Below are 288,358 nucleotides of genomic sequence, written 5' to 3' on the forward strand. Positions count from 1 at the left end.
GGGCAATGTGTCATAAAGATTTGTGTGGTGTAGAAATTCTAGTAAATTCAAATCTACTTGGTTTCCTGAATTCCAAATGAGAATTTAGATCATGAAGAATATGTAACACCCTTGTAGACTGTTTCTTCTGATTCTGGCTTATGGTGTCTCATTTCCCGGTGAGCTTAGCATTATGCTAACTGCTCATCAAAAAAAACCTGCTATCTTCAAAGGAGAAATGGAATACATTAGTTACAGTTTTTTGCTAAAATTTATTTATACAAGCACTAGGTACAGTCAGAACGGGGGAGGGTGAGAGAATTCACCAGAGACATAGCGGGGAAGAGAACAGGCAGACTTACAAAATACACTGCTGAGGGGAGCAGCGGGTGCAGCAGGAGAGGTCTGTGTGCCATGTGGGAATCTCACCCGGTGGCCAGGGATCAAACTGGTGCTGCAGAGGCTCCGGGCAGCTTCGCAGCCCAGCACTCAACTGCTGCGCCACCGGGGAAGCCCCATTAGTTACAACTTTATATAAACACAGATCTGAAGCAAAATGGGACTAAAGGTGCCTAGTACCTTTCTGCAATTGCAAATTATTTATCAGTGTCATATCTCTTTAATCTTTAATTTTATGTAGGGTTATTTTCCCAATTAATTTAAGTTTGTCTCTCCCCACCCAAAGAATCAGCTTTGAATTTATTCATCTGTTTCCTCATTCTTTCATTTATTTCTCTTTATCACCTAAAGAAGGAAAAATCAACAATGGGAAAAGATTCATGGAGTGAACTCTAGAGTAGACTAGGCACAAGCTTCTAGGTTTCTGACATGTCATACAGATGTGCTCAATTTCTACAGCAACACATTGCGATACCTGGGAAGACTTTACCATTGTTCATTAGGACTCAGTGCATAAGGTTTTATTCGGACTTGATCACTGGGCAGCCTCTGCCTGGCAGATACCAAAATTCAGACTGTTCGAAGGAACAGAGTTGTCCAGCATCAACCACATTGTTTGCAAGAACAGTCTAGGCACAGTGAAACACCCTTATCAGTTGACAAACAGTGGGAACCCTCCTGAAATCCAGGTTCCCAGATGCCCAGCGCAGGCCAATCTTGCAAGCAGGCGTTTCTAAGGATAATAGTCCCAAGCCTGCTCTGTTAACTTTTTGCACTTATAAAACTTTATAGAAAAAAAAAAGCATCATTCTTTACTGATATTATGTATCTACAACAGAAAATAGGATTTTATTAAACCTATTAAACTATTAAAATGAATGGATTAATAAGTATGACTTACAGTAAATATAAAAATCAATAACATTTTTATATACTAGCTACAACCTATATGAAAACAAACCGAAAATATAGGTCCTATTTATAATAGCAACTAAAACATATATAAAACCTGGAATTAGTCTTGTTATATATAGCGATAGCCTAAAGAAAAAAGAATATAAATTATATTAAAAATGTAAATAAGACTTAAAAAAGTAACCTATTGATTATTTCTGGTCAGGAAAACCTAATAAGAAAATATGTCTAAATTAATATATAGGTTTAATGTAATCCCAAATCTGAAACTCTTCTACTTGAGTTTCTTCTTTAAAAGAAATATAGGGCCAGCCTGGTGGCCTGTGCATTAAGTCTCAGAGCTATCACTCCTAGGAACTGAGTTTGATTGCTGGCCAGGGATGTACCCCACGTGTGGTGTAGCAGACCTCTCCTGTCTCACCAGCTGCTCTCCTCAGCAGTGCGTTTCAGTAAATCTGCCTGTTAGGCTCCCCACTCTACCTCTGGTGAATCCTCCCACAAACCCCCTCCCTGTACCTCTGGCCTACACCCCAGTTCTTCTATGCAATAAAAAAAATAATAATAAAAAGAAAAGAAAAATAATGTTTTACCTACATTAACAAAATGATCCTAAACTTGGAGAAGAAACAGAAAAGAAAATTGGCCTCCCTTGGTGGCACAGGCAGTTGAGCGCAGCGCTGTGAAGCTGTCCGCAGCCTCTGCAGCACAGGTTCGATCTGGCTGGCAGGGGAGAAACCCACATGGCACGGCAGACCTCTCCTGACTCGCCCCTGCTCTCCAAAACAGGGTATTTCAGTGAATCCACCAGTTCTGCTCCTCACTCTGTCTCTGGTAAATCCTCTCACCCTCCCACACATCTGGCCTGTATCCCAGTTCTAGTATGCATGAATAAATAAATCTTTAAAAAAATAAATAAAAAGAGAAGAAAAGTATTTTAAAAAATTATTTGTGGGAGGATTAATTGTACTCCATTTAAAGCATCTTGCAAAGATATAATTAGAACAATGTTGTATTTGTACAAAGAATAAGCTGTTACCAATGAAACAAACATATAAGCTCAAATATAGATCTTACTATATGACTGACAATAATGTATAACAAATCAATGAGGAAGAAAAGATTAGTAAATATATGATACAGGGATAGCTGTTTAACAATTAGGAACACATTAATCTAGTGCCCAATTTGTTTTTTAAGAAAGCCAAGCATTTCTTATCTTATTAGTATTTCAAATGACCATAATGTGACATCTAATTGAAGCCAAGAGATGTTTTGTTTTGACAAGGGATTTACATTTACAATATTAGAAGCTACTTCTACTTCTACATGTTTATATTAGAAGCTACATGTTCTCCTCCCAACCCCAAAATAGCTAAAATTAAAGGGCCAATAGTCCTGGGGAAAGTATTGCAAAGGGCAAATATCTTTGGGTAAGTTATTTAGCTTCTCTGAGACTCGACTTTCTTCCTCCTTTCAGGATTATGGCAACGATTAAAAAGATAGGTAAAGCTCTCTGCACCATATTTTGACTGAGTATGGCCACTCAACAAATGATAGTAGTGGTGGTTGGTAGTAGTTGTGATAATAAGAGCTCACAAAGTAAGAAAACTTTAAATCCTCCAACAATAAATGCATAAAATGCATGAAAAACGTGAATAGAGAATCCTCAGGGGAAGAAATAAAATTCATAAACTTTAGAAAATGTTCAACTTCACCAAAAGTCAAAGAATGCAAATCAAAATGAGATCACATCTTATGGTCTAATCGATTTTTGAAACATTTTTAAAACAGTAGCATCCAGTTTAGGGAGAATGTGGTGAAACTGTTGTTTTCATATATTACTGACAAATAAGTTGGCATGACCTCCAGTAAGGTGGAAATATATACTGTTACTTCAGAAAAGATTATATTCTTTGATTCAGTAATTTTACCACTGAGATTCAATCCTAAAACAGAATCCCAGACATGGGAACACTATACACATAAAAATGTGGAGTGTAGTTGTATTGAATGACAGAAACAACCTAGTTGCCCAGCAATAGGAGGAATAATTAGGATCTCTTCAGTGATACCACATGGAAAATGTTAACAATGAAAGAAAAAAGAGCAAGAAGCAAAATTCTCCTTGTAATACTGGAAGGACATATTTCAAATTAGAAATATAAATCATTTTAAAAAGGTATGATTAAGGAGAAGTATTACTTTTATTATTAAAAAATTATAGTTAATTAAGGCTAAATTTTCCTGATTGTTTCCAAATGGGTTCTTTCTATTTTAATGGTACAAAACTTTAACCTCAAGATGCTAAACAATTGCAGACAGTCCTGATTATTTTCAATTAACTCCTCTAGAGGGAGCACAATGCTTAAAATACATCAGAACCATATCTTGATCTGTTACACTCCACAACATGAAGAATTTCAGAGCTGCCAGGAACTTCAAAGATAATTTAGTATGTTTTCTTGAGTCTTGGGAATGTACAAAGCACAGTCTCTAGCTATAAATCATTTAGTTTCATTATTAGTGCTGCTTTTAAGTGACACAGACTTTCTTCCATTAAGTACACAATCTTTTGAGTGGAAATTCTCAGTGGAGAGGAAGATGATAAAAGGGGAGCTGGGGGGATCAAGAATCCAAACTATTCTTAAAGTCTTAATACCACTGTCATGGAATTATAATCTAATAACAATCACCTAAAATTCCAAGGAAAAGTGCTGTCAACCCATTTGGTTTTGTTTTCTGATATCCTGTTAGGTTGGATTCTGCAGAACACCAAGACAAGGAGAGAATTACAGCTTTGGTGAATGATTAATTTGGCCAGTGGTTTATCCACCATGGCAAATCTGATCAAAAGTCCACTAAGGGACCTGAAAGGTGTCTCTTCTGCTATGCTAATTGAAGAAGGAGACAGGGTTTGGCTTTAGACAGTCCTCAGGTTACAGGTGGGCTCAGGCACTCTCTTGTCTGTGTTCACGCTAAAGTTTTCATCTGTTTCTTGCATTTAACTTTCAAAAACCCTTATTAAAGTGCATACTTCCTTGGAACCCATTTTTGTCTCAAAGTTTTTTGAAACCAAGAACAAAATAAAGAATCACAACTTCAGAAGTATTTATTCCTCACTCCATTCTTCATACCTACACAACAAAGGCAACAAAAGCTGGGGAAGATAGGACTACCAGAACATTTTCTCTGCACTTGACCTAAACAATGAAATGAAAATCTTCTCAGATAATATAACAACTCTCTGTAGCTCTCTGGGCTCCTAGAGAGAGGAGATAGGGCTATTTTTTTCATGGAATCCAGAGGTATTAAAGACCCATAAAAATCATAAAAATGAAGACACTCTACTGAGTGGGAGAAAATATTTGCACATCATACATCCAACAAGAGGTTGATATTCAAGATCTACAAAGAACTCACACTTCTCAAAATAAGAAAACAAACAGCCCAATTTATTAAAAGTGGGCACAAGAACTAAATAGACGCTTCTCCAAAGAAAACACACAAATGGCCAACAGGCACATGAAAAGATGTTCATCATCACTTGTTATCAGGGATATGCAAGTCAAAGCCACAGTGGGAAGCTACCTCTTTCCTATGAGAATGGTGCATGTCAAAAAGACAAGAAACAAGTGTTGGCAAAAGCTGGAGAAAAGGGAATACTTGTGCACTGTTGGTGGGAATGTTGACTGAATTAGCCCCTGTGGAAAACCAAATGGGGGTTTCTCAATATATTAAAAATAGATCTCTTATGCCCCAGCAATCCCACTCCTAGGTATCTACCCTAAGGATACAAAATCACTAAATTAAAGAATATATGCACTCCTATATTCATTGGAGCACTATTTGCAAAAGTCAAGTAATGGAAACAATCTAAGTGAAAAATGACAGATGAGTAAATTAAGAAGATGTAGTATAGAGCCTCCCCCATAGCGCAGTGGTTGAACGCCGCGCTGCTAAGCAGTCCGCAGCCTCTGCCGAGCCAGTTCAATTCCCAGCTGCCCAGGATGATTCCCACATGGCGTGGCAGACCTCTCCTGTCTCGCCCGTTGCTCCCTCAGCAGTGTCTTCGGTCCATCTGCCTGTTCTGCTCCCTGCTCTGTCTCTGGTGAATTCTCTCACCCTCCAGCACTTCTGACCTGTACCCCAGTTCTTGTATAAACAAATAAATCTTAAAAAAAGAAGATGTGGTATATATATACAATGGAATACTACTCAGCTATAAAAAAGGCAAAATTTTCCTATTTGTGACATGGATGGAACTAGAGGAGCTTATGCTAAGGAAAATAAGTCCAAAAGAGAATGGCAAATACCAGATGATTTCACTCATATGTGGAATATAGAAAAACAAAACAAAGGAACTGAAAAACTAAGCTAAACAAAAACCAAAGCAAACCTTGGAAATACAAGTACAGAACTGAAACTAGCAGACGTAAAGAGTGGGGGAGCAAAAGGGGAGGGGGCACAATGGACTATGATGGAGGTGGGTATTTTAGGTAGTGGGGGTAGTGTTGTAACATGTATATGAAGAGGTATATGTATATGTGTATATGGAGAGGTATGAAGAGTGTATATGAGGAGGTATGGGTGTAGTGTATATGAAGAGGTATGAATCTACCCCCAAATCATACACAATATTGTAAACCATTGTTACCTCAATACAAATAATACAACAGTAAAAATCTTCTTTGGGTTATTTCCAAATTCATCAATTCCAATAGTTTCATCTACCTCTTGTTCTACTTCCTTTGGCTGAATCCCTTTTATGCTGGCAAATAGCCTGAGGTTTTCTCTCACAGTAAGAAAGTCAAATTGAATGTTGAACTGAAGACAAAATCCAATGTTCTTTCTGATTTCTCCCATATTAGTTATTTCAGAGAGTTGGGAATTATAAATAGTGGCTGATTCTACAAATAGAAATTTCAAAGTATTTAACACCAACATGGTAACTCAATGCAGAATGATAACATAGGATCACAGTATTGCAGACTTTGGGGGGAAGAAAGTATCTTGATTAGTTGAAAAAACTTTACCTTTTATAATTGTATAATTAACACATTGAAAATTTTAGTTATTATTAACAAATATCAGTGTCAATAGCCAATGCAAAGTATGCATAGTATATGTCCTTCCAGATAATTATGTATATGTGTCTGTGTTTTACCAAAATGAGACATACTGTGATTACTATTTTTGTTATCTGCTTATTTTACTTAAGGTAAACTTTAACTTTCCCTGCTCTTACAACTACCCTGTGCTGCCACAGTAAATAGATGCCTTAATAAACTGTAATGTGTGAATCAATAAATGGATTACGAATTTCTAGACATGAAATTTATGGGTCTCAGAGCAGGAACATTTCTAAGGTCTTTAATATATGTATATTGCCATGCAAGCTATTTGTTGATTTTTTTTAACTTTTTAAAAAGCAGTGGAAAGTTTTTATCTATAACATTATCAAAGCTACAGAAACCATTTTAAAAAGTGCATAGAAGGAAAATGGAAGGAAACACATAAAAATGGTAAGTGGCCATTTTTGATGGACACATTCATGTGTGATATTTTTTCTTCTAGTTTCCAAAATTTCTGTAGTGAGTTATTACTGTATGCACACAAGTTGAATAGCCTTATTTTTGTGTTTTATGTGTTTTTCTGCCTTCTAGTTCTTTACTTGAAAGCAAACCTTTGTAAGAAAAGAGAATTTCAAGGAAATTGAAAAAGGAACTTAACATCAAAGGTAATTTTTTTCCCTAACATTATTGGAGTGATTCACTTTATTTAATTGCTGATATTAGTAAGAAGTGTTGTGGATTTGCTTTTCTGATATTTTCTGTCTGAGAATAAGAGAACTGTTGTACTCATATCCATTTGTAAATTCCTTTTTATTGACTCAGGGTTTTGCAAAGGCTTTATCAAGTTTTCTCAAACAGTCCTGTGAGAGTGTAATAAGTTTCACCAACTCTTGGATATACACACACATCTATATGAATGCAAAGGAGGCTTGATAACAATTCAACATACTAGCCTATTGACCTATATAGTTTTCCACTCAATACTTCCGGTATACTGCAAACCTTACTTGAGTTTTCAGCTAGGATGTTCTGTGCTGACTACCTCAGAGAAAAATCAATGTAACAAAATTCACCCATCAATTCTTGGTTTGGTTTTGTGACTTGGCTTATGACATTAGAAAGCCTAGGCCTAGAGGAAACCCAGACAGAGGTGATGAGGAAGAAGAAAGTTTCACCAGCCCTCCGCTAACCAGTCCCCCATATTCTAAAGTGGGGAAGGTGCTGTTCAAAAGAACAAAGGCAATGCAGCTTTCCTAGACAATGAAGCTCTGGACCCCAACATCTCAGAGAGGTTTACCTGAGCATAGAAAAACATGCCTTACTTTTTGGGTAAAAGGAGGGAAAGCAGTGAAAAGATATGATTAGTCTTCAAGTGTACTCTTCTGCCACCTCCAAGCTGTGGCAAATTTTAGTTCTAAGACTTTTATTTGCTTCTTTTTATACATTTTTTTTTCTGTATTAAGATTCCCTATCTGCCCACTCACAATTTCCCCTAATTCTTTAAACATAGTTCTTAACTATGTCAAACTATCTGAAAGTTAGTTTCTGTGAACTGCTTCCCCCCCCCCACTTTTTCACCCTTTGGTTGAATTTTCATTACTACTTTTAAGAAAGTGGGACTCCCTGGTGAGAATGGTGTCAGAATTGGGTAAGCCATGACACTAAAGGATAATAGGATTCTAATTCCAAAGCTATCACTTGAAGTGGGGCAGGGCATTTTCTCATGAGAAATGGTGCATAATGTGTGATAGTTTCTAACCTGCAAACTAGAATTACCATTGCAAAACCCCTATGGAAAATGTAAAGATAGCATCTCTATACTTCTTGGTCAGTATCAAGCAAGCGATAAGATTTTCCCACTCAATAAAGAATGAAACTGGAGGAGAATTTATCTGAGTATTTAACTTCCTGGCTTCCATCAAATAGAACAGACAATCTTCTCCAATGATTGCTTTTTCTAAACAAAGAACAGCTTCTTTGCATTTCCTAATTTGGAGGTAATATGTACTTAAAGAAAAATCAACCAAAACAGGCATAAAAAAAGAAAGTACTACCCAGAGAAATTGCCATTAATATTTTGTTCAATATCCTTCTAGATGCTGCTCTATGCAAATGTTTACACATATAGCTTCATTTGAATGGGATAATATACATGTTTTTATCTCATTATCTGGTAAAGGTCATTACGAACATATATAGGTACATATCATCTTTTTTATTGACTGTATTTCTGTAGCACAGGTGTACCAAAATTTATTAAATCAGTGATTTATGAAAGAGAGATTTATTTCTAGATCCTATAAACATTCTTTCTGTTGTCTGCATGTGTACCTATGTGTGCAGGTATATGTACGTGTCAAATAATGTCTCCTTGCAGCAATACATTTCTATAACATTATTTTGGGGGGCTAAAGCATATTCAAATTTTTAATAATTAATAAGCTATTTTTCCACCAGGAAAGTGATATTCCTTATATTAACAAGTCCATTTCTCTCTGTCTTTAGTCATACTGGGTATGTACAATCTTTTTAAACTTAACAATGTGTCAGGCAAAAAATGACATCTAAATTTTGTTGAGTTATTTGGTAGTGAGTTCTAACACTGTGTTGGGTTGGATGGGTATCTTTTCATGTGCTCCTTTCCAGCTGTAAATGGGCAGTGTGTGTATTATATGGGGGCCCAGGGTGTAAATAAATGGTCTTGCTTCCACACTTACTACATTAACTCAGTGTGCCCTTGGTTAAGCCCTTAAACTTTCTGTGTCTCAGTTTCTTCAAAAGCAAATGAAGAATTTGGAATGAAATGTTCCCGAACTTTCTTCTAGTTATGAGGAGAAGGCAACAGGGAATTGCTGTGTGCATATGTGTAGCAGACACTGTGAGTAGAGTAACGCAGTGCTATTTCTAGCTCTTTCTCCTTTGCCTACTTATACTCTAGAAAAGGCTGGAAACCTTCACTATCCCCTTTCTCAGCCTTCTTTGGAGCTAAGAGGTCATCATTTTACCATATCCTAACTAATGAGACATGAAAAGAAGTCTATTAGGGTGTTTCTAGAAAATCTTTTGCTTCCCTGATAAAGAAACAGACACAAGAGAGAACAAGCTTACTGGTGAGCTGTGCCTCCCTTACCCTCTGCCTTCAATGCAGACTTGCTGCCTGGACCTATACGGCTGTGTAGTGGCTTTCTACTTAAGCAGGATCTGTTTTCCAGAATCTTGCATGGTTTCAGGTTAGCACTGACCATGAAAAAAATGTTGCATGAGGTCTGGAAGCAATGGCTGTGGCTTTTACGCTTCGAAAGACAAGGCTGCGCTCCAAGGACAAGGCATGGCGGTAACTCTAGCACAGTGTAGCTGATCCCTAGCGCCTCTTGCTGGTGTGAGGCCACATGCAGATTCACAGCTTCTCTAGCTCCCACCAGATACCCTCCTTCCATTACTCTGATTCCTATGCCAGCTGCATGTGCAGCTCCATGAAAGGTGCCAATTTCCCCCCAAGTATGTCTGCATTATGGAGGTTGGAGTTCGGATAGATGCAGGCAGACTCAGGTTGTCTTTGAGGATTCTAGTCATTTATGAGCTCCATCTTGTCCCCTCAGGTCCAAGTCTGTTCTTGCTCTTAACCATGTTCAGTTTTCTACCCAGCCCGCCATTCTGGCTGACCTGTGGTCGCTTCAGGCTCAATACTAGAAATTATGACAGCAATACACTTTACAAATATTCTCCATCAGCATCCACAATGGTGAAAAATCTAATGCAGCACTGTCCAATGGCACTTTTATGATGATGGAAGTGTTTGACAAAAGAGCTGTCCAACAAGATAGCCACTGATCACATGCGGCTCCTGAGCACTTGAAATGTACTCAGTGCAACTGAGAATATTAAATTTTCACTCATTTCATTTTAATTCATTTACATTTAAATAGCCCCATGTGGCTAGGGGCTACCACATGGAACAGCACAAGTTTCACAGGTTTAAATCTCTTCTTTATGACTCACAGTGGTTTTGTTTCTCTGGTTGAGTCCTGACAGCAACTAGTGATCATGTGGGGAAGAACATGTAGACAGAAAGCCAGCCTGGGAGGAATGCTGAGACAAGAGGACAGAAAGAGCCTGGTTCCTGGAAGGCCCACCAGCCTGTGACCCCTGAACTTCTCATGTTAGAAAAATAGACCTCCTGTGAGGTTGCCATGTTGGGAACTCCACCCCCATTCCTATCGCCAGAATTACCAAGGTGAGCCAAATATTCGTGGAGAGCAAGAAGCAGGCTGCAAGAGGGTGGGCTTTTCAGCAGGCAATCTTTCCTTTACTCCAACATGATGAATTTTTCCCCCTTGCCTGTTCCCTGTGCAGAGCCTTCCTCCTCTCGTCCACAAATGAATGGCATTCCTTATTAATATAATAATCACGGTGTTGCCTATTGAACTAGATTTTTTTAAAACATCAGCCCATTTCTATGACTACAATTGTGGCAATAGGTGGTAAGCAACTATTTTTATAGGCTTTGAAACCAGCTGTTTACCAATAAACTGTACCAGTAATGGCTCTTTCTGGATGGGCTCATGGTTGACTTTACATGAAAATTTTAATGGCTAAACAATATTCTCCCCCTCTAAGGCTGAACCTGAGTAAAGAACAGTGTGCAGGGCTGTATCAACCTGTGCCCACAAACACAAATCTCCTTTTTCCCGTTTTTCAACAAAAAAGGGGTTGCTCAAACAGGTGGTTTTCCCTTGTGGTGATGACATAGGTAAAGGTGAAATGCTGGAAACGGAATCCAAGTAACAGTCCAACAGAGAGCTCAGCAGTGTGCATGGTTTGGTTCCTTGGATGGAGAGGCTTGCTTTTCACTTCCTCCAGTTTGGATCCCGCCCTGTTTCTGTATCTTCTTGAGAATGTTCAAAAAAAAAAAAAAAAAGAGCACATTGATCTTACTGCAAGCCGTCTTTGGTGTCTATTGTTTCCTTCTTTGTAGCAGGTCACGGGACTGGGTCCTCCCAACTTCTCTATTGTTTGCTGAGTCACTTGGCTTCTAAGTTGTTGCCCAGCCTGCTGTGGAAACCGCGCAGACCTCCTCGAGTGGCCCTGCACTCCCCGCCGGCCATCAGCTAGGTCTAAACCCCGCCTAGCCCAGGAGTATCCCGCCCCGTCGGATCCGAGGAGCTTCTAGCAGTCGACTTGAAGGAGCAGAGCAAGGGACACCTCCGACGAGTCTGCAGTCTCTCCGACGCTGGCAGCCTGCACTTACTTGCCCAGCACTGCGCACCCCCGGCGGCGTCCGCGCCTGAGCGACATGGAGAGCCCCCTCGGGGTGTGACTCGTCCCACCTCCCGGGCAGCTCTCAGGGCACACAGCGCGTGACACCTCGCTTGCGCCTGCCTCCGGAGGTGGGTGCCACCTCGCACGGGCTCCTGGCTGTAGTGAACGCAGGTCCACCGACAGCCTCCAGGACCTCCCGGATGCTGCAACCGGCCCGCCTCTCCGAGAGCGAAGAACAGGAGACCCGGGGCCGAGTCAGCCCTCACGGAGCGCGCCGGGAGCCGGAAGGGGACTCTGCATTGGGATCCCTCTCCTTTTGTGTGTGGGTCTCACTGCGCTCCTGCTCTTAGACCCTAGTCCTCCCAGGTACAGGTCGGGAAAGGGGGGTGCATCTCTCCTCCCGACGACTCGCCATGAGCAGTAACTCCACTGACAAGTGCGCCGATCAACTTGTGCTCGGGTCAAACGCAAGCCCAGCCATCAGCTCGGTGATGTTCTCAGCTGGGGTGCTGGGGAACCTCATCGCGCTCGCGCTGCTGGCGCGCCGCTGGCGGGGAGACTCCCGGCACGGCGCAGGACGCTGGAACCCCATCTCCTTGTTCCTCGTGCTGGTGACAGAGCTGGTGTTCACCGATCTGCTTGGGACCTGCTTCATCAGCCCAGTGGTGCTGGTTTCATACGCGCGGAATCAGACCCTAAAGGCACTGGGTGCGTGCCACTATTTCGCCTTCACCATGACCTTCTTCAGCCTGGCCACGATGCTCATGCTTTTTGCCATGGCCTTGGAACGCTACTTATCCATCGGGCACCCCTACTTTTACCAGCGCCACATCACACGCCGCGCGGGCCTGACGGTGCTGCCCGCCATCTATGCGGTTTCCCTGCTCTTCTGCTCCCTGCCTCTGCTGGGCTATGGAGAGTACGTCCAGTACTGCCCCGGGACGTGGTGCTTCATCAAGTCAGAGCACACGGGGTACCTGAAGCTTTACGCCTCCCTGCTGCTGATCCTCATCGCGGCGGTACTTGTCTGCAACCTCAGTGTCATTTTCAACCTCATCCGCATGCACCGACGCAGCAGGAGGACCCGCTGCGGACCCTCAGTGGGCAGCGGTCACAGTGGCTTTGGGAGCCGCAGAAGAGGGGAGAGGGTGTCCATGACAGAGGAGACAGACCACCTCATTCTCCTGGCTGTTATGTCCATCACCTTCGCAGTCTGCTCCTTGCCTTTCACAGTAAGTCACTCACTTATTTTCCATAGGCCCCCTCTGTACTAGCTCCCCCTACTCTCTCCTCTGACCGCCCCCTGTCCAGGGGCACAAACTTTGGCAAATTGTAAAAATATATCTAAATTTGTAAAGGCATCTCTCTGCTAGTGTTTCTTATACAGTAATACAGTCCCTCAGAAAGGGAGTCTAGCCCACCACCTAGCTAGCCCAACCTATGGGTCCTAGACTCCCTGTAGACCCACTAACTGGGGTTGGTACCTGAGGATGAGGCAGCCCCTTCCACCTTTGGATGGTTGTCATTATTACTACCTGACTTCCCAGAGCTACATTTTGCCTTTGGTAGACACAGACACAGACACAGACAGACAGATAGACACACACACACACACACACACACACAACTGGGGCTAGGTCTCCATGCTTTGCCTTTTATTTCTCCTAGGGCAAAATGTTGTACCCAGCCCATGGCATTCCAACTGCCACTGAGAACGGTCCCAGGTGAGAGAGGTCCTCTTGCAGAAATTCAGAGCATTCATTATTTGTCCTACAAGTTCAGTGAGCATCTAGTTTATAAATTTCCCAATGCATATTAGGGAGTGTAATTCCTTTTGGTCATGATAATTCATGATAATAATTGGGGGGAGGTGATTACTTGGAAGAACTCCTTGGTAATAAGCCTTTGAGATCCATCTACAGAAGGCATTTGTACCCTCTTATACAGAGTCCTCCTGGTGTTACTGTCCAAAATGTGTACAGGTGCACTTCAGCTTACAGTTGTGTACTCTATGGGCACAGAACCTCATGCAGGAATGGCTGGTCCATTTCAGGGATGTTGAGGATTTGCTGTGACCCAGCAGGACAGAGGCTGCCTGGGGGACTGAAGGACAGGCCCCAGGTTCTGTGATGGGTGCCATCCTGGCTTGGGGCAACCTCAGCAATTAGGTCCATAGTGCTTTGAGTTCAAGCCTCCTAGTGTGCAACATGAATAGTAGAGCCTGGGATGTATCTGAGCTGGCCTATTAGAGAGAGCTGGGAACTAGGAGGTTTGGCCACTTCCTTGTCTTCACAGGAACAGAGTAAACAGATAGCCACACCCACCTGCCACAGTCTTAAAGAAGAGGAGATAGTGCCTGCCATTAGCAGGTCAATCTGTAGAGTGGGAGGGTCACTTTATACTACTTCCCACCTCTATCACTGCTGATTATCTTCATACATTCATCCCCAGGGTCTGAAAAAGACACAGGATTCTAAAAGCCCAAATTGGAAAGGGCTACCACCACCTCTCACCTAATTAACTACCTTACTACCCTCTTAGTTATGTTCTCTTCACCGCTCTGTCCTCACACTTCTACCCCATTCAAATCACCAGTACAGAAAGTGATTTGAATCAGTAAGTTACATTTTTCTAGAAAGGAGGTAAAATGTGTAAAAGGTGCCCTCTTGTAAGATGAAGTAGAGCTGTGGGCAGCTTCATCTCCTACTCCACCCTGGGCAGGGAGTTTGTTCAATATTAATGTTATAAGGTAGAAACCCAAATGACTCCTACATGTTGTTTTGTTTAACTGGTAGGCTCTTTCAATTACATTAGGCACAAAATCATCTTTTGGGGGGTGACTACTGGAATGCCGAACATGTATCTATGAGAGAAAGTATTTCAAATCCCAAAAAACAACTTAGAATTCAACCATTTCTGAATTGGGGAATGCTTTTCTTGGACTGTTGGGAAATAGCCTGTCAGGTCTTGAAGTTTTATCTATCATTTGTGAAAGTTTTACCTATTATTTGTTAACTGTTGATGTCCCCCACTTATCTACTTAAATCGCCTATAAATGGGCTCAGAAGTGAGCACACACTTGTAAAAAATGATTGTTACACTTTTTCTTAAGGCTCTTAGAGGAGGAGAGCTGGAGAAAAAGGTCTCCCTTTTGGTCTTGATTGACCCACTGCATAAATTGTTTTTAAAATGAAAGGCAATAATTTTCAACAGTTTTTAAGTAAATCTGTCTTTTAACAAGAGAATGCCAATGTTGTCTTATGTTAAGTTTCATTCATATACATTCATATATGCATTCATATATGTCTATATATAGGTATATAGATATAGATATCTCCTTCATTTAACATTAACCCTAAAGATGCTCCAGAGTCACCAATTGGAAGAGCTAACAGCTAGAAGTCTATAAGTCTGGTTAGAAAGCGTGGTGGGGCAGGACATTTGCTTTGAAGCAATTTTATTTAGCTTGCCTGTTAATGCCTTAGGGAGGGTCAGGTGAAGATTATAGCTTCCCAAACTACTCCTTGGCATTGATTCTATTAGTAGATATTAATCTCAGTTTACTTCTGCATGTATGTGTGGCAAAGGCTCCCAAAGAGCAGGAGAAAAACATAGTGTGAACAAAATCCAAAAGCAGCCGAACTTACTTCTTGCCTCAGACTTAATGTCACATTGTTCACATGAACTATGGAGAATGTGTACCTTAAAGATATTTGAATCAGACCTTAAAAGGGAAGTATCAAGCCATCTCTTAATAAGGAAATTTACATTAAATTTACATTACCCTTAGCTAATTTTATTTTGTCTTAGTATCTTTTATTTACATTGCACTTTAAACCTTATGAAATGTTATACTTCCCAATTAAGTTATTTGTTGGAGGGCTTATCTGACAATGCTAAACTCACGGTTCATACATTCTATTTTAAATGCTTGGCATGTTATTAGGGCAGGGGATTCTCTTTCTCCCCACATTTCTTTATTCTACTTTGTCCATGCTAAAATTGTGCTCTGAAATGGCCTACGCCAATCTTCCACCCAAGGCAAGAATCATTTCCACACATGCTAAGTGGGGACACTCTTAGACAAGGTAAAGGTTTATGGTTACCTTCAGAAATGCTCCTGTTTTTCTAACAGAACATATGTAATCCAATAGAAATACAGCGTGAGACACATATGCAAGGCACACATGCAATTTTAAATTCTCTAGTAGCCACATGGCTAAAAATAGTTGAAAATAATTTTAATCAACATATTTTATTTAACCCAACACATCCAAAATATTATCAATTATCCTAAGCTGTGAGCAGGTTGGAATTACTGCTTTTTTTAAGAATGCCAATCTAGGTTGTTCAAAGTTTGAAAAGTAAAGTGAAACTACTAAAATGTAAAATGTCCAGCACCTTGTAATGAAGTCAAATTCAACCTCAAACACCTTTATTATCAACGTCAAAATGGCTAACATTTTTGAGTGCTAACTGTCACATATATTAACTCATTATCTTCATAACAACCTGTAAAATAAATATTATTATTCCCATTTTACAGATAAGGCAAATAACTTAACCTGGGTCCCACAACTAGTGAGGGTTAGAGCCAGGATTGAAAGCAGACAGTTTATAATTAAGCACAGAGAACCATATTTTGACCACATACACCTGGGAGAAAGTATTCATTTCAGGGTGACAGATTGACCCAAGATTTCATCAGAGAATTGTGAAAATGTTATAAATATCTGGACCACCTTGCCTCTTAATTCCAATTTGTTAACATTAAATAGCAAAGACCTCCTTCTTCATGTCAGATCAAGGGGCCTGAGCCAGGGCTAAGTGTGCATTTCCTTTTTTCTTCTTTACAGACCTATGATTTAAAAGACCGAGACAGAGATTTAAGGAGATTCACTAATATAAATGCTAGTCTACATTAAGAAATAATCAGATTACCTCTCATGTCAAATCTTCCATTGGGACACAAAAAAACATTTCTTAAGAATGAAAATAAGCATCTTGTGTTTTAGAAATGACATTATTTTGGTTATCCAATATGAAATCATGCACGGGACCAACAACATATCCCAAACTGTTTATGCACTAACAGGATATTGTATAAATTAATAAATTCCTCCTTATGATAATCAGCTGTTGTCATCATTTCACAGAGATAAATAGAAACTTACTTTCTTCCTGAAATGGAACAGAACACAGGAAATATATTAGATCTCCATTCTTGTCTCAGATACTGTTTGTGTTTAATGTCCAACCCACATCAAGCCACTTTCTCACTACTTTACTAATAATAGTGGATTATTTCTGGTCATTTTAAACTGTTTTCCACATGCTATCAGGATAAAGTACTTATGCATTTTATTTAGTTCTAAAATTTCAAGAGTGAACCATTGACTCATTCCGAAAATGTCCTAATCTTTAGAAATTCCTTAGGGCTATAATTTCTAGGTAAATCTGATTAGTGGAAATAGGATCTTTGCAATACAGAAAAAATTCAAGTAAACAATATTGGGGTTTCCTGTTCATTCCTGATACTCTATGTAAAACATAATATAAATGGGAATTATAAAACTATATGAAATGGGGCTACCCTAGTGGCACAGGCGGTTGAGCACAATGCTGTGAAGCTGTCCACAGCCTCTGCAGTGCAGGTTCAATCCTGGCTGACTGGGGAGATACCCACATGGTGCAGCAGACCTCTCCTATCTCACCCACTGCTCCCCTCAGCAGTGTATTTCAGTCAGTCTACCTGTTCTGTTTCCCACTCTGTCTCTGGTGAATCCTCTTACCCCCACACACATATGGCCTGTACCCTGGTTCTTGTATAAATAAATCTTTAAAAAAAATATATGAAACTGGCTAAATAGATATATATGGTTTATCACAATTCTACTGGGGATGAAATAGAAGTCCAGAAAATCTGTGCATGACCACAGTGAACTTTGCCTGGTGGTATTTTAAGTTAATATCCTTGAACTACTAGAAGGCCCTTTATCATCCATGTATCATCAAAGATGTGTTTAGATTGCTGAAATAACTTGAATACACATTACCTTTTAAGAGAAAGTTCCTCTGAATGAGTGTTTTCGCTTGACACCTTTTGCCATTTGATATTTTGAAATGGTTATTGGATAAAGATTGTGGATGCATAATTACACTGAGTTTTAAAAATTTAGACAGAAAAACCACAGTCTTTTTTCCCCAAAGAAAAGATGTGTATATATGACTACACCCTTGGTCAAGTTGATCATCACTGCCCTTTCAGATGAATAAGTCCAGGGCCTCCTACCTTAAGGAAAAACGGCTTAGGGTTATATTTCTTTTCTATTTCTTCTTCTTTCTTTTTTTTTTTTTTGGCAAGTCAGAAACTCATCATAATAATAAGTTAGGGAAGAAATAACCATGGAGACTATTGATCTCCGCATTTCAGGAAGGCATTCAATAAATCTGTTTCCAGCTAAAGGCTTAAGATCCTGTTGATGGGCAACTTGGTCTTTTTGGTTTCCATCATGTCTCTAGTTTTCTACTTTCAAGTTCTGAGCACCACTCCCCATTCTTATCTTGGGCTCTGACCCATTGTGCCTCAGTGTGTATCACCAAGTCATATCAAGCTTCTTTTTTCTGGGAATAATTTACTACCCAAAATTGCCTCCTCTAATGGAAAACTAGACTGAGGACTTCTGCAGTTGGGACATATGTGTGATCAGAAAAGCCAAGGAGAGGAAAAGTACACTTGGAAAAAGTTGAAACTTCCTCTAGAACTAGGCTTTTTTTTTTTTTTTTAAGATTTATTTATTTATTTATACAAGCACTGGGTACAGTCAGAAGCATGGGAGGGTAAGAGGATTCACCAGAGCCAGAGCGGGGAATAGAACAAGCAGAACAACGAAATACACTGCTGAGGGAAGCAGCGGGTGCAGCAGTAGAGTGTGCACCATGTGGGACCCTTGGGGATCTAACCAGCGCTGCAGAGGCTGCGGGCAGCTTTGCAGTCCAGCGCTCAACCGCTGAACCACCAGGGGAGGCCCTAGAACAAGGCTTTTAGCCTGCACTCCAAGGGTGGAACCTGGATCACTTCAAAATCATTTCTAAAATCTGTGTTAATTTACAAAATTTTGGGAAGGTAGTTCCTATTGTGCATCATTTTCTCAAAAGGTTAAGAACCTCTGAGCTAGAGCCACTCCATGCTCTAGTCTTTCCTTGTGAAGGAAAACAGTCTCTTATTCCCTCCACTACCAAGTCCCTGAGATTTCATTAACACATCATATATGCAGTGGGCCTCCCCTGGTGGCGCAGCGGTTGAGCGCTGGGCTGCGAGGCTGCCCGCAGCCTCTGCAGTGCCGGCCGCTGAGGGTCCCACAAAAAAATAAATAAATAAATAAATAAATAAATAAATAAATAAATAAAACATCATATATGTAGAAATTAACCATCCCTACTAAAAGTCTTTTTTTTTTTTAAAAGAATGGATATACAAAGCCTATAGCTTTGTCTTTCACAAGGCAGATAAACATATGACAAGTCTGTGATTTAGCTGTGGAAAATGTGTGCAGTCAGAGTAATGAATTTCATGTGAGACTTTATGTTATAGGCTTTTTATATAAATGACAGTAGAGTATAGACAGGCTGAAAGGCACATTTGGGCTCCACTGCTTGAATGTGATTCCATGACCTCCCCACACACCTTAGGAGTGACTTGGGGCATGGTAAACTATTATCTTGTAAGCTTTTGGTTTCTCCTTACTAATAATAATACTTTGCAGTTTTATTTGAAAATTAAACAGAATAATACTTGTAAATTGCTTAACAACATACCTAGCACACATAAGTATTCTGTAATTATTAGATACTATTGTCATAGGATACAATTTCCAAAGGAAAAATCAAATTGTATATTAATGGCCAGAAACTAACTGAATTCGGGAAGCTCAGTCATTTGTTTAATTGGCCAGTCTAAGTGGGTGTTTCATTTTTAATAATGATAAATAATTTTAAACTATTTCAGGTGTTGGGTAAGTTTCTAAAGCAGTGGTTCTCACCTTGGCCACACATTAGAATCCCCTGAGAGGCTTTTTAAAACCTGATACCTAAGTGGGCCTCCCCGGTGGTGCAGCAGTTGAGCGCTGGGTTGTGAAGCTGCCCGCGGCCTCTGCGCCGCCGGTTCAATCCCCGGCTGCTCCCCGGCCACCGGAGGAGGGTCCCACATGGCGCGCAGACCTTTCCTGCCGCCCACTGCTCCCCTCAGCAGTGTACTTCAGTCCTTCTGCCTGCTCTGCTCCCTGCTCTGGCTCTGGTGAATTCTCTCACCCTCCCATGCTTCTGACTGTACCCAGTGCATGTATAAACAAAACAAACAAACAAACAAACAAATATATAAAAACATGCCTCTATAAAAAATAAAAATAAAAAAAAATAAAAAAATAAAACCTGATACCTAAGTTATAGTCCAGATTCAGTTAATCAGTCTCCGAGGGAGCAAGTCATCAGAGGTTTTTTAATGTTCCTTGAGTAATTTCATCAAGAAACCAGATAGAACTCTCATTCTGAACTTATTACATTAGTTGCATTAAAGTTTACCATGACAGTGCCAAGATGAAGTTTTCCATGGGAGGCTGCTAGGATTCTGTAGAAAACAGATATAAAAGAACACTATTATTTCTCCTAAATTATGATTTCTCCTATGGGAGAAAATCATCATGTTACCTCAATAAAGAAGAAAAAAATACAGAACACTAATTTTCATCTTGCCACCTTTGAAGTATCATAACACAGCTTTATGTTTTCTTAAAATAACACTGTAAAGAGAACTTGCCCTAAAGAATGAAAACTTACTTGACTCAGTTAGATTAGCACTTGCTCAAACCCAGTATCCACAAGATTTAAAATGGTTAACTTAAAGCAAAAATATAAGCACCAAAAGCAAATAAATGGGAAGGTAGGAGAAGATGAAACACAGCCGAAGAACTTCAAGGATTGCTGAAATATGTTTCTTTTCCAAGTATAAAGAAGAAATTGCCTTCTACAGAATGTTGGTCACCTCCTAAAATGTGTTTCTAAAAAAAAAAAAAAAAAAAAAAAAACCAGTGTAGTGGATGAAGAGGAAACAAGTAGCGCAGAATTGCATCATGCCCTAAAGTCATTTTTCACTTCTCATTGTTCACATGGGAAAGAGATCAGGAACTATGGCTTGGGTCATTCTCCACTGAAAATCTGATTCATCTTTATGTGTGAAGCTGCTGCCTCTCTACGTGCCTATCCTGGCTAGCCAATTTGGTATTATCATGTTCCTTGGTGAACTAGATCACGAACTCATCTACAGACTTTTTACAACAGAAAGCTTAGTTGTGTTGGGGTGAGGGGTGACTAGTATATTTTAATCTATCCTTAGGTACACTATTACCCTGATATTCTAAACGCTGAAACCTCTACTTGAACATACCATAAAGGTATGTATGTCTCACCCAAAATAGTTACACTAAACAGTAAATTCCTGCTCCATTTCATTTCCCCACCCAACTTTCTCTTTCTCTCTATAATTGGGGGAATCCACCATCTATTCTTCTTTTTGCTTATTCATCTGCCAAGTCCTTTTCTTCATTCCCTATGCCAAGATTCTCATTCATGAACAGCCATGACTGCCAACCCTTCCTGCTGTTTTCTTAATATAAGCAACTCAAGGTGACTGCTATTCTCCCTCCCTGCAATTTGCTTTTGTATAATCCAGTTGTATGCCAGTGGGGAGAGTACCAGAGGAAAATGTGATCAACTATTCCTTCATCAGGGGAAGGAGAGAGGAGGGAAGAGGGACTAGTTCCCTAACTCATGGGCTACCATGGTAAGAAAGTCTCTGGAGCAACCTAAAGAACTGATTTTAAATGACTATGTATGCATTTGTTTTCCTCTTTTCTGTAAGCTATGTAGTGTTTGATCTTTATCAAGCATGGACTGTTCCATTTCTTTCAATCTGACCCAAAAGTTGTGTTGTTCACTAAATCTCTAAACAGCAAGATTAGAGTTGGTAGACTAGCTTGAAAACACTTTCCAACTTGTAAAAATGTGTCAGCTTTCCATTGTTTAGGACAATGTTCTGAAGACCTTTGCTCTAATATAGATGACCTGGACATAGCACACAGCCAGCACAGCACTGGTGTCAAGAGAGCAGGAATTGTCCTCAGTTGGCCACCACTCAGCCCTGGGGACTTGGGCAAGTCAGTCAACTGCATCTCATGTCTGCACTGATAAAATGGAGGTAACAACTAACATTGTGAAGTGCTTATTAAGTTTGAAGTAGCTTACATGCTATTTCCTATCATCTTACTACTTCCTATCATCTTCCCAACAACCCAGTGACAAAGATATTATTATTATTGCCCATTTTGAAAATCTAGAAACTGTGGCACAAAGAGGCTACTGTGTTTCTGTGGTCCCAAAGCATTGTACAGAGCCAGGAATCGAACCAGGCACTCCATGGCAAGAATTCACCTTCTCATTAGTGACATTCTGCTGCATGTTCTCCATCCTGAACCGTGACGACTAAACCAGATTAAGAATTTGGAAGTAAATGTAACATGTTATGAACTTTCCCCAAGTTCCTCTTCTCATGGAGACAAAGCTTAATGTTTCAGAGTTTTTATAAGGACTAGGAATAGAAGTGGGTTTAATCCAGTGCAAGTCATGATACATGTATATTAGGTTATTGATAAATGGGAACTACAAATAGTATCATTTTTGTTATTAATATTTTTTAAGTAATTCTGTTCTAGGTGCCAAGAAAGCTTATTCATTTCTGTCCAACCCCAATGGCAGGACCAGCCTCTTGCTCCTGGCATCAATTGTAATCCCAAGAAAACACGAAACATATTTCACTTTCAAATCTCAAGAAATAGCCTATAATAAAACTTGTCACAATGTAAAACTAACATCATTTTCCTATTTTGTTTCTTACAGATATTTGCATATATGGATCAACAGCAGAAAGAGTTGGCAGTTGATGCCACCTCGTGGGACCTTCCAGCTCTTAGATTTTTATCAATTAACTCAATAATTGACCCTTGGGTCTTTGCCATCCTCAGGCCTTCTGTGCTAAGACTGATCCGTTCTGTCCTCTGTTGTCGGATTTCATTAAGAACACAAGACGCAACCCGAGCTTCCTCTTCTACACAGTCAAATGCCAAAACACAACTGACCTCTGTGGACAGTAGTTAAGAAGCGCTTAGTAAGTAAGCATCTGGAAAAGCTTTCTGAAATGGTTCCTTGAAGAAATGGAAAAAGTTAATTTATAAACAAAATGAAGCTATTCTAATAAAACAGAGTCAACAAATGTTCGCACACTGGATTAGGCTGCAGACTGATATTGCATTCTTGGAAGGTATCAGAAAGATCTATAAAACCTACCCATAAAACCTATCTATAAAACCTCAATGAGTGAGGTACATGGCCTTTAGAGGAACAACCAACTAACTGCACTTAAGATGGGGTTGTCTTTTGATTTAAGCTTTCCTGTTGAATGAGAAAGCATGCTTTATTATTTGTTTAAAGCTCTAAATAGTTACTATGTTTCTATTTTGATCTTCCATGATACTACCACTATAAACACACATTGTACAGTCAGATCAGATAAAACTTCGTATGTTTTCTCTAAGAAGTCCACATGTGGCTCTGACAAGCCTGGTGTCTTGTGATTGCTTAATAAACCTTATTTGGACAATGAGGTTGAAAATCTTAGGCAGTTGTACTGTGATGTTTATGTATGTGGGAGTACTCTCTCGTCACCATACTGTTACTCTTAGAAGAGTGAGCTCAGTCTGTTGACGTCAGTCAGCTAGTCCCCAGAAGCTATGCATCAAAGCGGGAGGTCACTTATTTTATAATCTCCATTGGGCTAGTAGTAATCAAGAAGACTTTAGAAATTTTCCTCTCAACAAGATATAAAGAAAGGTTATTAAGAGAGTTAATTCTGACTAAGTACTCTTTACTCTGTTTCCAAGGGAAGATAAGTGATTATATCCAAAGCCAAAAATTAGGATTAAAATCTGAAAAACCTGGGCAATTCCTCAGATACACTGGAACTCTTATATGCTGATGTTGTGATCATGACTAACATACTTTGTAAGATAACTGTGTTGTAACAAAATTCCTCTGTCTATATTTTATCTAGGAAATATGGTTTGACTCATATAAGAAGTCATGTAATGTGAGTCATATCTTAATATATTTCTAGACTTAAATATTTGGCATGTTCTAAACAAAGTATCAAAATATTTCAGTAAATTTACATTGTTTAATCATAACTTAGTCAATTGTGATTCAACTGAATTGCTATAAACTATAAAACAAAATTTTGAAAATGGAATAGAATTTGATGAATTCCCCCAACAATATTTTATAATGTGCGTAGATGTATCTTTTAAGTGAGATAAAAGTAGACATGTTCTTTTTTATTTGGCAGGTTTTTAAAACATGAATACCTTGTAAATCGGAGTTTAAAATATTCAATACAGTATTTGGTGTTAAAGAATTTTTTTTCTTTAGCTTTTATCCTCATAGCATGATCTTTACAACAGTAGAACTACTTTTTTTTGCAGTATTATTACAGAACAACTCTGTTTTTAAGAAAGGGAGGGAGGCTGTTTTTAAGCTTCATTGAGTTGCTTATGCAAAACCACTTCCTACAAGTAGTTATCAAACTAGATGATCATTTTGAGTAATTCCAAACCAATGGAAGCATCAAGGTATTTCAATACAATCTATGTAAAATCAGCCCTTATCTTAAAAGGAATAAATAAATGGTTTTCTTTTATATTAATTTTTTTAAAAAAAGAATAGGTAAAGTTTACCCTACTAAACTCTGGGCTTATAAATAAATATTCCTTATCACCAAGTATTCCAAAGTTAATACAGTGTTCTAATTGGGACTACATAGGCCGCTGGATAATTCCCAAACATAAAATTCTGAAGTTATTTTGAATCTGGAAGACTGATTTCTTTTATTAAATGACCTTTTTTCCCCTTCAAATGAAAATGTTAACTTCAATCCTTTATCTTACCTCACTCAGCCCCAAAATTCTGGAATGATGTCTCAGAACTTAAAAATAATTAGGCAAAATATCACTAGTAGGTAAAACATGATTCACTCTGAGGGTCTAAATTTAAATGAAGGGGACTCCCTGGTGGCACAAGGGGTTAAGACACAACCTATGAAGCTGTCCCACCCTCTGTAGCATGGGTTTGATTTCCGGCCAGCCAGGGAGCAACCCACCTGGCTTGCCCACTGCTCTCCTCAGCAGTGTACTTCAGTCAAATCTGCCTGTTCTGTTCCCCACTCTGTCTCTGTTGAATCCTCTTTCCACCCCTCCCCTCATGCCTCTAGCCTGTACCCTAGCTCTTGTATGCATAAATAAATAAATCTTTTTAAAAAAGCAAATTTAATACCGGATGGTCTCACTCATAGCAGGAATCTAGAAAACTTAAATAAGGGACCAGGAAAAAGAATAACTATAAGAAAGAAAATATCAAAATCAACAAACAACTATGAATAAGAGACACTCTTTGGGGGGTGGGGGGTGGGGAGGGGAGGGATTGGGGTCAAAATAAGGGGATTGCAATTGTATGGGGAATATAAAAATAAAATTTATTAAAAAAAAATAAAGTCAAGGATAATAACAAAAAAAAAGCAAATTTAAATGAGGGAATTTAATCCATTTCTTTAAGAACTGGTAGTAGCTTTTTTAGAGCTTTGGTTCTTGTACTGTATTGAGTGAATAAATCCTATTTTATTTATATAGAGAGAAAATATTACATAGATTTATATGTATTCTCTTTCTAAAAATCCCATCACATTCAGTGTACCTTTTAAGTTTACTGACTCATTTTCAAATTAAGTAAAAACACCAAATTTAGCCTGGTATATTGGAGAACTGAATTGTAATGAAAGAAAACCCTAATTTTATTTTTTGCCTCTGATAGTTGATGGAATGTAAAGAGAGAAACTATAGTAGATACTCAGCCCAGAATGCCAGCCCTAACTTTAGGTGTCAAGAAATGGCTGGGCCAAAGCAGTCTGCTCTGAGCTGAACTGTTTCCTGGATGGTTCTCTGTGGCCCTCAGTCATCATTCCAAAGAGAGATCTTGGGATTTCTGATATACTAAGGGGCCTTGAATCTCCAAAGATCTGCTGGGACCCTGAATTTGCTCCCAAAGATCTGAATCTCAAAATGGCGCTAGACACAATGTCAACACCAAGTTTCCATGCTGAGGCTGCAGCCCTGAGCAGCAGGGGGGACTGATTCAATCTGCATCACTCCTTTCTCAATGTAATTTAGTTAAATTTTTGGTGCCCCTGCTAGTTTATGTCATTGCACCCTGGACTAATTAAATAATGCTAATGAAACATCAGCTCTGACTTGAGCCAATCAAAAAACAGCACATTTAGGTTACCCGCTTGATAACTTTGAAAAGCAGGGGAAAACAATTAGCTTACCCTTAAGCAAAAGTTTATTTCACATAGCCAAAGATAATAGTTTTCTGAATTTGGGAAGAGCCCCTACTTGAGCCATTCACTGATAGAGAATCAATTCTCTCTACAAATGAATGATTTATTTATGTGGACTTACAATGCCTACTCTTGCAGTTGGAGTTGCAAGCTTGAATATTTTTTATGGCTATCTTCTGCCTTCATCAAACACTTTTAACTTCAATGAATTTCCTCTGTGCACTTATAACATACCTCCCATCACTTAAAAGCATTATTTTTGCTTTTTTTTAATTTACAAAGCATTTTGATTATCTGACATGTATACTATTGAAATAAATATTATTTTAGCATTCACAGAAGCTATTGTTTAATTTATACATGGGACCAAGGTTACATTTTAGACATATTTTATTTCAGAAAGTTACTCTTTTTTCTGGTAGCTTTTGTGATTTTTTTTTATTGTAAGTAAATTTTCTTGAAATATATTTTTTTATTTCCTATAAAACATATGTACTATTAAAGATCAGTTTGAGCATTTTAATGCTGTGATCCCTGTGTTTCATTCTTAAAAATCTGTCAAGAGCAAATATGTCTATAAGGATTCCAGGGGAAAGAGATGGCACTCAAAAGTCTTGACCATTGAAGGAATACTTAAAGAGGGGTGGCCAGGGTGAAGTAAATCCACAAGGGATGGTAAAGAATCCCTTGCTAACTGTTGCCACTTCTAGACCTGAAGGGATAAAGGAGGAGCAGTTATCCGAAACCAGCAAGAGCTGTAGGAGATGCCACCCTACAGTTTTAGCGGGGAGCTATAGTGGGGAGCACAGCTATAGCCACACCAGAGGGGCATGATGGGGATACCACATTCCTGGAGTATCTTGCCTATTCTTTACTTTTCTGCTTGTTCTTCCAGTGGCCATACCAACTGTAATCCATTATCTAGATGATGCAGTCCAGGAAGCACAAAGCACAGGTGGAGAGTAGATTTAAAGGGGCAAATGGAGGCTATCCAGCACAATTAGATTAAATGTGTGTGTATTCTGTTTTTTAACCATACAATGACAAAAACTGAAACTATAAAGTGGGTAGTCTTTCTTTCCATTTCCTACTCAAATAGATATCCTCTAGTAAACTTGGGGAATAGGAATCAGCTCCATCTGCACAGAAAGAGGCAAATTACTGTAGGTTCCCTTAGCATAATATTTGTCCTACCCTCTGTTCCCCTGAGGCTCAGCATTTACATTTCTCCATTTCTTTTTTTTTTTTTTTTTGCATGTGACAGACATTTATTTTTCAGCTCCCATATCTGAAGGCTTCATCAACTTTTTTTTTTTTAAATACCATCTTACACCAGTGAGAATGGCACATATTAAAAAAACTAGCAACAACAAATGTTGGCGAGGGTGTGGAGAAAAAGGAACTCTTCTGCACTGTTGGTGGGAGTGCAAACTGGTCCAACCACTATGGAGAGCTGTGTGGAGATTTCTGGGCCTACTAAACATAGAGCTTCCATATGATCCAGCAATTCCACTTCTAGGTATTTACATTTTTCCATTTCTAAAGGTAATTTATATGATTGGGAGAGAAAAAGGAGATTAAATCAAAGCATCTTTCTTTATCTGCCTATAGCAAGATAGCATAGTAGCTATTCCTAAGCCAAACAAAGAGAGAGTCATGTGTGTGGGTCTTGGAATCAACAAAAGCATTTTTTTTAAAGATTTATTTATTTATTTATACAAGCACTGGGTACAGTCAGAAGTGCGGGAGGGCAAGAGAATTCACCAGAGCCAGAGCGGGGAACAGAACAGACTGAAGAAATACATTACTGAGAGGAGCAGTGGGCAAGACAGGAGAGGTCTGTGCACCATGTGGGACCCTTGCTGGTGGCCGGGGATTGAACCGGAGCTGCAGAGGCTGGTGGCAGCTTCGCAGCCCAGCGCTCAACTGCTGCACCACCAGGGGAGGCCCTGAACAAAGCATTTTTAAGACAGACCGCTGGAGTGAAAAAAATCAAAAATGTTGAGTGTAGGCCATATCCCTAATCTTAACATAATTAGAATGAGTCTACACAGATATTGAAAGAGTATATGTAGCAATTTAGCAATTCTGCATAGGTTAACATGCCAATAAATAACCAGGGAAAAGAAAATTTAACAAAATTGAAAAAGACTAGACAAAATATGGCTTTCAAGGCCATCTGTCAATGCTCCCCTTTCTGCTACAAAAGGATTTCTGTTTCCTCATCTATAAAGATAATGAAATGATCCACCTCCTCAATTATTGTTAAGATTAAATAAGTAAATTAAGTATGCCCTGAATGCACACAGGGCAGTCACACTGTGCCTGGACATGGTAAATGCTAGTAAGACTGGAGTTAGAATCATTTCAAATGCCCAGTCCAGGGGACTTTCTGATCTCTTTACACATGCCTGGTTCAGATTACACATTCAGGGTGGTACTCACAGTGTCCAGGGTCATGTTATCTAATTGTTAACTCTGGGTGACCATCAAGAATGATGATGGTGGGGCCTTTCTCTTGGCATAAGGGGTTAAGCATCAGCACTGTGAAGCTATGCACAGCCACTGCAGCTATGAGTTCAATCCCCTGCCAGGGAGGTGACCCACATGGCAGAGCAGACCTCTCCTGTCTCCCAGCTGCTCCCCTCTGCAGTGTACTTCAGTCATTCTGCCTGTTCTGTTTCCTACTCTGTTTCTGGTGAATCCTCTAACCCCCTGCACCTCTGGCCTAAACCTCAGCTCTTGTACGCATAAATAAATAAATCTTAAAAAAAAAAGGGAATGATGATGGTGATAAGCACGTGGGACAAGTTCATATATCAGAGAATCCCATACAAATTGGCACACATGGAACAATGTAGAGGGAATTTGTAAGCAGGAAAGAGAGGAGACCAATAGAGACAGAAAGACAACAGGAAAGACAGTAACACTTTCTCTCAATGGAGCCAAGGAGGAGAGCAAGAGAGAACAGACCCTGCAACACATATTCAAGCAGAGTATGTTGGGTGTTTGGAAACATCACTCTATCACCAAGCTGAAATCTGTCCATTTGCACAGCCAGCTTCTGAAGATTCTCAGGACAGGTCCAAACCATGTGCAACAGATGACCTTTCAAGTTCCTGAAACCAGTGCCCAAGACATTTGGGTACCCTCCTCCAGGTCTTGTTCAAGTTATCAGTGTTTATCTTAACATGTTAAGCCAGAACCAAACACCAATAAATAATTCTAAACCAGCCTTATCAGTACTGAGAGTTGATATGTCAGATGCTGCTTGATCTGGACATACTTCCGTTAATGTAACGAGAGACTACAAAGCTTTATCAGCAAGCAGGTCATAACTTAAAAACCTTCAACAAATCAAGCAAACAATAGCATTCCATGTTACAAAGAGGAAATTAGGAATGCAGGAGGAAGTCAACTGCTCACTAAGGATATCCTTATAAGATACCATATGGTTTTGATCTCACCTGAGCTCATATTACTGCCTGAGGCCACATAGTCACGTCACTTGGTATCTCTCTTGACTATAAGTTCTTGAGTTGACTCAGTAGACTAGTGTTTGGGGTGCTTTGAACTTATCAATTGAACCTGTTCTGCTTTCTTTTCTGTTATCCACTTTGCCCCTGAGGTCCTGCAGAACTAGATACCAGAGCTCAAGACCAGAGGAAAATTTTCCTTCAAAACGGCACTCATTACTTTCAGTTGTCAAATGAAGTTTTTGCTAGAATGAACTGACCAGTATTCATCTCAGTCCTAAGAATGTGCCTGGTGTGTCATGATAAATTAAATATTTTAAAATGGCAACAGCTGCACAATTAAAGCTTTTGAAGATAGTTGAGACTATCTTTCAGTACAAAGAACTCAGAAGAACAAGTCAAAAAGTCCCAGACTTTTGAAAACACATTCACTTTTTTACATTTTTAAAAATAAATCTGCTCATGATACTTAGAAAATGAAAGACACTATCACCAAAATACTGCAGACTGCACAGTGTGGCAGAATATTCTTTGACCTGTGAAAATAAATCTTTCTGGTGTGAGTAAGCTTTCTGATAAAAGAGTTAGCTTAACAATAAATTGGAATCTTTTTTCTCCTTCTTACCTATTACGGTGATCAGCAAGACGGATGCCCACTTCCGAAAGGAAATCTTTTCACGAGATGTCAGTTTTGAGAAACTAAGGAAGCTGGATAATCCTATTTCTGACTTTCTTCTGCACATTGCATCTGTTCTCAATGAAGTTAGGGTGAGTCACAACGCCTGTAAGAAAATCATAATGTGGAAGGGGAGACTCAGTTGTCCTGTATTATCAATATTAAAAGCTATGCAATTCTGCATAGTTTATCTACTTGAGAATGTTAAAAATACTATTTGGAATCCTGTGTTATTTAGGAATTTTAGATTGATACAAATAATGGAGGGAAAGGGTAATAATTTTATTTTTATACTAACACACTGAATGGAGATGTAAGAGAGGTGAAACTGGGATTAGAGGCAGATATCTAATGGGTGAGATCTTCCCTCCACATTATGTGTCCCCATCCCCTAGGCCTCTTCTCCCCCACTCCTTCACTCCAGCCACCTTGGCCCATGCACTGTGCCTGGTGCTCACCAGCAATCTCCCACCTCAGGTTCATTGCCCTGGCTGTTGTTTCTACCGGGAATGAATGTTCTTCCCCCAGAAAATCATGGTTCACAGCTTCACTTCCTCCCATCCTTCCAAATTTTACTCAAGTGATACCTTCTTAGTACCATCTTCACAGATCTCTTTCCTAAAACTACACATGCATGTGCGCGCACCCACATACACACACACATACACACACATAATCCCCAATCCTATTAACCTACTCGATTATTTTTTTTAAATATGAGTGACTTTAAAGCACTCCAAGATTGCCATATTTATAATTTTCATGATCTATTTCCCTGCACTAGAATGTGAATTCCAGGAGATAAGATTGTTGTCTGTTTTATTTTGATGCCTAGTGCTATAGTGGCAGGTGTCACATATACTTGGAATTATGTCTTATAGATTTCAGAGACTTTTATTTTTTAGCTTATTCAGTATATTATTTTTAGGACATTTTGAAAATGATCTATGTTTTAAGTATTTTGTATATATTTATATATATATATCATTTTAACTTTTCAAATAACACTCTATTGTCCCCATTTTACAAATGACAAGCTAGATGATCAAAGTTAAGTAACTAGCTCAAGATGACAAAGCTCTGAAGGAAAGAAATCAGATTATTTTCTGATTTAAAGCTCAGGGATCTTTCTATTGATCCCACAGAACTAGAAATCTGCAAAGACCTTCAATTTCTGATCATTATCCACTGCAGTGAAAACCCTTCCCCATCTTTATCACCACCATTGTTGCAATACCTAAGCTAGTGTCTAGCATATAGTAGGTGCCATAAGTGCCAATAGCTACAAGTAGGTGCTATAATTACTTGTTGAATGAATGACAGAATTTAGAAGTCAGAGCCAGAATGAGGACAAGCAGTTCTGGGGGTGGCCTGGCATGAGCTGTGAGAGTCCAAGCAGAATGAGGATGGTATCCACATGGGGCAGTCAGAGTCTCGGACTGGGGAGTGGGAAGGGGTCATGGTGGGAAGATACATTATATATTTGTTTGATTAAATAAGTAAATATATTAAGAATAATAAAACCAGGTTTGTCATTGCAGGAGAAAGGGAAGAAGAGTAAAAAGTAGAATGAACACTATAATGTTAGATTTGAATTGGGATATTGATATTAGCTCAAATTTTTCAATAAATTATAGAAATATATATGCAAATATGTTTGTGTATGAGTGTGTCATTGTGTTCTCTAGTTTCGTCCCCTGAGACTGGAATTAGCAAGCCCCGTCCTCATCCAGTTGCAATGAGTATACCTAAAACACAGATCTTTATTTCTAAGTGCCATCTTCTTCTAAAAAGCATTTCTCCTTGGAGAAATGTCTGATTGCAGGCCTGGAGCAGAGAAAATATAAGAGAAACCAAAAACATCTTTTTCGTGCAAGAAAATAAGGAAGTGCTCAAGAAACGAGGGTACCATAAACAAGATATTTATATTCAAAGTGCCTGCCCCCAAATAATTATTAATTGCAATAAGAGTAATTTTATAGTGAGCACGTCTGACAAATCCTAATTTAATCAGGGAATCAAAATAAACCTCAGTAATGGAACTGAACTGTGAGCCAGGAGCTAAGATGTAATTAGGACACACTCACTTTTGTGATAGTTCTTCCTGTAAAGCATCATAAATCTGAAGCTCTTCATGAGCAAACACCAGACAAATCCAAATTGAAGCACATTCTATGAAATGACTATCCCATGAGCTTTTAAAAGTCAAAGTCATGAAAATCAAGAAAAGAATGAGGAACAACTCGTGACTGTAAAAAACCAGATCCTCTTGCCATGGAGCAGTTTATTGGGACAACTTACAAAACATAAATGAGTTTTGAGGAATGGATGTTAGTCATGCATCAATATTATCTTCTTAAATTTGGTAATTATGTTGTGGCTATTTGGAGAATGTCTTTGGTAACAGTATTTGGGGGGGTGATCAGGCATGATTGTCTGTGTCCTAATCTCAAATCATTTAAAGAAAAGAGGTTATATGCCCTGTGCTTTCACTGTTTTGTTATTTATGATTGTCTCAACTTTAAAAAGTAAAATAGAAGTCATACCGTCTCAAGAGGAAGAAAACAAACAAAAATCATACTTTTAATAACATGGTAACAATGTAAATTAAATCAGAACTTCAATCACTCACTCATTCTTCCTCAGATACTTTGTTTTTGAGCTGTGGATGAGTGAATATGTGTGAAATGAAAACCAAAACTAAATAGTGATGGTAGATATCGAACCTGCTGTTTGGAGAATGAAGTGGACCATAAAGTCGCTCTTTCCAAGAGCTGTTGTCTTAACTTTACCAAAGTTGACTAGGTAATAGTCAAACTAAGTAATAATATGATATAATGGTTTGACTGAAAAGAATTTGCACACCTGTCATCACATTTCCATTAGGAAAAAAGAAGGCAACACATTTATGATTTTGAGCTGTCATTTAAATTACTGGGGTGTGATTATTTTAGCATCAACTTAATGATGTTAGATATCAGAGGAGATGACTGCCTGAAAGTAAGCATGATATATTCACCACAGGTCTAGCCTCATACCACAATTCTCTAATTTCTATTTGTGAACTTTTGTAGCTTCCTGAAATCATGAGTTAATTCTTTGAGTATAGAATATCTCCAACTTTTCAGCTTCAATGACACAAATACAGGTTTGAATCTCACAAATGGAATTTATTCTTTTTTTTTAAAGATTTATGTATTTATGCATACAAGAGCTGGGGCAGAGGCTAGAGATGATTCACCAGAGACAGAGTGGGGAACAGAACAGGCAGACTGACCAAAGCACATTGCTGAGAGGAGCAGCGGGCAAGTCAGGAAAGGTCATGTGGGCTGCTCCCTGGCCGGCCGGGGATCGAACTCATGCTGCAGAAGCAATGGATCACTTCATAGTGCGGTGCTTAACCTCCTCCGCCACCAGGGAGGCCCATGGAATTTATTCTTAAAGATGCATTTCCGTAAGAACTTTTCCTCATTGGAATCCTGTCTGCACACACTTCCTGTCAATCTTAAATCTGTGCTCAAAAGCGTAAAGGGCTTGTGTTTCTTGGGACACTAAGTAATAGAATGACCAGGTGAAGGAGCTGGTCATAGGAATGTCAGAAGTACTGCCTCATTCTGTTTGGCAATTATATACTCCCCGCTCCCCCAGTCTCCAGACTTCCTAAACCTCTTCTCATCTCTCTCATCGCTGTCATTAGGGTAGTAGTTGCCATCTCACAGAATTTCAGAAAAAAATCAAGTGATACTTCACTTACAATACTTAAAACAATGTCTGACACATGGCAAGTGCTTAGAAAATACTGGTTACTCTTATCATTACTGATTCTTTTAATAAAAATAGGATTGTTGGGCCTCCCCAGTGGTGCAGCAGTTGAGCACTGGGTTGCAAAGCTGCCTGCAGCCTCTGCAGCACCGGTTCCATCCCCAGCCACCAGCGAGGGTCACACGTCTTGCAGACCTCTCCTGCCACCCGCTGCTCCCCTCAGCAGTGTACTTCATCAGTCTGCCTGCTCTGCTCTCCCCTCTGGCTCTGGTGAATTCTCTCACCCTCCCATGCTTCTGACTGTACCCAGTGCTTATATAAATAAACAAATCTTTTAAAAAAATAAAGACAGGATTGTTTTAGGATCCTGTACTTTGAAGGTACTGACTTCCAACACTTTACTTTGAAATCTATATTATCATAAAAGGCAAACACACACACACACACACTCACATGCACTTGCGCACACTAGCAACACCAGCACCACAATCACCAACAACATGATATTGTGTGTCCCCCTGCTGACTTTGAAAGACGTTATCAATAAAGCTGAAGTTAACCAGATATCCTGAGGAACCCAGTAAAGGCAGAGGTGATATAGCTGATTCTGTCTACATCTGTGTTCACAGCAAGGAATCACCAAAGTAGTAGTGATGTGAGCTCTGCTCCACCCACCTCCACCTATCAGAGGAGAGGGTTGTCCTCTCTCAGCCTCCCAATTCATTCAGTTCTCTGTTCAAATGTCACCTCTACAGAGCAGTCCCTTGATTTATTTAAATATAAACTCAATAAAATATTCTCATTGCTCTTTCCCCATCTCCTCAGTTTTATAACCCTTCACACCCTTTAGCATGATAATGTGCATGTCTTTGTATGTATAATTGTCTTTCTTCACAAGTTAAAAAAATTCTCCATGATTGAAAGGCCTTTATCTTTTTGTTTACCATTAGAACAATCTAATAGGTGTTCAATAAATATTAAGTGAATGGATAAATGAATTAATCTAATTGCAGGCCAGTAATTCAGAGATAAATGATCCTAATTTTTAATTGTGGTCAAAGGTCTTTGGGAAAATAAAATATTTCCATGTTTGCTATAGGAAGATTTACAAGGAAAAGAAGACAACTTCAGGGCAGTTAATGAAAATTGAAAAAACAAACCAAAAAACCCAGGTATCCTTCCTTGCTTAGCTTTTAATAGACATTTGTAAAAGCATATATTTTTGTACTGTCTTTTCTGTTTTTCTTCATGATTAAGGTTTTTTCCAATCAAATATAACCCCACTCTATAACACTCCTTTATAGAACCTAGAAATCCAACCTGTGACTATTATCCAGAAACCAGTTTGTTCCTATGTCATGTTTCCTACATCATTGGCTCCCTTTCATCCTCAGGGTAAGAGCTAAGTATTAGACAAGCAAAGCTCTCTCAGGTCTGGTTATTCCCTTTTCTCATCCCACACAACCCTGACATCTCATTTCAATGCTAATGTTCTCCCAGCTCCACCTCTCCATACATTAACTCAGGTTGCCCCTCAACTTGTAGTTCCTCTGTTTCCCTCTCCTGGTACATACCTGTCCATTTGTAGTCTTTGGGGGAGGTATTCATGACCTACCCTTCCTACCATGATGTTAATGAAAATCAAAATAAGTCAGCATTATGGTCAATAATATATTTGTAACCCTGTGCTCAATTGTCAGAGCTTTTTCTCAAAGACTACCTGTACCTTTGAAGGTATAGCTTTCAAAAGTTTTAATTTACTAAGAGGAATTTCTCCCATTCCATATCAACTGTAGCTTTTGAGACCCCAGTTATAATAATAGTGTATGTATCTCACCAATACCCATGGAATTGAATACAGCAAGGAAAATAAACCTCAGACTAATTTTTCCCTATGCAAAAACTCTTACCAACAGTACCCAACTTTTAAGAAAACAACAGTCACTGAACATTGATTCAGTCAGCCGTATCTCTGTGAACCTATTATATCACCTTTTAACTATACAAGAGCTATACATAGAAAATCCCAGTTTGGTTAGTGGCAAAACTGAATTTCCAAAAAAAGATTTTCAAGGCATAAATTATAACCCAGAAATAATTGAGTTACATGAAATTTTATTGATGTGAAACATAAAACTGATATGTGATAATCATTTACAAGTCTTATGCCATAAAAACAGCTATACCACAGGAACTAAAACTAGAAGCTGTAGTTTGGATTTCCTAAGAATTAAGGGCAAGTTCTCAAAACAGTGATATAAATAAGAAACTAGGTCAAATACCACATATAAATATTTTAGGGTAGGCGTCTATTTTCAATCTTTTATCCAAAAGCTTTTTTGGGGGGGGGTATTTAGATCATTTGAGTGAAGAATTCTTAACAAGAATCAGAACCAATATGGGCATCTAGTTTTGGCTGAAAAAGAAACACAAAAGAGAAATTAGTGAGTACACACATAGGAGGAAAAGCTTCTTTTTTTGTTATGAAAGATCATTATGATTGCATGTTTTGTGCAAACACCAGTAAATAAGAAGTGTTTACTGAGAGGAATGTTCTCGAGAAATTAAGAGGAGCCTTCTTTGGACTTTTCCTTGGAAAGTCTTGTGAAAAGGAAACGTATACATGGAAACATTCTGTTTTCATTTTTATGATCCCATGGACTTCCAAAAAAGGATTTGAAGAAAGTTACAGTGGCCAATTACATACGCAGTGTAACAATTATGTTTTTAATTAATTTATTTTTGTGTGTCTTTTGTGTTGCTGAGGTAGTAAACATTTGTGAATAAGGAAAAATATCTCAACTGCCAACTATGAAGGATTCTAAAAAATGGAATAGCCAATGTCCACTGTTGAAACAAAAGAAATATTTTCCAAATGAAACCTTAGTAGACTGTATTAAAATGTTTAAAATTTTATCCCAGTAAGTTATTCTGTGTATAGTCAAGATGATATGATACACATAAAATACTTTGACTATCTAACAAGACAATGATTGTGATGGCCTCTTTTTGTCAATATAGCTAAGCTAGAACTATTTCCTAAAGTTCCCTTCTCTCATAGTTCTGGGCTCAGGTTGGTCACAAAAGAATGTTTAGCCAAGTTTGGAAGGAAGAAGTGAAATGGCAGCTACATTAAAGCTTAGAATATTTGTATTGAGTCAGGCATGATTGCAGCTCATGCACATTGTTGTGGATTTTCTGGGTCAATTTGTTGGCATGAGAAGGCAATGGCTGGGCTCCCAGCTTCCTACCTTTTCCCAGATCTCCATGGAAAAGAAGCTGGATCTGTGGTGTCTCCATTAGAGGCTGAATTTGTCCCTTCAGCTTATGAATCCTGGGCTAGGTTTGTGTGCTACTCCAAATGCACACAGATCTATCTGTAGGTCTTGCATGTCATTGAAGAGGTAATGGGAGCCCAATAAAAGATTTCCTGGATATCTATACTACATCTCCTAGACTGATAAAAGAGATCCTAGAAAAAGGATAACTCTGTTATTGAGATTTATTTGGTTCATTGCTCCCTTTGGAGTTATTTTTAACTTTGCACCATAAAAAGGGCTTATATGGGTAAGCCTACCAACTTTCCCAAGAAGGCTGCCTTTTGAGCTAAGGAAAACAAATGGTATAAAGATGGAGGCTCACTCTAGAAAGATCTTGGTAGAAATGACTACATAAAAGAGATGATTACTTCCTTTGATTTGGACTGGCTATCCCCAGAGTAGTGCAGATTGTTTCATTATTCAAGATAGAGAAGAAACATATAACTACAAATCCAACAGACCAGAAGAAGGAAATACTATCATTGCCCTATTCAATGTTCTGGAAGCCTAACTTAAGCAGTTATACAAGAACAGAAAACGGAAGCATGAGAACTAGAAAGGAAGGGACATTGTAAATAATGATTAGATTGTCTATATGAAAAATTCAATAGACACTTCAGGCAAATTATTAGACTAATTTCTTAAACTTCAGTAATTTTGCTAGTGAAGAATGAAAATATACAATTTTTAAAATTCTGTTCCATGAACAGCAAAAGCTACAAAGTACCTCAGAACAAATCTATCAAGATACATAAAAGACTTTTATGGGGAAAATTATAATATTTAATTTAAATATTAAAAAGTCTAAATGTAGATATATTATGCTTATGACTGGGAAGACATAGTAATATACAGATATCAATTCCCTTCAAATGTATATATAAATTCCAAATAAATCCAAATTGATAATTCTTGTGAAATGTGTTGCTGTATGTGGAAATTAACAAAATTATGCTAAAATTCATGCAGAAGAGTAAAGAACAAGAAGAGCCAGGTGTGCTCATTTCCTATTTGATACTGTAACAAATTACCACAAACTTAGTAACTTCAAACAAAGCAAATTTATCTTACTGATCTAAAGATCAGAAGTTCAAATTGGGTCTTACAGAACCAAGATGAAGGTGTCATTGGGACCAGGTATTCCTTCTGGAAGCTCTGGGGAGATTCTAGCTCTTGCCTTCCCCAGCTTCTGGCGGTTGCCTGTATTTCTCACCTCATGACTGTATCACTGATCTGTGCGTCTATCATCCTATCTCCTCTGATTCTGATCCTTCTGCCCTCCTCTTGTAAGGACCCAGACATCGATGGTAAATGTACAAAAATCTTAGAAGGAAAGAATAGCAACTTCCCAATGTTGGTTGTCTCTGGAGATGGGAGGACAGGGATGGAACCGCACACAAAGGATATTAGCTCCAATTTTTATCTCAAAAATTCTGAAGTAGAGAAAGCACATCTATTAATATAGACAAATAAGAAGCAACTATATAAAAAGTACATAAATTTGCTATGGTGAAAAAATTGACTAGGTAAGGTGTGTGTGTGTGTGTGTGCGTGTGTGTGTGTGTGCACATGTGTGAGAGAGAGAAAGGGGGGAGGAGGAAGAGAAAAAAACAATGTTCCACATAATGGAAGCAGCCAACTTATACTCCTTTGAAGGTGAGACTTCAAATGACAATTTTGGTGAGCTCCCTAGCCAAAGGTCCCGGGACAGTAGTGCCCAAACGCTGTGTATCTTCCCAGGACAATGTGTGCTCCGATCAATTATGGGCACTTTCTGCTGCTCTTCCAGAAAAGACAGTCAAAAGACAAATCCAGAACAAATCCTTTCCAATATTTTTCATAGATGCCCCAGGTTCATTTTTTTTATTGTTAACTTAATAAGCAACATAAAGTTATTGGTTGGATCAAACATAGTTTTTTAATTACCGTCACTATTATCATTACAACTGGAAAAAAGCAACCTCCAATCCATTTACATTTGAGGCTGTTTCCTGATACCAGTTCGTGTTTTCTGAAGGATAACAAATAGAAAATGTTATCACCACACACTTAACACATGATCTGTTGTCAATTTTCTGGGCTGTGTAATCTTAGTTAACATCCAAACAGCCATGCAGAAATGACAAAGCATTGACAAAGGGACCTAGAGGTTCTGTGGCTCCATAGTTCACATCTCTTTCTTGGTGAGATGCCTCCAGTTTGCCTGCCTGCTCAGCACACAGGAATGCTTAATTTACATGCTACTTTTTTGGACTAATAAACACTCCTTCCTAATGCAGGCCTATCTGGCAGAAGCCCTGACTTAGTGTTCTGGGTTCTGTGAACCTTACCACAGGAGATAAAGCAGGGAATTCTGTTCCTAAGAATCATCAAAAATGTATAAATATTGCAAGTCAGTAAATGCTACAGTAAGGTGGAATTTTTGTTTGGTCAGATTAGTGAATTTGTACCACATGCTTTCTTAAAAAAGGAGAGAGTGATTTTACTCCTAAAGCAGAAAATACAATAAAATTCATAATCCTTTTCCTACATCTCATCATTCAAAATTTTCTAGAACACAGTCTTCCCTGTTAGAATATAAACTTCTTGGGCCTCCCCGGTGGCGCAGCAGTTGAGTGCTGGGTTGCGAAGCTGCCCGCGGCCTCTGCGGCGCCAGGCGCCGGTTCGATCCCCGGCTGCTCCCCAGCCACCGGAGGAGGGTCCCACATGGCGCGCAGACCTCTCCTGCCGCCCGCTGCTCCCCTCAGCAGTGTACTTTGGTCCTTCTGCCTGCTCTGCTCCCCGCTCTGGCTCTGGTGAATTCTCTCACCCTCCCGCGCTTCTGACTGTACCCAGTGCATGTATAAACAAAACAAACAAATAAATAAAATAAATAAACATGCCTCTATTAAAAAAAAAAAAGAATATAAACTTCTTGGGGGCAGGGACTTGATCCTACTTCTTTATTACAAGCCTTGGGCCCTACTTGATACCTGATGAGAAAAAATTCAAATAGCAGATAATCATGTGAATCATGTTATTACATTATCTAACCAAGACACAAAAGGCAAAACAGAACTCTGCTTTTTCACCCCAGTCTCATTGCTTCCCTAGGCTCCTCATATTATGAAATGGCATCACAGTCATATCAAGCTGTTCAAGCTAAAAAAAGCTAGGTATCTGCTTAATTCCTTTCCCCCCCTGCACTCCCTTCCTGTAATCTGTCAGCAAGTCCTGCCAACTCTACTTCGCAAACATACCTCATCCACTCTGCCACTCATGTTCACATTTCCCTTTCTGCCAGGAATGACTGCAATAGCCTCCTAAGCTCTCCTTACTTCTACTTTCACTAACCACACCCCCTCTGCACTGACTCATGGTCTTGCCCTCAAGTAACATCCAAAGTGACTCTCAATAACTGGAATCAGAGGTGGCAATACCTGATGGAGGTATCCTAAATTTACCCCCATTTAAAAATAAAATAATAAATAATAAAATAATAAATATACCTCTAAGTCATATACAATGTTGTAAACTGTTACCTCAACAAAAACAATTGTAAATAAAAGATGCAGATTTTTAAAAATCCTCCTTCGTGGAATAAAAAAATAAAATAAAAATCAGATCATGCTTAAAACTCTCCAGTATCTGTCCAGCCTAGTGAGAACACATCCTGTTTCACTGGGGCCCACACAGCACTCCATGATCAGCTGGCCCTGTCCCTTGGGCCACATCTCGCACTTCCCCCACTCCCATTATCGTTTTATCTCTGCAACACTAGTATTACTTCTGTTTTTCAAACTCCTTTGTCACAAAAGCATTCCCTTTTCCTGGCCTATCCCTTCAGATCCTTGCCTAATGTCACTTCCTCAAACAGTGGTTCCCCATTCTAATACAGGCCTCTTCCCATTAGAAATGTTCCATCATATCACTCTGTTTTATCTTCATTGCACTGTCACTGTCAGAACTTTGTTTTCATCTTTTTCTGCCTCTCCTCACCAGAATGCATGATTTAAAAAGGCAGACCCTACCTATCCCAGGACCTTAAACAATGCCCAGCACATAGTAGAGATTCTGCAGAAAATTGCTGAGAGGCTATTCAGCACAGGGGTTAAATATCTGAACTGTGGCATCAGACAGCCTGCATCTGAATTCTTGCATTAAGGCAGTACTACCACTTACTGGCTATGCAGCCTTGAGTTACTTATTTAAACTGCTTCCTCATCTGTAAAATGAGATGAGGATACTAGCATTTGTCTCATATGGGTTTTTTGTATATTAAATGAGTTAATATACTTTACGTGTTTAGAGAAACCAGAACATAATGATCACCATACTGATTAGCTACCTAACTACCTTTACTATTATTAACATTTATTCTGAGCTGTTCTTAATTTCTTATGCATAAGCAGACAAAAACATCCTGTATCATCAGACTGTTAAATTCACTAATAGCCAGCAACACACACCGAAGAATTTCCACTCCTCTTTAAAGCAACCTAGAAAAGAGTCAGCAGAGAGGCCTGGCTGCTCCCCCTATGTGTCTGGGAGGAAACTCCAAGAGTATATGATTAGAAACACTTGATGTCACAGACATCAAAGAGTTTGAGATTTGGGAGCATGAGATTAGGCCTCAGGATTAGCCATGGGAGTGTTATTGACTTTTGCAGGTGTGACAATAAGTTATTTTCAAATATGTTATTATTAAAATGGAATGAGACCTGCTACACTTACTATTGAGCCTTTCCCCACCAAAAAAGTAAGCTTCCTGTTAAGTTGCCAGATATAAACACAAGACATTAATTAATTAGAATTTCAGATAGACAATGAATAATTTATCTGAACTTCAAATTTAATTGAGTATCCTGTTTTAATTTGCTACATCTACACGCGAGTCCCTGAAAGGTGGTCTGATCTCAGGAAGAAGCTTGCAACAGGCAGATGTGAGCTCAAATGTGAAATCTTGTATGAAGTACAGAAGCAACTTTGAGAAATTTACTTAACTTTCTCTGAGGTTCAGTATCCCTGTCTATAAACAAACCTACCTCACAGAGTATTTATGAGGCTCTAATGAGGAAGTGTCATATATTTATGAGGATGGATAAATAGGAAATTTGCAAGAGAACATTAATTTGTCTTCTTCACATCTGATACTTCAGGTCTGATATCTCACTGAGATGCTAAAAGCTAATTTGTGTCTAGGATAATTAGAATCAGAACCTTGAGGGCATTGAATTAAAGAAGTAAAATTATATTTAAGCATTACATTTCCCTGTATCAATTATCTGTTGCCACAATAATGCTGTGTAACAAACAACCATGAAACCTCAGTGGCAGTTGGCAATAAACATCTTAGCCCTGCTCATAAATCTAGTGGTTCATTCAGCAGTTGTTTTGATCTGAGGTGGGCTAACGGAGCTCATTTATGCTCCTGTTCTCAGGTTGGTTGAGGACCGGCTGGCCTTTAGCAAGGATGTCTTGGTTTGGTGCTACATGACCTTTCATCTTCTAGTAACTGGGTCTGGGACTGCTCTTAGGACAGGGATAAAATGTGCAAGAGTTACAGAGGTATTCAAGTGCTTTTATAAGATAATTTGCATCAAGTTTAGTACTATACCATTAGCCAAAGCAAGGCTTGCAGCCAAGGTCATATCAGGTTAGAATGGCACTACTGAAAGTATATGGAGAGGCATGAAACAATAGATCATTAGTGAAATCAATCTACTACATCTCCAATACACTAAATTAGTAGAGTGAATTTCGAAGCTGACAAACACAGAACAAAGAATAAGACATCTGTGGGGAGGTCTGCCCAGCCCAGCTCACCCTCCACCCCAGAAGCGGGTTCTGACTTCTTTGTTTATGCTATGCTACCCAAAGGGCAGATACCTGACCCATGCTGACCTTTGCATCTCTTTATGGGATTTGGTAATAGAACAAGAGAGTTGAGTTAGGATCTATCTATGCCACAGTACCTGAAACATGGAAATGATAGTCAGAACAAAATAGCCAGTTTTTCACCCAGCAGTGAAAGATAAATGAGGAAAATACTGTATTGGTTTCCTACTAAGTCTATGACAAACCACCACAAACTTAGAGCATTAAACAAGCAAATACTACTATACAATTCAGATCAGAAGTCTCAAATAGATTGTCAGGGTTAGAGTCCTTGTCTTTTTCATCTTCTAGACGCTACCTATATTCCTTGGCTTATGGTTCAGTCACTACAACTTCTGACTTTCTTGCCTCCCTCTCTTAAAAACCCTTGTAATTACACTGGACCACCTAGACAAATAACCACGCCCACCCCTCCCCACCCCCGCCACCACCATCTCAAGATATTTAACTTAATCATATCACCAAAGTCACTTTGCCATGTAAAGTAGCATTTTCACGGATTCCAAGGATAAGGAAATTTTTAGGGGCCATTATTCTACCTATCACAATGCTCAAGGAGGAACACAGAAGAGAGTTGAAGGCCCCTATAGCCTTCTGCTTCTTGTCCTACTTGATGCACTCTTGCATACCCACCTTTGGGTGCCATGCCACACTCTTAAATCATTATAAGAGGCCTTTTGGCTGATATCTGTCTGGAGTGCTCTGTGGAGAATTCTGAAGTGTTACTGGAGTGCATGATCCCTTAACAATATCTAACTTGAGTACTAAAACATGTATCATAAATTCACCATCCTTGCTATAGATTAGAATCTACAGAATTAGCATGGTTGGGTATAAAGTGTCATTTTTTCCTTATCAAAGTGGGACTTAACCTATGAAAATATAAATTGTTAATGATAGCAGAACCTGAATTAAGCACTATCCCTAGGAGGCTATAACACATAACATGTACATGGGGGATTGTGGAGAGGTTGCATTTTAGCTTGTACAAGATCCCTAGCACTTAGAAGACCCAAAAAAAAAAAATCAACTTGGTGATTTTTCTACCCAATACCTTTCCATTTGAACAAGCCCCTGATCAGAGCATGTTCAGAGGCCCTGAGCACAAACCCACATCAAACAGCCTTCATTCTACTGACTCATCCTAGATGGTGTGCCTGAAGTCAGGGCACAACTTCATTGCTTGCAAAAATTTTTTCTTGTCAGAACACTTTCTCACGGGAGAAGGTCATTGGTTTCAGGAGCAACAAGGGTTATTTCTGTCAGCTTTGTTTAGTGTTGTGTGCCAGGAGCTCACTTTTGGCCTGGCTTTTATAGGGAATTCTGCCCTGAGTGATGCTTTACAACTCCTCTAATCGCCTATTCTAGGGACCTCAGCGACTTTATAGAGCTGAAATTACCCTGTCACATTCACACCAGACAGGAAGCAAGATAAGATGAGCTGCTATGTCCCAGTGTTTATGAGGTGAGGAGCCAAAAGTCAGACTGGAAGTCATCACTGTATTTGTTAAGGGGCATGGAGCATTTAGATTGTCTCTCAGAATCTGTGAGAACACTTAAAAGGAGATGAGGCTGACCAAGTACCTTTAAGAAGAGACACCTGTTAACTATCATCAAATTCTCTTTTCATGAAGAATTCTTTCCTCTTTGAAGATTTAAGGAGATACATGTGATTTAATCCTCCTGAAGCTTTTAAACCTTGTAGAAGGAATGTTCACAAAGTAGGATATTTTACTAGATATTGTAAAAGAGATGTTCATGTGTATGTTTTGCCAAGAAATTAAAATCCAGTCTTTGCCAAGAAATATAAATATACTTGGCAGAATCCAGAAACTCAGTAGCAAAGATGAAAATAATCATTCCTTTCAGCCAATTGCTCACACTTATTACAAAACATTTGTCTTTCACCGGGGGTGAATTTTCTCCCTTGCATGCAGTCTGGTTCTGGGAGACAGCATCCCCTGATTCTGGAAGGCCTGTAAGAGACATTGACAAGAGACCTCAGGGCCAGGTAATTACACTCTGTGCAGCCCCAGATGCCTACAAACCCACAGAGGCTCAAATACTGACCAGAAACATCACCTCTTAGCAATCTGATATTCTCCCCTCAAGTCATGTCCAATTTTTAAGAAAGACATTTTTATTTTAACTGTGTCATTCTTTTTACTGCTTTAAAATTGGATTTGATTTTCTTCCATTTTCTGCATTTGATATAAATGTCAGAAGTTGAATCAGTTGTCATCGCTTGGACTGATGATCTGTTAATAGATTCCTACTTTCACATTCAATAAAGCAACTTAAGAATTGCTAATGTGAGCACTGTAGTGCTTTTAGGATTTTTCCCTTAACCTTCTCTGTGTTTCCAAAGACTATGACACAATGGTCTGATTCTGAGCAAAACCTCTTTGGTCTTTCTTATCCTGTGACATGTGCACTAAACCAACCCATTATCAGAAAACTAAAATTTTTCATTACCCAAATTTAAGAGTGGTTCTTTTGAAACCAGTTAAAATATGTTACCATAATTTAAATGTCAAGAAAGGTCAACCATTTCTTCAAAAATTGAGTCATCCTCAGAATCTTAAATTTGATAAGTTAATTCAATTTACTCCATGTACTTGATAAAACTGCACCCGTATTTCTTTTAAAAATATGCTATGAAACTTTTAAAATTACTCAATTGCTTGCTTGTTTAGAACTACAGTTGTTTGTGTATTTATCTCACCTCTCTTCTGAACTGTGTGCTCCTGGAAGGGAGGTACCTCAAAGCATTGCACGGGGAAACTGAACATAATCCCTGTCCTTCAGGAGCTTAGTCAAATGCAGGAGATGGGATTCCTACAAAAAGAGCTCTACTCATATTCCTAAGGTCCACTTCTTTTTTACCTCCCACCTACTGGTACGCTGGCAAAAAAATAAACTTTTTTTTTATTATCCATTATTTAGCTTATTATCCATTGAACACTTCTAGAAAGGAGTCACCCTAGGTTGTTTCTGAAAAGGAGCAATTTACATTATGCCATTCCTATAAATCATAATAATATACAGTAAGATTATGTCGTAGGAATTCTTAGGGCTGGGAGGTAGGATACGAAGAGGAAAGAGGGAGGTCGCTCCTGAGAGAATAACTAAAGTAGGTCATTTGGCGCTATTGTGACATTGTAGTTTACATATTAAATAAAAATTGCTCATTGCAGATATTAGATTATAAATTACTTTCAAAAATCAAACATTCTGGGGAAACATTTCTAGTATGTTAATAATATTATTACTGAGATCTTTTCCCGCAAAACTACAAATAAAGGGTATGAAATGTTATGGTTATGCCCGTTTCATTGTCTGACAAGTAGTTAAACAAACCAGAATTTCTTTTCATAAACCAAGCAAGTAAGTTTATTCCAGGAAAAAAGAAAATGTGAAATAGAAACAAGTTGAAATCACCATTAAGATTTTCAGATAAACCACTTAAGAATAACAACCTCCACCTTTCTTTAGCAAACTTAACACACCAAAACTTGGAGGTATACAAACAATATATTCTAGGAAATACTTTTTTGACAATATGAAGCAAAATTTCTTTAAGCATCCAACTTTTCTAATTATACTAGGCCGTTTACAAACATACTTTCTTAATTTTGTATATCAAGTACAACAAAGTATAACAGGAAACGGCCTCCCTTATGAGTAAAACACAAAACTTTCAAGACTTTAGCGGAAAATAATAGTCCTCAGGAAGTCATTCTAGAATGGAGTCCCCCTAAGTTTTCTTTGTGTCAATTTCCACTGAAGCTCTGACTCAAGAATAGATTCCCACCCCAATTTTTTAGTTACCCTGGGCCCAGTTGAACTGATTTAATATTTGCTCTTATACTTATAAACACATATATTCATGTTGCTTTAGATTTTGTTGTTGGGGTTTATCATAAACATGAAAAAACTTGACTAAATAAGAGCAAATATAAAAAGCAATTCTGGAAAATCCAAACTCAAAAATAGGCATATTTCAAAAGCACATATTTCTGATCCAAAAATAACCTCCTTCAAGCCCTAAAGGATTGGTAAATCTTTGCAGACACCTTGCCCAGCTTCCATATAATCCAGTTCCTTGTCTTTCTTAAGTTCACCAAGAAATCTTGATACCTCTACCCATAAAATATGACCTGTCTTAGATACCTTTTCCTTTAGTTTCTTTTCTTTAAATATACTTTATCCCCAGATTCTCCACTTATGCCTACATTCTCATCTGAGGGTCACAGATAAGATTGTCAGGGACCTGATAATTAGAATAATGACTTGTTACACACACACACACACACACACACATACACACCCTCCTTCTAGCCCAGGCTGATTTTGGAGGAGGCTATGATTGGGCAATAACTCCCCAAGCACAGACTCAACTGTGTATTGTCCTTGAAACTGAATCCATCATCATTGCATACACTCAGAAATATGGTTTGCTCTACACCACTAGCCTTAGAAGGCATGGAATTTAAGGGCACTCAAGATGCACAGGTCTTTTCATATCTGCTTAGGATGCGGTGAACAAAGCCCCCAAGACTGCAGGAATGAAGTACATACATGAAATACCCGAAAGGAAAGGAGCCAGCAGGCTGACCATTTGAGCCACACGGGGTTGGGGCAGGAGAACTAGCTTTGACTCGATATTGTTGAGTATCCAATGTGGAATGCTACCAAATTCCTTCCAGGGACTTTTATTCAAATCTGAAACAAACTAGGGAAAAGAATCCAACTGTAACAACAACAAAAATATCAACAAACTTTCAGTAATTAGAATGGTTTCTATATTTCTGCTTTCTGTAGAGAAACTAGTCCCAGAGTAGAAGGGTCATGTAAACCAAACTCTTGATATCCTAGAGAACATAGTAGAAACCAAAGATTGGTGGATTTCTACTTCTTCAAATGGTTTCTTCACTCCCCTTTCTTGTCTTTGCTGCCATCCTTCCCTCTTTCTAAGGAGACATGTATGGAAAGTAAAGGTCTTCAGGAGGGTGATCTCTATATATCAGTGTCCTCATCTTCACAGACTTGCCACAAACACAACCCCCTTCACAAAAATCACTCCCCTGTGCTGAGCATCTCTTTGCTCCAGCATTCTAGTCCCTGCCTTTAAATTCTGATGTGCCACTCCGACCCAGAAAAATACATCATCACTAGAATTATCTTCCATAAAATACATATGGATAAAAACTAAGATTTTCAGTGTTTAAACATGGCCTTTCTGAATGAGTCCCTTTTTTTTTTTTTAGTGACTTATTTTAAGTTATCTTCCTTGAGACAATTTTCTATCCTGTCAGTTATTCAAATATCTCTTACCAGGCATTGAATAGAAAAGAGCCTGAAATTGATAGACTTTTATAAAAAGTTGATCCCTTCAGATATTTTAACTATTTATAATACTTCCATATCTTTTCTCAACCCAAAGAATCACTTTACTCAGTGGTAACATGAGAGACAGAAGCATGCTCTGAACACATGTTGGCATGAGAAGAATGGGATATAAGTGCTGGAACTTTAATCAAATTTATTTATTGTGAAAGTACAGACATGAAATAGTTGGACTCTGTATTTGCTTTTGTCTCCAAAGAGCCTGCATTCTCATTTGGCCTATTTCTTGGATTGTATGAACAGATATCATTCCTTCTGACCTTTGTAATAAGCCAGACACTAATTAATAGCAAAGAAATACATTCTTGCAATAATCATATGGGAAATTTGGGGGAGTTAGTTCATTTGCTTATTTTTGTTTTCTTTTCTTTTTGAAAGGTGTTAAACATGCCAGGAGTACTAGGCTTCAATAGTACTAAAAGTATTAAACTTCAAGGTCATGATACTGTCGTTTTTAATACTCACCACAAAATCCATCAATAGGTGACTGAGAAGCCCTTGTTGTTTTTATGGGAGTCAAGTAACTCTTCAGCCAAGTTTTCACAAAGCATTTCAATTTTGGGTGCCCTTTCCTCTGGACAAACATCTGCTCCTTATTAAGCCTGTCAAGATTCACAGCCCTGTAGTCTCTATCCCCAAACGCATGACTTTGAGTTTGTCCACAGGTCAGGAAGAGCAATGTGAAATACTGATGCCCTGACCCTGTGCTCAGAACATATTTTCATGGTGCACACACCTCAGAAATAAAGCTTGGTGGAGCAGCCTCTAGACAGCAGCCTCTCTCTACAGAAAGAGAACTGTCTTCATAGTTGTGTTTATTTGGAGCACCTGAATTTTAATTTCTGCAATCAAAGCTTCTCTGAACTGTTATTCTAACAACAACCCCCAAAAAGCCCAACATTTATAACATGCCAAGAATTTCTATAGAGTTAGTTCATTTCATCTTCACCACATCCCAATGGAGTTAAGAGCTTTATCTTACAGATGAACTTACCAAAATTCAAAAAATTTTCATGATCATGCCACTAGCAGGAAAGATGGGGTTAAATGCAAGTAGTTTGACTCTGGACCTCATAACCACCTTTGGAGTAGCCAATTAGCTTTGGGGAGAAAAGAATATAAAAACCAACAAATAAACAAGTAAATAAATGCCTACAAGTGTTCTTTAACTTAAGACTTCTTGAAAAATAATCTTAAAAAATGTTATGACTGAGGGCCTCCCTGATGGCGCACGCAGTTGAGTGCAGTGCTGTGAAACTGTCCACAGCCTCTGCAGTGCAGGTTCGATCCCGACCAGCCAGGGAGATTCCCACATGGCAGGGCAGATAATCTCCTGTCTCCCCTGCTGCTCCTGTCAGCAGTGTATTTCAGTCGGTCTGCCTGTTCTGCTCCCCACTCTGTCTCTGGTGAATCCTCTCACCCTCCGGCACATCGGGCCTATACCCCGGTTCTTGTATACATGAATAAATAAATCTTAAAAAAAAGTCATTGACTGAGGTGAATTTGAAATATCCCACAAGCTATAAAAACATGCATTGAATTGCTTACATAAGCTTCCAATTTCTTTTCCCTAAGGAATTGCTGAAAATCTTGTACCAGGTGGAGCTAAGAGAATCATCAATCTTCTTATCCAGCATAAATGGCACCCCCATGCTAACTGCCAGATTCTATTCATTGCACGGTGTCCTTGAGTTGGCATCACTCAAAGTTGACTTTAAGTAGCAAATTATGATCCACTAAGGAGGCTTGTAAAATGCCTGCTGTAGTTTTTTAAAAACAGGAATTTGTTTCTCTCTCTGGGGGCCTCTCATCACCTTCCCCCACCTCATTTCACAGTCCTGTAACACTTCATTTATATCTGTTTCCACAGCTCTCCAGTCTGTTTTTGTGCTATTTTTTTTCTTTTTAGCAATGTGAAAATTATTACATTTTGCTTCTTTGGGCATATGTGTGGTTTCCTGACCAAGACCTATACCCAACACAATTACTGCACCATCTATATCCTCAGTGTTCACCTACTAAAGAATGAGACTTGACTCTCCATCTTTAGGCCTTCTTCCTAGATGGGGTCAAGCTTATATGTTGAGCCAAAAGTGTCAAGTCAATAACCCTGTGAGCAGCCCTCCATCCAACAGTGGACAGGTTGGTTTCATTCTGAGGCCTGTTCTATAACCTCGCCCAAGGCAACTGTGCTCTCCTAGCACAAGGCAGCAATTGGCTTGACTATATACCCTTTAGAAGCTGCCTTGCTTTCTCCCTTCTCCAGTCCCCTATTTAATATTTCTTGGGATAATTCCAACCATCCCCTCTCCAAAAAAGAAACTATTTGTCCCCAAATTTTCAGGGTGTTTTAGGGTAAACCCAAATCAAGACAGATTCTAAAAACACTTCCTTCCTGTCCCACTGAGCCAAAACATGGATGCCACTGTGAATCCATGTTATGCCATCAAATATACCCTTAGGCAGAGCAGTCCCCAAGGGCTTCTGTTCCATTACTTCACATGAAAGTTCAGTGGGAACTAGAAATATGGGCCAAGGTGGTCTGGTGCCATGTAATTAAGTTATCAGATTAGAAAGACTGTAAACATTGATTCATAATACAATGACAATTCCAAGAAAAAGCAGGCATTCTAGTTCAACTAGAACTATGGGAAATGACATACTTCTCAGAAGGCAATTTGGCAATATCAATCAAAAACTTTGAATGTGTTTATATACTTCAGTCCAGAAATGTCTCTCTTAGGAGTTTATTCTGGAGAAATTCTTACATATGTATGTTTAGGAATTTTCATCATAGCATATTTTTAATAGCAAAACAACGTCCATCAAAAGGATACAAATTTGGGTGCATTCATAAAACAAAAAAGTTCATAACCTTTTTTTAAAAAAAGATGGATTTATACATATCAAGGTAGAATATCCCCAAGATAGATTTCTAAGAAAGAAAAAGGGCAAATTACAAAACATAGCTCAATTTTTGTTTTTCAAAACTATATGAAGATTAAAGGGGATGGGAGGGAGGGGTAAGAACAAAGAGGGAAGGAAGTACAGTGGACCATGGTGGTGGCGTATGAGTGATTTGGTGGTGGGTGCTCAATGGTGGTGATACTTGATGGAGAGAATCCTGATGTTATTGCAATTAAAACAATAAAATAAATAACACAAAAAATTATATACAGATTACATCAGAATATATGGACTGATATATTATGATCTGAATAGAAAGACAACTTCAGAAAGATTTCAGTTTTAAGTTATTTAATAAATGCAGTCCTGATTTAAAAAACAACATCCATTATGTGATTGGTGTGCTCTTCACAATGGGAACACAGTCCTGGCCCCCACAGAACCTTCATCAAGGAAGAAAAGAAAAATGTTATACTGATTATGAAGTTATTTAACTGCAGCTGACAGCAAAGAAGTCTCATCAGACAGCAAAGAAGTCCAAGCAGGAGGAGAGTATCTAACATTGGGAGCTCCGGCATCATCTGGGGAAGTGGTGGGCAAGTCAAACGCAAAACAAATGCGTTACTTCCCAAATGCAGTAGAGTCTTAGGAGCTCGAGAAGAGAAGTGGATGAATTATGGGCATGAGAGCACTTAAAGGTTAGGGGCTGGATCCAGCTTCCAGCTAGGCCCAGGAGTCAGTCAGGTATGGACAGCGTCCAAGCATACAGAATTTGTGGGGATCCATACGGAGGCCGTGTTATGTATTAATCTAGCAGGAAAACTGGCTCCATCCCAAGTCTGACCAGACAGAGGCTGGGAGACAGACAGAGAAGCTGGTTAGGGACTTCCTGCTTGGAATTGGTGAGCTCCATTTGCAGAGAGAAATTGCTAAAAGGCCAGCTGGGAAAAGCTGGGACAGGGAAATCAGGCAGGGCTTACCCAAACACACATAAACTTGGATGAAAGGTCAGATTCGAATTTATTTACAAACAACAGTGCATTACTTGAATTCCCCAGAGTAATACACTGAAAGAAGTATTAACTATTAACTAGAAATCCCTCCAGATTGGACATTTCTCACAGAACAATAATAAAGCACCCTGTCCCTTCCATCCAAGAGATTGGATTATCTCTTGGATTTGGCTGGGTAAATGTATCCTCTGAAACAGCCAACGTGGACTGTCTGTCTTTCAGAGATGGAACAAATATGGTGAACAAAAGATTTAGACTGTCCCTATTGTTTAATTCTTTTTTTAAAAAAATGAAATATTTAAGTTCATGAGAAATTCAGAGAGCAATATACAACACCTTACCTACCACCCAGAATTTTAAAAACTTGACATATGATTAAAATGTTTGCTATTTCAGAATAAAGCATTACTCAGAGAGTTGAAGTCCTTTTATATCTTTCCCCAAACCCATTCTCCTTCCCTCCTTAGGTAACTACTTCCCTGATTTCCCTTCTCATAGCTATAAAAGACATGTGTGTAAAAAGTAAATGAATATGTATATATATTATAGATATAAACATCCACAAACAATATGTAGTGTGATTTTGTGCATCTCTAAACAATTTTACACATCTTATCAAACTATAAAGTATCAAAGTACAGCTTGTTTTGCCATTTAATATATTTTTTTCAAGATTCATAATATAACTGTTGATAATTCAGACAGTTTAACTATTGGTTGTAATCCATTATGAAAATATATAATTTGTTCATTATTTCTCCTACTGGTAGTGCTTTTAAAATGATAAATTTTCAAATATCACAAGGCATGTGACTTCAGTATCTTTTTGCTTTGCTTCAGATATACATGTGCAAGAGTTTCTCTAAGATTTATACCAAGAAGTGGAATTTCTGTGTTACTACCTTTTTTACCTAAATATGATTCTAAGGATCATTCCCTGCAGAATTTATCTTCAAACACCTTTGGGATTCATAGACTCTTTAGGACCAACCATTGATGATGGTAATATCCTATTGGAGAATGTGGGACATTTAACATTGATTGATTTTTTTAAATTATCATTTTGCTAATCATTTAATGATTATGTATATAGGTTTGTGTATTATAATTTCGTTCAACACAAATAACTTTCATTATGTTTTTATTTGGTTCACATATGCTCTGTTATACTAGGGATTTAACAAAGTAAATATTAGCTTTCCTACTAAACTTATATTAATGAAAACTGCTGAATCCATGTTTTGGATCATTAGAAGTTAATTAATGATACTGCATATATCGATTTTCAGCTATAAACCAAGAATCTTAATTTTTAGACATCTTGTAATTTTCTAAAGGAAACTGCTTAAATTACACTACTGGTCCAGAACCCAGTTGAACTTACCTGTAAAACCTTGACCTTTGAATTAACAAACGTGATTTTTTTTATATTTACATACTAAAACCTTTCACTTTAACTATTTGTGTAAATTATACATAACTAAGAAAGATGTAAAAGAAAATAAAAGAATGAAATATTAGGAGCAAAGTAAATAAGTAAATTAACAAACTGCTGAAGAGTTCACTAATGACCATTCATTGCTAAATATTTTTTCTTTTTTCATTGTCTTATTTTCCATCCACAAAGGAGATAATGCAATGATTCTTTCATTCGCATTTGCTTGGGTAAGATGTGGGAGCTAATATGTCACTTCAATCAAACTCATTATAGTGTCAGATTTATTGAATTCACTTAATTCAGTTAGTTAAAATAAATCAGGTTATCTCAGCTTTAACCACCATTAGATGGTATTATTTGGCAAGGGAAAAAAAGTTAAACTTCAGCCAAACACAACAGGAATAAGGAGAGTCTGTTTTCATGCCTGACTTTATAGATAGCCTCTAAACTTTAGATGACCTGGTAACACGTCAGAATGGACAGAAACCCTGGATTCTTCCCCATTCTGAGTTGTACTGCTGAAGCCAGAAAACCATTAAGAAAAACTATTAAGAAAATTCTGAGTGGTACAGTGAGATGAGAAAAGGAAAACTTATTAAACCTCACAGATGCTGTTAGTTCTACGTAGACTACATGTGCATCTTAAACATTTCTAAAAGACAAAGGTACAGCTTCATAAACAATTTATAAACCAGGCTTTCCTTTTGGGGTATTTTTGGTAGGGGAGGAGAAGGAGCCTGATGTTTAAAAATGTTCACTTGGCCCAGCTCTGGTCTATGGGCCATGCAGCAAGGCTTCTGTTTTCTTAGCTGCCTTTCCTGCTAGACTAGAAGTACTATGAAGACAGGGCCAAGAACCTGTCTAGTTAATGTGCTGTACAGTATTTGCAATGCCTAGCACATGTTCTAATACATACTAGATATTCAAAAAATACTCATTGAATGAACAAATGGCTAAGTTTGAAGTGTCACAATGGCCTCTTTTTTTTCAGTTGTGGTAACATTGGTTTACAACACTGTTTATGGTTTAAGATGTGTGTTACCATACCACCACCAAGGCACCCAAAGTCCTCCATCAAAGTGTATACTGGGCAGCCTCCCAACTGTGCTCTCCACCTTCCTCTAGTAGCCTCAATGTTTCAGTCTGATTTCTAGGATTTGTTTTATGCTCGGTTTTGTTTCTCTGATTCCACACAGAAATAGAAAGATATTCCCTGGTTGTGGATTGGAAGAATTAACATTGTTAAAATGGACATTTTACCCAATGCTATATACAGATTCAATGTAATTAATCCCTATCAAAGTTTCAATGGCATTCAAAGAACTAGAACAAACTGCTGAAATTTATATGGGAACAACAAAAGACCCCAAATAGCCAAAGCAATAGTGCCAAAAAAGAGAAAGAATGGAGGTATACTCTCAGATTTCAAAATATACTATAAAGCTGCAGCAATTAACACAGATTTTTCTCCAGGCTAGATTTTCACAAGCCACTTTAATAATTCTACAGAGACTAACAGTTGAATGACTAAAAGGTGAGGGAATTCTGATAAAACAGATTTGGAAAAAGCAAGGATCTACTGATAATTCACTTATTTCACAATGAATCATAATGAATATGAGTATATTGAAAGTTCACAGAAATCCTGTGGTTAAAGAAACATGTTTGGTTTTGTTTTACACAAACATTTCGCAAACTTGTACCCTTAACATCTCCATGAGGCATCCTTTGTAACTGATGCACCAGAATGAGCTCGAATTGTGACGCCTTAAAACTGGTGTTAAGAGATTTGGGTGCACACAGTTCTGTTATGTCTTGAAAACATTGCACGGGGCTTTTACAGCCCTCGCATCACTCCAGCTCCCAGACTGACTTTAGGAAGGTTTGTCCGAGAATGCTGGCAGGACATGGGTTCTGAGGCTGGTATCCCAGCCATTGGGCACTTCTATCTACAGCTTGATGTGTGGCCCTGAGCAACTTGAAAATGAGCCACTCAGCTTTGATCCCAAAACCAGGGAGCAAGACATTTTGTTTGTATTTTCAGAAGATCTTTGGCAACTTTCCAAATAAGTGGTTCTTCAATAAGCAGTGCATCACAAACATTCATTACGGACAGAAGCAACCGGGTAATAATAGAACAGATACTTGCTGTCCTTCTGGCCTTTTCTCCAAAGAAGAGACTAAATTGAATTAAGTTCATTCCCACAGTATATTACTCAGTGTTTCTTAAGAGTATGAGAAACCTGGAAAGTACATGGCAAGCCACAAATGAATTGCTGATCAGTCAAGTCACACAACTAATAGAAAGTTAAATTCCTCTGTAGGCAAACACAGTATCTAGTTGCCAGTCTATTAAAAACCACCAAGCCAGGAAGCAACCACATTACAGGTATTGATTGTTCCATTCAACCAAGGATCCCAGAACATTTTTAAAATAGTCAACTGATTAGGATATTTGTCTTACTAGAATAGAAAGGCACAAGTTAGTAAAGCTATTTGTGAGATTCCCTTTATCCTCTTTTTTCAGTTGCTAGGGAAGGGGGGAATGAGAACTTATTAAAAATCTCTTAATTGAGGTAGGAATGACATACAAACAGATGTACATATTGAATGCATATAACTTTTAATGAGTTTGAAAATAGTATATATTCATAAAAACATCATCCTATGCCATAAACATTTCTGTCACCTCCACAATGTTTCCCCTATTCTCTTTTTTAAGTATTTCTACTATATTACATTATATGTGTTTGTCTGTGTGCCTGTGTGATAAGAACACTTAACATAAGATCTACCTGCTTAGCAAATTTTTAAGTATACAACACCATATTATTAACTTTAGGCACTAATGCTGTACAATAGATCTCTAGGATAGTTCACTTTGTACAACTGAAATTTAGTACCTACACTAACACCTCCCCATTTTCCCTCCCTGCCCCCCACCCTGATTCCCTGGCAAATACCATTCCACTCTTTGGCTCCATGAGAGATTTCCTATAAGTAGAATCATGTACTATTAATCCTCTGTTTCTGGCTTATTTTACATAGCATGATATCCTCGAGGTTTATCCATATTGTTACAAATGGGAGGATTTCATTCTTTTAAAAGATGGATAATATTCCACTGTGGGTATTTACCACATTTTCTTCCTCCAAGCATCTGCCAGTCAACATTTAGGCTCATTCGAGGCCTTAGCTATTGTGAATAATGCTGGGGTGAATGTGGAAGAGCAGTATCTCTTAAGATGCTGATTTCTATTCCTTTGGAGATATATATATATATATATATATATACACACACACACACATATATATATATATATATAGAGAGAGAGAGAGAGAGATACACCATAGTATAGTATGATCTAGATCACTAGTAATATATACATAATATATATTATATATTATAATATATATCATTATAATATATAATAATATAATAATATATATTATATAATATTATATAGTATAATTATAATATATTATTATATATTATATTATAGTATGTATGTAATATATATTATTGTATATATGTATATAATTGTATATATGTATATAATATATATTATATATTATATATCTATATTACTAGTGATCTAGATCATACTATACTATGGTGTTGTCCATGAAAATCATGAATATGATTGAGGTCATTTTATGAAGTTGTAATTCTTTTTTTTTTAAAGATTTATTTATTTATACATACAAGAACTGGGGTACAGGCCAGAGGTGCAGGGGGTGAGAGGATTCACCAGAGACAGAGTGCGGAACAGACCAGGAAGAGTGACTGAAATACACTGCTGAGGGGAGCAGAGGGCGAGTCAGGAGAGGTCTGCTGAGCCATGTGGGTTGTTCCCTGGAGGACCAGGGAATCGAACTTGTGCCGCAGAGGCTGCGGATTGCTTCATAGTGTAGTGCTTAACCCCTTGCACCACCAGGGAGGCCCCTGAAGTTGTAATTCTTATAAGAAATATATGAAAACTTTTCATATTAGACTTTAAAATAATGACCCAAAGAGGTTATTATAACAAATAAAGTCTGCACAGTGGAAAGGGGGTAACTATGTGACCTTGGTCAGATTCCTGTTTCTATGACTTTAGTTTCCTCATATCAAGAGAATTCAAGAAAAGCATTGGGTTACTTTTGAACTCTGAAATTCTGTGAATATTCCATAGCCTGTTAAATGATTGAAAATGAACCATTTTGAAAATATCTATTGTACTGAACTTTTCATACAGGTTTGCCATATTCCTCAAAGAAATAGCAGACTCCTCAAGGGCAGGGACTGTAACTGCCATTTTGTGTGTATCTTTTTAGAGTGTCTTGTACCTGGTCTGTTTTGTTCTCTGTCTCCAGGCTTAGCACCTGGACTGGGGCTGAATAAATATTTGCTGACCAACTGACAAGAAAGAGGTAAAATTCTGATTACTATGCCACTAAAATTGTTCACTGAAAAGTCTTCTATCCTCCTAATGTCCAAATCAAATGCTTCCTCTTCATCCCTATTTTTCTTGACCTCTCTATAGTTTAAGACACCATGGAGTCAATCTTCTACTTTTATTTTAACCTCTATACATGTCACAAGGGGTTTGACCATCAATCATTCCTTTAAAGCAAAACAACCCTTTCTGAAGAGTGGGCTTGACACCCACATTTTATTGCACCTGAACCTGCAGCTACATCTTTGACTCTCAGCTAGTCTCCTTATCCTGCGTACAGTCTCCTGAATTTTTGGTGCCAGAGGTGCCTATATTATGGGGCAAGTAGAATTCTAGATTCACTAGAAAATGAATAATAGAGAGGAATTGGTCCAGAAATTCCCAAACAACACGGACTGGTCAAACATGATAGCAGAATCGACAGAGGGACAACAACTGCAGCAAAAGCCTGAAAGTCAGGAAATTAAATGATAGCAAATGTCTTCCTAATGCTTTGCCCCACAAAGCAAAAGTAGCAGGTGTGCTAAGGAGCAGGGGTAGCAAGGAAGACTTCCAGGGTCTGCAATGTTTGCTTTGTCTTCATCAGCACATGAATGAGAACACATAGATCAGGGGGACAGAAGGCAGCTTGTCATGCTTAGTGATTCTTTAGATTTTATACTTACACATGACCAAGGAAAGGGACAAAGTGATCATTTTAAAGTAACGCTAGGCACCAGGTGCTCTACATGCACTATCACAATTAATTCTCACAACTCTTTACGTAACCATCATTCCTCCATTTTTTTCAGAACACTGAGGTTTCAAGAGGTTTATTACTTGCTCAAGATATATGGAATTTGAATTCAAATCCCGTATACCCCTAAACACTCTCTTACAGTTCATCTCAAAATTCAGTGGACATGTGCTAAGTACCTTAATGGACCTATGTGAATTCAACATAGTTCCTGTGCTCAGGAAATTTATGATTTAATGGGATACGCAAGATCTGTTAAAATAAGTGTAATGCAATGCAGAATTAAGTACCATAGAAATTAGAACATTTATAGCAATTGGAGACAGAGTAAATAGTATGAGTACAGATATCAGAGAAGGAAAACACAAGATGAACACCAGGACTGGACTGCTAGATCTACTACCAGACAGAGAAAGTTTGAGAGGATGAGGGAAGAGTTATAGTCAAAATGGTAATTTAGGGCAGATATAAAGATTTCTAAATTTCCAGCCTATATTTGATTGTATTCATTCCAGAGAATTGGCATTTCAAGCAGGAAGATGCCTTAGAAAAAGAAGTCTAGAAGTAGACTGCAATGAAGATTGAAAGTGGTCAGCTCAGATGAGAAACGCCATCAAGGAAGGAGAACTACAGAGGTTAAAACTCCAGCCAAGAGGTAGAGAACTGAATTGGAATGAGGCAGTAGGACTAGAGAAAAGGGGGTGAATGGGAAGTGAAATGAACAAGTTTGGCAGCAAATAAATGTGGGAATAAGTGAGAAAAGAAGTAAAAATGACTAGAAAAAAATGATGGTATCATTATTGTAAGTGATGAAATTCGTAAAGGAACTGACGAGGAAGGTTTAAAGGGAAGGTGATACATTCAATTTTGAATTTACCAACTTAGAAGAGTCTGCAAGAGGTGCAGGGAAAAGCATCTGGCAGGAACTAAAAGTGGAAAACATATGACTAGAAAATCAATCATGGCTGGTAAAGGAACAGATATGTCACATGCGTCAAGAATTGAAGCCATGACTGTAAAAGTGAGAATAGCAGAGGGAGTGGGGTGGGCGGGAAACAAAGGGGAGAGGAGGTCCAGTGGACTATGCTTGAGGACTATGGGTCCCTTGGGGGTGGGTGTGGTGTGATAATATACATCTGAAGAGGTGTGGCCTATATTCTGAATCACAGAGTGTTGTAAACCAATGTTACTTTAAAAAAAAAAAAAGCATTGAAGCCATGAAAATCTTACAAGGAAGAAATCATTCATTCACTCAATTAATTTTCACTGACACTAGTTCTATAATAAACACTGCTCCAGGCACTGGGGATATACTGGTCACAGAGACCTTGTCTTCACGGAATTTGCTTTCCAGAATTTAGACAAAAGAGAAAAAACCAAAAGCAGAATCTCAGAGAATAATTACTCCTGGAGAATGGAATGGGAAGAAGAGCAAGAAAAAAAAATAGAAAATTATATCTCAGATGTCAAAGAAGGAGAAATTTCAAGAAAGAAAGGGTAGAAATATTGCAGAAGGAATTAATTTGTTATAAACATTCCATAAATATTTAAGTCCTTGAGCCAGTTAAAAATAGAACTGAAAACTACAAAAAGAGTCGGGGGTGCTTACATTCCACTAGAAGGAAACAAATTAAACAAGATAAGTATGCATTGTCATAAGTACCACAAGGAAATAAACAGGATGAAGCAATGATGAGAAGTGAGGAAAAGGGAGAAGGCTTATTTAGTGCTGGTAGGTAATATTTCTTAAAGAATGACATTTGTGACATAGACGTGACAAAAATCAGCTATTCCAGAGCAATAGGATGTTCTCTGCAGAAAGAACTAGTGCAAAAGTGCCGAGCTATTAGAAAGGATCATTAGAGGAACAGAGAAGAGGCCAGTGTGGTTGGAGACCATTACAGGCAGAAATATGGTTTGAAATGAGCCTGAACAAACAACTTCCAGTGGTTCAGCAGAGAGAAGATACATCGTTGAGACATAAGGAAAGAGCCAGATCTAGAATCAGAATTAACAGGATGTGTTAATAGTTTAGTTATGGGAGATGAAAAAAAAGGAGAATCAAAGATAACTTTTAGGTTTTCCACTTGAGTAATCAGGTGGTGCCATTTATTTATTTCAATATAAAATATTGGGAGAGAAACACATTGGAGGATCAAAGAGCTCCATTTTAGATGTATAAAATTTAAGGTGAATATTATTTTAATTACCAATTAATGGGTTTGGGCAATAAAGAAGACACTGGCTTCCACTTGGCCATGGGTCCACGGTAGTTTTGGAGTCACACCCTTACAGCTACCTCTCTTCTAGCTCCAACAGGAAGTGCCTACAAAAGATCTGATTGGCATGGTTTGGGCCTAGTGTCCATGTCCAAATAAACTGCTAAGACCAAATTTTACCTGTCACGTGCTCATTCCTGTGACTTGCAGGCAGTAGAGGTTAGGAAAAGCAAGCTGATTCCATTACCAGAGTAGAAGAGTATGCTACCCAGACAACAAAACAACCAACAAAGGCAGCAGCATTGGTCCTGCTTCCTCCCATATGACTACCACTTCTGGTGTTTTCTCTACTAAAACATTACAACAATCTTTAATTTTTTTTTTTTTTGTATGAGTGAGAGAAGTCACACTGCAAAACAGTAGCTGTATGTAGGAAACTTTACCAAAATAGACTAACTTTGATGATATAGCCAATTGTCCATCCCTAAGTGATTCTTCTTACTCAGAAATAAGAAGGCTGCCAAATTGGCTACTTGATCTAAACATCCACTCATCTCTTCATTACACAAGTATATCTTAGGCTCATAATGTGTTCCAGGAGATGTGGAATATGCACAGATATATTAGACAAAACCTTTAATCCTATGAGAGAAAGTAGATAGGAACACAAACAATGCATAAGAGACTGGGCTAAATGCTATTTGAAAGAGAGGCCTCTCTAGGAACTTAGGGGTGATAGCTTGAGTGAAGAAAAGAAAGATATGAGAAAAGAGGTTTTTCCAAAGTATAGAAAAAGGAAGGACTAGGTGGAGTTGTAATATGGTCAAAACGTCATTTGAGTTAGGTTCTAAATTTACATTATAAAGTAGGAAGTAGGGTTTGAAAGGTAGCTTGGAGCCAGATAATAGGCCTTGAATGCCAGGTTGAAAGGTCTAGATTTGCTACGACCCCTCTTGGTGTTTGAGTGGTAGCTTGACCGAATGGCATTAGCTGTACCTTGGGAAGATTGACTTGGTGGTAAGCTGCGGAAACCCTAGGGGTGGGATGATGTGGAAAAGTCAAGAGGTCCCTAAGACCTCTATAACATGACTGATAGAACTAGCTAAGAGATGGCAACTCTAGAGTAAAAGGTGGATGGAAGGGAGGATGTAAAGAAATGTTCGATTGAACTGGAGGATGGGCTCTAGGGAGGCGTCTCAGAGAGGAAGAAAAAGAGAAAAAAGTCAAAAGTGATTGAGATCTTGAGCTTAGTAAAAAGAAGAAAGACAATTTTGCTACAGAAAAGACAGGGCTGGAGGTTTGGGGAAGACAGAGTTAATTGATTTTAGATGTAGTTTGTTGAAGTTGAGGCACCAGGGGAATAGCCTGGAGTAGATTTTTGGCCTTGTGTTGGGTATATGGAATTGGACTGGAGACAAAATTTCAGGTGGCATTAGCTGGTGGATGAGCTTTGACAAGGTGGTGTCTTTAGAAATATCTGGGCAGAAAGTGTTGAGAGAGGGGTTAAGGTCAGAGTCTAGGAAAGCACATTGAGAAATCCAGTAGTGACAGGCTCAGAGAACATGTAAGAAGAAGGTCAAGGAATAAAAGAGTTCATGTTTTTGTAACCAAAGCCAAAGAATGATCTAGCAAATCTTTTTATTAAACTTATTTTGGGGAAACAGTTACCTGTGGCAAATTGAAAACAAATTTTTCATCCTTAATCCACTCACAGAAATAGGTCCTTAGGCAGAGTGGGGATTTGCATGCAAATTAAGCAAGATTTGTCACTCTTCTTTGGAAGGGCATTTGCCATTTGAGTTACAGTAAAAACCTCTCTGCCTCACAAGAAGCAGGCCTTGACCCCATGAGAGTATGGACCACTTTGGGGCTTCCTTCCGTACTCTATTCAATAGTGGAGTGGGAGCTGGAGGGAAGGAAGCCAAGAAAACTTTAGATTCAAAGAAAGGAAGTTCACATAGAAGCAGACTGGAGGGGTGGATTGTTTAAGAAAAAGGAGAATTTTGTGGTAGGGGAATTACAAAATCACCTCTAGAAGACATGTGCTTTCTTTCTGTACCAAGGGAAAGAACTGGAAATGAAAATTAAAAGGGAGACCTCCCTGGTGGTACAGGGGTTAAGAACAGAGCTATCAAGCTGTCACCTGTCACTGCAGCACGAGTTCAATTCCCAGGCCAGCCAGGGAACTGACCCACATGGCACAGCAGACATCTCCTGTCTCACCCACTGCTCCCCTTAGCAGTGAATTTCAGTAGATCTGCCTGTTCTGTTCCCCACTCTGTCTCTGGTGAATCCTCTCACCCCTACCCCTGCACCTCTAGCCTATACCCCAGTTCTTATATGCATAAATAAATCTTTAAAATAAAATTATAAAGGGAACTAAGCAATGAAACAATGATATTTGATATTCAAATAGCAAATAACCATTCCTTCATGCAGAAACTTGCATATCACATGATATATGAATTGACTACTTTTTAAAATAATGGAATCACTTGTTTTTAAATAAATAATGCAAAACCTAGAACATGTGAAAGCACACACAAAAAAAAGATGCAAGGAAAAGATCAGATTACTTCTTACCCCTAATCCAGAGCTACTATAAGATTTTGGTGCATAAATTCCACCTGGCATTGAACAACTAAGCTAATCCAGTAATTTACTATTATTAACAATATTACAATGAACACCCTTATATATTCATCTTTAAATACTGATTTGACTATTTCCTCACCATAAATCCCTTTAAATGTACTTGTTGGGTAAAAGGAGCAACATACTTTCTAAAATCTTTTGATAAATACTGCCAAATTATTAAAATAATAATACAAATTTGGGGTGTATTTTAATTTATTGATATTGAAGTATCATTGTTCCACATTTTTACCAATATTTTGACAGTACAGAATTTCCCCCTTTGGTGTAATCACCGTAGTATCCCACCACCAAGGCACACCTAGTCATCAACTAAAGTTCATTTTGGTCTCTCCAACTTTGCTTTTCTCACCATTACCCATCTCCTTCCCCCTCTGAAAGCCACAGATCTATGGTCAGCTTTCAATGGTTGGTTTTAAAGTTTTTGCCTGAAACTTTGGTTTTTCTATATTCTACCTGTAAGTGACACCATCCAGTAGTAATCTCTCTCTTTCTGGCTTATTTCACTTAGCATAATCCCTTCCAGCTCCATCCATGTTGCAAATGGTATGGATTTATCTTTTTGACTACTGAGTAGTAGTCCATTCAATAATAAACCACATCTTCTTGATCCACTCATCTGTTATGGGGCACTTAGGTTGTTTCCATATCTTGGCTGTTGTAAATAGTGCTAAAATAAATATAGGAGTGCAGATTTCCTTTCAAATTAGTATTTTTGCATTCTTCAGGTAGATTCCCAGTAGTAGAACACATCTCCAAAGAGCTTTGACACATTTTGACACATCTCCAAAGAGCTTTCCACAGTGGCTGAACCTAATCTACATTCCCCCCAACAGTTTACGAGGTTTTTTTTTCCTCCAAACCCTCATCAGCACTTGTTATTTCTGGTTTTTTTGATATGGGCCATTCTCACAGGGGTAAGGTGGTATTTCATTGTGGTTTTGATTTGCATTTCCCTAACGATAAGTGATGAACACTTTAACATGTGCCATCTCTATTACTTCTCTGGAGATGCCCATTTAGCTCCTCTGATCAGTTTTTATTGGGTTGATTTCTTTGAGTTCTGATGTATGTTGTATGTATGATATATGATGTGTGTTTTCAGATGTATGGTGTGTAAATGTTTTCTCCCATTCAGTAGGGTAACTCTTTGTTTTAGCTACAGTCTTTCACTGTGCAGAATCTTTTTAATTTGATGTAGTCCCAATTGTTTATATTCTATTTTGTTTTCCTTGCTGTCTTAAGAATTATACAAATTTGATCCTCCACCAACAATGCAACAGGGTGTCCATTTCCCCCCATTTTCTTATTAAATTTGTTACGTTAATGTGTATTTCATTAAATACATAGCTAAGTTGATTTTTTTGCCAAGAGTTATGGAACATTGATATTGTTTTGTGAATTGCTTGTATCTGTCTTTTGCACTTTTTTTGTTGGGGGATGCTCATTTTTTCCTTGGGGGATGCTATTTCCAAGAGTTTTTTTTATATGGTAAGGATACTAATTTTTTAACATACATTGCAAATGTCTAGTCATAATATTCTATCTTCTGGTGTTTGGTTTTATGAATTTTCAATGTACAGAAACATTTAAAAAATCTTAATGTATATAGCCAAATATGTCAGTATGATTTTTGCCATGCATGTTATGCTTGCATATTTATGTGTTGTAATACATACATATGTAAAAACATATACACATATTACAACATATGTGTATATATATATATATATGTGGATATTTGAGTTTTGGATTTTGTATTTTTGCATGTGAATAATCAGTTATCCTAACATAACATTTCACAAACTTTGCACTGAAGGTCTTTAAATTGGTGCTGTAAAAAGTGGATCCTAAGATCAACTAAGTCTGGACTGACCTGCATGTTATGCCCCTTTTAGGAATTAATGATAACCGTTAGCAATCTCACAAGGAAGCTCAATTAACTTTAACTCAAGGTTTTATCAATGTATTTGAGTACTGAACACTCTTTGTAACTCAACTGCTAAATTCAAGTGAATATTTATTGCTCCACTTTCAAACATACAGAATTACAGAGATTTAAAGATGCGCAAGATATAACCCTTTAAATTTAAAACCAAAGGAGAATTATAGTGTAATTGGGGCTATATTAGAGGACAGAATAGGATACTTCCTGTCTAGAAGAGGGCAAAATCTATGGGACTGATCAAGTGAGTATGTACAAATGCAAGGAAACAGAAAGGTCAGACAACAGTCCCGGTAACTGGCAGATGATGCTATGTTGAACGTGGACTTGCTCAGCTTAGACCAACAATGGCACACGCAAGAGGGGACAACAACAGATGTAGGCCTGGAGTTTAGATGAGAAAAACATGAATCTAGGGGGCCTCCCGGTGATACAAGGCGTTACGATGCAGCACTATGAAGCTATCCACAGCCACTGCAGCACGGGTTTGATCCCCAGCCAGGGAGGTGACCCATGTGGTGCAGCAGACCTCTTCTGTCTCTCCCGCTGCTCCCCTCAGAGTGCTCTTCAGCCAATCCACCTGCTCTGTTCCCCATTGTCTCTGGTGAATCCTCTCACCCTCCCCCCATAACTCTGACCCAGTTCTTGTATGCATAATTTTTTTTAAAAATAAGGAAAAAGAAGAACATGAATCTAGATAGGGAAGGCATCAGCGAAAAGGAGTTATATATAAAGACCTTGCAATAGATTTATGGGAGAGCAGAAAGCCAGAGCATGAGTCCTGACATGTGGCTACATTTAGAGAATTGCAAGAAGAGCTAGGAAAGGCAAAAGAATGACAGCATCCGAGAAGAGGAGTCTCAAATAGATTCAGAAGTCCTTGGAATAGGTTTGTTTCACAGGATCATTCTGAGATATTTTATTAAAAATTAATTGGCAATTTCCTGGATGAGAAAGTTGGGACAGAGGGTCAAATGACTAGCTCAGGGGACCATCATGAATCAATCCACCACACATGAAATGCAACCGGAAATGCTGACGCTAAGGAAAGAAAATTAAGTTCTACAAATCACATGCAAGGGTGGTATCATTTAAGATGGAAAGGGTTTTAAAATACATAGCTATGATTTTGAAATTGTCAGTGACTATATATGAAATTAACCTTTTTTGCTTTGGAGATGGCAAAGGAGTTAAAAAAAAAAAAAACAGACTGGTGGCAGAAAGATGGGGTAGAGTCCTCCATGAGCTGTACTATGTAAAGTTAGTGGTCAACTATTTAGGTTTGAAGGGTGGGTAGTGGCAGGAGAGTTTGCCCATAAAGAGTAAAACCACAAGAACCACTTGGAAGAATTGGCAGTGTCACAGAATGTTAAAAGTTTATGAAAAACGCTTGGTAGATCATAGACCACAGAGTCACAGGTTCAGATGGAAGAACTGAATATTCAGTTGGGTCACAAATGAAAATCCCTTCCACTTGAAACTTTTCTTCTCATGGCTTCCATAAGGGCATCCTCTCTGATTCATCTCCTTTTCTCATTCCTTAAACGCTGTGTTCGTGGACATAGCTCCCTAATGGCAAATCTCACCTCTTCTATTTCTAGAATCGTCTAAACAGTTTTCAAGAATATCATCTTTTATTTCATCTCCATTCAGTGCCTCTTTTTTGCCCACAAAACCAACCTTCTCAGCCCTCTACTCCTGTCACCTAACTGTAGATGCATTTCCTGAGGGTGTGTGAACTCAGAACAGGGCCACTGGCTTAGAGTGACACTGGTACTTGCAGAGGTTATGTGGAGGACAGCAACTCAGTTAAACTACCACGTCCAGGGTTCCACCCTCAGCCTCTCTGTCCCAGATATTATTAGTGCCTCCTAGATGATCCCCATATGTCACCAGTTTAATTTTTGAAATGGGTCTTCATCATTGGTCAAGGAATATTTCACATTATAGTTAATTTCATTGATATCTTACATGTGGTGGTCACTGCCATAAAAACTACATGCATTAATGGATTTAATCATAATTAACTTTTTTTAAATTGGGAAACTAAAGCATAAAGAGGTTAAATAATTTGCCCAGCTGGTAAGTGGAGGGGCCAGGATTCAATCCAAGCAGTTTAACTCCTGACATATTAGTTTCAAAAAGCCTAAGTGAAGAGTGGCTTGTTTTCAGAGATGGGATTGGGTGTAAAATTAAAGGAATGGACTCAGCAGGCAGGTATGAGGTAGGAAAGCAAAGACTCCCACCTGCTAGAAAGCGACCTTATCACTAGTGTTCATTCTGCCAGGGAGTCACACCCCCCTCCCCCCACGGACTACACACAAGCCATACCTCTTTTTCCCTGCTAGCACCCTCCTGGAAAAGCCATTTCTGTCCAGTTTCCCTCTCCATGCCCTGACTAGCTCAGGAAAATCCTCTCATCTTCATTATAGTCACTTTATGTTATCACCCAACACTCTTGCGTGTATTCACCACTCACTCAAATGCATAACCTCACACTGCTTTACATGGCTTCTTTACAGCTCCATGTGTTTCCTGTTTCTTCCTCTGCTCCTGTGAAGGCTCCTCAAAGTTAGGGACCATGTCTTAGTTATGGTTCTTTGTTAGTCTCCCTTCCTATCCACCACCATCCCTTCATAACTGACCACATAAAAGGCATTCAGTAACACTTGTTGCTCAGATCCCATTATTGTGGGAAAACGTCTAAGTTTCCATCGCATCTATAAGTTCTCACTTTTTACCTTTCTATTCGTATACGGCATGCTATGGAGACCCATTGTTTTAAATTGCATCCAGAACTTCTCTATACTAAAAATGTTATTTCATACAGACTTCCCCCCTCAAAAAAAAAATACTGTTGGCTTCCAGAAAACATTTTTTATGACATTATTGTTGGCAATGCATTCTGACATGGAACTATTTCTTCATTTTGGTTGAACTTTGAACACAGATTCAGATTCTCAAAGTTTCTTTCAGAGTCAGCCTTAATCTTAGTTCTCAAAATTGTGAGCTAAATCTCCTAAAAACAACAACAATGGCCATGTGTGTGGAAAAATGATCTAGCTAAAAGCCCAAATTCTGTGTTCATTTTACTGCTTTAAGTTAAAATAACCTGTAAGTGGTAAGTCTAGAATTTCCAAATGCTCACCGTATGGACAAGTCCAAGCAAATCAAACCATTTCCATGGTAATTAGGTAAAGAATATGGCCTACCTCCTGTCCTACTATTTGGGTATGTGAGCAGTAGTAGACAAATAGTTTTTCATTTCTCAAGCCAACATGGTTCCAGAACTGAGAGAGCACAATACCTAGAATTCTGCATGTGCCAGAAATTGCAACATTTTCTTAATGTCTTTGAAACACCTGTCCTGCCCCTACAGCCCTGCTAAAACCCAGAACCATAAGTATTAGATGAAAAAAGAGAAAGAGGAGACAAGAAACCCAAGATGACCTGAGGTTAGGATTTTTGTTTACCAGCACAGGTGAATGAAGACAGAGTCAGAAATGATTAGTTTTTGTAATCCTTATAGTAAAGCAGAGGTGTTATGCCCAGCCCCGTCACCACAGAGCTAGTTTTACCTTGAGAACAACAACCACAGTGAGAAATTCTCTGGACAGACAGGGGCCTTTAAAAAACAAGAAGCCCAAAATGGAGCTAACGATGTCAAGCCCCACCAAGGTATAATACCTAACAAACTGCAGCATCAGCTTCTACTAAAAGAGGAAATTTCAACTAACCAATCTGGGGTTTTGTGATCAGTTTAGTGAGGTTAATCTTTATGATACTACACCTTCCTGTAAAGGTAAGTGGTTTGCCTGAAGCAATCTTTTTTTTTTTTACTAAAAACCTCATCCCCTTTCTGTTAAACATTTCCATTTTGTACTTCTTACAGTGAGTCTTCTTGCTAGGTGAGATGCTGTCCTGTTCAAAAATCATGTCTAAATGCATCGATCTTTAAAATTAATCATGTTGCATTTTTTAAAATTTAACACTTCACTGCTCCTGCTCCTCCTTCCTAGCACCTCCACAGACCTTCCTTCCCTTCCCAGCCCGCCCGTGCCAGGCACCCCCGCCCCATCTCCTACCACTTCACCCTACACAAGTGCAAGTGTGGTGCAAATGAGAGATTAGGTAAAAGAAATTGAGAGCCTATAGGTTGAGTTGCCCCAGTCCTGTTTGAGCAGGGTTAAATAATGGGCTGATGAGACTGGCCAAGCAATTCGTCCCATCACACTGACCACGAGGCGCCATGTTAGATAGTCTTAGATCCTGATATCACAACATCCTAGAGGGAGAAAGCCGAGAGCCCACATGCACAGTTGGAATATGATCCATCTGAGAGCGCCCTGGTGTAGCTCAGTCCACAGCAAGCTATGGCATTGCCCTCCTCCGCATGTGGTGGACTTTAACCTTTAAATATCTCCTAACTCCCATTGAGGAGGAAGGTTATATTCCTCTCTCCCAAACTGGCTTCCTCATGCCTTGCCTGTTCAGGTGACTTCTTTGCCTTAGAGGGCAAAACAGCCTCTCTTTTTCAGGCTGAAGCCTGGTAACAGAAGCGAGGGCTTGGGAGTGAGAGGCTAGCAGGGGGCACTTTCATTTCTGGGTTTGTGAGAGTCCCCAGTTGGAACCTGGAATAAAAATAAACAACATAATGCTGTTAGCTCACACCAACAACATACAACTCTTGAGACACCAGGCCCAGGGCCTTTGGTGCTCCTTTCAGGTAGTGTTAGAGACAGGCCAGAGGCTGGCAGCAGCCAGTCCAGACTCTGCGAAGCTCTTACGTTTTTTTTTTTTTTTTTTTTTTTTTTTTTTTTAAATAGAGGCATGTTTATTTATTTATTTATTACATTTGTTTGTTTGTTTTGTTTATACATGCACTGGGTACAGTCAGAAGCGCGGGAGGGTGAGAGAATTCACCAGAGCCAGAGTGGGGAGCAGAGCAGGCAGAAGGACCGAAGTACACTGCTGAGGGCAGCAGCGGGCGGCAGGAGAAGTCTGCGCACCATGTGGGATCCTCCTCCGGTGGCCGGGGAGCAGCCGGGGATCGAACTGGCGCCGCAGAGGCCGCGGGTAGCTTCGCAACCCAGCGCTCAACCGCTGCGCCACCGGGGAGGCCCAAGCTCTTACGTTTTTCTGCAAAGGCTTAAGCTTCTCTTCTTTCTTTGGAGGAAAGGAAGAGCCCGTGAGTCGGAGAGAGTCGTCCAGTGAGGGCGGGAGTACTAGATTATAGGCTGCCCTGCCTTATATCCTCTTTCAGACAAGAAACCCTCCCACAAGTCTGTTTGCACTGTTTTCAGTCCTATTGCTGATTGGACCATCTCACCAATCACCTCACTGCTCACATCTGATCCATCCATTCTACGCTCCAGGCACCAAATGCATGGGCCTCTCTATTGCCTGCAGCTGGAGGAGCCACAGCCTTGAAGCCATCCCAGTGGGGCCCCGTGCTCCTCCCAGCAGCCCTGAGCCGTATGCCCTGGAGTGTCCTGGTAGGGGAACGCTGCATCCCGCTATTACTGCAGCCTGAGCCACAATGAGGCCACTGGTGGTGGGCGGTAAAAAGCCCACCACCCACTGTGTAGTGGGCAGGAATGACACAGGGCAGGTTTTCTGATCCAGTAGACCGGATAAAGGAGGAGTCCTGGAGCCCTCAATGGCTTTGGCAGGCTTTTATTGGGATTTACCAGGTATACAGCAGGCAGGGGTGCTGGGGGGCTGGGAGGTTGGCAGGCCTTCCAGCCCCCAACAAGTCTTCATTCTATCTGAGCTCTCCAGCGTTCTCTGGTGGGCTCTGCTGCTCTGCTGCTCTCCTTCTTCTTTCGTCTTCTGCTGGAGTCCCCGTGACGCCACCCTTATAAACTCAGTCTCTCAGCCCAGGTGTATCCACTTCAGGTGCCCGCCATCAGGCATGCATTCAGGACCACAGGGTTCCCTCATTTATCCTAATGGCGGGAGGGCAGAAAAGACTGATACTTTTTACCTTACCCTACACGCTGCCACTTGCGTTGCCCCCAAGCTGTGCTCTGGGGCCAAGCACCAGAGCCCTGAAGCAGAGGTCTCCAGTTTCAATTGGAGGGATTTCTCACCCGCTGTGAATATCATTTATTTATGGCCCTAGAAAGTCATGCTGTGAGGACTGACCTCGAAAACCAATCCGAATCTTGATTTAAAAGAGATATTGGAAGCTTTCTAGGAAGTCTCACCACTACCAAAAAGCAAGAAGTGGCTTCTATGCCATTCCCATTCCTACCCACTGATCCCCCTGGCGATCCTAGATCGCCAGGCATCCCTTTTTTGCCTCTCCCTCCAAAACACCCAGCACAACTTCCTAATATAATTAGGCCTTTAAACTCAAAAGTCAGAAAGGGAAGTGCCTTGCCATCAACTTCTGCTTTCTTCCCTCTCTAAGTTAAGGTCAGAGTCTGGCTCCCTGATCAAATGAGGGAAGATTAAGAATAAAATACAGGAGGAAACAACATAAATGTGCATGTCATAACATTTCCCAGTCATTATAGCTCAGCCTTGTCTCTTATTATGGCATCCCAGTGGTGAGTACAGCCTCTTGCCCCACCCCCCACCACCAAAAGTTTGACATCCTATTCTCTGCACTGATGAATATGCTACCTAACATTCTAAAAGGGATTTTGTGGAGTGAGATTATGTTAAGGATTTGGGGATGTGGGGATTTTCCTAGATTATCAAGGTGGAGTCAGAAAGAAAACACTTAAGAACAGAAGACGCAGTGAGTGGAGGGATGTTGGCTTTGAGTGTGGAGGCCATGAGCCTTGACCATGAGCCAAGAAATATGAGCAGTCTTTAGAATGTGAAAAAGACAAGAAAATAGATTCTACCCTAGAGCCTCCAGAAGAATCATAGACCTGCCAGCACTTTGATTTTATGTTTGGACTTCTGACCATTATATCTGTTAAAACAATACACTAATACACACCTGAGAGCAGAGACCAACTCTTTTTTTTTTTTAAGATTTTTATTTATACAAGCACTGGGGTACAGGCCAGAGGTGCGCAAGGGTGAGAGAATTCACCAGAGACAGAGCGGGGAGCACAACAGGCAGAAGGACCAAAGTACACTACTGAGGGGAGCAGCGGACGAGGCAAGAGAGGTCTGCCCCGCCATGTGGGAATCTCCCTGGCCAGCCTGGAATTAAATCGGCACTACAGAGGCTGCACGCAACTTCACAGTGCTGCGCTCAACCCGCTGCGCCATCAGGGAGGCCCGAGAGACCAACTCTTTATCCCATGTAAGACCTTTTGAAATGTCCTACAGCAAGTACTCCAAAAACATTTATACAATTGAATTCTTTGTTTTTCATAAACAAAAGCCTAAGAGCACACTGAACTTAAAATGATTTAATCTGCAGGAGGTATATATGTTACTATTAAACTTCTTTTTGACTTTTGCTCTTATCAGTCTGATGTTTGCTTATTTGTACCTAGAAGAACCCAGAAGAGTATGGGATGCTTTCCCTTACACCCTGACAGCAAATAGATCCAGGTATGTGAAGGGACTAGACTAGGTGATGCCGTACAGCTAAAGAGGGGACACCTGACATGCCTATCCCCTGTCCCAGTGCCAACACTACAGAACCATCCTCATTCTCAACCTCACCCTTCATGTGAGGGGAAAACTAATTTTTGCCTCAGCATTTAATCGAGAGACTGATCAAATGATCAAGTGACCCAGATAATATTACATCTTATGGCAGAATTGAGTGTTAAGTGAATCATTTCAGTTATAGCGAGTGTAGGGGCAGGAATGGACACAGTGCAGGTTTTCTGATCCAGCAGACTGGGTAAAGGAGTCCTGGAGCCCTCAGTGGCTTTTGCAAGGTTTTATTGGGGTTTGCCCGGTACACAGCAGGCAAGGGTGCTGGGGGGCCAGGAGGCTGGCAGTCTTCCCAGCCCCCAGCAAATCCTCACTCTATCTGGGCTCTCCAGTGATTTCTGCTTCTGCTTCTGCTTCTTTGCTTCTCTCTCGGCTTCTCTTTCGGCTTTTCTTTCGGCTGCTGCTGGCATGCCCGTGATGCCGCCCTTAAAAGCCCAGTCTCAGCCCAGGTGAATCCCATCTACCTGTGCCCACACCCTACTCCAGGTGCCCGCCATCAGGCATGCATTCAGGACCGCAAAGATCCATCATCTATCCTGAGGGCAGAAAAGCCTGACATTTTTCCTTACCCTACAGCGAGTCATAAGCAATTTTGTCTCCTCACATTGTTACAGGGCCTTGGAAACTAGTCCTTTTTTGTGTAATTAGATAACCCAGTCCTTGTCTGTTAGCTTCCTGTTGCTGAAAATCTAATCAGGATGAGCTTTCACTGGGGGGAAGGGGGTATGTTAAACATGAGACCAGGTAAAGTATCTGTGAGTGTTTAAAAGGTCCTCAAAGCTGAGCTAGAAAACCTCTAAAGCAAGCCAATACCCTGATTCAGCTTGTGTGGGTTTCTTCATAATGAATAACATCAAACATTTGTAGCCTAGTAAAAATTTACACAAACATAAATTTAAGCAGAGTTGAAATGGAAATTTATTGTTGTGAAACCCAACCTTTGTTACAGAAGATTTGTTTTAATCACTATAGTTCAAAGGAAGTAATTTCACTTTATGACTTCATGCTCCATTCTTTAAAAAAATATCTTACAATAGTTCTACAGTTTTCTCTTTGAGGCCAAGGTAAAATTAGACTTTACATATCAATTCTACTTTAAAGTATACATTTCATCAGAAGAGTCTTTTCCCCTTTTTAAAGCATGAGTTATTATGCTCCAAATTCTACGCCACATCCTGGAAACATCCTTAACACAGAAGGAAGATAATCCTGGATCTATTGGGGGGGGGGGGAATAACCCACAATAATTCATTTTTATGGCATGTCAGCAAAGCGTAGTGGAAAAACCAAAAGACTAAGGACTTAGTAGACATAATCTTCAGCTCCCAGAGGGGCAGTAGAGCCTCCTGGTAAGAGTCCCATTAGCTGGCTCAGACCCAGTTTCCTTTACCCACACTGGGAAAATGAGGGGCTGATAGAGGCAATCTCCAAGGCAGTGCTTCCCCCGTACTTTGTGTCTTGTCAAAGTGCACAAATGGAGATGAAGATGAGGCATCCTGCATTCGAATCCACCCCAAGTGAGGCCTAATGACGCACAACCTTAATCCACATTGGAGTAGTATGGCTACCAAGGACAGTCTTAAATACATGTTGAGCAGATAGAAAGGACTTACATTATTCGCGTTTTAAGTTAATTAGCAATTGACATGACTGTGAAGGACTGAACTTGACTATAAACAAATACATAAGGACTTTTCTCTTTAGGCACTGCAGTAGTTCTAGCTCTAGCTGCACAGTAGTTCTAGCCCTAGTACCACCTAAGTTGCTTTCAGAACCTAAGAATGACCTCTCACCATGCCCCACAGACTCACAGTACAAACCACACTGAAATACAATCTAATTGATCTGGGGAAGGGCGCAGTCACCAGGTATTTGTCAAAAGCTCCGCAAGTGACTCTAATGTGCAGCCAGGATGGAAACCACTGCAGGGCAGCCTCTCCAATTATGAGGGCACTCCAGGTAGGCCGGGTTGTTTGTAATACTACTCTAATTTGTTATCCATTAACTCACTGCATTCTCTCCAAAAGCTTAGTTATATTATACAAGTCACATAAACATTGCTCTTATGAACTCATAACTCAGGAAGGGTTCTCAGCAAGGGAGATGACACAGAAAAGCTCTGTGTTTTGTTTGGTCCTTTTTAGGAAAAATAGGAAGACAATAATCAAATGAAAGGGCGTACGCTGACTCTAAGGGAAATTTTGTCTATGTTCTCTGTTGCAAGGCTCAACTTTTAGCAACAAAGTCTTAGAAAGCTGGCAGAAACCAGCAGAGACAGTCACAGCTCCCTGAGATTCAGGTGTCAGCAGATCAATCCTTTCCCAGAGAGCAAGTCCTTCTAGAAGTTGGTTGGAATCCTGGCCACACCATTTTACAACTATATGACTTGGGGCAATTTCCTCAACACTTGAGTTTCCTTATCAGTAAAAGTGATTATGATTAGGCTATCAGATTAAAATGAATTAATGTTTTTAAAGTGCTTCTTGTATAATGTTTGGTATAGAATAAATATGAGCAGCTACCCCACGAGATTAGAAGTGGGGTATTACTATTTTCCCCTTTAAAACTACACTTTAGCATTTCCTCAGAGGGGCATGTTTAGAGAATGGTCAAGAGAGAAGTGTGGCTACCAGCAGCAAGGGATGATTATAAAACCAGAAAGGTAAATTAAGGGTGATTTGTGGCCAAACTTACAGGCTTGGTCAAAAAATCTACATTAATATTGTTGGCAATAGCCAGCCATTTGAAAACTATCAGGCAGAGAATGATGTGACCAATTTTCAATTTTAAAATAGACCAGTGCAGAGTGCAAATGGGTCTGCAAGCATTTCACCTCTGTAAGGGGTCAGGAATGGACACAGTGCAGGTTTTCTGATCCCATGCAGACCGAGTAAAGGAGGAGTCAGAGTCCTCAGTGGTTTTTTGCAGGTCTTTTATTGGGGTTCACCAGGCATATGGCAGGCAGGGGTGCTGGGGGGCTGGGAGGCTGGCAGGCCTCCCAGCCCCCAGCAAGTGTTCACTCTATCTGGGCTCTCTGCTTCTGCTTCGGGCTTCTTCTCTTTCGGCTTCTACTTTTGGCTTCCGCTGCTGCTGGCGTCCCCATGACGCCGCCCTTAAAAGCATAGTCTTAGCCCAGGTGAATCCCATCTACCTATGCCCACACCCTACTCCAGGTACCCCGCCATCAGGCATGCATTCAGGACTGCAAGGATCCATCATCTATCCTGATGGCAGGAAGGCAGAAAAGCCTGACATTTTTCCTTACCCTACAACCTCTTTCTGGGTTTCTGTGCTCTATTTCTACCAGTGAGACCACCACAGGATTTGCATTTGCAATTTGTGGTTTTCCTGAAGCAAAGAAGACTCTCAAACCACTGACATATCCGTTTTCTGCCCTGAGGGGATGACAGTTGAACAAAACCTTGAAGCCCCAGTGCATATTCTGACAACTCCCAGCTGGCTACATTCCCAGAGTAATTTTTTTCCTCTTAAGTCTTATAACAAATGTTTGTATCATCTAAGGCATTTTGGAAATTTACATTCCAGTCCCCTAGCAAGACCCAAATCTAAGTAAAAGAGCAAGGTAACTGGGAATAATGTCATGGACTTTCTTGGTGCTGTTGAGTTTCTCCAGGTACTATGGAATTTCATGTAAATGAGATGTTACTAATCTGCTCTCAAGTAGTTCGTGGCTTTAGGGTCAAGGAGTTTACAACTTTACAACTGAGTTTTGGGGCTTGGCCAGAGATGATGCAGAATGTGAAGATTTATGCTGGCTGATTTTTGCCAAATCACGTACCATATGTTAAAACTAGAGTGTGTGAAGTTAGATTGCCTGATACCAGGCTTCTTAAGTAAAGGACAAAATTACCCTTCAACAAAACAAATGTTTTCCTTCCAACTCAGAAGTGGGAAACGAAGTTGAAGTGACATAACTTCTAATCCTAGCTCTTTGATGCAAATGGGGAACCATTTAATAAATATCTGCTCTCCCAAAATTAATAATAACCAATTCCCAATCATCCAGATGGTATAAAAGTTCAGAGATGCTAGTTGAGTGCTTACTATATGCTAACCCCTGTGTTTTGTTTATTAAATCCTTGAGATTTTCCTGTTAACCTCATTTAGAAGATAAGGCTAGAGAAGCCCAGAGAGGTTAAATTACTTGCCCAAGACCACAGAGGTTGAAAGTGGCAAAGTCAGGACTCAAATACAGAATCTAGAGTTGCTGTGGCTGCAAAAAAATGTGATCACTGCGCAGAACAAACTGAGAGCCTAGTGGGGAGAACGAGAGTATATATATACACAAGCCAACATGACAAGTATATCTGCAGGAAACCAAAAGGATAATAATCTCAAGGGAGCATTAAGTGAGGGGGGAGTAGAAGGGGGTGGGGAAAGAGGTATTGCCAAGACCAAAAAGGCTTCTGAGAACAGAGGTGTTGAAAATGGAGCTGGAAAAGTGAGTGCCTAAGATTTAATTTGGCAGAGAGAGTGGAGACATTCTAGGTAGAGGAAACAAGTGTAAATAAAAGCTGGAGGCAAATATCAAGCGTATCTGGAGAATGTCACTACTGTGCCTTAGTAAAGGAGTGTGATGGAAGGGCATGGAGATAGACTGCAGAAATTAGGAAAAGTTATGAGGGTCTGAACTAACTGCTAGTTGGAGGAAGAGAACGTAGGAAAGAAATTTAGGAGAGATTGCTGAGGGAGAATGCTGAGAATCTGTCTCTAAGATTGTCAAATTCAATCTTGTCTGGGGGTTCCTCACCTTTTATCTGGCACAGAGTTGAAAGTTGTGTGTGTTGAATGAATGAAAGGGATAAAAGCATCCCCAAAAAAGAACCAGAAATGGGAGAGAAAATAGACTAGATAAACATAACTCAATAAATGTCATAAAAGAACTTTGAGGTTTTGTATATGAGTATATGGAGAGAGTAAGAAGAGAAGTCAAGAAGAGAAACTGTTTTTGGAGGAATGCCCGTCTACGTCTTAAGGTTCTGGCAAAGGTAAAACCAAACAAGGTTAGTACAGTGCTTCTGTAGGATACATATGTGATCTGAGGACAACATAGGTACATCCATTTATTCACTAAGTATTCTTATTTTTTTTAAATATTTATTTATTTGTTTATACAAGCACTGGGTACAGTCAGAAGCACGGGAGGGTGAGAGAATTCACCAGAGCTAGAGCGGGTTGCAGAGCAGGCAGACTGACGAAGTACACTGCTGAGGGGAGCAGTGGGCGGCAGGAGAGATCTGCGCACCATGTGGAACCCTCACCCAGTGGCGGTCGGGGATCAAACTGGCGCTGCAGAGGCTGTGGGCAGCTTCACAACCCAGCGCTCAACCACTGCACCACCAGGGAGGCCCTCATTAAATATTCTTGATCACTCTTTGTGCCATAGATTTATTTAACAATATGTCATGAACATCGATAAAATAAAGATGAATGTAACAGATTCATGTCTAAGAAACTCACTGTCTAGGGATTCAGATAGAAATAGAGTAAAATAATAGCCATTATTTATTGGATAATTATGATCTGCCAGGCAAATTTATTTTGTGTGTTGATTTATTTTATTCTCATAACAATTCTATTGGGCAGATGTTGTTACTCTCCATGGTAACTGGAATAAAATTCCCCTCAGAACTGCCCATGTCCTAATCTTGAGAACTTATAAATAGGGTATGTTTTTTGGCAAAGGGTAATGAAGCTGCAGATAAAATTCGGGTTGCTAATCAACTGATGCGGAGATAGAGTGTCCTGGATTACTGGGTGAATCCACAGTAATCACAAGGGCCTTTAAAAGCAAAGGGGTGGGGAAAGCAGTCAAAAGGAGATGTGATGATGGAAGTGAGGTTGACCTGATGTCAAGTGTCATTGCCAGCTTTAAAGATGGAAGAGGCTATAAAAGGTTGTAGGCAGCTTTTAGGAGCAAGAAAAAAGCAAAGAAATTGAATCTCCCCCAGTGATTCCAGAAGGAACATGTGAAAAGACCTATTTTGGACTCTTCACCTCCATAAACATTAGATAATTCATTTTGGTTGCTATTAGCCATAAAGTTAATGTACTTTGTTACAGCAGCAATAGAAAATATGATAATCTAGGTTTTTTTACTTAATAAAAAATCATAAATTTTTACTTTAGAACTGAAGAAATAGAGGCCCAGAAAAACTAAGTTACTTTTGTAAGTTTTGATTATTTGACATTGTTCTTTCTTGGAAGCATCCTTTCTTGGATGCACCTCTGTGGCTACTTTGCAAATTCCTTTATCCCATTCAATGTCTAAACAGTAGTATTTTTGGGAATTTCTCCTAAATATTCTTTTTTTCTTCCTAATGACCCATTCCCACAGTTTTAAATACCATATTTGAGTTGGTTATTCCCAAAATGATATTTCTAATTATGCACCCTCCTCTGAGCTCAACATTAGAAAAAGTGTGTTACAAGACAACCTGAAATCTTTATTTGGATAGCCTACAAACATGTCAAACCGATGTTCAAAGCAATCAATTCCTATCACAAAACCAGTTCCCACTGCTACATTCATTTGTATTCATCTCAAGTGAAAAAGTTGTCAATCTTCTTTATCTTTACCTTTATCTTCATCCCACCAGCAATCCATCCACTTTTTTCCTGCATTTACTACGGTCAACTTGATCCAAACCTCCATCATTTCTCATCATGAAAACTACAGTAGCTTTCCAAGGGCCAGTCTGCTTCTGTTCACATTCTTCTGTGATCTATTCTTCTCAACAAGTGTCTCCTTTTCTTAGACAGTAAATCCATTTTGTCAGTTTCCTGCTTGGCACTTTTCAATGGCTTTCCATTGTACTCAGAATTAGATTCAAAGTCCTTTTTAATGACTCATAAGGCCCTGCACAATCCAACTCTTGCTCACCTGACCAACCACACCTGTTAACACCGCCCCTCATTCACATACATTTTCCACCCACACCAGACTTCTCTCAGTATCTCAACCCTGAAGTTCTTTCCTGCTTCAGAGTCTTTTTATCCATATGTTTCTTCCTTTTCATAGAGCACAAGTACACTCTCATGTATTACTCATTCTTCAGTTTTCAGTTCATATATTTCCTCTTAGGAAGGGCAAGCCAAACCATGCTACCTAAAGCAATTTTATTCCTACCCAATGGCTCCCCAAGTTGATTCTCTACATCAACCCCAATTTGTTTCCTTTTAGCACTATTATAACTTGCAGTTACTTGTCATTTTGGTTATGTTTTTGTCTTGTTCTTGTTTTTCTAGATGTCAGTTCCAAAAGGTAAGGTAGGTCTGTGGGTCTGTAGGTCTGTGGGTCTGTCTTGGTTACTAAGGTAACTCTAGAGCTCTATGACTGACACATAGTAAGTGCTCAATAAAATATGCGTTGAAATATGATTTAAAAAGTTTAAAATGGTGGACACATTCTATATCATTAACTAAGAATGCTACCTCTACTTGAATAGTGAACTTAAAATTAAGTCAATTAAGTGATCAATAGTCAATTTTGTATTTTATAACACCCTTTTATTCCATTGATTAAACTTATCTGTTCATCAGTTCTCTATTATCATTTCACATTTTGACAAATTTGATGTATTTTTTTAATCTAAAGATTTTTCTGCCAATTAGCTCCTTTTGACCTTTACATTTGTAAACCCACGTGCTACCAATTCACAGAAAAGAAAGATATGTTCAAAACAGACCAGACCACACACATTTTTCCCCAAAGCTGAAAGTCTAAAGAGGAAAAAATGTTTGGGCCAAACATGGTTTGTAGGAAATCCCCAATGAGAAATAAAAATAGGGTATAGGTGATGCAAAATGTTTATAACGAATGACTAGTGCATCTCGACTAGTATTTAGAAAACAGCAACAAATGATAAAATATAGTAGCTGAAAAAGATATAATAATGTTGATTTATTAAGTCTCAAATAAGATTTTATTTCAATCACTGTATTCAGAAGAGTCCACTGCCTTGAAAAAAAATTTCTGAAATTAGAAACATCATTCTCCTTCCACCCGTCATTATGTACTCAATTCCTCTACAAGTAAACAACATAAAAGTGAGCAATATATACTCAATTCCTCTAAAAGTAAAATGATGATGTGGAATCTAAGTTTGAGGGACAATATTTAATTCAATCAGCAAATTCTGTTTTGAAGCTACAGTGTGCCAGATATTTTTTAAAATAACGAGATACATGCCTGATTTTATATGGCTTATAATTTGGTTGGAAAAACAAAGCAAAATATGCAGTGTAAAGCAACATCAGGACCAGAGGTTTCATAGGGCAGTACTAAGTGACCACACTTGTGTTCTCAAGAGACAGAGATAGTGTCAAATTCTCTGAATTTTCACCAATTGTGCAATTTTTACTAAGCTATAAAACCTCAGAGTCTCAGTCCTCCTGTGTTAGAAGAGGATAATGGAAGCACACCTGTGTCTCCCAAATGGGATGGTCTATGTGGAATGCTTGGCATTGAGTGTGCACAAAGCTAGTGCTCATTAAACATTAGCTATTATAATGATTATTTTAGTCTTTTGTAAGTTATGTGAGTAATTGTTTATGAAATTGGAGATGGAAAAAGTCTTTGTTGAAAAAATTATTTGCAAACAGTGTTATTTGTTGTAAAGAATTCATTATGAACTTATTAAAACAGTTGGCACAAATCCCTATATAACTTTTCCAGAACTATGTAAACTTGAGGTAATGCTTTCTGGAGTTAAAAGGCTCTTTTCCTCTTCTGAGATGCCTTTCTTTTAAGTTAGTGCTGCCATAGGTGAGAGGTAGAGGATTTTATTAGTGGTCACATGGCCTAATATAAAAATGAACTATATATAAGTATATAATATTACATTTTTATATACATATATACATACATATATAGGGAAATGGAGTGAGCGTGTGTCTGTGTCGGCATGTGAGAGAGAGAGAGAGAAAGAGAGAGAGTCTTAACAGATGTATCCTTTTTTTTTTTCAAAATTTCTCTTCTTTTTTTTTTTTTTAATAGAGGCATGTTTATTTATTTATTTATTTATTTGTTTGTTTTTGTTTATACATGCACTGGGTACAGTCAGAAGCGTGGGAGGGTGAGATAATTCACCAGAACCAGAGCGGGGAGCAGAGCAGGCAGAAGGACCGAAGTACACGGCTGAGGGGAGCAGCGGGCGGCAGGAGAGGTCTGCGCGCCATGTGGGACCCTCCTCTGGTGGCCGGGGAGCAGCCGGGGATCGAACCGGTGCTGCAGAGGCTGCGGGCAGCTTCGCAACCCAGCGCTCAACCGCTGTGCCACCGGGGAGGCCCAACAGATGTATCCTTTCAAGGTGTACCATTCACTGACATTTAACGCTTTCAGCATGCAAACACAATAAAATTTGAGATGCAGACCTCTCCATCTCCCTTCAAAAGTTTCCTCGTGTGCCTTTGTAGTCAATCCCCACCCTCATGCTCAAACTCTGTTAACCACTAATCTGATTTCTATTCAGACAAATGTTGCCTTTCCCAAAATGTCATATAAATGGAATCATATGGTGTAGAGACTTTTGTGTCTGGCTTCTTTCACTTAACATAATGTATTTGAGATTCTTTTCTGTCATTATATTTATCAACAGTTTCTTTTTTTAATTCATGAGAGGTAGCCCATAATGGATGGGCCATAATGTCCATCAAATGGAGTATTTTTATCCAGTTGACAGACACTTAAGTTGTTCCCAATTTTGAGCTATTATGAATAAGCCTGATATAAAATCTCTTACATCATTTTTTATTATGCTAATTCAAGTTGGGGTTTCTGTCTCTTGCAACTAGTAAAGTCCCAAGTAATAAACAAGAAAAATCAAAATTTTCCACTAAAATAGCTCTAATTAATATAGAAAAATAGATGTAAATCAACAGTAACCTGGTAAGATAACCCAGAGATCCAAAACATGCACAAGCTATCTTTAAAAATCTCTCGCTTTATCTTAAAATTTAATGTGAATTTTATATTACTCTCCAAAATATCTTTGTGTGTTCTAGCAATAAAACCAAACATCGTGTTAATATCTTGACAGCATAGGATTTCTCCCCTCAGGTGTGATTACCATGGCTCCCCCACCACCAAAGCACCCACAGTCCTCTACCATAGTCCATTATATCCTCCCCCCTTCTCCTCCTGCCTCCTTATGCTACGCTCTCCTCCCCAACTTGATGCCTGAGATCTATCTATGGTCAATTTTCAAGGGATAGAAAATAATAACAAAACAATAAATACTAAAAAAATTCTACACCTACCCCAACTTCTGGCATAAATATGATGCTTATCTCTAAAGCAGTGAAAACAGTAGTAAATAAATATGAACTTCTTCCATCTTCCAGCAGAATCTAATATTTTATAGAAAGTCACCGTTTTTGGCTTGTGACTCTGTTCATTCCAGCCTGACATGCATTCTTGTTCCTAAAAGAGCTAGAAATCATCAGAAGAACTTGATGGAGGGGCTCGAGATCAAGAGAATGTATAGTTCAGTGTGAAGAACAAACTTGGGTACAAGAGTAGGAAGTGAGTCCTAGTTTATATACTTGCAGTATGACTTTGAGCAAGTTTCAGTTTCCACATCTGAAAAATAGGGCTGCACATTATATAGCTCTCTAACACGCAGGCTTTCATTGTCCACCCTTCCAAACCCTCCTACTTGACCTAGCTATTACACACACTGGTCTGGCGGTGAAATAATGCTCTTTCTCCTCCAGAGGACTTAAAAATCAGTCATCCTGAGAGTAAGCATGAACAAAGAACTCATCATGGTTCTTAGAACTGAAAGTCTGATTTAAAAAAATAGTCACTTGTAATCATGTCTTAACACAATTGGAAATTAATGGAGCATCTTAAATATGCGACCTTAATTTTTTACAAAACATTGACAAAGTTTCTCATGGTATTTTAATGGATAAAATGATGAATGCTATCACTGTACTGCTTAGGTGGAGGCCCAGCTGATTGAGTGATACACTGAAAGAATATTGATTACTGGTTCTGAAAAACATTCACTTAACAATCTCTGTCCTTGGACCTTTCAGGTGCAATATTTTCTATGAATGTGAAAGAAAATGATAGGATTAATACAAACAACCAAAGACTTGAAATGATCCTAACATGCTATAATATTGCACAGAGAATTTTAAAAAGCAATTTAATCAAATATGATGGGGGATCTGGAAAACAGAGAGGTTGAAAGAGGTGCTGAGAATGTTATCTGATGAGACTAAGACTAGGGGGTGGTAGGGACCTGGTCACTAGGTCCTTTCATGCTGTCACAGAACAAGGATTGCAGACATGCTCCTTCCACTTCAGAGAATAGGGCTGGACCCAAGAGGGAAGGGGGGCAGGTAAAGTGGGCCCTGGCTGAGGATGAGAAAAACAGCAACCACTGAGTAGACTCTGAAAAGGCAAATCCTCTCTCACAGGCTGGTCTCCACACTCTTCATCAGGGATTTAAAGAAGGGAGCTTTTGTTCATCTAGTGAAGCTGGATTAAATTAACTTTGCGGCTTGTATAATTTATTTACAAATTAAGAAAAGAAATTAAATCATATAGATACCAGCTCCTTACAATAGACATTTTCACAAACATCAGGCAAGGCAGGCAGTGCCCAGGACTTTTGCCTTACTATTTACCTTTTGCAGCAATTGTTTTGCCTCAGTCACTATTGCAACCAGACTGGAATTTCTGTCTGGTTTTACTCTGCTCCTGCAGTGCCAAAGAGCATGAGCACTGGAGACAGATAGGCTGCGCTTAAATTTGAACTTTACCAGTGTAGATTTGAGGCACATTACTTAGACTTCAAGACTCAGTTTTCGATCTGTGAACTTAGCATCAATAACAGACTTCTCCTAGGGTTGTTGTGGGGGGATCCAATGAGATCGTCGGGCAACTAAAGCACTTAGTGTGGATCCTACAATACAGCAAACCCTCGGTCAGTTTGGCTTTTGTTTTATAGTAATGAATCCTACCTGCCATTGCACTGCAGCCCTTAGATTTGCTCTTCAATCTTTACTCGATTAGCTTTAGGCGCTGGGTAACTGAGTTTGTTTTCCTGATTGCCGTGTTTTAGGAATAGAATTTGAAAATATGAAATGGTCCTTTTTAAACAGTTGATAAAAGGCAACAGGATGTGGTGGTAAGAGCAGGATCCTGCCCTTCCAGGCCTCTGCTCAGACTAGCTCTGTGACCAGACACAGCATTTATACTCTTCACCAGTAAAATGAGAGCTAGACTGAATAAGCTCTACACTCTTTCCTGACCAAAGGGTTTCATCCAAATGAGGCAATAAATAAGAATAAATCATGAGGATAGACAAAAGGAATAAGGAAACCAAGAAGACTAAACACGGATTATTTAGTCTAACATCAAAGAATCACCTTGCAAGATTCACTCTACAATGAATGGTGCTTGTCAGCTGGATACAAGGCAATATTAAACATGTTTTCCACTTATAAATGACTAAAATTTCCCTAAATTTTTATAAGCTTGCACCCCATTCAAGTGAGGGGCATTAAAGTTGACACCTCTAAACATTATCATACCAATCATAGATAGTCCTTCATTCTAGGCCTGCACATATGGAAAGTGGTCACAGCTAACTGGAATAGGAAGTTGCCTGCTGTATGACGTGGGAGTGCTTATTTAATTTGCACTGGAATTCTGTAGATTGAGTACAGAATTAAGGACAAATGGAATTAAAAGAAATTTTACTGTCAGATGGCCTTTTGAAGCTTTACTCTAAGCCAAGCTAGACACACTTTGTTTTGGGTAGATGCCTCCAGTAATTAAGGACAAAAATTTCCCTCCCATCCCCACTCCTCTCTCCTCATGTCCCCCAGTTTATCTAGCTTTTTAGTGTGTTCCACTATGCCTACAAAGAATAAGATTCAGTTATTGTTTCAAGGAATTCAGAGTCATAGACGAAGTAGACAGATAAGTCTAAGGCAACAGTGTGAGTCAGTGCAGGAATGTGTTCACACAGTATGGACGCAGTAGAGGAGGGTTTTCTAGTCCAGATTGGCGGGGGGGGAATGGGGAAACAATAAAATGATAGACTATTGAACGATGATGGAAATGGATTTATAAAAGTTAAATAGGAACTAGCCATTATTAAGTAGGTAAATAAATGGCATAGGATGGGATAGGTACTCCAAGAAAGAGGGTAGAACATGCACACAGACATGACAGCAAGAAAGGACATGGTGACTACCAAGTGCACTATAAGTAGTTGCATGTTGTTAAAGTACAGGGCAGAAAATACAGACTCAAGAGGTTGGCATGGACTGCTCTAAAAAGATCCATTTGTTTGATGCTAAATAACCCAGATTAGTGATTCTGGGATTCATGGACCAGCAGTATCAACATCACCTGGGAATTTTTTTATTATTAAATATATTTATTTAAATATGTGTGTGTGTTACATCATTGCTCATTTTTGTGTAATATTTGATTTTTCCTCTCAGATATAATCCCCATAAAATTCCCACCACCAAGTCACCTGAGAACTGTCACCATAGTCTCTTGTGCTTTTCTCGCCCCTGTTTTGATCCCTCTCCCTCCCACTCCCCTGATATGCTAGCTCTCTCTCTCTCTCTCTCTCTCTCTCTCTCTCTCTCTCTCTCTCTCTCTCTCTCTCCCCCTTGTTTGGCTTCCCCATATATCTCCTAGAAGAGAAATCATCCAATTTTTTTTTCCCTCCCGACATATTTCACTGAGCATAATCCCTTCCAGCTTCATCCATGTTGCTGTGAACGGCATGAGTTATCTTTTTTAATTTCAGAGTAGTATTCCATTGCATTACCTGGGAATTTGTTGGATATGTAAATTCTCAGGTCCTTTTCAGATCGATTGATTTAGAAATGCAGGAGGTAGGGTCCATAATTGATGTTTCTGCAGGTGATCCTGATGTACACTGCAATTTGAAAAATACTTGCTTAGACTTTGTTCCACACAAAGAAGGGAATTATGATGATTGCTAAGAGTAACATTGTCAGATTTGCTTTTGAAGTCTCTGATTGGGTTTTTTTTTTAATATTAAATTTTATTTTTATATTCCCCCATACAATTGCAAACGCCCCATTCTGACCCCAATCCTTCCCCTGCCGCCCCCCACCCCCCAAAAAGTGTCTCTGGTTCATAGTTTTTTTGTTGATTTTGATTTTCACTTTCTTATATTCATTTTCCTGGTCCCTTATTTAAGTTTTCTAGATTCCTGCTATGAGTGAGACCATCCGGTATTTTTCTTTTTCTTTTTGGCTTATTTCGCTGAGCATGATCCCTTCCAGCGCCATCCATGTTGCTGCAAATTGCATGTGTTTATCTTTTTTGAATGCTGAGTAATATTCCATGGTATATATGTACCACATCTTCTTGATCCAGTCATCTATTTTTGGGCATTTGGGCTGTTTCCAAAGCTTAGCTATTGTAAACAGTGCTGCTATAAACATAGGGGTGCAGGTGTTCTTTGGAATTGATGTTTCTGTGTCCTTTGGGTAAATACCTAGGAGTGGAATTGCTGGATCATATGGAAGCTCTATGTTTAGTAGGTCCAGAAATCTCCACACAGCTCTCCATAGTGGTTGGACCAGTTTGCACTCCCACCAACAGTGCAGAAGAGTTCCTTTTTCTCCACACTCTCGCCAACATTTGTTGTTGCTAGTTTTTTTAATATGTGCCATTCTCACTGGTGTGAGATGGTATCTCATGGTAGTTTTGATTTGCATTTCCCTGATTGCAAGTGATGTTGAACATTTTTTCATATGTCTGTTGGCCATTTGCATTTCCTCTTCAGAGAAGTTTCTTTTTAGCTCTTCTGCCCATTTTTTGACTGGATTATTTTCTTTGTTGTTGCTGATTCTCATCAGCTCTTTGTAGATTTTTGTGATCAGTCCTTTATCATTAGTGTTGGGTGCAAAAATGTTCTCCCAGTTGGTGAGATTGGGTTTTTATTCCCATCCCCACGTATACCAAAGTCAACACTCTGACCTTCTAGCTCAGAGAAATCTTGAAACTTCATGTTTTGCTGGGCTAGGTAATATTGGATAGCAAGGGGCCTAGCCCATCAGCTATTTCTGGAGAGTCATTTCTATGATGACTCCAAGATGCATCTTCTCATATTAATACCAACCAAACAGTACACTAAATGATGAAGAGGATTCTGAGAGAGTGCCTCTAGTTCCAGCTGAAAGATCAAATTCCTTTAGGCCCACCACTGAGCTCTACTACCAATTCTTCAACCCACAGCACCACAGGATTTTGTTCTGCCTCACACCTGCCATCAATGCTTCAGAACTTGTGAACATTAATCTAGATATTTCTTCCTTCCCAAGTCCCTGAAAGCAACTGCCAAGAGAGTCCACCCAGGCCCTGATCCTGTGTCCACATCTTGCTTTAGTCTTTTGGAAGGATCCTATAAAAACAAATCAGGATCTGATATCAAGTGCACATTTCCCTGCTTCTCATGATTTTAGAGATTATTATTCTAATGAAAGGCCACTCAAAAAGATGGGCTTGCATTTAGGAAGCAAGGTGAATTATGTCTCTCTATATAGTTATAAAACTATAGAGCTAGATAGAATAAAGTTTCTGGGTAGGGATATGTCCAGAAAAATCCTTATCATAGAGATAATATTTTAACTAACAAAAAAGCATGTTTGGTACATTTGGGGATTTTACCTCTTCATCAATTAAAATTACACTAAAAACTTTTGTAAAAACATCTCTCTATATAGATCTATGTGTATATATCATCTATGTATATATATGTATATATATACATCTATGTGTGTATATATATACACACACACACACATATATATGAACTTTGGGAAACTGGTCCATCTTAACCATAAACCTGCAATTTTCAAGCTTTATTTTTAGCAGTGAAATATTTATATAGTACCACTTCTACCTCTCACAATACATAAAATAAAAGTCAAGGCACTAATTGAAACTCAGCAAGAAGGGACAGAGTACCTCTTCTCGGCACTTTACCGTCCCCTTTGGCAGTCTCAGATATCTCCTGGATCCATTGTTTTAAAATCATTGATCTAATTTGTTTCTAGTAGGCATAAAGAACCCTGCTTCACTGGGCCTCCCTGGTGGTGCAAGGGGTTAAGCACCGCACTATGAAGCTTACCGCAGCCTCTGCAGCATGAGTTCTATCCCCAGCCGGCCAGGAAGTAACCCACATGGCACAGCAGACCTCTCCTGTCTCACCCGCTGCTCCCCTCAGCAGTGTACTTTGGTCAATCTGCCTGTTCTGTTCCCCACTCTGTCTCTGGTGAATCCTCTCACCCCCCACACCTCTGGCCTGTACCCCAGCTCTTGTATGCATAAATAAATAAATCTTTAAAAAAAAAAAAGGAACCCTGCTTTATTAATAAGCCTGATACTAGCTATATTAGTCAGAATTCTCCAGAGAAATAAAACCAATAGGCGTGTGTGTGTGTAAGATACACATATATGCATACATACATAGATAGAAAAAGAGAGGGAGATTTATTTTAAGGAACTGTCTCATGTGAGTATGGAGAGCTGGCTCAGATGAATCTGAAATTTTCAGAGCAGGCCAGCAGGCTAGAAATTCCAGCAGGCACTGACGTACTCCTGAGTCTAAAGTCAGTCTGGAGGTGGAAGTTCGTCCCTCTTTCTCTAGGGATCTTAGTCTTTTCTCTTAATACCTTCACCTGATTGTAGGAGGTGTAGGAAAATCTATTTTACTCACTGTCTACTGATTTAAGTGTTAATCGCATCTAAAAAATACCCTCACAGTGATATCTTTGACAAAACAACTGGGCACCATGAGCTAGCCAATTTGATAAATAAATTAACCCTCCTAGGTAACTTAACAAACTGTGCTTAGTTTTCTAGCTACTTTAGTAATAAAAAAGGTCCTAGAGACTTGGCTGACCAGAGAGGAAAACAAACATCTTGATGTGTCAATGTGGTCAAAGATGCGTCTTTCAAATAAGCAAAGTAACTAGAGGTCTAGTAGGTGTATAGAAGTAAAGGCAAGGAAAAGCAGCAGTAATTGTGGTAAATTTGACTTATCTCAAAAACAAATTATAGAACAGAAATTAGTCACCAAAAGTCTGCCCAAAACTAGAAACTTATCTTTAACAATCTATTAACATTTGAGGTTAATACATGAGCAGATTGTAGTTTCATGCATAACTGTGACCTATTTCTTAGCAACTGGTTACTGTTATGAGGGGTGCTAATAAAGATAAAATTTTTGCCTATTGAAAGCTGAACTCATGCTTCTTCAAAAAGGGAATGTTAGCTCTAAAATAAAGTAGTTCAGAAAGGAGCTGTTGAATGATAACCAATATAGATTCTTCATACATTTAAACACTCAACCAGTTTTTGGAGTGTAAGCTGCAATCTCTTGTACTGCACAGTCCAAGTCTAAAGTGAGCCCTCTATACCCACTACCAAATTGGACTACATAAACTACTATGCTGGTAACACCCTCACCAGTTTGGACACAGCTGTTGAATTAGGGCAGCCATTTTGTATCTCAGCCACCTATGAGGTAATCTGGCACAAAAGCTTTACACCACAGAGGTGGTGGCTAACTGGACAAACCTAATTTTCCCCTTAAGAAAGTTCTGAGTCTTGGACTTCCCCGGTGGCGCAGCGGTTGAGCGCTGGGTTGCAAAGCTGCCCGCAGCCTCTGCAGCACCGGTTCAATCCCCTGCCTCGGGACCGAGGGTCCCACATGGTGTGCAGACCTCTCCTGCCTCCCGCTGCTCCCCTCAGCAGTGTACTTCATCAGTCTGCCTGCTCTGCTCCCCACTCTGGCTCTGGTGAATTCTCTCACTCTCCCGTTTCTGACTGTACCCAGTGCTTGTATAAATAAATAAATAAAAATCTTTAAAAAAAAAAAAGTAAAGTTCTGAGTCTTAAAAAAAGAATCAATTAAAAGCTGCTGATAAAGGGAGCACACACAATCCATGAGACGGGAAAACTGAGATGACTGAGAGACGACTTCACAGTCAAGGAAGATTGTCTAACAACACAACAAAAGAATTATAATAGAATGTGATAAAAATCTCAATAGTGAGAAACATAGGACACTATGAGACTACAAAGAAGAGATACTTAGAAGGTGACAAAGGAAGGCTTACTGAAGGGAACAGTATCAATAGCTGAGAAGTAATAACAGTATTACAGTAGAGCTCCATGAACTTCTGATCTTGAGAGGGTAACATGATGGCTCTCCTGAAGTGAGAACTGGATCTCGAAGAACAAATTATAGTGTCACAGCACTACAGCCTAAATATATGTCATGTGTTTACACAAATTCTGGTTCATTTGTTCATATTTGGTTCCCAAGAGACCCTAGATACTTCTTTTCCTTATTCTCTTTCCATATGTGTTTACAATAAGATCCCATTACTGGAGACAAGAGAGAGTCAATGTTACTTATAATCTAAAAAATCAAGCACACCATTTTGATTAATTACTTGTTATATAAAGAAGCTTTACAACAAGGCTAGGTCAAAACATCTTAATAATCAGTGTCCTTAAAATTCTAATTTCTGAAATGCAAAAAAAAAAGAGACCTATTCCATCTAATTATAACCCTTGAACTATTTCACTTATATATAGTGATCAATGTATGATAAGCAAACCAAAGGGAATTTGTACAATCCTTCCTCCTGTTAGGGACTGGAGTCCATGAGTCAAGGACAAAAATGAATGGCCTGATTTTCTGTACCTCAAGCTATCTTTAAATGTTAATTAACCTTATTCACAGAACACTGAGTCAAAAGGAAAATTACACACACACACACACACACACACCTTATAAAAAACAGGATTGGGTTATATATTTTCAGACCTTCCCTTAAGCAGTATTTTCTTTGGTTCAATCTTTCCTTCCTATTGGGTTTCCTTAGTTGTCTGACTGCTATCGGATATAAAAGCCACTTGACATCTATTGAAGAACGGAAGAAAAATTTGTTTCTCTTTATAGATTAGTTGAGTCATTAATTGCAGTCATTATAACAACATTAGTATTAGTGATGCTATTAATTGTGGAAATTATTCGTGAATGGTATCTTACAAGAAATAAAATTGAGTTAAAAATTTGTGCATCCTAATAGGATGAATTTTCAATTTACCACACGTTATAACATAACTAATGCAAATGTATGCAAATTAAACTGTGTTAACTTGAAAAGATGGAACCTAAAATATCAAAGCTTAACTTTTAGCACAAAATGAGAAATAGTATAAATTATTTTTTTAATCTTGAAGAACTATAATTCAAACTGCAGAAGGGATGAATAATTTACCAGCTGTGTTTAAGCTGTTGGCATATGTCTTAGTCACTGTTACTAGTAAACATCTTTGTCAGTCCTATGAGAGCAATTAGACATGAAATATGCAAGTTTTGGGATCTGCCAAGTCTTCAGTCATATAATAAAACTATTGTACTTTCTCTGCTTAAGTCATATGCTTCTACCACTCATTTCAATCATTTCTTTAATTTATTAACTGGCATCTGTATCTTAAGAAGCAGAGGAGAAAGTCATGATAGATTTATATTTCCGGCTATTATGTTGTGATGATTGATTTTATGTGTCAACTTGCTAGGCTAAGAGATGCCAAGATAAATGGTAATGCATTATTTCTGGTTATATCTGTGAGGGTATTTACAGAAAAGACTTGAATTAGTGGGCTGGGCAAAGTATGTGGCCTCCCCCAACATGAGTGGGCATCATCCAATTCATTGAAACCTACAGAACAAAGGTAGGGAAGGAAGGGACTTTCTCTGCTTGAGCTGAGGCAACCATCTCCTCCCCTCAGACAAAGGCGCTACTGGTTCTCAGACTTTCAGATTCCAGTTGGGACTTATGCCCCCCAAGTCTCAGACCTTTGGACTTGAAATGAATCATGCTACTGATTGTGCTGGTTCTCTAGCAGAGTATATATCAAGGGACTTCTTCACCTTATAACCATGTGAGTCAATTCCTAAAATTAATTTTACACACACACACACACACATCTGGTGGAGATCTGATTGTTTCTCTGGAGCAACCTGCAAATACAGACGCGATATTAAAAATCTGAAGTATATAACTCACTGGACATTCATCTTGCAGGTTTTTTGTCTAATAATTTTGGGCCTTTTTGCCATTGTAAAACATTTCACAAACTAAAGAAATTTGTGACTCTAACTCCCAGAAAGCACATGTGCATAGATACTCCATTTTGCCTACATGTATCATGAACCCTCAAGTAAAGACGCCCTCTTTAGATATAACACATTTCTGAGTTGGAGGGCCACATTCACTCTCTCACAACCTCAGAGTTAAAGAAGCCATTTCGTGTGTTTAGAATGTAGTACTGGGTTCAAGTTACTGTTTCAGTGACCCTTCCTTCAACAGTTTTAAATGTTCTGGGATTTCTCTTTGTATTCAGAATCAGAATTTTAGACCATTAAACCAATGCTAAACGAAGTTTCTGATGTTACAAATATTTATAAGCATTCTTTTTGGTAATGATAAGCAAAATAAGTTAAAACACAGAAACAGAATAAACCATCCTATGTGCTAAATTTCATACGGTAAAAGTATGAGTCAGCTAATCAAGGCAATTTTTCTCTCTTAAAATAGTTTATTAGTTTATACCAGAAACATACATATACAGACATATAGCCAAGCTCTGAAATTGCAGGAACCTACAAAAAATTACGGTAATATATATTTAAATGTTAAGACTATTCCTTTCTTTAAAAGATAGGAAGATTTGAAAATCCAAAAATATAAAACAAGAATTTGTGGGTAAGCTTTCAATTCAAAAGTAATTCTTAATTATTTTTTGAAAGGCACAAAATGGCTTCTTTAATTCTACGCTTTTCTGTTTAACTGCCTGCTTGGTGTGTGTTTGAAAAAGCATCTGCTCACAACATTATTCATTCAGAAAATATAAAATGTGAATTGAAATGTCAATATGTCATCAAAGAAAACACTTGAGAGTCATAAAAAATCATTTTTTTTTCCTAGTAGACAAAAAGCTAAAGATCATTCTCATGAAAACCAATAACAATGCACAGAGCCGGAATGCTAAGATTTCCTGTTGTATTAGTAGAGATGGAAAAATCTCCATTTTATGAAGTTAAGATTAAGACAAGTGGTAACAATGTTTTTTTAATTTTTTTTTAAATCTGATACAAGTATATAAAGGGAGCAAGGGAATTACTAAAATAACTCTGAAATTCTTTCCCACCAATACTGCACTGAAATTCTTTGTACAATGTTTGTCTGTCAATAATTAAATGACAAGGAGGGGCCTTCCTGATGGCACAAGGGGTTAAACATCAGAACTGTGAAGCTATCCACAGCGACTGCAACAGGAGTTCGATCCCTGGCCACGGAGGTGACCCACACTGCGCAGCAGACCTCTTCTGACTCGCCTGCTACTCCCCACAGCAGTGTATTTCAGTCAATCTGCCTGTTCTGCTCCCAACTCTGTCTCTGCTGAATCCTCTTGTCCCCACCCCCACTCCCACACCTCTGGCCTACACCCCAACTCTTGTATGTATGAATAAACAAATGTTAAAAAAATTAAATCCCGGGCCTCCCTGGTGGCGCAAGGGGTTAAGCACCGCACTATGAAGCAATCTGCAGCTTCTGATGCACAAGTTCAATCCCTAGCCTGCCAGGGAGAAACCCACATGGCGAGGCAGACCTCTCCTGTCTTGCCCACTACTCCCCTCAGCAGTGTATTTTGTCAGTCTGTCTGTTCTGTCCCCCACTCTGTCTCTGGTGAATCCTCTCACCCCCCACATATCTGGCCTGTACCCCAGCTCTTGTATGCATAAATAAATCTTTTTTAAAAAATTAAATGACAAGGAAAACAAAGAAAAAAGAAATTATGATAAATATTGTTTTATGGGTTCTATTATAAAAATATTTTTATATATTCTAATATTAGACATGATATCTTGTATATTTATAATAATTGCATTTGAGGTACATTAGCTATATGATTGGTCTTTCCCAAAACTCTAGAAATCACCTTTTTAGACTCTTGAAAAGGAAAATCATATAGTTTACAAGGTTTACATTTACTTTTAGAAAGACAAACCATTTCATCAGTTCCTGTAAGAAAAAATTCACTGTGAATTTTTGGGTTCATGCTCATAAAAAAAAAAGGAATACTTTCTCATGGGAAAAACAAATAATGATCAAAAAGATTTTGAAACAGCTGTGCAGAGTTCAATTAGAAGTTCTTCTTGGACTATAGGAAGAAATTGAGGGTGAATTAGACTAGCTTGAGTCTGATTTCTCAAACTAACAATATTTCAGATTCCAGTTGTGACTTCAGTATTCCCCTGACTTAAACTCAGATTCATGTAAGGCATGAGATGCCTGCCTTGAATCTTAGCACTTGGAAAGTTCTGAGGAAATTTGGACAATTGTTGTCTAATGACTGAAATATGTTTATGAAAAATGTAGAAAAAGGGAGCATGATGGAAGGATAAACCACAACTGTGTAGATTACCAGCAATTAAAAATATCAAAACAAACTTGTAAAAGTCCTTTATAACCTTGAAAAAAATACATTTTTACCAAGTACACTGTAACACGTAGTACAGATTGTAAGAGTTATAAATACTCAAAAACAGAAAGTGTTTGCAGTGTACTGTTTAAGATGGTATTATCTAAAAAACAAATTCTCAACCAACAGGTGCTAAGTGGTAGCACAGGAAATTATCTAAAATGTACTCTTCCCTCCAATGTATTCATTCTGCCTAAGGCTGAAATTTTTCATTTACTTCTGAATAATAAAATTTGAAAAGTCCCAGTTTCAATTGCCCAAAAAGAAATTTCATAACCACAGCTCAGGATTTTTCTTTGGTGATAAAAACACAGTAACGCCATGTTACATTCCACCAACCTAGAGAGTTTCTAAGTCATCATCTTTCCCAGGATAAAACAGTCACCTGCAGACATTCATTGAAGGAATCAGTGAATGATGTGATCTGAAGATGTGTTTCAGATGACCTCAAAGAATAAATTATTCCCCTTGCAAATATTGCAATAGCTGCACATTTTCCAGATTTTTTATGTGGTTTTGAGAAGGTGAACCCCAGCTCTCTGATAAACAAGTAGGCAATTCAAGAAGTCACCTTGAATGACTTTCCCTGTTCTTGAAAGAATCATTTGAATCATTTTATATGTTAAGCAAATGTAAGACAAGATCTTCTGCTAAAGGAAAAGACAAATGGAGACTAGCCCTTTGTGGTATTCAGTATTCCAGGAAGAGCTGAACGTATTTGTATAGGCTCCCTAGACTTTGGGAGAATACATGCTAGATGCTTGAGCTTCAGCAAGCACCTTGCAATCAAGAGGAAACAACCATTATATTATAGATGGTGATGTGAACAGACAGAACACATAATATCAAGGAGCTGCTATTCTGCAGACTTTTGGTCACAAGTAACCACCACCACCGCCCGCCCCCATGTGTTTAAGCTCTTATTAGATTATGGGTGACTTGCAGTTAAAGCTTTCTTACTCAACCCACAGTCATGTTCATCAGATTCTAGTAACCACAAATGAGAGCTAGATACATAATAGCCCTTAGCAAGACAACCTATGGAGCTACTCAGTACCGAATGGTGCTTTCAAGCATTGTGCTCTGGGACACTGGGAGAGCTTCTTTTCAGCCAAATGACACTGCAAGTGTTGTTAATTTCTAAAAATTAACTTTGGAAAGCAGCTGTGGAACAAGTTAATGACCAAATGAGACAGATTCTTCTGCAATCTCTCCCTCCTGACCTCAGTGTGGAGACTAATTATGGATTGAACATCAGAAAGAAGGAAAATTGTTTAATGCTATATATGGAAACAAAAAGTAAAATGTATTCTGACATAAGCATCTAGAATCCTAAGAATAAGAAGTGAGATATTAAGAAGGTCAAATATGAACTAAATTGTTAATAGAAGTTACCACTTGACTCTAATTTGAGTTGTATGGAAGTGAGGCTGGCTGTTTTTGTATATTTCTGTATTCTTTGAATTTTTGTTATAAGGATGTGTTATTTTGTTAATAGGAAAATAATTTCTAATAAATGAACATACCTCTAAAGTTACATTTATCAAATGCTTACTAGGCATTCTCTAATTGTATCCTCAACACTATGTTGCAAAGATTTTTAGTAACTATAATCTCACAGTCAGTGATTGAAAGAATCCTTACTTAAAGTCAGTTCAAATACAAAGTTCATTCTCAGAAACTGTGCTTGCTACTCTGCCTCTCATCTTTCTGGATATGTGGGTATTCTTCATTCTCTTTACCAAACATGAGAGTTTCTTTGAATGACACTTGCATTAGACAATTTTTAAGGAAACTGTCTTCCAGTAGTTTCCTTACCCTGACCACCTCTCTCGAAGTCTTAGGAAACAAGAACAATCTTACCTTATTTTAGTGTCTTTTTAGGAATGTACTTACTATTCACATTTGACAAGACCATCTAAGACTCCTCTGTCCTTAAAGTTCAATCCTGGTCACATTAGGGGAAAGATTTAAAAGCATTAGACTCTCAGTACAATAAAGCAGGCATGCAGAAGGAATTTCAGGCGCTAAGCTCTGTGTAGCTGGCTATGTTGTATCTTTAACAAGAAAACACACTTAAATGTGAGGAAAATTAATTCTTTAAAAATAGTCTTCATAACTACATAAAATATCCACATGAGAAACAGAAAATCCAGACTTATTTAATGTGAGAGGAAATGAGTTCTCTATTTGATTAAAAGGATGACGTGAAATTTCACCTACTGTAAGTCAGAAGAGTGTCTGGAACATATCACAAATCTGCAGATTTGCCTCTGTTTTTTAATAGCTCTTGAAGCCTATATAAGGACTTGGGCCTAGATTATCCAAACTAAGTCTTGGATAAGCTTCCGTTAACACAGCTACATATCTTTTTTTTTTTTTTTAAAGATTTATTTATTTATTTATACAAGCACTGGGTACAGTCAGAAGCACAGAAGGGTGAGAGAATTCACCAGAGCCAGAGCGGGGAGCAGAACAGGCAGACAGACCAAGTACACTGCTGAGGGGAGCAGCAGGAGGCAGGACAGGTCTGTGAGCCATGTGGGACCCTCGCCTGGCTTTGGCAGCCCAGCGCTCAACCGCTGCACCACCGGGGAGGCCCAGCTACATATCTTTTTAAAAGAAAAAAATGAAGGCTTATTTTAAAAGAAAATGAAATTACAACCTATAACCATAAAGTGTTGCAACATTAACCATCTCTGAAAGAAATGTTTGATTTTCTGCCTATTCAATAAACCAACAAAAGTTCATTTTAGGATTATTTTTATGTCTGTATAGTTTTAAATTTCAAAGGAGAAAGAAATGTTATTGACAGAAAAGGCTTTATATGGTGTCATCCCACTAAACGGATGTGAAGGAGACTCAGGTTTAATTGCAGGTTTTCAGTTAATAAGTTATATGACTTTGAGGTTTTCATCTTTTTTTTTTATATAAATTTTATTGTTATATTCCCCATACAATTGCAGCCCCCCATTCTGACCCCAATCCCTCCCCTCCCGCCCCCGCCCCCCTAAAAGTGTCTCTGGTTCATAGTTTTTTGTTGATTTTGATTTTCACTTTCTTATAGTTATTCATTTTCCTGGTCCCTTATTTAAGTTTTCTAGATTCCTGCTATGAGTGAGACCATCCGGTATTTTTCTTTTTCTTTTTGGCTTATTTCGCTGAGCATGATCCCTTCCAGCGCCATCCATGTTGCAGCAAATTGCATGTGTTTATCTTTTTTGAATGCTGAGTAATATTCCATGGTATATATGTACCACATCTTCTTGATCCAGTCATGTATTTTTGGGCATTTGGGTTGTTTCCAAAGCTTAGCTATTGTAAACAGTGCTGCTATAAACATAGGGGTGCAGGTGTTCTTTGGAATTGATGTTTCTGTGTCCTTTGGGTAAATACCTAGGAGTGGAATTGCTGGAGCATATGGAAGCTCTATGTTTAGTAGGTCCAGAAATCTCCACACAGCTCTCCACAGTGGTTGGACCAGTTTGCACTCCCACCAACAGTGCAGAAGAGTTCCTTTTTCTCCACACCCTCGCCAACATTTGCTGTTGCTAGTTTTTTTAATATGTGCCATTCTCACTGGTGTAAGATGGTATCTCATGGTAGTTTTGATTTGCATTTCCCTGATGACAAGTGATGTTGAACATTTTTTCAGATGCCTGTTGGCCATTTGCATTTCCTCTTCAGAGAAGTTTCTTTTAAGCTCTTCTGCCCATTTTTTGACTGGATTATTTTCTTTGTTGTTGTTGAGTCTCATCAGCTCTTTGCAGATTTTTGTGATCAGTCCTTTATCATTAGTGTTGGGTGCAAAAATGTTCTCCCAGTTGGTGGGGTTTCTCTTTGTTTTTGTTATTGTCTCTTTTGCTGTGCAAAAGCTCTTTAATTTGATGTAGTCCCAGCTGTTTATCTTTGCCTTCACTATCACTGCTTTGGGTGATGTGTCTGTAAAGATGTCTTTGATGTGCAAATCACGTAGTGTTTCGCCTATATTTCCTTCTATATATTTTATGGTTTCAGGTCTTATGTCTAGTTCTTTAATCCATTTTGAGTTGATTTTTGTGTATGGTGTGAGGTGGTGGTCAAGCTTCATTCTTTTGCATGTAGCGACCCAGTTTTCCCAGCACCATTTATTGAACAAACTTTCTTTGCTCCAATGCATATTCTTTGCTCCTTTGTCAAAGATTAGTTGACCATAAATCTGTGGGTTTATTTCTGGATTTTCTATTCGATTCCATTGGTCTGTATGTCTGTTCTTGTTCCAATACCATGCAGTTTTGATGATTATGGCTTTGTAGTATAGTTTGAAGTCTGGGAGTCTGATGCCTCCATTCCCTTCTTTTTTTTTCAGGAGAGCTTTGGCTATTCGGGGTTTTTTGTGATTCCATATGAATTTCATCAATAATTGTTCTATTTCTTTGAAGAATGACATTGAAATTTTGATTGGAATAGCATTGAATCTGTATATTGCTTTTGGAAGGATGGCCATTTTAATAATGTTTATTCTTCCAATCCATGAGCAGGGGATGTCTCTCCATTTCTTTGTGTCTTCTTCTATTTCTTTTAACAGTGTTTTATAGTTTTCTTTGTATAGGTCCTTTACCTCTTTTGTTAGATTTATTCCCAAATATTTGATTTTTTTTGTTTCAATAACAAAAGGGATGGTCTTTTTGATTTCTTCTTCTTCAGATTTATTGTTTGTGTATAGGAAGGCTACTGACTTTTGCGTGTTGATTTTGTATCCTGCCACTTTAATGAACTGATTGATGAGTTGAATTAGCTTTTCTGTGGAGTTTTTGGGGTTCTCTATGTATAATATCATATCGTCTGCAAATAGTGATAGTTTGACTTCTTCTTTTCCTATTTGGATTCCTTGGATGTCTTTCTCTTGTCTTATTGCCCTGGCTAGGACTTCCAGTATTATATTGAAAAGCAATGGTGAGAGTGGACATCCTTGTCTTGTTCCAGATCTTAATGGAATTGCTTTCAGCTTTTCACCATTGAGAATGATACTGGCTGTTGGCTTGTCATAGATGGCCTTTATGATGTTGAGGTATGTTCCTTGTATCCCAAGAATTTCAAGGGCTTTTATCATGAATGGGTGTTGCACTTTGTCGAAAGCTTTCTCAGCATCTATTGATATTATCATATGGTTTTTATATTTCTTTTTGTTGATGTGTTGGATAACGTTGATTGATTTTCGGATGTTAAACCATCCTTGTGCCCCTGGAATGAATCCAACTTGGTCGTGGTGAATTATCTTATGGATACATTGTTGGATTCTGATGGCTAAAATTTTATTGAGGATTTTTGCATCAGTGTTCATTAGGGAGATTGGCCTGTAGTTTTCCTTTTTTGTGTTGTCCTTGTTCGGTTTTGGTATTAGTGTAATGTTGGCTTCATAGAACGTGTTTGGTATTGTCCCTTCCTTCTCAATTTTTTGGAAGAGTTTGTGAAGGATAGGCACTAATTCGTCTCTGAATGTTTGGTAGAATTCATTTGTAAATCCATCAGGTCCTGGGCTTTTGTTTTTGGGGAGGTTTTTGATTACCATTTCAATTTCGCTAATTGTAATTGGTCTGTTTAGGTGTTCTATTTCTTCTTTATCTAGCTTTGGATGATTGTAGAGTTGTAGGAATTTGTCCATCTCCTCTAGATTGTTAAACTTGTTTCCATATAACTGTTCATAGTAGTTACTGATTATTCTTTTGATTTCTGCTGTGTCCGTTGTGATTTCTCCTCTTTCATTGATGATCCTGTTTATTTGTGCTTTCTCCCTTTTTTCCTTTGTGAGCCTGGCTAGGGGTTTGTCTATTTTATTGATTTTTTCAAAGAACCAGCTCTTGGTTTCATTGATCTTTTGGATTGTTTTTTTAGTTTCAATTTCATTTATTTCTGCTTTGGTTTTTATTATTTCTTTTCTTCTACTGGTTTTGGGGTTTTTTTGTTGTTCTTTTTCTAGATCTTTGAGCTTCGAGATTAGGTTGTTTCTTTGCGTTCTTTCTTGTTTCTTGATGTGAGCTTCTATTGCTATATATTTTCCTCTTATTACTGCTTTTGCTGCATCCCATACATTTAGGATATTGGTGTCCTCCTTGTCGTTCAATTCAAAAAATTTTTTAATTTCTTCTTTGATCTCCTCATTAGTCCAATGGTCTTCCAGTAGTGTGGTTTTTAATCTCCATGAGGTAGGAAAGTTCCTTGCCTTCTTTTTATGGTTTATTTCTAGTTTGATGCCTTCATGGTCAGAAAAGATGGTTGATATGATTTCAATCTTGGTGTATCTGTTGATGTTTGTCTTGTGCCCCAGTATGTGATCGATCCTGGAGAATGATCCGTGTGCGCTTGAGAAAAATGTGTACTCCGTTTTTTTGGGGTTTAGTGTTCTATAGATGTCTGTTAAGCCCAATTGCTCTAGGTCTTTATTTAGAGCTTTGGTTTCTTTACTTATTTTTTGTCTTGTTGATCTATCCATTGTTGATAGTGGTGTGTTGAAGTCTCCCACTACGTATGTGTTTTCTCTGATGTCTGTTTTCAGAGAGGACAACATTTGTCTGATATATTTTGGTGCTCCTTCGTTTGGTGAGTATATGTTAATGAGTGTTATTTCTTCTTGAAGTATTGTCCCCTTGATCATAATGTAGTGACCATTGGGGTCTCTTTTTATCTTTTTGAGTTTGAAATCTGTTTTATCTGATATAAGTATAGCTGTTCCTGCTTTCTTTTTTGGTCCATTTGCTTGTAGGATTGTTTTCCATCCTTTAACTTTGAGCCTATTTTTATCTTTTGTAGCTAAATGTGTTTCCTGGAGACAGCAAAAGGTTGGGTTTTGTTTCTTAATCCAGGCTGCAACTCTGTGTCTTTTTATTGAAGAGTTTAGTCCATTTACATTTAGAGTTAATATTGATATGTTAACATCTGTATTTGCCATTGTGTTTGTCTTTCCTTTGATTTTATTTATTTATTCTTTTAATAACTTTTTTTTTTTTTGGCCTTCTTTCATTGTTATTCGTCCCTCTGAGGTTCTGGCTTTAGGACTCCTTGTAGTATTTTTTGGAGTGGGGGTTTAGTTGCAATGAAATTCCAGAGTTTCTGTTTGTCTGGGAAGGTCCATATTCTTTCTTCAAAGAGGAAGGAGAGCTTTGCGGGATAGAGTATTCTTGGTTGGCATCTGTTTTCTTGGAGTCTGTTGACTATGTCCCTCCACTCTCTCCTTGCCCGTAGTGTTTCTTCGGAGAAGTCTGATGTCAGCCTGATTAGTTTTCCTTTGAATGTTATCTGTTTCTTCCCTCTTGCCAGCTTCATTATTTTTTCCTTGTCCTGGATTCTTGGGAGCTTTACTATTATGTGTCTTGCTGTATTTTTCCTTTCGTCGTGGAAGTTTGGTGTTCTTCTTGCTTCTTGTATATCAATTTTCAGCTCCTTCTTCACATTTGGGAAGTTCTCTTCAATTATCTCTTTGAATATTTTCTCTGTTCCTACATCTCTCTCCTCTCCTTCTGGTATTCCTATAACTCTTATATTTCCTTTCCTCATGGAGTCAGATAGTTCCCGAAGTCTTTCTTCGTTCTTTTTCCTTCGTACTTCTCTTTCCTTTTCTGTTTTGGTTCTTTTTATTTCTGTGTCTTCAAGATTACTTATTCGTTCTTCCATTTCATCTATTCTGCTTTCATTGCTTTTCCCAGAATTCTTTAGTTCTTCCATTAATTCTTTGATCTCCTGTATTTCTTTTACTTCCCTCTTTAGGGACTCAATTTCTTTCTTCTGACCATTGTTTTCCCTCTCTAGGGACTCAATTGCATTCTTCTGATCGTTGATTATTTTTCCCTTATCATTGTTTTCCTTTATGACTTCTGTCAGTTTTTTAATCACGGCAATTTTAAATTCTCTTTCTGGAAGGCTAAGAAATTCTTCCAAGTTATTGTCGTTGCAATCTGGGGGCTGGCTTTCTTTTTGTGGTGTGCTTTTTCTCTGGAGAGTTGCTAGGTTGCGTGTGGTTCTTCTCCTCCCTACCGTCTGTTTTCTAATTTGCCGTATGCGTTGGGACACTGTGTTGTTGGGACTGGCCGGCATCTTGGGTGGGCTTCTCTGTTCCCCTCTGGTTCTTCCAGGAGTCATCTGTCAGTTTCAAGCAGCCTTTACTGGAGAAAGGTCCCTGTTCTAAAATGCCGATGTGGGGACACACTCCCCTGTGCGCCTGGTCTGCCCCGGCGGTGGGTTCCTGCTCCCCTCTGGGCTTGGACTGCAGGCCAGAGGGGGTCTGGCGTGTGCGAACTTCCCCCGCTCACCTCTGGCTCCTGAGGAAGCCTTCTGCAGGTAGTCTTTACTGAAGAAATGTCCCTGTTCTAAAATGGTGATGTGGGACACACTCCCTGCGCTTCTGGTCTCAGGCACACTCTTCTGCGCGCCTGGTCTGCTCCGGCTGTGGGTGCTCGCTCTCCCTGTGGGCTCAGACTACTTGTTCGGAAGGGGCCCGGTGTGGGCTAACTCCCCAGCTGGCCACTAGCTCCTTCAGTAGCCTGTGCTGGGGTCAAGTCGCTAGGTGGCGCCAGAGATCTCTCCTAGAGCCCTTGGGGAGCTGATTTTCCACCCCGTGGGACAGGGAGCAGAGCGGGGATGGTAGGGTACACCTCAACGGCTTTGGGGTGCTGTGTCTGCCTTGTGCCCCACCGTCGTGGGGAACCCACGCCCCTAATTTCGTGCCCCGGGTCTCAGTTCCAAAGCCCTCAGTTCCAGGATGCGGGCTGTAGCCCAGATCAGTGGCGCGGGAATGGCGCCTTTTGAATCCCGCTCCCCTGCCTGGGCGCCTTGTTCCTGCTCACTCAGGGAGGGCCTCCGCCGTCTCCCCGCAAGCCTAGGTCGCAGGCGCGGGGACCTGGGCAGCTGCAATCCGAGCGCCGCTTTCGCGCAAGCTTACCGGGCGGCAGGGGCTGTGTGCTGGTGCTGGTCTCCTCCTGGGGGGCGGGGCTCTCTTTAATGGCGCCTGGAGCTCACCTCCGCGGCGCATCCTGCAGGGTTTGCCTCAGCTCCCGTTCACGGGGTGTGGTGGCTGCAATAGTTCCTTTCCACTCACAGTCCCACTTGCTGCGTCCGTTTTTCTTGTTGGCCGTTTTGGTTTGTTGTTTTCCTCCTCTCTGCCGGTGGGAGAGTGCCGCCTCTGTGGGCGGGGGAGGGGAGCAGGGTTCTGCGCTTCCCTCCCTTCTCGTCCTCTTTTATGGCAACTTTCTTCTTTGGGCAGTTTGCTGGAGTCTTCCGTTTATCTTCCGTGTCCCAGTTCTCACTGGGACCTGCCGCTTTTCCTCCCTATTAACTTTTTTTAATGGGAGATCTTACTCGCAGCGTCTCCTCGCCACCATGTTGCTCCGCCCCCCTCTGAGGTTTTTATCTTAAGCTTAGGCAGTCTATGTAGCTCCTTAACTCTACATGTCTAGTAGTCACTTTGTTGTTGATTTCTAGCTTTCTGCGTATGGTCAGGGAACATGTTCTGTATGATTTTAGTCCTTTAACAATTGAGACTTGCTTTATGGTTCAGGATGTCAATTTTTATAAATGTTCTGTGTGTGTTCAACGCAATGTGTACTCTCCAGCCAGGTGAAGTTAGGTCATGTTAATTAGTGACATTATTTATATCTTGATAACATCCCTTATTTGTTTCCCACTGATTCTATCAATTACTTAGGAATTTAAAAATCTATCATGGCATGGTGCACAGGTGCACTGGCGAAGGAAACTCTATGGGGACTACACCTGAGGGGGTGGGGGGAAGCAAATATTGTTTAAAAATGAATAATGATGTAAAAAATAAAAAAATTAATATTAAAAAATCTATCGTGGCAAATTTGTAGATTTCTATTAGTTTTTGCTTCATATAATTTGAAACTATGTTATTAGATGATTAAAAATCTGTTATAACTCACTGGTGAATTCAATAGTTAATCATTATATAGTTATCTTTTCTCTTTAATAATTCTTTTTGCCTTAATGGCTATCTTATCTAATGGTACAACTATGTCATTTGTTCAGTTTTCTCTTACATATATTCTTTTTTTTTAATTTTTTAAAAAATTTTTTTTTTATAGAGGCATGTTATTTATTTATTTGTTTGTTTGTTTGTTTATACATGCACTGGGTACAGTCAGAAGCGCGGGAGGGTGAGAGAATTCACCAGAGCCAGAGCGGGGTGCAGAGCAGGCAGAAGGACCAAAGTACACTGCTGAGGGGAGCAGCGGGCGGCAGGAGAGGTCTGCGCGCCATGTGGGACCCTCCTCCGGTGGCTGGGGAGCAGCCGGGGATCGAACCGGCACCGCAGAGATCGCGGGCAGCTTCGCAACCCAGCGCTCAACCGCTGCGCCACCGGGGAGGCCCTCTTACATATATTCTTAATGGCACATATTTTTACTAAGTATGTTTTACTTTTAACCTTTCCATATATTTAAATTTAATGTTTCTCTTGTAAATTTCATGTAATTTTTTTCATCCTGCTTAATGATGTTTAATTGGAATATTTGATTCACTTGCACTGACATTTCAGTTTAAAATGCCTTTTAATTTTTCTTTCTTGCCTCTCTGGTTATTTTTCTTGTAGCTTTTTCTATGATCTTACTTTTTTATTACCTTTTTAGTAAGCATTTTCTTTACAGTTTTAAAATCCAGTTACAGATATTGTATTATATTTAATCATTCTTTTCCCCCAGTTTTATGAATAATAATCAGCACATAATGTATTAGCTTAAGGAATTCACCATAATGATTTATGTTGATCACCACAGTACGTTTAGTTAACATCCATCACCTCACATAGTTACAATTTTTTTCTTAGGATGAGAACTTTTAAGATCTGTTCTCTTAGCAACTTTCAAATACACGATCAGTAGAGTATTATCCACTATCATCAACATACATTACACCCCACAACTTATAACTGGCAATTTGTACATTTTGACACCTTTACCCATTTCCTATACCCATTTCTTTGACAACCAGCAATCTGTTCTATGTTGTTATGAGTTCAGTATTTTGGATTCCACATGTATTTGAGGCCATATAGTATTTATCTTTCTCTTTTGGACTTCTAACATTCTTATGTGTATAATGTAGTGTCTGGAGTTGATAACTTCTTAACTTTGAACACATTCCAAAACATTACATTTTTCAACTTTCTCCCCCCAGCATTTTGTATTTTTGATGCCTCATTTTATATCTTGTATGTATTCCTTGAATAATTACTGTGGTTATAGTTAATTTTACTACTTTTGTCTTTTAATCTTCATGCTTCCATTGTAAGTGATCCACTTGAACTGTGTACCCTTTCAAGTGAGTTTTTAAAATGTGTTGTCTTATAGTGTTCTTTCTTTCATTTTCTTTCTTTCCTTCTATTTTTTAACTCTAAAGAAGTTCCTTTAACATTTCTTACAAGGCTGATTTTATGTGATGAATTCCTTTAGCTTTTGCTTATCTGGGAAACTCTTAATCTCGTCTTCAATTCTGAATGTTAATTTTGATGGATATAGAATTCTTGTTTAGAAGTTTTTTTTTTAGCATATTGAGTATGTCATGTCATTCTTCTGTGTGCCTTTGTTCTAGACTATTTTTCAAGGCTATTTACATAACCAACACCAAGGGAAAATACAGAGTATTTCTCTCTAGAAGAGATATAGCTTTGATTGCTATCCACTCTAATAAAGATGTCTCTCTCCAGCATTTAATACCCATTATTAGAGATTTGGGATCTAGGTGTCTGGACTCTTTTCTTCTTGTGCTATAGGATTGGATATCAGGGCATCAGCAAAAATAATCTCTGATGAACACTGTTACAATAAGTAATAGTCTGACCCAGGAACTTATAACTTGTAGTTACAGTAAAATTTTAAACTTGATACATAAAATTTTAAAAAAGGTAAACATCGAGCCATCCCAACTTTGGGTAACAACCAGTGCTAGAGGGTTGTTGGTCAGGTCCCAAGTTTGTCCAGGTGCCCAGGCATGTTGGGGTGTCCACAGCCCAAGAAGAAATGAAACCACACTTGTAAACCTCACCCAGGATTGAAACTCAACCAATCACTGCTTGACAAACTTTCCACAAATCAGAACTGCACTAACTGAAAACCTCATTTGCATAAAGTGAATGTAGCTTGGCCCTCACGTTTACTTAAGCACCCTCCCTTCAGAGATTTTGGGGTATTCAGCTCAAAAGCTCCTCAAGGCCCTATCCCCCTGATGACAGTCTCACATTTGCTGTACTATTTGAGCTATGGAGCAAGAACTGAACACTACTGGTAAGGCACAAGAGCCTTAACACGCAAGCTATAATGAGATCAGACAATAAACTCTCCCAAGTTCTTGACAATGTCTCATCTGCTTTAGTAGCAGCTTCCTATTCTGTGCCAAATGTGAAACAGTTCATGTATCCTGTTTCTTCCCAAAAGACCTTGTCATTCTGGAATTTAGTTCCTTTGGCTGCCTTCCTTGATGAGTGTAAGAAAAGTCCTATCTTTTTCTTATTAGGATGGGAATAACATTCTATTGCAGCTTTCTCTATATTAAGTGGAAGCACAATTCCCAAAGTATACCTGTTTGATTATTTTCTGTTACCTAAGGTAGACCTGAATGATCTGTAAACACTGATTGTTCAGTTTATACATACTAAATCAGTTCTTAAAAGGATAAGCTTGAGTGGTGAGCTCCAGTAGTTTAGAGAAACAGTCCATGAAATATTTCATCACTGCACTGAAAGCAACAGACCAAAGGTGTTCACCTTCTAGCATAGTTGAGACAGAAAAGGGTAAAAATGATTCATGAAGAATGGGGTATTATGAGTGCAAAGTGTGCATATGCACTGGCCATCAACTATTAGAGGATCAGAGGGACATACAAGAAAAGTATGCCACTTGTGCGTAGTGGGCTTTTGAAGCTCTCAAAAAGTGAACAGGGATGCAGCAGAAAGACCTGAAAAGGACACAATAGATTGAAGAACAGTAAGTAGTATCTTAAAGCTTCACACATGAGTTTTCCATTTCCCTGTTATTTTCCCTCCACTAAACAGAATCTAGACTTCTTTTGGAAGATTGACCTCTTTTTTTTTTAATATTTTATTTTATATAATTCTTACATCATTTTTCATTTTTTCACAATGTATGCATTTTCATTTTGGTTATATTCCCCATACAATTGCACCCCCCCCTTACTCTCTTTTAGATGGTGGAAGTCTTGTTAGGGCTGCCAATTAAAATGCTTGCCTCCTCTTCCCCTAACTTTCCCAGGGCTCCCTCAGTCATGAAAGAAAAAAAACATTTGGGACTGATTCATCACTGAGCTATTAGTTTCTCCTATATAAATCCCAGGACAGTCTTGGTCCTTATCTTTTCAAAATATGGTTTAAGTTTTCTCCTAACTCTGTGAGTTACCCAATACTAGATTTTCTTAAGTACAACCGAAGTGTAAATTCTGTTGTCTGCAACCAAGAAAACCCTACTGATACAGGGTAAGTGGTCTAATAAAGGGCATGACAGAGGCTGAGGAAGTTTTTGAAGGTAGCCTGATATCCAGACACTTTATTTAAAATCATTAAAAGAAACTGCATTAATGACTGTTAAAATTGCTGGTTATGGTACAATGACTAATTGATTTCATTAATGTTTCTATGAGTTTGTAGTAAGCTAACATTTCCTATGCTAGGCTGATGATGTTTTGTTACTACAAACTCTATATAGATGTCACCTTCATATCTCCATGTTAGAAATAAAAACAAATGAGAATGAACTGAAATAATAAGGCATTACATGCTATAGGATGAAAATGAAGGAGGGAGTGTTGAGAGTAGCAAATGATGTTACAATGAAATATTTTTTGAAATTTAGTTGCTTATGACTTTTTAAAAACACCATTTATGAAATTCAGCTATATTAACCAAAACATATGTGAAGAAAATTTCAAGGAAAAGATAAAGCAAGTAGATAATGCAAGGAGAAATACAGTGGAGTACTAGGTATTCAGTGAGACATTTCAAAAATACAAAGCAAAAATGAGACAACTGCTACAAACAGACTAGTTTGACAAGTGCTTGAAATGGGAAATTAATTTTGGGCTAATCTTGCTTTCTATACATACACACACACACACACACACACGTATATATACACATACACACATCTGATGGCCCAGAGAGATGTACTGATTTGACCAAAGCTTACAAGGGTGGATTTCCTGCATGGTTCAGATGAGGGAATCTCTCTTTATGTGAGGAAAATGTTTAATTCCTGTTCAAACTGAATGTAGGCAATATAACTTGGAGAAATAAGAACACATTTTAAGATTCTCTTAACTATATATATGAGTATTTTATATATATGAGAACCATTTGCAATATGTGTAATAGAATATATACTGTATCCTATTATATGTTCCACTGCATATAATAGAACACATATTAGTGACATATATGCATATATATCTCACTGAGTCCTTTTTAGAGTTGTCTCATTACTTTTTAAAAATATTATAAAATCAAATGTTTAAGAAAAGGTATCCAGATAATAATCAGTATAAGGCCACCTAATATTTATCTTTAATATCCATGAGTTTTTCAAATATGATAACTAAGTAGAACCAGAAAATTCAGGGCATACACTCTGTCACACAGGTTAGTTTAGCAGTTATTCAAAACCTTGGCACTGCTGACATTCAGGCAGGGTAAGTTCTTTGTTGTGGGGGCTGCTCAATGCACTGTAGGGTGTTTGGCAGCATCCCTGGCCTCTACCCGCTAGATGCTAACAGCACCCTAGTAGCACCCCTAGTCACAACAATCAAAAATGTGTCTTGACATAAGTCAAATGTCCCCTGGTAGGGATAAAGGGCATAACTGCTCCCTGGTTAAGAAACCAGAAACATCATGACTACAACAAAACAAATCAATTACCAGCTGAAGGAGTCTATTGAGAAGTCAGCTGTGATTTGAATTACATTGGTATTTTAGTTCAAAATACACCATGGCTAGAACCAAGTTAATTATACCAGCTTTTGTGTCAAGATGAGCTATCCAAAACAGTAGTTATTAGCCACATGTGGCTATTGGCACTTAAAATACACCCACTTCTGAAGTGAAATGCTTCAATTAAGTACAATTTGGGCTGGATTTTGAAGATTTGATATAAAATATATTATTCCAAGTAATTTTACTTGCTCCTCTTTAGTTTTTAATGTGGCTACTATAAAATTCTAAATTACATATGTGGTCCACATTATATTTCTATTGGACAGCACTGGTCTATAAACTTGAAATAATTTCATATTTTTTCAAATGAGATAAAAAGTCTACCAAATAAGCCAAAACGATTTTGGAAGGCTTTTGACAACCTTATGAAATTAGCTCATTTTTGAGCACTATAATTCTTTATTATCACGTCTAAATGTTTTTTCTGCTTCTTTAAACCAATTATTTCTATTCCAATGCTTTATTCTCAATGTTTCCAAGGGCTCTTTTATGGTTGTTGATTTGTCTTCATGCTGTCCATTACCATTCTCCTGCGCATCAGTTTCTTTCACACACTCAGGAGCTTTCCTCATAGGATGCTGAGATGCAGTCTCCATCATACTTAAAAAATCATATGCAGGGAGAGGTGGTTTCCATTCCTGAGCAGGCAAAATTTCTGGAAGGAAGATGCAATCAAGGGTTAAAGATGAAGAGATATAAGATCATCACATGAATATACTAGAAAGAAAAGTATATTTGTAAGCTATCAGTTTCACTTATCAAAGCAAAACTAGATTATTTTACAGTCATTCTCTAAGAAACTTAATACATTTGTCATTATTAGCCATTTTTATTTTTTGTATTACATTTAAAAGATTAAAAAGTCAAGTATTAATAGGAGAACAAAAAGTTCAGAATCTCATGGCTAATTAACACTTGCTGAGGTTTGAAGAAATAGTAATATGTATATGACATTACACACAGAGAGTTACAAGTTGAAATGAAAACATCTGCTTTCCTCCTTATCCCTGTGTCTTTACTTCAAGAACTATAACTGTTTTTTATGAATCACTCCAGAAAAAAAAATAGAATATATTTATTATTTAGACAAGTACTTTCTCATACTTAAAGTATTTTCTACTTTTGATTAACAGCCTTTGCAAATAGTTTGTGAAAATAAGAGTCATGTTGTAAAAGTAACTATAGACAAGGAATAAGTTGCTATAGAATCAACCGTACCATAATCAGTGATTGGATAATTTCTTAGGTGGCTACATGACAGTGAATCCTAACATTTTAAAATAGTGGTCACAGGAAGAGAAATTGGATTTAAGCTGATAACATATACATAGGATAAATGAGCTAACTTTTCTCCATGTGGCAAACAGACTACACAAAACAATTTGAGAATTCAGTTGCTTGTTTAAAATACAATTTTGAGAAATAAGCTAGGTAAGGAAAAGTGCTAAGTAACTTTTTTTTAAAAAGCTCATAAAGTACAAACTCCAGCATCTTCATAAATCAAATAAATTTCTTTAAAAGTTTAGTAAATTCATTTAAACTCCAATTTCCTAGCGTGGATTAAAGCTCAAACAAAAATCCACCTAAATACATATGTAGTGTATCTATACTCAATTATGAAATCGTAGTACATAGGTGATGATATCAATCTATTAAATTTAAGTTGTACCTATAATTGATGTTTAAAAATCATAGTGTTGCAAATGCAAAAGGACAAATGGATAAAACATCTTTTTGAATATAATGAATAGATAAGAATAATTGTAGTTTGTAATATACAGAAAAAACATCTTAAATTAGGGATATTAAAGCATCTTTAAGAAAAGACCAAATTTAAAGCATAGCAAATACTTAGCAATATTTATTTCTTCATGTAACTGCAACCTGGTGGTTCACAGTTTGAGACAATTCCAAATGCCTAAAACTGAACATTCTAGTTCTACTAATTATTTGCTTAAGGAACCCTACTAAGGTCTTATTTTCAATTGCAAATAAAACTCTACTTTTATCAGATAAGGTTAATAACATTATTATCAAGTTAGTAATGACAATAGTTAACATTTTTTGAGGGTTTACACCAGGCATTATTCATTTAATTTTTACAATCCCATGAGTAAAGTATAATTATTAACCCCAATTTTATAGAAGAGAAAATCAAGAGAAAGGTCAGAGAACTTGACCAAAGTGAAGTGCATATTATAACTAAGTTTGCTTCTTTTTAGCTATACATGTTACAGGAATAACTTAAAAAATAGGATCAGTGACACAAAGAAAAATGGAAACCCCTTATTAGGTGAGTTGGCAAAGATATTATTAACAAAATCACAATGGAAGACATCCAATCTCTCAGGAAAGTCAGCAGAAAAATTCTGATCCTTTCTATAGATTAAAAAAAAAAAACACAGAATTGTGTGTATTATATTGATATAAAAGAGAAAAACTTACTGATATGACTTTCTAGTCCTGCTTCTAATTTTTTAAGCCACAATAAAAGATTTTGTTCTGTTATAGCCTGGTCTGAAGGAAATGCAAATACTTGTCCACCTGAATGCAAATTCACAACAACAAGAAGAGGAAGGGGAGGCAGGGTGTCAAAATACACTTGTAAGATTCCTCTCCCCACAGGAGTATTCTTGCTGTAAAAGGAAACCATTGAAAATGTTAATATTTCTATAACAAAATTATGAAAACAATAGTTTGCAGAACATTAAACTTTAAATATAGTATCACATCAATGTTTATTTTATGAAAAGACGTCCGTAAAACCAAGAGGTTTATAAGTAAGTTATTGATAATCAAATTCAAAAATGATTTTTTTTGCAGGAGCCCTGTATTTCTCCTAGTAGAAAAAATGACAGTACCAGTTTTAATGAAAAAACAGGCACAATTCAAAGAGTTATCAATTTAGATTTGATATAAGAAATAGATTTCTTCCAAAGTTACTATACTGTATTTGTCAAAAGTTTTTCTTTGGACATCAATTACTTTTATAATCAAAAACAATTATTACTTAGAAAAATGTATAAGCCCAAAAGAAGAGACAATAAAAAATCAATAAACAAATGGGACCATAAGCAAACTAAAAGTTTCTGCACAACACAGATAGCTTTCAAGAAAATAAAAAGATAACCTATTGAATGGGAGAAAATTATATTTGAAAAACATATGATAAAGGGTTAATTTCCAAGTGATATAAGTAACTCAGACAACTCAATAGCAACAACCAAAAAGATCCAATTAAAAAATGGGCAGAGGAGGGGCCTCCCTGGTGGTACAATGGGTTAAGGACCGCATTATGAAGCAATCTGTAGCCTCTGCAGCACAAGTTCAATCCCCAGCTGGCCAGGAAGCAACCCACATGGTACAGCAGACCTCTTCTGACTCGCCCGCTGCTTCCCTCAGCAGTGGATTTCAGTCAATCTACCTGTTCTGTTCCCCACTCTCTCTGGTGAACCCTCTCACCCCCTGTATCTCTGGCCTGTACCCCAGCTCTTATATGTAAAAATAAATAAATCTTTTTTAAAAAATGGGTAGAGGAACCAAACAAACATTTTCCCAAAGAAAACATACAAATGGACAACAATTGATTCAACATCACTTATTGGTGAAATAGAAATCAAAACCACATTCAAGATCATCCCAGACCTGTGAGAATGGCTATCAAAAAAGATAAGAAGCAACAAGCACTGGAGAGGATGTGGAAAAAATGACTGTGAGTGTGATAGTGCTGAGAATGTAGGATGGTCCAGCCCCTGTATGAAAGTTCCTCAAAATATTAAAATTAGGGCCTCCCCCGGTGGCACAGCAGTTGAGCACTGGGTTGCGAAGCTGCCCGCAGCCTCTGCAGCGCCAGTTCAATCCCTGGCCACAGGGTGAGGGTCCCACGTGGCGCACAGACCTTTCTGCTGCCCGCTGCTCCCCTCAGCAGTGTACTTCGTCAGTCGGCCTGCTCTGCTCTCCCCTATGACCCTGTGAATTCTCTCACCCTCCCGTACTTCTGACTATACCCAGTGCTTATATAAATAAATAAATAAATAAATCTTTTAAAAAATATTAAAATTAGATGTTCCATATAACCCAGTATTCCCAGTTCTGGATACTTAGCCAAAGGAAATAAAAACAGAATATTGAAGAGATCTGCACCCGCATGTTCAATGCTGCACACTGACAAGCAAGATATGGAAACAACCTAAGTATGTGTCAACAAATGAGTAGTTAAAGAAGATATGGAATTCCTGTATAGTGAAATACTACTGAGTCATGAGAGAAAAAGAACTATTGCCATTTTGACAACATGGATGGGCCTTGAGGGCATTATGCAAAGTAAAATAAGTCAGACAGAGAAGACAAAAACTGCACAATATCATTTATATGGGGAATCTAAAAAAAGGTCAACTTCGTAGAAACAGCAGAAAATTGATTACCAGGGGCCAGGAGGTAAGAGAAATAGGAAGAGGTTAGTTAAAGAGCACAAACTTTTAGCTGTAAGATAAATAAGGTCTGAGGATCTAATATATAATATGGTGACCACAGTTAATAATACTTTTTTGTATAACTGAAATTTGCTAAGAAAATAGTCCTTAAATGTTCTCCAAATGTATATGAATATATATATACACACAAATGTATATGTATGGTATATATGTATATGTGTGGTGACGTATATGTGTATGTGTATATGTATATGTATGGTGATGGATAGGCTAATTAACTTGGTGGTAGAAATCCTTTAACAATGTATATATAGCAAATCATCACTACCACACTTTAAATACTTCATAACTCTACTTGTCAATAATACATCAATAAAGAAAGGGGAAAAAATACCACCTGGCCAAAAAAAAAGAATTTTATCATAGAATTAAATCTAAAACAAGATTATATTGGACCATCTGAGGGAACTTAGTTACTAAAATATATGTATGGAAATACACATTGGTTCCATAATATTAACCCCATGATAGATTTAGAGAGTTTCATTGGTGAAAATGTCACAATAATTATGCTTTATTTACCTTTAACATAATAAAAAATAAAAATATACTTACAGATTTAACCAACAAGGGGTAAGTGAATCCAAGTGCTCATCTTTTACCAGCTTCAATATTGTTTTTTCATATTGAGGATTTATGTTACCATCACTGAACAAAATAAGTAATGGTTTCTGAAGTCTTAAATATGAGGGAAGATTTTCCACAGTGATTTCTGGCTGTAAAAGAAAAGACTGTGCCATATTAGCCAACATACAGAAAACACATGAAATCCATGTCATTTGCAGCAACATGCATAGAGCTAGAAGGGATTATGCACAGGGAAATCAGCCAGGAGGAGAAAGTTAAATACTGCTGGGTCGCTGACATATGAAATATAGAAAAACCAAACAGAGTCAAAGAACAAACTTTAAAGTCAGCCCTTAAAAGCTGAGCATAGGGGCCTCCCCGGTGGCGCAGCGGTAGAGCGCTGGGTTGCGAAGCTGCCCGCGGCCTCTGCGGCGCCGGTTCAATCCCCGGCTGCTCCCCGGCCACCGGAGGAGGGTCCCACATGGTGCGCAGACCTCTCCTGCCGCCCGCTGCTCCCCTCAGCAGTGTACTTCGGTCCTTCTGCCTGCTCTGCTCCCCGCTCTGGCTCTGGTGAATTCTCTCACCCTCCCGAGCCTCTGACTGTACCCAGTGCATGTATAAACAAAACAAAAACAAACAAGCAAACAAATAAAGAAAAACATGCCTCTATTTAAAAAAAAAAAAAAAAAAAAAAGCTGAGCATAGAACTGAGGCATCCAAAGGAGGATGGGTAGGGAAGGGACAAGGAACAGGTTTGGGAGTGAGCACAACAGACTGGTGGGGGACTGCGGGTGCTTTGCTGGTGGGTATGCTATGCCAAGGTGACTATGCCTGAAGAGGGAAATCCTACACTTCCAAAATGCTAACAATGATGTAAACCAATGGTACTTCAATAAAATCTTTTTTATAAAGGTAAGCTGAGCTCTTTAAATCTTTTAATACCTATGCTTACTTACAATTAAATTTTACTTTTCAATATCATGGACTTTTTACCAAAAATAATTAAAACAAATCAAAAACCTACCTCATTTCTTTTGGTTTCAAAATAACTGAAAGAAAGAATTTAACAATAAATAAGGTATCTTAACCTTTTACCATTTTTATTAAGGGAGAATAATCATTTTTCATTTGTAGAAGACAATTTGTCTAGGCTGTTAACGTGAACTGGAAAGAGCAACAAACGCTGCTAATATATTGTGGGCAAAATATAGCAATGACTTAAGATATTTAAATCGTCAACCATTTTCTATTTTTACTTTCATCTCTATTGGTTTATCTTCTGGATATACCTATAAGTTCAATTAAATCATCCTTTATCAGATAAATAATCCTAAACTGACAGATGAGGAAAGCAACACAGAGGAGCAAACTTGCTAAAGTCGCACAGCAACACAGAGAAGAGAGTGAAACTAGACCCACGTCATACTGAATCAAAAAAAAAAAAACCAATATTTTCCATGCCTTTCAAAAGTTCATGCTTTACAGAAGACAGGTATACAAATTGCTATGATTTTAGAAAAAAAATCAAGTATGGAACATGGAAACATGGGGAAAAAAAACATGGAAACCTATTGGGTCAAAATTTAACAAGCTAAAAAACAACGTAGGAAGTTCATGGATGATTTTAGGAAGTGATAATTCAGTTGGCCCAGGGATAAAGAATAAGCTTTTGATAGACTTGAGGTGTGTCCTAGAGCAGGGCTTCCAGATAGAGGGATCATTGTGAGGACAGGCGATGGTGTTAAGGCATATGCAACATCTGGAGAATGGAGAATGAAGTATGCCAGGGGCCAACAACAGAATACACAAAGCTCTGTATACACTATACACCTACTTCATTGGGTTTTCACAGTAATGCTAAGGCAGATGCTACCACCACCTACATTTTATGCAATTGGAAACTGGAGCACACAGAAATTAAGGTGCAGTGAGTAGGGAAGTGAGCAAGGATGTGAAGCCAGGCACACTGAATCTCTGGAATCCAGATGCTTTATACCAAGTTTCAGCCTAGATTAAGTAGTTCAACTGGCCACCAGCCACACTATTCTCCACAATAAAAATAACCCAAAGACATGTAAACTTTTGGCAGTAGACTAAAGAAGCTGTATGCATAAATGAGTGAACCATAAATTAGAGTGAAATAAAAACCACTGAATCATCAGTTTATAGAATATCATGTATCCATTGTGTCAACAAAAGCCGGAAAATCATTTATTATATTATCTTTAACTGATCTAGATTTTCTCACTTCAAACAACACACTAATTATCAAGTATACTCACAAATGTTTCCAGGAATGCATTTGTTATTATTTGAACTATGTCCTGAACGTGGGTGTTAACTAACGGAATGCTCTCTATTTTGTCTTCTTTGTGCCTGGCAAGCAGGAGGGCTGGTAGAGGCGCAGAGTATTTATTTGACCTGTGAAGAAATGTAGTATTAAAATTCTCAACTAGAATATAGAAGTCATCAAAAATATAAACAATTAAGGCAGAAGATTATAGTGGGAGGCAGACAAATGGGAAATGTTCCTACTAAGTAAAAAATGAATTTCAGACAAACAATCTTCTATGTGAGGCTCTCTGAGGAAGTTCAGGAGCCTTGACAAACGCAGATTAAAAGAAAGCAAAAGATAATCTAGGCAGAATTTTTTTATCTGCATAATTTACTCATCAAGTAAATGTCCAAATAGGATTTGAAACACACTGACTGAATGGTTCACCAACATTTTGGACAGTTCTACCATACTGCTGAGCAAGGAGATGGGCATTTATTACATTTAGAAGCCTACAAAGTACTAACATAGGCACTTTAAGTCTTTGTTGAATCCTCAGGACAGTTCTATTAAGAAGCCACTATCAGGTCTCCCTGGTGGCCTAGGGGTTAAATCTCAGCACTCTCACCTCTACAGCATGAGTTCTATCCCCTGGCACAGTACATCTTTCTTGTCTCACTGGCTGCTCCCCTCAGCAGTGTATTTCAGTAAATCCACCTGTTCTGCTCCCCACTCTCTCTCTGGTGAATCCTCTCACCCCCCCGCACCTCAGCCTACACCCCAATTCTATGCAACAATTAAAAAAAGAAGAAACTATCACCCCCATTTTACAGATGAGGAAACCAGGACTCACAGTGATAAATTAAAAGTTATATTGCTGCCCTATCTTTTTCAATTGTGTAAAGACAGAGTACTATTTTGCAAACCTTTTCCTCTCTAAAGTTAGAAGACCAATAAACTTACAGTATCAGAACATCTTCTTTAGAATAAAGTCCAGTGATAACACATCCTTTTAGGTAGGTTCCTGCTTCAGTGAAATCTTCTTTTGCTATAAAAAGGCAAAACCCAGAAATTTTCAAAATTATGTGTGCTATTCAACAGAAGAGCAGGTCTATCAATGGAAGTGCTTTATTAATTACAAAAATAAGTATTCAAGTGCAGACTTTACATAACTTAGTGGTTTGAAATAAATCTGTGTTCTTTTTATGACAGTTGATTACCACAGAAGCGTAAATTGATACAATGCAACTATGGTTCCCAAAACAAATATACTCTAAACGTAATTTGTAAGATTTATAGCACTCTAATCATAGAGATTTACTGAATAAATATTTATTGCTTTTTAATTTACTGTAAGGCAGAGGAATTGGAGACAGCTGACCTATATGCATTCAGGACAGAGAAGCAGGTATGTGTCATAATATACACACCATACCCACAAAATTTTAAAGTGCCGATATATATAGAAAAAAATAGAAGACTGGAAATCTAGCCTTCTAACAATGCTTTGTGAGGGTTTTGTGTCTTGTTTTTGTTTTTACTTCCAGAATCTTATATAATGTGTTTCTGTTAGTTTTGAACTAGGATGTTTTTGTATGTTAGTCTTCCTTCATTTGTTCTGTTACACATATTCAAAATTAAAATTATTGTTTCTGTAGATTTCTGCACACATTTTCATAAATAATAACAAATTCTGGATAATACTAGTAACCATCTTACAACACAAAAAGCAAGTTTGAGTTAAATAGTTGTAGAATAATAATGAGAGAGCGCAGAGGTGTATTTATATAAATGATATATCCTTATCAAGTGAAGGCCAAAGAGTAGCTCAGCTCACAGAATTCAAACAGAAACAGAAAGATGATGATGGAAGAATTGATTCATAAAGCACCTTGTAATCTGTGCATGTTGAACCCCAAAGATCCATATCTTAGCAGTAAGCATGTATTCATGGTGTGAAAATTAACACTTCAACATCAGGTAACCACAAGATCATTTTCTCTTAAAAGGATGCATACTTTTCACAAAATTAAAAACCAAGTATGCAGGAAAGGGCAATCGGCAGCTCATTTACATTGATTTTAATGAGAAACTATTAACCCATCAAAATATTTTCCTTAGCCAATGCTACACCAAAGTAGAAAAAATTTACAAAAATGACTCAGTGCCTATACTTCCATTTCTAAATTCTGATCAATAACTGATTATCTACAGCAATTATATAACAGAATCTGTTTCTGCTTACCTTTGTTTTTTAAGCAACAGCAGAATATTACACTAGTATTGCCACACAATCTCTTCACACAGAAGAAGCCTCTCTACTCAAGAATATTTTTAAGGCTATAGACCTCAGATGCATACCCATTTCCAATAAATCAGAATGTAAATTTTTCCCTGAACATTTAAAACCAGGTATATTCTTCTCCTTTTTGGTGAAAATTGCTATCAATCAGAATATATGGCAACTCCAGACATAAGGAAATATTCAATTATCTAATAAAGTTTTTTAAGCCACTGTAAGTATATTTGGGGTGTAATATTAATGGTGATCTACAATATTTTGTTTATCCATAAACATATTTTAATTGCAGACAATAAATACATTCACTTAACATTACTGTTTTTTTCCACTATCACATTTTATTAATAGTCTTATTTATACATACTTTTAAAATCTACTTTTAAACTCTACATCTATTTTTAAGCTCTGTCAGCAGAAAGAGTAAAGAATTAAGACTACTCCAAAGTAGAATCCAATTTTAAAAGCAATCTTAGATCCAATCTTAGATCTTTGTTTCTAAATTCAATATCCCACAGAAAGGTTCCTGGCTCTTTGGAAAAACAGATGATTCTAGGAATAGGGATAGGAAGATCTCATGCCAAAAGGACATATTCAGAGAATCATGGAGATATGTCAGACAGGCATAGGAGTCAGAATGAAGGGGTGTCTACCAACCCATACTGAGACAACTGGAGCAAACTAATGATAGTAACTGATCACCTATTGAATAAAATAATATTCAGGTATCCATACTGATAAACAAATGAAAGGGAAAGCTCTTTCTTAGAGTAGTATAAGAATAGTATAAGTATAGTATATAAGTATTATTACAACTAATAATGTAAAAGGAATAATGAAGTTAGAAAATTTCCACCTGGCAGATATCACAATAATAGTTTTTTCAAGCAATGGATTCTACAAATGGAATACAAAAATACAATGAAAAATAGATTATTTATAGAGTTTTTTTTTGTTTTGTTTTTTAAAGATTTATTTTTATTTATTTTATGCAAGCACTGGGTACAGTCAGAAGCGCGGAAGGGTGAGAGAATTCACCAGAGTCAGAGCGGGGAGCAGAGCAGGCAGAAGGACTGAAGTACACTGCTGAGGGGAGCAGCGGGTGGCAGGAGAGGTCTGCGCACCATGTGGGACCCTCCTCTGGTGGCCGGGGAGCAGCCGGGGATTGAACCGGCGCTGCAGAGGCTGCGGGCAGCTTCGCAACCCAGCGCTCAACCGCTGCGCCACCGGGGAGGCCCTATTTATAGAGTTTTAAATTATCTCATCACAGGTATTTATTAATTACAAAAGAAAAAAAATAGTAGCTTTCCAGTACAGGTATCCAGCTGATACACCAGTGGACAGATAATAAAGAGACATTTCTGCCCTCATAGAAATCACATCATATTAGTCTTCAGATATTAAAATCTATATGAATAAAAAATCAATATCTGACATAAAATAAGTGCTCAACAGATGTTAAGAGCAGCTGGCTTTTTTGAGTGACACATAAACATACACAGATATGTTAATAAATTCATAATAGCCTTTCATTGTTATACATTTTCTCATTCAGTGGACACTGAAAGACCAGGAACTATCAAGTGAATGTCTCCAAAAAATAAAACAAACAAACAAGAATAAAGACAACCTTGTAATAGCTGACTGGAAAGGCTGGGAATAATTAATTGAATTAATTAATAAAAATATCATATCCAGATGCTATCATTCTGAATCACTAAAACCACCTAAATATAATTAAACATTATGCTTTTGACTTCAGTAGAGATAGTTACATGCAAATTTTATCTTCATTTGTACAGAAATATGATCAGTACACTGTTCCTTACGTTGATCTCCTATATAAAACAGTATGAAAAATTTCTCTCAGCACTTACAATCAGGGAGAAGTCTTGTTTATGGGTGAGTCAGCATCCTAACTTCTAAGTTGCCATTTATTTATCATTTAAAAATATGATAAAACGTAAAATTTTCACCACTGTTTCTAACTGCTATCAGATTACTTATGAAGTTTTATTATCAATATTTGTTTTCTAGATATTCTACATAATTATTCCCTACTCTTTTATTGCTTGATTTTTATATTTGTTTAAATGATTTTATTGTATTTGTGCTTTTTATTATCTGAAGACTAATTATTTTTTGAAACATGCCTAGTGTAAATAACAAATGAAAATTTCTGGGCATCAGCATGTGAAGTAGATAAAAGGCAAGGTCAACAGTAAGAGTAAAAACATTAGAAACAGAGAAGTAAAGCACAGGCTCGTTCACCGCATGATTTTTCATAAAGACCGCAAAATAAAAGGCTATGTTCTCCAGGGATTTTGTCTAAGAAGGTAAGCCATAGTATACACATTAATATTCTCAGTATTTCTTTCCAGTAAGCTCTTTTCACTTTTATTTTAAAATATGTTTAACACCAGGTAGAGAGGGCAAATTACTAGACTTAAATTTGTAGAAAAGTTAATTAGTATTTAATATTATCCACTCTAACGCAAATAATCACAAATGTATCACTGGACATGGGAACCTCTTCCTATACCAAAATTCTTAAAATATTTCTCTCAATTTGAAATTCATCTTAAATAAGAGAAAAACAAGAAGGGATCACGATGGCTCACTGGGTAAGAATCTGTGCTAGGTAAGAGCCAGCATGTGATAAAAAACACTGAGGATTTTGTTACCTAATGAAGAGGCCATCCATAAACAACAGCAAGAGAAAAATATTTTCACCAATATTATAGGTCAGGAAAAAAAAATAAACCTATTGTAACTTCCATTTAAGGGTGAAATATGTGAAAGACATTCCCATGAAGCAAGAAAAAAATATAAAGAGTAGGAGTCTAAGAAAATATTAAGGGAGAAAGTGAATGGCACATCCGTTGATGTGGGTACTCACCCCAGCATATTCTTTCGCTGGTACCATAAATTTAATTTTGAAACTACAGAAAAATTGAAAGACTGGTAGCTATCACCAGACAAAGACCATAAAAGGATCCTAGAACACAAAGCCAAATCTTGCCACATAGGAAAGAAAGAGGGCTAATGCGAGGAAGAAACAATTGAGGAGATACAGGAGTAAAGTAATCTCATATACAACTTTCATTAAAAACTGCTAAAATGAAAAAACAGAAAATAACAAGTGTTGGTGAGGATGTGGAGAAATCAGAACCTTTGCACATTATTGGTGAGAATGTAAAATGATACAACCACCATGGAAAACAAGGAGAGATTCCTCAGAAAGTTAAAAATAAAATTTCCATATGACCCAGCAATTCTGCTTCTGGGTATATATCCACATGAATTGAAAGCAGGGTCCCAAAGAGATCTATGTACATCTATGTTCAGTGCAACATTATTTACAGTAGCCAAGAAGAGGTAGAAATAATCCAGTGTCCATCTACAGAAGAATGGATAAATAAAATGTAGTATAGATATTCATCCTTAATAATGAGGGAAATCCTAAGACATGCTAGAAATGGATGAACCTTGCGGACATTATACTAAGTAAAATAGACTAATCACAAAAAGACATACTGTGTGATTCCACTTTTATGAGGTACCCAGAGGCAGTTGCCAGGGGCTACAGGAATGCAGAGTAGTTGGCTAATAGGTACAATGATTCAGTTTTTCCTGAAAAAGTTCTGGAGATTATTTAGACAACAATGTAAATATACATAATATTAGTTTACTATATGCTTTAAAATGATTAAGATGGTAAATTTTATTATAGGTTTTACCACATTTGAAAAAAGATTAAGTTATATTCAAAGCAAGAAGAAAATATATATTAGAGTAGGACAATATTATAAATGAAAGTGAAATGAAAATATAGGTGAATATTAAGGCTGATAGAGATTTTCTATTAGCTAAAAGCAATGGAAGAACTCTCAAACTCAATAGATTTGAAAACAAGTTTTAAACTGCTACACATAAAATTATTATTAAACAAAGTTAAAAAGCAAGCAATGAAATAGGGGGAAATGATTTGAACAAAATGACAAAAGCATAATAATCAAGTATATAAAAACTCTCATAATAATTCATTAGACAAAGAATAAAACTCCATTTTAAAAGTAATGCATATAACATAAAGTTTATAGAAGACAAATTTATTGTCCCACAAGAAGTCTATTAGCTCTACTGCACAAAGATTCATAAATAAAATTATTTTTAGTAGCACACTGGGAAAAAGGAAAAAGGAAACAACGTAAATATTGTTTATTGGTAAACAGCTAAATTATGGCTTATTCATTATATCAAATATTATAGAGAGATGATTTTTGAAGACATAATCACCTGGAATAAACTGCACCGATATAATATTAAATAAAAATAGCAAGACATTAACCTAGAAGTAACCCAATTACATTAAATGTTTATAAATATGCAATAAATAGTACACAGAAAAAGAGGGAAGGAATTGCATCAACATTTAACAACTCTAAATAATTAGAGGATAGTTTTAATTTTTTTCAAATGTCTTTGTATTTTCAAAATTCCGTGTAAGTTATCTTTATTTAAAATATTATTTTAAAAAGCAGTAAACAAAATTTTAAGTATCTATTGTGTAATTTAAAAGGTCAGCTCTACTTACCTGTTGTCATGGTTGGACTAAATAATCCCAGTACTGACACACTAGAATAGGAGATCAGGTCTTTATATAATTTCCCACTTAAATATTCTTCTGCTTCTTGGACAGATGTTATGGTCACTGGGCATGAAATCCTGTTACTAAATGAATATACAACTACAATCAAAATTAATTTTGAAAGAAACTCTTCAGCTTATAAAAAAACAACATTGAATTTAGCAATCACTACTTCCACTGGATAAATATCTGGAGAAATGAAGACAATTACATACTATTCTTTTTTATTTTTAAAGATTTATTTATTTACGCATACAAGAACTGGGATGCAAGCCAGAGGTGCAGGGGGTGAGAAGTTTCACCAGAGAAAGCAGGGAGCAGAACAGGCAGATGTACTGAAATATACTGCTGAAGGAAGCGGAGGATGAGACAGGAGAGGTCTGCTGCACCTTGTGGGTTGCTCCCTGGCCAGTGGGGGATACAACTCCTGCTGCAGTAGCTATTGATAGCTTGATAGCATTATCTTTAACCCCTGGGCCACGAGGGAGGCCCAATTACTAACTATTCTAAACAAAAAAATCACCCTCATTAGACAAAATATCTATTGCCCCTAAACTGATGGAATGTAGATAGGTTCTCCTTATTGTTATTTATCCTTTGATCTCATTTATAGTATCTGCTTTCATCTATTCAATGTGTGTCAACAAAGTATGGGAATTAGGCTTTTATAGACCTAAATAATTTAAACATTTAAGATGTAGGTGAATACTTACAGGTGGATAAATTTTAGGAGTTCTTCAGTTCCTAACATACCAGCGTAAGATATTGGTTTCTTGCCTTCCTTGTATATCTTTACAACAGGAAATTCAGTAACATTTTGCTTAGTACATACATCAGACCAATCTGCACAGTTTACTCTAGTAAGCAGCACAGTGGATTGGCCTAAATAAAAGGAAAATGCACTTTTATAAATGTTAGTGAAGAAAACTCAGTTGTTGAGAATCATTAATATTTTTATTTTTATAACCCCATTTTAACTTCTTAACAACATAATTTTTTTCAAATGTCTTATTTTAACTTCTTAACAATGTAAAACACACCTGCTGACATACCTTGATTTTTTGCAATACCTTTCCCTACTTCTTTCCCACCTCACTACCAGCTCTTGTTTGATCCCTTTTGCAGCCTCTTTGCCAGTACAACTGGAAGTTCAAGGTTTAGCTTAAGATGGCTTGTCTTCTTGCTCTACACTCTCTTCCTAGATAATCTAAATAACCATTAACAATCTAAATTTTTTTCCCAGAGTCCTCTGTAAAGTTCTAGACCCATGTATCCATACTGTTTCTCAATTTCCTCTCAGTATCTAAAACCAACTATTGTTTCCTTCCTGTATATATTGGTGAATACTGCTATTCCTGTAGAACTCAAAAAATAAAGTATTATGTTTCATGCCTCCCCATTCCTAAGCCTTCCATGTCTAATAAAATCAGTGTACATATCCTTTCAACAATACCATCTAATATTTAGTTATCTCTTCATCTGTCCATTTCTCTTTACTAACCATCATTTCTTCTGGATAACTACAAGAGGCTCCTAATTCATCTCCCTGATTTCAATGTTTCTACACTGAAGCCAGAGATAGCTAGCTAGAATTCAGTATGTTTCTACAATGACGTTAGAGATAACTTCTCAAAACTCAAATACGTTTTGTTTCCAGCCCACCCCCACCTGAGTGTGGCCTTTCTCATCCCTTCAGATCTCTGCATATGTGACAACTTCATGGAAGACTTCTCTAACACCCTCATCCTCATCAGGTTTCTATGCTCTTAGAGAACTGTTTCCTCCCTTATCTCATTATGTAATTATGTACACATCGGTGTGGTTATGTGATTAATGGCTCTCTCTATCTACTCCTGGAGAGTAGGAACTGTGTCTGTTTTCCTCATCATTGATTTTCCACCATCTGGAGCAGTCTGTGCACATGATACACCTTATGCAGGTGAATAAATGACACACTTGAAACTCATTTAGGGCTCTGGGTACCCATCCTGTCTATATAATGTAATTTCCTCTCAGCTTAGGAAAATAGAGTGGATTCCCACAGAAAACTTCTACTTGTTCTATAACAGACTATGTAAAGTTCTCCAAAATATCATTTCATTGGATAGAAAGAGTCAAAATCTAAATAAAACAAGCAACATATAAGTCAGCCACTGAAAGGAATAAATCCTAACAAAAGGAAACTTTTATAACATATTAGATCAAGGAAGGAATCTTTGTTTAACAATTTAGAATATATCCTAATTTAGGATGTAACCAAATCTTAGGATTAAAATTATGAAATGCAATATTTTAGTATTTATCAATAAGTTTTTAATATTGAAAATTCACTTACATATTTTAAACTTTTGTAGATACAATAATTTATGACTTCATATTTAGTGTTAGCAATCTTTTGGATAATACAGGTTGGTGTATTCTATCTTATTTGCCATTGTGTATTTACTGCCTAGGACAATGTCAGGTCCATAATGTACCCAGAAAAAACTTGTGGAAAGTACCCTCATATTCCTTAATGAACAAATTGTCAATTTTTACACTAAGGTCTATCAGTACCTGAATATTGAGTACTTCACAAAGAGAAATCTTTATCCTTTCTATCATCAGATGTGCTAAGTGACTTCACGACCAGGTTCTCGTATCCTTTAGTTTAATCGGTTAGTCAATAAATAGCCAATGATGCTTGTTCATACAGTGTACCATATTATATTACCACCCAAGTATGGAATATAGTGTAATTACAAATGTAGTTCTTTCCCTTTGGTAAACTCCTATAACAGGTGATCACTGCAAAAAAAAATTTTATGATTCTTTTGTCCCTGCAGTCCAAGTAGAAATCTTTGATGTTATCTTTAAACTGAAAAAAAAAAAAATACTCAAACATGTCACTAAAATTTAACAGAAGTTATCAGTTTAATATTTTATTTTCTGTCCTGTAAAACAGTTTTACTCTTTAATCATTTGAATTTGTCTTACATTCCATATACTTCATCAACACAGTGCTTTCTAATGGGATTTTGAATTTAAAGGGGAAAAAAAAATTCTCTTAAACTACCTAAGTATATAAAAAAAAATCTTGATATTTGCTGCCACCTTGTGACTGAAAATAAAAGTCTTCATCGTCTTGAACTAAAAGATGTAAAGTGGCTTTTCCCCAAAAGTATGAAAGGTTTAGGACTAAATATCTATAGTATTACAACAGTTTTCCTAATTCACAAAGTTGTAGTTTAGGTTTCAATTCAGACATAAGACACTGTAGGTAGCTTTTCAATGCATTTCTACATTGAGCCCCTTGTACTTTCAAAATATTTCATTATCTAAGATTTAACTAGTAAAAGATTGTTATTCATAAAGAACACACTAGTTGAAAAAGAAAACCAAGTCCTGGGCTGTTTATCTGATTTTTCTACATCCATATACAAATCAGTCATTGCATTGATGATCAGGTAGTCTACTTTATTTGGTCATTAAAAGAGAAAAAAGTAAAAGAATCTTTTTCCATTTTCATTTGGTATCTAGCCGAATGGGTTGGGAGAAACCTATTCTATCATTTAGCTGCATTATCCAATTACTATTTCATTATGGTTTTTATTTTCACCTGCCTTTTACTTTCTTCTGATTACATGCAAATAAGAATGGAGAACTTAAAAGAAATTTAAATATGCCCATAGACTGCAACTATAAAGGAGAATCTGAAAGAGAATAGGAGGATTTGCTTTTTTCAAAAGTTGGGATAACCCTTAATCATCACTTTATTTGGGTAATGAAATAATCAAAAGTTAGATCAAATGTGGTTGGGAATTGAATGGAGGAGAAATAGTTCAAAACCTGTCTTTTAAATCTCTGATTTTATTACATGTTACATTTAGGGTTGATTTCCTAGAATCAATTTTCTGAATTCATAAAAGTCTCCAACATATAACTCATATACCAGTACATGTTTTCCACTAAATAAAACAAAATTTGTGAAACTCTGCTATATTAGCTTATTCATTTAGTCAACAATTATTAAAAAACATATTCTGTAATGTAAGGCAAAGCACCAAGTCCAGTAAGCTAGATAGAGGGTGCACTCAATAATGAAAGAACCTGTAAACTAGTGTCCCAAAAAACAAATGGCAGCAGATATATTCCCAGAGTAAGCCAGAATAAACCTATTTAGCCATAATAGCATCTATTTATAAGGAAAACAAACTAGGAGGAAACCATATCTAACACAAACAATACGTCCTGTCTTATTCAAATGTTTATAAAACATTAGACACACATTATACACACATTATTTCTCTTACTAACAGGCGACCTTACTTCTCTCTATTGCTTTGTTCATTTGGGGGTATGGACATTTTGATTTACAGTCCATTCCTTGAATTACTTGCCTACAACTAAATCAAGTTTCATGAGACAACTAAAATGAAAAGATCCTCGCTAATAAGAAATATTCTAGACCATGAAGAGTTAAGTACATAGAGTCAAGAGCACTGGGATCTTGACTTTTCATCAGCCTGGGTGAGAATAGGTCTTACCTATCACATTTTTATTTTACAATATTTAGTACTTATTTAATAATATTTATCATATTGGATTAACTTGTAGCTACAAGTCCTTAATGTGCTCTCTACATTCTCTTAAAGATAGAAAAGTTCCATAAAGACAATCAGAGTAAATCCTTCTGGATATTTTGAAACTCATGGTTCATTAAGTTAAACTTGGAGACAAAAAAATAACTATCTGAAGCTTTATATTCAGCATATTTAGTTTTTTAGCATAGCAGTTTTACAAATAGTTACGACTTAAAGCAAGAAAATAAGCATGCCTACCGCCGTACAATACCTTTCAATTTAATTGCCACATCAATATAGGATTGCAGAAATGCCATGGATACTGCTTGCCCTATATTAAAATAAAAAATTCAACATATATTGTAACATGCATATCTCCAAAGTGTCTAAAGTTTTAAATAACAGATTTGTGGAGGTTCCCAAAGTTGTTATTACTTAATAAATAAATCTTAATAAATGTTATTACTTAATAGATAATAAATAAATCTAGTATTCAATATTATTCAAACATTTAAGAGGGTTCCAAATGCAACTAATTTTCTGCATTAATACTGCAAGAAATATAACTGAAAGGCTATTATTTGAAGATATAAGCAATATATGAAAACTATAAGAACTATTAATATATTAAAAGCATTAGCTTTAATCAAAATAATATTTCTAAATAAATAAGCTAAACATCTGCCATAATCATTAACCTACAATTTGTAAGTCAGATATACATAATCAGTTTTATAGCCCCCAAATCAGCTAAATAAGTAAATGTTTCAATATATACTTTCTACCTGGGACATATAAGAGCAATGCCATTTACAGCATGAAATATACAGGATGCAAAAATAAAATGTGTCTACTTCAAGTGTCAAATATGTAGTATAATCGCCTGTTAGGGCTCATACTCACAGCCAGCATAGAAAAGCACTATACTGTCAGAAGTCATTACTGTCGTATTAAATGTCTCTTCTGTTAGTTCCACTGTAAGTTCCAAAGATAACTGTGTCTTCCTATCTCTGTAAACAGTTTCTTCCACCTCATCATCCTGAATATCTAGAATGTCTGTAAAGGAAAGAGTGTAAATACAAACATATGACTAAAAATATTTAAGTTCTCCCAGACAAGCATATGAATATTTGGCACTTAAAAACTTTGAATTCATACTACCTAAATACTTAAAATGCACAATATTTAGAAAACTTTCCAGTTTTCTGGTTTCTTATCTTAAATAACATTGAGGTGCTTCCTGACCCAGAAACTGAAATTTTAATCAGTTCTATAGCAATTACTTAAACATGTATGTAAGTAATATGAATACTGATTTTTCTGTTCTAATAGATTTAGCAACTCATTATCCAAAATGGTCCTATCATATTTGACAGTACTAATTTAACTTCCACTATGACAAACACTGTTATAGTCAATAGGCAAAGTAAAAACAAAGAAGATACTACACCAAACCACATAAAGCTATAGGATATTCAGTCAATAACTGATCACTGAATAAATATATAATTATAAAATGTAATCAGTTTATTTTTAAAAATGTAAAGATACAGTGAGTTTCTAACAGGAAAATTTTAACTGGAAGATTCAAAATCTACCAGATAGTCAAGAAAAGATATTTTTCAGGCAAATAGAATAACACACGCCAAGGCTCAGAGATATAAATGGCCTCAGCATATACTAGGTACTGAAGGAAAGAATTTGACTAAAACAAGATGGGCTGAAGGAATAAATGGCATGAAAAAACTCTACGCTATGCAGTGGCTAGATCATAAGAGGACATAACAGTCAAAAATTTATTCTGGATTTCATTTTAAATGCATTGAGTCACAGTTAGATTTTGAATATATTAAAAACTCAAAAACTGCAATATATACAAATCTCAAATCATTAGGTTATACACCTGAAACTAATATAATATTGTCAATTATCTTTACATTAAAAAATTTCATTAACACAGATAGGTAAACAGACCTAACCACCCACCCCTCCACCTATCCATCCATCATCTATGTACATGGTAAAAAACATATTTTGAATTTGTAAATATTCCTTTTATAAAAATTATATGGTGACACAGAGTAGCATCTAACTTGATTAGAGACACAGTTTCCTAGAGGAGTTGACACTAGCCGAATATTAAAAGAAAAATAAAATTTAGGGAGGCTATAAAGAGAAGCAATAGAAGCATATATAGCAAATAGAACTGCATACACAAAGACACTGAAAGAACATGATGCAAATAGAATTGCCCATGTTGACTACATAGGTGATATTAAAAATTATTTTCATTTTATAAATGCAGTTAATATGATAATTTTAAAAGGAGATCCCTGTAACCCTGAAACACACAGGGAAATATTTATGGATAAAATTATGATTGAGATTTGTTACAAAATGATAAGGGATGGAATAAATGTAATAGGATTATCCATAGGCTGATGGTGGTTTTGGGACACCAGCTAATAGTTAACGGGGAATTCATTCTATTAGTCTGTCTACTTTATAGTAAATTCTTAATTCTCTAAGACAGCATGAAAAACGGAAAGGGAGTGAGGAAGACAATATTTAGAGAACTAAAGTATTATTTTCCATACAGTTTCTACTCCCACACAGAAAAATGTTAGATTCTATACTTCAGCACCACAATTCTCTGGCTGTTCATATCTGCGAAGCATAACAGTTACACTATATTAATTTTAAGGTAATTTTAAACACTGCATTTCGGGCCTCCATGGTGGCGCAAGGGGTTACGACGCAACCTATGAAGCTCTCCACAGCCACTGCAGCAAGAGTTCGATCCCTGGCCAGGGAGCTACCCACATGGCGCAGCAGACCTCTCCTGTCTCGCCCACTGCTCTCCTCAGCAGTGTACTTCAGTCAATCTGCCTGTTCTGTTCCCCACTCTGTCTCTGGTGAATCCTCTTACCCCCCTGTATCTCTGGCCTGTACCCCAGTTCTTGTATGCATAAATAAATAAATCATTAAAAAAAATAAACACCGCATTTCATGACACTAAAAAATGTTGTGATTATCACAGAGGAAGAGATTGGGGGGTGAGATCAATGGGTAGAAGGGGTTATTTTGATAGTGATGACACGGGGACCTTGGCAGTGGAGAGTGAAGCACACACAGGTATAGAAGTATGAAATTCTACTCTTGGAATCATATAGTTTTGTAAATGAATGGTAAATCAATAACATCTGGTTAAAAATAAAAATAATCCATTTTCTCCAACTTCTTCACAGTCTTGAGTAAGAATATATTTTATGATAAGTCATTGACATTTCACTGACCTTATGGAGGCTGGGAAGGAATGGGGGGAGGGGTAAGTGTCACAAAATGTATTACCCATATCTGGATCTTCCATGTCATCATCGTCATCTTCTTGTATTTCCTCAGTATGTATATTGTTTTCCACACGGGATATTATTAAATCAACATCATGTAACACCAAAAATTCCACTGGCATTCCCTGGAGTTTTGAAAAACATGACTAAAATTTAACAAACCATTTTAACATGTTTTACTTGTTTGATGCAAAAATAAAACTAAGCTTTACAGTTTTAAAGTTAAATAGCAAAAAAAGGAAATTAATTCCAGAATCACTATAAAAAGCATCAAAACCACACTATATATAAGGATAGTGGGCATTAGTGAAAAAAAGATAAAAAAGATAGTCTCACTTGTTTCTTGTCACAATTGCATAATGCTTAAGTCTGAAGCATTTCACATATAACAAGTCCTGCCTCAATATAAAATGGAAATACATATAAATTTATTACAAACAGGACCAGTCAAAATTATTTGATATTCCACAGAAATATTCAAAATAACTTTATCTGAAATAATTCCACCGGAATGGTAAATGTCTGTCTATAAACATAAAAGTATTATCTCTGCCTTCACCCCAGGTGTTTTAATACCAAATTTATTCTCTTGAGATTATTTCATTAAATTTCCTTTCACTAATGCCCAATTATCATATTTTAAGAAAATGAAATTTGGGGTAACTAGATTATTTTAGTAAGTTACCCCTGATGATAACTATACATTAAAGCCATAAAAGAACTGTTTGTTATTTGATATCACATAGTTTTACATTTTTAATACTGTATTCAAAGCAAGCAATTTTTCAGTCTTGCCAAAGCATAATTTAGTTACAGTGTAGAGGAATTAAAATCAATCAAACTGAATTTGTTTCAATATATATTGAAAATTTTGTGGTACACTTTTTAATTCAAGTGTAACATTCACACAGAAAAGAACAGAAATGGTAAGGGTATTTATAGTTTGATGGATTTTTACAAAGTGCATCCACCTATATGATCACCTTACAAATTAGGATCCAGAATATGAGTGTACCCAGAAACAGGCTTCTAGCTTCTCCCTACCATTATCCTTCCCCAAAGGTAATCACTATTGCATCTTTCATCACCCTCTATAAATTTTCCCAGCTTTTGAATATATATAATATAATGGAACAATACAGTTTGTTTCTTTTGTTCAACATTATTTGTGAGGTAGGTCCATGTTGTTACATCTAAAGACAGTATGTATATTGTTTTAGTTTATTCTTTTTCAAAACTGTGGAGTATATTCAATATATGAATATATTAGAATCAATATATCCACTCTACTCATGTAATATGTTATTTCCAGCCCGGGCCATCCAAAATAATACTGCTATGAATATTATTGTAGCTGTCTTTTGGAGCACACACAGGCATATTTGTATTGCACAATACTGAGGAATATAATTGCTGGTTCATATAATACATATAGCTTCAGCTTTAGTAAGCACTGCCAAATACTTTCCCATACTTCATTATAAAAGTGTTCACTCCGACCAGCAGTATAAGAGTTTCAGTAACTCCACATCCTTTTTAACAAAAGTAACAATACTTTTTTATTTAATTTTAGCCATTCTTGGGGTGAGCAGTGGTATCTCTTCGGTTTTTATTTGTATCTCTAGCTATAGATTATTCGCTAATTGGAAAGGGGGAAATATATCTTATGATGGGGAGAATTAGCTGTCTCATCTTAACTCAGTGATCAAACATGGCCTATAAGTGAGAAAAACAAATTTTAGGATAAGATGTAACATTAAAAAGTTAGCACGGAGTAGTCTTACCCAAAATGTTTAATGGATTTAAGGAATCTTAAATTTAACTTCTGCTTTTTTGAAAAATAAGGGAACAGAAGAACAACTAGACAACAGCAAAAGGAAACAGAAAATTTCAGAATATGAAAAACCTGGTCCCATTTATCCAAAAATTCATTGTCATAGGTAGAAAAGGGACAGGAGAATCAAGATATTAAAAGCTTTAAGAAACATACTAAATGTAATTCATAATCCTTTAGTGGATTTTGGTTTACAGAAACATTTACAGAAAATAACCTTAGGATGAGAAAATCTGAAGATATACTGGCTATGAGATTAGACTATGATACTAAGAAATGGTTAATTCTGTCAAATGTGAAGAGAGACTGTGACTATATGCAGGAGAATAAAGTAGTTTTTAGAGATTTACGCTAACTATTTATGGGTAAGATGTTATATTTGTAACATTCTTTGAACTGTTTCAGAAAAAAATTACAGATGAAGCAAATATGATAAAATGCTATTTATTGAATCTAGGTAGGAGTATACAGCAGCTCACTATATTTTTCTTTTTACTTTTCAGTTATGTTTGCTGTTTTATTAATACTAAAACATGTGAAAAAGGAATTGAAGGGTTTTTTAAATGTTAGATTCTAAGAAAGATCCAAGGGATTACCACCATTCCGCACAATGCTATCTTATTATGAAAGTCTATTCCTCTTCTCAGGGCTCCTACATGTGTGTGTTTTCTCTGTGTTGAAATACGCTTCCCCCACATATCCATGGGTTCATTCCTTTGCTTTATTAAAGTCACTTATCAGTGTTGTTTTCCAGTGTTGACTTCTCACCTTAGTTTTTTTATTTTTTCCATTGCCCTTAGCACCACCTGACATTGTACCTATACTTGCATCTGTCTCCTACTACTAATAAAATTAGCTCCATGGGGACAAAAACTTGGTTTTGTTCACTGCTATATCCCTCAGAACCTGGGACTATAACGAAGCAGGTACGTGATAAACACATATTAAAAGCATAAATTAGTATTAGTTAATATTTATTGAGCACCTACAACGTGATGGGCTCTATGCTATGTAAGCACTTTATGTAATTTATTTTAATATACTGAGCCAAGTACTAAAAGTAGCTATTATTATCCTTGCTTTACAATGAAAAAAAAAAAATGGAAACACAAAGAAGTCCGTTATTTGCCCAGCGTTACAAAGAATTTAAAACAGGCATTAAGGGGCCTCCCCAGTGGCGCAGCAGTTGAGCGCTGGGTTGCGAAGCTGCCCGTGGCCTCTGCGGCGCCAGTTCGATCCCCGGCTGCTCCCAGGCCACCGGAGGAGGGTCCCGCATGGACCTCTCCTGCTGCCCGCTGCTCCCCTCAGCAGTGTACCTCGGTCCTTCTGCCTGCTCTGCTCCCCGCTCTGGCTCTGGTGAATTCTCTCATCCTCCCGTGCTTCTGACTGTACCCAGTGCTTGTACAAATAATAAATAAATAAATAAATAAATAAATAAATAAATAAATAAATGAATGAATGAATGAATAAATAAATAAATAAATAAATAAAACAGGCATTAAGATTCTGTAGCAGGGGCGCAGCAGACCTCTCTTGACTCACCCACTGCTCCCCTCAGCAGTGTATTTCGGTCGATCTGTCTGTTCAGTCCTCCACTCTGTCTCTGGTGAATTCTATCACCCCCCACACCTCTGGCCTGTACACCAGTTCTTGTATGCTTGACTAAATAAATCTTTAAAAAAATTATTTAAAAAAAAGATTCTATAGCACAAACTCTTAATGTTATGTTACTAATCATTGCATAGGGGGAAAAATCTGAAAAACTAAAGTAATTCTAACAAAAGCATTTTATCACTCTTGCTTCACAGATAAAGCTTTATAATATTGTACTATGAGTATAAAATGCTATTTATGCAACCAGTCCTAGTACTTTAGGGACCTTCAAACCTTTTGCCTAAAGAGATGCAGGCAAGGATTATGTAATCCCAGAATCAACATTACTGCCTTGCTGAGGAAGTTAAAAAATATGTAAAAATAAAATGATTTGCACTGAATCCAATAGAAATTCACAGAAAAGTCTACTTTATCCTTTACAGAAAATATCTTTGTAGACAGCTCTCTAAGATATAATTTATCTTACCTTACACTATACAAAATTATTTGTATAATATTTTAACAACTTAAGACACTGAAACTCAGAAAGTTACATGAATTTTAATTCTCATACAAAACCCGTTTCCCAGTAACAAATAATTATAATTTCTTATTTAAAGATCTTTACCTACTAGCAAAAAAAAAAAAAAAAAAGGCTTCAGAAAGTATTTTTTCCATTACCTGGCCAAAGAGCAGAGCATACTTGGTCAATATTATTCACGTTTGAACCATACAATTACTTTCCTATTTGGTACTATAAAATTTCTTACAAGTTAGAAGGAGAGGCTTTCTCATTTCTCATAACACTAATGAGAAAACTGAACTTGGAGAAGTTAATTTATTTGATCCTCGAACTAAAAGGAATAGAATTCAAGTCTTCTGACTCTTCGCCTAGCCATAGACGTAGGCAAGATAACTTAAGTTTAAACTGTCTGGCAGTCTGTAAACACATCAGTCAAGTTTTTGTCATATTTATAAAATATTTAGAAGGTGTTTGAAATTAAAGTGTTCTTAATAAATATGGAAAAATATAAGAAAAAATGAAAATAAACAGAAATTTACAAAGGAAATGTAAATGGCCAATAAGCCTTTTTTTAAAAAGTTTAATCTCACTAATAATCAAAGACATTAAAACTGGAAAGAACTTTTGTTGAAGGTGGTAATGTTCAGTACTGGCAAAGATGTATAAGAAGCACAAAATTCCAAGTCCTGGTGATACAAGTATGACCTTTCTGGAGGAGAATTTGACAATGTATTTAAAAACTTTAAAAACCCCAATCTCCTTTGACAAATTTCACTTCCAGAAATTTACCCAAAGGTAAGAAACAGTGATGTTCAAAACAGTATGCAAAGGCAGGCATCATAGCACAACAGCAAACAATTAAATAAAATTTATTTGAAAATTTCTTTAAAATACATAAATAAGTGAAATGGGCAAAGAGGCTGACAAATGAAAAAAATAATGCCAAAATGTTAATAGATATTTTTCTTGAATAGTGACAATTTACAGAATATCTTTTCTATAATAAGCATATGTTACTTTAGATCACATATGATAACTTTGTTTAAATAAGCAGATAGACACATTACAGATCAACACATCAAATGACTAACCTCTTCTGCTCTTTTGAAGACCACATTAGCATGCTGAGGAATGTCCACTTCCAAAGAGTCCCTTTTTCAAAATGGAAATAGATGTTTTATGTTGCTAATCTGATAAATAATAGTAATCCAGGATGTCAACATAAAATAGAACTGTAAGCTCTTATACTAAAAAGTGTATTTGAAAAAAAATTACAATTTAATGAGTCTGGTGAATTTTACACATATAGTCCAGATTTTCCATTCTTCATCTTCCTTTAGAAAAGTTTAAAGGTTTAAATTTTAATTACTCTAATAATCAATGTATAGACTTTAGCTTTGAAACTACTTTTAACTATAATTATATTTTAAAATGATAAAAATATTAGTGTTTTGCTAAATGTAGTATATATTTAATATTCAAGATACCTTAACAAGAGTAAAACTCCTGCTTTTCCCAGAAGACGCCAAGCAACCCATTCAGCAGTTCTTCTATCAGCTTCATATGTAGCTTGTTGACTAACAATAAAAACCAGTGGTAATCCTAGTTGGAGATGAACAGTTGAAACTTGTTGAGGTTCTTCAGCAACTTCAGTCTTAATGAAAAAAAGGAACAAAATGTTTTCAATATGTGATAATAATGTTCCAACATTTGAATTTAAATCCTGCTAATTCTTATTAACACAGTCATGAGTAAAAATTTATGTGAAATAAATCCAACATTAACAGATGGGATCTCATAATTTCCAAAGTTTAATGATCCCAATATACCTTTACTTCTGGCATTATAAAACTAATAAATACTATAGAGTTAAACATAAAATTACAACCATAAGGAATAATATAAATCAAAAGAAAACCCCAATAAATGAGTGTGGTACTGATAAATATTTCAAATGAAATGGAACAGATAACTAAAGAATAAATTCTTACATATAGGAATTTGACATATAAGAAATAACATATTACAACATAATGAGAAACACCAGCTTAAATATATACATCTAATTTCACTCTCTCCAGAAGCTCCAGGAAATCTACAGAAGCAAGATTTTGGAAAACAAGATAAGCATACATTTGTGAAGAAAGGAAAGGCAAAATTTTGGAAGTGGGAGAACAGAATAATAAATGACTTAGGAGAGTCTACAAAGCAAAAACATAACTCATGACAAACAGTTCAATTTTAACTGCAGAATTCTATAAGTGTTCAGGAACTGATAGTACCTGACATCTCTGGAACTAAGAAAAATATTGTAGTGGGAATGGCAGGAAGGCTCAGATATGAGGAGGTATAGGTAAAAGCTTTTTTTTTTTTTTTTCCTCCAGTGATTTATTTATTCAAATGCTTTTACCCATATGACCACATAGTGATTCTATCAAATAAACTGAAGCAGGGAGGCAAACAAGTTCACCTGAACACCTAGAAGAATTAATCATAAACCTGTCATTAAAAGCTTTTAAGAAATAGTTCAGAACCCAAAATTCCCCTTCTCATCTCCATGAGATTAGGCAACTGTCTGTCCCTCCTACCAAAGGAAATCTGAGGAGACTTTAGGAAAACTGAGAGTGTAAATAACATACTCAAATTAGGATTGAGTAACTAAATACTGTGATGCTATCCAGTGCCCTCCCCACTATGTTCCCTGAATGCTAGCAGCAGACTTCTATCTACCAGAAGAATATTAAAGATCCCTTTCTGGGCCTCCCTGGTGGCGCAGCGGTTGAGTGCTGGGTTGCGAAGCTGCCCGCGGCCTCTGTGGTGCCGGTTCGATCCCCGGCTGCTCCCCGGCCACCAGAGGAGGGTCCCGCATGGCGCGCAGACCTCTCCTGCCACCCGCTGCTCCCCTCAGCAGTGTACTTCGGTCCTTCTGCCTGCTCTGCTCCCCGCTCTGGCTCTGGTGAATTCTCTCACCCTCCCGCGCTTCTGACTGTACCCAGTGCATGTATAAACAAAACAAACAAATAAATAAAACATGCCTCTAAAAAAAAAAAAAAAAAAGATCCCTTTCTGAGAATCTTGAGTAACCCCAAGGAAAAGTGTAAACAGACTGACATTGGTGTTCACCAAAAAGTAACCCAGGTCCAACCAGCCTGTGGAGATCAGAGTTAGCAAGTCCCACCAACTTCCCAGAATTTCCAATCAGCTTTTTAGTTTCATAATCAAAATCATGAACAGATGTACGAGCAGTAACAAACATCTGCAGGAAGGCTCTAACTTTTAAGATACAGAGCCAAACAAACAGAAAAACAAGCAAGATGGTGGAAGTACCGATTATAAAGGGGAAAAAAAGGTTTAGAAAACCACCACTAATGACATCAATGAGATGGGAATATGCTGATTGAGTAAATCTACCAAAAAGTAGCAGAAGATGATGGAAAATCAGAGAGAAAAGTAATAAAATTGAAGGACTAGTTCAAAAGGTACAACATACAAATAATGGGAGTCCCAGAAAGAAAAAAAATAAAAGGAAGGAAAATAGAAGAAAAAAGAAAAAGAGCAGAGAGAAAACAGAAGGGATGAAATCATCATTGAAATAAAGACCAAAGTTCCCCACAACTGAAAAATATTTGCTAAAATAAAAGAACCCACTGAGTAGCCAACATAGTGGATAAAAACAGATATGCAGAAAGATACATTTTTGCAAACTTTCCAGTTATTAAGGACTTTTTAATCCTAAAATTTTCCAAATAATCCTTTATTTATGTAGACAAAATTCTAAGATAGCCCCCGAGATTCCCGGTGAACAAGCCTTGTCTAATCCCAATCCCTTGAGTGAGACAAAGAACAGCTATTCCCTTGATAAGGGTATATTATACAAGGCTCTATTATAGCACATTGGAGTGAGATTATCCCGCTGGCTTGGAATAAGAAAGCTGCAATTTTTGGAGAGGGTCATGTGGCTTATACCTGGGAACAACTTGTAAGAGCTGAGTGTTAACACCAGTCAACAGCCAACAAGAGGATGGGTATTTCAGTCACAAAACCACACGAAATTGAATTATGCCAAAAACCTGAGTGAGTAGAGCAGCCTGAAGGAGGAGAAAATCTTTTTTTACCTCATGTATTTGAAGAGCTATAAGTAATTCAGTATCATAAAGTAAAAAGGAGAAATAAGCAGTAAGGCTAGAGATTGGCAAGGGGCCAGATCATTAAATGTATATATTTTCTGTGAATAAAGTGAAGCCATTTAGGAATTGTTAGAAACATGTAATGTGGTCGTATATGTGTAGTTTTAAAATACCCCTCTGCCAGCAATTGGGATAATGAATTTAAAGGAATGAAAATAAAGGAACAGAGACCAGAACAGTTACTATTACTAAAGTAGTACTATGAGAGGTAGAAAGTATTAGCTGTTAAAGTGAAAAACTCAAAAGATATTTAAGATGTAAAATTAGATACAGGAAGATGCAAGCACTGAGAATGATTCCCCAGGTTTCTGCCATGAATAACTGGATAGTAAATCAACTAAGATAATATAGAAAGAACAGATGGTAGAGAAAGACAACACATTAATGTTGGACATGTTGAGCTTAAGAAGAGACATATCTAATTAGTAGTTAGATCTATGGGACAGCACTCCAAAAAAACATGTGACCTGAAAATTCAGATTTCAGAACTGAGTCACAGAAACAGAGGAGATCAGTTGGAGGATGTATTTCAAGCGCCTATAACTGTATAAAAAAGCACCACAAAAAACGATGACAAAATAAAAATTTTCTTGCTGTTGTATATAGCTGCAAGCTGCAAGCTCATCTTTGCAAGCTTATCTCTGCTCTGTGAACAGATGTGTTTTTAGTGGGGTATTCTGATGGGGAGCTGAAGGTCCCACTTTAAAGATGTCTCATCCACATGGCTAGCAAGCTGTTGACTATTATAAGTTCAGTCAGGGTTGTGGGCTAGGGATTCCAATTTTCTTCACATGGGCTTCACTGGCTACAATTCATATGTAAAATACACATATCTCCCAGATGTCCAGAGCATCATCCTGTCAGACTTTGAGACCAGTATAAAGTCTAAGATTTCATCATCTACAATCATGTCCAGGTGTAGATGAGGCACCTCTAATGTAGTTCCATGGGGATAGCTCCTTGAGAACTAACCCTCCAAATCTGAATCCCTGTGAACTAAAAGAGATAAATTATTTGTCTCTAAAACATATCCAACAATAATGGAATAGGCATAGGATTATCACTAAACATACACCTGTTTAAAAGGGGAAAAACAGAGACTACAACAATCACTAACACATAGGAACTCTGAAGTCCATCTGGGCATATTTTGTCAGTTCCTTCATTAGATTTCAGTCCTGCTTCCAGAGGGTTGTTATGTGAGGTGACCAACTACAAACTCTGGATTCTTGGCCTGCCCTCCAACTCATCCTTTTTTTTTTTTTTTTTACAAAACAAAAGAAAACAACAACAAAAAGAGCCTGTGTTGTTTGCAGCTCAGTAGATTACTCAGCCTTTTCTTGCCTATAGAAATTTGAGATCTTGGGCCTCCCTGGTGGTGTGATGGGTTAAGATGCAACCTATGAAGCTATCCACAGCCACTGCAGCCAAGGGTTCGATCCCCAGCCAGGGAGCAGACCTCTTCTAACTTGCCCGCTGCTCCCCTCAGCAGTTTATTTCAGTCAATCTGCCTGTTCTGTTCCCCACTCTGGCTCTGGTGAACCCTCTCACCCTACCCCACCTCTGGCCTGTACCCCAGCTTTTGTATGCATAAATAATCTTAAAAAAAGAAAGAAATTTGGAGATCTGAAGGCCTCTTTTTACTTTGTAGTATTTCTTTCCCTTTCCATAAAAGCTGATACAATTCTTTTAAAACCTTGTAGTTTCTTAATTACAAAGTTATAATCCATTTCTACCTTATAGGTAGGAAAAGTAACACAGTGGTACCATACACCTAGGGCCTCCCTCAAAATCTTTCCCAAAAATTAAGAGGAAAGAACATTTCCAAATTCCTTGCATGAGACCAACACTACTGTGAAATCAAAGTCAAACAAAGATACAAGAAAACAAAACTACACAGAAAAACCTTATGGATACTGACATAAATAGCTTCAACAAAATACTAACAAATTTAATTCCACAGCACATTAAATGGATTAAGTACCATGATCAAACAGGACTTATCCCTGGGATGCAAGGATGGTTCAATATATGAAAATCAATAAATGTAATAAGCTGCATTAACAAAACAAAGGACAAAAATCAAATGAGCATCTCCCAATGGAGATACAAAAAGAAAATCTGACAATATTTAATATTATTTCATGATAATACTACAGAAAATAGAAGAAAATTATCTGACGATAATAAAGGTCACATGAAAAGACCACAGCTAACATCATACTTATTGGTGAATAACTGAAAGTTTTTCCTCTAAGATCAGAGCAAGACAAGGATGCCCATTCTTGCCACTTTCATTCAACATACCATGGGAAGTCCTAGCCAGAACAACTAGGCAAGAAAAGTTAAAAGTATTCAAATTGGAAAGGAAGAAGAAAATTATCTGTGTTCTTACATGTAGAAAACCCTAAAGGTTCCACAAAAAATATTGTTAGAACTAATGAATTGATTCAGCAAAGTTGCAGGATATAAAATTATCACTCAAAAATAGGTTGTGTTTCTATACACTAACAATGAACAATCCAAAAAGAAAAGTAAGAAAATAACTGGTGATGGGTGTGGTGAAGTAATGTATACCTGAAGGATGTGATCCTATATTTCTAAATCACATACAGTGTTATACACCAATGTTGCCTCAATTCAAAAAATTAAAAATTAAAAAAGAATCCCATTTCTAACAGCATCAAAAAGAATACTTAGGAAAAGCTTAGCCAAGGAAACAAGAAGTTGTACACTGAAAACTACACACCATTGCTGAAATTAAAGACACAAATAAATGGAAAGACATCCCATTCATGTTTACACTCACTGGTTCGATTTAATATTGTTAAGATGTACAGACTACACAAAGTCACCTACAGATTCAATGCAATCCCTATCAAAATGCTAATGGAATTTTTTGCAGAAATAGAAAACCATTTTAGAATTCATATGGAATCTTCAAGGAAGCCCAAATAGCCAAAATGATCTATGGAAAAATAAAGGTGAGGACCTTACTCTCCCCGATTTCAAAATATAGTACAAAGCAATAGTAATCAAATGAGTACAGTATTGGCATAGACAGGCATGAGAACAGAACAAATCCAGAAATAAACCCTCATGTATATAGTCCAATGGTCTTTGTGAAGGGTGCCAAAGCTGTACAATTGAGAAAGGACAATCTCCTTAGCAAACGGAGTTGGGCAAATTAATTCTTCACAGATGAAAGAATCAAGATGGATCCACATGGACAAAAATTAACTCAAAATAGGTTAAAGACTTACATATCAGACCTGAGACAATCAAACTCCTAGAAGAAAACATAGGGGGAAAGTTTCATGACATTCACATTGGAACAGGCAAAGATTTCTGAGATATGATACCATAAGCACAGGCAACAAAGGTAAAAAAGAGATACCTCAAACTTAAAAACAAATGCCGAGAAGAGGACAATCAATAGAGTGAAAAGACAATCTGAAACTGAGAGAAAATATTGAAAACCATGTATGGAGAAGGGGTTAACATTCAGAATATATAAAGAACCCCTACAACTTAATAATATAAAAGCAAATAACCAATTTAAAAGTTTACTGCAGTACTGGAATAGATACTTCTCCAAAGATGACATATAAATAGCTAGCAAGTATATGAAAAAAATGCTCAAAATCACTAATCATCAGGAAAATGCAAGTTAAAATGACAGTGGGTATATCTGCAGTGGAGAACTGTATGGGGATTTCCCAAAAAAATAAAAATAAAAATAGCATTCATACCTCTATCTGCATGTAGCTGCATGGGTATATAGACTACTGGTGTGAGAGTCAACTAACAATGATAAGAATAGGCAATTTTTAAATGATTTTTTCTATCCCCTTTGCCACAGTGTCTAGAATACTTGTAATGCACATGCATTGTTTTTATTTTAAAAAGGACATACTGTGTGAGCAGTCCCACAGAAAGTTTTATATATGTTCAGTCCTTCAAATTCTCAGAGACAGAATTCTGCTGATCACCATAATTGACTGAGTCTTTATGAAATACTTGCAGTCTAATGCTAAGGAAAATGGGGCACAAGGAGAGCTATAGTTCCAATATTTACCAACTTTTAAAATGTGATCAAGACACGCACAAAAGTCATCTTTCCTTAACCATGATTTAGTCTTTGTGATCACAGGTTGGTCACAACCATTATATCTATCACATAATACCTCCACTTACAAAATACTATCTATAATTTCAATGCAACAATACCCTAAGGCATTAAAATATCATTTTCTGAATATCCTTATCTTCTATTCTTCTATTGAGGAATTAAGTGAAAGAAACATGTCCAAGGAAAGGGGAAAAAATAAAGCTCACATAAGTAAAAGGCATATCTATGAAAACAATAAATTTTATGTATAAGTTATCTAATATATTAAAATAAGACACATACCAGAAAAGGTGCTTCCATTATCTTAATAAATCGATGAATGTTCAGTGTAGTCAGTGACTGTTCCATTAATGTTCTTCTACATTGCTGGGTCAAGTCCAAGACTCGTTTACAATGAAAAAAGTAGAGATGTGCATATTCTATATTCTCAGTGCTGCAAATTAAAAATTAGGGACAGACCCACTTGAAATTCAATTGTGATCCTTCTACCATGTAGAAAGACATAACAACAAATTTCTTTGCCTTAAGCCTCATACTTTTGGGTTACTGTTTTAGTAAAAGTCTTAATGAGTACAATAAAATAAAATGGCAGGAAAGAGGATATATAATATTAAAGAAAAGTTAACCTTAATATTTTTAACAAGCTACATGAGCTGTATAAGCAATTTTCCCCCTGAACTCTTTCATATGGTAGCTTCTAAATTAGGCTATAGGCAGATATGCATATTTTTTTTTAATAAAAGGCTGTCACTTTGAGGACAATGAGATTTTCTTCAAATATAGTCACATTTCTAGAGCTATGCTAAATAAAGCTTTGTAAAACAAATTTTCTAGGTTTAATTTAAACCCAAATCTGTTTTGAATAAACTTCAGCCAAAACATGCCTTAAGATAGAAACCATGTGACACTTTGTGGGAGTTTGTGAGTTTGTATCTGAAATATTACAAAATTCAGCAAATATGGTTTATAATTTGAGTCTTGGCATTCCCTTCAATATGAGAATTCAAAGATAAACTTATAGTGGGTAAGTAAGGTTTGCCAAAATTAAAATAGCATTTTAAACATCTCCATATGGCATTAGTAGGGTTTGGCAAAATACCGCAAATTTTTATTTTTAAAATGTTATTTTAATTCTTGATACATGCTTAAACTGAGATCCAAGCTTCTCTGATTATAAATTTAACTGCAAAGTAATTTCTAATAAACTCAATGATTAAAGAAAATCTCACTAAAAGATTTACTTAATGCCTACTACATGGTAGATCCAGTTCTAAATGCAGAAGATTAAGCAGAATAAGACAATTCAAATCCCTAAGGGGCTTAAACTAAAGGAGATATATTCAGTAAAATAATAATCAAAATGTAGTTTATAAATGTTATAATATACAAAGTGCTTTAGAAACAAATTTTTCGTTTTGACTCAAGTTGAGAAAGAGAAGGAAGAAAAGGGAAAGGAAATCACTACAAAGATCAAAAGCATAAGGATGAAAATTACTTTCCCAAGAAGACAGGACAAATGAGTATTTCACACAAAAGGCACAGTATAGTCAAAGTACAAAGCACAAATCTTTTTGAGGGAACCCTATACAGTCACATATTGCTGAAAGTGAAGTATGAAAGCAAGAGAACTTAGCTGAATTTGGAACACACATCATAGCCTTTGAAATAATAAAATAATGTAGCAAAAATATTTAACTAGTTGTAGGTAGCAGAAACCAAAAAGGGGTAGGTAAGAACTTCCTAGAAGTTTAAAAGAGTATATTCACAGAAAACAAGGAACATTCAAATAACTGGATCAGAGGGGAAATATGGAGATCAGAACAAGAATTCAGAGACTTCATTTTGTCATTAACAATTTTCAGCTCCCAACTCTCCCTACAGACAACTCTCTCTGTTTTACTTCTATATGGGCAACACATTGCTATGAGCTAGAGAGCCATGGCTGTATAATCCAATTTCTCAGCCATCTCTAGGTTCCTGAGAAAAGTGACTTCATTTACGCAAGTAAGCCAAAATATTGGTTGACCCTCAGTCAACTGACCCCCTTGATTTAACTGATCGTGACAGATACGGGGGTGAAGCTACCCTTCTTGACCTATACATAGATTCTTTAAGAAGGGAATATGGGCAGGTAGCAAAAGTACTAGCATCTCTATAGCATGCTCTTTTACTACCTAGTATATATATATATATATATATATATATATACACCTCTCTTAACCAACACATAATTTTAAACATACTCAGGTCCAACATGATGTAACAATTAGTATACTAGTTAAAGGTATAGCCCCAGGGCCTCCCTGGTGGCACAGCAGTTGAGTGCTGGGTTGTGAGGCTGCCCGCAGCCTCTGCAGCACCGGTTCCATCCCCGGCCGCCAGGCAAGGGTCCCACATGGTGCGCAAACCTCTCCTGCAGCCCACTGCTTCCCTCAGTAGTGTACTTCGGTCCTTCTGCCTGTTCTGCTCCCTGCTCTGGCTCTGGTGAATTCTCTCACCCTCCCGTGCTTCTGACTGTACCCAGTGCTTGTATAAATAAATAAATTAAAAAAAAAAAAAAAGGTATAGCCCCAGCAACTGAAATAGTGTCTAGGGCCTCCCCGGTGGCGCAGTGGTTGAGCACTGGGTTGCGAAGCTGCCCGCGGCCTCTGCTGCGCCGGTTCGATCCCCGGCTGCTCCCCAGCCAACAGAGGAAGGTCCCACATGGCGCGCAGACCTCTCCTGCCGCCCGCTGCTCCCCTCAGCAGTGTACTTTGGTCCTTCTGCCTGCTCTGCTTCCCGCTCTGGCTCTGGTGAATTCTCTCATCCTCCTGCGCTTCTGACTGTACCCAGTGCATGTATAAACAAACAAACAAATAAATAAAAAACATGCCTCTATAAAAAATAAAATAATAAAAAAAAAGAAATAGTGTCTAGCACAAAGAAGGCATTTCATAAATATTTGTTGAGTGAAAGAATGAACAAATGAAAGAACAAATGCATTTACTACCACCCCACAATAGGAAATGACCAACCCAAAGTCATTGCAACTACTTCCTCTGGAAGTAATGTCAAAGGACAACAGTATTCTGAGATTATAGTCCCTCTCTGTCACATTAGCTCCAGATACGGCTGTCTCTTCAACATCTTGTTATCCATGAATAAATGACCATTCAGACACCTCCAATATATCACATACTTGAAAGTACATGAAAAATGGGGCAACTATAATTTTAAATTCTCATTTTAAAAATAGGGAAAAGCAAAAATACTTCTAGAATACAGAATATTTTGTTGAATGGGATTGTAAGGGAAACAACAGAATCTACACTATGCCAATAAATAAGCATTTCTTTGTGTTTTAAGTATACCACCATTCTTTGCAATTATTCATTATCTGAAAAATATAGAAAATGACAATCTAAGAGAAATCACAACCAACAAACCCTCAGGGAAACTGTGGGGGCTAGCATAGAGCCACCACAAGATAAAGAATAATAGGGCTTCCCCATTCCAGGATGGGATATTAAAAGTCTATTCTTGGAGTAGCAAAGTAGCTGCTTCAACAATTGCTTATTGTATCTGGAGACTACATAGTGATAACTTACGGCACCATAAGTATAAATCTCAAATTTTCCAAAATATAACTCTTATACAAACAGCAAACATGCATCAAAATTTAAGTTAACTCATTACTGAGGGAACCAGCCAAAGGGCACTTCAATGAGAAGTTACCAATGGAAAAAGGAATGCTGGTCAATGTCACACTGAGCAATAGAAATGTAACTTCTCTTTGCAGGAACTTAATTCTCCATTGACTAACTCTCCCCCACCCCATTTCTCTTTATCAGTGTTTTATGAACCGACTTCTAAATTTATAGAGTTGTGAAATGTCTGGGATTTAATTAATTCTGTGTGGTATATCTAACAGTCACTTTTTAAGAGGCCAGTCAAAGAGCTAATTAAAAAACAAAAAATGCACAGAGCATTATTCACAATACCAAGAGTTGGAAACAACCTCTTTGGTCATCAACTGATAATTGGATGAAGTGTGGTATACATACACAGTGAAATACTAGTTATAATTTTTAAAAAAGAAATCCTGCTATTTGCAAGAGCAAGGATGGACGTAGAGTACATTATGCAAAATGAAATAAGTCAGACAGAAAAGACAAACATCACACTGTACCATTTCTCTCACATGTGGGATAGAAACAAAGCAAATGAACAAACAAAACAATTAGACAACAAAAACAAAACTGTGTTTACCAGAAGGGAAGGGGAAATGAGGTGGTAAATTGGGTAGAAGGAAGGGATCAATTGTACAGTAATAGAAAACAGACTTTTGGTGAATAGCATAATGTAGTATATACAAATGTTGACATATTAGTCTGTATACCTGAAACCGATAATGTTATAGACCAATGTTACCTCAATTTAAAAAAAAAATTTTTGAGGTAGACTCATTTGTTTATTTTTTGTTTTTGCTTCCCTTGCCATCCCCAAATACATCTCTGTAGTTGATGCCCGCAAATGGAATATATACACAATGGAATTCCACTCAACTCTTTAAAACACTTCATCCAATTATCAGTTGATGAGCGTAGAGATTGTTTCCAAATCTTGGCTATTGTGAATAATGCTCTGTGCATTTTTTTTTTAATTAGCCCTTTGACTGGCCTCTTAAAAAGTGACTGTTAGATATACCACACCAAATTAATTAGTACCTTCTGGAACAAAATGGATGGATCTTGAGGTGATTATGCTAAGTGAAATAAGTCAGAGAATCAAAGACAAAGATTAGAGGGTTTCACTTCTTTGGGAATAAAAAAATAAGCAAAGAAAACAAACTGGCAAAGCACAGCAAAAGTAATTTCTAGTCTCTGTGAAAAATACACTAGCTATATATTTGTGGATTTATTTCTGGGTTCTCAATCGATTTCATTGGTCTGTGTGTCTATTATTGTTCCAGTACCATGCTGTTTTAATTATTATGGCTTTATAGTATAAAGTGTGAAAGTGTAATACCTCCATTTTTCCTTTTTTTTTTTTCAGGATAGCTTTAGTTATTCAGGGTCTCTTTATTTCCATAATTTCTGTAATGGTATTATTGTGAATGGGACTGTTATCATTTGTTTAATAAAAAATATTTTATTAAAAAATTATATACTGGTTACCAGAGCAATGGGGAGTGGAGGGAAGAGGGCAAGGAAAGGAATAGGACATGGCATGAACATAGGAGTTTTGGTGGAGGGTGAGTGAAGCATGTGTACATATGGAGGTGTGAAGATATACCCCCAAGATTATACGGCTATGTAAACAACTGAAAATTTAATATAATTTGAGAGAAAAAAACTTGCATGGTATAAGAAAGGTCATACAACCACCATTTTGTCTTACTTTGGATTAATTTTACTGAAGAGTATTTTGAAGTCAAACTTAGTCTTTAAACTGCATTGATTATTCCTTGTCTCCGTAAGTACCAAAGGAAATGAAAAACTTTAACCCTGGGTGTCCCAGCCAAAAACAGTCAAAAGAAAGCTTTTACCTAAAATCGTGAGACACCAAAAGTTAACATTTAGCACATTGTGTTCAAAACCTGTACTTAAATATACTAAGATTATTATGACAAAGTAACTTACAGAACATAGTTATAAAAACTATTATTTTCTCAACTACCTGATCACTAGCAGAGATCTATTCCTCAAGTATACTTGGCTCCTCATGGATTCACATCTGTGGCTTATCACACACATCATTCTTCTTCACTTTATTCTAACATCACTTCTGTGTAATGCAATTCATTTTTCAGACTATAGTAAGCATATGATGTAATGAAGGGGATTTCAGGTTTCATTTATACATTCACATCTGTTTGTAATTCCTCTGCTAATTCCATGATGTGAGAGTATGATGGAAATGTTAAATAAGTAAACTTACACTTTTTGACATATACTCTTATACATACCCAATACTTTCCAAAAGGGCGATTTCTGTAGTTAAGACAAATTGGTATGTGGTCCCATATACAAAAGCAGCTTCCATGACTGCTCTGTGCTCTGAAAAAGAGAAGAGGGAGTTGGAGAAAGGAGTTAGTTTGTGTGACTCTACATACTTTTATTCTGAATACTCTTTTACACCCTTTATGTCCTATTTTCTTTAAAAAAAAAAATCCTTTGTAGGGATTCCATTTGGGAAAATGCAGGCAGTTAAATAAGTTAATGAAAACGCTATTCTAGTCAAGGTAAAAGAAAAATTAAGAGGGAGGAGAAAATGCATTGTACTTGAGACTAAAACAATGACAAATCTATGATATTTTCTTCCTAGCAGTAGGAAAGAGAATGAGTTCATCATACAACTTTCATATGTTATATTATGTTATATTTTACAAATGTATATGCCTGTGAGTTATTTCTGACTTAGTTATTTTTTAATCACTTACTTTTATCTATAAAGAAACAAGTAATGGGCCTCCCCAGTGGCGCAGCGGTTGAGCGCCGGGCTGCGAAGCTGCCTGCAGCCTCTGTAGCACCGGTTCGATTCCCGGCCACCAGGTGAGGGTCCCACATGGCACGCAGACCTCTCCTGCCGCCCGCTGCTCCCCTCAGCAGTGTATTTCGTCAGTCTCTACCTGCTCTGCTCTCCGCTCTGACTCTGGTGAATTCTCTCACCCTCCCGTGCTTCTGACTGTACCCAGTGCTTGTATAAATAAATAAAGAAATCTTTAAAAAAAAAAGAAACAAGTAATTCTACAAGTCACATTAAGAAACAACAATTGGGCCTCCCCGGTGGCGCAGCGGTTGAGCGCTGGGTTGCGAAGCTGCCCGCGGCCTCTGAGGCGTGGATTCGATCCCCGGCTGCTCCCCGGCCACCGGAGGAGGGTCCCACATGGTGCGCAGACCTCTCCTGCCGCCCGCCCGCCAGCCCACTGCTCCCCTCAGCAGTGTACTTCAGTCCTTCTGCCTGCTCTGCTCCCCGCTCTGGCTCTGGTGAATTCTCTCACCCTCCCGCGCTTCTGACTGTACCTAGTGCATGTATGCATAAACAAACAAACAAACAAATAAATAAATCTTTAAAAAAAAAAAGAAACAACAATTTCTCTACTTTTGATCCCATTTCCAACTTTCAAGGGAAAACTATATTCAACTCTTTTAAAAAGAGTTTCTTTTGGTTTTTAACCTCAAAGTCTCTATATGACATTCTTACACTCTTATACCATAATATCTTCTTTTTATGTCTAAGTATCATCTATTGCCTCCCTAACATGGAAGATAATAAAACTTTATTCAAAACCCCATTCTATAAACACATATACTTCCTATCCCCTCAGCTGTCCCAATATAGTTCTAATTTTTATTAGCGCAATCAGCATTTACATTGTTATGCTTCAGTAAGTACTATTTACAGATAAATCATATAGTCAAAATTGAATTTTTCCTCTTTTTCTTCATGACAGATAAAAACTCTTTGTCTTCCTAATTCATCCCTAAACCCTTCCACAATTTCTAACTGTCTCACTATTTAAAATATATCACGAATACCATCAATTCCGTTGTCTTGGAGACATTTCTGCAATTCCTTCAGATTTGCTCCAATATGGATTATCACTACTTAATCTGCTAAACAACTGTAATTCTGGGAATTCACTTCATCAACCTAGGGAATCCTTATTCCCTCTTGTATTAGATCTTTAATCTATTACCCACTTCTTAACTGATTTTGTCCCTACCTCTAACATATATAGAATACACATTTTTTTGTGACTGTGTATTTCTGGAAGTGTCTTTATTCTACCTCATGACTAACTGCAGTTGTCCGGATATAGAATTCTAAGGTCAAGTCATTTCCCCTGAGAAATTTGAAAGCACTGTTCCATTTTCTTCACTTTCCAGGGCTACAATCGATTAAGTCCAATGCCATTCTGATTCTGATCCTTTAACTGAGATCTCTTTTTTTCTTTCTGAAAAATTTTAGAATGGTATTTTACCAGATATTCTGAGCTTTCAAAAAGAGATGCTTTGATGTGCTATACTATACACACTCACTATCCTGGGACTCAGTGATCTCTTTCAATGTGGAGCTCAAATGCTTCAGTTCTAGGAAATTTTCTTTAAGTGTTTCTTGGAAAATTTTCCCCTTTTCCATAATTTATTCTCCCTTTTCACCTCACTGATATTTCCAGGCAGTTATCATCTCCCCCCCTCCCCCGCACCCTTAATCTTTTACCACCTGAATCACATATCATCTTCATAATCACCTGGCCTCATTGGAGTCATCCACCACCCAGCCAGGGTATTCTCTTTCATTCCATGAAAAATCTATCATTCTCTCCAGTACTACTTCTGTCTTAATCTTTTTTGAGTTAATTATCCTCATACATGGTCTTTTCATAAACTTAGCCTATCAGGACTTGGTTTTTTTCAGCGATTCCAGGGATCTCTCTTCAACCCCACAACCATTCACTGCTATGGTCTCCACTACAGGTCTCATAATTACTAATCACCAAACCACCCCCCAAGACTCACCATCACATATACATCCATCAATCCCCAGGTCACTCTATTTGGTATGTAATTTTAACCTTCGAGGACTTAAAATCCTACCACTTTTCACTGTCCTTCATGCCCCTCAGATTCTCTCTTCCCCTCTTACTTAACACAACTTAAATTCCATGATCAATCTTTGTAATCACTCTCCTGCTTGTTTGGCTAAAACACAATCCAGGCTAAATCAAGTGCTATGCTATTCTGCACTTACACCCACAAAAGCAAACATGGCTGTAGGAGAAACAAAACAAAAACCCTTCCAGCATCACCATGCTAATGGTCTCACCTTAGATGACTAACATCAACAATTACTGCTGCCTAGCAACCGTTCTTTATTGGCAGGCCTGCTAAACAACAATTTCATCTCTTCTCTCTTCAAACTATCTGATGACTTTATTTCTATTTCATTGAGAAAACAGAACCAATTAAAAAAACAAAACCAAAATAACTTCCATAAGCACCCAGGACTGTATTTATCTACATACCTAAATCAATACTGATATTCTCTTTCCTATTACTAAAGATGAATTTTCTGTGCTCCCAGCCAAGAACTACGCCTCCTTTTGCTGACTAGATTTCATTCCTTCTTGTCTATTCAAAACAGGGTAACTGCTCCAGTTATTCTCCCTCCTTTTTCGTACATGATGCATTTTCCCCTGTCTACAGGTCTTTGTCACCAGCATACAAATATGCTTTTAAAAATTTTTATAGTTGACCTCACATACTCTTCCAGTTACTGCTCCATTTTTCTCTTTCCCTTAACAATAAAATTTCTCAAATGAGTCTCTATATTCAGTCTCCAGTTGTAATTGCACTTACTAAGTACCGAAAACCTTTTTAATTATTTTAGTTCCTTTGGTCCTCACAATAACACTAAGAGGTAGGCAAATTATTTTCACTATTCTGGTAACTAGGAAACTGAATGTTGTACAAGATCACACTTTAAGTAACTTACAGAAAATAACTGTAAAAGGCAAGAAGTCTAGTACAGGCAGCCTACTCCAAGTTCTTGTTTAGTCACTCTATTATGCCGCCTTTTCAAAGAAAGGAAACATAATATTAAAGGTTTTAAATTTATTTTAAAGTATGAAGATTGTGCTCAAAATATATCATTTTAAGTCTTTCAACATACCCAACTAAGGAGGCACAGCAAAGATTATAAAAAATAAAAGTTAATAAGAACCTGGTGTTCCAATGGCTTTTACATATGAAAATGCAATGTTTGCTTTTCCTTTCAGAGCATTTTCTATTTTCTGAAGATCGTCCATGGTGGCAATGTATTTCATTTCATTAAAAAGAAGAGCACTAGAATAAACAGAAATGTGATTAAATATCTGACATGTACTTAGTTTTCAATACATATTAATACATATTTGTTGAGTAAGTTAAACCTCCTAGTCAAGAAAGAAATTTAATTCTTTTGAACAAATTATTTAGTAGTAAGAAATTAAGCATTTTAGCACTGAATTAAAATCACTCTCTATATTATTAGTCTGCATCTTAGAACATAATCAGGAACAGTTGTAAGATAAGGTGCTATTTTTCAACCACAACCACCTCAATATATAGCTTGAATTTGCTAACATCCTAGTCTGTCTAAATAATCCCTTACAGATCTCTCAGCAAATCTGAGCCAACAGTTAAACCACAGGCTTGTTTCCATGACCTATAAGACTCGCATGACCTAGAACTTGCCTATTTCTCCAACCTCATTTTGTTCTACCATTCCACGCATCTACCAAGCACACCTCAGAGCCTTTGCACTTACACTTCTCTTGGCTGAATGCTGTTCCTTCTGCCGCTTCTCAGACAGCTGGCCTGAGTTTAAACATCATTGTCTCAGAGAAGTCTTCACTACCCATCCTAAGTAAATAGGTCTACAGCATTTTCCTCTTTCATTTCACACTATTTGATTCCTTCATAGTGCTTATCACAATTTATAATTATTTATAGATAATATATATGTACTTGTTTATCCCTATTTCTCTCACTAAACTGACAGCTTCTTGAGAAAGGGACCTTGCATATTTTATCACTATATTCATAGTAACTTAGAATAGCTAATTGTAATGAAACAATAAATATCTGTTGAAGCAATGAGAGTTGAAGAAAAGATACAAGTATGAAACACTAAAGAATTTACTCAAACAATAAACTTACTGAATTAAGAAGTCAGGAACAGAATACAAAACAAGCCTCACTCTTAGTTCAGTGATCTTCCTACTTGACCTTCTTCTTCCAAATCATCTTTTCAACGTGTAAATCAGACTAATTGATCATATTTCTTCAACTTAAAGAATTTCTGTTTTAAAACTTCTACTTCTATATAAATTCTCTAATCCTAACAACTCATTCTATTTAACCTGTGTCTGTGTTATATGTATATTTTTAAAGTTAGGTTAAAACTAAAGTATTTTTGAAGTTTGTTCCAATTCCATATACATCAGCAAGAAAAGGTTCAATCTCCACAATGAATTAGCTGAACATAGTTTCCTCTCATGGGAAACATGGCACATTCCAATAACATAATAGTTACCAAACTTTTTGGTCTCAAGATTTATTTATGACCTTAAAAATTATTCACTGCCTCAAAGAGATTTTGTTTATGTAGGTTACATCTATCAATAATTGCCAATATATAAATTAAAACAGGAATTTTAAGATATTTCTTAAATTCTTTTAAAAATAATAATAAACACTATTGCATTAAACATGAGGAATACTTTATTAAAAACTATAATTGAATTTTTCCAAAATAAAAGAAAACATGTAGTGAGAAGAGTGTCAATATTCCACATGTTTGCAAAGCTCTTTAATACTGGACTAGTGGAAGACAGCTAGATTCTCATAGCTGTTTCTGCACTCAGTATGTTGTGACATACTGAGTAAAAGAAATAAAAGAAAACATGTAGTGAGAAGAGTGGCAATATTTCACATGTTTGCAAAGCTCTTTAATACTGCACTAGTGGAAAACAGCTAGATTCTCATAGCTGTTTCTGCACTCAATATGTTGTGGCATCATGCAACATGCCACAGAGCCTCTGGAAATGTACTCTTGAGAGAATGACAATGACAAAGGCACATTGTTAATACAAAAACATTATGACTTTGTGTAACCTTTAAATGGCTAACCTAAATTATTTTGGCCTTAATATTTACCTATTTATTATAGATTTCTTCAAGCTTTTAAAATAAATGTAAAACTTAACCCCCAGGCCTCTTGTTCTGCTTTTAAAAGAAATATTCATTGAGCAGTACATGCTACATACTAGACTTTTTGGTATGTTTTCATTTAAATCCCTAATGATTTTCTTAGAACATTTTTCAAGCTGGGTCTCCCCTGGTGGTGCAGGTGGTTGAACACAGCATTGTGAAGCTCTCTGCAGTCTCTGCAGTGCCGGTTCAATTCCAGCCGGCCATCAAGGGTCTGACATGGCACGGCAGACCTCTCCTGTCTCACCCACTGCTCCCCTCAGCAATGTATTCATCAGTCTGCCTGTTCTGTTCCCCACTGTGTCTCTGGTAAATCCTCTCACCCTCCTGTGCATCTGGCCTGTACCCTGGTTCTTATATAAATAAATAAATAAATCTTTAAAAATATATATTTTTCAACCTGCATGTGTGTGCATGCAAACACACACACACACATACAGAGAGAGAGAGAGAGAGAGAGAGAGAGAGAGAGAGAGAGAGAGAACACAGCCTGAGGGACTAAATAACCTGCTCCAGATTATACTGGCAGTTACTGGTAGACCAGAGATTTAAATCCAGGTTTTCTAACACTAAGATGGGCATTTTCTAAATAACACATAAGTAGGAAACAAGGTCTAAGAGAAGGAACTAAAGGATGACAAGGGAGTCTCAGTGGCAATCTGGGTACTGGCAGCTGACGTACTTTAGCAAACAAGTCCAGAATGAGCCGTGAGTTACTGCAAAACCATTGGGAAGCACCAACTAACTAGACGGCCATGTAAATTCGAAGCTTGAAAATTATATCCACCCATTTACCTTTGTTGCTCTAGTAGTTCTATTTGCTTCAAAATCAAATCAGAGAATAGACATCTCACCAGCCTTTTTTCTTAATAAGGATGGCAAATATAAATTAATAAAAGATAACATTTGGGGGGCAGTTACCACTTGTCAGGTAATCCTAAGCACTTTATAATTAGTAGCAATTTATTAGTTTGGGGACTGCCCTGCTCTTAATTCCTCTCTTTTGCTTTGGAAATTCACAATTTTCTAAGTCTTCATGGTGGTCAGAGCCCAAATGTCCTCATAAAAGTTAATGATATTATAAACTTGCTTTTCTAGGCTCCCTGCTGCAAGGCATGGCTATGTGACCCAGAATCATTTGCCTGACATTATGGACCAAGCGCTAGTGATGTGAAGAATCAGGGACAGTGCAGAATTACTTCAAGAAGCAATAACAGCAAAAGCCAGCATCAAAGGTCACAGTGACAACAGTGCTGATGACAGATCCAGTACACGGGATACAAGCTGTGGCATCCAATGCTCAGCAGTAATGCAGCAGTCCTTACCAGACTAATTCTGTTGTGATTTTTCATGGTAACTCAGAACTACATAAACTCAGCCTGTTCTCCAGCCCTTTAAGGTAGCTTGAGATTTTACACTCCAAATCCTTTCAGCTCAAGCCAGTCAGACCTAGATTTTGAGGATTATAACTAAGAAGGCTCAGCAATGAACTGTCTTGTTTAATTTTCATGTCAATCACCTGAGTTAGTACTATCATTAACTCCATTTTATAGATAAGGTCATGGGACTTAGAGAGGTTACCTTGCTTAATGTCCCAAAGCTCATTAAGTAGTCATTATGAGGTAATAATAACCAAAAGTAATGGCATTTATAATCTAATGTCTCTTATTTTTCCCAGTGGCTTCTTAACTTTAACACATATTTTTTAATGTTAATTTCTAGAATGAGGATCTAGAATATAGGATCCATAACACAAGGCCATGCTAAATCCTTCTAGCTCAAAGAAGAGGATGCTGAATGCTTCAGTTCTACAGTCAGCTTTCAGAGGTTAATTTTGAAGCTTATCTTTCTCTGAACCTTTGCATGGTTTCTCTATATTCTACATATAAGTGACATTGATCTGATATTTGTCTTTCTCCTCCTGACTTATTTCACATAGTATAATCCTTCCATGTTGCTGCAAATGGTGTGAGTTTATCTTTTCTGATTGCTCAGTAATATTCCTCTGTGTGTGTGTTTGTGCGTGTGTGTATATGCCACATCTTCTTGATCCATTCCTCTGTTTTGGGGGCTCTTAGGTTGCTTCCGAATCTTGGCTGTTATAAATACTGCTGCAATTAACATGGAAATACAGTTTTTCTTTTGAACTAGTATTTTTGAATTCTTTGGGGTAAAAATGGCTTTATTTGTTAAAATGACAATACTAAGTGTTGGTGAGGCTGTGAAGCAACAGGGACTCATTCATTGTAGTGGGAATGCAAAATGGTATAACCACTTTGGAAAACAGTTTGGCAGCATTACAAAGCTATAGTTTATCATATGATATAGAATTCATACCCCTAAGTTTTTACCCAAATTAGTTAAAAGCAACATCGATACAAAAAACCTAGCATGAACATTTTTAGCATTTTTTATTTGTAACGCCAAGCCTTGGAAGCAAACAAGATATTTTTCAGTACATGAATGAAAAAACAGTTGTACATCCATACAACGGAACATTAGTAATTAACTATGAAAGATATTAAAAAGAAATTAACTATGAAAAGACATGAAGAGAGTCTCCCTGGTGGGCAAGGGGTTGAGTATAGCACTGTGAAGCTGTCTACAGCATTTCCAGCAGGAGTTCAATCCCCGGCCAGCCAGGGAGCAACCCACATGGCACAGCAGACCTCTCCTGACTTGCCTGCTGCTCCCCTCAGCAGTGTACTTTGGTTGATCTGCCTGTTCTCTTCCCCGCTCTGTGTCTCGTGAATCCTCTCATCCTCCCACACCTCTGGCCTGTACCCCAACTCTTGCATTTTTAAATAAATAAATCTTTTTAAAAAAAGATATGAAGGCACCTTAAATACTGCTACATAAAAGAAGCTAATCTGAAAAAGCTAGATGTTATATGATTCCACCTATATGACACTCTGGGAAAAGGAAAACTATACAGGCAGTAAAAAGATTAGTGACTGGGGAGTGGAAGGATGATTGGAAGAAGAACAGAGGATTTTTTTAGGTCTTTGAAACTATTCTATGTGATATTATAATGGTGGCTACATATCATTATATATGTGTCAAAACTTGAAACTGCATAATCGAAGAACAAACCATAAACTGTACACATCAGTTAATAATGTGTTGACATTGATTCATCAATTGTAACATGTACAAGACTGGTAGGAAGGTCTCCAAACATAGGTGACTAGACTAGAATTGCAGGTGTACCTATGAGCATAGAGATTGGGAGGGAGAAGAAACTTTACTTTCTCTATACAACTTCAAGGACTGGCTATGCACCAAGTTATACCTTCACCCCATGAGATCTGCCAGGCAAAGCTTTGTGACGGTCTAGGGTCAGGCCTAAAAGAAACATCACATAAGTTCTTAGATCTGGAGCTGGGTTCCTCACCCTCAAGTGGCTATTTAAAAACCCAAACTTCTTCACAAGGCAAAGATCCCATTCATCGGACTCATGCCTGCTTCTCTGCTTTCACCTCCTGTTTCACATTTCACTCTCTCTCTCTGTGGAGCAAAAACTGCCCTCTACAAACTATTCTAACCTCCATGCCTTTGCTCACACAGTTACTATTGGTCTTCCAACCTTCCCATTCTTCACCAAAATCCCATTAACCTTTAAGATGCATCTCAAATGCCACTTCCTTTAGGAAGACTCCTTAATAAAAATCTGCCCTCATTCCAGACACAAAGAAACATTCCCTTCCATGAGGATCCATAAGCCCCCATGCATACATACTTCTACTATTTTATTTACTAAATAATATTTCGTTTATATATTTATCTCTGCAACAAAACACTACATTCTTCGAAAACTTAAGCTACATCCTATTGTTTTGTATCCCCTATGCCTAATAAGTATCTTGCATATAGCAGGAATATGGGGGACAATCCATTTGTAGAATTAGTTTTCTATAAATCAGTGTAAGTACAGCACTAAGAACAGATACCCCCACAGAAGGACTGGATGACACAAGCCCACAAGTTAACCAGTCAGAGAAGAGGGCCCCAGCATTGACGGCTCCTCTGTATCTAAGGTCCATTTGTTTCAAAACTACTTGTCATCAGGTTGTCCAGCAGGGACCTGCTGCTCCAGGATTTGTATCAAACTTGCCAAAAACAACCCTGTCCATCCCTCAGAGAATTGCCTTTCTCTGTTTCTTCACCCTTATTTCTAAGATAAAAACATTTAGCAGATAGGAATTGTAAAAACAGCAGAAACTAGTAAGCTTCCTGAAAACAAATATCATACCTATTACTTGAACTTCTTCCAAAGAGTTTTATGACCGCACCCTCAAGATAGTCACCCCTTTTCTATCCCAGGAAAGGATTTCCAAGGCAGCACCATAGCACTTCAGAACTCTTTCTTTAAAAGGCCATCTTGGGCCTCCCCGGTGGCGCAGTGGTTGAGCGCTGGGTTGCGAAGCTGCCTGAAGCCTCTACAGAGCCGGTTCGATCCCCGGCTGCTCCCCGGCCACCTGAGGAGGGTCCCACATGGCGCGTAGACCTCTCCTGCCGCCCACTGCTCCCCTCAGCAGTGTACTTCGGTCCTTCTGCCTGCTCTGCTCCCTGCTCCGGCCCTGGTGAATTCTCTCACCTTCCCACACTTCTGACTGTACCCAGTGCTTGTATAAATAAATAAATCTTTTTTTAAAAAATTGTAAACAATTAATATTAAAAAAATAAATAAATAAATAAAAGGCCAAGTTTCATTCTTATGTCTACAGGGCATGGTTGTCAGGGATTTCTAAAGACCTTTTGTTAATATGATTTGTACTGGGACATCTGAAAGTATCATTTGCAAAGTGATAACCACAATTTTTTACCTGTAAATTTTGAGTTTCTTCTAATTTAATTCTCACCCAATTTTTGTGCAAATCAGGTAGGAGGGGAAGAAAAGAGGAGCTAAGTAGAAAACAAAGCAAGTCAATATCAGCCAGGATCTTAGTGGGCAACAAACCTACAACAACATTAAATTGGAAAAATTCACATCAACTAATGTCTTTAACAAGTTCTAGTTTCTAACTTTGTCACCAAAGAGAATACTAGACTACATTCAGCGGTAGATTATAGTGGTGTACAGGGGTAGACTAAGGAAAATAGGTCTGAATCCCAGGCCCAAAGATTATATGCCAGGGAAATTAAACTCTCTCTCTCTCAACACTCAAGTATGTACTGTGACTATTTGCATCATTTTTGCATTTCCTGAGCCATCACAGACCTACAGACTCCAGAAAACAAATAGGCTGGGTAAAGAAGGATGCCAGATACATTAAAAGTCCCAGTGAGAATAGCGAAGATGAGCTTCTTACCTGGTAAAATCCTCACTCCATAGGTGGAATCAAAAGCAAAAGCAGTAGTAGACCCACGTGGCTATGCTGTGTCCTCCTACTTTCATACAACATGTCCACATGTTTCTGTATCCTTTGTCATTTAAGAACATTTAGATCCTCTCTGTAGGAAGCTAGGAGCAGCAATTTCACTAAAATTGATACCTATAAATATAATGTTTAAGCCCTAAAATATTGTAATGGATTATGGTTGTCTACAAGGAAGTCAGTAGATAACAAAGAACCAATGGGTAGCCCCTGTACTTACAAGAGAACATGAGCAACGATGGCATTCACATCAAACAAAGTATCAGTAGGGAATTCTCTGAGTAATATGGTGCCCCTATAAAAAGTTCAGAAAAGCATTATGAAAATATTTCCTCGGAATTCACTTTACTTGGCCTTAATAAATTCTTTATGCTACAGCTTGTGTTTTATCCATTATCTCATGCTCCTAACAGAGTACTGGCCACAATACACTCAAATATTTATTTAAAAAAACTCAATAAATATGGTGACCTTGAAAATTCTAGGCCCTGGACCCGGCAAAAAGACTGGGGAAAAAAACCTGAGTCCAAACAAGGCTTTCTGCCAATCCCCCTGTCACATACACAGATTCCCTAAATGGGCTGGGAAGAAGACAAACAGGGAAGAGAAATCAGTGGTGTCCTCAGCAGAGGTCCTGGAGGGGCAGGATCTCTCCCCACTTCTTAGCCAAATCCCAACATTTTGAGGAAAGGATTTTGAGAAGCCTCAGATAGAGTAGCAAACTCAAGTGCGGGGGGAATCTTAATCTGAATATTGGCAGACCCTCAAAAATACAGTGCATTTATGTCACACCTGAACATGAACCTAATAGATCTACTTAGAAGACAAAATTTGCAACTTACTTAGCAGGTATTTTTAACAGGCGTTTACATTAGATAATCATGTAATAGTCAAATAGTCCTGTAATAGTCAAAACTATGCTGTGAGACAAGTATTACTCTCCTCACTCTCTAGATAAGGAAACTCAAGTGCTAGTAAAAATCAATCACTTGGACTTTTTGGTAAGTTTCATATGATTCCCACTGAACACAACTTTATTATGGCTTAGTGATATTTTATAGTATTTGAATGTTCTAGAAGTATGGCTTTATGTTTGTCACTCATTCTCAAAAAAATAGTTTACCTGAATAAATAGGCTTTCATCAAATCACTTTCTTTTCCACAGTATCTTGATGTTTCTTCTCCAACACAATTAACCTTCAAAAGATTATATTCAAAGTTTAGGATCTATATCAAAAGGTCAGTTTTCTTGATTAGGGAAACAAGAAGGGAAACTAAACATTCTAGCTTGTTGCAATTCAATTTTTTTTTATTTTACTTTTCTTTCTGACTTATATACTAGCATAATGGCTATCTTATTCAAGAGCTTGTGGTAACCTAGAGGAGGGTACTGTTTGAACACCTAAGAGTTATATTTAATTAATAGAAAGGTAACCAGGTAGAAAAGGAAGGAAACAACAATGGCAGGACAAAAAGCCATGAGAAAAAGTCAGGAAGCACAGACGTGAGTGGACCATGAAAGCATCTCAGCACCTCGATCAGAGGCATGGCAGACACTGGTGGTTTCTTCCCCCAAATCCATCATCCACTGTTGTTTTACTAACAGAATCTCACTAAAAGCAAGTGCCCCATAAGATTTTTCCAAACTCCCCAACAGCTAAGGGATGACTGAGGATGTTAGATGTCACTGAGTTGGAATTTCAGGAGACTCTTAAAAGATTAACTGATACCCTTACTCTTCCCATTCCTGCCTGACAAAAACCAGACAAGATAGCTAGAGCACCAGCAGCAATCAGGACCATAAAACAGGTTTCCAAAAGAAACCTTTGCTAAGGATAATGCAAAGAATGGTTCCCAGCTGAAGGTAGAGCAGCCTTAACAGCCTTTGACAGCTTATTATCTGAACTCTATGTGAAAAATACAAGGACAGTCTTGGCAGCAACATAAAGATAAAAGGAAGGCAAGAGAGCACAAAACAAGAGGGCAAGTTAAAATAATATCACATGAGTATCAGTCCAGGATGACTGGACAGAAGAGATTGAAGACTTTTCAAAAATACAGTAAGCAAGGCCAGGGAAAAGACTGAGTATGTGCATGCAGAATGGGATAGTGGGGATCAGGATAGATACAAAGAAATGAAGAGGTTTCTAGATGGGGCAAGTGGGTACACACCTACTTCTCACCAAAACCAAGGCTGGAAGAACAGCTGTTTTGCTTTGGATTTTATGATTCTCAAGCTGAATTTTTTGTTGTTGTTCAATTTAAGTCTAACAAAGTTTGAGGAAGCAGAATGATAACTGGGAAGTGACATTTGTTTATGAAAAGCTACAAAAGGAGAACTGATACTCAGAAAATATATCAAGAATAGAAAGTCAGAATTGAAAGTCAGTGTAGAGTGCCATAACCAAAAAATAAATTTTAGTATGTGTACTTTTTAAAAAGTCAAAGCATAAGAGATGATTGACATTATGACAATAGATTTGTCCATTCACCCATTCAACATATATTTGAACATCTACCTTATGTGAGCTACTGTTCTAGTCACCCAGTAAATTACTCTGATACAAATAAGCAACTTCATCTTTAGAACTTACAATAGTAGAGAAAATTTCAAAAGTTAATAAGACAATTTAAAATGTTAATTAATATACGGTGTGAAGTTATGTGCCATAAAGAAAAAAAGGGGAAAATATGTAACAGGATATTTTAGATAAGTAATCAAAGAGGGCTTCTCTAAGGAGGTGACATTTTTGCACAAAGAATTGAAGTAATGAAGTGATGTATACAAATATGTCAGTATGTTGAAGCGATGAATTAAGCAGAGGGGAAAACACCTGCAAAGGTTTTTTGGAAATAATACATCATGCAGGTTAAAGGGGCAGAAAGGTATACAGTATACATCAGGAATAAATTAACAAGGTGGAAGGGCAGAGTCTGTCAGAGTGAGGAGCTTCTATTTTATCCTAATTGTCATGGAAGCACTGTAATCTGACACATCTGACTTTATGTGTAGAAAAGTTTAGAGGAATAGAGAAAGAAGGAAAATCACTCAAAGGCTATTGTGGATTCCTAGATAAGAAGTGGTAGTTTGGACAGAAGGAGTAAAAGTGAAGGCACAGGAAAAAGTGAGATTTGAAGTTTTGACAGTTGAACCTAAGGGAGTTATTAATGGATTAGTTTTAATAGAAAAGTTTGGGATGACACACAAGTCTTTGTTTTAAAATCTACTTTGCAGATATAAAAACATGGCTAAATCCACCTTCTTTTGGTAATTATTTTCATGACCTATCCTTTTTCTTTATTCACCCTGAATAAAGATTTATTTTAAGATTTTTTTAAAGATTTATTTTTACTAAAAAAAAAGATTTATTTTTACTTATTTATGCACACAAGAAAGCACACAAGAACTGGGGTATGCCAGAGGTACAGGGGGTGAGAGGATTCACCAGAGACAGAGTGGGGAGCAGAAGAGGCAGATCTACTGAAATACACTGCTGAGGGGAGCGGTGGGTGAGACAGGGGAGGTCTGTTGTGCCAAAGGATCGAACTCATACAGCAGTGGCTGGCAATAGTTTGATAGCACTGAGACTTAACCCCTTCGCCACCAGGAAGGCCCAAGTTCTGAAACCTTTAAGATGCATTTCTAAATAGCATACAGTTGGATTTGATTACTGTGCCCTGTTTGACAATCTTTATCTTAATTAGAACATTTAATCCATTTATATTGTAATGCTTTCTTCATCTACCTCTGCCCCCTGGTTATTTTTCACTTTTGAAAATATCTCAAAATGCCACTTTTTGTGAAGTCTTTCCCAGTATCACACATGACTTTCCACCCCAACAATCAGATAGGAACTTTCTTTCTTTTAACCTCTATGGCAATTTATTTGTATCTCTCTTAATATTAAGATCAGGTTCTGCTAGTTATCAAATTATTTGTGAATCTGTTTCATGGCCCTTATTTAGAATATAAACTCTCCAAAGAAACAGGCATCTTTTTATAGGTCTTAGGCATCTTTCTATCCCAAAGAAGTCTAAATATAGTAATTCATTTGAATTTCATAAACATTTACTGAGTATTTATTATGTGCCAGAAACTGAGGTAGATACTAAATATAGATCTGTCACATTCACCAGTCTCCTTTCCACATAACTTAGTGTCCTCATCTGTAAAATCGAGAATTTAAGTTATCTTAGTTTAAAAAGACAACCCTGAGCAGGAACCTTAATACGCTATTCCAGTTATTAGATACACAATTACTAGTTACTAGCTATTAAATAGCATGATTATTGCATTAACTGTCAAATCAACCTAGTATTTCATTTCTGAATTTCAGTTTAAAATCTTATTCAAAGCCTCCCCAGAGATGAGTGCATTATCATTCCAGAATATAGCCAGTTGTTCAAAGTTAAGTAATACTTCCATAAAACTCTAAACAACAGGGTATGGAAGGTTTCTGGGTTGACAGACACATCAAATACTGGGAGGGGGCACACCCCAAACTATTAATACATGAGGGCAGAATCTCCTATACTTGAGACTCTCCCAGACCTTGCCTTTGCATCTCCTCCATTTAGCTATTCCTGAGTGATATACTTTATTAGAAACAGTAATAGTAACTAATATTTTTTCCCTAAGTTCTGTGAGCTATTATGTTAAAGCAAATGATCAAACCTGAGGATTAGGCTGTGAAAACCCCCAACCAAGTCCTACAGAAGTTGGTAACCTGGAGACCTACTACTTGTGACTGGCATCTGAAATGATGGGCAGTCTGACAGAACTGAGCACTGAACCCATGGGCCCTGTGCTAACTCTGGGCAGCTAGTTGTCAGAATTGCCTGGTATGGAAAATTCACACGTTTTCTATCAGAAGTGTTAGTGGGTAGAGAGAATGGCTTCCCTATAATAGCCAAGGTTAGCTAGCTTTTATATGCTTCCTGCACCAGCAACTCTAGCTGCAAAGACCAATGGAGCAGAAGCCATCTCATGAAGGAACAGACTAAGAATAAATGTACACAGATGGGCCTCCCCGGTGGCGCAGCGGGTTGAGCACAGCGCTGTGAAGCTGTCTACAGCCTCTGCAGTGCAGGTTCAATTCCAGGCCGGCCAGGGAGATTCCCACATTGAGCGGCAGACCTCTCCTGTCGGGCCCACTGCTCCCCTCAGCAATGTATTTCAGTAGTCTGCCTGTTCTGCTCCCCGCTCTGTCTCTGGTGAACCCTCTCACCCTTCCGCACCTCTGGCCTGTACCCCAGCTCTTGTATAAAATTAATAAATCTTTAAAAAAATAAATAAATAAATGTACACAGAAAGTCAGGCAAACACTAGCATGAAAGAATTTAATAACTGCTGAGTTACTAATCATTCAGATTTCTGATATACAAATTTTAACTTTAAACTACATCAAAGGTCTGTGCAGCTATGTAATCCATGATTCATGTGAAAATTTTCCCTAATACTCAGTTTGAACTTTTTTGAAAAAAAATTAAATATGTAATTTCAAGTTAGGCTGTTTTAACTTTGTTCTAGAAATAAATGTGAAAAACTGAAATAAACAATTATAAAAACTTAGGAAAATAGGAAAGAAAAAAATACTTCAATGACCTCAATTTGTGCTAATAGAAATTTAATAAATAGCTCGGTTATGGATATTGATTATGATATACCTGCCAAGCTATGGAAAACAAAAGCCTAACTCTAGGTTTGAAAAAATGACATCACAGCGCCAATAGAACAGTGTATAAAATAAAATTAAATTCTTAACTAAAGAAGTTTAAACAGCTTTTTTTCTCTATATGTACAAGTTTATTTAATAATCTGGAACTGTATTTCAGTGCTTTTGTCTACCCTTATCAAAAATGTTAGAAAAAGCATTTTTCCAGTTTGGAAAAAGACATGAAACAACGTAGGCATTTTTAGATACTTAGTATTAAGCTATACAGCTGTAAAATGTTTGCCACTAAAAATTTATTAAAATATTTTTCTACCTTTGCAACTGAAATTCCATAGTCCTGGAGAGGTTTAACAGCCTTATTCAGTTCTTCCAGAAAAACAGAGGTACTTGGAGAATCTAAAATAAGAAATGTTTTATGAATGTTTTACGACATGCCCCTTAGGAAGGAAAGATAAATTTTTAAAATTAAAGTCCAAAGCTGCAAACTTAAAACTAGTATGCAATAACAAATAATCAAATAACTGAATAAATATAGTTATATTATTTTATGCCCTTATTTCCTATTGAATTATTTCTAATGTTTTTATCATGATAGAGTTGGTAAGTGATCTTAAAAACTTTCTAAAACAAGAACAGAGTAAATGCTTAATTTAAATATAACATTTGGCAATATTTTTCCAAGTTCGAGTCCATATACACAACATACATGTACACATACACAAAACTTTCAAAATGATTTTAAAACAGTGTGGGAAGTCAATAGAAAAGTACCTTCACTTCATCACTAATTTCAAGAACAGCATTTTCAAGGCATAAAGACTTAAATGATACCATTGTAATTATTAATTATGCTTAACAGTTACACTAGGTAATTCAGTATAATTAATGCTACAACTAAAACAGGATATTAAACTATAGCATTATTAATACTACATTACAAAGTTTAAAAATACCTTTAAAATATTTTCACACTAAAAAGGTCAAAAAGTATACTTTCAGAAAAGATTAAATGAAAGTCACATGAATAGCAACATATGAACAGCTGATTCTTAAATAGCATTTACTATGGGTTAGGCACACAAGTAAAATCATTTAATCAGCACAATAAACTTATAAATCATGAGTACTATTTCTCACTATGGATGATAAAAAAGGCATACAGCAAGGCCGAGTGACTTGACCAAGGTCACACATCAGGTCAAGTGGCAGTTAAGATTCAAACACAGATAGGCTTACTATAGTAGCAATTTTATGGGATATTAATCCTGACAATAAGTTCCCAGTGAACATATTGATGAAATAGCAACAGAAATATCATAAAATCATTTTTAGAATATAAAAAATACTTACTGACTTGACAGAAATAAGCTAAGGAGGCTTTCCCTGCTTGCAACGTACTGAAATATTTCTGAGGACTCAGTTCTGGTAGAGAGTCTACTGCTGACTTATAGAATATGCATATCACAACAAAGGAGATGCCAACTCTAAAAACGTTGAAGCTGGAAGACATCATCAACTGTAGTCGGATATGCACAGGCAATTTTGTCTGTTTTGTTCACTGCTGTGTTGTTGCCTAGGACATTATCTGCAAGAGTAGGTGCGTGTTCAACAAAGTTTTGCAGAATGAATTTGCCAAATACATGAAGTAAAATCTGCAAAAAGAATAATATAAGACATGACATATAGTATTTGACTTTCCTAGTACATCACTGTTTCCTTCTAGTAAAAATTTGAGAGGGGATGATCTACGATAACACTGATTTGATAATACCATTGTTTTTGAAACTGGAATATATCAAAGATATCTGAAATATGCAATAAGCATCTTAACTTAAACAGATATTTACTAGAGCACAATAAACTAATTGTCATTTTTAAGGGTTCTAAAATTCTTAACCATTACCCACTCCTTTTGTTAAATTGGGTATTTTATCTTTCCCTTCCTAGACTGGATTACAATGAGAGATCCAAAATATATGTCTACTATATTCACATTACTTTACTTTAAATAGTCTAGAAAAGTACCTTTTTAAACTATTAAAGAACATTCCTTTTAAATACACATTTTTAAATCTTAAAACAATAGTTTTTTCAACGTTTTTGTTTTTTTTCCAAATTGTATTGTTCAACACAGATTTTTTTATACAGTCCAGAAATTCAAAGATCTTTATCAACTCATATTTTAATTCAATTCCATTTTCTGAACTCAGATTTGTTCCTAATATCTTCCTCTAGTCTTCTTTCATGCTGTACTTCCTTCCATGTTGTCCTCTGCATCTGCTGTCAATTCCGTGTCTTCCATTTTGCTATTTTCAAAAATCTCTTAAAAATTTCTTCTTTTAGAAAGTTTTTCTACTGGTGATCTATTTTATTTAAGTTTGAGATGTGACTGCTTAGGAAAACTGATGCAATATAAAAAATATAGTTCTAGAAGGTAAATACACCACAGGTATAGGTGAGAATCTGTTTTATTTCAAATAGGATTCATATCTTTCAGATAAAAGACCACTAGCTCAAAACTGAAAATAGGGGGGAAAAAAGAAAAAAATTACTCATAAAAAAGGGGGAAGAATTTTTTCAGTAAAGAATAAAATAATAAAATAATAATTTAGGGGAAAATCATACTAAATTGGATATTTACTCTAGCCTTTCAATATTATCAATAAGTACATAATACCTCTCCCCCAAGGAACAGGTATCCCCCCCCAAAAAAAGAACTTATTATACATTGATTACGTCCTAAAAATTTTTTCATTACAATTAGTTTATGTCTGTGCAAAAAAAAATTATCATTAATTTTTAATAGGAGCCAAGAGTTCAAAAACTCAAATAGCATGAGAAGTGAGAACCATGAGGAATCATTAAGAAGTAATTTTAATGATATAATTAAAGGGTACCCTTGACTTTAAAACTGATTACATATTATAGCTATGTTAAACCAGAATATTTCAAAGCCACTTCATATTAATGGAAAGGGCTTAAAATAGGTCACTCAATATTTTCTTTATATTTTGAGAGGAGGGGAAGAATGAATATATCCTGTGTCTAAAGGAATAACAATATAAAATCTGTCACAATATGAAATAATTCCAGCCTAATTAAAAGATTAAGCATTTCAATAAAACACAAATGAAAGATGGAGGAGGAAGAAGAGGGGTGAATACAATTGAAAGATTCAAGTATATTAGGCATAAGCTTAAAGGTGAAGGACCTATATAATGAAACTATAAGACACTAAAAAAAAAAAAGAAGACACAAAGAAACGGAAAGCTACTGTATGTTCATGGATTGGAAGAATAAACATTGTTAAATTGCCATATTACTTAAAACAATTTATAGATTCAACACAATATCATCAAAATACCAATGGCAATTTTCAGGAAATTGACCAAACAATTCTAAAATTTGTATAGTACACAAAAGATGTCAGATAACAAAGCAATGAGGTATCATAGTCCCTGAATTCAAACAAAGAAATAGTAATCAAAATAGTATGGTGTTAGAGGAGAAACTGAAACACAGAGTAGAATTGAAAGCCCAGACATGAACCCACACAAATATGGACTGTGTAACAAAGAAGCCAAGAACATACTATGGAGAAAGAAAAACCTTTTCAACATAGTGTAGGGAAAGATAGTGACCTGCAAAAAAAAAAAAAAAAAAAACCTAGATCAGTATTTAAGTCCGTTTAAAAAGTTAATTCAAGATGGATCAAAGTCTTAGATGGAAGCCTGAAACCATAAAACAGATTAAAAAAAAAAAAACATAGATGATACTCCCCTGGACATCTACCTCAGAGATGTATTTGGAGACTCAATTCTAAAGGCAAGGGACACAAAAGCAAAAATAAATAAATAGGACGGTACCAAATTAAAAAGCAAAAGAAACCACCACAAAACAAAAAGTCAACCCATGGACTAGGAGAAGAAAATTGTATATCACAAGTCAACAAGGGATTAATCTGCTAAATATTTAAAAGAGTTCATACAATTCAACAACAAATAAACAAACAACTCAAATTAAAAAGTGGGCAGAAGACCCGAATAGTCACTCCTCCAAAGAAAACATATTGATGGCCACAAGCACATGAAAATCTCTGCATCAGTTATAATAAAAGAAATTCAAGTCAAAACCATCTTGAGATGTCACTTTTCATCTGTGAGTATGACCTATAACAAAAAGACTGGAAAGAACTATTGATGGGGATACAGAGAAAAAGGAACTCTCATTCACTGTTGGTGCCAATATAAATTGGGCTGTTTATGTGGTAAATGATATAAGGAATCCTTAAAAAATTAAAAATGGGAAATATAAACATCATACAATCCAGCAATACAACTCCTGGATATTTACCGAAAGAAAATCAAAATACTGGTAACCCCTCTATATATAGCACCCCTCTATATATAGCACAAAATACTAGCACCCCTCTATATATAGAAACATTATTCACAATAGTCAAAGCATGGAATTAACCTAAACGCCCATCAACAGAGAATTGGATAAAGAAACTATGGTATGGGCTTCCCCTGGTTGGCGCAGTGTTTGAGTGCTGGGCTGCACCTATTATATATGATATATATGTCACTTTCTTTTGTCACAGTCACTAAAGACACTCAAATGGTGGCTGTTCATCAGTATCAGACTAAAAATAAACACAACACAGAAAATCTCCCAGCTCATCAATGAGCATGTGGCATAGGAAGAAATAAACCACCTTATTATCTTAAATCACTGAGACTTAGGGCTTATTGTTGCAATATAATCTAGTCTCTCTACAATGGTATACAAACCAGAGTGAGATACTGTATTAACACAAACCCCAAAATACTGACTCAGGGTCAGGCAAAAAGGAAACTTCTGGACCTAATCAAGGAAACTTGTATCAGAGACTAGAACTCAGCAAGTTATCCACATTAAGGAGTAGCAAAATATTTGATAAAACTATTACTATAATAACTTGGAGATGACATGTTCCTAATAAATTTATCAAAAGCATGTACCTAGGCTTTTGTGCCTACTGAACCGTTTATAGCCTGATGAGAAAATGGAAGGCAGGAGCTGAAAATTGTGGGATCACTGCTGTTGGTTGTGTTTAACAAGGTATTAAAGGAAATATACTCAAAAGAAGAACCACCATCCAAGTGTCTGGCTATTCAGAACTTAAAACAATCCTTAAGTCTCCACCCTTCTATTATTGGAAAGCAAGCTGTCAAAACTGCTCAGCCTTGGACCTCGCTGGTGGTGCAAGGGGTTAAGCACCGCACTAAGAAGCAATCCTCAGCCTCTGCAGCATGAGTTCCATCCCCGGCCAGCTAGGGAGCAACCCACACGGCGAAGCAGACCTCTCCTGTCTCACCTGCTGCTCCCCTCAGCAGTTTATTTCAGACAGTCTGCCTGTTCTGTTCCCCATCCTGTCTCTGGTGAATCCTCTCACCCCCCACTCCCCCCGCATCTCTGGCCTGTACCCCAGCTCTTCTATGCATAAATAATAAATAAATCTTTAAAAAAAAAAAAACTACTCAGCCATGGAAAGAAGCCATAATCTCCAAAGGCAGCTTCAGATGTGGCCAAGGATAATAAAAATGGAAGGACCTTTTGCAGGGCAAGGCTAAGGACCATGGAGAACTCTGCTCTAGGCGATGTGCCAGAATATGAACTGTTTGTTGCTAGTTTTCAGTAATGAGATAAAAATAGATATTCAGTATAAATGTTTTGAAGATTTATAGTAATTTTTTGTCTATTGGATTGAATGACTTTAAATTGGCATTATACTTTGACATGTTTTTCATTTAATTTTCTTATCATTCAACTTTATCAATTTTAACCAAAATTCAAAGTAGATTGGAATAAAAGAAAAACAACTGGTCATTCATAATATATAGTTTGAAAAGTACTTACCTAGAGAACCCCAGGGAAAAAATTAGAGTCATGTCAACATCTGCTCAATAAGATTTCAAAATAGCTGAAGTCTTGAATCTGGTGTATGTCTGAAATGGGAACACTTATTATAGTTCTCTGTCTCAGCACTACCTTCTATATTATTCAGGGAGACGGGTAACTTACCATGTCCAAACTGATAAAGATTACCACTACTGGGCATTACTCAGACAATCTGGACTTTGAATTTGTCTGGACTCATGGGATTTGAGGGTTATCTGCACTGGGATGGGTCATGGATGCACAACGAGAATTTGTTGGCAAGGATAGACTGTCTAAATGTTTCTAGTTCTCAAAATATGTTAATATTAAACTTTCCCATTTCCTTAAGTTAGGCGTGACCATGACTTGGTTTGGCCAATGAAATGTGGAAAGTGACATATATAACTTCTGGAAGATTTTAAGGGTCAAAATAGGTGTCATGAATCATGACATACTTTTCCTCTGCTACGAAGATTGGTGACACTCAACATGAGGCCTTCTTTGTCCAACCACGTCTCAGAAAGAGAACAACATAGGACAAAGCTCCCAGATGACCTTGGGTGAGCATTTTTTACATGTTGTTGTTTTAAACCCAATTTGAGGTGTTATTATAGTATAGCCCAACCGAGCTCTACTGGTTTTAGTAACAGCTGAGGGAACAATGCCTTAAACATGAATTCATATCCTAGATTTTACAGCACTCTATTTCAAAGAATTCACAGGAAATTGACCCAGTTTCACTGTAGGAAGATTCAAAAAGGGAAGCTAACTCTTTAAAATGCAACTGACTATATTACCCGAACAGGTGCCAATACAAAAAAAAAAAAAAAAGTGGGAAGTCAAATGTTTGCCAAAACTACAATATATACATACACTTCCCAATTTGTGCAAACTCTTACTATTTGTGCCTGAAAGCTGTCCCCAATTCCTCAGCACTACTCAGAATTGGAAGGGAAAATACAATTTTTGCCTCACCCAAAAACTCTGAACAAATATATACACACAGGTCACTTAAAAGTTAGGGGTGGGGGAGTATAATATTTAACAAAGGACAAATATGAGGGTGATGAACACTGTGAGAAAGCATCAGTGAGGCTACACTATGAGGGGAAAAAAGGCTAAAGCTTGCAAATAAAATGCTCAGGGCAACAAAAGTTTGTTTTGTTTGGCACCAGAACACAGAAAAAGAAGCCATAAGGCAATGAAGAGGAAGTACTTCATGAGAAAAACACCGATCTCCAGGCTGGAGAAAGAAGGAGGCAAGGATGGATGGGCCTTCATGTGTGTCCTACACCTGGGCAGCAGCTAATGGCACACTTCATTGTGGAACGGTATCCTCCACGTAATAATATTTTAAATGGTTTTGCTTTAAAATGTTTGAAAGATCACTGTGTTACAGGAATCTACTCTCCTAGAAAGACATTCAATCATTGTGCATGTGGACAATTTTTAGAAACTCTAGCAGTAAGTTTTTCTAAAAAAACTCTTGGTTGGTTTCCCTTTCATAGGCAGAAATTTTCCTTATGATTCATTATAACACTGATGGTTTTCCCTCTCAAGAATAAGAGGTATTCCTCTCACAAAAAATTTACAACTGTAACCATTAAACAAATTATACCAAAATCTGTGGCATCAGGTCTCTGTGAAAAATTCACTTTATATTTTGTGATTCATTTTATATTTTGTAACAAATGGGGCATATAATGCTTACCAAATTCCTGTAAGAACATTCTGTAAAAATAAAAATAGCTTATTTACAACTTAATGTGGCTACTGGAGAACAGAACCTGCTCAATGAACCAACCTCAAATAAAATGCTAGTTAGATCTCATCAGAGTTTATCACTTACCCAAAGGAGTCAACCTCTCCAAGTAAAGCCCTTTCTAAGTAGGTTGAGCAAAAAGAAAGAGAAAAAAGCAGGCTATCTGGCCTTGCTCTGTCAGAGATAAAAAAAATCTCACAAGCAAAACCTAAAACTATAGTATGGATACTATAAAAATATTGTTTATATCACTTTAAGTAGAGAATATAGAAGAAAACGCAAAGAATCTTCACGGTCAAAGTCTATTGGTGACCTCAAACTTACACCTTCTTGGTTATAGATGATACAAAAACAGTCATGTCAGAGAACAGGAAGTGCCGCTGATTTTGACAAGATCCTAAAATCAGATAATTCTGAGTTCACACTTTATATATATACACACACACACACACACACACTTAAGCACATAACTGCAGTTAACTTACTGCTTCATGAGTACTCTGTCCCCTTTCAAACAGAACTGTGTACCACCCTAGCCACATTCTCTAAAAATCTATAATGTACAGTTCTTAAGTTCCAATAAGCGTGCAATCTTGCAGTGAAGTGTTGCTGTAGGATTAAGCTTGTTAACATTTTACAGCAAGTTGTACAGCCTACTGTAGGCTGCACTCACAACCTCCTCAGCTAAATGTTTCATCTAACAATAGCCGCACATCAGTTCCAGGCCTAACCATCTATCACAGTTTGTCAGTACAAAACACAAGAGTATCTGGTGCCTGGGTTAACTAGATTCTGTTCCAGAATCGGCTGCACAAAAGAGACTTTAAAGTTCCCTTTGGATTACTTAACTAAGAAAGAAGGAAGCAACACTTGGGCAAAGTTTTATTACCACAAAGGATGGTGAGTTAGAACAGGGTCTTGGGACAGCAAATGTAGCTGTGTCCTTCACTGGATTACTGGCTTACTAAATCTGTGATGTACCACTTATTCTAAGGAGAACACAAATTTTCTCTTCATTTTGCATAACTTTGTTCATTTTATTACCAAAAAAAAAAAAAAAAAAGGCCAACAATAAGGTAATACAGCAATTGATGGGTAGGTATCTCTCTGAGCCCCAGGAATAGTGCCATCATCTACCACATACAATTGAAGAAATAAACACTTGTGGAATTTAAGGAACACGGACTATTATTCCACTTCTTCCTCTCAAGACAATCATCAAGAGTCACAGTCCAGTTTCTGACTTGCTGCCTAAACTTATGCCCGGAGCATCTTTCCAAATTCTTAGTTTCAAAGACCCACTATCCCCTCCTCACAGATCCCTTAGACATCCATCTAACCTTTCCACCTCTCCTTCTTAAGATTCATTTCCGAGGGAGGACAGCGTCTTTCCCTTGTACAGCATAGGCGCCCCATTTCATCCCTTCTCCCCAAAAAGGGCTCCCGTTTTTCTCTCAAGGCTCACGCAGGTGGGGGGTGTAGAGGTGGGAGAGGTGGAGAAAGTAAAATGCGCCTCAAAAGGATTCAGATGCGGTCCCTTGTAAGACAAACTCCAGAGCCCGGCCGCAGGGCCTTAGCTAGAGCAGAACCTCCGAATCCGAATGCCCATCCCTGCAGGCGAAATCACGCACGCTCCCCCCGCCGCCCGCGAGGACCGCGCGGCTACCTACCTGCCCGACACCTGCGGGCAAGACCCACCGGCGAGGACCCGCAAGGTCCCCGCGGGCGCGCGGCCGGCAGCTCCCTCCTCGCGAGAGAGGAAAAAGGCGGGGCTGTGCCCTGCTCGCCCAGCCGACGCGAGTCTCCACGCCTACCTGCCCGCGCCGGCACCGGGGCCTCTGCGCCAGCGACCGTCACCCGCTCCGCGGAGTCAGGTTCCCAGGCAAAAAAAAAAAACAAAAAAAACAAGCCCTTAGGCTCCTCCCTCTCCTCGTGCTCCTTACGTAAGCGCTCGCCAGCCAATGGGAAGCTCAGGGGGCGGAGCGAGAGCCGCCCCAGGTGACGGGCGACAAACGAGTCCTCCCGCCGGCGCGAGTGGGATGTGCAGTTGCTGGGCCAATCGGCAGTGTGGGTGGGCAGTAAAGGGGCGGGAGAAAGCGGGGAAAGCGAAGGCCCAATCAGATCGCCCATCCCTCGAGCGACGGGTCCCGCGGCCTATGGCCTTCCGAGTGCGGCGCGCGGGGGGCGTGCCCGCCTGGGCCAATCGGCTGGAGCCCACCGTGCGGAGCGAGCGCCTCAAATGCTCGGGTTTCTCAGCTGATTGTCTCCAGCGAAGAGTTGTTTTTTGCAGCTACTGAGCGGAGCCGCAGCAGGAGGAGCCGAGACCCCCGGGGGGGCGGGGAGAAGAGGCGGGGTCCGGGGAGCCGCGGCTGCTCGGCGCGGGGCTCCGGGTCCTGTCACGGCACTTCCTGGGGCTGGAGGCTGGGGTGGGTGGGGGGCCGGGGGGCGATCCTGCTCCCCCTCGACGGCGGCTCCGCGTGCGGCCCCTCGCTTCCCGCGCTCCCGCGCCCGCCCCCCGGCCCGATGAGGGTGTCCGTGCCGGGGCCGGCGGCCGCCGCCGCCCCCACGGCCGGCCGCGAGCCCTCGACGCCCGGCGGGGAGGGCGCGGGCGGAGGCGCGGTCGCTGCCGCCTCGGGCGCCGCGGTGCCGGGCTCGGTGCAGTTGGCGCTGAGCGTCCTGCACGCCCTGCTCTACGCGGCGCTCTTCGCCTTTGCCTACCTGCAACTGTGGCGGCTGCTCCTGTACCGCGAGCGGCGGCTGAGTTACCAGAGCCTCTGCCTCTTCCTCTGCCTGCTGTGGGCAGCGCTCCGGACCACCCTCTTCTCCGCCGCCTTCTCGCTCAGCGGCTCCCTGCCCCTGCTCCGGCCGCCCGCTCACCTGCACTTCTTCCCGCACTGGCTGCTCTACTGCTTCCCCTCCTGCCTCCAGTTCTCCACGCTCTGTCTGCTCAACCTCTACCTGGCGGAGGTAAGGCGGGAGGGCAGGCTTGCGGGCCGGGAGGGTGAGCGCGGCCGCGGCGATCAACTCCAGCGGAAGATCGCTGTGGGGGGGCCGGGGCGGGGGTGGGGGGGCCCCCCGAGAGCAGCCTGGGGAAACTGAGGCACTCCCGGAGTGTGCGCCAGGCTTGCTGCCCTGAATAAACTTCAGCAGGTGATTGCCTCGGTGACTGAGGGGCTGGGGGGAGGCAGTGGACGAGAGTGTGTTCTGACAACTTCCCACGGGCAGGACAACCCTTTGTTTGGTGTTCTGCCCCCCCCCCCAAGGTAAGGTGTTGGCGGCACCCACAAAGTGGCATCGCAAGAAGTAGCAGCCCGGGTAGCTCAGCCGAAGCTGGACTGTGCTGAGAGAGGCTGGTTGATGCTGAGGTAGCAGCAGCTCTGCTGAGGCTGGATTGCTGCCAGCCATTACGTCACCAGGCAGAGCTGTTCCTCTGCTATTGTTGCTGCGTTTCTTTTATTAGAAGCTTATATTCCCTCCTGCATCTCCTTTCCTGTAGCTTGATGAGCCTCACACGAATTCCGTTCGATAGTTCCCCAGCAGGGTTAATGATCAATAATAACCCACGCCGAGGGTCAGTGTAAAGACCTCCCTCAAGCCCTTAGGTTTGCCCCAGTTGCTTCGTGCTTTCGCTATTCATCCTACCTCTCACAGCCTCGTCTTTTTTGGGAGCTCACTGAAAGAGAAGATACTAGCTGAAACTGTGCCTATTGCAGAAACAAACCACCAAACTGTTTTTGCAATAACTTGCTTAATAGCTGGAACCTAATCACACCCCCTTTCTCTTTTATGAGGAATTGCTAGTTGGATTGCATTGTTCTGCAGCCGCTTAGGTATTTGACCCATTTCAGACAGGTTTGGGAGTGTGAGGTTGTCAATCATGTGTGTCAGTTCGTGGTATTTAAGCCATAGAATTTTGAGAATTGTCCCCAAAAGTCTCTCCACCCCACCCCCCGCGAGGGAAAAAAAATAAAAAAAGCTTGAGGAGGGGAGGAAACAAGGTGACATCATATGCTTAATACTGACTAATATAGAACAATATTGGTGTATGCAGCTAATCCTCTCAAGCTTTTGGGGGGATGAGAATTAATGTAGTTAGAGCAAAAGTAAAAAACGCTTGAAGCTGAGGAAGTGTTTATATTTCCTGCGTAAAAACCACTCTTTTCTCCCTTAATAGATAGAAAGTATAATGCATAATTTAAAATCGTAATCATAACTTAGGCTTTTTTAGCAGACTAAAAACAACAGTTGAAAACAGGTAACAAAACTAATTTAACTTTAATTCTTCTCCTTCCCCATCCTTTGCAAGTCCAAGCAATACAATGACAAAACCCAAACAGCAAGAAGAAACAAAAAGCGTGGTAATCATAATTATGCCATAGTCATGACTCTTATTGAACTATGTTCTGATCTTCTAGTTGTTGTTTAAACTGTTACTACACTTCTATCCTGTGTATTTAAATGGATACATTGTATTCTGCCAACAGTTTTTCTGCCCTCAACTAAAGCTTTGCTCTAGCCTCAGAGACTTAATTCAGATGTTGCTAATGGTGATTAGTCGGTATGTCACAAGCTTCAGATGTTTTCCCCTATACATTTTGACTTATAAAATTGCATTAATGATTCATTGTAAAATGGTTGGTGAGCATCTTAGAAAGTGACTAAACATTCTTTTTGCTTTTTTCTAAAGGTGTAACATACCATCAAGTACGCAAATCTTCGATGTACAGCTAGGTGAAATTTTACATATGCATACACTCATGTTAACACCAGATTAAGATAAATGTCCTAGAAGGCTCCCTTGTGCCTTCTCCCAGTCAGCACCTCTCACCCTGAGGTAAACATCAAGTAGCTAAACATTATCATAAAAGGAAAAAGACATCTATATTTAAGCTCAGAATTCTGAAAGTACGCTTCTGTGGCATAAAATACACAATATCTGGATTGTGTTTTCAGACTTTTGATTGCTGATTTTCCAAGCTGATAAGGAGGAATTTAAAGGTCTTCTTGCTAAATGATTCTTATTTGTGTGGTGTACTTTTTTTTTTTTTTAAAGCAATAAAACCCAATGAACCTAGAAAATGCGATTTGGAAATAAGCTGAGCTAAAGCTTTTTCATTTTGTAGTGCCTCCTAAAAAGGATGTAGGCTATGCGTCTATCCTTATCTTTTTATAATCAAACTAACAATTTTAAGAGATGTAACTATCTAAAAAAACAAATTTTATGCCGTTTTAAAAAGAGACATCTTAACCAGAAATCATTTTACTGTTCAATAGGGGAATTCAGATTAATCTATTTAACATACTCAAATTCAAATTTTCATATCAATTTCAAGTAACCTGGATGTATTCATCCCATCCAGCCATTCTAAATTAATGAAACTTTCTCAGTGAGCTCTTAGTTCAATAGTAATGGTAGAGAAAAATATGTGGTGACAAATACAAAATTCAATTGACATTTGATTTTTTTTAACCAAAATGTCCTACATCTTTTCTGGATAGTTGTATTTCTGAATTACCAAATCATGCCATCTTTGTGCTTCAGTAAAGTACTATTTTTAATTTACTTGTATTTTCATATTACCAATTCCATTTTACTTTTGCTCTCTTTAAAGCGTTTGTCATATCATTTCTTACTAATTGAAAGCATTCTAACTTTAAGAATGAAATGTAAAAGAACAATGGAGCATTGTAAAGTGAAATTAGTAAAATGGCTATTACCACTGTGAACACATTTTGATGGATCTTCTAAAACTCAGTAAGTTTTCAAAAGGTAAAGACTGCCTAAACCACTCTTCTTGTCCATACGGAGTAGAACTTCTTGTCCTTTTATTCCTTTTTGAGATAAAAGGAATAACTCTTTCTGAAATTACTGGCCTTTTCAACTTGTACTTTACCTCTTAGAAGCAGACAGTTGGAAGAAAGCAAACAACAAAAACCTATACACAAATCTAAAAACACCTATTGAACTTTTCCACCGTGATCTATAGAACATGTACATTACCATAGAGGGTTTACACTCCTATACTTTTATCATAGAAATAGAATTAAGTATTTAAAACAGATTATATTGCCAATGTAGTGAAGTCCCCTATGACATCACTATTCGTGATAGTACTATCACGAAGTGTTTTGCCTATGTTTTCATCTATGTATTTTTATGATTTCAGGTCTTACATCCTAATCTGTCCATTTTGAATTTTTGTGTAGGGTGTGAGATGGTGGTCTAGGTTCATTCTTTTGTACGTGGCTGTCCAGTTTTCCCAACACCATTTGTTGAATAGACTTTGCTTTCTCTACTGACCTTGCTTGGCTCCTTTGTCTTAAGTTAACTGTCCATATAAATGTGGGCCTATTTCTGACCTCTAAATTTTGTTCCATTGCAATACAAGGGAAACAAGAAAAATAAACAAATAGGGCTACATCAAATTTAAAAACTTCCTTTCACATGGAAAGAAACTATCGGTAAAACAAAAAGACACCCTATCCAACAATGAACTAATATCCAGAATCTATGACTAACTCATACATTTCAACAACAAAAGAAATAACAAAATCAAAAAATGGGCAGCAGAGCTAAATAGACACTTTTCCAAAGAAGACATACAGATAGCCAGCAAGTGTCATCACCAGAGAAATGTAAATCAAAACCACAATGAGATATCCCTTCACACCTGTGAGAATGGTCCATATCAAAACAAGAAACAACTAGTGTTGGTAAGGATATGGAGAAAATAGGAGACCTGGTATACTGTTCAGGGGAGTGTAGACTAGTCTGGCCTCTACAGAAAACAGTATGAAGGTTTCTTTAAATGTTAAAAACATACCTATCGTAGGATCCAGCAATCTCTTTCCTAGGTATCTACCAAAAGAATATAAAAACACTAATTTAAAGGAGCATAGGCACTCCTATTGTTATAGAAGCCAAGCCATGGAAACAACCTAGTGCCCAATGACAGATGAATGGATAAAGAAAATATGGCATATATACCAGAATGGAATACTACTCAGCTATAAAATAAAATGATGAAATCTTGCCATTTGTAACAATATGGATGGAACTGGGGGAGATTATGCTAAGTGAAATAAGTCAGAAGGAAAAAGACAAATGCCAAATGATTTCACTTATATCGAATATAGAAAACAAAGCAGACAAAAAAATAAAACAACGCAAACCTTTAAAATCTGAATTGAGACTACCAGAAGGAGAATGGGTGCAAATGGCGTAGGGGACCCCAGTGGAATAAGGTAAAGGGGGGCTTTGGTGGTAGGAATGGTGTTGTAACATACATTTATAGAGATGTGAACTTATTCTCCTAAAAAATGTATAATGTTATAAATTAACATTACCTCAATAAATATAAATTTAAAATATAAAAGCTATAAATAAGTCAACAAGACAATGTTTAATAAAAAGAGATGCTATCTTCCATTGGAACAAGTAAAAGAACTTAAAATGAGAGCTGATAGTATACTATCTTTGGAATGTTGTGATGCATGCCAAAATCAATGAGTTCATCTTTGAGACCATATTGATATTTTTTCTTGCAATTTTGTAACATGAGTGCCAGTTTCTTAATTGGGATAAAATACAGTGACTTAGTCATAGTACCAAAATAGTTAGGAAATTAAATTCAGAATCTTAACTCTTATAGTCATGGATACTATCATTGTCCCTGACAGTGGATATGTTCTTCCAAATATTGATGGCACTTCAGATAACCTACAGGTACTTTGGACTTGTTATAATGGTCTGTGATTTTTGACAAGTGTTTTTACCACCTAAAATTGAAACTCCTTAAGGATAAGGAGTTACTTTATATTTTTATCTCATAGCAACTAGAACAATGAATGAATATATCATTGAACGACAATCTTGAAGGGGCCAAATTCTAGAAAACATTTAGCCATCTAAGATTTCAGGGTTAACTTCTTTTTGATGAACATTTGAGATAAATTACTTACATGCTTTCAGGAATCTATATTTTCTGCCTGAAAGAATGCCTGTTGTATGCAGGCATATGAAAAAATGTTCAACATCACTTATAATCAGGGAAATGCAAATCAAAACTACAATGAGATACCATCTCACACCAGTGAGAATGGCACATATTAAAAAAACTAGCAACAACAAATGTTGGCGAGGTTGTGGAGAAAAAGGAACTCTCCTGCACTACTGGTAGGAGTACAAACTGGTCCAACCACTATGGAGAGCTGTGTGGAGATTTCTTGACCTACTAAACATAGAGCTTCCATATGATCCAGCAATTCCACTCTTAGGTATTTACCCAAATGACACAGAAACATTAATCCAAAGGGCACCCACATGCCTATGTTCATAGCAGCACTATTTATAATAGCTAAGCTATGGAAACAACCCAAATGCCCAAAAATAGATGACTGGATCAAGAAGATGTGGTACATATACACCATGGAATATTACTCAGCATTCAAAAAAGATAAACACATGCAATTTGCAGCAATGTGGATGGAGCTGGAAGGGATCATGCTCAGCGAAATAAGTCAGAAAGAAAAAGAAAAATACCAGATGGTCTCACTCATAGCAGGAATTTAGAAAACTTAAATAAGAGACCAGGAAAAAGACTAATCAATACAAAGTAAAAATCAAAATCAACAAGCAACTATAAGCCAAAGACACACTACAGGGGGTGGGCAGAGGAAGCACTAGAGTCAAAATAAAGGGGGGTGCAGTTGTATGGGGAATATAACCATAATGAAAATGCATAAATTGTACAAAAATGAAAAGTGATGTAAAAATTATATAAAATATTAAAAAAAAGAAATCAATCATAAAAAAAAGAATGCCTGTTATATGAATGCTAATATTCTTAGGCTATCTTGGTTTTAATTAGATAGAAGTTAATTTTGATTACTACAGGTAAAATCTTACTAACAAAATCAGTATAATATAAATATTACAGAGTATAATAAATCAGTGTAATAAATATATTACAGAGTTTTACTTACCAATATTTATTTCATTGGGCAAATGCCCATAGTAAGTAAGGCTTTGCTAATTTGTTTTCAATAACTCTATTAAGTAGAAAAGTCTGTAAAACAAGTAAGTCTCACATTATGACTCAGGTGTTTACTGAAAATAGATGTTTTGTTCAGTATTTCATTTTTATTCTTAACTGTGGTTAAAATTATTTTTGTCTGAATCTACAACACTGTTTTATCCATTAACTTGATTCTGTTTTTCCTGAGCTCATCTATGAGGTGAGAGTTTGAAATACATATCTCTGGCAGAAGACAAGACTACATGCCTTACATTTCATGTGATTTAATGTTTTCAAAGCACATTGAAACACTTGCCTTCACAAAGTACATAGAAACCAAATGTGATTTGTATAAGGTTATAAGGCTAGTACTATATATGTAAACCTACTGTGTAACCTGGATGTATAAAATGTTATCGAGTAATCTCTTCCAATGAATTTTTCTGAATACCATTAACTCCTTGTTACTTAGTGTTTTCCTATTTAACTTGCTCTCCCATTTTCCATCATTTCAGATCTTCTGCACTTTCCACCAAACTCTTTCCTCCCCAATTATACTCAGCATATGACCCTTGCCTCCTAGTTTAAAGAATTAGAAACCAGAGCTATTTAACTGACCAAAGATTCACAGAAATGCCCAAAAATGCTGGCAAGAGTATTTAATTCTTTTCAATGAATGACTGAGCTGGCAAGTGAGGAAATTCCTTAGATGCAAGAAACTACAATAAACAAGTAAATGTGGAATGATAAAGTACTCCACTGATGTTTTTCTTAGGTTTGAGCATGGTTATTAGGTGCTTCCTGCTAGACTAAAATCTGGATTTTTTAATTTATGGGTTGGGCTTGTGGTATTGTCACATTGGAAGCAATACCTATGGTGCAGTCTAATAGAGACCTCATCCTCTCCAACATGATGCTGGAACTCTGAAAGAATACATCATCAGTGGAGGAATTAGGGGGAGGACTCTGGATGAAGAAGATACAAATTAGGAAAAGAATCATGTTCCTAAGAATGCGTAACATAAGAATGCCAAACAACCACTTCTCTAACTTTGAAGAAAATAAATACCCAACCTGAAAATGTAGTTTAAAGTTATCCTGGATTGAAAGTAACTTCAAGCGCCTGGAAGAAGCAAATGCAAATCATCTGTTGAGTATGTATATTTTAAACCCAGAATCCAAAAAGATAAAATTCGAAGGAACATGAGCTTATCATTAAAAATCACACTAACAAATCTTACCTGCAAATATTGAAGCTATCAGAATTATAAAAATACATAGTATAAAATAATCCATTTATATGAATTAAGAAGCACTACTGAAATCAAAATTGACAGGTACCTTTAGAAATAAATCATAATAATTATAAACCTTTAGAAATAAATCATAATAATTATAAACTAAAATAAAAAGGCAATTAAAAATAAATTAATGAACTAGAAAATCTGAGGAAAAATAGCCAAGAATGTAGCCCAGGGAAATAAAAGATGGAAAATACAAATAGGGATTGAGAGACTGAAGATATAATGAGCAGGTCAAACATATATCTATTTGGAATTTCAGAGAAGTTGTCCAAGCAAATTATGACTTAGTTTGTAAAAATTTTAAAGACACTAACTTTCAGATTCAGAGCCCCAAAGTTCCAATACAAACTAAGTGAAAATAAACCCATTAGAAAAAAATCTCCTAGCAACTAAGAATTTTCAAAACAACTAGACAGAGAAGATATTGCTGAAAAGAAAAGAAAATTAGCTGTAGTGTTAGTTATCTTGTTAACCACTAAGCAACTGTGAAGACAGTGTAAAACCATCAAAATGCTGACAGAAAATAACCAACAACCTAAAATTCTACCATAATGAAACTATCATCAATAAGGATGAAAAAGAAGCCATGTTGGGGGTGATGTCAACAAGATGGTGTAGGAAGCCCTCGACCTCCTTAGCCCATACAAACACCGATTCAGCAAAAAGTTGTGAACAAATTCCCTTTGTGAGAAATCTCAAAACTAATTGAAAAGTTCCTGCATTCCACCTGAACACAATGAGAATCACCAAAGACAGTAAAGAGATTTAAGACAACTTCTTACTGGAGTCCCTGAACCCAGTGACGTGTCATAAAATTAGGGAGGGAGAGAGCACCTATATTCTAGCATCTCCCAAATGGGGAATGAAGTTAGTACATACATCTTGCCTCCCAGCTTTCCTTAGGGGCCTCCCTAGAGGTTAGGCTTCTGTTTTGTCGGTTTTTGGAGCTCTGTCACATACAAAGAAAGTCTTACTTTTTCAGCAGAAATATTCCAGGTCAGAATGATATATTTAAAATGCTAAAAGAAAAAAGTGCCAACCAAAAATAACATGCTCTGCAATGCTGTTTTCAAAATTGGACAAGTACTTTCCCAGACAAACAAAAACTGAAGGATTCATCACCATTAAACCTGCTTGCAGGAAATGTTAGAATTCTTCAAGTTAAAACAATAGGATGCTAAACAGTAACATGATCATATAAGAAAGCATGAAACTTCTCAGTAAAGGTCAATATATAGACAAATAGAAAATACTGTTTTATTGTAACGATGGGTAAATCACTTATTTCTAGTATAAAGTTTAGAAAAATTAAAACAAAATATGCTAAAAGATACACAACATTAAATTTATAGTGTGAGAGGGGAGAAGTTAAATTGCAATTTTTGTATATAATTGAACTTATTACCAGCTTAAAGCAGAGTTTCATAGCTATGAAGTATTTTTTTGTGAATCCCAAGGTTAACCACACAAAAACAATATTATGGATGTTACACGAAAGGAATCAAAGTATATTAATACAGAAAAGAATCAATGAAACACAAAGGACAATAGTAAGAGAGGAAAGGACACACCAAGAACTATAAGATTAACTGGGGGAAAAAAAGATTAACAAAATGGCAATAGTAAATCCTTTCTTAATAATTACTTTAAATGTATTAAACTTCAATCAAAAGATATAGAATTGCTGAGTAGATCAAAAATATAAGTACTCAACTATGTGCTATCTATAAGAAATTCACTTTATTTTTAAACATATACATTGAATGGTAAAAGATATTCCATGCAAATAGTAACCAAAATACTTAGACAAAATAGACTTTTAAGTCAAAAACTCTCATTAGACAGTGAGCATTTTATAATGATGAAAGGGTTTATCCACCATGAAGATGAAACAAATATAAATATATATGCACCCAACAGCAGACTACTTAAACATATTTTTTAAATGTTGACAGAATTGAAGGGAGAAATAAACAGTTAATACACTAATTGGAGATTTCAGTACCTCACTTTCAATAGTAGAATACCCAGACAGAAGATCAAAAAGGAAACAGAGCACTTGGGCAACACTGTAGATCAAATGGACCTGGAAGACAAATATAGACCATTCCATCCCCAAATTTCCCACCAGCAACAAAATGCACATTCTTCACAAGCATGCATGAATCTTTCTTCAAGGTAGATCACATATTTGTTCACAAAACAAGTCTTAGAGCAAATTTAAGAAGACTGAAATCATACCAAGTGTCTTTTCTGACCACAATGGAATGAAATTAGATATCAATTGTAAAAATAAAACTGGAGATTTAAAACAATGTGAAAAGTAAATAACACACTCTTGAACGACCATTGTATCAAAGAGGAAAACAGAAATTAGAAATTCCTCAAGAAAAAAGAAAACATTGCATACCCCCAAATTATGGGATTTTGCAAAAGCAATACTAAGAAGGAAATTCATAGTGAAAGGCACCACTTAAAAAGAAGAAAAATACCAGAAAAACAATCCAGCTTTATACTTTAAGATGCTAAAAGAAGAAAAAACTAATCCCAAAGTTAGAAGGCATGCGATAACAAAGATCAGGGCACAAATAAAATAGAAAACACAAAAGCAATAGGAAAAATGAATGAAACCAAGAGTTTTTTTTTTTTTTTAAAGATAAGCAAAATCTGGGGCCTCCCCGGTGGTGCAGCGGTTGAGCACTGGGTTGCGAAGCTGCCCGCGGCCTCTGCGGCGCCGGTTCGATCCCCGGCTGCTCCCCGGCCACCAGAGGAGGGTCCCACATGGCGCGCAGACCTCTCCTGCCGCCCGCTGCTCCCCTCAGCAGTGTACTTCGTTCCTTCTGCCTGCTCTGCTCCCCGCTCTGGCTCTGGTGAATTCTCTCACTCTCCCGCGCTTCTGACTGTACCCAGTGCATGTATAAACAAAACAAACAAACAAATAAATAAATAAAACATGCTTCTATAAAAAAAAATTAAAAAAAAAGATAAGCAAAATCCAATGACTTAAGTACAGTAAGGGAATAAAAGGAAAGTTCAGAAATGAAAAAAAAAGACATTATAACTAATGCCACAGAAATAAAAATGATCACAAAAGACTATGAGCCAACCGTCTGTATAACCTAGAAGAAATGGATAAATTCCAAAAAACACACAACTTACCAAGACTGACTCATGACGAAATAGAAAGTCTGAGCAGGCCTATAACTAGTATGGCGAATGACTTAGTAATCAAGAACTTCCCAACAAAGAAAAGCCAGTGTGATGACATTTGTAGAGGTATGAACCAATACTCCTAAAACATATCTTGTTGTAAACTAAGAAAACCTCAATACACATAATAAAAAATCAAAGCAAAAACACCCAGACCAAGATGACTTCACTAAAGATTTCTATGAAAATTTAAAGGAGAATTAGTACAAATCCTCAGAATTTTAAAAAAACAGAAGAGAAATAAACACTCCCTAACTCATTCTACGAGATCAGTATCAACCTGAAACTAAAGTCAAAAAAAGACACTTCATAAAAAGAGCACCATACACACCAATGTTCCTCATGAATAGAGCTGCAAAAATCCTCCCTAATTACTAGCAAATCAACTCCAACAGCACATTTAAAGGACCATACAACTCAATCCAGGATTGTGCAAAGATCATTCACCATATGAAAATCAATGTGACATATCAAGGCAACAGAATAAAGGCTGAAAGTCATAATCATCTTAATATATGCAGATAATCATGTGAACAATTAAATACTTTTCATGTTAAAAATTCTTAATATGAAACATTAAACACTTTTCATGTTAAAAATTAAACATTAAACACTTTTCATGTTAAAAATTCTTCTAGCAATAGAAGGAAATTACCTCAACATAACTAAGGTCGTATATGAAAAGCTACAATTAACATCATTTTCATATACTTTGGTAATTTTCTAACTTCTCTCAACCTTCTTTGACTATAGTTTTTCAAGAGTGAGTTCAATTTCCACTTATTTGTGAATTTTCCCATTATACTTATGTCGATTTCTAGTTTCATCCTATTGTGCTCAGAGAAGATACTTGGTATGATTTTAGTCATCTTAAATTTGTTTAGACTTGTGACCTAGAAGAGAACAGAGGAGAAAGGCTTCATGATACTGATCTTGACAATATAGATATTACACCAAAAGCACAGGCTATAAAAATGAACAAGTAGTGCTACATCAAACTAAAAAGCTTCTGCACAGCAAGAGAAATAATCAACAGAGTAAAAGTGCCTCCTACTGAATGGGGGAAAATATTTGCTAACCATGTATCTGATAAGGGGTTAATTTTCAAAATATGCAAGGAACTCCTACAGCTTCATTGCAAATAATAATAAATTAATTAAATAATGAGCAAAGAACTTGAAAAGACATTTCTCCAAAGAAGATATATATAAATGGGCAATAGGTATATGAAAAATGCCCAACATTACTAACCTTTTGAGGAATGAAAATCAAAACTACAATGAAATAATATCTTCTACCTGTCAGTATGGCTATTATCCAAAAGCAAAATACATCCTGTTATTGGCAGTGCAAACAAGGGTAGCTGCCATGAAAAACAGTATAGAGGTTCCTCAAAAACTTAGAACTACAGGGCCTCCCCTTGTGGCGCAGCGGTTGAGCACTGGGCTGCGAAGTTGCCCACAGCCTCTGCAGTATGCCAGCCTCTGCAGTGCCAGTTCGAACCCTGGCCGCCGGCAACGGTCCCACATGGCCCACAGACCTCTCCTGCCGCGCCCGCTGCTCCCCTCAGCAGTGTATTTTGTCCATCTGCTTGTTCTGTTCCCCACTCTGGCTCTGGTGAATTCTCTCACCCTCTCATGCTTCTGACTGTTCCCAGTGCTTGTATAAATAAACAAATGAATCTTAAAAAAAAAAGACTTAGAACTGCCATAGGATCCAGCATTTCCTATTCTGGGTATTTAGCCAAAGGATATTAAGAACAACATCTGAAAGAGATATTATTTTCCCAAATTCATCACATAAACAGTAGGCAAGATGTGGAAACAAAGTAAATGTCAATCAATAACTGAGTAGGTAAATGAAGTGTACACACACACACACACACACACACTGTTCATCCCTTTAAGTAAGTTCTGCATTATGTGACAAAATGGATGGAACCTTAAGGATGCAGGGGTGAAAAATATTTCTTCAGCCCTCTTAGGCTCCCTGGCTGAATCTCAAAAGTGCTTTCGGTCCATCTGCTGTTCAGCTCCCCATTCTGTCTCTGGTGAATCCTCTTACCCTCCCTCACCTCTGGCCTGTACCCCAGCTATTGTATAAATAAAAAAGAAATCTTTAAAAAAAATAATTCCAAAGGGTGTATGTCAGAAAGAAAGGAAATTACCTCAGAAAGAAAGCACTAAAATACCAGAAGGAATGATGACAAAAGAAAATAGTACATATGTAGGTAAATCTAAACAGTAAATGTATAAAACGATTTCTCATTAGCATCAATAAATGGAAAGAAATGGACAGTAGCTTATGAATCAGGAGCAGAATGATGGAGTTAAAAGCACTGTGTGGTCCTAATGTCATTTGGAGGAAGGAATATAATTGATTAGCATTAAACTTTAGGTTGAATATACTTTTTCAATAAAACAAAGATAAGAAAAGAAATATATAACTTTTTTATATATTTGGGTGGAAATAACTTGGCTTGAATAAAAATGGTGAGTTGTAGAATAAGGACAGAACTTGTCCAGAAAAATGTAACAAGAAAAAAATAAGCAAATGCAAACCTTAAGAAAGATCAAATGAATAAAGTACATAGGTTAAAAAAGGAATAGGAAACTTTTAGTGTCTTGAATTTAAGAATGTAGAATAAAGAAAATTTGTCACACTGCACTTAAAAGCAAATTCTTGTATATGCTATACAAGAGATATTCCCAATACAAGGACAAGGAGAATGACATTAGAAGCATAGAAAAATAAAAATCACATCATACAAACCAAAAGAAAAAATTAATAGTACTTCATGGAGAAATCAATAAATCTAATATTTTATTATTGATAGATCAAGCAGATAAAAACTCTAACCCAGTAAGGAAATAGAAAAAAATGACGATTCATCAAATACTGTATCTATAACAGGTACCCTTTCTTGTTATTAACACTTAGACTTTTTTTTTTTAATGGACCTCATACTAAAGCATGACAGCAAAACTTTTTAAAATGTAGAGGCAGTGAAACATTGTATATCTCAATCACTTACCCGCTCTGTGTCCTTGGACAACTTCTAAACTTCTTTGTGTCCATTCCTATTTTCAAAACTGGGTAGTAATAATGCCTACTCCATAGGGTTGTTGCAAAAACTAAATGATACCAAAATCAGAAAAAAGTAATCATGAAAAATTTTTGCAAATATCTTTGGTGGACATTAATACAAAATCTATGCATCTAAGCAAGCTAATCCAGAACTATAAAGGGCAATGAATCATGGCCAAATATGTTTTATTCTAAGAATGCAACATTGGCTGAACATTTAAAAAGCAATCACTTTAGCAGTATAAAAGAAGAAAATAATATACTTATTAAATGCATAGAAAGGGTTTGACAAAAACAACCACCATTTAATGGTTACTTTTAGCAAACTACAGAAAAGATGAGAAATTCCTCAATCTAATCCTGACATTGTACTAAAAGTGAAAGACTGAACAATTGCCCCCTAGAAAAGGAAGAAAATACACACACTTCTTGTCATAAACATTATGCTAGAGAACTAGCAATTGCAATAGATAAGAAAAAAAGGTTTAAAAATTGGAAAGAAGTAAAATTGTCTGCATTTGTAGGTGACATGATTGTTTGGGTAGAAAATCTTAATAGTCTACAAAAAAAAAAAAACCTAAAGTTAATAAGGGAATTTAATAAACTTGCAGTATATAACTATATTTTATATTTTATATATTAGTAGAAAACAATTAGAAAATGAAATATAAAAACAATTCCATTTACAATAGTGCCAAAAAATTAAAATACTTAGGAATAGATTTAATAATAGAGGTTTTAAGAACTCTAAAATGAAAACTACGTGGCCTCTCTGGTGGTGCAGCTGGTTGAACGCAGAGCTGTAAAGCTGTCCACAGCCTCTGCAGTGCGGGTTCTATTCCTGGCCGGCCAGAAAGATACCCACATGGCACCACAGACCTCTCCTGTCTCACCCACTGCTCCCCTCAGAAGTATTTTCGGTCATCTGCCTGTTCTGTTGCCCGTTCTGTCTCTGGTGAATTCTCTTGTCATCCCGCGCCTCTGGCCTGTACCCCAGTTCTTGTATAAATAAATAAATATTTAAAAAATTAAAAAACAATGAAAACTATGTGGGGAAAGAAAAAGACAAAGGGATGTAAGAGATGGTAGTGGAGGAAAAGTAAAAACTTTTTATGATATTGGAACAAAAGATACGTGTGTGGGTATTGAAATGGTAATTTTGGTGTTAATGATATTTATTATTGCTGCTCATTGTCACATATCTGTTTCTGACTCCTGGAACAGCATCATTTATTTTCATAGAAGTTTTGATAACACTGGCTGGTATATAACACCATTTTCTGTTGTAGAGCTATAACCACAGGAAAATTAATGCTTAGGTTGGTGTTTTACTTAAAATATATTATAAAGGAAAAATAAATGATAAAAACTACTAAGAGAAATTTAAGATTTAAGTAAGTGACAGAGTACATCCTAGAAGATTTTATATTTTTAAGATGTCACTTCTTCAAATTGACTTATACATGCAATCCCTATTAAAATAGCAGGATTTTTAGTAGCAATTGGCAAGATGATTTTAAAGTATATATATATGGAAATGCAAGGAATTTAAAAGAACTGAAATAATTTTGAAAAAATAACAAAGCTAGAGGACTACACTGATTTCAAGACTTACTATAAAACTACAGTAATCACAGTGTTTAATTCTGGGGAAAAGATGGACATACAAATCAATACAGCAGAATAGAGAATCCAGAATTAGACCCCCACTTACATATTCAATTGTTTTATATAAAAATACCAAGGTATTAACCTACTGAAGAAATGAAAGTTTTTTCAACAAATGATGCTGAAATAATTGAGTAATTATACTGATTATAAAATTATACTGATTATAAAATCAGTAATTATACTGATTTTTGCCTCACACCACATATAGAAATCTACTTGATATTATAATAAATCTAAATGTAAAAGCTAAACTTATGAAATAAAACACGAGAATATCTTCATTCTCTTGGAGGTGGTAAAGATTTCCTAGATAGGAAACAAAAACATGAGCAAAAATTGATAAATGAGACTATCAATCTTAAAAGCTTGAATTTTCTAAGACAGATCATAAAAAGTCAAGCCACAGACTGGGAAAAAATATTTGCAGTACATATATCTCGCATATTATTTGTACCCAGGATGTATGAAGAACTCTTAAAAATTCAATAACAACAACGTTCAGTGGAAATTGACAAAATATTTAAACAGATGCTTCACAAAAGAAGATATGCATAGCCAAGATGCATAGAAAAAGATGATTAAGTTATCAGGAAAATGAAAATTGCAGCCATAATGAGGTACCATTAAATATTGACTACAAAGACTAAAATTTGAAAGACTTAAATAAACATGGAATAATGAAGGAATTGCAGTTGAATTTTAAAGGTACTTAGAATATAAAAATAAAAATACTGCCTATCAGAACTTGAATAAAACAGCTAAATTAGTAAGCAAGAATTTGGCCTAGCCCTCTTGTTCTTCCTAAGTGATCGCATCCACATTCATGGTGGCATCTTGTCACTTAAAAGTAGATGACATACATCACTGATCCTGACACATACTCTTTCTCTGAGCTCTGGCTTTCTATATTCTATACCTATTTGACATCTTGTCAGGAGCCCTCAGATTCAAAGCGTTCCAAACTTAGTTCATCCCTTTCCTTTCCTCCTCCATCCTTCCCCACCCCATACCTATCTCTCCAAAACCTGAACCCCATTTCAGTAAATGGCACTGCTATCCATTTATTTAAATAATTCAGAAACCTATCAGTCTTCTCCTTCATACTTTGGATTCACTCTCTTACCAAATACTGTCTATGTGACCTCCTAATATCACTTATTTACTTCTCCCCATCAATGGAGCCTAATTAACTACTATTATCTATTGCTTTGTCTATGGCAGTTAGCCTCATAATTACTGTCAGTGTCCTCTGGCTTCCACAAGTTCATTCTCCACACTATTGCCAAGTTATCCTATCCAAAAAATACATAATTTATTATGAAACACACACACACACAGAGAGAGACACACAAACTAGTTCCTGTATTGGATCTGGTTATTGTTAGAATAAAAACAAACTTTTTTACATGCTACATGGTATTTCATGGTTCTAGTCTCATCTTGGATTATGCTTCTCCTTATTTCTCACCACTCCAGCCTCTTAGTGTTCTATTAGTCCTTTTTTGCTTCCTATTTTCTTCTGCCCCAAAATCTTTCCATATTCTTTTCCCTCATCTTAAAATGGTTTTCTTTGCTGAATTAACTCTCAACTTCACAGCAACACTTCAGGGAAGCCTTCAACTATCCAACTAGATTAGAATCCAAAATTACAGACTCACAGGACATTAATGTCTCTTCTTTCATATCATTTGCATATTTGCAATTTTATATTAGTGTGGTTTTTTTTAATGTACTAGACTCTAAGTATTATAGGAATAGGGACTGAGTCTGTCCTTGCTGTATCCCTAACACCTAATTTAATACATGGCATGTATTAGATGTTCAGTATATAGTGAACAAATGAAGTTTCTTTTTTACCATATCCCAAATATCCTGGCTTAGGGAACCCCTGAATATATAATTTCACAACAGAACTCTCTCTACTTCTTTTCTGTCTCTTTTACACCTCCCCTCAAAAAGAGTGCTTGCTTTAAAAAACAGGCCCCAAACTCAAATGCATAGTGGGTCCTGGATGCTACCATTTGAGATTGATGGTAGTTGATAAACTAGAGAATTTATATGTAAAGAGGACAGCCATAAGATCACATTGCCAAATCATCTGATTTTTCCAACAAAAATAAAAATTTGGATATTTTTTATTAAAAAATCTACTTTTTAAATAATGACAGGGTGTTGAAGTGTTGTTAAAAATACTGCAAGCTGGGCCTTCCTGGTGGCACAGCAGGTTAAGCACGGCACTGTGAAGCTGTCCGTAGCCTCTGCAGCATGGGTTCAATTCCCAGCCAGCCAGGGAGATTTCCCACATGGCGCGGCAGACCTCTCCTGTCGTGCCCGCTGCTCCCCTCAGCAGTGCTTTCGGTCCGTCTGCTTGTTCTGCTCCCCACTCTGTCTCTGGTGAATCCTCTCACCTTCCTGCACCTCTGGCCTGTACCCCAGCTATTGTATAAGTAAAAATTAATCTTTTAAAAAAAAACTGCAGGCTAACACTGAATAAGCCAAACAAATGTTTTTGGGGTCAAACTTCAAACCATGGGCTACTAATTTTTATTTTGTCCTCCTCCCCATTCCACTTTTGTATTTTCTTCCTTAAAGGAGTAAAATAGCTAAGCACATTCTCTCATCTTTATAATTTTCATATAAAAAAGCTGAGTTATAACTTAATACCTATCAACATTAGTAAAATTAATTCTGAATAGTCATTTATACTTTAATTTATGGTGTTCTAAGTCTGACTAAATATAAAGAAAGTAATATATATTACATATCATAATTGTCTGCCTCCCTTTCCTATATTGTGTATTTCTTTAGGTTAGCTACTATTATACATTTATTTTGAAGGATATTTTGCATGTTCTTCAACACCTGACACTGTTATGTATGTGGCTAATGCTAAGTGATTTGGACGACAGATAAGATTTGTAGTAAAGATTTCAATGGAGCTCTGTCCATCTCAACAAATGAAAACAATCTTTAACTAAACTAAGTAGAACTTTTTATCCAATTTGTTCTAAATAAAGTCAAAACAAAAACATGGGTTTCTTTGTAATTGTTTAATTTTAATTTTGTTAAGGTATCTGTTTAAGGTAGTAAAATTTCATCAATTGCTATGAATTAGAAGTCTGAAAACCTGAGTTCTAATGCACATTCTATTCTTTTTGGTTAATCGATGCTTGCCAAATCACTTCTTTTCTGGATCAGTTGCTTAAATTGTAAAGTGCTTGATCTTAGTGGTATACAAGATACCTTTAAATCTAACAATCTGACACTAATAAAGCAATCAGGAATTTGAAGTTTTTTTAAAAAGTTTTCCCCCTAATTCTGAGATTTCATATAGTATTTGTGAATTCTATCTCTGAGATATGATAGCCAGTTTTTTAAAAGTTACACATAACATAAACAAAGTTTGACTTACTTAGGACATAAACATAAGTGTTTAAATATTTAGGATCATCTGCTTTCTAAGATGTCACTGATACTTCAAATCTGTGTGTTCTCACATTTTACAAAAATTCAATTATAGCTCACCCTTTTTTTATCATATTAATCACACTTTTTCAGCTCAGTCTAGGTATATTAATGCTTTAGTGATATTTTCTTAAACTCTTGCTCTTTCCTCAGCTACTGTGTAAGATTTTGTCCAGTTGTTTATCCCATCATTTGGGCTACCTTGAAGTGAATCAGCACACTCTAGGGAAGATAGAGATTTTTACTCATTATAGCCTCATTTTAGGTACTTTCATAGGAAAAGTTTTCATATTCTTTCTCTCACTTTGCAAGGGTTTCTGTGGAAGAGAAAGTTCAGCATGAGGGTTGAGGCTGTTGAGTACTAATTGTCATTTTTTAAAGATTATTCTGGAAAGGATTGGCCTTCTAAGAGCATTTAACAGAATTGACCACAATAACATAAATCAGGATAGATTATGTAGTTATGAATTTGGACATTGGGGGTGGAGTGATAGGGAAAGGGAATACAATTCCTTAAACACTTGCTAACTGATTTTAAACAAGAGACTTAATCAATTTCTCCATCTGAAAAAGGGAGGTGCCTATCTCTAGAATTCTGAAGATTAAATAAAATGCTAGTGAAGCATAGTAAGACTCAAATGTTATTATTGTAGAAAAAAGAGGAAAATTAGAGCATATCTAAATATTTCCTTTTGTCTAGCTTCTTTCTTACATGCAAACTTTTGGCAATAGAACAATCACTTTTTTCCAACCTATGTAATATATGTGATGCCATTATTTCCTTCCTATATAATTAAGATGTGTTGATAGATATGGTTTTCATTTTTCAAATGCTGAACTGAGGCCATGGCCTTGTCCTGAACCACAATAGAAAGTGGAAGCATTGACAGTCAGGTGTTTTGACTACACTACTGCTTTTTCTGTCATTTCATGGAGTTAGTAGGTTTTAAAGAGAATGTGAGAGACATCATGATCACCGATTACATACAGTTATTGTCTTTAAGAAATCAAGGTGATAGGGATATAAGCATTCCTTCTGTTGCTTTCTCCCCTAGGATGTTCTGTTATTCTGATACATATTGCCCTTTTTTTCTCTACCTCAGTCCGATTACTTTTCTCCAATGAATCTGGCTCTTTATCTTTACAAAAAGCAATTCTGCTATATTTCTAGTTCAAAAAGCATGGGAGATTTTATGAAGAATCAGTAATATGCAAAGGGGATTTGGTTTGGGAAAAACTTTGAAAAAATAGCACAACTTCAGCACAATTTCAATTTAAATCAGTATCCTAAAGAATCTAAATCTATAATGTAGGGACACTCAGTTTAGAAATAACTTAACATAAAATACATTCAGTTGTCTTTCTGTAGTAATCAGTTATGTTTCAAAATGATTTTCAATGATGAAAGCTGACTTTTTACTCAAAATTAATACATTGCTGAAAATTTTATGTATGTTTAAAAAATACCTCTAGTTAAATAAGGAGTATGGTAAATGTATCTTTTAGTCAACAAAACAAGAGAAAATGAAGATGTTAAAATGCTTCTAGGTTATTACATTTTAAAGAGATAATTTGGCTTCTGAATACATTTTTCTTGGGCAGTTAAAATTCTCTGAATCTTAAACTGATAACTCATTTGTATGACATAGATGATACTCTCATTAATAAAACGATATTTATCACCTTAAAACAAAGGAAGTTATTTTAACTATGTATTATCAAAGACCTAAATACATAAATACATCATCAACAACAAAAGAAACACAGGACTCACCCTAAATCTTGAATTATAAGTCAAGATACCGGGGTTTTAATTCTGTTCCATTTCCTGTGTATTCATGAACAATTCACTTAATCTCTAAAGCTCAGCTTTGTTATTGTAAAATCCTACTGAATTAAATCTTTAAGGTTTTCTTAGTCCCGAAGAAAACAGGGACATGCTGCCAGTTGTCCTCTCCCACTACAGTCTTACTGAGTGTACTTATTCTCCTAGCAATGCCAGATGACAGCACCTACAAAGATTCAGCACCTAGCAGAGAAGCTCACCTGAGTCGTGGTGTCCAGGACTTGTACTGGGGATGAGTCATTTAATGACTGACCTTAGTTCTTTAGCCTTCAGTCTCTTCAAAGAGTGGCTCAAAGCCTCATCATAAATCACATTGTTAGCATTTGGTATGGCCAAGGGACCCAGGTAAACAAAGACACCCTAATCAGGCAGAATATTCCAAGGACTTAGAAATTACCTTTCTAGATCCAAGCTAAGATCAAACCTTTCTTTGCAAAGTGCAGGGCTTAGACAGCTCAGGCCTGCTGAGTTATTCCTTTAGTTATTCCTGATTTATTCCTTATTTCTGGCAAGTACATCCTACATCATCTTCTTGAGAAAGAGCGCTTGTAAAGCCATTTTTTTTTTCATGTCTGAAATATCATTATTCAACTGCCATATTTGATTGGTAGTTTAGACAACTATATAATTCTAGGTTGGAGATAATTTTCCCTGAGGATTTTTTAAGGCATTGCTCTGCTTCCCGTGTTGTTATTGAAATTTGAAAGCCATTGTTGTTTCTTGATCCTTTATAGATGACTTGTTTTTTCCTTACTAAAAATTATTAGATTTTCTTCGAGTCCCAGTCTTCTGAAACTTACAATGATATCTCTTCATGTAAGAAATATCTTCAATTTAGTAACATGTATTCTTTAGTTTAGGGAAACCTATTGAATTTTCCATTGATTTTTTTTTTCTTTCCTCCTGTTTCTGTTCTCTTGCTGAAACTCCTAACATTCACATGTTGCACCTCTGAGAAAGATCCTTTCCTGATCTCTTCTGTCATATTTTGATTAGACTTTTTCCTCTACTTTTGGGAGTAGATTTACATAATTTTCATCACTTCTCTTGACTTTTCATTTCTGGTAGCAAACTTAGTTTTTTTATGAGCTCTTTTTTATTTTCTGAACTTTTTTTAATAACAGCATCTCTTTTTTTCATGAGTGTACTATATTATTTCTCTGAGACAATTATGGGGGTTTTGATTTTTTAAGTTCTTTGTATTATCTATTTTGTATTTGATCTCTCTCTTCTGTTGAAAACTTTTGAGCTATCTAGTTATTCTTGGCTGTTCATCATTAAAAGTGGAAAGTTTAAGAATGTGGGTAAGGCGTGTACACACCATAGGGTGACGTGACTCAATAATTTGTAAGGAACCCCTGATGCCTGTATATTTAGGTATTTCCTATTGGACTGGTCATGCTCATCAGGGGTAAAATATTCTAATCCTTCAGAAAATAAAGGTCTAATTTTAAGCATTTTGAGAACCCAGTCAAGCAAGATGATTGGGACAGGAGATAATGCCTGTTCTTGGTGTTCCTCATTATTTTTCCTGCTGGTAGTATGGTGCCAAACTCTCAGCTGTGCTTGCCATCTAACTCTTAGAACTTTCAATAGAGATTTTTTTTTTTTTGGCCCCTTAACAGATTTTAGCTACTCCTATTTAGCCATCCCCACCTCTCAGTTCCAGCACTTGTTTCAAATGGTTTCCTGCACTTTTGACAATTCCGAAATGTGTATTTGGTTCTCAGTTGTCTTCATTACTGGCTTAGGATTCATCTTTCTTGGATAGTCACACATTGTATTGGGGGTCCTGTAGAACACTCTAGGCCTCAATGATGCTGGAATGACTCAAAGCTGTTATAGTTGTGGTTACAGTTTATCATAGTGAGAAGAAACAGTAAAATCAGAAAAGAAAAACGACACATGGAGTCAACTACAGGTACATGGTGTCAAGTCAGGCACAAATTTCCAGAGTCCTCTCCCAGTGAAAGTCACACAGGATGTGCTTAATTCTTTTGATTCCTTAGATGATGTGCTTAATTCCTTAATTCCTTTGTGCGTAATTCCTTAATTCCATAAAATCAGTTTAAGCAATATGAAATAAAACTAAGCAAAGAAAAGAAACTTTAGGGGAAAAAATGCATTAGTATCCTAAGAGAAATACTCAAAGGTATTCTAATTTATGTATCTTAGAAGGAACAGACTACTGCAAAGAAAAAAAAGTTCTGAAATTGAAGTAGCATGGTTATCAGCATTGATAAGCTTGGGAATGGTGCACTACTCTGCACAAAAACTTAAATGGTTGAAATGGAAACTGAGCAACTGCTTCTGTGAAAGTAGTCCATGTAGTTGGATATATATGCCTGTTGATTGATCATGAAGAGATTTATGTTCATCAGAATTCATTTTTGCTTGAATTCTAAATTTTATATACCTGAGTTCTCTAATGAAGTTTCTATTTTCAGTCAACAAAAGTGGGAAAAACTTGACAAAAAACAAGTCTATAGAAAAGCAGCCATTCCATAAATATTTTAGTACTGCCATCTCTAAGCATCATACATCTACATGCCATGGAGGACAATAAATGAAATACAGTTCCAGTGTAACTCTTCCTCGAGTCTTGAGATACCTGTATTGAACTTACATTAGCTAACATTCACAAATGAAATATAATTGTCATCCTCTCAACTTCTGCTCATTTGAGGTTCTAAATAAGGAGACAAAATATGGAAGTCTGCCTTTTAAAATGAAAAAAATCAGTTTAGATTAATTATAAATAGGTTAAATATTATTAAATAAAGTATGCCAATAATAATATCTAATCTTCATTAATTCACAAGTTCTGAATTAGTATTTTCTACATTAGGAATTCTGGTTTACGTGTTGGATAAAGGTAGGGTATATCATGAAAAACCTTTGATATGCATCAACCCATATAATTCTTCACACTTTTATAGTGAATAATATCCTTTTATAAATGACCCATTTTGTTCTTGTTTTAAAAAGACCTGGAAAGATATGGTCCACTTGATACCAATCACATCAGCAAGTAATTTAGATGTTTGCTATTTGCCATTCTAAACTTCAAAAATTCTATGTAAAGCATGTTTATTATGTTTGATGAACTATATATATATTTTTTTTCCTTATGGGTAAATAACATTGTTTTATTACACTGTATAGATTTAGGGGAATAGATTCACACCTCCTCGGATATATGTTACTACACCATTCCCACCCTCAAAGCACCCAGAGTCCTTTACCCTGAACCATTGGGCCACCTCCCCACTTTATTCCCAAGCCAAACTTCTTTCCCTTCTAACAGCCTCAATTCTTCAGTCATATTTTTAAAGTTTGTTTTGGTTTAGTTTTGACACATGAACTATGTAATTCTTGACATTTTTGACATTGCTAGTTTTTTTTACTCAGAATCATGGTGTTAGCCATATTCTGTAAAATATAATCTGCTAATATCAGATTATCATTTTTAACTTTATAATCTAAATGTGGTTAAAGTACCTGATTATATTTATATGATGTATTATTTAACATATTCTGTAAATTTGGGATAACCGAACTTTAATTCTTTCCTATTCAGCTCAACTCCCTCTCCCACCTATTATTAATATCATCCCATGACCTATAACCTTATGAATTACCCCTCCTACCCTGTCCCCATTCTCTTCTTCATTTAAGTCTTTCAAATGCCTTCATTGAAATCTCGCTTTTTCCAAATGGTACTTCATGCCTTATGAACCACCATTTCAATTTGTGGGAAGGACAATTAGCCAATTTTATGTTTCCCGATACTACTTACTAATGTTATATTATCATCATCTTTTTGAAAACTGTGCCATCTGATTAGGTCATCATTGGCTACAACAATAACTTCCACTTTCCAGAATGAATCAGCATATTTTTTCTCTGGTCTGCTGTCTTGTTATATAGATCTTGGTCAAAGCCCATATTGAGAACCCATTCAATATATCTCAGTCAGTGGTTTCTCAGAGCTCAGTAACCCTCCATTTCTATTTGAGCAGCCTAACAGTATGGCTATATCTTGGATCATCTCTTAAAAATGGAGCAATTCTTTCTGACCAATGTCTTCTCTTTTTTCTTCTGTATCTTGAATTCACCCTTTTGTTTTTCACCCTTATCCTACCTTTACCTCTGTTTTCCCCACTCTGTTAGCTTTCTTCTGATGTCACTTGCACTTAGAACTTGTGGTCAGTCTAGTCTAGTATTCCTTATCCCTTGAGTTTTTGCTACGCCTATATGGTTCACCCACCTACCTTTTTCTTTCTCAACAATAGTTACATGTTTTTCAGTTCTAAATTATTAAATGAAAAGTACAGCCTAGTTATTTGAACTTTTTATACTGGCATCCATTTTTCTGTTAGATTGTTTTAATTTTAAAAATAAAAGGGACACACAGACCTTATCTTTACTCTGAAATGAAGCAAAACTTTACCAAGGAGAGAGGAGACTTTACTCCCCTGTGATGTTCCCAGAGAGGGAGATGTTCTCAATCTTTAATATAGTAGTCAAGAAACAGATCTCTCTGTTTTAAGGTAGATACCATCTCTCGTTTTCAAGGATGTTTTCTCTGCAATTCCCTCTGCTCCAAAGACTTGAAACATGCAGTATTCAAAGAGTGTTGTTCCCAACACAGATTTTCACACTGTTTCTTATCTTCAAGAATATTTTTTACTCACTACCTTTGTTTCTTGCATTCTAATAGGTTCTTACAGTTCTGTTTTATTGTTGTACTAAAAACTATACGGTGCAAAGTACCAATAACATACTAGTAATCCAATCAATGTTTCCTAATCATTCTTTACTTTTGCAGAATTTATCAAGGACTGTAATTTACTTTTACTCCTGAACTTCTCCACTGTGTATATGTGTAATCTGAATCTTTTTTGTCTATTCCCTGGCCCCTCTCTTTTTTCCTCACTCTTTGTACTTCTCCATTCTGACTATTAAACATGGATGTATTATATTTATGTTGTTTTGGTCATTGACTTCTTTTTTTTTATTTCTTTTTTTTAATAAGATTTATTTATTTATTTATACAAGCACTGGGTACAGCCAGAAGCACGGGAGGGTGAGAGAATTCACCAGAGCCAGAGGGGAAAGCAGAGCAGGCAGACTGACGAAACACACTGCTGAGGGGAGCAGCGGGCGCCGCAGGAGAGGTCTGCGCACCATGTGGGACCCTCGCCCGGTGGCCGGGGATCAAACTGGTGCTGCAGAGGCTGCGGACAGCTTCGCAACCCAGCGCTCAACCACTGCGCCATCAGGGAGGCCCTGGTCATTGACTTCTTAATCTACATTTGTTCAAATGTCTTCTACTTTGAGTTTCAGCTGTCACCTCTGTTGGTGATTATAATTTCCTTCTTATATCCCAAAACTCACCTGCCTTCTCAATAGTTCTACTTATATGTAATAAATCTTAAGACTCAGAGTCAGTTCCACAACTGATTCTCATTTAAATGTTTTATATAGTATTAAAATGTTTATCAGTGTGGCACTCATTCTGTCAGTTCTTTAAATTCAAAATCTGGGAATGTGGTTAAGTGGCATCACTCAAATTCAAAAATCTTTTACTTGGAATTTATTATATATTATATTATATCTATCTAATCTATTATATTATTATATAATATATATCTAATCCATTATATAATATATCTAATCTATTATATTATTATATATATCTAATAATATAATATATTATATTATATATATCTAATCCATTTTCTACACTGTCATTGAAGAAATCACTCAGACATAAAATCACAAAGTGTGTGGGAGTTAAAGCCTAATGTTTTAGCACTTTTCTATAAGGCCTCCATGATTAGAAAGCTGCTTACCCCTCCAGTTTTAATTTGTGCTATATTTCTCACACTCACCCACACACAAACATACACCTAGTGCTTTGACATGTGTTCACTGATCATTTATTCAAATATTTTCTGAAAATGCTTGAGTAAACTGGGCATTGTGTCAAGACTGGGGCTATAAATACATAAGTAAGTTATGGTCTCTCTTAAGAGGGAAATAAATATGTAAATAAATGCGTAGAGTACAATTAGTAATACAAGGATATAGGATACCTAAGTTACTTAAGATAACAATGTAAAGGAATGTGCACTCAAATAAAGTCTTGAATGTTGAGATTAAAGAGTTGTAAGTAATTTAGAGTAACAAGATCATTGGATTAGGAATAAAAGGATATAATGATGGGAATGTGGAGCTAGATAATAAAAATCTTTTATATATCAAAGGAGTGTGCCCTTTACCTAGATAGTTTATCAGACTTACTTTATAAAAAGAAATTGCTCCATCATAATTTTTTCAGACAAGAATTATTGATAGTTGATAAAACTAGTGAGTGAAAGAACAGTAAGATATTTACATATTCTCTTAACTCTCCAATGATAACTGTTACAACAGGAAAAAATAGGAAGTTAGTGATGAAATCTGGCAAATACTTCCTTAACAACTGATCACTGTAAACATCGCGGTAATGGGACAAATTAATCTCAAGACTGTGAAGAAAGGAAGTTTATTAAGTATGACCTATCCTTTGTGTTCATTTTCTTTGTGCTCATTTTTCAGCCCCTTTGTTCCTTTTTGCTATTTCATTCCATCTGAGGGGAAAACAGTATTTGTAAAACAGTGAAGTATATTCATATTTAAGTAAGCTCCATTTTAGGATAAAACAAGGATAATATAATGAACTGTATTATAGATGAAAAGCCATCTAGCATAATGTCAGGCTCTTAATAAAAGTTCAAATAAGTGCCCTGGTGGCGCAGCGGTTAAGCGCTGGGCTGCGAGGCTGCCTGCAGCCTCTGCAGTGCTGGTTCGTTCCTCGGCTGCCAGCGAGGGTCCCACAAAAAAAAAAAAAAAAAAAAAAAGTTCAAATAAGTGTTTTAACTGAACTCTGGTTAAATAAAGTCAGAAACTTAAGTTTAAGACTTTGACAAGGTTTTTGATTTATTGTTTTAAACCTTTGGAAGTTTACCTATTTTTTCTTGTTGGTAGTTAACATTTGTACTTCACTTGCTATCTATTATTATTTATAATTTTATCACTTTATAATACAAATTCAAAACAAACTTAAGAATATTATATTACATGTTTTCAAAACTTTCTTTTTATGTTCTATTTATAGGTTATATGTAAAGTCAGATGTGCCACTGAACTAGACAAACACAGGTAAGTTTCATGAGTAGCAAGATATAAAATTTTTTCACAGCAGACTTCGGAAGGTAGAGTGCTTATTGGTTGAGGGTGCCTTAGCAATTTTATAGAAAATTAAATAGATTAGTAAAAAAGAAGGTGAATTACCCCATAGTTCTCCCACTTCAGCCAGTTTGCTACCTAGTGCCTTTCTATGAAGCTTTGCCACTGGCCAACTTCAGATGTGAGATGTCACTTCATGGAGTCCACAAATATTAAAGTTAGATGATGCTCTTTGGAGGCAGAATGTATAGTACAGTTTGATGAAATAAGTAATGTCTCAGAACTGATTAGCCTCAGAAATGAGAGTGCTAGGCTGGGAAATCAGGAGATGAGTTTCAGACAATTCTCATTAACTTCCCAACAACTCATTTAACCTCTCTCTGCTTTGATTTGCTAATCTACTATAATCCCCTGGATATTGGGTAATTTCAAGGTCCATTTTGGGTTTTAAACCATGTAATTATTTTTATTATTTAATCTGAGAGAATATTAAGGTCTAATCTCTTCAAGCTAAAATCATCGTGCTTTGGTATATACACTTTAAAAAGGTTGCTTACATTTCTTTACATATACAAATTATTTACCATATACAAATTATTTTCAAAGGTAAACAACATTTTATGATTTCCACCTTTGTAAGTGACCCTATAGAAAATATTAAGATGCTAATTTTTGAATTATACTATTTTGGGGTATAACACATTTGAACTGGGATGATTTTCATATAGATAGCTGTTATAGCAGCTTAATACAGATAGCCACACCCTCTCTGAAGAGTTTTTATGACATAGTCTAATTTTCTTTAGGGGGGAAGAATTGAGCATTTCATTTTCAGAGTTGTTCTGTATGCATAGTAAACATGCAACTTTATAAGAGGAAATATTGATGAGTATTTGAAACTCTACAGTTTTGTCCCTATGTTCTTTATATATCAAAGCAATGTTTGCTATCAAAAGTCAGAAGATAACAAGATTGAACAATATTTATATACATTTCCCAAAATTAATATTAGTGATCAATTTTAAGTTAGATACAGTATAAAACTTTCCATGCAAATTACAAAAGCCTGTTAATACTTAGCAAGGAAAAGTCAATGAAAATATACTTAGTACTTGCAAAAATGAAAAAAGTCAGTATTACTTGAAATTGTGTTAAAATCATCCTCTATTATTTTTTCTGGTAGAGGCAACTGAATTTAGGCCCACATGAGATTATATTTAAATAAATACTTTAAAATCTAATACTGTGTTTAAATGGTTTAGGTGCTAATTTTATAACAGTGAAGATTCCCAAGTAATTCTGAGTGATTATTAAATTTGTGTTTAATGAAATTGGGGACATTTTAAAATGAAGTAATTACCATACCTAAAGTAACACACTAATTCTGAATTTAATTTCTCATTAGTTTTATAAATGTCTAATAAACTCATTTTTATTCTTTCAGAATTCTACTGCATTTGGGCTTTATATTGGCAAGCCTTCTCTTTTTAGTAGTGAATTTGACTTGTGCAATGCTAGTCCATGGAGATGTCCCAGAAAATCAGTTGAAATGGACTGTGTTTGTTCGTGCATTAATTAATGATAGCCTATTTATTCTTTGTGCCATTTCTTTAGTTAGTTACATATGCAAAATAACAAAAATGTCATCAGCAAATGTCTACCTCGAGTCAAAGGTAAGTATATTTCTTAAATTTATATTTCTTAAACTTAAATTCTAACTTCAGATCTTCAACATATGAACTGTATTTTAATGGAAAGTTTTTTTAAAGTATTTTTAATATTAGGTAAATTTTTGAGCATAAAAGAATGATCACTAGCAATTAAAAGGTATTCAACATTTAGCCCTCATTAAATAATGATTTATTTTAAAAAAGCTTATACTAAGCATGTATTTTCTATGATATATATATATATCTCCTTTGCATTAGATGCTATTAAATAAAATAAGCCAGAATTTATATGCATATATCAAAGATAATCTAATGAATAAAGCCACACTAACAATTTAAGATTTTGCCCAGTAAGGGCAGTGGTACCATATTATACCTACATATATACATTTGAGTTAGTAATATTGAGGTCATATTGATAAAATGGCATTTATTTGTATAAAGGTTTAGAAAAGTTTACTTCATGCTATAATATAAAGTCCCTGTGATATTTGAAACAGTTAGTCATGTAACTAAATTTATAAATGCCTTGCTTCTCTGTTATACTTTGGATGAGCAAACAGAAGCCAACTGCTAACTCATTAACAAGGAACATGGAAGTTTCTGGTTTTGTTGATTGACACTATGATTGAGCAGTGAATATGTTATCACAGCACATGTGTGGCATTGGATGTGGGGGTATAGGTGTGTTGATTTTGTTGATTGACACTGTGATTGAGCAGTGAATATGTTATCACAGCACATGTGTGGCATTGGATGTGGGGGTATAGGTGTGTGGATGTTGGGATGTAGGTTTATAGATAAACATACAATATACATATTGTTATCCTTAATATAATCCTAGTAAAGAACTATAATAAATGTATAATAATTCATCCTTAAAATTTGGTGATTTTAATTTTACTTTTTAAACCTAAAATAATTTCAGTCAACTTCTATTATAAAAAGTTAGTTCCTCAAATGTAAGTATTTTAGCTAACTCTGTCTTCAGTTTATGTGTTAAAAATGATACTGTAACTGTTGTAGTACATAATCTTCTGGTGGAACAACAGCATCTTCACTTAGTGTCATAACATCACCGTAGAATTATACCTCTTGCTTGTTTAGTGATAAAGTATAAAGATGGGGTTGAATTTAAAGCTAATCTTTTCAGGATATCTAGAAATTTTCTAAATTTGGTTTTACCCTCTCTGAAATAAATAATTCTCTGACTATAATAAAGTTGCCAATCTGGTCAGTAAAGTTCATCTGATAATACCTCCAGAATTATTTCAAACATCTTCCCCTAACTATCATATGAAAAGTTTTCACTTTATTATTATTATTATTATTTTAAAAAGTCTTAAATTTAAAAGCTGCATGGATTCAGAATTCTCCAGGAACACTACAGAGAGACATGTTCAAATACATACCTATAAAGGTAAATAAAATAGAATGTGAGATAGTAGATTTTTTGTAACCTATAGTACTGTTTTGTAGTTTTTGACCTTCCTAATTGGGTATAAACTTATTTATTTAAAGTATATAATCTTCCTTCCTTGTAAAATCATTAGGCTTATTTTTGGGTGTTTTGGTTTTTTTTTTTTTTTAAACTTCTGTAACAATGTACAGTAATGGTTATTTCTTCTATTCAATCAACATTTGTCTTTTGAGCATCTACCCCCTACACTTTCAAACTGATCTGGTTTTTCACTATTCCTAACAGTATTTTGTTTTGTTTTGTTTTGTTTTAATTAATAAATTTTATTTTTATATTCCCCATACAATTGCAATTCCCCCATTCTGACCCCAATCCCTCCCCTCCCGCCCCCGCCCCCCTAAAAGTGTCTCTGGTTCATAGTTTTTTGTTGATTTTGATTTTCACTTTCTTATAGTTATTCATTTTCCTGGTCCCTTATTTAAGTTTTCTAGATTCCTGCTATGAGTGAGACCATCCGGTATTTTTCTTTTTCTTTTTGGCTTATTTCACTGAGCATGATCCCTTCCAGCGCCATCCATGTTGCTGCAAATTGCAGCTCTGACTTTCGTGTTCTGGGTTTTTTGTTTGTTTGTTTTTTCCTTTTGATTTCTCCCTCCTCTGTATATTCTGTGATAATGCTATCCTCCTTAATTTGTCTCTCAACTAAATCTTAACCTACCCTATTTCTAACTGACACACAGCATCCTGGCCATCTCTATATCCTTAGGCTATTTTATCTTTCAGGACTGCCTTCCTCCATCCCAGTGCTCCTTGTACCTGTTTGTCCTTATCTTACTAAGTTTAAAGACATAATTGCTATTCCCTTTTTTGTGAATATAATTTGATCTCTCCTTTTCCATCTCCAAAATGAAATTCAGAAATAACTATCTGAATTCTCTTAAAATTATATTTGTCCTTTCAAGACACTTCTCAGTATGTAGGATTTGTGTGCGCATGCACCTTGTTCAGTTTTTCTAACTAAGCTCTTAGCGCTTAGAAGGAAGGATCTACTATTGTTTATATCTCACTTGGTGTCTCATACTATGAGGCTCAATTAATTTTATTTGGGTGATGACCTTCAGATTTTTATTTCTGTCCAGTTTGGCCCTCACTGCCTTTTGCATATTTTTACTAGGCTAAATACACCTCATTCTCTTCCTACCAACAGCATATATCTCTACGTATCACTCTAATTTTGTCATTGTCATCTTTCTTCATTTTCAGACAAATTTAGAATATTATGACTGTTTCTTCATTCCTTGTTTCCCAATTCTAACTCTTGTCAACTATTTCATTTAAAATTTTTCTTCCATCAATTTTTCTCTGAGCAACTTAACAGGAAAATGCACATAGCTACTGTGTCTACTATGCTGGAGGCACTGTGCTAATTGCTATTCACATTACCTCATAACAATTCTATGAGGTGATCTTAATCCTATTTTGCAAACTAAATCCAAAAACGTGGGGATGTTGAGGAGCTTAAGAGGCAGGGGCAGTGTGGCTTTTTTAAGATTCTGTATGAACTGGATTACCTAGGTTTCTGACCTTACCTCCTATTTATTGCTCTTCACTTTTCTGTTCTAGCTACATGATGCCCCTTCTGACCCCACCCAGTTCGTCATCACAAAACATATACCATGTTCCTTCCAGCCTTATAGCTTTTGTGCGCCTAAGTTGTTATAGATATGCTTGTGATGGCTTCTTTGCATTCAGACATCACTTTCTTAAAACAGCTTTTCCTAACCATCCCACTAAGGTTTTCTGCCCATTCTGATTACTATAAATATCACCTTCTTTTGTTATCTTTCTTTTCATTTATGAATAGCCAAAATTATTTGTTAATCTGTATGCATATTTATATTCTGCTTCTCCCTCCTAAAGTGTAAACTCTGAAAGCAGTTCCCTTGTCTGTCTTGTTCATTTTTCTATCCTTTTTGTCTAAAATAATGCCTGGTATGTAGTGGGTAATCAATAATTATTTGCTTAATAAATACATTCCATGATTGCATAGCCTTTGCCATATCAGCTTTGCCCTAGTAACCAAATGAGCTTTCACAACTGGGTGGTTGTGTCAAGAGCAAATTGAATGAATAAACATGCCCAAAGTCACATAGTTAAATTCAGTTACTGACCACACACAGCCTTTGCCAGTACCACTATTCTTCATAACCATGCATTGATTTTGTTTACAACACCCTATATTTACTTATAATCTTTTAAATAGACATTTTAAAATCATTATAATTTACATATATAATTTTATTTGTATGCTTATTAATGACATAATTCCACAAACATTCTTGCCAGAATTTGTCATATAACTCTCCAAAAGAATGTTGCTATCATTATTGTATAAGTGTTCTTCATTTTCTCTTTTCCAATAGTATTTTAGTTCAATTTTTATTTATTTTGGTTATTTTCATTCTTGATGCCTTAGAAGTTTTAAAATAAATTTATTTCATTGATATGCATATATATATATCCATGTAGAAACTTACATCTGCCTGTGTAAACTATTTCTCAAGGACTTATAGAGCAGACTCTGGGAATTTTTTCTTTTTATACTTGGCATATATGTGTTTTGTTTAAATTAAAATATGTTAGCTTTGGCTCCCCTCCCCCGCCCACAGAGGCGGCAATCTCCGACCAGCAGAGAGGCAGGAAACAACAAACCAAAACGGCCACCAAAAACAAAGGACATAGCAAGCGGGACTGTGAGTGGAAAGGAACTATTGCAGCCACCACACCCCTTGAACGGGAGCTGAGGCGAACCCTGCAGGATTCGCCTCAGCGGTGAGCGAATGGCTCCAGGCGCCATTAGAGAAGAACAAAGACCCCGGGAGACGCGCACACAGCCCAGGCTGCCGATGACTCCTGGAGGAACCAGAGGGGAGAAGAGAAGCCCACCCAAGATGCCGGCCAGTCCCAACAACACAGTGTCCCAACGCATACGGCAAATTAGAAAACAGACAGTAGGGAGGAGAAGAACCACACGCAACCTAGCAACTCTCCAGAGAAAAAGCACACCACAAAAAGAAAACCAGCCCCCAGATTGCAACGACAGTAACTTGGAAGAACTTCTGAGCCTTCCAGAAAGAGAATTTAAAATTGCCGTGATTAAAAAACTGACAGAAGTCATAAAGGAAAACAATGATAAGGGAAAAATAATCAACGATCAGAAGAATGAAATTGAGTCCCTAAAGAGGGAAGTAAAAGCAATGCAGGAGATCAAAGAATTAGTGGAAGAACTAAAGAATTCTGGGAAAAGCAATGAAAGCAGAATTGATGAAATGGAAGAACGAATAAGTGCTCTTGAAGACACAGAAATAAAAAGAACCAAAACAGAAAAGGAAAGAGAAGTACGAAGGAAAAAGAATGAAGAAAGACTTCGGGAACTATCTGACTCCATGAGGAAAGGAAATATAAGAGTTATAGGAATACCAGAAGGAGAGGAGAGAGAAGTAGGAACAGAGAAAATATTCAAAGAGATAATTGAAGAGAACTTCCCAAATGTGAAGAAGGAGCTGAAAATTGATATACAAGAAGCAAGAAGAACACCAAACTTCCACGACGAAAGAAAAAATACAGCAAGACACATAATAGCAAAGCTCCCAAGAATCCAGGACAAGGAAAAAATAATGAAGCTGGCAAGAGGGAAGAAACAGATAACATTCAAAGGAAAGCCAATCAGGCTGACATCAGACTTCTCCGAAGAAACACTACGGGCAAGGAGAGAGTGGAGGGACATAGTTAACAGACTCCAAGAAAACAGATGCCAACCAAGAATACTCTATCCCGCAAAGCTCTCCTTCCTCTTTGAAGAAAGAATATGGACCTTCCCAGACAAACAGAAACTCCGGAATTTCATTGCAACTAAACCCCCACTCCAAAAAATACTACAAGGAGTCCTAAAGCCAGAACCTCAGAGGGACGAATAACAATGAAAGAAGGCCAAAAAAAAAAAAAAAGTTATTAAAAGAATAAATAAATAAAATCAAAGGAAAGACAAACACAATGGCAAATACAGATGTTAACATATCAATATTAACTCTAAATGTAAATGGACTAAACTCTTCAATAAAAAGACACAGAGTTGCAGCCTGGATTAAGAAACAAAACCCAACCTTTTGCTGTCTCCAGGAAACACATTTAGCTACAAAAGATAAAAATAGGCTCAAAGTTAAAGGATGGAAAACAATCCTACAAGCAAATGGACCAATAAAGAAAGCAGGAACAGCTATACTTATATCAGATAAAACAGATTTCAAACTCAAAAAGATAAAAAGAGACCCCAATGGTCACTACATTATGATCAAGGGGACAATTCTTCAAGAAGAAATAACACTCATTAACATATACTCACCAAACGAAGGAGCACAAAATATATCAGACAACTGTTGTCCTCTCTGAAAACAGACATCAGAGAAAACACATACGTAGTGGGAGACTTCAACACACCACTATCAACAATGGATAGATCAACAAGACAAAAAGTAAGTAAAGAAACCAAAGCTCTAAATAAGGTCCTAGAGCAGTTGGGCTTAACAGACATCTATAGAACACTAAACCCCAAAAAAAATGGAGTGCACATTTTTCTCAAGCGCACACGGATCATTCTCCAGGATCGATCACATACTGGGGCACAAGACAAACATCAACAGATACACAAAGATTGAAATCATATCAACCATCTTTTCTGACCATGAAGGCATCAAACTAGAAATAAACCATAAAAAGAAGGCAAGGAACTTTCCTACCTCATGGAGATTAAAAACCACACTACTGGAAGACCACTGGACTAATGAGGAGATCAAAGAAGAAATTAAAAAAATTTTTGAATTGAACGACAAGGAGGACACCAATATCCTAAATGTATGGGATGCAGCAAAAGCAGTAATAAGAGGAAAATATATAGCAATAGAAGCTCACATCAAGAAACAAGAAAGAACTCAAAGAAACAACCTAATCTCGAAGCTCAAAGATCTAGAAAAAGAACAACAAAAAAAACCCCAAAACCAGTAGAAGAAAAGAAATAATAAAAACCAAAGCAGAAATAAATGAAATTGAAACTAAAAAAACAATCCAAAAGATCAATGAAACCAAGAGCTGGTTCTTTGAAAAAATCAATAAAATAGACAAACCCCTAGCCAGGCTCACAAAGGAAAAAAGGGAGAAAGCACAAATAAACAGGATCATCAATGAAAGAGGAGAAATCACAACGGACACAGCAGAAATCAAAAGAATAATCAGTAACTACTATGAACAGTTATATGGAAACAAGTTTAACAATCTAGAGGAGATGGACAAATTCCTACAACTCTACAATCACCCAGAGCTAGATAAAGAAGAAATAGAACACCTAAACAGACCAATTACAATTAGCGAAATTGAAATGGTAATCAAAAACCTCCCCAAAAACAAAAGCCCAGGACCTGATGGATTTACAAATGAATTCTACCAAACATTCAGAGACGAATTAGTGCCTATCCTTCACAAACTCTTCCAAAAAATTGAGAAGGAAGGGACAATACCAAACACGTTCTATGAAGCCAACATTACACTAATACCAAAACCGAACAAGGACAACACAAAAAAGGAAAACTACAGGCCAATCTCCTTAATGAACACTGATGCAAAAATCCTCAATAAAATTTTAGCCATCAGAATCCAACAATGTATCCATAAGATAATTCACCACGACCAAGTAGGATTCATTCCAGGGGCACAAGGATGGTTTAACATCCGAAAATCAATCAATGTTATCCAACACATCAACAAAAAGAAATATAAAAACCATATGATAATATCAATAGATGCTGAGAAAGCTTTCGACAAAGTGCAACACCCATTCATGATAAAAGCCCTTGAAATTCTTGGGATACAAGGAACATACCTCAACATCATAAAGGCCATCTATGACAAGCCAACAGCCAGTATCATTCTCAATGGTGAAAAGCTGAAAGCAATTCCATTAAGATCTGGAACAAGACAAGGATGTCCACTCTCACCACTGCTTTTCAATATAATACTGGAAGTCCTAGCCAGGGCAATAAGACAAGAGAAAGACATCCAAGGAATCCAAATAGGAAAAGAAGAAGTCAAACTATCACTATTTGCAGATGATATGATATTATACATAGAGAACCCCAAAAACTCCACAGAAAAGCTAATTCAACTCATCAATCAGTTCAGTAAAGTGGCAGGATACAAAATCAACATGCAAAAGTCAGTAGCCTTCCTATACACAAACAATAAATCTGAAGAAGAAGAAATCAAAAAAACCATCCCTTTTGTTATTGAAACAAAAAAAATCAAATATTTGGGAATAAATCTAACAAAAGAGGTAAAGGACCTATACAAAGAAAACTATAAAACACTGTTAAAAGAAATAGAAGAAGACACAAAGAAATGGAGAGACATCTCCTGCTCGTGGATTGGAAGAATAAACATTATTAAAATGGCCATCCTTCCAAAAGCAATATACAGATTCAATGCTATTCCAATCAAAATTTCAATGTCATTCTTCAAAGAAACAGAACAATTATTGAGGAAATTCATATGGAATCACAAAAAACCCTGAATAGCCAAAGCTCTCCTGAAAAAAAAAGAAGGGAATGGAGGCATTACACTCCCAGACTTCAAACTATACTACAAAGCCATAATCATCAAAACTGCATGGTATTGGAACAAGAACAGACATACAGACCAATGGAATCGAATAGAAAATCCAGAAATAAACCCACAGATTTATGATCAACTAATCTTTGACAAAGGAGCAAAGACTATGCATTGGAGCAAAGAAAGTTTGTTCAATAAATGGTGCTGGGAAAACTGGGTCGCTACATGCAAAAGAATGAAGCTTGACCACTACCTCACACCATACACAAAAATCAACTCAAAATGGATTAAAGAACTAGACATAAGACCTGAAACCATAAAATATATAGAAGGAAATATAGGCGAAACACTACGTGATCTGCACATCAAAGACATCTTTACAGACACATCATCCAAAGCAGTGATAGTGAAGGCAAAGATAAACAGCTGGGACTACATCAAATTAAAGAGCTTCTGCACAGCAAAAGAGACAATAACAAAAACAAAGAGAAACCCCACCAACTGGGAGAACATTTTTGCACCCAACACTAATGATAAAGGACTGATCACAAAAATCTGCAAAGAGCTGATGAGACTCAACAACAACAAAGAAAATAATCCAGTCAAAAAATGGGCAGAAGAGCTAAAAAGAAACTTCTCTGAAGAGGAAATGCAAATGGCCAACAGGCATATGAAAAAATGTTCAACATCACTTGTCATCAGGGAAATGCAAATCAAAACTACCATGAGATACCATCTTACACCAGTGAGAATGGCACATATTAAAAAAACTAGCAACAACAAATGCTGGCGAGGGTGTGGAGAAAAAGGAACTCTTCTGCACTGTTGGTGGGAGTGCAAACTGGTCCAACCACTGTGGAGAGCTGTGTGGAGATTTCTGGACCTACTAAACATAGAGCTTCCATATGATCCAGCAATTCCACTCCTAGGTATTTACCCAAAGGACACAGAAACATCAATTCCAAAGAACACCTGCACCCCTATGTTTATAGCAGCACTGTTTACAATAGCTAAGCTTTGGAAACAACCTAAATGCCCAAAAATACATGACTGGATCAAGAAGATGTGGTACATATATACCATGGAATATTACTCAGCATTCAAAAAAGATAAACACATGCAATTTGCAGCAACATGGATGGCGCTGGAAGGGATCATGCTCAGCGAAATAAGCCAAAAAAAAAAGAAAAATACCGGATGGTCTCACTCATAGCAGGAATCTAGAAAACTTAAATAAGGGACCAGGAAAATGAATAACTATAAGAAAGTGAAAATCAAAATCAACAAAAAACTATGAACCAGAGACACTTTTAGGGGGGCGGGGGCGGGAGGGGAGGGATTGGGGTCAGAATGGGGGGGCTGCAATTGTATGGGGAATATAACAATAAAATTTATAAAAAAAAAATATGTTAGCTTTTTAAATAATGATAGCCTTCATAAGTTTTATGTGTATTTAATTAAGAATAGATATTTATTATCTTGAAATCTTTCTCAACAACTATTCATATTGCCACAATATTGTTTTTCTGTTTATTCTACAGATATAGTAAATTATTTGACTAAATTTCCTTGTATTCCTTGAACTTTCTATGTCCTATATGAGTTTAATGTCAGTGTAAATTCATAACTTCTCTGTCTTTAAGCTGCAGATACATACACAAGTACAACTATTGTCTTCATCATTTGTATTTTCACATAGTTTATGTAATTGGCTTATTCTTATTAAATCTAAACAAACTCTCCCATTGTCTATTTGGCAGAAGAGTGTTCTTTGGTTGTGTTGTCTTTACCTTTTTATTTGTGTTCTTATAGCTGGTTTTATTTCTATCGGAATTGCTATTTTATAGGCAATTAACCACATTAAATATTGTCCCTGATTGTTAAAACTTGGCAATAGGAAACAATTATTTAAATTAAAAAAAAGAAAAAGTGTGTCATCACCAACACTTACGTATATTTGGAAATAAGTGAAAGTACTATATGTATACTGTTCTCCTTACACTAGTAAAGAATTTTCTCATGCAATTAAAAAGTCTTTTTGAGGCTGCAAAACATTTCATCATATACCAAATTTTAACTGTTTTCATACTGATAGACCATTAAGTGGCTTTCAAAAAGACTATGAGCCTCCTTATTAATTTTCTCAAAATGAGTTTTTGTTTTGCCTTTTTAACAAAAATAAGACTTAGGAGTTTTAGTAATTACATCTAGAAATCTATCCCAGTCTCAGTTGGCGGAGCACTTAAATATCTTTTATGTTATTGTTACTTACTTTTTAAGTTTACATTTAATTATTTTGGCAGCTAGTGCTGTGATTTGGTTCTCTTTTTCAAAGTGGCAGCTGTTAACTTGTTTTTAAAATATTAGTTGTCTATTTGAATAGTTTACTTCTGTTCGTTCATTTTTCTGTTTCTCACATATTGTTACTTTATTGTATCTTCTTAAATCATAATTTATTTTGTACAGTAATAAAGGTATTTAGACCATTATGTTTTTTTAAGTGTTGCTTTAGCAGATTCCTATAATCTTGTTAGGTTGAAGCAATATTCTTATTTAACAAAACAATGAAAATATTGTGTACATGTACATATATTGTATGTGTTCTGGGTTCCTAAAGTACATAAGAAGTTACAAATTTTACCCTATGCTTCTTTGTCCAGGTATAAAATGGCCCACTAAACAATGTGGAGTTTCTGTACTCCAGATTCTTGGCAGGGAAAACCCTGCCACTGTTAAATTTAAAAAGTTAATTGATAAACTACACACTACAAGTGCATTATACAACATAATGACTACACCTAGCACTGCTTTATGATAGAAAGGCAAGTTATTAAGAGAGTAAATCCTAGGAGTTCTCATGTCAGAGAATTTCCTTTCCTTTTCTCTCCTTCTCTCTTCTTTTATTGTATCTATATAAGATGCCTATTAGCCAAATCGATTGTGATAATCATTTCATCATATATGTAAATCAAACCATAATGCATACACCTTAAACTTGAACAATAATGTATGTCAATTATTTTCCAATAAAACTGGAAGGGTAAAACTTTAATTGCCAGGCAGATTACCAAAATGATGTATAGTCTGTCCATTTCCCTGTCTATTCTACATTTTATCCTCAGCCCTATCCAGATCATTGCAGAGTTTTGCACCAAGATTGAATTGTACCCTGGATAGATTTGCCTTTTCCAACTTACGCTTTAACATCATGCTTTGGCCTAAATCAAGAAATTGCTAAGCAGTCTTAAAGTCACTATTGTATAATATTGTTGAGTATATTGTTTACACATGTTCCCCAGAAAAAGGCCTTTTTCTCCAATTCAGTACCGGGTAAACAGTGTTGATTAAGTCTTTTTCTCTATCTACTTTGTTGTTCAGAGCTAAATATGTGGCTCACCAGTCTGTCAATCACAGATGACCTTATAATATCCATTTTTGGTTCTGACTCTACCTCTGTTGTCATCTCACTCTCTTAGCTCCCCCCTCACCTGACACATACACACCTGTTTGTTTCTATTTTACAACTATCTCTATAACTACTTCAAATTACCTTTTGCAGTGAGGGTGATATAAATTTAAAAATGGGATTGGACATGTTTATATCTCTTTTGCAAAATTAATTTGGACTTTACTGAAAGACAGTGTATCATAGGGAATAAAAACTGGCAACCTGGCATCAAACAGCTAAAAATGTAAATTTCATTTCTTTTGTTTATTGAATAAGTAACATCATCTTAAGCTTCACTTTCATGATTTGTAAAATGGAAATAATGAGTGTCAATTTCATTGGTTGTTATGAGGATAAGACTGGTGCCTCTCTTTTAAGGTTATTATAAGGATAAAATAAAAATTTATATAAAGTCCTTAGCGTAATGACTCTACTGTATATTAGGAATATCGATAAAGGGGACTGTAAGGTAACTTTAGGGAGTTAATTAAATATCTGAAATGGGTGACAAATTTTATCTGGAGAGGAGTCCTGTGTATGTAATTAAATTCTAAAAAGGAACAATAATATCTTTATTTGTTTGTTTGTTTGCTTTTTTATTTTTTGCATAGATTTGGGGTATAGGCCAGAGTTGTGGGCGTGAGAGGATTCGCCAGAGACAGAGTAGGAATCAGAACAGGTAGATATACTGAAATACACTGGTGAGGGGAGCAGTGAGCAAGACAGGAGAGGTCTGCTGTGCCATATGTGGGTTACCTCCCTGGCTGAGGATCAAACTCAGGCCTTAGCAGTGATAGCACTTAGACTTAACACCTAGATTACCAGGAAGGCCCCAACAATGATATCTTTCAAATATTTTATTTTAATTTTACTTGACTCTATCTTATTATGTACCCTTTGCCCAGGTTTTGATAAAAGATGAAGTGTCTAATAGACCACATTTCATTTACTATTTAACTAGTTTTTCTGAGAAATTCTTCAAACAAGTGTTATTGAAATTATGTAATAGCCTTTTCAATTATAGGAATTTCTGTTCTGAAATCTGTATCTTTTATTTGCATAGGTATAACAGACAATACTATCATTTTACTTTTTGTCATTTGCTAACAGTTCAAACTTGTCTCATTAATTTAGACAAAATACTATAGTTTTTTTTTAAATAAACTCTTTATAGGATACAAAAATAGCTCATATTTATCAACATGGTTGTTAGTATTAGTCTTTTTTCTCCCATAAGGTATTTTTTATTACTGTTTGCTTTGCCTTCATTTGTATGATTTCTATGATACATTTGAATTTATTTACATTTTATGGAAATTATAGTGTAACATTTAACATTAAAATGACTACTGATAAAATTATTTTTATTCTAATATTCTTTTCCATTTCAGAAAATAAGAATATTTATAAGAATGTAGAAGAAGTATCATTTTTGATGTGCTAAAAAACTTGACAGCACAAAAAAGATTTAAGTGGATGGGGTCAATGTTTAGTCCCTAACATAGCAAGTTGGAATTCTCTGTATGAAAGACCATGCAAAAGCAGGGTAGAAACAAAGTTAAAGTTTTAGACTAATATCACTGGTCAGAGAGGTGTATAATTTTATTTTATTTTATTTTTATTGAAGTCACATTGGTTTATAACATTAAGTTTGAAGTATAAACCTTATACTTCAACATGTGTATATACTACTCTGTGATCACCATCACAATTAACTCATGTTACGGGTTTTACGTACTGCTTTGCCCCCTTTTCCTTTGGTAACCACTATTATGTTGTCAGAATCTAAGAGGTTTTTTTGTTTTGTCCGTTCATTTGCTTTATTTCTTTATCTCTTCCATACGAGTAAAATCAGATGATATTGATTTGTCTTTCTCTATGTAACTTATTTCACTTAGCATGATCCCTTCGAAGTCGACCTTTATGGTCTGAAGTGGTAGAATTTCACCATTTTTTTTTTAAGCTGACAAGTGTTCCATTTTCTTCTTTATCCACCCATTTACTGATGGGTCCTTGGATTGTTTCCATAGCTTGTCTGTTGTAAGTAATGCTGCAATGAAGGGGTGCATATATCCTTTCAAAGTAGTATTTTTCATATCCTTTGATAGTTACCCAGAACAAGAATGAATAGATCATAGGAAATGTACGATTTTATGTCTGGATAAGAGCATAAAAGGAGTCATTGCCTAATTCTCAAGATCAACTTGTCTCTCAGACTAAACAGCCATTTGTGTGTGGTCTTTCTCTCTTTCCCCTCCCTCTCTCTCTTCCCCTCCCTCTGGCTTCTTTACAGTTTTAATTAGTATGTAAGCCTTCCTGTCTCATTTTCACTGAACCCTTGATCCATATTAATTAACATGGCAATGGGAAGCAGCATCTTTCAGACAAAGTAGCATTCAACTAAACTATATCTGATATTTCGTGCACCCAGATGATCCTAAAGACTAGAGATAACTTTTACATCATGATTAAAGAAACAGGCTAAGACATATTAGTACCTTTCTTTTGCCACCCTGAAGTATGACTTAACCAGATTTGGGGGAAGATGATGGTGAATTAATAGTGGCTTCATCATCTTCTCTAACAGGTATAATTGCCATCTTCCCAATATTCTGTTATAACTTTGCTCTTGACTTGCTGGAATTTGCTTTATCATTATTGAACAGTGGTGCTTCTTTAGTTTGCTGCCTTCATTATACCTGTTCTTATATCCTATGTCTTGTATCCTATTCTGTTGCTGAGCTAACCAACCACTTGCTTGTCCCATTTACAAAATCCCTTTAACAATCTTGATTTTACATCTTTTAACTACTCCATAACTCAAGTAGCTTTTACCCTGTACTTCTAGACGTTTTTACTGGACCATCCAGCATTGTCAGAAATTTTAAGTGTTTCCATGGCCAAGAAGTTACATGGCCATAATGTCAGAGTCAAAGGAACCAGAAATATAATTCCATTGTGTCTTAGCAGCTTGAAACTATTTTTGAAACTGTTTAAACCTTATAGTTATGAAAATGCTTTTAAAATTTACTAATGGAGACTAATTTGTTTTCTTATTTTTAGTACTTAGTCATTTTAATTTCAAAATGGAAATAGCCTGGAAATAGCATTTGTGACATGGTTTGAAAAAATATGTGGAGGGTTCTACTTCTGGAAATGGCTAAAATTTCTGCTGGACCAACCTTCCACAGATAGCAATGATAAATTCTGGACCAAATAGAAAAAAACACTGGAGGCACTGGAGAGCAACTAATTAGAAGAAAATGACGGAGTGAGTTTCCTGTTTCTCAGTTTCTAGCCAGAAAGAAGGCCCCATCCATGGGGCAGCCAAAACTTGAAGAAAAATCCATTGTTTACTTGCTTGAAGAATCAGAAGAGAAAATTCAAGTAATGACCACAGGTGAAAAGTGAGTGGGAAATCTCAGGAAGAAGACAGCTAAATAAATGAAGTCCTAAATTCTGACTTTAAAATGCATTTTTTCATTTGTTACCAGAATTATACATGTGTGGAACAGACTCCAAGCAGCACAATTAAGGATAAAGGAATTGAACTGAGATTTTAGCTGCTGTCTGTACATGGGATATAGTTTAGAATTTGAGTCTAACCAAGTTATTATTTGCTTAAAGAAGAAGAGAAAAAGAAAAATTAATACTTTGAAGAATAATATAATAGAATATAAACTCTCTAAAAAACATGCCAGTCATAATTTTCAGGACAAAATCCAAAATTATTACCGGTCTAGAAAACCAGAAAAAACATAACTCATATTCAAGAGCAAAGAGCAAAACTCAAAGCAATCAAAGGAGACAGTTACTCTCTCCCCACCCCCCCCCGCCCATAACCTAATGTTGAACTTGTAAAAGATTTTATAATATGCCCAAAACTGTAAATATATATATATACACTTGGCTAAATAAATAAATAAGAAATCTCAACAGAAATAAAATCTATTTAAAAATAAATTATATAATTTAAAAATGTAGTATTTTTTTTTAGATTTATTTATTTATGCATACAAGAGCAGGGGTACAGGCCAGAGATGCAGGGGGGTGAGAGGATTCACCAGAGACAGAATGGGGAACTGAATAGGCAAACTGACTGAAATACACTGCTGAGGGGAGAGGCGGGCAAGACAGGAAAGGTCTGCTGCAACATGTGGGTTGCTCCCTGGCCAGCCGGGATCGAACTCGTGCTGCAGAGGCTGCAGATTGCTTCATAGTGTGGTACTTAACTCTTTGCGCCACCAGGGAGGCCCAATATTTAAAATTTAAAAGTAGCTAGTTGCTCTTAAGAAGGAGATGAAAAATAGTCAATAAACTTGCAGAGAAATCTATAAAAGTTATCCAACTTGAAGAACTGAGGGGGCAAGAGGGAAAGATTATGATAAAATGAATGTAGTCTCAAGACCTAACTATGTGTAATTGTAATACCCAAGGAAAAGAGTGAAAATATGAAGTTGGACAAATATTGTAAGAAATAATGATGTGGCGCAAGGGATTAAGACACAACCTATGAAGCTATCCGCAGACACTGCAGTACAAGTTCGATCCCCAGCCAGGGATCTACCCACATAGCTCAGCAGACCTCTCCTGACTCGCCCGCTGCTCCCCTCAGCAGTGTATTTCAGTACATCTGCCTGTTCTGCTCCCACTCTGTCTCTGGTGAATCCTCTAATCCCTCGCATCTCTGGCCTGCACCCCAGCGCTTGCATGCATGCATGCATGCATAAATAAATAAATATATATATATATATATATATATATAAAAGTGAGGAATCTTAAAAAAAAAAATGATGTAAATTTTCCAATTTTGAAGAACTTAAAACCATAAAGAAAAGTAAAATCTTGAGAGCAGAGGAAAATAACACATATTAAGGGAACATTGATTTATTACTCACTTATCAGAAATAATGGAACCAGAAGACATGGAAACAATATCTGAAAGAAAAATCTGTAAATCCTGAAATCTGTAGCCAGCGAAAATATACAAAGAAATAAAAACTTTTTCAGATAAAAGAATACTGGAGGATTAGTTATGAACAGATTTGCACTACAAGAAATGCTAAAAGTTTTCAACAGATTGAAGGGAAGTAAAATCAGCTTAAATTTCAGCTCTTCAGGAAGGACTGAAGAATACGAAAAATAGTAAATATGAGGGTAAATATAATTTCTTAATTTTTTAAAAATAAATATGACTGCAAAGAAAAAATTATAACAATGTGAGGCCTATATACATAGATGTAACATATAATTATATAGTATATATAACTTTAGCAACAGCAGCATGAAGAACAGGGATAAATTAACCTATATAGTTGCAAAGTTCTTATAGTTTGCCTCAAGTATTATGATATTAAGTATTACTTAGACTGTGAAAAGTTAAAGAATATATATTATAATCACTAGGACAGTTATTCTCAATCTTTTTAGTCTCAAGACTCCACTAAATGCTTACAATAATTGTACACCCCAAAGAACTTTTGTTTGTGTAGATTATGTTATGTCTACTGATATATACCATATTGGAATAAAAATTGAGAAATTCTAAAAATATTCACTTATTGATTCATTTAAATAAGAATAACAAAAACATTATTTATTATCATAACATGATTTATGAAAAATCTATTTTCCAAAACGAAAAAAAATTGGAAGATTGATGTTGTTTTACATTTTGCAAATCTTTTTAATGTCTTAATAGAAGACAGCTGGATTTTCATGTCTGCTTCTGCATTCAATCTGTTGTGATATGTTGTTTAGGTTGAAGTATATGAAGAAAATCCATCTTTATACATATATGTAGTTGGAAAATGGAGGAGAATTTTAATAACCTTTTCAGATAATTGTGGAAATCCTTCTTTAATACTACACCAAAACTCTGAAGTGGAGGTTTCTTAAAGGTTAGTTGCCATGTGAAATCTAAAACCCTATTAGTGAACTTTTTGTGCTCTCCATTGGTCTGTCTTGCATTTGAATGATTTGTAACATCATGCATTGGTCATTTGAAAAAGTGTGTTCACACATCTTTAAAATGTTGACACATTTCATTTTCGAATATCCCAAATCACATTTGTTAATATCACTACTAATCTCATTAGAAAATTTATGTGGTAAGTTGACAGTTAAGCAGATAAAAGTGCTTACAACTTTTCCAAAATACTAATTTTCACTTGAAAGTTGATATTTCATCATTGACAATATGTATTGTCAAGTATTTTCTTTAAAATGATGGGCTCATTTCATTTATTTTTGGAGAAAAAATGTATGCCCAACAACGAAGTCTAAAGAACCATTGTTTGTCTGCCATAGCTGTCTATCAAGTAAAAAATGATGTTCCATGAAGTAAGTAGCTAGTTCAGCTTGCAAGTCAAATAATCACATAAGTTTTTTCCTGAAGATAATTGCTGTATGCAGCTGAATGGCTTTAAGTGTAAGGCTCATCTCATCTACCATCTATTAAATAGCCATATACTCTAGGATTGATAGTTAATATTTCACTGCTTCATCAAGTATATTCTTAACTGACTTTTTTTTTTAACTGGGAGTGCATAGTAGTAAAAAATACAATACAATTAAATACCACTACCTTGATTTGTTCTAAGGTCCAGCCATTTTGCACCATTAGTGAAAATACCGACACAGCTGATCCAGGAGAAAGTCAGACAAATTTTCAACACTTTGAATTTTTCAGTATCTCTTATGTTTCTCCTCAAACATTGACTTAGGGCCTCCCCGGTGGCGCACCGGTTGAGCGCTGGGTTGCGAAGCTGCCCGCAGCCTCTGCAGAGCAGGTTCCATCCCCGGCTGCTCCCCAGCCACCAGAGGAGGGTCCCACATGGCCCGCAGACCTCTCCTGCCACCCGCTGCTCCCCTCAGCAGTGTACTTCGGTCCTTCTGCCTGCTCTGCTCCCCGCTCTGGCTCTGATGAATTCTCTCACCCTCCTGCGCTTCTGACTGTACCCAGTGCTTGTGTAAATAAATAAATCTTTAAAAAAAAAATTGACTTAAAAGAATAACCTCTTGCAAGATTAGTTTTGACAGCAGATAAATACGACAAAATTATTCCTATATCAAATGCTTTCATTTGTAAGGCAAAAATATAAATCTACAGACAATATACCAAATCAGTCTTTATGTTTTCAGTTAAATCAGTGGATTTCTATATTATTGGAAAATAACATGAATAATTTATTTTATGGACTTTCCATCCAGCAGGCATTCAGCAATGTCAATTGTTTAGCCTTTACTAGTTACTCAGCTATTGTGTGTGCCTTACAGCCAGTATAGTACAATAACAAAGCCTGTAAAGTGCTTGAATTTTTTTTTTCATTTCTGACTTAGAAACTTATAAAAATAATTTTTGGTATTTAAAATGTTCACCACACCTGCAATTTAAAATCTCTAGTTCTTTCACTTTAAACGCTGAATAATTGGTCTTAAAATGATGCTGCAACATACCTTGGACCAAAATGCTATTCAAAATTGTTCTGTCACAGAAGAAATAATGAGATAAATTATTAATATTAATAAAGCCTACTGAAAGATAATTTTCACTGTATTTCTTTAGATGAAACCAAAAATCTGTTTCACTCAGTACCTTTAAAGTAGATTCCTCTCTCCATTGAGTCAGAGACCTCTAACACTTTTATCTTCCCCAGTATTTTAGAGATAAGCAATGAAGCTGTGTTGAGAAAAATTCTTTTTATTGTGAAAAAATATACATAACATAAAATTTACCATTGTTAAGTGTATACAGTTCAGTGCATTAAGTACCTTCACATTGTTGTGCAACCATCACTACCACCCATCTCCAGAACATTTTCATAAATTCATACTGAAACTCTGTACCCATGAAACAGTAACTCCCCACTTAACCCAATAATTTATGCTTAAATATGAAAAAAAAACTTTCTTAGAGTAAAATATTAACTTGTAAAATGCTTTACATCAAATTTTTTAATTTTTAAAGTTTTTGAACAAAATTGTTAGTCAGGGCCTCCCTGGTGGCACAAGGGGTTAAAATGCAACCTATGAAGTTATCCGTAGCCACACAGCACGAGTTCAATCCCCGGCCAGGAAGCTACCCACATGGCTCAGCAGACCTCTTCTGACTCGCCCGCTGCTCCCCTTAGCAGTGTATTTCAGTCATTCTGCCTGTTCTGTTCCCTACTCTGTCTCTGGTGAATCCTCTCACCCCCCACATCTCTGGCCTATACCCCAATTCTGTATGCATAAATAAATAAATCTTTTTTAAAAATTCTTAATCATAAAACAAATCTACAGGGTATACCTATTCTTGTTGCATTTTCACATAGATATAAGGAAAATAATTATTTTTTGAATGATAATGAGTTTTTAGAATGGATACAAGTATAACTGAAGAAAACTAGCAATAACCATTTTTAAAAGTATAGAGAACAAACTGAGTTAATCTCTGAAAATGCACATATTTACCATATCAAAAATTCTAGAAAAAACAGAAATACACACAAAGTGTTGACATCATAACATACTATGTAACCCCTGGAAAATTCTGTACATTTAAAAGAGAATGAGAGCATTAAAAAAACAGTATCTTAGTGTATTTTTAAATAGTACTGATTTTGTTCTTTAAGATACTTGAACCACAATTAAAGACTTGCTGCTCTAGAGAAACACTTCAGGCAAAACAAAATGTATAGTTAAAAAATTCAATAGATCAATTTAAATGGAATTCCAAAAACTAACTCAAAGATCACAAGAAATGATGGAGAGAGGAACAATAAACACTAAAAATAAAACACAAGATGGGTGAAAAGTAATGAATAGTAAAATGTAAGAGCTAAATACAAACACATCACCACTGTTTCTTATGTTAATGGACCAAACACTGAAAAAGTAGAGATGTCAAAATAGATTTTTGATAAAGCAAAACCTATTTATTGATATGCTGTTTTTCAGAGTGTGCTTTAAATATAAAGACATATATGAATTGAAAATAGATGGACATTAATGTATTATGCATTCAGTCAGCATAAGGAGGTGCTTTAATCTCAGATAAAATAGCCTTCAAGACCAAGAGCATTACGAGATATAAGGAGATACATTTTATTAGGAGACCAAGAGTATTACCAAATATAAAGAGGTAAACTTCATCAGGAAGATAGAAAAATCATAAATGTTTGCATGAAGCCAAGGGGGTAAGAAATAAAGGGGAAAAAAAGACTTAACAAAAGCATAAAAATTATGGAGGGGAATTCTCCACAATCATAGAGTTTTAATAATGCATCTTAAGCAATTGACAAACAGAAGCAATATAGAAAATTTTCTATTAATACCCTTGAACTAATTGATTCCCAATAATAGAATTTTTATCAATTGAACATGAAATAGTCCTCAAGATAAGCCTTACATTGAACATTATGACACATATCATTACATTCAAATTAAAGTCAAAAATTCATTCTCTGAATAGATCAACAAATTTGATGTACAGAAGGAACAGAATGTAAATACAAATTGCCAATGCCATGAATGAAAGAGGGAATATTAAAACACTAAAAAACTAAGATATTAAAAGAAAAGTGAGGGACTATTATGAACAACTCTTTATGGGTATATTTTACAATATAGGGGAAATGGACAAATTTTTTAAGAAATACAGGTAGCAAAATTGATAGAAAATAAAATACAAAATGCAAGTAGTCCTATATTTATTAAAGGAATTGAATTTGTTAGAAATGACTCTTAAAACTCCAGGTGTAATGGCTTCCAACCGACTTTACTGGTTAATCCTATGAAATATTTAAATAACAAAACCAATAATAAACCCTTCTAGAAAATAGAGGAGAAAAGAACACTTCCTTTTATGATGACAGCATTGGTACCAAATGATGACATCTCTGGTACCAAAGATACTCTGATACCAATGATACTCTGGTATCATCTTTTATGATGACACTCTGGTACCAAAACTTGGCAAAGATTACAAAACAAAAATACAAAATACTCTATATAAAATATTTAAAAAAAACACATCATAATTAAAAAGAGTTTATCTCAGGAATGGAAAGTTGATTTAACATTTGAAAATCAGTGCAGTAGACCTGTCCCGTCTCACCCACTGCTCCTCTTATCGGTGTATTTCAATAAATCTGCCTGTTCTGTTCTCCACTGAGTCTCTGGTGAATTCTTTCATCCCAGAATAAATTAATAAATAATTGACATTTGAAAATCACTGTAATTCACTACATTAAGAAAATAAAGGATAAAAGACAATCATTTCAATTGATGTAGAAAAAGCATTTGACAAAATTCAACAAGCTTCATGATTATAAAGATGACAACAAAATTCTCAACTAATAGAGAACAGAAGCAATGTTCCTCAATCTAATAAAAATAACATCCTAACCTACAATCAATTTCATATTTAAATTATCAAATGTTCTGCCTCTAAGATTGGAAAGAAAGCTTGGATGACTACTTTTACCATTTCTATTCAACATTCCAATAAAACAAGAAAAAGAAAGGGAAATTAAGAAGTAAACTCTTGGGCCTCCCTGGTGGCGCAGCAGTTGAGCGCTGGGTTGCGAAGCTGCCCGCAGCCTTTGCAGTGCCAGTTCGATCCCCGGCTGCTCCCCAGCCACCGGGGCGAGGGTCCCACATGGCACGCAGACCTCTCCCGCCGCCCGCTGCTCCTCTCAGCAGTGTACTTCGGTCCTTCTGCCTGCTCTGCTCCCCGCTCTGGCTCTAGTGAATTCTCTCACCCTCCCATGCTTCTGACTGTACCCAGTGCTTGCATAAATAAATAAATAAATCTTTAAAAAAAAAAAAAAAGAAGTTGTAACCACTAGAACTAATAAGAATACAAGGTCAAAATGCAAAACTACAATATACCTTTCTGTATACCAGGAGCAATCATTAGGAAATGAAATTCAAAAAGCAAAAGCTACAATCGCATTAAAAACCAAATGCTTATCAATAATTTTTTTTAAAAATCAAACTATACCTCTTTGTATACTGGAAACTATGCTGTTTTGCTGAGAGAAAAGACCTACTCAGTGGAGTCCTTTGTTCATGGATTATAAGATGCACTATTATTGTAATGACGGTACTCCTCAAAATGATGGAATCCCAATCGTAATTCTATCATGATTTTTTTTAATTAGAAATTGAGAGTTGGGGCCTTCCCGGTGGCGCAGCGGTTGAGCGCTGGGTTGCAAGGCTGCCCGCGGCCTCTGCAGCGCCGGTTCAATTCCCGGCTGCTCCCCGGCCACCGGAGGAGGGTCCCGCATGGCGCACAGACCTCTCCTGCCGCCTGCTGCTCCCCTCAGCAGTGTACTTCGGTCCTTCTGCCTGCTCTGCTCCCTGCTCTGGCTCTGGTGAATTCTCTCGCCCTCCCGTGCTTCTGACTGTACCCAGTGCATGAACAAATAAATAAATAAATCTTTAAAAAAAAAAAAAAAAAAAGAAATTGAGAGTTGATTCCAAAATTTATATGGAAATGCAAAGAACATAACTTTACTTAAAAAGTAGTGCCTTCCAATCAAACTTTCTGCGATGATGAAAATATTCTGTTTTTGTGCTGTTCAGAATGTTAACTAGTGATAAGTGACATTGATCATGAAAAGTAGCTGATATGTCAGAGGCACTGACTTAGTTTAATTTAAATGTAAATACTCACATGTGGTTAATTGCTATTGTATTGGACAGGGCAGAAAGTTATCATATTAAAAAAACAGGAGGGGTTACAGTTTATGACTTAGAGACTTAGACAGTGTGCTCCTGGTATAAAATAGACAGGTCAATGGAACAGCACAGAGAGCCAACAAATCAACCTACACTTATGTGGTCTTTTGATTTTTGATAAAGGTGCCAAAACAATCCAGCAGGGAAAAGAAATCTTTTTAACTAGTGACGTTGGGATAAGTGTGTATCCATACAGAATGAGATGACCCTCTAACTCCACCTCAAACTACATGTAAAAAAAATTTTAAATGCACTGTTGTCCTAAATATAAATGAAAGAATTCTAAAGCTTCCAGAAGTGAATACCAGAGACTATCTTAACAACTTGGGTAAAAGCAGATGTCTTAGATCAGAGAATTTTTAAAAAGGGGGCAGAGTTAAGTTGATTAAATTAGATTTAAGATTTAAAAAATTTCACCAAAAGGCAAGTCTAAAATGCAACGGAAAGCCACAGATTTGAAAAAATATCTGAATACATATATCTGACAAGGAACTCATTTCCAGTTTATATAGCACTCTTATAACTCAAAAATAACAAAAAGATAATCCAATTGGAGTGGTCAAAAGATTTAAATAGATTCTTCACAAAGAAGAGAAATGGCAATTAGTGCAATATCATTGGTCACTAGGGAAATGCCAATAAAAACCAAAATAAGATATCTATCAGCATGGCTAAATTTAAAAGGCTGACAAACCCAAATGTTTTCTAGGAGGTGGAAAAACTGGAACTTTCATAATTTGTTGGAAGTGTAAATTGTACATCCATTTTGGAAAAAGATCTGGCAGTTTTTTATACAGCTGAACTAATACCTACAAAATGACCCAGCAATTCCACTCCTAGGTAATTACCCAAAAGAAATAAAAAGCATATATACAGGAAAAGATTGGTATAAGAATGTTCATAGAAACTACATGAAGAGGAAAAAATGGATAAACAAAATGTCATATAAACAAACTCATATAATCTTACAATGTAAGATTATAAATGTCCGGGTGCCCCCAAAACTGAAGAATTTCTGGGATGTGACATTTTCAGTGCTAAAACTAGGAAACTTGAGCAAGCCAGAATGATACCCAAATCATCCACCTCAGCAACACAAAGACCTAACCACTGATAAACTAACAATATGGATGAATTTCACATCATCTGAATGAATGAAAGTAGAGGAGTTCATATTGTGATTCCATTCACATGAAGACCTAGCATAGACAGAAATAAATTGGGGATACTCTGCATCCTGGGGTCCGCTGATAGGGAAGGGGTGTGAGGAAACGATCTGTTGTAATGGCAATGTTCTCTATTTTGGCAGACATTTGGATTGCACAGGTATAAGTATTTGTGACAACTCAGTGAATGATAAGCTGAGTTTTTGATAGTGTTCTGCAGATACCTCAACAGCAATGTTATAAACCAATGTTTCTTCAATTTAAAAAAGATAAAATACCTAAAATATTGAGCTCTAGTTAATAATCTGCAATCTGAAGTTAATTGTGATAATTAATGATAGACCCTAGAGTGAGGTAATAAGTGACAAGTAACTCTTACATGTCAAGTATGCAATTTCCAAAAAAAAAAAAAATTGGTATGTACATATCAGAGACGGGAGAATAAGGAATAAATAGCCATTCATAGAAGATTGCTCCTGAGTGCAATTGTTCTGACTCTATTCATTTAGGTCTTCTTAAACTTTTTAACATTTTCCTTGTTGCTGAGTCCATTTTTTTGTTTTGTTTTGTTATTTTGTAATCCTGTACTTTGCCGGAATAATCTTGTTTTCAAAATCAGTGGGCTTCTTTTATTGTTATATGTATGTACTTTGGCAGCAGTGTTATTTTGGTTTATCAATTAATTCAGTTTTATCTGTTTTTCTCACTACCTTTTTAAAAAAAGTTTTTGTAGTAGTTACAAGTAAAAACAGTCTCACCATATTATAAGATATCTTTTTAGCAGTCATTTTATTTCGCAAAGCAGTGAATATAAACAGGTGTTTTTTAAGAGGTAATGTTTACAGCAGTCTAACTTTTCTTGTTGCCATTTGTTTAATAACAGTACTTTTAAAATGAGATCTGGATTGATTTTGGGTGAACTGTGTTATTAACATTTATTTTTTGGAGTCACAAAGATAAAAATGCATATTGTAAAAACCTTTAGCTTTCATTTTTTTTAAATCTTGCTAAGGCTTTATCTATTTTCACACTTAATTTATTTTATGGTAGTGGGTTGGCTCAGAGAAGGTGCTCTGTTACTATCCTAAAATCTTTCAAGGTATTTTTCATCTTTTAGTTCTCTTACTGCTAAATGTGTTGCTCCGATGAGGAAGTCAGTTATAACCATGTTTTTTTTTTATTATTTTATTTAAATTTTATTTTTTTATTCCCCATATAATTACAACCCCCTTATTTTGACCCCAAGCCCTCCTTTCCCCCTCCCCACCCCCCATAGAGTGTCTCTGGTTCATAGTTGTTTGTTGATTTTGATATTTTCTTTCTTATAGTTATTCTTTTTCCTGGTCTCTTATTTAAGTTTTCTAGATTCCTGCTATGAGTGAGACCATCTGGTATTTTTCTTTTTCTTTCTGGCTTATTTTGCTGAGCAGGATTCCTTCTAGCTCCATCCATGTTGCTTCAAATTGCATGTGTTTATATCTTTTTTGAATGCTGAGTAATATTCCATGGTGTATATGTACCATATCTTCTTGAACCAGTCATCTATTTTTGGGCATTTGAGTTGTTTCCAAAGCTTAGCTATTGTAAATAGTGCTGCTATAAACATAGGGGTGCAGGTGCTCTTTGGAATTGATGTTTCTGTGTCCTTTGGGTAAATAGCTAGGAGTAGAATTGCTGGATATCATATGGAAGCTCTATGTTTAGTAGGTCAAGAAATCTCCACACAGCTCTCTATAATGGTATAACCATGGTTCTTAACCCTACCCAGTGCATCTTTCTAATGAGAAACATTTTTAAATCCTGTTTCTCTCCTAAAATTGATATTGTTTAACCTACCTAATTATATAACTTTTTAATGAAATTGCCCTAATTGTAATATAAAGAGGTAAATAATTTTTAGATTTCTCAATATGTAGATTTTGGTGGCATACTGTTTATATCTATACATAGAAACTGAATGGGACCTGCAAATACAGACTGTTACAATGTGTCACCAACTGATGTATCTCAACTGATGTGTTGTTGTCAGTGTCATGGTTTTCTGAAGTATTTAAACAATTGTTGATAAATTACTGAACAAAATACAATACAAGTTTTCTTCAGCTTACATGTTATATGTGTTTCTGGAAATGCTGGCATCTATTAAACTATGCAAACATAAATTTTGTTCATATGTAAAACACAGGTTCTGACTGAGATCATTACTGGTTTTCATCTTCATGAATGTCCAGGAAAACAATGGGAAGTTATGAAAGTCAGAGGAGAATTCTCTTATGTGAAGGATTCTCCTGTGAATTTCAGGTCATTTACCATCCCTGGACCTGTGCACTAAACACCTCTATTGTTCTTTAATCATTGTGACAACCCAAACACAAATTTACACATTGTTTTTTACAATGGGTCTCTTTGGCAAAGATGCCACTTTTCAGAATAATGTTTTTGGTGCATAAAGTAAGTAGGATTATAAAGGAAGCCAATGACACGGCAATACAGATCCCAGGTTAAGAATTTCTGTAAGGAAAAATAATGATAATAAATAAATAAATAAATAAAATTAACAGGCAACTGTAAATCAGAGATATTCTGAGGGAGAGGGATCAAAACAGAGGAGGAAAGAATACAAGGGACTATGCTGATGGTGCACAGGTGAATTGGTGGTGGGAAATTTACAGGAACTACACCTAAGAGGAGAAAGCAAATATTGTACAAAATGAACAATGATGTAAAATATATATATATAAATAAATTTAATTAAAAAAAGAATTCCTGTAAAAGGTAATACTGTATCTCTGTAATAGATATACCTCAGCTAAGAATCATTGTGTCATGAGGAATTACTGTATTTAGGGAGTCGGTGAAAGCCTTATTATTAAAATATTAAAGATTAGAAAGTGCATTTGGGTGTCTTATATTTTGTAATCAACATAATGGCATTAATAGGGGTTTTATATCAACAATAATGGAATCTAATAGAACGAAGCAACTAGCATAAGAGCTATATTTCTATTCTAATTTTGTATCTTATTGGAAATTAAGTGTATCAGATGGATTAAAGCTTTTTTCTCATTATGCAGCTACCTCTCTGATTAATATAAATTAAAACTCAATTTTTTGCCAACTTGACTATTCATATATTACTTAAGGGAATAAAGTAACCATGGCATAACAAAATTTTCTCATGTTGCCATTGAGCAAGTTGGCGAAGAACTTATCCACATTCACAAGGTAGTTTAAAAACACAGGAATAAGAATTACAAAATAATCAAGAGTTTATTTCCACAGGTGCTCGCTCAATATTTTCTAGGAGTTCAATGCAAGAGGTGACTATATTGTATGTGGAAGAATAGCTTGTCATGAAAAATGTGCAGATTATCCCAATGATGATTTTTATTTCTTTTAGGGTATGTCTCTGTGCCAGACTGTTGTTGTAGGCTGTGTAGTCATTCTTCTCTATTCTTCAAGAGCATGTTATAATTTGGTGGTGATCACCATATCTCAGGACACATTAGAAAGTCCGTTTAATTATGGCTGGGATAATCTTTCAGATAAGGTAAGTACCTACCATATATTGCCAATCTAATAATATGATAATGAAGTTGACCTTAACTAAGAGAACATTTTAAGTGCTTGACTTACAAACACTTTTATGGAATCTCTAGTTATCAATAATCATATTTAAAAATGGTGTTTTAAAATCTCCATTTACACATGACCCTTAAAATCATTCGTCAGAGATAATTCTTCCCAACGGATTTTTTTTTTAAATTTTTATTTATTTTTGCATAGAACTAGGGTGTTGACGGAGATGTTGGGGGTAAGAGGCCTCACCAGAGACTGAGTGGGGAGTAGAACAGGCAGATCTACTGAGATGCACTGCTGTGGGAGCAGCAGGCGAGACAGGAGAGGTCTGCTGCATGTGGGTTAGCTCCCTGGCCAGGGATCTAATGCAGGTCTTAGAAGTGGGTCTTCACGGTGGCAGCACTAAGACTTAACCCCTGGCCACCAAGGAGGACCCCAAAGGAATATTTTCTTTTATAAATAATTCTAATAGTGTCAAAAACCTGTTGGTCATAAACCTATTTTACTAAAGTTCTGAAGCATGGTATTAGCTATTGTTAGGAAAATTGATTGCCTGTCATTACCTAGTGAATATCTTCATTTGTTAAGGTGAAATTAATTCCTGTCTTACCCAAGAACTACATAAAATGTAAATGTTTGGTTCCACTTTAGACATTTAAATAATGACTCGTGAAAATCTGGCACTATCCTTCTTGATAATGGGAGAGCATTCGTAGTTCCTTGGGTGTCTGGGTGTTTGTCATTGTACTCCCTAGTACTCTAGCTGTGTGTGTTTAGTCTCCCAGCATTTTCCATTCCCTCCCTGAAAGTACAGTTTCACAGATCTTATATCCTATCTTTACTTAATGTTAAATGAACTTAGTACTAACTTTAAGGCATACCGAAATACCATTATTATCAGAATTTCAATTACCTTTCTAAAAAGAAGGTATTTTCACACACGGTCCCAAGTGGCAGATTCTCTTCACTCCTTTTACCATTTCCCTCCCCAACACCTAGAAGAATAGAAGCAAATTCAATATAGCATTCAGGCTCCAAATCTCACTTGTCAGTAACAGAAGAGATGAGCAACTGACATGTTACATTTCTCTACTTTTGTCACATAAGTGCTATTCTTTTGTCAATACAGCACTTGAAACCAATAATCTCTTTTATAACTCTTTTCAGACTGTGGGACCTAAAAATGAAGTCACTCCCTATTCATATATTAAAATATTTTCATAAATCTATGCAGTGAAAAAATTAATAGCATTTTATTCTAATATAAATATTAGAATATTTTAAGTTCTTTAAAGGATAAATACCTTAACATAAAAAAACACAAAATATGGAAAATTGGCTCAGGGCTTATATTTTTTTTAACGTACCCTACCTGAAGCAGGTTAATTGTAGCTAGTGATTACTTTTACATAAAGCAGATTTAAAACTTGCTCTGTCGGGCTGCCCCAGTGGCACAGCAGTTGTGTGCTGGGCTGCGAAGCTGCCCGCAGCCTCTGCAGCGCCGGTTTGATCCCCAGCCCAGAGGGTCCCACAAGGCGTGCAGAACCTCTCCTGCCACCCACTGCTCCCCTCAGCAGTGTACTTCATCAGTCTGCCTGCTCTGCTCTCTCCTCTGATTCTGGTGAATTCTCTCACCCTCCCGGGCTTCTGACTGTACCCAGTGCTTGTATAAATAAATAAAATAAATCCTTAAAAAAAATAAAGAAAAATAAAACTTGCTCTGTCATACTCTATTCACAGGCTCATGTAGAAGACATAAGTGGAGAAGAGTATATAGTGTTTGGAATGGTCCTCTTTCTGTGGGAACATGTGCCAGCATGGTCGGTGGTACTGTTTTTCCGGGCACAGAGATTAAATCAGAATTTGGTATGATATCATAATATTCCCTAATGCCTGTTCTCTTTATTTTTGAAAATAATGGAACATTTATATTGATTTTCTACTTTTGGCAAAGTTTAAGATTAAAAAGCATTATAGACCATCTCCTTTCTTAATTGAAAAGTAAATCTTCATGCTCTAATACTTTGTTCACAGGCACCTGCTGGCATGATAAATAGTCACAGTTATAGTTCCAGAGCTTACTTTTTCGACAATCCAAGGCGATATGATAGTGATGATGATTTGCCAAGACTAGGAAGTTCAAGAGAAGGAAGGTAAATGTACTGAATTAGTATTGAAATATATTGAAAAGAACAAATCTAAGCTTTATCTCTAATATGGAAAAGGTGATTTGGTGATATATGTCAATAAAAAGATCAGGTAATATTGGTATGTTTAGAGCAGCTAATATTAAACCTGTGGTAGGACCTGTATGGTAAAGAGCTATCATCTGATCCTAAAACCATATATTACATTTATTTGAGAAAAGCCTTTTCATTTCAGGATTCCTTAGGTGATTCAAAGCTGGTGGGGGAGTAGTAAGCAGGGAAAGGATATTGTTATAGTTATTATGTATGTTTCCATACACTAGTACTGTTCAAAATCTGCATGAGAATCCCTAGGGGAAACTCTTGGGACACTTAGGTGCCATAGGAAATCTTTCTGTTCCTTCCTTATTCCAAAATTACTTTAAGTTTAGACCTTTAGCTATGAATCAGAGAAAGTGAAAGTCTTAATGCACACCTGCATCATGCTTTGAGCTTGAATACAACATTTCCTGTAATCCTAAGTAACTGAGGTCAGTTTTCTGAGACCATTTATCACGTGAGATAGGGATGATAATAAAACTGATCTCATGGGATTGTTGTAAAGATTTAATGGGTGTGTACACAGATACATACACATATATACACATACATTGTATCTTAGAATAGTCTAATCTATCATAAGCCCTATGTTATTATCTGATAATCAAATTCTAGTTCTAAGTGGTATTTATCCATCCTTTTGTAATATATGATATAGAATCAAGGATGTTAGATAACTCATTAAATTTTGTGGAAAGTCATTCGTTATTTGGGAAAAAGTCTATTTTAATATATTTGCTACTAACTGCGGTTACAAAATTCATTGAAAGCTGAAAATACCAACGTGACTTAGTCCTGTGGCTTTTTGCCCTTTTTTTGTTGCAGTTTATCAAATTCGCAAGGTTTGGGCTGGTATGGCACGATCACTGGGTGTGGCAGCAGCAGTTACACAGTCTCTCCTCACTTGAACGGACCTCTGACAGATACTGCTCCTTTGCTCTTTACTTGTAGTAATTTAGATATGAACAATCACCATAGCTTATACGTAACGCCACAAAACTGACAGCGTTACCAAGTTGTGATTCTTTTATTGTTTTTCACGAATGTGTATATTCAACATGTTTAAATTCCATCCACATAAACATTCCTTCATCTGTTACAACTGAAAATAAAACCTGGAAATGTGGCTGTGTTCAACAGAGGACCCAGCTGTTACTTGTGACCTCTTCATAGTGAAATGAAAAGTTTGGAGTGGAAGGGCTGTGGGGTTAGAACTTAAGGCTCCTAAAGGTCTCCAGATATCCTGATTTTGGAACATCAAATGTATATTTGCCTAATTGCACTTTTATCTTTGTTTTGAAAGAGTACACTGCAGTCCCCAAAGTCATACTCCAGTGTTACACTGGGATATTATACTGTACACCAAATTAGGAGGCAATTTTCCTGTGAAAATTAAAGCCTGTATATTCAGTGGTGTACTCTATGTGGAATTCTTATCCAATAAAAAATTTTAGTGTGAACAGTGCACACAATCAAGGTATAAAAATGCATCATTCTTTTTAAAAATTTAATTAAAAATACATAATCATGGAGGAGTTCTTTTAAGCATGACTGTAAAGTACCAAATGAAAATATTCAAACAATCATTTTAAATAAATGTCAGTAGTAACTTTTACAGTGATGACCAGCAGTGTTCTTTGGAAAGTCACAGTCATTTCTTCAATAGGAAAGTATACTACTAAAAATTATGTGGCTACTTGGAGTAGAATCAGTTGTGATTATTTTGTATAAGTCAGATATATGTAGTAGTTTAAGCATGATTCTTTAAGAAAGCAATAGTGGTTTTTGCATAGGGAGATTTTGGTAGAAACTTCTTGGGACTAAACAGTTTACAGATGCATTTATGAATTATTCATAAAATGTACAATCCTAAATTAAAACATCATTTCAAAAAGCCTTCAATTTAGCTGAAACAAGGTACAACTGATCTTACCTACTGAATCAGGATTGTCCTCAGGTAAATGTTTAAATCATTCATTATTTCAGCGAACTCAAGTGCAATACTTTGTAAGATGTAATTCCTCCCTTAGTTTTCACATATTTTTTATCTTGTCTATGGGCAAAGTCAAATTATATTCATATAAATTCCAGCACTTGATTAAATGGGCAAATTTAAGTAAAGGTACTAACTAGGTCAGTATAAAACCAGTGGTTAATAATATTGGAATACTTTTTAAATTACATTAAAACTGCCTTGAATGTCTTTTCCCAAATCCAAAAAAAAAAAATAACTAAATATGCCAGCCTAAGGTAATAGCAGAATTTAAAATGCACTTTCAACCAGTGTCTATATGGAGTGAAGTAGATGCTGAATACCTCAAGATGCCAAGGGAATATTTGGAAACTTGTCACCACGTGCTTAAAAATGACCAATTGTATACAATTGTCTGCTGATCTGTTTCTTCAGAACTGGAACTAATACAACTGTTTTTTGGTATTCTGCTTTGATTAGAAAGTTGTTTTACTTCCCTCATACTTAAAATACTTTTCAGTTGTTAAAAAAATGATGCAATAACTTCACAAAAGTATAAACAAGTACAGGAAACCCCAAGGAATAAATTTTATATACTATTGATCTTTTGGGAAGCTGGCGCACAGATGAAATGTCTTCATTTTATCGTATAAAATGACTTTGGATTCAATCAGAAGTACAAACTCATGTTACTTTGGGTTTGTTAAAGATAAATTTTCATTGTAACCAACTATCTGAAAAGTTGTATTACAGAAAGTTAACCTTGGTATTATGACAACACAATGAGCACTTGAGTATATTTTGATTACAAGTTATTAGATTTCATTTCAGAATGCCAGCTATTAATTTTCCTAATGTTAAGTATTGAATTATCTGAAGAAATCTGTGTTGTCTTGACTAATCTTTGGGGTTCAAAGTGATAAATATTTTCAAAGTGATAATTGTTCCTATTTGAACAGGTAAGCAAAGATTACTTGTAAAAAATATTTCAGAGAAAATAACTTGCTTCTTACAGCTGTATTAGTTGATTCTTCCAAATTTGAAATTAATCACTTTATTCTAATCACTGACTACGGTACCTGGATTCTTGCATTTTCTTCTTAGACATATGACCCACAATACATCACCAAAGACAATGATTAAGCTTCTGGCCCAATTTTTGCTTAAAAATTCCAAAGCACTAGGAGCACTTTAAGTTTGGTCTCGAAAGAAGTAGTTGTTTGTAAAATCAAAGGGCTACCGATTCCCTGTTCATCCTGCACTGAAGCACATGATGACAATTTCAAACTTTGCTTTTTGGTTCATTATTTAGAACAGTGAATTTCATTGCTTAAATGTGTAATTTTACAGTGATCAGCAGTACTTGTTTTTATCGTTTCATTTGGGTGGCCAATAATTTTGAAACTCTTACCACCCATTATAGCTGGTTGTAGTTTTATGAAAGATGTAATTTATAGCTGAAGTGGCTTTTTTATGCATAGCTGCCTTTTTTATTGTTTAACAGTGTTTCTCAGCTATATAATCAGTTTCAAACTGGTTGTAAAGTATAGCTGCAGCCAATGAATGTATTTATTTGTTGTTTCACTAAACCGTAACAAAACACTACTGTTAAAAATAAAAGTGTTTGTGCTTTTATTTGGAGGTCTGGTTTTCTTAATATCTCTCAGTTGACTATACTGATTGCGTTTCTGTCACATAAGGATAACATTCCTTAGTGCTTCCCTTGAAAAAAGAAATATTAGGAGTTACAAATAAGTCAATTAGTGGGTTTATAATTACATCTGAACATCATGTCCCTTAGTATTGCACACTAATTTCATATGACATGCTATACTCTTTAAAATACCAATACATTGTTAGGTTTATGCAAATATTAAGCTAAGAAGAAACTGTATGAAATAACTCACAACACCTGTTTTTTTCTCCTTAGAATCTTAAATGGAAATAGATTTATCAAGCCCATAATCCTGAGCAACTATTCTTTGATTATACAAGAAATTCACTGAGGAATTGTGCCTTGTCCCCCTAAAGAAGAATTCTTACATTCTTCCATAGCAGACCCCTATTATAACTCACCAAAACCACACCAAATTTTGAATACAATTGTAGGACTCCCCCACCCCAAACTAAAATCCACAAGTCCTTGGGCATCTATTCACTATGCTGTGAAAGAATTTTTGAAATGAAGTTGTAACCTCTAATATAATGAAATTGTCACTTTAAAAGCAGTTTTTTCAACAAGCATTTATTATGTGTTCATATGCCAAAAACTTAGAGATGCAAAAATGGATAGTTTTTTTTCCTGCCCTTAAGGAGCTCACATTCTAGTAAAGGAGGCTTTAAAAAGCAAAAATACAGTACAATAAGTGACACAATAGAGGTAGGTTGTAATTACAGTGGTGACACAAAAGGAGTTAGATGACCTTCCTTGGATGAGCAAGGGAGATTTTATAGAGGTGATTCTTTAAGCTGGGCCTGCAATGATACAGAGACATTTCTGGGGAAGGGTGGCCAGGGCACTTGATGCAAAAGAACAGCACGCACCAAGGTGTAGTGGCCTGACTGGTGTATCAGAAGGACTGTAAGTCTGTTTTATCGGAACATGGGGGTGGGGTGGGGTGGTAGACACAATTGAGGACCTTGTACACCAAAGGGATCTGACTTTCTCCCGAAGGTTCATGAAGTCACTGATGGTATTTAACAGGGAGTGCTTTTTGAAAGCCAACTTGGATAGCATTGAGGGGAGAGAGCCAGGTATGAAGAAACAGGTCTAAGTGTAGTACTTTAGGGAACAGCAATAGTAACAGAAAGAGTGATGTATCAGAGATAAAGAGAGAAAATCCATAGCACTTAGACACTAACTGGATAGGAGGAAGGTAAAGGAGAGGAATGATTCTAGAAAATTTTAAAGATGGTTCTGAAATTAACCAAAGTAAGGAACAAAAGCATAAAAGTAGACTTTGAGGAGAATGATTTTTTTTAAGACACACAGCTGTATTGAGAAGTCTGGGCTAAAGATGATGATTTAGAAATAACTGAACTGGAATTACCTAAAAGTGAGAAGTGGTGGTGGTTAAAAGAACAAGGGAAGCCTCAGGAATAACATTTAAGGAAGCTAAAAAAAAAAAAAAAAAAAAAAGGAAGTGTCCGGGAACAAATAAAACAGAAGGAACCCAGGAGGAAAAAATGATTTTATACAAGACTTGTGATGAGTGCCAAATGCAGGAAAAAAAGTCAAACAGAAAATGACTTATGAACTGAACTGTGGATTTAGAATTGGGGTGTTTTAGTCAAAAGATGAAATTGTTGAGAACTATAGAGCTGAAAGCCAGATTTTAGTTAAGGAGCAAGTGGGAGGTGACAAAGCGAAGATTGGAATATTGTTTCAAAAGATAGGCTGTTAAAAAAAAAAGGAACAGAGGGATGAGAATTAGAGGGATATACAGACAAAATTACCATTTAAACCCCTCTACCACATTTTTCAGAGTGCTATAAATGTCCTTAAGCTTTTATATATGGTGCTCACTTAATAGTCCTTGAGTCTCCAAGAACATTGACTTAATTAGTAGGTTAATGTCTTCTCTCCTACTCAGAGAAAATGAAGAGGGAAAAGAAAATACAACAAATATTGTTAAACTTGGTTCTGTGGTTATTCATTTAAAATATACTGAATACATTGTCATACATTCATTCAAAAAATATTTATTTTATACCCACTATGCCTTTGGCACTATACTAGGCCTTAGGGACTTAGAGAAGAAAAAGTTTACAACATTGTAAAGTGATATTTCTCAAACATTATATAAATAAACCCCACTTTATCAATAATGTTAATTCTCAACATGGTATACCTGCTAAGACATAAGGGCACATGATTTTTGAGGTATACAGTTTCTTTTTCCCCTAAAATTACCATACAACATAAATTTCTAACCCCCTCCAAATTTTAGTATCATTGAAGTGCTTTCACTGAAAACCTCCCAAACTGAAAAAGGAAATAAACTTCAGACACAAAAACAAAAATTACACACCCTATGACTATATAGATCAAGCATAAAAAGGGTAATAAAACTCAAGAACTTTAGATTGGAACTTGAAATGATTCCTTATTCAAAGGTGTACCATAGTATCAGATTTTTTTTCCTTAAAAAAATCATTAAAAAAACTTTATTATTATACACAAAGTACTTAGGTTTCAAAGGGCATGATGTAACTGATTTTCAAAAGATTGAAGGAGAGAACATAAAAGAAAAAAGCAATACAAACAATTGTTGAATCTGAGTAAAAGAGTTCTTGGTTATATCCTGGAAACTTTGTTGTAAATTTGAAATTATATAAAAATAAAACACTTTGCCAAAATTTCATTCAATATTAGGGAACGTATTATGAGAATAAATATATAAATCTATTCAACTTTTCACAATGTTCACAAACCCCATCTGCCTTTGAGTTGTCACTGCATCTTTCTATACACCAAAACAACCCAGTGAAAATATCAGTTTAATTCTACAAATGATTTGTTTCATACCAGTGTATTTGGGGTTACCAGATGAAACAAGGACTCCCAGTTAAATCTGAATTATTTTAAATAAGGAAATTTTTTTCAGTGTATGTCCCAAATATTGCATGTAACATACTTGTATTAAAAACCATTTGTTGTTCATCTGAAATTCAAATTTTATAGGACATTCTATATCTTCATTCACTAAATCTGGTAACCTTAAATATACTAAAAAATTTTAGGTTGTTAATTATGGGCCATTCATAAGGCTTCTTAGCATTTTCCTATTAAATGGTTGTCACATTGGCCAGTATTATTTACATAGCATCTTACACAAAATTCTAGTTTGAGAGAATTAATACCTCATTTACTTAGTTTTACTATTTATGAATTTAATAATCCTGATTTTATTCAATTTGTACCATATTATCAAATATTACTTTTAAATTTGTACCACATTATCAAATATTACTTTTACTCACAATATTATACATAGACCACACAATTAAAAAATTGTTTCCTTAAAACAATATAATTCTCCTTTTACAAAAGCAGCTTTATATAAAATGTTTGGCTTAAGACTGTCATTGCTTTATGCCTTTGAATGAAATTCCACTCTTTGGCCTCCATTGTCCAAAAACAGGCACATTTGAACTTGTTTTCTTTAATGAATATTTTGTAACAAGTTCCTGAAGTTTTCTAATTCTTTCACACTTGTAGAAATTCTGAAACGAAAGAAAACATTCACTCAGAAGCGAGCTTATATAAATTTTCTCTTTAAGTTACTTTGCATATTTAGAGAACAGAAAAATTTTAAAGTAATTTATTTCAACGAATTTAAAAGTACACAATTATTTAATTTACTTTGATTTACTTTAGTTCTTAATTTGACATGACAAAATAATACTGCCAAAAATTTTAAGTATACAGAACTTGTTAAAATTTTATAATATACAGAAGTATAAAGTACATAAACAAAAAATTCATATGCATTCAAAAGAATATATATTTAGTATCACAGCATTAAGGTATGTACTTAGTATGAAATTACTTAAGTATTATAATACTTGGGCATTTTAAGTATTTATAAGTATACCCATATGCTTAGTATTTAAAATACTCATTTAAAGTATAAAGTATATAAATATCAAGACATATATTAAATATGCATACATATATGAATTCTGAAAAAAATTAACATGCCATATCAAAGAATCAAAGCCTCGGGACTCTAAAGAGTGAAAATAATAAATGTATAATATCCACTAATTTTTATTAAAAAAAGTTTGTCCATTAGGTCTCCTCTCCGCCATGAAATAACACTGTTGAAATACAGCCATTAAGAGTCAGTGTGTCTCAGAAATATCTGGCATGGTCAAACAAATTGAGGGCAAAAATGATCTTTAGTAATTTCTAACTTTGTTGAATGCAAAGAAGATTTAGGGCTTTTTCTTCTCTAAAGGTTAAACCAATTGCATTTTCTCATTAAAATATAAATGTAAAAAGGAAGAACACTGGTAAAAAAGATTTTTCTTAAAAACTACTTTGGTCAATGAAAAGTTTCTTATTAATAAAAGACTGCAATCAAAGTTTTAGTTATGATTACATAGCTAATAAATTTAATACAGTGGGATATTAAAATATGCTTAAAATAAAATTATATAATTAAGTGCATGTAATTATTACAACTCTGAAAAAAAATAATACACACACACAAAAAAAATCAGTGTGTTAGAGAAATAATTTTGAAAGTGAATCACTTCAAACCCAAAATATTAAATCATAAATTTTAAAAGTAAAGAAATACATGATGCAAATCTGAAATTTATGATATAATGCAATGTTACTTCAATTAAAAAAATTTAGACCAGTGCTATAAACCAAATTATGTTCCCTACAAAATTCATATGTTGAAATCCAATATAGTTTCATTTGTAAATAGGGTCCTTTAGGAGGAAATTAAGGTTAAATGAGGTCATTAGGATAGGATCTTAGTATAACTGCATTGGTGCTTATAAGTACATGTGCAACTTATAAGTACTGGAATCTTGATCTTGGACTTCCACCTTTGAAACTAGTAAAGAAATAAATTTCTATTGTTAACATTCCTCCCCACCCTGCCAAAAAGAAAAGAAATGCAGTCCTTAGAATATATTATAAATATATAAATCTCTACATCTTTTATATATTATAGGCCATAAGGAAATGCATCCATACTTAAATTTTATAATCTAAGTTCCTCATTTCAAGCGTATCCTCTAATCTCTTTGGTGAAAATTATTTTTTAAAGATACATTAACATTTTTATAAAATTATGCTTTCACAAAGAAATTTTACATGCACGACTATATTAACATGACTTTTCCAAAACCTTCAAAAACATTTTTGGACAGCACAAAAAACTATTTTTAATTAGAAAAAATATATAAATTTAATAAGATTACTACTGAAGACCAATCAGTAAATTAGTCATGATTATAAAAGTCAATAGCTGAAAATAATAACATCTAATGACTGTGTGTGTGTCTACATATTTGATAAGATCATAAACCTTTATGGCAAGATAATTTCACTTTTTAGGATATTCCTTACCACTTTTATCTGAGAGTATCTATGTTACATTACACTTACTTGGTTAGCAAAAGCAATTTTCAAACTAACCTGCCAAATGCATTAAATAATGATACTATTTCTTGTCTGGTGAGATGGAATTCATAACTGGGCCCACTTTCTGGCATATTTGCTATCAATTTCTCAGAAAACAAGATCTTCAGAGCTGTTCCCAAACCTTGAGTCTGTAACAGAAATAAGAAAAAAAGAACAATAAGATAATTCTTTGTGCAAAGAAAAAAAGTAAGATCGAGCTAGATTTGCTTACCTGAAGTTTCCCCCATAGTCGACATTTAAAACAACCAACACAATCCATGATTCTTGAAATATTTCTAAAATGCAATCGAAATTCCTCCTAAAACAAATAAGAAACAATATATAGTCAAATACTAAGTATTTTTGGAGTGCCTTCTATGTGCCTGATACTGTGCTATATAGGGTACCAAAAAAAGGGAAGAAAATTAAAATCAACATTCATTGGGCATGTCCTATACACCACAATCTATATATACAATTTTACTTTGTCTTCACCACAAATCGCTACTAATATCCAAAAGTAGATATTAATATAATCTACACCTAATGAATTTTAAAAATAAGATTCAGAGAGGTTAGGTAATCCCCCTAAATTCCCATATCCAGTAAACAGCAAACTTAGACCCCAAATCTACCTGACTCCAAAGCCAAACTATCCACAAATAACAGTAACTGGGTTGAGGTATTGTATGTGATTATTATATGTCTTTATCAGGGGAGGGGAAACAAAAGTTGATTGAAATCATTTACCAAAATACACAAGTAAGAGAGAGAGAAGGGAGGCCAACAGGAGGGGAAAAAGAGCAAAATGAAAACTTTTAGTCTCATAATAGCTAAATTAAATCCTTATTGCTGATACTAGGTAAAACATTCAGATTTTCTTTTATTATTTCTAATATTATCATTAACATACAGAAATACATAGACTATAGTGAACCTCCAAGTACTCTTCATCAAATTTTAGAAAGTACAGTTGAAACCCTGTGTATCCCTCCAACATCTTATATATTCCACCTGCTATAACTATTCTGAATTTGCTTTATTATTCCTTTTTCATTTTTATACTTTAAAGAATGTGAATATCTGTGAACACTAGGCTATTATATTGTTTATAATAGGGCAACATGTATCCAGCTCATCCAAAAGTGTCAAGAAAAAGGGAAAAAGTAGGGAAGTCAAGTGACTCCCTCTGGAATTATAATGGAATTCCAAGCTATCATACTTTATGCAGGAAATTTTACATATACATTTCAGGTGGAACAGTCATGAACAAATTGGCCTATATCCGGGGAGAATAGTGTTTTTTCTCTTTTATTTAATGTGATAAAGTGCACACCTCAACCAGAAGAAAACAGGATCAAAGATGCAAAAATGGCAGTATGCCATTAAAGATGGGAACCACTATTCAAAGAGGACCTCAATTTGCTCTAGGGTAGTCTTTTATTCTGATGTTTTATTCAGATTTAGACACTAAAATGGCTATACCATATAGAATACATTTAATAGGACTGCAGATCTTGTATCTTTATTCATTTAATAGGAAGATCAAATTACTAAAACCAGTTGCTGCAATATGTTAACATTATCTGATGTTTCTGTATGTTCTGGACTGAGTTGAATGAGAAGTAATGCTAATTTTAAACCTACATGAAAAAGCTTCACCTAGCGATAACACTAGATTTGGGTGACTTGGTATAAGGTTTCCTACAAATTTATATTTTGACCTTGAATTAAAGAAAAATCACAATTTTTACTAGAATAACAGAGTATAAAAGTTTCTCTAAAGTAGCTTTTTCCATCCTATAAGGCAATGAAATCTGGAAGATTTAATAGTTGTTATAAAGGTTTACAAAATCCATATGTAGATAAACAATGTATATAGGTGATGCATACATTCAATAAATTTCCAGATGATAGAACATGTTATGATCAATAACAGATAACTTTCACTTTAAAAGTGTTACTATATGCATAAAATTAAAACATTGTGAGAAATATTTCTAATCTGCACATTATTAAAAGAATGGATACCAAAACCCTCTCAAATACACCAACAAGTGTACTAAAAATAAGGAAAATATTGAAAACAGTAGAGAAAAAAGTTTTATTGTAGCATCTTCCCCTCACCTCTAAGTTCCTGGAAGCAGTTTGGAAGGTTATATAAGCACAGAGATTTCTAGCAAGAATGCATTAAGTAAAGTAGGAGGTAGATAGGAGGTCAAAAATAACCATTATCTAACAGCAAAAAAAAAACCCTGAATGCAAGAACGTATATTATTTAAAAGCTACATAAAATCAGGTCCTTTCTTTCAGAGAAAAAAGTAAGAAACAGACAAATAGTATTTGTTATACATATTCTGATGAAATCAGATCAAGTCCATTGCTACTGAGGGCCACCTGCCTTTACTAACCTATAGTTCTATAATATAACTGTGTCCCCAGAGTAGAAATCCATTGAGGGCACGAGCTTTCCTCCCTTTAATGACAAAAAACATGCTGTGCACATAGTGTTTAATAAATCTTCCTAGTAACATTTTAAATTTGTAGTATTTTGAAGCAAATATCCACAAAGATGGTCTTGCTTGAAGTCAGATCTCTATTAAAGAGTTGAGACAAAGACTGAACCCTATGATGAGTTATTGGGTATCCTGTTCTCTTATGGTTGCATTCTGGCATTCCTAAATATCTTTAATTCCCAGGAAATGAGATGAATGACAAAACAACACTGTTTTCTCTCCCCTAAAGAGAAACCTTTAAACAAAATCATTTTCAGATTTCAGCAAAAGCAGACTAATATAGTCACAAATGCTCTAGAGCCCTTCCCTTTAATATATAACCACTGTTTCTGACATACGATCATTAATGTGAAAACCATCTGTGGGGCCTCCTTGGTAGCCCAGGGGTTATGTCTCAGAGATATCACTGCTGTGGCCTCAGTTTGATTCCCACCAGGGAGCTAACCCACATATGGCGCAGCAGACCTCTCCTGTCTCGCCCGCTGCTCCTTTTAACAGTTTATTTCAGTAAATCTGCCTGTTCTGCTCTCCACTCTGTCTCTGGTGAGTCCTCTCCTTCCTCCGCACCTCCAGCCTACACCCCAGTTCTTCTATGCCTCCCCCCAAAAAAAAAACATCTGTGAAGTATCCAGTGAAACAGATTCTAGTTATTACTTTGAACATAATACAAACTAATCTTAAGTTGGGCCTGCATTTGAACTTCATTTTTTTTAAGAAAAAAAGATTACAATTCTGATTTTTCTTAAAATTTCAAGTGCAGAATCCAAATGTAATAAGTAGGAAAACAAGGGCTTATATTTATACCTGCATAAGAGTTTATATCTACAAATTAACTTAATGTGTAAAATAATTACCTTTAGTTTGCTTGCTTCTTTTTTATCCCCAGCAAAAAAAGAATTCTCATCAAAATGCAAAGGAAATGACCTGCATTTTTAAAAAGGATATTCATTTTCATTTATCATAAAATGTTAAAAGTCCTGCTAATATAACTGGTCAGTGATAAATAATGAAGAATAGAAAATATGGCAAAATAAATACCCCAATACCCTGAAACAAATTCTTATCATCAAATGTAAGAGCTATCTGTATTATATAGTAGGATTTGGCACCAAACACAATCTCTTCAATTTTATATGAAAATAATGCAAGCTTCAAGTAGTTAAAGAAAGGCTCTTAAAATAAATATATATGCCTGTTGGCACCCAGGTGAAAAATAAAACTAAAACAAAATTTAATTCTAAAAGACCTACGAGCAAAATCAGGTGTTAATATTCTTTAAATAGTTTCACTTTTCTAAATTGAATATTTACAATTTAATTTTAGATACCACTTGTCACTCTTCTATTAATGTTAAAGTTTATAATTTACTTGATTTCATGAAGTATGTCCAAAAGTAACATTTTGTTTTCTGTATCCTGAGCTTTATTTCCGGTAAAGAGCTGAAAGTCTGGACGCTCAAAGAATGGTAGCACTTTTGACAGAGCCTTCAATTCTATTAAGTAGAGGAAGTACAAGTTCTTAAGCCTTCTTGGACCTTCTCCTTCAGTCAAAATTCCATCAAACCGCTGCTGAAATTCTGTAATGTTGTGTCCCCATTTTTTTTCCAACCAGGTTTCTGAGAAGAAGGAATTAAGTAAATATTAAAAGTTGAATTTTAAAATTAAGAAAGTTTCATTTTTTATATTATGTTATTTAATGCCTACAGAAGTTAATCTCATTTAATATTTTAAAATATATAATAAATATCACCATGAAAACGTTTTTTCATAATTTAGCCTTTAATAATTCTACCTTAAAATTTTTTATTAGCTAATTTTTTTAATTGTGGTAACTCAGGATTCTCCCCATCAGGTATGCAACCACCACCAAATCACCCTTCCCTCTTGCTTCCCACCCACCACCTCCTCCCTGCTTTGAATACATCAGTTCTTTTAGTCAGTTTTCAAGGACTAGCTTCTGAGATTGTCTTTCTCTGGTTCTTGGTTTGGTTCCTCTATATTCTACTTATTACTGACACCATGCAGTATCTCTCGCTCCTTCTGTCTTATTTTACTTAGCATTATCTCTTAAAATTTTCTCTCTAGAACCCATGCTTAAAAGGAAAATAAAGTCAGTGTTTTACCGAGACCAACTTGCTAAATATAATCATATTCATAAAATAATACACAGTTAAAAAATGACTGAAACTTGTAATGAGTTTGAAGTTCTATTTAAAATAGAAACAAACTATATTTTGTTTCTGTGAGCTAAGAAGTAACTTAATTCAGTAGAAATATGTTACTGATGAAAATCAGCCATGGTCACATCTTTTAACAGCATTCGTAAAGCATAAAGAGCAGCAGTAAATGCTTTTACCCATTAAATTCCAGGTCTGAAGCTGGCAAATGAATAAACAGGCTCTGTTACAGTAGTATCTAGTGAATAATACACTCTAATATTTTAATTCCCACAAGGAAACAAAAGAACATTTCTAAAGTGAAGTGTATAATTTTGAGCAGCTTCTTCAAAGAAGGTGAAGAGCTTGGGACATATGAACTATTCCTTACAGTATCTATATCTGCTACATTCTTGATAAGCCAGTTACTACAATAAAAACAAAAATAATAAAGATTTTAAAAAAGAATGAATTTTTACTACCTAATATTTAAATGTATTAGTCTCTTCCCATTCAGTAAAATACCAAGACTATTTTAAGAATAACTGAAAATAGTGTGGTAAGATGAATAAAAGTGAATGTCACATACCTTGTAGAAGATACCGTGCACTCAAATGCACATTAATGCTTGCATGTAGGCCAGATATAAGTCTGTAGAAAGCTCTTTTCTCTACACAGAGGCCTAAAGTAATTTGGAAATGAAAATTTCGTATGTGAAATATATAAAATATGCAATTCATTTCATGTCTCTTGAAAATGAGGGGAAAATCATCGTTTAAATTTGTTTAAACGTTTCAAATTACCTTCAAGCCAACTGTAAAAAGTGTTCTCTGAAAAAAAAAAAACAAAAACAAAAACCAAGTCACAAGATTATAAAAATGCCAAAATGAAATGTTACATTCTTCAGGAGTTTTCATGTATTACAACATATTCTTGCCAAAAATGGATTTAAAGACTGTTTAACTAAAGGTCTGAATTTTATTTGGAATTCCTCCAAAGGAAGGAGAGATTTGCATGGATTCAATTAATTATCACTCTACTACTCAGTCTTCAGAAAGCATTAACATTGCCTTAGCCCCCAACTCACACCTTTCTGGATAGTGTTTTATACTAGGTCAAAAGAGTTTAAATAACAAATCCAATACATGGAAAAACACTTAGTCTTAACAACAGTTCATGCTATGAAAATTAAGTATTCATATATGTTTTCTTAAATTAGAGAAGTAAATATCAATAATTGTAAAATGGCATTGGAAGTATATTATTTGTATACAGTTGATAGTAGTACAGGCCATTCTCTATTTCAAAAGAGCAATTCAAGGGAATGTTACAAAAGCCAAATATCAATTATATTCTATGACCTAATAAGATCACTGTTCATATATGTAAATATGGTAACTGTTTTTAGAATTAAGCTCTAAAAAAATAACTCAAAATGGAAGAAAGGATAATTTGTAGAATGATTGTTAAATACAATTTGTAAATCCTGATATAATCAAAATGTATAGTAATACCTCAGACTAGTTACCAGGTAGAATATAAAACTATTAAAATGATAAGCATGTGGAACAGGAAAATACATGAAGAAAATGTTTATTTAAAATAACATAAAAGTATGGAAATAATTATAACTGATTCATGTGCGCATTTACTAGAGATGGTAAACATTGTACTGTACAGTTCTTTTGGCAATAGTTGCTTATACAATATTAAAAAGTCAACATAAAAATAATGGAAGGAAGAAGCAATAAAACTAGACTACATAAAAATTTAAATCATGTTTGTCAGAAAACTTTTTAAACAAAAGCAAAATGCAAACAACTGGGTAAAATGCATATTGAAAATTACAACAAAGGGATAATATCATAAATATGTAAAAAGTTCATGAACTGAATAAAAATGCTGAAATGCCCACTAAAAGTGGACAAATAATATGAATAGAGAATTCACAAAGGAAAATGTATATATATATCATAAAAATTGTTTAATCTTTCTAGCAATAAAAATTATAAATTAAAAATATAGATACTACTTTAGCAGTAAAGATAAAAATATCTTTGACAAGGATTAAGGTAAAACTAACTGGAACACTGATTGGATGACAATGACATCCTCTCAATGACAAAAAGCAACTAGTCTTATGTACCAAGAACCTAAAATGTCTATATCCTTTAACCTAGTAAATCCATTTCCAGAAATCCACGCTGTTATAAATGAATGTTTGCAGGTCCTCCCCAAAAAATGTATATGTTGAAGCCCTAATCCCCAATATGCTGGTGTTTGGAGGTGGGGTTTTAGGAAGTAACTCTTTTGAGGTGAAGTCATAAGGGTGGGGGGCCATCATGGGATTAGTGTTCACACATGAGGACAAGACTAGAGCTCTTTCTTTCTCTACAACGTCAGGATATGGCAAGAAGGTGAGCTCTCTGCAAGACACAGAGGGCCCTCACCAAAAACCAAATCTGCTGGCACCTTGAACTTCCCAGTGTCTAGAACTGTGAGAAAACAATTTCTTCTGTTCAAGCTACCCAGCCTATGATGATTTGTTAAAGCAGCCTCAGCTTACTAAGACAAAGACTATAGAAGCCAATGGATATCAAAATAATAATATTCAAAACTGTAAATATAACTATTATAAAATTATACATATAAAAATAGTAATAATCAAGATGTTAACAGAGAAAAAGTATGAGGTAATAACTAAGAGCATGACCCTTAGAGCCAAACTCCCTGATTTGAATCTTAACTCTGCTGCTTACAACACATATGAATTTAGCTGAGTTGCTAAACCTCTTTGCAACTCATTTTCTTGGTCTATAAAATGGGAATAAAATAATACCTCCTTGGATTGTAGGAAGAATGAATTAAATCATACTTGTAAATAGCTTAGAAAACTAGCCATTATCATTAGTATTACATTATTAGGCATTTATCATTATCATAGTATTAGCCATTATCATTGTCTATTATTTTGGGGTTGCAAGACTGCAAGTAATTGTTCCCTTATAAAAAAAAAACTTTAGGTTTGGTTTTGTTTTTTAATCTTCAAGTTTTGGACCATGAACTTGGTAGAATGAGACTATAATAATACTTGAACCTAGCCTAAAATGAAATGAAATTTTTAATTCAGTTTTATAGTCCAGGAGAAGTTATTTTCAATCTGACCTGACTGTGATCCAGTCAGATACCATATAATTAAGACAGCTTTCATATGAGTACTTCATGAATATCTCATAAATAAGATAGTTACTCCTAAGGATAGTCCCACAGGTTAACAACTTTTTTCTCTGATAATGAGATTGAGGTTGATATCTTGAGAAGATTCCCAAAAGACAAAGTTAACCAAAAATATGTTTAAAACTTTTTAGCATTACAATTAATTTAGAGTTGGCAGTGATACCCAGGCCCATGAGTCAGGATTGCCTTGAAAGTCAACAGTTCAGTCCACTGATCCTATCTTTATGTTTTGCTATTTTATACTCAGAATGTTCCTATATGAAACCCCAACAGAGCCAACCAGCGAGGGGCACTGGGGGTTGGAGGGGATGGTGGGATATGTCAGCTTCCATGTGCAGTAGATAAAACATACATTGTCAAGAGGCTGAAACAGACTGTATTGTCTGAGCCCAGGCAGTCATTTCCTTTATTTATTTATTTTTTTAAGATTTATTTTTATTTATACAAGCACTGGGTACAGTCAGAAGCGCGGGAGGGTGAGAGAATTCACCAGAGCCAGAGCGGGGAGCAGAGCAGGCAGAAGGACCAAAGTACACTGCTGAGGGGAGCAGCGGGCGGCAGGAGAGGTCTGCGTGCCATGTGGGACCCTCCTCTGGTGGCCGGGGAGCAGCCAGGGATTGAACTGGCGCTGCAGAGGCTGCGGGCAGCTTCGCAACCCAGTGCTCAACCTCTGCGCCACCGGGGAGGCCCAGCAGTCATTTCCTTTAACCTCCACATTCCCCTCAATAATTTCAGATAAACAAATACAAAATAACTTGCCTCTCAGATGGGGGAAGAAAAAAATGTTTTCCATAATGCCACCTGAATGCATATTAGCTGAGCAAATCATATAAGTAACATGTAATAAAGAAATTTACTTACCTTCACTTTTCCCTGAAAAACAAAACAAAACATTTATTGTTATAAATTTCTTCCAAATGCCCCCTTTAAAATATTATCCTTCCTAAAAATAAGACTTTTTAATAAATGGTTAGTTTTAGTCCATCAGTTTATCCACATAAGTAATATCTGAGAGTGAGACTCTTGTAACTATAACTCTCTCTGGTGGTGATATAGGAATTATGCCTGATTTGACTAAATGGTGTCATGTCCAAGAGTTCAGATTAAGAGTTGTTTCAGCTTATACAAAATTAAATATGGACTGACAGGACAAAAAACTAATCTATCACCTGAGAGTCTCTTAAATATCTTAAGGATTTGTGGTTATTTGCTTGGCAGAGCCTTTTCCCACACTTAATTATCCAAAATTATAACACAGATTCTATTAGAGATTTGTGTTGTTCTGATTCTGAAACTTCCAAACTGGCATTATACATTTTTACCTTAAGCAGGAATATTTTTAAAGATTATCTGTAGGATTCAAGTTAGGCACAATATAGCAGTTTATATGCAGCTGCTTATTTACTATGAAAAGTTATCTTGTTTTGCTTACTTCTATTTAATGCCATCATTGACTATTAAAGTAACATATGCTCGTTGCAAATGATAAAACAGGTGGAATAAAAAATATCATCTATAACTTCTGCGTAAAGATAAATACCATTTATATTTTGGTGTTCTTTTTCATACTCAGAGAGCGGCTTCTTTTTCTCAGTGTATTGTTGATCATTTACTGATATCAATAAATACAAATTTTCACCAACACTTATAATGCCTGTATTCTGCTATTTGAAGTCCATATATCATTTAATCAGCTCCCTACTGATAAACACTTAGCCTGTTTCCATTTAGCTTATATGAGGATGGTTAATTAATTTACCAGATTATAGTGTTCATAGTGAAGATGACTTCTTGTCTAAGAATTTGCATTTCAGGTAACAATAAATCAACAGCTTCCACTGAGTTACCATATATAATTCTGTATAAACCCAAAAGCCTTGTTTAAAGATGTTCTTTCATTTCTAATCCAAGCCTGCCAACGTTTAGAGAATGATGCAATCCCACTACTTTCCAGGAGAAAATTTATGTTTATTGACTATATGAGATCAGCAGCTTTTCAAATAAATTTCAAAAATGAAATCCTTACACATTTGCTAAAAGCACATCAAAGATTTCATCAGTAAGTATATATTCAGAGAATAGGGATATATATTTCCTAAGGAAAAAGTCTGAAATCATATACTAAAATGATTTAACAAACCATCTGCCTCTTACAGGCTGTGCAGGGATTGTGAATTTCAATTGTATCCCTTCTGCACCTAAACAGTGCCTAGCACACAGCAAATGGTGGATAATCATTTTTGAAGAAAAAAGTGATTTTCATTATTGTAGACAAGACCATTAAATGTACAGAGCAATTTTTACTGATCATTTATTTTTTAAAAATTTTCCTTCTATTATGTTTCAGACTCAACATTAAGAGGTGAAACCAATAAATGCTTCCCATAATTCCAAATTACTAGCATAGATCAATAGATACACAAACAATAATAATACGATCACATTAGACAGTATAAAGAGCTGTAAGAAAAATAAAATGTGGCATAAGTCACTTTATGAGAACAGAGATTTCTTCAAAGTTAGAAGAACCAGGGAAAATTTTGTGGAAAAGACAACATTTGGGCCAGACCTTGAGCATAAGTAGAAAATGAAAAATGCTAATGAAAGAAAAAGTAATGTGAATTTGAAATCAGATTCTTATTATATGCAATAATTTCTTGCTTTTAAACAGATTTAACACAGCCCTTTTTGATATTCATTTAACTAAAAGATGAGTGAAAATAGTAGAAAACCTGAACATACATATTCTGGAAAAAATTCATAGATGAAAAAATATACATAACTTATTCTTTATCCTATGATAGTCTAATACCATGAACTTCATTACAAAAATATGTATTACTTAAGTGTAAATATTTTAAACACCAACTTATCTGCAAGGGTGAGGCATAATTTCTGTGGAAACAGAAATATATGAAATCAAATGCTCTTGCCAGCTCTTAGAGAGTCTTTCCCTTCCTTCTAACCAAAGTTTACCAGATGATAAATGATGTAACAATACAAGTAAATAACTCACCTTGACCAGAAGCCAAAGGATTTAAAGGTCTTTTAATTGTCTGTGGCCTAGAAACAAAAGAATTAAAGCATAAAATATAAACATATTCCCTACCATGCCATAATTAAATGAGTAAAATTATCTCAGAAAATTTCCTAATGACAATAACCAAAATCAATGGTTTTATGGAGATCATAAAATATTTAGTTTTATCTAATTGCTTTCAGGAGGGTGTTTATTTTTTTAAATGATAGTAGTTCCTGGCTTTTCCCCATTGTAACAGTCATCTCTTAATCAGTTATTCAAACACAGGGAGAGAAAATACCAGTTAAACTTCTTTTCTAGAGTTACTAATATGTATTTGTATATATATGATTTATTTGTTGTGTGTTATGCATTTATGGCACAAAGTACACTCTTAATGGAAAGCCAAACAAGCAAAAAATATATATATATCCAACACAAACATTGTGGTGAATTATTTTCCATTTAGGTAATCATAGGTAGATCAATTTGCCCTGTGGTCATCAAGTTTGTTAAATAAAAGATTTTTATAATAAGAAAAATAAAGGTTAGTATGCCACCAAAAATAAAGGTTAAAAGCACCAAAGTCTTTTAAATCTTAAGATAAATATGCATTAGTGTTATTAATAAAGTATATATGGATTGTTTTCATCTCCATTATTTAAATTTTAAAAATTTGTACACTTGAGACATTTTGAGAACAGAATATATAAATTATTTTTTAGCATACTCAATTTATTGCCTTATATTTTCTTTATGGTTTAGAAATATTAGGGAAATCATGATATATGTTAGGAAGTAACTATAAAACTAATACAAATGCTTTATTTGGATTCTAATTTAATTGACATTAAACAGAAATCTTTAAAGTCAGTCAGTCATGTCAATAAACTAAATACTCCTAATAACAGGAAAGAGAAGTCAAATGAAACATGGGGCAGAAATGAGTAAATAATGAAAAATCTCCATTCTCCAAACTGGAGAGACTCTTCAAGTTAAAAAAAAAAAAAAAAGAAAGAAAGAAAGAAAAAGAAACAATCTGGCACTTTATTAATGTAAGTGTAACTAGGAACTCCAAAGATTTTCTCTGAATCCTCCCTAATGTTTAACATAGCAACAGAGCATTCTCTCTCTCTCTCAAATTTGTTGAACTTCATGCATACATGTTTGCCCAGAAGAGTAATTGAATTAATAAATAAGCATATTTCTATGTCTAAATACATCCTTTAACTAAGTGAATTTAACTCATATTTTTAAATCATTAAGATTTTGTTTATAAGGAGAAAGCATTACATCATCCAAAAATTTCCAAATGAAAAAGACACATACTTAAAACAGTTTTCTTCATAAATAACATTCCATATCTTCCAAGCATCCGGTCCCTTATAACCAGTGTAGCGCTCAGGATTAAGGAGCAAATCAACATATTCAGCATCAGGAGACTGTATGTCTATAAGACAAAATGTTTTATTAAATCTTTTCTTCAGTTATCTTAAAAAGCTAGTATACAAGACAGTGTTCAACTAATTTTAAAGTATGCATCTGAGATTGAAAACAACTTTTCAGAAGCTAGAAAGGAGGAAAAAGAGGAACAAACCTCAGATCAAACAAATAGCCACATTCAATGTACGTACGACTTATAAAAGTACCCTGGTTTTTTTGGAAATGGTCAAAAATAGAAATTTGTGATTTTCAAAGAAACATGGTAATCCAATTTTCATATGCTATCCAGTAAAAGAATATACTATACATTTCCTTCCACATTAACCACAACAGTTCATCAGTAACTGAGGCAAATGAAGTTTTTGTACCATGCATGTTACCACAGTGGTGGTTACTTACGTGACCACCAAGCAGGATCCACTACCAAGCTATCCCAAAGATATCATCCTAAACATGCAAAAAATTGCATGTGTATGATATTCATGCTACCATTATTTATAAAAAGTAAAACTGGAAACAACCTAAATGCCCAGCAAAGCAGAACAGATTTTGATTCTCCTTAACCACAGGCCCTTCCAGGCAGAAGACTACACACTTGTTACTGACTCAGTGCACAACACTGGGCAAGTTACGCAAAATTCTCTATGCCTTACTGCCATCATTTGTAATTGTGGATAATACTCATAGTGTTATTGTGAGGCTTAAATAAGTTTATATGTGCAGGGTGCTTAGAACAAGAGTAAAATTAATATTAGCTAGTAAAATTAATATTAGCTATGTTATATGTTAATAGACCATTTTACAGTAACAAAACTGGAAGTACAAAGAGTATTTAAATAATGAAAAGATAAGCATTATCACAGAAAAGTCAATCACAGATATATCTATATGAAAGACATAAAAATTGGTGGGATACTGGTTTCTCGAATGTTCTATAAATTTTGCATAATGTATTGTAACTTTAACCCAACCAACCAATGGAAAATAATTTAAAAGCCAAGCAATATCTTCTCATCTATGAAGCTTAATAATATAAAGCAATAAAGACGAGGAAAGTGAGAGAAAATGGCCTCGAAGCAACCAAAGTGCATAAAAATCTGAGCAGTGTGGTAATCAAATTCTCAGTACTACCTAATTATTATTAAAACAATGAAGACAAAAATAAGAATAAACTTGGCTATTTTTATCCCAATTCAAAGGGTAGAAGAGGCATAAATTTGGGGAAAATTTATTTCTCAAAGCAGCACAGTGACAACATCTAGAAATAACTGAGAGGTCAATGCAAAATGAGCAATTAAAATAACCAGATAAAGTAAAAATTAAAAAAGCAAATTTGAATGAAATCATCAAGTACAGGGATAGATATTTCAATTCTTCTCAATGCTAAAGGTGTTGCCACAGTATAACAAATTATAATATATTCATAAAAAAGGAATCCTGATTTTAAGAATATGTAAGTAAACTACCCAGCCTCTGGTAGTGTAAGACAGAAAACCAACCAAGAAATTATTCAATTTTCAATATTCTGCCTAACGAGATAAACATTAACTTGTTCATAATTTCACTTATAACAAATACTTTATCCCTCCAACCTTATTAAACATTACTATTACTATACCGTATTTTGCCAGATGAGAAAAGTTCACATTTCCAACTAGGATTTATAAAATACCTTCTATACTCTTCTACTTTTTATATACATTATTCCCTGTAATTCTGTCCTTTTAAAAAAATTCACCTTCCTTTAACAGAAGAAAACTAATTTAGTAGACAAGTGATTCACTCAAAATAGCAGAACTTCACCATGTAAAAATTGAATTATTGATTCTCAATCCTCGCTGCACAAAGGTAAGCATGTAGTCTCAAAAGGATACCTGGGTAATAGAAATTAAAGTATTATCATTCTTTTGCTAACATTGCAGGTCTAAAAAAAATCTGCTGAATGTTAGAAATTTAACTTTCTCCCACACAGCAAAATTTAAGTCAAAGAATCCTCATGGAAAAGATGGTAAAATAAGGATACTGAAAAAGCATTTTATCCCCCCAGCCTTTGCTAATCCAAATTTTAGTCTAAGTCTATAACCCATTCTCTAATACCCCTAAGGAGCTAATGTGTTTTGGAATCTAGAACTTTTCAGATCTTAGAAAGGTAATAAAATTAATGCAATATACATTGAATTCTACTCCAGCAGGAACTTAGGCTGCAACATTTAATCAAATACATAAATATTTCTGCTGTGAAACATGAATTTTCATGTGAGTCTGTGCTAAACTTAGGTGGGAGAATGTTCATTTTTCAGAGTTTGGAATTAGAAATCAGGGATTATAATCCTATATATGCCAAAACATGGTTATGTAATTTTTTTAAGATGAAAAGATGAAGATTAAAAATAAGTACTTGTGGGCCTCCCTGGTGGCGCAAGGGGTTAAGCACTGCACTATGAAGCAGTTCGCAGCCCCTGCAGCATGAGTTCGATCCCAGGCCGGCCAGGGGGCAACCCACGTGACGCAGCAGACCTCTCCTGTCTCGCCTGCTGCTCCCCTCAGCAGTGTATTTCAGTCAGTCTGCCTGTTCTGTTCCCCATCTGTCTGTGGTGGATCCTCTCACCCCCCCCACCCCCGTATCTCTGTCCTATATCCCAGCTCTGTATGCATAAATAAATAAATCTTTAAAAAAATAAATAATAAAAATAAGTACTCATTTTTTCCTTTTTTGCATTGAGGAAGATTGCGGGCTTAATCTTTTACTTGTCTTTAAAATTATCTGTATAATTCTTTGGTTTTTTTTGTTGTTGTTTATTTATTTATTTATTTATTTATTTATTTTAGGCAGAAGAGCAAGAAGTTTATTATCCAATAAGGAGAAAGACAGGAAGCATTCTGAGCAGAGAGGGGTCCTAAGCCAGTAGTCCATCCGTATAATTCTTTTCACTAATTTTTGTAAAAATTTTTTCACTAATTTGGATAATTAATCTGCCCCAAAAGAGCCAAAACTCAGTTTGAGTCAATTAAAAGGCTAACAATTCAACTCAGAGAAAGGGAGATACTAGGAAAAAGGGAGAACAGGGTAATCCACAAATCTTAATCAAAGGTTCTAATGAGTTCTAGGGCTGCTAGATTTTAATAGTACCAGTGATCTGGCTTAGTTTTAGATGTTGCAGACACAACTCATTGTTCAATATCCTTTTTCCAAAAATAACATGGATCATCATCAAGGAAAATACATAGCAATCCAATGCCAATATAACAACTGTTAGTGTTGGCAATCCACACATTTTAGTCATACAGAATGCCTGCATGTGTGTGTATGTGTGTACACCTACATTACGAGATACATAGAACAACAAAACTCAAGAGGTAAATTTGTTACAGAAATTGAGTTTTCTTTTTAAAATTTTTTATTGTGGTTAAGACATATATAACATAAAATTTACCATTTTAGCCATGTTTAAGTGTAAAATCCAGTGGCATTAATCATGCTCACAATGTTGTGCCACCATCACCACTGTCCAAACTTTCTATGGCCCCAAACAGAAACTCTGTAGTCACTAAGCAGTAACTCTCCATCATCCCTTCCTCCCAACCCCTATAATTTCAAATCTATCAGCATTTGTGTCCCTATTAGTTTGCCTATTATAGATATTTTATATTAGTGGAATCATATAATATTTGTCCTTTTATCTGCTATTTAACCTAGCATAAAGTTTTCAAGGTTTATCCATGTTGTAGCATATATCAGAATTTACTTCTTTTTATGGCTAAATAGTATTTCCATCCTGAGTATATACTTTGTTTATCCATTCATTTATTGACGAATTTCTTGGACTATTCGAACCGTTTAGCTTTTGTAAATAATCAGCTATGAACATGAGTGTCCAGTATCTGTTTTCCTGTCTCTAAAATGTTTGAGTATATATATATATTTAAGAGTTGAACTGCTAAGTTACATGTTAATTCTCTATTTAGTTTTTGAGGAACTGTCAAAATGTTAGAAATTGAGTTTTAACAAATCATTTTAAAAGAATTAATCCTTTCTTAGGCACAATTTTAAACAACATGTATACTATAAAAAATGTTAATACCAGGGCCTCCCTGGTGGTGCAAGGGGCTAAGCACCACTCTATGAGGCAGTCCGCAGCCTCTGCAGCACAAGTTCAATCCCCAGCCGGCCAGGGAGCAACCCATATGGCAAAGCAGATCTCTCCTGGCTTGCCCGCTACTCCCCTCAACAGTGTTTCGGCCATTCTGCCTGTTCTTTTCCTGCTCTGTCTCTGGTGAATCCTCTCACCACCACCCCCACCTCTTGCCTGTGCCCCAGCTCTTGTATGCATAAATAAATTAAAAAAAATAATGTTAATACCATCAGCTTCACAGAAGTTGTCAGAGGAATCATCATGCTTGGTCCACTGTAGAACAGCTTTCTGAGTTTCCTCACTTCAAACAAAGAAAATAAACAGTGTTGTTCTTTTTTTTTTTAGTTAATATTTCATATGAAAACACATACAACAACTCTGTAAAAAACATCAGACCTCAGAGATTCATCCACAGCTCCAAGTCGTTCGGCTTGCTCGCATTCTTCGATGAGATTATTGGCTTCTTCAGAATACTAAAATGAAAAGGAGAATAACTAGAATGCAATTTATTGCATTTTTAAAAGTTTTAAAATGAATTTTGAAATTCTTTTATCTTTGGCATCATCTCTCTGATTTCAAATTTGAAAATTTAAGCCCTCAAATTTTTCCTGAAGTTAAAACAGTAAGTAACAGGCTTTGTTCCTTGTTATTATTGGAAATCACAATTTACTATTATGTTCACAAAATAAAGAATAGATTCACAGGGCTCCCTGGTGGCACATCAGGTTGAGCACAGCGCTGTGAAGCTGTCCGCAGCCTCTACAGTGCCGGTTCGATCCCCACTGGCTCTGGAGATACCCACATGGTGTGACAGACCTCTCCTGTCTCGCCCACTGCTCCCCTCAGCAGTGCATTTCATCAGTCTGCCTGTTCTGTTCCCCGCTCTGTCTCTGGTGAATCCTCTCATCCTCCCGCACATCTGGCCTGTACCCCGGTTCTTGTATAAATACATAAATCTTTAAAAAATATATAGATTTACAGTTCTCATAACTCATTACCAAAATTTCCACTGAGAAAATCTTCATGCTATAAGCAAGTCACTAGGCAAGAAGTCATGAGTCAATGTCCCACTTTTCTAGTGACCTGATTTGTTTTTTTCTCTTTTTTTCCTAGAACTGGGGTATAGGTCAGAGGTGCAGGAAGTGAGAGGATTCACCACAGAGTGGGGAGCAGAAGAGGCATATCTACTTAAATACACTGCTGAGGGGAGCAGTGGGTGATACAGGAGAGGTCTGCTGTGCCATATGTGGATTAGCTCCCTGGCCAGGAGCTAACTCAGGCGCAAACTGGCAAGGTCATAGTGTGATAGTGCTGAGGCTGAACCCCTACGCTACCAAGGAGGCCTCTAGTGACTTAATTTGTGAGCACAATTTTCTCTTGCATAAAATAAGGAGTTGGACTAGATCATGTATGTCTATGATCCATCTCTACTCTAAGTATCATGTTCTAAAAATACCCTGGCTAAAGATGTGATACATATGTATATTTGATTGAATATTATTCAACCATGAAAAGAAGGAAATCATGCTATTTTGTGACAACCTGAATGGACCTTGAGTACACTGCACTACATGAAATAAGCCAGAAAGAGAAAGACAAATAATATGTGGAATCACTTATATGATTAAAGAAAAAGTCAAACTCATATAAACAAAGTAAAAAAGTAGTTGCCAGAGACTGGGGGATTAGAGGAATAGGAAGAAGTTGGTAAAAGGATATAAATTTTCAGCTGTCAGATAGATAAGATCTAAAGATCTTGTGCTACATGGTGACTACAGTTGATAGCACTGTATTATGTAGCTGAAATCAGCTAAGATATTAGAACTAAATGTTCTCACCAAAATCAATCAACAAATAAAAGGTAAGAATGTGTTGATTAACTGCATGGAAAAACTCCTTTCATAATATATAGGAGACCTCTGAAAGAGTTCCCAGTGGCCAAAACTAGAATGATTTGAGCAACAAAGTCAAGCAATACTGAATTATAATCCAAAGTATAAAGTTAATATCCATGACATAAATAAATGACTGAATAAATAAGGAAGTGAGGGAGGAGACACTAATTTCCCCTATGGAAGAATCCCAATTACTATCCTCAAGGATAAGTGTGGGCTCTATTCCAAAGAATAGCATATGGAGTGGGGGGAGGGGCAGCAGGAGGACGCAAATAAATCTGCAGTGGATAAACCTGACAAAAACTACCTCAGCCAGGTTATCGGTTAACATCAACAGTGACATGTTCATAGAATATAGTCACGATATGGTGTAATGAAATGGTATTTACATAAATGGAGCTGGAAGGGATTATAAGAAGCTGGGGGGAAAGTCAAAAGGAGAAAGACAAATACTGGATATTTTATAAGTGGATTATAGAGAAACTAAAGAAAGGAAGACATAAAGCCAAACTTCAACACTAACCCTGGAAAACTGATTATAGAACTGGGGAAACCAGAGGGAAGGGAGCAGGAGGGATGAGAACAAGATGAGGGGAGAGAGCACAGTGGATGGAAACTTTGGTGATGGGTGAACTATGATAATAATACTTGGGGAAGGGGTGATCCTATATACCCACAAAATACAAACAATGATACAAAGTAACATTACCTTGACTAAAAAAAAAGGCATTAACCTCTGTGGTCTTCCTCCCCAAAATACACCCCTAGTCTAATGAGAAAAATACAAGAAAATCCCAGTTGTGGGACATTCTACAAAATACCTCACAAGTATGCCTCAAAAGTATCTTATCTTATCAAAAGCAAAAAAAGTCCAAGAAATTATTAGAGTCACAGCAGTATTCTGATTGGAACCCTGGAGCAAAAAAAGTCATAAGGTAGAAAACTCAGAAAAACAGGCAAACTTTGAACTTAAGTGAGTGATAATGTATCAATATTGATTCACCAATGTACCATAATAATGGGCCATACCAATGGATCACAGTGATATATGTTAACTATAAAGGAATCTAGGTGTAGGTTATATGGGAACTCTGTTTTATCATCACAACTTCACTGTAAATTTAAAAGTATTATAAAATTAAAAATTTATTTTAAAAGGGATAAAAGAGACACATCAACCAAATGCAAAGTGCAATATGTAGAAAATGCTTGAATCCTGCTTTAACCAAATCATTAAAATGGCACCTAGGAAACAACTAGAGAAATCTGAACCCTGATCATGGTTATATTTTTTAAGTGTCTCTTTGTCTTAGAGATGTATAGGAAGTATTTGTAAGGAAAGTGTTTTGGTTCTTTTTTTTTATTTTATATAATTCTTACATCATTTTTCATTTTTGCACAATGTATGGATTTTCATTTTGGTTATACTCCCCGTACAATTCCCATCCCCCTTATTTTGGCCCTAATCCCTCCTCTCCCCTCCCCTTCCCCCCGCCACTTAGTATGTCTCTGGTTTATAGTTGCTTATCTAAGGGCCTCCCTGGTGGCTCAGGCGGTTGAGCACCACACTGTGAAGCTATCTGCAGCCTCTGCAGCGCGGGTTTGATCCCAGCCAGCCGGTGAGAATCCCACGTGGCACAGCAGACCTCTCCCGTCTTGCCCACTGCTCCCCTCAGCACTGTATTTCATCTGCCTGTTCTGTTCCCCACTCTGTCTCTGGTGAGTCCTCTCACCCTCCTGTGCATCTGGCCTGTACCCTGGTTATTGTATAAATAAATAAATCTTTAAAAAAAAAAGTTTTATCTAAGATACAGATATAAGATTGACCACATATTGATAACCACTGAACTTGGGTGATGAGTAATTGTTTTGTTTTGTTTTTCTACTTTTATTTCTCTTTCATGCTTCCCATCATAAAAGTTTAAACAATAACAACAAAAGAAATGGAACCACTGAGTACAAATAGCTCTCAGGGGGCTTCAGTGCAAAGGGGAGCAAGAAAGTAGGGTAACTGCCCATTTTTCAAGTTTTTTGTTAAGACACCAGACACATTATTAGTATGTGGACCTAGGACCTACCTTATAGCTTGCAGATTTAATTCCATCAGGGACTTCATCCTAAAAAAGACCAAAAAAAAATGCTTTGATATGACATTCTCTCTTTTGATAAAATACTTTAAACTGTAATGATTTTTTTTTAAAAGATTTATTTATTTATTTATACAAGCACTGGGTACAGTCAGAAGCGCGGGAGGGTGAGAGAATTCACCAGAGCCAGAGCGGGGAGCAGAGCAGGCAGAAGGACCAAAGTACACTGCTGAGGGGAGCAGCGGGCGGCAGGAGAGGTCTGCGCGCCATGTGGGACCCTCCTCTGGTGGCCGGGGAGCAGCCAAGGATAGAACCAGCGCCGCAGAGGCTGCGGGCAGCTTCGCAACCCAGCACTCAACCGCTGCGCCACCGGGTAGGTCCTAAACTGTAATGATTTATGAGAAAAATTCAGACAATAAATATTGAAGTTAGATTTATTTTTAAACACTGTAATAATTGCAAAGTTATTATTTCTTAAAAGTTAAAAATTCAACAGGCAGCTCTCCTGCCTGCTTGTAACTAAGTTGGCATTTCTTTCCACAAAACTTCCCTTTGAAAAGCAGCAGCAGCTCTCCCCACCAGTGACTATGAAGGTACTTCTCTTTCTTTCTCCTTTTCCTAATAAATCTGTTCTTTTAAAACGTAAAAAAAAAAATTCCACAACAAATTGCTCTGCGGGTTGATCATATAATATCTTATGACATGGAAATGTAAAATTAGTCACAGCCATTATTCCCTTTGATACTCAAAGTGTTATACATTTGGTTAATAGGAAAACCACCACTGCTTTATAGCCATCTTTGAACATTTATCCAATTATTTCTGCAAGAGAATTCCTAACAAAACTGAAAGGTTCAAGGGTAGGTACCTTTTAAATTTTTTGATACATTTGCCAAATTGATCTCCAAAAAGACTCAATCACCAGAGTGTTCATTTTTACTTTGAGACTAATACTGGATATTGTCATTCTTTTATAATTGGCCAAGTAATAATGGAAGTGAAAGAATGTTGCTTGATTCACTGTAAAAAGGACAAATAAGTGGTTTCTTAACTTGTAGAGAGATTCCTGCCTCAATGAGCAAACAATCTGCCTCATTCAAATATTTTCTGGAATCAGGGGTGCAAATCAAAGGATAGAGACTTTGGGGGCTCCGTGGTGGCATAAGGGGTTAAGACACAGCCTATTAAGCAATCCACAGCCACTGCAGCACAAGTTCGATCCCTCACCAGGGAGCTACCCACATGGTGCAGCAGACCTCTCCTGACTTGCCTGCTGCTCCCCTCAGCAGTGTATTTCAGTCAGTCTGCCTGTTCTGTTCCGCACTCTGTCACCGGTGAACCCTCTCACCGCTGCCCCCGCCTCCCCACTCTCACACATATGGCCTATACCCCAGTTCTTATATGCATAAATAAATAAATCTTAAAAAAAAAAAAGATAGAGACTTTGAAGTACCAAGTGCAAAGAAGAGAATTTGAATATTTATTATTTTCTATCTCCTTCTGGGCCCCAGTGTATAACCTGACCTGAGTCTACAAATGAACTATAAAAAGAAATCAAAGTGTTGACAAAAAAGGAAGCTAGTCTTGTTTTCTTGTATATTTTAGCCCAAAAAAGACATTAATAAAACAGCAGCAGATCATTTGAAGTAGTGAGGTAACTGTGTTTAACCTTGTATATATATTAGATTTAAAAAGAACTGTGAATTGTTCTGGGTATCACTGCACTGTGTTTATGATGAAATGTCTTTATTTTAATATGTATACTAAAATAGGTAATAGTGAGATGTCTACATAGCAGCAATGTACAATATAAATGCTCAGTACGAAAACTAGTTATTTAGGCTAAATCGAGTATTTCAAAGTATTTGAAATGAAATTTGATCATTCATTCATTCCAAAAGACTGCCCTATTTAGGAACCACTAGGACTGAGCCCAGACTTGTCCTAAGAGTAATATACATGTCTCATTCCTCAATTACTTAGAGTGGAGTTTCTACATGCCTTCCTTTTCCACTCTCCTTTTGCCACTGCTTCTTTTTTTTTTTTTTTTTTAGAGGCATGTTTTATTTATTTGTTTGTTTATACAAGCACTGGGTACAGTCAGAGGCGTGGGAGGGTGAGAGAATTGGCCAGAGCCAGAGCGGGGAGCAGAGCAGGCAGAAGGACCGAAGTACACTGCTGAGGGGAGCAGCGGGCGGCAGGAGAGGCCGCGGGTAGCTTCACAACCCAGCGCTCAACCGCTGCGCCACCGGGGAGGCCCCCCTTTTGCCACTGCTTCTACAGTGGTATACCTTCAGTATATCTCCATTAATGGGCTATCACAGTTGTATTAAAATGATCAGATAGTCTTACTCTCCCATACTAAGCCATAAGTTTCTCGAGATAAGTGCTTGAGAAACTTATGGCACAGAGCAGGCCCTCAAGCTTTACTGATTATTGAACCAAATGACATCTAATTGCTAATTGATTTTCTTTTTCACCTCATAATTTTCTACTCTCCACTCTCAAAAATACTTTCAGTCATCTTTCTAAATTGTAGGTCTAATTATGGCACTTCTCTGCTACATTAATACATGTTATTAACTAAGAACATTTTTAGGTGGACATCTTCTAATTATCTTTTAAAGAAATTCTCTTTTCTCAAAAAAAAAAAAAAAAGGAAGGAAAGAAGAGAGGAAAGGAGGGAGGGAAGGAGGATGGGAGGAATTAAGAAAGAAAAAACTTCTGCATCAGGAAACCAATTTAAGGAAAAAAACGCAACATTGGCATGAAAGGCATTCTGCCCCATTGCTGCAAAAGGTGAAATAACTAGATTCTATCTCAGTTTCTCAGTACAAACTGCTAACTTCCACTTTATTCTTTTTTAGCATTTCTGCGTGTTCAAGTCAAATAATAAATATCTATCTTTTAACATTTCTTAAATGCTAAAATTGGCTGTGTTCTCTAGGATCTACAATAAATAAGTCTCATCTGTCAGTTTGTCAATCTGGGAATCAATAATTAAAAAATCTCTTAGGTTTGCTGCCCCGTCCAGTCTTCTTCCCAAGGTCACATCCTGTAGTTCTATATTTTATAACAATAATCAGAAATAATTGTTATTTCACAATGAGATTCAAATTTGCAATAATTGTATAACAAGTTGCTTTTTCTGACTAGTGTTAATAATAACCCATTTAAAGTACAAGTGCAATTAAATGACTTTACTAAGGATCAACCACATTTTTAGCATTTTTAATAAATCATATAAATAAGTTTTAGGTAAATTTTATAAAATACCCATAAATAAAATTTTACATTTGCCTTAATTCTACATGCCAGGTAGGTCTATGTAGCAATATGTTCACGTGTAAAAATAAACTGCTCAAAATTACACTACCATTTCATACCCATTAAGATAGCTATTATCCATAAAACAGAAAAAAGCAAGCTTTGGTAAGGATATGGAGAAAATGGAAAGCTTGTGCATTGCTGCTGGGAATACAAAATGGTGTAACCACTGTGAAAGAGTGTATAGCAATCCTCAAAAAATTAAACAGATCTACTAAATGATCCAACAATTCTACTTGTGGATATATACCCATAAGAACTGAAAGTAGGGACTCGAACAGGTATTTGTATACCCAAGGAAAAATATCATAATGATTTGCCTTATATGACTGGCTTAGGATAATTAAATTCATAGAGGAAGGAAGCAGAAGTGGCTGGAAGGAAGGAGAAACAGGAGTTACTATGTAATGAGCAGTGTGTTTAAATCTGGGAAAATGATGTTCTGGAGGTAGATGATGTTACAAAGAGAATGCACTTAATGTACTGAACTGTATACTTTTAAATGGTACATCTTATGTTGTAAATATTTCAACATGAAAAAGTAAAATAAAATGATAAACTTTTAAAGAAAAAAAGGCTTCACTGAAAAGCATAAAATTCTCTGCTTTCAAGTTTTAATGCTCTGAGAATTTCTATTTAAAACCAGGCATTATAGGGCCTCCCCGGTGGCACAGCGGTTGAGCGCTGGGTTGCGAAGCTGCCCGCAGCCTCTGCAGTGCCGGTTCCATCCCAGGCTGCTCCCCGGCCACCAGAGGAGGGTCCCACATGGCGCGCAGACCTCTCCTGCCGCCCACTGCTCCCCTCAGCAGTGTACTTCGGTCCTCTGCTCCCCGCTCTGGCTCTGGTGAATTCTCTCACCCTCCCATGCTTCTGACTGTACCCAGGGCTGGTATAAATAAATAAATACATACATACACACATAAATACATAAATAAATACATAAAATAAATCTTTAAAAAAATAAAAAATAAAAAAATAAAACCAGGCATTATATCCAACTCTTTCCACCTAAGGAAAACAATATAGTCACAAAAAAAAGGAGAAGGTTTTTGTTTATTCTTCTATTAATTTCATCTTATTATACTGTAAACATAACTTTGTCCAGGTAAAATATAAGAACAAAAGCAATTATCAATCAAAAGAACTATTAATCCCACTAAAAGGTCAAAGGATGATATTGGCCACAAAATTTAATTATTATTATGAAGGCAGTATAATTCAAAGTAATATAATTCAATATTTGTAAATGTAGGTTTTCAGTATTAATCTGTAAATATTAAACACCACTGCATTTAATCTAGAAGTTGAAATATTACTCTTGTCATATTGGCCCCCTTTAAAAAGTGGCAATTATTCGAATAAAGAAGAGTTTTAAATAAATACATATTTCTTACTGAGTGGCAAGGCTTGACAGCACAATCCCTCCTTCCACACAGGCTAATATCATTCCAGAAAGGACACGGCCTCTTCAGGTTGACCTATAAAATAATAGAAAAAACTATAAAAATGGGAATCTTGAGATGATTGACAGATATTGAACTTTGATGCTATACCCTGGTCATGTTATCATTTCAAAATTATTGTTTCCTCCACTTAACGGTTTTTATGTTCCAATGATTATATAAATGTGTTGTCGGTAGAAGTAAATTGTTAGGCTTGGTTAGAAAGGCAGACTGCCACTAGCTGGCAGACCCTGAAGAGATGGCAACTAGGAATCCAGGTGGCTCAGATCATCACTGTTCACCTTCTTTTTTAAACAAGAAAGAGTTAACAGGTAGAACAGTGAGACAACTGTGAACTCATACTTGAACTACATATTCCAATAATCAGGTTTTCTAAATTCTTTCAGTAGCTCTCTCAAGATAAGTATCATATTAAAATCATACAAGTCACAATAAAGTCTTGCTTCTTCTCAAAACTATTTTATTATTTTAATTAGAAGAAATCTGATGTTTTTAGAAAATCATAAACATCTCACAATTTTGATAACAGTACAATAATTACAGTTCTGACTTCAATTTAATCAACTTGTTTCTAACTTAGAGTGCAAAACCCAATTATTGCAATTAAAAGTATCCAGTGGGTGGTCAAAGAACCACAGGGTTCACTCTTACAAAATGAATTTCTGTAATATAATCTTAACCAATTTTTAAAAACAGCCAGAAGTTTGAAGTTCAGTAATTTTTAAGAAAAATATAATTATCCATTTAAACTTTAAATATTTTTCTACAAAGAATTTAAACCAAAAGTACCTTATAATATCTAAAGTAGTCGCTTTCAAGAAGTTTTTGTAGTCTTGGGAAAAGCTTGTAGTTATTAAATCTATCAATGGTTTCAACATCACAGGTACAGTCATCCAAGTAACCACTAACCTGTCAGAAAGAAAATGAAATATTAGATCCAAGAGGGTTCTTTTCCTTCACGCAATACTTTTTCTCTCTACTTAAGCAATTCTTATACTCCCTCCTCACCATAATTCACTGAGATGGGGTATAACAGTAATTTAGTAATTCTGTTGCTTTTACTTTATATCCAGAGGAAACAGTGAATACCTTTTGTAGGATATACTGAGTTTATAATCTCTCTCTCTCTCTTTCTCTCTCTCTCTCTCTCTCTCACACACACACACACACACTCTCTCTCTCTCTCTCTCTCTCTCTCTCTTACTCCTCTGCACTTTGCAGTCATGCCCTCCAGGCCTGACCAGGAGTCAGCATCTGCCCCAAACCTGGTCAATGTCCTCTCTCCAAGAAACTGGAGTTGAGATTATTAAGGAGGCATGGGCATGTCTCTCCGGGTGGTTTAACCAGTAAACAAACTCAGACCATATTTCATCATGTGATCTGAAAAGTATATGAGTCAGCAGAGAAAGGAAAGAATTTAAAAGAAACAGCAAAGTAGAGACAGGAGATACACTACTTGGATTTCTGGGGGGTTTCTAGCTCCTCCTTACATCTGTCTTTCCTGAGGTGTATTTGCATTTCCCATTCCTGATTTTCCTGAGACTATATGCTTTTAATTCAGTTGTCTCTGTCTTCTTTCCTATTGGAAACCCTTTTAGTTTTCCACAGGATGTGTAGCTCAGAGACAAGTTTGGTGAATATATAAAAATAACTGATATTAAATTTATAAGAGAAACAAGAATTCATTATAAGGTTCTAACAATCCTCAAATATATGATCACAACATTTTTTATAGGTTTTAATGGTCCTTAGAAATTACTTATTAACAAAACTAGGATGGCAAATTGGCCACAAAGCCAATCCGATCTTCAAATGTCTAAAACTAATGTATTAACTGTATTCAATAAATAATGCACCTATACAGGATGCAACAAAAAATCATATTATAATGGGACAATGTTATCCACTGTGAAACGAAAATTCTTAAATCTTTATTTGGAACTAAGCACACACCCAACAGATTAATTAAACAATGCTTTAGGTAACAAATACATCATAATTTAAGAAAACAGTTTTAATATACAATATGCTACAGAAAAGATTCTTATACTTTGTCCTGAATATTTATATTATAAACTAGTTATTAAATAATAATTTATTGAAATACTGAATTTAGATGTTTTCCCTTTGGAATACCTATTAATAGCTACACTACCTTTAATTTTAGAATATCACAAACAGTAATGGAATTTTTTTATCTAAGAGATAAGAACACTTTGGATGATGAAGCAATAGCTAAGACTTTTTTTTTTAACCATTTTGCCTAGTTTTATTTGCTTGGGACTCACTAATTCAGTTTCAAAAATCTGATGTACATATTTTATCACTGTAATAACTATTTTCATTTCATATGCAAATTTGCTCTTGTTTCCTGCTATAAATTCTCTGAATGTACAATGGATTGAGTTCTAATTTTGGGCACTAACAAATAAAAGTGCTTCTGACCTAGATGGCTGGATTTTTCACACCTCTTTCTTTTGAACTCTCAAAGCAAGACTCTAAGGACATAAAATAGCCACTGTTTCTTCCCTTAGATACAAGTTATTTTATAAAGAACAATAGGAACAAAGATTGAAGAGACCAAAACAACACATGCAAAGCAGCACATTAAGTCACATACAACCACACACAAAAAATATGAGAGGACAGCTTTGAAGCAATCCATTCTTCCCCTCTGAGGAATTCATTTTTAAGGTGAAAATCTATCAGATGAGGGCATCACCTCTTTTGGGAAGGTGTCTTGCAGGTACTACTCATCACCTGTAGGTTAACTGACTCTTCTATATGCTGCCAAGATACTACACATACACCTAATAAGAATCACCTCACTGGATTGAATTTATTTCACTCCTGTCCATTAAAGTTTAAAATCCTTGAGAGCAAAATCATGTTTTTTTTTTCACTTTTGTATTCCCAGAATTTATCACTATACTGCTAGAAGCACATAGATGTTCAGTATTTGTGGGAGAATGAATGAATGCTACCCACTCGCACTATCCTTCACTGGAGGCCAGCATCACACTAATTGTAAACATGAATTTCCGTAACTATGGTGGTGACAGTGCCTCGAATCACACAAGCATGGGTGGCAGGAAAGCACTCATAGAGCAAGGAAAGCAAAAGTAAAACGACCCTTTGCACGCTCCATCGTACTGATTATTATCCAAATAACAAAGAAAAGCTGTAAGAAGGTCTATACCACGAAGAAATCAAGATACCCCCACAACAGATGTGGCTTATAACCTAGAAACCTCAACAGGAGAGAAGGTAGGACAATGGTGAATCTGAAAAATCTTCTGCCCACTACTTTAGAAATTGAGTAGGAGGTAGTCCCAATTACAGTAATAGGGAGCAGGGCAGCTAAGGACCTAGAGCAGGGGTGACAGGAGTTTCGACAGATGGCAAGAGTCCAGCAAAGGAAGCTACTTGGAAATCCAGGCTATGTGACCATCCAGATAAGCCTGCCAACAGGTAGCAGAACCTGATCTCTGGCAGAAATCTGGCAGTTATGATGCCAGACCCAGTCCTAGAAAGTAAAGAACCAATTGTGTTACCAGAACAGCATCTCAGAAAAGGTCTAGGGAAGAAATCCAGTTAACAGGCCTGGAATAGAATCTTGGAAACAGAGCAAATTACTTAAATGATTCCAAAAAACAGGTGCTGATTTGTAACAAGGCAGGTGATGCTAATGTGCGTCATGATGTGCTCAAGCTGCTTAAAGAACTGCAATACCTATCTCCCAAAGCAAAACAGAACTACAGCCCTAACACAGGACTCTGAAATTTTTAAAAATTGTACTCTCTCCGTCCAGCCCCACTCCCACCTACCTCCATCCTCCCCACACCCACCCCACATAAAGTGGCTGGAACATTCTAAAATTTGAAGCTGCTATTCCATAGTTTTCAGAAAATGTTCAGCTTTAGGTAGGTGAGGGGCAAATTAATAAGCAGAGATTAAAAAGCCCTAGTTGAGGGACAGTAGATATTAGGACCAAGGTAGGTGTGACATGTGATACCACCCAGTTTAAATTTCTAGTCACTTAAATGTTGGAAAGTCTTTGAAGGTCTTTTATTGAAACTTCTAAGTAACACAGCAACACCTCTGACAGACCCACAAGGAGGCAATAAAAAGCAGGCCCTGGAGTCATATCTTCTTGGATTTGGATCCCATCTCTGCTACTTAATAGTAACCTGTTGAACTTACCACAGGTTTTTAACCACTCTAGTCCTCAGTTTCCTATGTGAATAGAAAATAGAAATAATAAACATTCCCACCTCAAAGAGCTGGTATCAAGATGAGAGTAAATGTCCCCCCAAAATTAATCATTATTATTATTCCCCTACCAATTCTTAAATGCTTTCTGTGTAATCTTGCTACTCCCAAAGCAACCCACATTTTTTTAATGAATAAGAAAAAAAGCCAAGTTTGAAGTTAAATTTTTCAAAAATTTTTACATCTATAGCCCTAATGGAACACAAAACTTGAAACTTTTGTTTAGGTTACCTAACCTAGTTAGGTATCTAGGAAGCCTCAGTTACTTTCTCCACTGATTCTGCTTGGTTTGGACCAAATACAAAGGCAAGGGAAAAGAAAAAAAAGCTATCCTATCTGTTAGCTATTCTCATATTATATCCTTTAGTTTGCAATGAAAGAAAAAATAAAAACATATTCCAAGTGGTTTCCTTGTGTACTAACAACCTCTACTCTTACTACATACTCTTACTACATATTATCATTTTTTGCCCAAAGGACTGTACAAATATATTCTCAAACTATGAAAGATAAAACACATTTTAAAAGTACTCAAAGTACATTTCACAAAAAACCTTATTTGTACCTAATGTTATTGTGTTTTTCAGCCATTTAAAAAAAAAAAAAAAAAGGGACATGAAAAGTATTCATTCCTTGACAGGAACAAACAGGAAGCATGGAAACACCAATGACCCTACCAGGTAGTTGACACCTTTCTAAGACATGGTATGTGGACGTCATTTCCACTGTAACATCTTGGTCTTGCTAAAAGGTTAAATAGATAAATGCATGACTGCAATGTTCTACATGCTTTGTTCAGAAACGCCTGGAATGTAGCAAGCACCCAGTCAATGGACATATCTCCGGTATAACCTGTTTCAAAGATCCCTTTGACTAAATTTTAATCCTAAGCTTATTCCCACCTGCTATCCAACATATTAGCAAGTGTTATCATCCACTGCCCAGCTACTCTGGCTGACAAGTTAAAAAAAAATTTTTTTAAATGGATCTCAGTGGGACACTAGACAGGTAAATCAGCTAAAATACATGTATGCAAGGGTGCCTTCAATGACACATGTGCCCCCAGCCCCCCGTCCCGGGCAAAAAAAATCCATTTTTGAAGTAGCCACTCTGGGTTATCGGAACTACTCCTGTTTTATTAACCTAGTGGAGATTTACTGCACTCAAATAAATGGATCTGCATATTATTAACACTAATTATATTAAGATTAGTAAAACATCCGACTACATAAGGGTCTATAAACTTGTTTCTGATTAATTTAAATGAAAAAGATGTTCAGACTGCCTTCAGATCTGGGTGTCAGTATTTCTTAGTTCTTTAATACGTATATTAGGGTTTCATGAATTGAGACTAAAGTTGTTAGATTCATTCTCTCCAATGGTCTACACTAGGGCTATAATTGTCTGAAAAGTCTTCACATACTTCAAGCCCATACCTATATAACAACGAATTGTACAATTTAAACTTTGGTTTAAAGAAAGGCGAGGTCCTGATTATGAAGTTGCTTACACAAACTACACACATACTTGTACACGAAAGGGGAAAAAAGACCAGTTTTAGATTCTTTAATTTTTTATTACTTTACTAATAATTCTTTTTATTAACTTTTTATTCATTTTGGTTTATTTTGATTAATAAATTTTTATTTCCTATAGTTCTTCCAACACCATATTACCATCATGTTCTTTTGTGTTCATCCTTCCCCTGTTTTGACCCCACCTCCTCCTCCCTTGCTGTATACCTCAGATCTATGGTCAGCTTCTAGTTTTAACTTTTTCTTGACCTTGTGTTTGGTTTCTTTATATTCCACATACACATGTGACCAGCCAATATTTATCTTTTTCCTTTGAACTTATTTCAGCTAGCATAATCCCCTCCAGCTCCATCCATGTTGTAGCAAACGGCATGTGTTTGTCTTTTTTGATTGCTGAGTAATAGTTCATTGTGTAAATATACCACATCTTTTTTATCCACTTTTCTATTTGGGGGAATTTGGGTTGTTTCATATTTTGGCTATTGTAAATGGTGATGCAATAAACATAGGAGTGAAGGTTTCCTTTTGAATTAGTGTTTTTGTGTCCCTCGGGTAGATTTCTATGAGTGGAATCACCGGATCATATGGTAGATCCATTTTTAGTTTTCTGAGGAGCCACCATACAGCTTTCCATAGTGGCTGGACCAGTTTACATTCCCACCAGCAGTGTAAGAAGGTTCATTTATCTCCACATCCTTTCCAGCATGTTGTTTCTGGTTTTTTTGTTTTTTTTTTTTTTTAATGTAGGCCATTTCCACTGGAATGAAGTGCTATCTCATTGTGGTTTTGATTTGCATTTCCTGATAATTAGTGATGTTGGACATTTTTTCATATGCCTTTGACCATTTGCATTTCTAGAAGATTTTGTTAAGTGGGGGGGTTATATATAAGGAAGATTTACATACAAGTCTGCAGCAAATTGACCACTTATTTTCAACAACTAACGCTGAAGGGCTACTGTCAAAAGAACTTATGTCACAGGGGAAATGGTTTTAGTAGGATTCAATAGCAGCTGTCAGACATATGCAGTAACCAAGTTTCATATTGAAATGTCAGCTCATCTGAAAGATCAATTCTAGAAAAACATGCAAGTGGCTTGCTAAGCAGAATAATTAGAAGAACATACTCCTGCTAATACGGCACTCAAATCTTATATTGTAATTCACTTGCTGAGCACCAATAATGTACCAGGTAGAGTACTCTGGAATATCATTTCAGTTTTTAATGTATTTTCTAGCAATATTTGCTAACCAGCTTTTTAAATGTTTTAGATCTCCACCAAAGAACTGGGACTAAAATTTTGAGTTCATAGTAGGCTTCAATAAACACTTGAAAAGTTAATCTGATTATTTGTAGGGCTCTGTCAATGACTGTCAAAGCTGAAATAACCACACGCTGCTCTGACTCAAATCAGAGCTCAACCTTGTTAGCTGAACTCCTACTGCAAGTCAGCCTTAAGTGTGATGAGGGGTAATGATATGATAATTTGAGTCATAAGTGTAAGAGGGACTGCCTACAGGAAAGAAGAAAAGGGATATGACTGACTATGAACAGATCAACAGAACTTTACAGCTAAGTAGACACTGCAAAGAAAGGCAGAGACTATTTTAACTGGTATTTCCAAATTTAAGTGACATTTCAGTTTTTAATGTATTTTCTAGCAATACTTGCTAACCAGCTTTTTTAATGTTTTGGATCTCCACCTCTCCACCAAACCCCAGTGAACACCATTCAGTAAACTAAAAGTCCTTCAGGACAAGGGTCATGTCAGAGTTATTTCTGTATTGCAAACACTCATAACACTCTGTTTAAATCATAAACACTGTGTTTATGTTCACTGAATGAATAATACCATTAATATCTCCTTATCCTTTCTTTCTCATTTTTTTAATCTCATTCTTTGTGTGTGAGCATGTCTACATTTTGTCTCCATTTTTCTCATCTTGTGTATTCATCATTTGTCCAACATCACTTCTCCCCTCTCATCCCCTTAACCCATCTCTTCCATTACAGACCACAATAGAACTAAAGTATACTGTTGACTCATTTCCTGAATTGGAATTGACACACTCTGTCTTCATGTTTGAGTAGACCATTTAAAAATTCTCTTAAAATTATTTTTTTATTCATTTTATGCTGCACCTCCCCCTGCAGTGACCCTTAGGGCTAATGGCTTTCAAATTTTATTACTTTTTAAGTTGATGTGGAAAAGAAAAAGAGGTTGCCACACTTGGTCTAAAAGGAAAATAAAGAAATCTAACAGATTTTTGTGTTAGAGGAGTATTTTAACCATGAAAATATTGTGAAGGGTGAAAAAATGCATAATTACTAATCAGAAGAAACAGTAAAAAATTAAAAGCTCCCCAACTTTAGTCAAATATCTGAAAAGGTTGGCGGGAGGGATTGAAAGTTGAAAAGTTCAACATGTACTTTTATTCCATTATCCAGATCTCTAGAATGTAGGTGAAAATTTACACTGAAATCTTTCAGCACTGAATACCTTACTTAAAAATCACTTATTTCCGCTTTACTTTTTCTTTAAATGTTTTTGTGTCATTATATTTGTAATCAGGAGAAAAATGATCTTTTCTCTTTTTAAGTTCTTGACTGTACCCATTGCAATCACTGAGTGTAAATGAACTTTTAAATCTCTTAGTTATAAAACAGGTTCCTTTCAACTTCTTTTACACATTCTCAGATAATACTCATTTCATCTCCCAAATCACCCAGCAAAACAAAATCCAGTAATTCAAAGCAGAGAAAGAAATAACCCTTCCTCTCAAACACTTCTTTCATCTGTGAAATTGTCTCGTCGCCCTTATACATGCTATTTCTTACAATAAATTAATAGTAAAATCCACTTTAAGTAAATAAATCGATGTCCACCCATCAATTTTGCATAAAATGTCATTTTTATCAACAGAAGCCAATCAAAAAATGACTAAGATATTTAAATACCAGATAATGTAGATACTAAAAACTGCACATTTCTTTGAATTTTTTGCTCAAGAAACCCATAGGCTCTTATTAACAGAAGAAAACGATCATCAATAACGTTGTAGTTAAAATTGTGCACTGAAGACACCCAAATCAATTATTTGGGTGCCTCAGTAAGACAACTTCATTACATTCAGGAAAAATACGGGACACACAGGGTGAGGAGCCACAGGCAAGTACCGCCCCAAAGACACCAGACCCTTTGGGCTTAGACACAGAAAAATCACACGAATTCACTCTCCTGCCTGAAAACGGGATCTGAGTGCGTCCACCCCACAAAAGTCTGTGCTGGCTAGAAAGGCTACCGAAAGCACCCAGCATCGGTTGCAAAGACACAGGTTCTGTCAAAACGACAATTTCGAGTGTGCGTGCAGCAGATGCATACCCTCCCCAGGTACGAAAGATCAACAGCGATGCATAACTCAACTTGGAAACATACAGCGCGCACCCACACCTCCCGCCCACGCCTGACGGGAAGCGCGGGTCCGCACGTAGATCCAGGCTGCGGTAGGTGGCTGGTGCCTACCAACCCCGGGGGGTGCAGAAGATCCAGGTAGCAAAGGCACACCGGGCTCTCTCTAGGCAGCGGAGGTGCAAAGACACCTCCGGACTCCCACCTGCAGGACGCGCGGAAGGGAGCGCACGGCGGGGACCGCAGCACCAGAACAGGTAGCACCACTGCGCACACCCTCACCTGGCAGAAGCACCTCTGCGCCGCCGTCTCCGAGGGCTGCGGTCCACTGCGGCCGGAACCAAGCACATACGCGGCCCCCAGGAGCCCGATCAGGAAGCCCCAGCGGCGGCCCATAGCCTCTCCGGCCGTGCGCAGCCCGGCGCCTCGGCGCACCCAGCTCTCCCGCGCAGGCCGCGCGTCCGCAGATGAAGCCCCGGCGGGCCGGCCCCCCGCGGCCCCACCTCCCGGCCGCCTCCCCGGCCCGCCCTCGGCTCTCCCGCCTCACAGCGGCAGCCACTCCCGGCGGGGCTTGCGGACGTGCCCGGGCGCCCGTGCCAGCCGCCCGGGGCCTGCGGCCTCTTCCTGACCCGCGCGTGAAGCTGACGCACGGTTCCTCTTCCCGGCTCGGCCGCGCCCGGCCGCAGCGCCCCAGCCTCGCCTCCCTGACGCCCCGCGGCCAGGAATCGCACCCCGGCCGACCCGGCCCCCACCCCCGTGCGGGAGTCGGGGGTCCGCCCGCTCCGAGGGCGAGAGCGAGAGTGGGAGGGTCTTGTGTCTGGCAGCCGGGCCCCGCCCCAGCCCGCTTGGAGCCGGCCAATCCTTAGTATTGCAACGCGAGGAAATCGAACCGTACGAATTACGTGTCCGCTGTGTCCCTGGCTGAGTCTTAAAGTTGTAAGGATGTTAGGGATCATCTAGACCAGGGCTGCATATGTAAGTTTTCTAGTGCGCACATCAAGAGCCAAAAGAAACAGGTGGAATTCAGTTTAACAATATATTTTATTTAACCCAGTATCTACCAACTATGTCTAAAATTCTCACTATTAAAAGTGTTCATAAAACGGGTCACTTTTTTCTTTTTTTTGTCATTGATATCCGGTGTGTATTTTCTATGAACTAAATACACTACATCATGATGAAATGGATGGGGTTTCCCACAGCCCAGGAGGAGGAAAGCAGCCCTGCGAAGTGAGATGCAGTGAACCAGGGCAGGGAACTGGGTGGTGGTAGAGCCAGATCTCATTCTCTGCTGTGGGAATAGAAAAAAAAAAATTGTGTTTTTTTTTTTTTTTTCAAGGAGAAATTTTCAAAGTGAAACTGGAAAGCTTTCCAACATCTTGTCCATTAAAAATTCAAATATTTCAAGCTACTTTTTGTGTGTAAATAGTTTTTTTTTTCCGAAAAGCCAATCAATGAAGTAGCTTAGGATATGGTAGGCCCAAGATAGATACTATTCCTATTTCCTAGCTGAGAAAAGTTGTCATAAAAAGTTTATATATTGTACATTACTCAAAACCACATGGTACAGTAGCGGTCAAACTCCAACTCACATATTTCTTACTCCAAAGCCTATGTCTATGCCCTGTCCATCACTGCCAAGTAAACTGACATCTAGAAAAAATCACCAGCCCATCAGAGATGTCACTTAGCCTGAGAAACTCTGATTCTAATGTCTGCAGCATGCCACGTGTACATATAAATACAATCTCTTTTCCTGGAAAGTTCTTTATCATTATACCTATGTACATAGCATTAGGGCCAGACTCAGCTCACTGCTCCCTATTCTGTATGGTCTTCCTGGTTTCCTCTTCACTCAGTTCCAGTCTCTGAATGGACTTCAATTCAATAAACTTCTTCTATGCTAGACTGAGCTTGACATTACAGGTATAGAGATGAAGAAGGCCCAGTTCCTCATGTGGAGGGACACTCCATGGAATTTAGTATGTAATCTGTTATGATATTGACTATTTCATGTTTCTACCACTAAATTGAAATATCTTTAAGCTGCTTAAGCAGAGAATGTGTCTCAGACATAACTGTGACATAACAAGCAACGTCTTTATTAATTGTAATTAATATATTCTTTATTAATTGTAATTAATGCATTGCAATTGCAATTAATTGTAATTCATTATAATTAATGTATTATAATATATATTATTCTGTATTATATTTAATATAGATTCTATATTAATGACATTAATAAAGAAATTTCATATGGCCAAGGTATTAATATCAAAAAATTAGGCCATCACAAATGAGAGATACAATAAAAAAGGGGAACTAAATGACTAAAGTTTAAGATTGCAGAAGGAAGCAATCTACTCATGAATCAGCTCTGAATTTCACCCTGATGCAATAGCTTGTAAGATGGAAGGGTTTAAGAGTGTTAGTGTTTACAGGATTAAAGTTCTATTCCAGGAACTTCTTGGTGGCCTAGGGGTTAAATCTCAGTGCTATTACAACAGCCCACTTGAAGGTCTGAGTTCCATCCTGGCCAGGGAGCTAACCCACATATGGCACAGCAGACCTCACCTGCCTCCCCAGCCTGTTTCACCCCACTGCTCCCCTTAGCAATGAATATCAGTAGATCCCCCTGCTCTGCTCCCCACTCTTTCCCAGTGAATTCTCTCACCACCACCACCCCCCGCACCTCTGGCCTACACCCCAGTTCTTCTACACCAAAAAAAAAATTAGAATAAAAAAGTTCCATTCCATAAGACTTGAACTCCTACCCAGAACAAATTTATCATCAGAAACAATTATCATGGAAGACAATTTTCTTAATCTATTGTCTTTTTTTAACTTTTATTGAGGTGTAAATGACAAATAAAATTGTAAAATACTTAGTCTACTTCATAGTAATTTGATATATGTACACAATTGTAAAAGTATTTCCCCCTTCAGGTTTATTTACAGATTGTCATTTCACATATTTACTCATTTCTTTCCACATTGGTGAGAACATATAAGTTCTACTCTTAGCAAATTTCATTATATAATACAGTTATAGCAACTATAGTGGCCATGTTTATACATTAGATCCTCAGGCTTTATTCTTATAACTGTAAGTACCCTTTTACCAATCTCTACCTATTTTCCCCACCTCCAATTCCTGGCAATCCTCTGTCTCTATGAGTTCCACGTTTTTTGTTTTTTGTTTAATTCCACATGTCAGTGATACCATGCAGTATTTGTTTTTCTTTGTCTGACTTTGGTCTTTGTTAAGGCAAATGTAGCAAATGGCAGAATTTCCATCTTTCTCACAGCTGAATGATATTCCATTGTATCTATATACCATATCTTATTTATCTATTCACCTGCTGACAGACATTTGGGTTGTTTCAATAATCTGACTATTGTGAACAATGCTGCAATGAACATGAGAGTACAACTATGACTTCAAGATAATGGTTTTGTTTTCTTTGGTTATCTACCCAATAGTGGGATTGCTGGATTTCACTATATTGTCTTGATAATTGTGATTTTTCCTTTCAGATTTGTAAAGGATTTTAGAATGTGTAAAATACAGTTTCATACACAAGTAAATGTCACTGAGGGTTCCTAAAAGTCCTTCAAGTCAGTCCTTTGTGTGACTGTGTGACTTTATGTGAGTTTCCTTCTTCAACTACCTGCTCTGGCAACAATCCTGTCTGTGTTAGGGCATCTGAAATAAGTAATTAGTCATTCCATAACTATTTCATAACTATGTACCACAGGGTACATAGTTCAACTTTTGATTTTTGAAAGTCCAGCCTCCCATCCATTATTACTTTGCTAAACAACCTTAAATTTTTTAGAGATGAACAAGGTCACAAGTAGTGATTATAACAATAAAATGACTTAGATTTAATATACACAGCATTTCTTGATGTAATTCTTATTACTGTGCAAACAACAGCTATTATTATTATTTTTTTAATGACCAAAGCAGGAAATGGCCCAAGCCCAAGTTCTCATAATGGTTCATGGGGATTTCTATGGGAAACTTCTCAACACTTAAACATTTTCTGGCACTGTATACAGGCAAAAATTTAAAGGAAAAAAATGGTCTAAGAAAAGGAATATTTATGACATACAATATGAAGAAAGATAAGTAAAAACTAGAGAGTTGATGCTTATATTTTACTAGATCCATTCATCTAATTAATATTTATGGAATATAAATGTGCACAAGGTACATTGCTAGACCTTTCAAGATGCTTTAGATGATCCGCGATTGTGAGACAAGTCACCTGAATTCTATCTCGTCTTCTTTACCTTACATTCCTCAACAGAGAGCTGTATATGGTACCTAAACCTCTTAACTTCCTGTTTATACAGGAAGCAATCTGCAGCCTCTGCAGCCTGAGTTCAATCCCTGGCCAGCCAGGGAGCAGCTCACTTGGCATAACAGACCTCTCCTGATTCGCCCACTGCTCACCTCAGCAGTGTACTTCAGTCAATCTGCCTGTTCTGTTTACCATTCTGTCTCTGGTGAATACTCTCATCCCCCGCATCTCTGACCCGTACCTTAGCTCTTGTATGCATAAATAAATAAATCTTTAAAAAAAAAAAAAAAGGAACAGAAATAAGAAAAAGTCCTTGGAAAATATAGGATAGCTAAAACACAAAGTTTCAACAGAAGCATTTGAAGAAACATTGAGGAAATCTCCTAGATAGTGCAATTAAAAAAAAAAAGGTATGAATAGATGAGAAATAGGGGAAATAGAGGAATAATTCAAGAACAGTCTGATTTGTAAGTACCACTAAGAGAATACATGAAAACAGAGAGGGAATAATCTTAGAAATAATTTTTTAAAATAGTCAAAATTTAAGGATGGTTATCTGGATTCATAGGGCCCACTGAGTGCCCAATTCAGTGGATGGAAGATGATCCTAACAGATAAAGACTTTCACAAAGAAAAACATAAAAAACTTGGTATCCTACAAAGAACTGAGAATCAGAAGGACACTACAGATGCACAGGAGCTACAGGGAAATGGAGCACGTCCTTCAATTCCACAGCTAGTCAAGGAAGTGATCAAGTAGGAGAGTAGAATTAAGATAATTTTAGATATGAAAAATAATACAAATTCTAAATCTTTCTCAAAACATTACTGAGATGATGTGATCTAACCCAACAAAGGTGTCAGGAAAGGACAGACAGCGGAATTGCCTGAGGAGTTAGGGAAGGAAGGCAAGTTCTAGAAGAGAGCTATGCTACAGACCTAGAAAGTCCTGATTAAAACATGAACATGGAGGCCTACAGGAGGAGTGCCTAGGTAAAAAAAATAGGGGGATGCTTGATATGACTGACTATCTGAAAAACACTATTCAGAGTAAGTTTACAATTATATTGGCAAGGTAGGAAGAACCAGTGATTAAAAAAAGTCAACAACATATTTTAAAATGAGGCAGCATTTAATTGTAGGAAGTGCAAAAGAGTTTTATAATAAAGCAGATGTAACCATAGCATATTTTTTGACTTACATAGTCCCACAATAAGGTAAATATTGGGTAGTGATTTAACGAAAATATATATATTATGTATGCAAGATGCAGGTAGGGAATATGGGGACCTTAAGGTGTTAAATTTTTATTTTCCTCTTAGGAGGTCAAATGATGAATCTTAAAATTGATCTATTGGGAAATAATAGCATAAGCATATCATTTAGAAATACAGAATTAAATGTAGAGGAAATATGTTAAATAAATGAGGGGCGGGACTTGGGGGTAGACTAGAATAGGGCAGTGGACTCTTTCAATTTTAAAGTACATAGTACTTGGGCCTCCCCGGTGGCGCAGCGGTTGAGCGCTGGGTTG

General features: G+C 36.5%; 4 protein-coding genes across 8 annotated transcripts; 2 read left to right on the forward strand and 2 right to left on the reverse strand.

Moving 5' to 3' along the window:
• Nucleotides 1-12,037: 12,037 nt before the first annotated feature.
• On the forward strand, nucleotides 12,038-22,832 carry PTGER2 (prostaglandin E receptor 2; the record flags this gene model as incomplete). Its single annotated transcript, XM_084240271.1, has 2 exons — nucleotides 12,038-12,856; nucleotides 22,575-22,832. The coding sequence occupies 2 exons, from the start codon at nucleotides 12,038-12,040 to the stop codon at nucleotides 22,830-22,832; spliced, it is 1,077 nt and encodes a 358-aa protein (XP_084096397.1).
• Nucleotides 22,833-111,600: 88,768 nt separating this feature from the next.
• Nucleotides 111,601-170,040, reverse strand: TXNDC16 (thioredoxin domain containing 16; the record flags this gene model as incomplete). The annotated part of the gene is made up of 19 exons (XM_084240036.1): nucleotides 169,819-170,040; nucleotides 168,782-168,864; nucleotides 163,917-163,990; nucleotides 163,014-163,088; nucleotides 155,386-155,507; nucleotides 151,625-151,715; nucleotides 145,960-146,110; nucleotides 138,846-139,012; nucleotides 138,450-138,510; nucleotides 133,410-133,533; nucleotides 130,962-131,105; nucleotides 130,330-130,389; nucleotides 126,210-126,378; nucleotides 125,443-125,579; nucleotides 119,510-119,594; nucleotides 118,554-118,692; nucleotides 116,260-116,420; nucleotides 113,657-113,847; nucleotides 111,601-111,866 (listed from the first exon to the last, which is right to left on the reverse strand). The coding sequence occupies exons 1-19, from the start codon at nucleotides 169,979-169,981 to the stop codon at nucleotides 111,601-111,603; spliced, it is 2,463 nt and encodes an 820-aa protein (XP_084096162.1). The 5' UTR covers nucleotides 169,982-170,040.
• Nucleotides 170,041-178,675: 8,635 nt separating this feature from the next.
• GPR137C (G protein-coupled receptor 137C) lies at nucleotides 178,676-239,904 on the forward strand (the record flags this gene model as incomplete). The annotated part of the gene is made up of 7 exons (XM_084240949.1): nucleotides 178,676-179,119; nucleotides 206,918-206,961; nucleotides 208,433-208,661; nucleotides 236,477-236,626; nucleotides 238,396-238,521; nucleotides 238,690-238,808; nucleotides 239,727-239,904. The coding sequence occupies 7 exons, from the start codon at nucleotides 178,676-178,678 to the stop codon at nucleotides 239,902-239,904; spliced, it is 1,290 nt and encodes a 429-aa protein (XP_084097075.1).
• A 6,134-nt stretch (nucleotides 239,905-246,038) lies between these two features.
• ERO1A (endoplasmic reticulum oxidoreductase 1 alpha) lies at nucleotides 246,039-282,907 on the reverse strand (the record flags this gene model as incomplete). 5 transcript variants are annotated; one of them, XM_084240780.1, is made up of 15 exons in its annotated part: nucleotides 246,039-246,099; nucleotides 248,036-248,169; nucleotides 248,253-248,339; nucleotides 251,391-251,460; nucleotides 251,905-252,151; nucleotides 253,281-253,373; nucleotides 253,495-253,521; nucleotides 258,945-258,991; nucleotides 260,277-260,397; nucleotides 264,751-264,824; nucleotides 264,920-264,996; nucleotides 268,497-268,535; nucleotides 273,227-273,310; nucleotides 274,085-274,204; nucleotides 282,794-282,907. In XM_084240780.1, the coding sequence occupies 15 exons, from the start codon at nucleotides 282,905-282,907 to the stop codon at nucleotides 246,039-246,041; spliced, it is 1,395 nt and encodes a 464-aa protein (XP_084096906.1). The 5 variants fall into 5 exon arrangements, with proteins under 5 accessions (XP_084096906.1, XP_084096909.1, XP_084096908.1 ...); XM_084240783.1 differs by lacking the exon at nucleotides 268,497-268,535; XM_084240782.1 differs by lacking the exon at nucleotides 253,495-253,521.
• Nucleotides 282,908-288,358: the final 5,451 nt, after the last annotated feature.

Source organism: Talpa europaea (genome assembly GCF_964194135.1).
Source record: "Talpa europaea genome assembly, chromosome: 8".
In the NCBI taxonomy this organism is placed as follows: Eukaryota; Metazoa; Chordata; class Mammalia; order Eulipotyphla; family Talpidae; genus Talpa; species Talpa europaea.